This window comes from Bos grunniens, chromosome 1 (genome assembly GCF_055505025.1).
Source record: "Bos grunniens cultivar Pamir isolate PY7600 chromosome 1, Bosgru_T2T1.0, whole genome shotgun sequence".
Taxonomy (NCBI): Eukaryota; Metazoa; Chordata; class Mammalia; order Artiodactyla; family Bovidae; genus Bos; species Bos grunniens.
Genome location: NC_141165.1, coordinates 80,523,942 through 80,771,845, shown reverse-complemented (window position 1 = coordinate 80,771,845; position 247,904 = coordinate 80,523,942). Strand labels below are relative to the sequence as shown.

General features: G+C 38.3%; 1 protein-coding gene across 5 annotated transcripts; it reads right to left on the bottom strand.

Annotated features, from left to right (window-relative positions):
• Window positions 1-37,841: 37,841 nt before the first annotated feature.
• IL1RAP (interleukin 1 receptor accessory protein) lies at window positions 37,842-193,350 on the bottom strand. Of its 5 annotated transcripts, XR_015133952.1 has the most exons (13): window positions 193,215-193,350; window positions 134,810-134,874; window positions 98,314-98,599; window positions 92,242-92,428; window positions 79,598-79,763; window positions 79,048-79,119; window positions 77,020-77,146; window positions 74,404-74,552; window positions 60,795-60,938; window positions 59,334-59,477; window positions 48,949-49,527; window positions 48,583-48,666; window positions 37,842-38,792 (listed from the first exon to the last, which is right to left on the bottom strand). XR_015133952.1 is itself a non-coding variant. In XM_086319518.1 (12 exons), coding segments are annotated over exons 2-12 (1,920 nt in total). In that variant the 5' UTR covers window position 134,874; window positions 193,215-193,350; the 3' UTR covers window positions 48,219-48,664. The 5 variants fall into 5 exon arrangements, 4 of the variants coding, with proteins under 4 accessions (XP_086175644.1, XP_086175626.1, XP_086175632.1 ...); XM_086319518.1 differs by lacking the exon at window positions 37,842-38,792 and having other exon boundaries at window positions 48,219-48,666; XM_086319500.1 differs by lacking the exon at window positions 37,842-38,792 and having other exon boundaries at window positions 48,219-49,527.
• Between the last annotated feature and the right edge of the window lie 54,554 nt (window positions 193,351-247,904).

The window sequence follows — 247,904 nt, the reverse complement described above, 5'->3', positions numbered from 1 at the left end:
GCAATTCATGAAGAAAAGATGACCAGGCCTTAAACCAAAGCCTCAGAAATAGATTCTACATGCAGGCTTATGTTATAACCCCAAATGAGCTATCAGAGAACTCCAGTATAACCCCAGGAAGGCCCTAAGAGCTAGATTAAACTGAAACATAATTGCAGTAGCATATCTTAGACTCACCTTTTCCAAAATTTGTACTTATTCCCATCCCAACATAAATCACTTTCCAGGAAAGCTGCCCTTTGTTTCCCTCAAAACAGTGAGGCAAATATTCAAATGATCCTAGGAAACACAGAGACATGGGGAAATAAAAAAAATGAAATGGAAGGCTGCCAAATAAAAGTGCATTATAAAGCCACTTACCATTACAGTCAAGTGAAGCTAAATCTCTCCCAGAAACTCTAAAACTCCAGTAGAACAGAATTTATAGGTCTATTTCTGAGGCAGAGGAAGCTGGAGTCATATGTCAGCTCCTCATATATCATGGGTTGGGGGCAATTGTCGTTTCTGGGGCAAAATTGTGATATGTCCAGTTTCTTTTTGAGTGTAGAACCAGTATGTTTCCATAGTCAAGGAAAAAAATCCTCAGGCAAGCAGTAATATGTGTTCCCAATGGGTTTTGAGGTAAGGAAATCTCTAAACTGTTGTCCATCACCATAGATATCTCTGATCTATTTCCAAGTTTTTTTGCTTCTACATCCTTAACATCTCTTGAGTCCAGTCACATCTCAACATACACAGTCCCACCAGGCTAACTCAGTCACCAGCTCATGTCTCAATGATTACACACATTTCTAACAGAACTTCTTCCCTTTGATATGCTTTTCCAGATTGTTCTATACATGGAAGCTTGACTGATATTTATACAATATAAATATGATCATGCTATTTTTCCACTTAAACCATTGTGATGTTTACTCAATGCAATCTGAAAATAGTCTGAACATGTTAGCTTACTGTGGACTTCTCAGCATGGTCAAGAATCTGTATTTCAAGTACCTACCTCCCCTAAATACATACTTACAGACTCACACCACTTAGCATCAGTTCAGTTCAGCTCAGTAGTTCAGTCATGTCCGACACCTCGTGACCCCATGGACTGCAGCACACCAGGCCTCCTTGTCCATCACTAACTCCTGGACCCTACTCAAACTTATGTCCATCGAGTCAGTGAGGCCATCCAATCATCTCATCCTCTGCTGTCCTCTTCTCCTCATTGCCTTCAATTTTCCCCAGCATCAGGGTCTTTTTCAATGAATTAGTGCCAAAGTATTAGAGTTTCAGCTTCAGCATCATTCCTTCCAGTGAATATTCAGGACTGATTTCCTTTAGGATGGACTGGCTGTAGTCCATCTCCTTGAAGTCCAAGGGACTCAAAGGAGTCTTTATCAACACTACAGTTTAAAAGAATCAATCCTTCAATGCTCAGCTTTCTTTATAGTCCAACTCTCACATCCATACATGACTACTGGAAAAACCATAGCGCTGACTAGACAGACCTTTGTCAGCAAAGTAATGTCTCTGCTTTTTAATATTCTGTCTAGGCTGGTCATAGTTTTTCTTCCAAGGAGCAAGTGTCTTTTAATTTCATGGCTTCAATCACCATCTGTAGTGATTTTGGAACCCAAAAAAAATAAAGTCTGCCACTGTTTCCATTGTTTCCCCATCTACTTGCTATGAAGTGATGGGACCAGATGCCATGATCTGTTTTCTGAATGTTGAGTTTTAAGCTAACTTTTTCACTCTCCTCTTTCACTTTCATCATGAGACTCTTCAGTTCTTCTTCACTTTCTGCATAAAGGTGGTGTCATCTGCATATCTGACGTTATTGATATTTCTCCCAGCAATCCTGATTCCAGCTTGTGCTTCATCCAGCCAGGCATTTCACATGATGTGCTCTGCATATGAGTTAAAGAAGGAGAGTGACGATATAGAGCCTTTGATGTACTCCTTTCCCAATTTGGAACCAGTCTGTTGTTCCAACATGCTGCTGCTAAGTCGCTTCAGTCATGTCCGACTCTGTGCAACCCCATAGATGGCAGCCCACCAGGCGCCCCCGTCCCTGGGATTCTCCAGGCAAGAATATTGAGTGGGTTGCCATTTCCTTCTCCAATGCTTGAAAGTGAAAAGTGAAAGCGAAGTTGTTCAGTCGTGTCCGACTCTTAGCGACCCCATGGACTGCAGCCCACCAGGCTCCTCCGTCCGTGGAATTTTCCAGGCAAGAGTCCTGGAGTGGGGTACCACTGCCTTCTCCTAACATGGCTCCCCCTAAATTTTCATCATGGCTAGCAAACCTTTTCTTGGCTGAGGAAGTGGATCTCTGTGAACTTTTTCATGTTTCTCATCCCTCAGGGAAAGTATATCAAGAAGGATAGGAGATATAGACACATTATTCCCCTAGACTACCTTTCCCTAAAGAGATATAAATAATCTCATCTTTCCAATCCCTTTGTATTGTCTCATTCAGTCAGTTCAGTCGTTCAGTTGGTCTGACTCATTAGTATCATTATTTCTTGTGAATGCTGGTGACCTAGTCCCAGCTTTCTCTGTTGCGTGCATCCCAGCCTAGATATGATATTGTAATCCATCCCTTCTTTTAGGTCTGATAGAAGAGTTTTCAGAACCTTCCCAGGCAAGCTTAAGGTGGGAAGCTGCATTTTGAAAGTCAGTCCCTGGTTTGGAAAAATATTTAAAACTAATTTACAGAAAAAAAATTCTAGTTGGAATTGAGAAAATTGTGGATTAGTCACAACTCAAAAAGAAAATATTGTGCTCTGATACTCTTTTCTGGCTGGACCTGCAATGCATAATGGGACCTTATATACGGCTGAAGGTAGGATAATCCATGCAAGATGTTCTCTTTTATGAGGGACAAATTGTTGAAGCTTTTGGTTTGAGGAAACACCAAAAGGTGAAAATTGACCCACATAAGTCAGTGACAACATAAGATTATTATTTAAATGCTGAGACCCATGTCTTAATCCTTAACAATAAGAAAGGAATTAAGAGTGGAAGAATAAATTTTCTCCTTTATGAACTTTGAATAAATGCATATTGGGCACGATTTAGCCTCTGGTTATTTCTGAAAAATTTTCTCTTACCATGATCCTTTCTCCAAATTAACTTTTTCTTCTTTCTTTCTTTCTTTTTTTTAACGTTTAAGGCATACTAAGATACTTATAACACTCTAGGCCTTTTCACTGGCTCCTTCCTCTGTTGCCTAGAAGAGTCCTCATTTATTATTCCATCAGAGTTACTTACTTGTTCTCAAAATTTTACTTTAGATATAACCATGTGGGGAGGCTTCCTGAACTTTCTGAGTTTATGTTTGCCTCTTTTATGATACCATTCATAACTTCTTTCTTTCATTTTGTAAAAATTACACTTATCATGCTGTCTTAGAATCACCTTCTTAGTTGCTTGTTTCAACACCAGATACTATCAATAAAATGATTGATAGCAAAGATTTCCTCTTATTTTTACTTAACTCTGAAGTCTTGCATAATGCCTGGTACAGAAGATGCTATACAAACCATTATGCTATGAATGATATTGATGCTATAATACGTGAGTGAAGTAGAGTAGATTTGGCTGCTCATCTTTTTTCACACCAGGTACTAGCCTTGGTTTTATAGCTTGTCCTAAAATTTAGTTTTAGTCACTGTAAATGTCCTGGTTTCTCAGGGTAAATCATCAGGCAGATTCATCTATAAAGTTACTTTTTTTCCTTCTGATGCAGGTAAGATATGAATTCCAAGATGATTTCAAGGAAGAAATGTGCAACGTCAGGAAGGTAGTGGCTAGTTTGAAATTTAATGGAAAATTCCTTGAATCCAAGGAACTGAAAGCTAGCAAACTCAACTATTCCCACTCTTAATCAGTTACAGTTAACTCAATGATCAAACCTTGTCCATTCTAATTTAGAAATGTCACTAGAAACTGAGCTCTCACCATCTTTACTGCTTCAGCCCTAGTTCAAGTTGTTTCCTTATAATCTTTTACCTATAATATATTGGTCACAGATCCCTCCTGCCATCTCATCTCCTACACCTTCTTACTTCCATCCCTCATTGTCCACACTGCAGCCTGATTTATCAGTTATAAACAAATATTATCAAGGTATTCCCTTTAAAATTTTGTATGTCATCATCTTTACTTATAGAAAAAAAATTCATATAAGATATTTCAAACTTTGTCTCATGAAAATTCACTAGTTAGTGAATCACATTTATGGTTTTTAATTATTTCTGTAGTGATAACTGCTGTTAATGCATCAATTTTTGTTTTTTGTTTTACAGCAAGAATGACCTGAAAATTATTCTTGAAAAGTTTTGTTGTAATAGATTTTACTTTGACACTGAGCACCTACATTATCTGCTATTTTGCTAGGAGTATCCAATTGGAAAAGAACTACGTTCAATCTCAGAACTTAGTACATGCAAGGAGGTCCTTGTGTGTGTGTGTTTGTGCGCGCACGGGTGCTCAGTCATGTCTGACTCTTTGCGACCCCATGGACTGTAGCCTGCCAGGCTCCTTTGTCCATGGAATTTCCCAGTTAAGAACACTGGAATGGTTTGCCATTTCCTCCTCCAGGGAATGTTCCCAACCCAGAGATGGAACCACGTCTCTTATGTCTCCTGCCTTGGCAGGCGAGTTGCCTGGAAAATCCCATGAACAGGGGAGCCTGGTGGGCTGTAGTCCAATGGGTCGCGAAGAGTCGGACATGACTGAGCGACTTCCCTTTCACTTTTCACTTTCACGCATTGGAGAAGGAAATGGCAGCCCACTCCAGTGTTCTTGCCTGGAGAATCCCAGGGATGGGGAAGCCTGGTGGGCTGCCGTCTATGGGGTCACACAGAGTCGGACACGACTGAAGTGACTTAACAGCAGCAGCAGCAGCGTCATGCATTGGCAGGCAAATTTTTTACTACTAAGCCACCTAGGAAGTCCTAAGGAAGTCCACTGAGCTGAACATAGTCATACAGTCGTGTCCGACTTCGTGATCTCATGGACTGTAAGCCGCCAGGTTTCTGTCCATGGAATTCGCCAGGCAAGAATACTGGAGTGGGTTGCCATTTCCTTCTCCAAGGAGGTCCACAGTTATGCGAATAAAAAAAAAGTTAATGTAACAACTACTGGATGGTCATATGTTTCAGTATCCACCACCAGGTGGAGCTAGATAAAACTTTTTAAGAGATGATTTCCACTCAACCTTTATCAAAAAAGAAATAGATGATGCGTATGATGTGATTTTCTGTTCTGAATTCTTCATTTTGGCTGTTTTCTTTGATAATTTTAGTAAATTCATCTCAGTAGAGATGGCAGCCTGCCAGATTTGAGGGATTCCTCAATTTTCCCAAATCCTCTTGTAACCAAGAAGGACCCCATGGGGCCTTCCCCCATCCTCTGCTTTACCTCCTCTCTGAAGTACTTAGATAATGGTATTTGGTGCAAGTTTCCTAAATTGTTTTGCATATGTGAAAACCCCTCACCAAATGGAAGATACTAACTACTTTATGAGAACTTAACCCTACGTCTCCTGGAGCCAAAGGATTGATAAAGTTAACCCTTGTGACATCACCCTTCTCCTTCATCATCAGCGCATCAGAGAATTGTGTGCGAGAATCATGCCTGATCTGATCCTGAGAGCACTTCTCTCACCTGGATTTTATTTATTTATTTATTTTAATTGGAGACTAATTACTTTATAATATTGTAGTGGTTTTGCCATACATTGACATGAATCAGCCATGGGTGTACATGTGTCTCCCATCTTGAACCCTCTTCCCACCTCCCTCCACATCCCATCCCTCTGGGTTGTCCCAGTGCACCAGCTTTGAGTGCCCTGTTTCATGCATCGAACTTGGAACTGGTCATCTATTTCACATATGGTAATATACATGTTTCAATGCTATTCTCTCAAATTATCCCACCCTTGCCTTTTCCCACAGAGTCCCAAGTCTATTCTTTATATCTGTGTCTCTTTGGCTGTCTCACATATAGGGTCATCATTCAGTTCAGTTCAGTTCAGTTCAGTCGCTCAGTCGTGTCCGACTCTTTGCGACCTCATGAATCGCAGCACGCCAGGCCTCCCATCACCAACTCCCGGAGTTCACTCAAACTCACATCCATCGAGTCGGTGATGCCATCCAGCCATCTCATCCTCTGTCATCCCCTTCTCCTCCTACCCCCAATCCCTCCCAGCATCAGAGTCTTTTCCAATGAGTCAACTCTTTGCATGAGGTGGCCGTCATTACCATCTTTCTAAATTCCATACGTATGTATTCATATACTGTATTGGTGTTTTTCTTTCTGACTTACTTCACTCTGTACAATAGGCTCCAGTTTTATCCACCTCATTAGAACTGATTCAAATGCATTCTTTTTAATGGCTGAGTAATAATCCATTGTGTATATTCACCATGGCTTTCTTATCCATTCATCTGCTGATGGACATCTAGGTTGCTTCCATGTCCTGGCTATTATAAACAGTGCTGTGATGGACATTGGGGTACATGTGTCGCTTTCAGTTCTGGTTTCCTCGGTGTGTATGCCCAGCAGTGGGATTGCTGGGTCATATGGCAGTTCTATTTTCAGGTTTTTAAGGAATCTCCATACTGTTCTCCATAGTGGCTGTACTAGTTTGCATTCTCACCAACAGTGTCCCTCTCCAGCATTTATTGTTTATAGACTTGTTGATAGCAACCATTCTGACTGGCGTGAGTGGTTTTAATTTGCATTTCTCTGATAATAAGTGATGCTGAACATCTTTTCATGTGTTTGTTAGCCATCTGTATGTCTTCTTTGGAGAAATGTCTGTTTAGCTCTTTGGCCCATTTTTTGATTGGGTCATTTATTTTTCTGGTACTGAGCTTCATGAGCTGCCTGTATATTTTGGAGATCACCTGGCTTTTAAAACTGCTTTGCCAAAACCCTTTGGGAATCTCCAGGAGCTTTTTAGAGCATGAGCCACCTCCTCTCTTTGCATGGCCTTGCAGTAAACTCTCTCTGCTTCAAACTCTGATGTTTCAGTTTGCTTGGCATCATTGTAGCACTCCTACAACTTGAGAATGCTATAATTTGACATACACATACATACTACATATGTCAAAAATTAAGTTAAGGCTTTCTTTCTTGTTAAGACAAAGCAAACAAAAAACATGACTAAGAGAGGTAACTTCTTTGGCAAAGATTTTAAAGTTTCCCTGCCTGAGAACTAGGACCAGTCCAGCCATTCAAGTGACCATTCTAGTTAAAAACTGGAAGGGCTTTTTAGCCCAGCCTAGTATCCAGGACCAGAGGAAAAGTCTAGGCCCAAGTCCTGGGAATAATCTGAGGCTTATTTCGCCCTATAATTTCTACTTAAGAAAATTGAAGCAGGCCACATGCAGGATTTCAGTAGAGAAAACTGGAGAATAGGGAGCATAGGTAGACCATTACACAAAAAGGATCTCAGGGGACTGCGAAATTTGGCATTCGATGGGTTATGATATACACCATAAGCCTGACCAGATAGACGTCAATCTTAGACTCACAAATACCAAAAATTGAAGTGATTTAGAAATCGTATTGCAGTGATTTCAAAACAGAATATGAGATTATGGCTTCAAAGAGCTTACTCAGATGAGAAATATAATATTGCCTGCCACATCAGTAAACAAAGGATGTCCGAGTCATCAGCAGTTGCAGCCACTTCCCAGGGGAGCCCCGAGGGAACTCAGGAAGATAAGAATACATGCCATCTAGCAGCCATCGGACTTGCAGACACTCCCAATGGTGAACCCTGAGGAAACTCTGGATGTGAAAATATAGGATCCTGGCCCTGGATAGCTAAAGTGTATGTCAAAGGAATGACTTCAGTGAGCCTAGACTCTTGCATCTCCCCATACATAGAGCAGAGCTAAATTCCTTAACTCAAGATATGTAGTTTTCTTTAATTAATCATAATCTTTTGACATTCAGACTAGGCACCCTTTGTTGCAAAACTCCTACATAGCCTTGCTCCCCTCCTTACCTCCTTGGAGCAGTTCTTTCAGCATTACTTGAGATGCTGCCTCCTGGGCTCGAAGTCTCAACATTTTTTGCCAGATAAACTCTCAACTTTTATGTTATGAATATTTTTTTAGTTGACACAGAAAGGATAGTGGAGAGAGGGTTGACTGGTAAGTTTCTCTAACGCAACTAAGGTGAATTTCCTTTTGGTTTTTTAATTTATTATATTTAAGTTATTATATTTTCATAAATGATTTCCTTGTACTTTGAATATAATATCCAAAAAAAACCACTGCCAAGATCAATATCAAGCTTATTCCATATGTTTTATACCAGTAGTCTTATGGTTTCAGGTCTTATATTTAATAAGTATTTAATCCATTTTGTATAGTCCATTTTGCAATCAAGTTTGCATATAGTATAAGAATGAAGGCTTCTGAGGTCTTCCTGATCTTTTTTATTCCACACAGAGTAGTCATGGCCAAAGGGACTCCTCTTGGTGCTAGAACGGTTTGTGAGTATTCTCACATTTGCGTTGGCACCAGTATCTGATGTGTCAGAATCTATGAAGTGGTCCTGGAATTGAAGCCTGGAGTATAGGCATGAATGAAAAGACTGTGCCTCTAGGGCCTACTGCACTGGGGGCACTAGAGCCCACCCAAGGTGCCTCCATCTTAGCATTGGTAATGGTGTGAGAGGGGCAAACACTTATGGAGAGGTCACATGAAGTTGAGGTGTAGAATGTGAGTGTGAACAGATCCATAGCAGCTCTAGGGTCCGGGAGACAGACACTCCTTCTGCAGCCATGGCTCCAGTCACTGGGTGCAAGGCATGAAGACTGGGCATGTGTGGAGCTACCACAGCTCCAGGCGCTGAGACAGGGGAACTTCTGCTATAGTGGTGGCCCCAGTGTCCGAGGTTGAAATCAGGGTCTGGCGCACAGGTGTGTGAGAGCAACTGTGGTTCTGGAGCCAGGATCTGGAATGTGAGTGTACATAGAGTCCAGGATGTGTTGGGTTTGGGGTTGAAGGCAACTCAACAGCTTGGTGGGCTACAGTGGCTTCTTCTTGGGGGTTGTAGTGTTATCCCTTTCTCAGGATGTTTTAGGCAGTGATATTGTTGTTCTCTCACTAAGTATTATCTGGCTCTTTGCAACCTCATGGACTGCAGCATGCCAGGCTCCTCTGTCCTCCCAGAGTTTGTTCAAACTCACATCCATTGAGTCTGTGATGCTATCTAACCATCTCATCCTCTGCCACCCCGTTCTCCTTTTGCCTACAATCTTTCCCAACATCAGGGTCTTTTCCAACGAGTCCCCTCTTTGTATCCTGTGGCCAAAGCATTGAACCTTCAGCTTCAGGATCAGTCAGTCCTTCCAATGAATATCAGGGTTGATTCCCTTTAGGATTGACTGGTTTGGTCTCCTTGCTGTCCAAGAGACTCTCAAAAGTCTGCTCCAGCAACGTAGTTTGAAAACATCAATTCTTCAACCTTCAGCCTTCTTTATGGTCCAACTCTCGCATCCATACATGACTATTGGTAAAACCACAACTTTGACTATACAGATCTTTGTTAACCAAGTGATGTCTCTGCTTTTTAATATGCTGTCTCGGTTTGTCATAGGTCTCCTTCCACGGAGAAAGCATATTTTAATTTCATGACTGTAGTCACTGTCCACAGTAATTTTGGAGCCCAGGAAAATAAAATCCGTCCCTGCTTCCATTTTGGTCCAGTGGTGAAAGCTGCCGCTCTTCTCCGTGGAGCAAGTCACTAAAGTCTGTGCCAACAAACTCTACTGAGTCCTCCATGGAGAAGGCTGTAGGGAGTCCTTAGCTGTCAGAGCAGCTGTTGAGGTCCTCTATGGAAGAGACTGCTGGGGGCCACAGTGACACCCGCTGCAGACCTGATATGGATAGCTTCCGCTCCACTGTGGCCCCTCTACAGCTGCTCTATAGCTGTCTCCACATGGCTTAACTATGCTGATCTCCCCACTGATCCCTTCTGTGTGGTTATTCTATTTTCTGCCCTACTGAGTTGTTGTATGTTCTTATTGAGACTCCTGTGTCTTCCCAAGACTATTTTCATGTGTTTAGCTATCTAATTGATTTTTGTCTGTGTGAAAGGATGAAAGTTGGTAATCACCCCCTCCACCATTTTGCTAAAATCACCACTCCTTACTCTATTTTTAGTTATCATGATTATTTGACTTGTTTTATCATCCTTACTAATTTATTTGTTCACTTTTATTTGTATATTTTTGGCTTATTCTTAACATGGCTCTTGGTTCATGGTAAACCTCATGAATATGTGTAGAATATGAAATATCCAGTGCCTGACATATAGTAGACACTCAACAAATGTTTGTATATAATTTGTTTGAATGAAACATTATAATGTATTGCAATGAATGTCCCTCTGCCTTCAGGTTTAAGAGTCATTTCTTTTAATCTCCTAACGCTGGCTTAGCTAATATACCTGCTCTAAATGTTCACTTGCATATAGAAATAGGGAGTCTATTCCTGGAGTAACTTCATAGGCTCATGAGGGCAATAGCTTTGCTTAGAGCATCTCACTGACATTTATTCACAGAAGGAAACCACCCTAGCATTAGAATGAGCTGAGCAAGCCGTAGGTGTTGCAAATTAGGACTCCAGTTGGAAAACCCACACAGCACACACCAACAAAAAACCCTGCAGCCAGTCTTAAGCTAAATGCACAGATGTGTGTGGGGAATTCCTTAAATAGCAAGGGTGGGTTGTAAGTTTAGACTGTGACATCTCGTCTGCGTGCTATGGAGGTGTGGATATGGAAAGAAAACCAAAGCATAAGACAGGACATTTTAGGTTGGCATATGATGGTAGGAAGAACCGGATATCCAACATTTAGAGAACATTATACTTCCCTTGGCAAAACACTTAGATAAACAGAAAAATAGGTGAGTGAACATCACACACACATATACACACACACACTAGACTTATATCATGCTTCTTTCCCTATTGTAAAGCAAACAAACAAGCTGGATTTATTTGGATTTCCAGTGCAAAATAAAAGGTAAGAAACTACAGAAGTACATACAATTGGAAGTTAAAAGAATGTAGTCTTTTTTTGTTTGTTTGTTTGTTTCCTTTCAGAGGAGAATTTGATGCTTTGTGTTCTAAGAATCAAGATATATGTATATCTTGGAATCAAGGGAAGGAAATAAGATCCTCAACTCTCACCATTTCTTTCTGTGTCCCAGTTGCATAAATGGTTCTGCTTATCACCGTACTGTTGTTAGGCATCACCCAATTAGAGTTCCCAGTTGCCCCAAAAGAAAACACTTTTACCTAGAGTCACAGTAAGGTTTCTCATGAACTTGAACCTGAACCTACTACATGATTTCTTTCATCTGCTTATGTCAATAGATCAAAAGGCAAAGTAAATAATTGATGTAATAAGGGTGCAATCAGCTCAGATTTGAAGAAGGCAATGGCAACCCACTCCAGTACTCTTGCCTGGAAAATCCCATGGATGGAGGAGCCTGGTGGGCTGCACTCCACGGGGTCAAGAAGAGTCAGACACGACTGAGCGACTTCCCTTTCACTTTTCACTTTCATGCATTGGAGAAGGAAATGGCAACCCACTCCAGTGTTCTTGCCTGGAGAATCCCAGGGACGGGGGAGCCTGGTGGGCTGCCGTCTATGGGGTCGCACAGAGTCAGACATGACTGAAGCGACTTAGCAGCAGCAGCTCAGATTATCTGAAGTGATATTTTCTGCTAGCTAATGCTTTCAATCCTAAAGGAAATCAATCCTGAATATTCACTGGAAGGACTGATGCTGAAGCTGAAGCTCCAGTACTTTGGCCACTTGATGCAAAGAGCTGACTCTTTGGAAAGGACCCTGATGCTGGGGAAGATTGAAGGCAGGAGGAGAAGGGGATGACAGAGAAGAAGATGGCTGGATAGCATTACTTACTCAATGGACATGAGTTTGAGCAGGCTCGAGGAGATGGTGAAGGACAGTGAAGCCAGGCGTGCCACAGTCCATGGGATCACAAAGAGTCGGACGTGACTGAGCAACTGAACAACAACAATGTTAGCGGGGAGGAGTATGTTTGGAACTGCCTATTGCTTTCCTATCCGGTAATGGTAGTTATTGGACAACAGCAGCAACCACAGCCTGGGAAGACAACTAAGAAATTAGACCTTCAGGATTAGCAACTCGGAACAGCCAAAATACTGGCTGAAGATGAGGAAACACTATAATGAATAGATGGAGGGAAAGAAGATGATGACAAACATCAAACACAGCCTCACTACTGCAGCGAGGACTGGAGTATATTTCAATAACTAACTTGCCTTAAATCTTAATATCTAAGTGGCGCTATGCGGCCAACATCTAGAATGAGACTCGGTGACAGATTGGAAAAAAAGAAAAGGCAAGCTGTTCTTACAAAAGTGAAAACTCCAGATTGTGGTATGGAGACCTGAGAGATGTACAGGGTAGTTTCCATCAGATTTTATTTATTGTCCATTTCATATCCTATCAACCTCACCTCTCTCCTGCTATGGTCAGAACTGCATAGGTTTACAGCTTCACACAGGGGAAATTTAACAGTATCTTTTCTCATAACCACACTGTACTTTTCTTGCCTCCCATCTTGGAGTTTTTCTATCATGTTGGAAAAGAGAAGTTGTGGTACTCCCCTTAAGCCCACCAGAGGTGTGGGGAGTTTGACAATTTTGGAAAATACTTGTTCAATAGGAAAAGAGTTACTTAATGAGAAAAAAAGCTTTTATTTCTTTTTCTCCATGAATCAGCTATTCTGATATGTAAAACTACATATCAAAACTACTAATGGCTTCTCAGAGGATAGTCCCTAGGGGTTGACCAATCAGTCACATTTAGTGGTGAACCACTTAATAATATACCCTTGCACCACCTCTGGAGAAGGCAATGGCACCCCACTCCAGTACTCTTGCCTGGAGAATCCCATGGATGGAGGAGCCTGGTGGGCTGTAGTCCATGGGGTCGCTAAGAGTCAGACACGACTGAGCGACTTCACTTTCACTTTTCACTTTCCTGCACTGGAGAAGGAAATGGCAACCCACTCCAGCGTCCTTGCCTGGAGAATCCCAGGGACGGGGGAGCCTGGTGGGCTGCCGTCTATGGGGTCGCACAGAGTCAGACACGACTGAAGCGACTTAGCAGCAGCAGCAGCAGCACCTCCTCTCCCTCTTTTCTTTTTCCCCTCCCTCCTTCTTGTCCATTGTCCCTTATTCTTATTACATAGGGTCCTTCTGCCTGATAAAGGAATAGCTAAAATCCTTTTAATATGTCTCACTGTTCTGAGGAACCCAAGCAATGACACACGGGCAGTGTTGTTAGCCAACTTCCACAAAGGGTAGCTAAAAATGTTTCCATCTCACCTGGAGACAGAGAGCTTTGGAGTCCTACCAAAGTCAACCCTCATTTTAAACTTTTTTTTTTTTTTTTTTTACTTTTGGTAAACTGAAGTCCATTATGGCATTACCAATAAAATTTTTTTTTCTTGAACTAATTTTAGGAAAATCTACATTGAAGTTACATCTGATACAGTTCCCCCAAATAAGTTCCTAACTTGGCTCTGCCATTTATTTTAGTTTAAGGTTCCTCCCACCTTATATTAAAGTGAAAAAATAGATAGATTTACAAATGAAGCTTCAGAAGAAGGAGAAAGGTGAGAAGGAGGTAATTGTTAACTGAATAGTCCAAAGGATGTATAAAGCAGTGTAATCCCTTCCTGTCAGAGCTATCTGGCTCTGCAAGTAACTGAACTAAATTAGGGAAGTCTCAGACTAGACAATCATCATCATCACAATGATAAAGTTTCATTCGGTGAGTGTAGCTAACAAAAGAGGTCTTCTAAGAGGAAGGGCTCTATGAAATTTAAATCTCTGTATAGCTTAAATTTGTATACCTATTCTCAGCCTAGAGATTCTTAGCTTCCTCTGTGGGATCTACAGAGAGGCAATATGTGATTACAGGGGAGGTGTAAATTTTGAGAAGATTTGTGTCTTAATCTTCCTCCTTTACTTCCTGCTTGGTCTAAACCATATCCCTTCATTGCTCAGAGCCTCAGATTCTTCATGGGTAGAATGAGACTAATAGTAAAGACTACAGTACATACTCTCTACAGAGATGTTGTGAAAATCACTAAGAGAGTGTTTGTGAAAGCACATTAATAACTCTCAAGAGCAAGATAAATATTAGTTGCTATTAATATTCTCCCTTATCATCCTATTAAGGCATCTTCCCGGTTGAAGAGATGATTATTCCACATTATACTTGACTAAAGCAAATTACAAATATGTAATTGTCCCCTTGAACTATCAATGATAAGGGGAAGTGGAACGTTCATCTTCTTCAGGTTGTCACACTGAAAAATCTTTCTCTTATCCCCATGGAAAATTAAGATCACTAAACCTCATGGGACATTTAGCCCATTGAGAACAGATGCACATAGACAGTTATGAGCTATTTCCTTAAATACTAAATAATTTAATAATAATTTAAAGGTCCTTTAATTCAGACATGGAACACAGCTGATTTTGAGCTGAGAAAAATGTAAAATTAACTTATGAGCGAATAATTTTAGCTTCTCTGGGTTTAAGTCTTGATTAGCTTAAAAATCAAGACATCTTCATAAAGGGAGATATCTGTAGAAGCTGGGAGGAGAGAACATAGAATGAATACTGATTGAAAAAAGTGGATGGAAACAGTGAACCTTTCAGTGGCATTTTCCCCAAACACCTAAGAAAGTAAATATCTTGTTAAGTGCAAAGTACCTACCCTTCCAAAGGAATTTAAAACAAAATATAAATTTATCTAAAATGCATATTTAAATATCTTCACAAAAACTTATCATACAACTTCTACATAAAAAGAGGTTACAAGTCACCATTCCATTCTAACAACAGGTGAAAAGCTGAACAGATTGAAAAAACCAAAAAACTCTCTTTTGATCCATAATAAGAAAGAAGACACAGGACAAACCACTGCCCCCAAAGACTGGAGAGAGTAATGGTTGTACACAGAGAGTCATAGCTTACAAAAAAATCTCATCAATGGAAGCAACTCTAAGAGCCAACTTCAGAGTGGGAAAACATGACTGTAATTGACAAATTGCTGGAGCTCTGACAACTCTTGAGTTGTCTCAGTGCAGAGAACTCCGGAAGGCAAAAACTCCAGGAGGATATAGTCCCGGCAGTGGAGGTATAGGGGACAATATAACATTGTGAGATTTATCTGCAGGATCTCAACAATGTTATCATAGAAAATATAAGAGAAAAATCCCCTGGGGCCCTTGCCAAGGTAGGGGAAAGTAACCATTTTGAAATATGACAGAGCAATCTGTTCTTATCAACAAAATCTGCTCTCAAAGTGAATTAGTAAACCAGAGTAATCTGCTAGGATAATTTTAGAGTCTAACTGACCTGGGCAAGGAAAATACCTAACTAGAGCCCATTCGAGCCATCCTGTCCCACCTAAGGTAGAGAAGAAAACTGATAAACACGTGTGAAGTTCAAAGTCCAGAAGTATAGACTAACTAAAATCTGAAAGTTAAGATTATAGAACACTCCCACAGACCCCCACAACCCCAACACACCCCAATACCACATTAGTAATTACTAAAAAGCCTATTTATAGTAGTTCTGTTTACATGGTGCTCCATGTCAAACTACTAAGAAAAATGATAAGAAATACCCAAAAGCAAAAGACACAATTTGAAGACAAAAAGCCAGTATCAGAATCAGACATGGTAGAGATGTTGGAATTATCAGACTGGAAATTTAAAGTGAAACTGAAAGTTGCTCAGTTGTGTCCAACTATTTGGGATCCCATGGACTACACAGTCCATGAAATTCTCCAGGCCAGAATACTGGAGTGGGTAGCCTTTCCCTTCTCCAGGGGATCTTCCCAACCCAGGGATCAAACTCAGGTCTCCCGCATTGCAGGCAGATTCTTTAGCTGCTGGGCCACAAGGGAAGCCCAGGAATATTGGAGTGGGTGGCCTATCCCTTCTCCAGCAAATGTTCCCAAACAAGGAATTGAACCAGGGTCTCCTGCATTCCAGGTGGATTCTTTACCAACCGAGTTATGAGGGAAATTTAAAACAACTATAATTAAAATGCTAAAAGCTCTAAGAACAAATTACACAGCATGTAAGAACACATCTAAAATGTATGCAGAGATGGAAATTCAAAGAAATAACCAAGAAGAAATGCTATAGTCTGAAAAAATAAAAATAAACCCAAAACACTATAGCTAAAATGAAGATGGACCTATTAGTAGATTGGACATGGCTGAGGAAAGACTCTGAGTTAGAGAGATTGAAGAAACCAAAGCAGAGCATTCAATGAGTGTGGGACAAATCTGAAAGGCATAAGACATGCATAACAAGAATATAAAGAGTAGAAACGAGAAATATTTGAAAAAATGATCACTGAGAATTTCCACATCAATGTCAACTATGAAACCAAGAAGACTGTAGACTAGGCTTGATAAATCACATATTAACATGTTATTTTCAAATTATTGAAAGTCAAAAATAAAAACTTGAAAAAAACTGGATAGCCTACAGAGAAACAAAAATAAAAATTACTTCCTTCTGACTCCTCAGAAATCATGTTACCAAGAAGTAAAGTGAAATATTTAAAGTGTTGAGAGGACAAAACCAGCAGTCTAGAAAAAAAAAAAAAAAAACTAGCAATAAGGCAAGAAAAGGAAATAACAAGTATACACATTGAGAAGAGAGACATAAAACTTTGTTTACAGATGATATTACTTTCTATGTAGAAAATCTGAAGGGACTGACAAAAAACTCCTGAAATTAACATTTATAACAAGTTTGCAGAATATAAGGTTAATGCACAAAATTTCAAAATAGCTAAATAAAAGATACACTACAAACATGGATGGGAAGACAGGATTTTGTTTGGATGTCAATTTTCACTAAATTGACTTATATATTCATATAGTCTCAGTTATCATAACAATAGACTTTATAAATTGATATTGACAAGGTGATTCTAAAATTTTTATGAAAATACAGAGGAGAATTATACAACCTGATGTCAAGATTTACTACAAACCTACAGTAATCAAGGCAGTGTGGCATTAACATAAAAATAGACAAACTGGTCGATGGAAAAAAAGCCTAAGCAAAGAAATAGATTCATGGTTACATGATCGAAATTCAATTAAAGCATTAAAATAATTCAATGGAGAAGCAATAATCTTTACAATAAATGATGTTGGAACTAGATACTCAAAAAAAGAGAAATGATCCTCAACCTCTGCTTAGAATGATATACAAACATTGCTTCAAATGAATAATAAAAGTAAACCTAACAACAAGCTAAAAATACACACTTCTATAAGACAGAATAATAATTTTCTGATCTGGGGCTAGGTAAATTTTCATAGGGAAGACACAGAAATGGATAGACATAAAAGAAAAAATATAAATTAGACAATTTAGATTAAACTTTCTGCTTATAAGATTACATTAAAATTAATGAGCAATACACACACTTGCAGAAAATCTAAATGCATGTATATGTATGGTGCTGCTGCTGCTGCTGTCACTTCAGTCGTGTCCGACTCTGTGTGACCCCATAGACAGCAGCCCACCAGGCTCCCCTGTCCCTGGGATTCTCCAGGCAAGAACACCGGAGTGGGTCGCCATTTCCTTCTCCAATGCATGCATGCATGCTAGGTTGCTTTGGTCATGTCCAACCCTGTGCAACCCCATGGACAGCAGCCCACCAGGCTCCTCCGTCAACAGGATTCTCTAGGCGAGAATACTGGAGTGGGTTGCCATTTCCTTCTCCAGTATATGTATGCATATATATATAAATGTACACATGCATATATATGATGAGTTTGTATCTAATTTATATCTAGATTATATCAAGAACTCCTATAACTGAATACTAAAAAGTTTTAGCAATACAATGGAATGAGGGAGGCAAAAATCTTGAGGATATATGCAAATGTCAATGCCAACAAGCATATGAAAAAATTTTTTGATATCATTACATGTTAAGAGAACACAAATTAAATTCATAGAGTAATATCACTGCTCACCTGCTAGAATGGCTAAAATTAGCAAGCCTGACAAGACAAAATATTGTATGTGAAACAGTAAGAACTCTCATACATACATTTCTTGTGGGAATATAAAATACCACAATCACTTTTGGAAAAGGTTTAGCAGTTTCTTATATAATTTCAAGCATATACCTATCCTGTAAACATGCATTTATTTATGCAATAAAAATGAGGGTATATTTTGTCCAAGAGGCTTGTACAGAATATTCACAGAAGGTTTATTCTTAAAAATTTCAAACTGGAAACAACTTAAAAGTTCATGAAATATACAATGATTTTTTTAAATTGTGGTTTATTATTAAAACAGAGTATTATTTAATAACTGAAGAGAACAAACCACAGATGTATGCCACAGGGTAGGTTAGCCTCAAAGATATTATACTAATCGAACAAAGACAGACACAAAAATCTATCTTTATGATTATTTATATAAAGTTTTAGAGAAGGGAAAACTTATAATAACAAAAAAGATTGCCTCTGGCAGAGGAGGCAGGGAAGGAAATGAGAATTGATTGAAAGGGGGCACAAAGAAACTTTCTAGAATGATGGAAATATTTTATATCTTGACCAGAGTGATGTTTATATATGTACATATGCAAGTGTGCTGCCTCTTCAGTCATGTCCAACTCTGCAACCCCATTGACCAGAGCCTTCCAGGCTCCTCTGTCCATGGGATTCTCCAGGCAAGAATACTGGAGTGGGTGGCCATGTCCTTCTGCAGGAATCTTCTCAAACCAGGGATTGAACCTACATCTCTTACATCTCCTGCATTGGTAAGCTGGTTTTTTACCACTAGTACCACCTGGGCTATATATGTATATATATATGTGTGTGTGTGTGTGTGTGTGTGTGTATTCACATATGTAAGATGTTAGTACATACACATAATGTGTAAATTTTAAATTTATGGAAATTATGTCAAATAAATTTGTTTTTAACACATACAATATTTAAAAATTACTTTTTATGCATACAATGAATATTTCATATAGAATAATAGCAGTACAAATGACTGCTGACTTCTCACTAGAAGACTTTATGGTATTAAAGATGAAGAAAACAAAACTGGCTATCTTGAATTCCATATTCAGTAAAAATATCCCTCAAGATACATTTTCAGAGACAAAAATCAAAGAATTTGTTTCCAACTGACCTACACTATTAAAAACTTTCCAAAATGCTAACTGAAATTATTCAGGCTGAAAAGAAGTTACCAGATGGAACTCTGGATGAACAGGAAGAAATAAAGAACACAGAATAGATACATATCTGGGTAAATACAAAAATACTTTTTAAAAAGTGTCTTATTTTCACATGCAGTTTTAAATTTAAAATACTTTTTGTCTCTTGTTACCAGTGGGGGATTGATTCTAGGACTGACCTCAGTTTCCCAAATCCACAGACGAAGTCCCACAGACCTCCCTCCTTCCTGTATATGATGTTCCACATCTGTGGATTCAGCAAGCTGTATTTTTTTGTAGTATTTACCGAAGAAAATCTGCCTGTAAGCAGACCCGTGCAAGTCAACCTGTGTTGTTCAAAGGTCAGCTGTACTATTAACTGTGTAAAATAATTGTATATTATAATGTATACTGTGCTTGTGTGCTCAGTCTTGGCCAACTCTTTGCAACACTATGGACTATAGCCCACCAGGCTCCTCTGTCGATGGGATTTTCCAGGCAAGAATACTGGAGTGGGTTGCCATTTCCTTCTTCAGGTCGTCTTCCAGGCCCAGGGATTGAACCCATGTCTCATGCATTGGCAGGCAGATTCTTTACCCATGAGCCACCTGAGAAGCCTGATGCATACTGTATGTGGAAGCTAAGTGTAAGACAATTCAGAGCACAAATGCTAGGAAAAGGCAAGATGTAATTATATTAAGGGTACATAAAGTAGTATTATGTAATATTATTTGAAGATAAACTGCAAAGACTTAAAGAAATTTATTGTAATCTCTAGAGCAACAGCTTTAAAAGATACAAAATTATATAGCTAAAAAAACAATTCAGAGGATGAAAAAGAATGCTCATGTCCATCCCACAAAAAGGTAGAAGAGAAAGACTAAAGGAACAAAGAATAAATAAGATAAATGGAAAGCTCAAATCATGTCTATAATTACATTAAATGAAAATGAACTAAACACTTCAATTAAAAGGCAAAGATTAAAAAAACTGAATTAAAAAAAAAAACCCAACCATATGCTGTTCACAAGAAACACACTTTAAATATAGAGCACAGATTGTTGACAATAATAAGATAAAAAAGATATATCATGCAACATTAAATGTGAGAAAGCTGGCATGGCTATATTAATGTCAAAGTAGACTTTAAAATATAAAGTATTATTGGAGATAGAGGGGTATTTTATAATGAAAAAAATCAGTCAGGAAGACAGTAGTTCCAAATATGTATTCACCTATTAAGAAAGAAAGAGACAGAATCCTTGGATGTTAATGTGACTTGAGGCAATGTTGGAAATTTCTGTAGCTGTATATCAATAATGTAGGCCTTCAGTCTCAGATTGAAAAGCAAAGACTTAGGATAGCAAAGTGAAGAGATAGTAGAAATCTATGCATCTACCCACTTGCTTATTCTATTCAACCATTTGTCCTATCTCACTGGGTCTTACTCTAAACTTCCAATTTTAAGCAAATTACTATTTTTAGTCTGAAGCATACTACTCAAAACAGTGAAAAATAAATATATAATTCATAAATTAAATTAATAAATTAAACATAATCTTGCAAATAAATTAGAAAATTAGTTCTTACTAGCAGATTCTAAGGAATTTGGAAATGTCTGAGTCATCTGCTGCAGCAAACCTAATACTAAGGAAATATTAAACTTCTTCTAGGACCCCCACTGCAAGAATATCAAATTTATGGTCTTCAAAGATGATATTTTAGATTTTTCCTTTGGAATATTTTGATTGTAGATAAATCAGTCTCAGAGATATCTTGAGTAAAACAGAGATACTTTATAAAAACCGAGTTTATTCTTTTTTTCATTATGAAATATTTATTATGATTTTCTAAATAAAATCAGTGCATGATATCACTTAAAAGTAATATCTTATTACATCTAAAATTAACAATGATTGCAATACTGAAGTAAATATTTATTAAAAAAACTACCATATTAATACATCTTGTATTCAAATTCCCAAATTGCCACATTATTGTTTCTTTACTTTTGCTGCCTTAGTTCAGGCTGCTACAACAAAGTACAATATACTGAATGACTTCTTAAAAAAAACAGAAATTTATTTTTAATGGTTCTGGAGGCTGGAAAGTCCAAGTTCAAGACACTTGCAGATTTGGTGTCTGGTGAGGGTCAGAACCCACTTCATGGTTCATATATGGCTGGCTGTCTTCTTGCTATATCATCACATGCTAAGAAGAGTGAGAGGGATGTCTGGAAAAACCTCAGTTTATTCTTTACATGACTACTCTGATACCCTCGCCTCTAAGTATACGTCTCTTATCACATCCAGTTGAGAAAAAGCCTTTCTTGATGCACCTTCTTCTCTTTTATTCTTCCTTGTATCTGTTACTCTGTGTTGTAATTTTTTTTTCTTTCTTCATTTATTAACTCAACCAATGATATGCTTCTTGAAGATAAGTTTCATGCTTTACACATCTTCATATTCATCATGTCTTGTTTAGTCTCTGCTTGAGTGAATGTTGAAATACATTGCTGTGCTTAGTCACTCGGTCATGTCCGATCCTTTGCAACCACATGGACTGTAACCCACTAGTCTCCTCTGGCCATGGAATTCTCCAGGCAAGAATACTGGAGTGAGTTGCCATGCCCTCTTCCAGGGGATCTTCCCAATCCAGGGATCGAACCCAGGTCTCCCGCATTGCAAGCTTGAATCAAATCAGATAAATCTAATCAAATTTGTGACAATTGTGATCTTTTTTCAAAGCAACTATTAGGGTGTATGTATATAGTTAAGTTTTTCAAATTAAAAGCAATGGAGACTCTCTTTAGCTCCTTTAAGTACAGTGAGTTTATTTTATTTTATTTTTTTAATTTTTTTACTTTATTTTAGACTTATGTATTAGCATACGACAAAAGTTCTCAGATGAACCTGAAATAGTTGTTGCTCAGAAACTCTAGGTGTGGAGTTACCTACTGACATCTAGTAGGAGCAGGGGTTCATACTTTATGGATCTACTGTTAATATGTACATATACTATGGATCATATGTTATATGAATTTAAGTTGGAGATATTAAAAAAATTAAAGCACTAACATGATTAAAAATACTCAAGTATCCACCACTCAGACTTAACAACTAATAGCATTGTCATATTTGTTTAGCCTCTTTTTTTTGCTAGCAAAACATTACAGACAAAACGGAACACATTTTTAAGCATTCTCAATTCCATTTTTCTTCCTCTTCTCCATTAGCTAACCGTTAATGTGGATTTAAAGTATACCATTCTATATGTTTTTACTTATTTACATATAAATGCATATATTCATAATCTATATACATATTTTCTGCATTTTACTTTCTGGAGAGATTATGTTATATTAATTACTAATGTATTTGAACTTGTTTTTTTACCACCATAGTTGTTCTATCTCTGTGTGTGTTAGCCACTCAGTCATGTCCTACTCCTTGTGACCCTATGGACTGTAGCCCACCAGGCTTCTCTGTCCATGGAGTTCTCCAGAAAAGAATACTGAAATAGGTTGCCATTTCCTTCTCCAGAGGATCTCCCTGATCCAGGAATCAAACCCAGGTCTCCTGCATCGCAGACAGATTCTTTACGGTCTGAGCCACAAGGGAAGACTTCCCTTGTGTAGGGGCTTCCCTGGTGACACAGACAGTAAGCAATCTGCTTGTAGTGTGGGAGGTCTGGGTTCAAGCCCTGGGCTTGAAAGATCACCTGGAGAAGGGAATAGCTGTCAACTCCAGTATTTTTGCCTGGAGAATTCCATGAGCAGAGGAGCCTGGCAGGCTACAGTCTGACTATGTGTTTTTTCTAGACCATGCTTTTTTCTCCCTCCCTCCTGCCTTCTATTGAACTGATAGAATTGTCTTTTTATCTGGACTATCAATATTTGTCAATATACTATTTTAAGGTTAAATACTTATATCATTTTAGCAACATATACTACATTTTAATATATCTAAAATATTGTTTAATGTGTCTTTTTTCTAAATAAGGAAAAGACGTGTCTACTTTAACAAACTTTATTATTCTTCACCAATCTTTTACATTGTGTAGTATTTTAATTCCACCTCATTTTTTACACATGCAAAAATGGTTATTTAAAAATTTACATTTAATACTGTGCTTCTATATTAATATATTATTTAATTCTTTGTTCATATTTGCCACTTGCATATTACTGCTTGCATATTACAGGTGACTTCCCTGGTGGCTCAGATGGTGAAGCATCTGTATAAATGCCAGAGACCCGGGTTCGATTCCTGGGTTGGAAAGATCCCCTGGAGAAGGAAATGGCAATCCACTCCAGGACTATTGCCTGGAAAATCCCATGGACAGAGGAGCCTGGCAGGCTATATATAGTACATGGGGTTGCAAAGAGTCAGACACGACTGAGAGACTTCACTTTCACTATTACTGCTTATTTCTGGGTTTACTTTTTTCCTGATTAAGTATAATTCTATTTACAAATTCCATGGACAATGTTTTCACTTAGCTTTTTTTGGTAGTGTCTTTATTTCATCCAGAAGTTTGAATTATGGTTTAGCTAGATGACAGTTAACTTTTCCCTTCAGTGCTTTGATAATATTATTCCAAAAGTCAGCTAGCCTCAATTTTTGGTGATAAGAAGTTCACTGGCAGTCATATTGTTCAATTCTAAGTCATATCCAGTTGCAACCCATGGGCTGCAGCATGCCAGTCTTCCCTGTCCACTACCTCCGGGAGTTTGCTCAGAGTCATGTCCATTGAGTTGGTGATGCTATCTATTATCTCATCTTCTGTCGCTTTCTTCTTCTTTTGCCCTCAATCTTTCCCAACATCAGGATCTTTTCCAATGACAGGCTCTTTGCATTAAGTGGCTGAAGTACTGGAGTTTCAACTTCAGTATCAGTCCTTCCAATGAATATTCAGGATTGACTTCCTTTAGGATTGACTGGTCATAAGTACTCATTTTTATATCATTATCTTGTTCTTTTTTTCTTTTTATAGGTTTTCTAAGCACTTAAAACCCATAAATATGCTTACTTTAAAATTTCTTTCTACTTTTTTTTTCTTTTCTGTGATTCCAGATGTATATTTTTCCTATGTGTGAGTCTTGTCTGCTTTCTACTTTCATGTATGCAACAACATTTTCAGTGGTAAACTTCCTAGGGAGTCTTGTGCAAACTCCAAGCACTGGACGAATGTGGGACAGTTTTGTAGTCACCTCTCTGGTCAACTTTTTCATCAGTTCTACCTGGAGTTCTTCCAAATAGCTCAGGTGGTATATAATTGAGTTGCACACAAGTATAGGACTAAGATCTCAATCTCTTATGGGTCATAGGTCTTTTGCCTATGAACTCAAGAGCCATTGCTCAGGGAGAAGTGATTTCAGAGATTTTAAGATGCTATACTTATTTTGCTGCCAGTTTATACTAGGAGCTCAGATACAGTCTTCACTGCATGTGAGGATTGAAGTCTTGATCATTTTATTTTTTACTTGTTTTTATTGTAACATAATTGCTTTACCATATTGTGCTGGTTTCTGCCATACATCAACATGAATCAGTCACCGGCATACACATGTCCCCTCCCTCTTGAACCTCCCTCCCACCTCGCACCCCATCCCACCCCTCCAGGCTGTCACAGAGCACCAGGTTGAACTCCCTGTGTCATACCGCAAATTCCCACTGGCTATCTATTTTACATAGGGTAATGTATAGGTTTCCATGCTATTCTCTCAATTCATACCGATTTCTCCCTCCCACACTGTGTCAACAAGTCTATTCACTATGTCTGTATCTCCATTTTTGCCCTTCAAATAGGTTAATCAGAACCATCTTTCTAGATTACATACATATACATTAATATACAATATTTGTCTTTCTCTTTCTTACTCCACTCTGTACAATAGGCTCTAGGTTCATCCACCTCATTAGTACTGACTCAAATGTGTTCTTTTTTAAAGCTAACATTCCATTGTATATTTGTACCATAGTTTCCATATCCATTCATCTGTCGGTGGACATCTAGGTTGCTTCTATGTCTTAGCTATTGTAAAAAATGTTGCAATGAACATTGGAGTACATGTGTCTCTTTCAATTATAGTATTCTCTGGGTATATGCCCATTAGTGGGATTGCCAGATCATATGGTAGTTCTACTCCTAGTTTTTTAAGGAATCTCCATACTGTTCTCCATAGTGATTGCATCAATTTACGTTCCCACCAACAGTGCAGAAGTGTTCCCTCTCCTCACATCCTCTCCAGCATTTATTGTTTGTAGATTTTTTAATGACAGACATTCTGACTGGTGTGGGGTGATACCTCATTGTAGTTTTGATTTGCATTTCTCTAATAATGAGTGATGTTGAGCATATTTTCATTTTTGCATGTTGCATTAAAAATTCAAGTCACTAAGGCACATACCTTATTCTCCCAGAGGCAACATGGTTTAACTCTTGCTAATAGCTATGACTTTGGGATTATTATTAATGCTATTATTAGTTTTTATTTCTGGCATCTGGATATGTTCCTTTCTTGCTTTACAGCCCGCTTTTAATTATTTAAAATACATTAACCAGCATTACTATGTGTTCAAAGTAAGAGCAAGAGCTTCTGCTCTATTAAATCTGTCCTTTAACCCAGAAGTCTGGCTCTTCTATTCCCTCAGCCTGCTTCTTTTTGAGTTTCTAACTATAGCCATTGCCCCTGAAAGCGGATAGTTTATACTGGACCACAAATGATATGCTAGCAAACAGTTTATGGATTCACTGCTTTGGGGCCAGTCTGTGTTACTGAGCTGACTCAAAGAACAACTCAAATCAGCTTCTTTTAGTAGAGGTGCTAAGCTGGGACTTGGAAAAGTAATAGGCCTGGTAGGTACTATTATTAACATATTTTGTATAGTCTAATGTAAAACTCTACTACAATCTACTACTGAAATGAGTAGATTGGATATCACTTAAGAAATGAGTCTCACATAATAGATGGGCTTAGTCACTCAGTCATATCTGACTCTTTGTGACCCCATGGACTGTAGCCCACCAGGCTCCTTTGTCCATGGGGATTCTCCAGGCAAGAATACTGGAGTGGCTTGCCATGCCCTCTTCCAGGGGATCTTCCCTACTGAGAGATCAAACCCAGGTCTCCTGCATTGCAGGTGGATTCTTTACCATCTGAGCCACCAGGGAAGCCCCATATAATAGATATGCAATAGATATGATAGATATGAGTGAGTATGCAATAGATATAATAGAGTAAGTACATCAGTGAATGAATGGTCTATGTTTTCATATAAGCTCTGTGGTCTTTTGATTTGAGCAAGAACTTCTCTGTTCCTCAACTTTAAAATAGTGAAAATAAAATTGACTCTGCCTAATTCACAGGTTGTACAAGAGCAGAATCATAAGGAGGCAGAGTATGTGGAAATATTTTGAAACTGTGAAATGCTATATAAATGTGACTTATTGCTACTGCTATGGACAGGGAGGCCTGGCGCACTGCGATTCATAGGGTCACAGGGAGTCGGACATGACTGAGCTACTGAACTGAACTGGACTGATTGTCATAATATAAGAGAAAGTTGCATTTGGATTCATAAGGCCATTTATGTAGTCTTATTATAGTCTGTGATCTGTAATGACAAAATAATAAAGCTTATTAATCATCAAGCCATTCTTGATTGTATTTCATTGAAATAATATGTCATTGGTGTCAAAAATAAAGAAACAACCATAAGAATCACATTGATTGAAATGTGAGGAGACAGCCCGCTTTGTGAAGAAAACTTAGTCTTTGGAACCGGATTTCTTTGGTCTTCAAGTACTAGTTCTGCCACTTGATGGTTGTTGGATCTTGAGTAAGTTACTTTTTCTGAATCTTGGTTATATAACTTTTGGAATGGGGATAATTATACAAGTTTCTTATTGTTGTAGGAATGCCACAATGTAGGTCAGTGAGGGTAGGTAGACCCCACTGCCCTTCCTCTCCTCTCTCCAGCAAGTACCCTGCTGTTCGCCAATACAATCCTTAGGGCAAATTTTAAAGTTAGAGAGATTAAAAAGGTCTATATTGTTGGAAGAAGATACTTTTTTTTTTTTTTTAAAGGAAAGCACTCTTCATAAGCATGACTAAAAGTACATAGCTGTGACTTTTTTGGGTACAGTTTTATCAGTGTAAGCCATCATAAATGTGTTTCAAGAGAAGGTCACTATCTACTGGTAATTAAGATTTATAGCCAATCACTATGGTCTGTTTCATGCAATTAATGTAATTCTCTGAATAACGCTGGATGCACGTATGTAGCCTAGGATTTTCCAGATGGGGTAATGTGTAGTGTGTTATGGACATGACATTGACTATGGTTCTGTTATGCTCCTGAGGAAAAACACTGTGTTTTTTAAAATTTTCTCTCCTTTAGTTCTTCAAAAGATAATATTTTTCACAAAAATAGTTAACATGATATATCTTTGATCTGTTCTTTAAAATTAGAAAGTAACTATGAAATGTATTTGGGGAAGTTCTCTCTGTGCCTTTTATGTGTAATATTTCTCTGCTTTGTTCTGGGTTGTTGCTGAATTAATAATAATTAATTATTATTAATTAGTAATAATTATCAATTAATATTTGATTAGTTACTTGTTTTATAGCTCTGAATAAAAAAATTGAAACTCCCGAATAAAATATGTTAAAAACTGTTCCTAGTGTAAACAGGTTGATAAAATGCAATAGGAAGCAGACTTCTTTGAAATACTTTGATTTTAAACTTTTCTTTGTTTCCCTCAAGGGCAGGTTTTGTCTCAGACTATGTGACTCATATTGAATATGGGCACTGTCATAATTGAATGAACCTTTAATTGTAGACTTTAGGTGGCTTTCACAAGGAAGAAGAATTTCTCCTTAATTAAATATCTTTGGCTAATTATCTCTGCATTAATGACCTGACTGCTATTATTCATCGAGTGGGAATCATAAGTAAAGGGTTAGAGCTGCAGAGAAGTCCTAGACAAGGTCTTTTTTCCCCACTGTCTAAGACAATCGCTGTTTCTCTTCTGGGTCCTAGAAGGCCTTTTAATTACTGGGAGCTTGAGCTTTGATTATTGGACACAAGACTTCTGACAAAACATCATGTTAAATCATGGCATTAGTCATGGTTTTTTAATTTACCTTAAGAAAAAAAAAAAAAAGAAAATTTATTGGTTCCCATGATTGAAAAATCCAGGGATTAAAAAAATACTTTCAATTCAATTCAGTTCAGTCACTCAGTTGTGTCCGACTCTTTGCAACCCCATGAATTGCAGAACACCAGGCCTCCCTGTCCATCATCAACTCCCAGAGTTCACTCAAACTCACGTCCATCGAATCGGTGATGCCATCCAGCCATCTCATCCTCTGTAGCCCCCTTCTCCTCCTGCCCCCAATCCCTCCCAGCATCAGAGTCTTTTCCAATGAGTCAACTCTTCGCATGAGGTGGCCAAAGTACTGGAGTTTCAGCTTTAGCATCAGTCCTTCCAAAGAACACCCAGGACCAATCTCCTTTAGAATGGACTGGTTGGATCTCCTTGCAGTCCAAGGGACTCTCAAGAGTCTTCTCCAACACCACAGTTCAAAAAGCATCAATTCTTTGGCGCTCAGCTTTCTTCACAGTCCAACTCTCACATCCATACATGACCACTGGAAAAACCATAGCCTTGACTAGACAGACCTTTGTTGGCAAAGTAATGTCTCTGCTTTTGAATATGCTATCTAGGTTGGTCATAACTTTCCTTCCAAGGAGTAAGCATCTTTAGATATTCCTGAATCCAGGGACTCAAAATAGGACTTCAGGAGTCATTCCCTCTCTATCTCTTGGCTCCTCTGTTGGTTTTATCCAAGTAATTTCTTCTTGCAAAGCAAGGCAGGTTGGTCATAGCAGCTCCTTTTCTCTCAGGAACCCCACCAGAAGATTATATTTCTTTCTGAAAATTCTTCTGGTAAGCCCATTTTAATTTCTTTGGATTGATTTGGACCATGTGGCTTTTGTAAACTATGGAGGTCAAGGAAATATGACTCATTGAGTGGGTTTAAGTCATATACCCTCTTCTGAATCTAATCCTAGCTATAAAACAAGGATTGAGAAAAGGAAAGAGTTGAATACCCTAAAAAAATCAGAATTTTATTACTGTGAATTGGGAGAATGGATTTTGAGATGTAAAATTTTTTCTCGTCATTGTGCATTTGCCACGATATGATATTTGTGTTGAGCCTGAAATAATGAATGAAGAAAATTCTGTAAGGTGAACAAATAGTTTTTAGAAGATAGAGTACTGGGCATTGGAAGCAGAGGGATGAGAAAGACATAGGGATAATTAAAGAATGTGGTAGTTTGGAGAAATAAGAATAGGTTGCTGTTATGGCTAAATGTCATACTAATACTAACCACCTCCATGCAGTGTCACTTTTGAGAGGGACAGGGCATGTGAGACACTAGGCATCCTTAGGACAAAAAATTTAAAAACTATACTATACAAACTTAGGTTGATGTATACAATGGAATATTACTCAGCCATAAAAGAATAAAATAATGCCATTTACAGCAACATGAATGAACCCAGAGGTTGTCATACTGAGTGAAGTCAGACAGAGGACAAGTACCATGAAATTGCTTATATGTGGAATCTTAAAAAAAATACAAAAAATTTAATTATAAAACAGAATTAGATTCAGAGATGCAGAAAACAATCTATGGTTACCAAGGGTGGATAGTAAGAGGGATACATTGAGACACTAGGATTGACATATTTATACTACTATACATAAAAAAGATAACTAATAAAGACCTACTGTATAGCGCAGGGAACTCTACTCAGTACTCTGTAATGACTTAAATGGGAAAATAATCTAAACAACAGTGGATATATGTATATGTGTAACTGGTGCACTTTGTTGTATACCTGAAACTAACACAACATTGCAAATCAACTATACTCCAATAAAAATTTCAAAAGAACAATGTTAAGTTGAAATCAAAAAGTTAATGTTCAATAGTAACTGAGGGTGGCTTGATTATTACTTGACAATGGCTTATAAAGTGCCTATCATGTGGGACAGCTTGGAGATTATGGAGAAACTAGGCAAATGACAGTAATCATGCTTTCAAGTGAACTGTTACTAAGAAATGTTAGGAAATGTTACTGGGGCACTGTTGAATATGTAACAAATCATTACATACAAGACAGGAAGTAAAGGGCCTAGTTCTTGTCTCTCACAGGAACATTAACACAGGTCGAGGGAGAGCCCCACTGGGACAACCCTGAGGGATGGGATGGGAAGGGAGGTGGGAGGGGCGTTCAGGATGGGGGGCACATGTCCACCCATGGCTGATTCATGTGAACGTATGGCAAAAACCACTACAATATAGTAAAGTAACTAGCCTCCAATTAAAATAAATAAATAAATTTACCAAAAAAAAAAAAAAAGAGAGAGAGAGAGAGAGCCCCAGAATTGTTCAGGTTCCTAACAAGAACTTTGAATCCTTCTCATCACCTTTTTGGCCTAAAAGTATTGGGACAAACCTCCTTATATTCTTTTCTGTTTGTATCAGTTATGTCCACAAAAGACTCTCTGGTTATCTCAAGATTGCTAAACTTCCCTCTTCATAGGTTTTTCTTATATTCTCCTCCCCACTCCCACCCCACAAGCAACCTGATCCCACCTCCATTCCATTTATCTGCTGGAATTCATCAGACCAAGTTAATCATAGGTGACACATGACTCTAAGGCTCCAAGATGACTTTCATCTTCTGCATTATAATCCATACATGGTTCTGGTCTTCCCCATTTCTGACCTAATTCCTTTCCTTTCTTCAAACACTATATCACTTTCACCAAGGCCTCTGAAAGTCATGGTCAGTAATTGGCAGAATTTCTGGTAGCCTTTATCTCTTTTCTGTAAATGACCTTCTTTTCTTACTCTAACAGAAGCTGGTTTGCCTCAAAGACACTGTTTCTTCTCTAGCCTTTTCAGGTAATGGCTATTTTCTTCCCATACCCCTTATACAACTGGACTGGCAGTAAATTGTATACTCCTTGCTCTTTGTGCTGCTTCTAGATGACTGTCCTCACTCCTCCATAAAATCATCCAGCTTTGAATTTCATGTTTACCACCCAGATTGCCTCCTAAATATTTGCAATCATATATCAACCCCTGATCTCTCCCTCGCATTGTAATTTTAACAGCTAAATCACTGTCACTCTTTCAATCAGTTCAGTTCAGTTCAGTTGCTCAGTCGTGTCCGACTCTGCGACTCCATGAATTGCAGCATGCCAAGCCTCCCTGTCCATCACCAACTCCCAGAGTTCACTCAAACTCATGTCCATCGAGTCGGTGATGCCGTCCAGCCATCTCATCCTCTGTCGTCACCTTTTCCTCCTGCCCCCAATCCCTCCCAGCATCAGAGTCTTTTCCAATGAGCCAACTCTTTGCATGAGGTGGCCAAAGTACTGGAGTTTCAGCTTTAGCATCATTCCCTCCAATAGTACTGCCTTAATTGTTGTGATTCAAATAGTCACATAGAGTATATTTTCAATACTTTAGCCTCTCAGTCCTTGATCTCCTCCCGACTAGTGACCCTATATTCAATCTACCTCACTCCTTCACTGACACTAAATTACCTTTAATGTCATGAGGCTGCATAATTTAAAATTCTCATATTTTCAGTTTTAAGACCCACTCTCTGTCATTGCCTATCTTTCTATGTCTCTTGACCTAGTACTCTTATTTTAAAATTGCTTGACCTTACCAAGATCTCCAATCTATTTATCTTACCACATTTTCCTATCCCTAAACTCTCTCATGTCCTCACTGTAATTCTTATATGGCTTAAATTCCCCAGTCAGTTGACATAATTATGTCTTTGCTGGCTTTATCCACCCCCATTCTAGTCAAATCCATCTCTCCACCTACTTACCACCTGCAAATTTATAGACAGATGTGGTAGAAATAAATACACATTCATGATGACTGATGCCATACCAATTTCATGACCATCATCCTCTAGTAGACTTTTATTGCTCCCAAGAATTAATAGTATATTGCCTAGGAGTATTCACTTTTTATTTTCCATGATAACTATTTCACTTCTGGCCCACTTGTCCTAAATTTTTCTTCTCTTATTCTTACTCTAGACTGATTATCTTTATAATTTTTTCATTTAGAAAGCAATAGAAGAGAGCCAGAAAAGACAATTCTCAAATTCCCAGCACTATATCTACCTGCCCACCCAGCAGCAACCTCCTGTCCCTCTGAATCTTATGCTATTTAAGGAAACCCCTCCATTTGTGCACTACTGCCAATTCACAGTTTATTCATCCAACACTTTTCTCCTCTCTGTCCTTCATCTTTAACTATCCCCTTTCTGCTTGTTTACCTGTCCGTGTACAACTAATTATGGATGAGGAAAAACACACAAGTAAGTATGCTGAATGGTCTCAGGTAAAAACCAGGACTACCATTATAAAGTGAGGCTTTATCATTTTAATCAGCATGGAGGACACAGCAACAAAGCACTCCTTGATGCCACTTATACCTCAAGAAATTCCACTTCTCTGTTCTTAAAGTAAAATCCATTAAGAATTATTTTACTTTCTGTACCTAGTGCTGTTTCCTCTCTGTCTTGAACCCATTCAGAGCAGGTTTTTTCTCCCACCACTCCACAAAATGCTTCTTATCAAGCTCATCAACATTCTCTAGTTGCTAAATTTGATGGTCAATTCTCATCCTCATCTCACTTGATCCAGCCTCAGCATTTGACTTACGAATCATTTCCTTCACTGTGAAGTACTTTCTTCATTCGACTTCCAGGGCTCTACATTTTGTGTGTTTTTTCTTTGCTTTTTCTTTACAAGCTTCCTGCTGGTTACTTCTCATCATGATGAACTTCCATCACTGGGATTCCTTAGAAATCTTTTGGCTGGACCTTTTCTTTTTCCGGTACATCCACCTCTTTCTAATATATTCAAATTGAAATAATATTTGCATTTCAATATGATTATGCCAATATGCATAGCAGAAAAACAAAGGGGAACTAAAGAGCTTCTTGATGAATGTGAAAGAGGAGGGTGAAAAAACTGGCTTAAAAATCAACATTCAAACATGATTTTCTGAAAAAAAAAATCAACATTCAAAAAGCAAAGATCATGGCAAATAGATAGGGGAAAAAAAATGGAAACAATGACAGATTTTATTTTCTTGGGTTCCAAAATCACTGCAGATGGTGACTGTAGCCATGAAATTAAAAGACGCTTGCTCCTTGGAAGGGAAGCTACGACAAACCTAGACAGCATATTAAAAAGTAGAGACATCACTTTGCTGACAAAGGTCCATGTAGTCAAAGCTACAGTTTTTCCATTAGTGATATACAGATATGAAAGCTGGACCATAAAGAAGGTTGAGCACTAAATAATTGATGCTTTTGAATTGTGGTGTTGGAGAAGACTTTTGAGAGTCCCTTGGACAGCAAGGAGATCAAACCAGTCAATCCTAAAGGAAATCAACATTGAATATTTATTGGAAGTACTGATGCTGAAGTTGAAGTTCCAATACTTTGCCAACTTGATTGGAGGAGACCATTCATTGGAAAAGACCTTGATGCTGGAAATGATTGAGGGCAGAAGGAGAAGGGGGCAGCAGAGAATATGATGGTTGGATGGCATCACCAACTCAATGGACATGAGTTTGAACATCCCTGGGAGATAGTGAGGGCAGGGAAGCCTGGTGTGTTGCAGTTCATGGGGTCGCAAAGAATTAGACACGACATAGAGACTGAACAACAACAATGAATACATCCTGTTTAGTCCTTTGTCTTGAATGGCAAGTTCCCAGCACTAAGCTGACTCCTAAGCATCATCACATTGAAGTCTGAAGCATTTTGAATTTTTAACAAACAAACAAACTGACTTTCTAATCTTGCCCCTCTGTCAAAGCTGCCACTCTATTTTTCAGTTGCTTGGGCCAAAACTGTGAATTTAAATTTAGTTCCATTCATAGTTTAATATCCCTCTTCTAATAGGTCAGAAAATTCTGTCAACTTAACTTTTAAATTGCAAAGCTTGCAACCACTTCTCATTGCCTCCTTGCTAACATACTGACCCAATCCTCATTATCTCTCACTTAGTATATTGCCATTCTTGTTCCCCTATAATTTATCCTTCACAAAATGTCCTGATAAGATGTAAAATATATCATGTCACCCTTCTATTCAGATCCCTCCAAATGATTCCAGATCTGAATATCTTTGTATGTTCCCTAGATCCTGTTTATGTTCAAAGTGGGCTGAACTTATTAGATTTCATCTACAAGATTCTTTGATCTCTAGATTCTGGTTGGATCCAGCAATGAGAGGAACTAACTAGAAATTTGTGGGAAGAGGAGAGTGAGGTCTAGGTAATCCTCCTGTTTCTGTATGGTCAACAAATGTTGGCTGTTTCCCTCTACTGAAAACCACAGTTGCAGTGTAGCAGCCCACTCCTCACAGACACTCCTGGTGTCTTATAATTACTCTTTCTCATTGCCATCTTAGCCTAGGGAAGTAATGCTGCTCATTGTTGCTAGTACTGTGGTAGTACTCTTATTAAGCTTATTTAACATGTTGCCTACATTTGTAAATTTAAAATTTATTAAAGTATATTTATTTTCCTCAATTTATATATGTCATCTGTTTCCTGTTGAAACTATAGAGAAAGCTTTTGCTGTTCTACTTGGAGTAAACTGATAGGAACTTACAATGATCTACAAAGACACACGTTATTGTCAAATTACTCTAGTGCCCCTGACTTCATTCCCTGTTCTCCCAGGTAGTCTTCATACTCCATGTGCAAACCACAGTACTTGTTCTTTTTTTTTTTTTGACATTTTATGCCAGGAAAAATGCCAACAGTCTCAGATATGCAGATGATACTACTCTAATGGCACAAAGTAAAGACAAACTAAAAAACCTCATGATGAGGGTGCAAGAGGAGAGTGAAAAAACTGGTTTAAAACTCAAAATTCAAAAAACTAAGGTAATGGCATTCAGTCCTATAACTTCATGGCAAATAGGAGGGGAAAGAGTGGAAACAGACAGATGTTTATTTTCTTGGGCTCCAAAATCACTGTAGATAGTGACTGGAAGTCATGAAATTAAAAGATACTTGCTCCTTGGAAGGAAAGTTGTGACAAACTTAGACAGTGTATTAAAAAACAGGGAAATCACTTTACTAACAAAGGCCTATATAGTCAAAGCTATGGTTTTTCCAGTAGTCATGTATAAATATGAGAGTTCAACCATAAAGAAAGCTGAGTGCTTTCAAATTTCAAATTGATTCTTGCAAATTGTGGTGCTGGAGAACACTTTTGAGAGTTCAAAGGATTGAAAGGCGATCAAACCATTCAATCCTAAAGGAAATCAAGCCTGAATACTCATTGGAAAGACTGATGCTGAAACTGAAGCTCCAATACTTTGGTCAGCTGATGTGAAGAGCTGACTTTTTAAAATTAATTAATTTATTTTAATTGGAGGCTAATTACTTTACAATATTGTAGTGGTTTTGCCATACATTGACATGAATCAGCCATGGGTGTACATGTGTCTCCCATCTTGAACCCTTTTCCCAACTCCCTCCACATCCCATCCCTCTGGCTTGTCCCAGTGCACCAGCTTTGAGTGCCCTGTTTCATGCATCGAATTTGGACTGGTCATCTATTTCACATATGGTAATATACATGTTTCAAAGCTATTCTCTCAAATCATCCCACCTTCAACTTTTCCTACAGAGTCCCAAAGTCTGTTCTTTACATCTGTGTCTCTTTTGCTATCTCACATACAGGGTCATCATTACCATCTTTCTAAATTCCATATATATGCATTAATATACTGTATTGGTGTTTTTCTTTCTGACTTACTTCACTCTATATAATAGGCTCCAATTTCATCACCTCATTAGAACTGATTCAATTGTGTTCTTAATAGCTGAGTAATATTCCATTGTGTGTAAGTACCACAGCTGTCTTTTTTAAAAATACCCTGATGCTGGGAAAGATTGAGTGCAGGAGGAAAAGAGGGTAACAGAGGATGAGATGGTTGGATGACATCACTGACTTAATGCACATGAGTTTGAGCAAACTTCAGGTGACAGTGAAGAACAAGGAAGCCTGGCATGCTGAATTCCATGGGGTTGCAAAGAGTTGGACTTGTCTTAATGACTGAACAACAACAAAACATGGCCTTTATACTTGCTAGTAAATCCATTCACTCCTCCACCTCTCTTATGTCTCCACTCAAAAGCCACCTTCTCTGTGGGGCCTTTCTATGAACATTATTTAAAATGAAAAGTTCCCTCCCAATACTTCTTGTCCCATGTGTCTGATTTATCTAAATCCATAAAACTTACTCTGTATCTTAATTACTTATTAACACTTTACTTTTTTCCTGTTTCCTACCACTAGGATGTAAGCCTAAAAGAGAGAAAGAAATTTAATCTGTTTTGTTCACTGCTGTGTTTTGAGTTTTTACAAAAGTACTGGGCACAGAGTCAGTCCAGTTCAGTCGCTCAGTTGTGTCCAACTCTCTGCGACCCCATGAACCACAGCACACCAGGCCTCCCTGTCCATCACCAACTCCTGGAGTTCACCCAAATCCATGTCCATTGAGTCGGTGATGCCATCCAACCATTTCATCCTCTGTCGTCCCCTTCTCCTCTTGCCCTCAATCTTTCCCAGCATCAGGGTCTTCTCAAGTGAGTCAGCTCTTCGCATCAGGTGGCCAAAGTACTAGAGTTTCAGCTTCAACATCAGTCCTTCCAATGAACACCCAGGACTGATCTCCTTTAGGGTGGACTGGTTTGATCTCCTTGCAGTCCAAGGGACTCTCAAGAGTATTCTCCACCTAGTTCAAGTAGATCCTCAATATTATTGAATGAGTAAATTAATGGAAAAAAGTGGGAAAAATACAATGAGAGATTTGATAGGAAAGAAAATATTTTCTGCTAATGATATCAGAAAAGTGATATTTGAACTGTAACCTTGAGAGTAGACATGGGAGATGAGTAGAAGGGTCTTGGGGAATTAACAATCTGAACAAAGTCACACTGATGGAAAAGTATTCAAGAAACATTGTCTCTCAGTTGGACTGGAGTGTTGACTACATACGCAAAAGCAGAAAAATGTAAGTTGCTGAAGATAAGCTCAGAATAAAGAATGGAGTATCCCAAGTGCAGAGCAAAGCAAACCAAAACAAGTTTCATTTTGTGGAAAATGAGATGCAGATTCTTTGGGACTTGACACGTCATGGTCTAAGTTATATCCTAGAAAGACTGATTTGGTGGTGGTATCCACAAGAGTTTAAATAGGGGGAACTAGAATCACTGAAAGAAACTGGAAAAGCGATTATAAGAAGTGATGAGTCCTGAACCACAGTAGAGATCATAAACACAGAAAGGAGGGCTGTAAGATGTATTAAGAGTTTATTGACCCCTAGAGTAAACAAATACATTATACAGGGTGTTTGGAAGAACTGATCTCTTAATTACCAATTAACCCTGAATCAAATAGTACTTTATTAATTTTTTTACAATATCACCTGAATTTTGAAACAATAAGCAGGTTTAATTTTTTTCTTCTTGAATTCATTAGCAAAAAATACTCTACAGTACATCGTAGGTAGTGATTATTTACCACAGCTTAGTGTCCTGTCGTTTTGGATTTATTTAACAGCAAGATCACAAATAGAACAGCTGCTGATGAGCACGATGCTGATTCCAGCATCAGCTGTGACTGCAGATAGTGTGAAACAGGGACAGGAGTCCTTAATGTAGGGGTGGCAACCAGGACAGGCATGGTGCAGCTGGGCCTCTTCTCACCCATACTAGGTCATGGGTCATCTGTCATCAAGCAATGACAAGGGCAAAATTTAATGAAGTTGGATGTGGTGTTGGGACCCCCAGGATTCCAATATTGAAATTCATCTTACAAGTGATGAACAAAATCCTAAAATGCTATCTTTTATAGAACACTGCATCTGTAATGGAGTGGAGATGGAAGTAAGAAAGAGGCATGGCTTTATTACTTTGTACTCAATGATACTGGTCATAATTAATTTATTTAACAAAACATGAATGGAAAATGTTATGTTCTCATTTTGTTGTTAAATTAAATTAGAGATTCAATAGATAGTTTCTGTCCACAGACACTTAGAGGATAGTAGGTGAAAGAGAAATACAATAAAGTATCATTCAGTAACAGAAGTCTTATGAACAATACGGTCACAGAGCAGGAATATCCAACTCTATCTGGGAATTTCATAGGTTTAAAAACATTTGAGCTGAAGTTGAAGCATTGTGTTGTGTGAACTCTCTTACATGGGGGAGGAAAAGAGCAGGCATTCCAACAGAAGTAACATTAGCAAAGGTATATAGAGCATGAAAATCCATGGCATGTTCAGAAAAGAGTACTTGGTCTGTATGTAGCTCAAATTCTTAGAATTCCTGGGGAAAAGAGAAAAATTTTGAAAGACTTTTGGGAAATAGATGAACAAGGGTTGATGAACAGTTGACTCAGGTTGAGAGGGGAAGAGAGATCTCAGATCTGTTTTCATCTTGTGCAACTCAACTAGCATTTAATGTACTTATGATGAATCAGTTCCTTAGACATCTGACTTTGGATTACAGCTCAGAAGGAATCATGGATTATACCTTGAAACAAAGAGAAAAGTCTTGCTTCATTATTATACCAGCTCCTAGAATATCTGAGTTAGAAAGACACATCATGATGCTTGAATTGTATTGATGGGGAAACTATGACATAGTTGGTGCTTTGCTCAGGGTCTCATAGTAAAAGAATTATAGTGTGAATTAGAACTCAGATCTTCTAACTCCATAGATGTTACTGTTTATATACTGTGTAGTTTCAGAAGTAGTCTCCATTTATTTTTTGGCATGGTGAAATATATGAACATATATCACAATAAAAAGGTCACTTGGAATTTCTTTGGGTAAAAGACAAGAGTATAAAGCTGTTAGGAAGCAAGACGGTAACTTTTTTTTTCAATCTAATTTACAAAGTGGTGACCTTGGAATTTGACATTAAAATCAGTTTAGAGAAGTTGGAGGCATCAGAGTTGAACTATGAGGAGGCTCCATATAAACTTAATGTATCTTCTCAAAGCTACTGGTACCAGGCAGTGACAGAAAACAGATAAGGGAGAACAGAAAGAAGTAAGCTGTTTAGCTTTACAAGTGAGGAATGCATGTTACAGGAATTAGGTCTAAATAAAGCACAGTTCATGATTCCTTGAGAAGAAAACTTGTACCTTTTAAATATTCTTCCAATTATAACTAGACTTGGATGCTGGTGTATATGTATGTGAGAGAGGAGGGGGTTATTTAAGCATTACTATATAAACCAAGGGCTTCCCAGTGACTCCGTGGTAAAGAATCCACCTGCAATGCAGGAGATGTGGGTTTGATCCCTAGGTAGGGAAGATCCTCAGGAGAAGGAAATGGCAACCCACTCTAGTATTCTTGCCTGGGAAATTCCATTGACAGAGGAGTCTGGTGGGCTACACTCTATGGGGTTGTAAAGAGTCGGGCACGACTGAGTGACTAAACAATGACAAAGTAAACCAAAGAAGCATAAAATGTCTAGTCCAGCTCCATCCATTTATGGGGTTGGGGGGCTTAGAAGTCTGAGATACAGGGGATCAATAACTTGATTATTAATATATAATCATTTCAGTTCAGAGCTAAGACTAGAACCTGGGTTACTTCAAAGAGAGCAATTACCTACTCATCCTTCCTTTTGCAGCAGCTGCTTTTTGAAATAAACTGTCACTTTCGATCTCTTTAGAAGCAAGCCCAGAATAAAAGTTCTATTTTTGGACTCAACTCCAGACCAAGAATATGGCTAACCAGCTCCACTTACCTCATCCATCTGCAGTTTTCAGAGTCTGCTTGCTTCTTTGTGGAGTAGAACAGAAAGAGGGGAGGGGAAGGAAAAGAGAGAAAGAAGAGAGAGATCGAGAGACAGAAACAGAAAGAGAGACAGAGATACCAGGACTACAGATGATATCATTCTTCTCTGGCTTACAGTCTTTCACTAAACAGAAGAAATGTCCTAGCCAGAACAAGTTAGTTAGCTCTCATTTGAGTTGTGGTGCCAGCGGGTTAGCTTATTGGCTTAGGGATGAAGTTAGGAAGGCTAATGACCAATCACTTTCCTTTTCTGAACTTCAATTTATTTAACTGAAAAAGTTTTTTTTCTATGTTACAGGACTGGCTCTAAAATATGTTGACAGATTCTTTGATCCTGCCTTCAAGAGCTAAATTCCCCTCTTCTTGAGTTTGGGCTGGACGTTGGGACTCATTTCTAACCAATAGACTATTGCAGAGATAATGATACATCACTTTGGAGACTGGGTCATAGATGATACTGAGACTCTCTCTGCCTCTCTCTCTGGAATCTCTTCCTCTGGTGTAAGCCAGCTGATGTGGCATATGGATACTAAGTCACCCTACGACCCTACAGGGAGGTCTATATGGCAAGGGACTGAGGCCTCCTACAAACACCCATGTGCCTGCACTTGGAAGTGGATCCTTTATCCTCAGTGAAGCCTACAGATGACCACAGCCCTGGACACACTCTGACAGTAACCTTAGGAGTAACTCTGATTAGGAACCACCCAGCTAAGCCTCTCCCAAATTCCTAACCCACAAAGAGATGTAATCAGTAGGTGTTGTTTCAAGCTTCTATGGGGAATTCATTATATGGCAATGCAAAACAAATAGAGCTATTTTTTTACTTCTTACTTTTTCAGAAATTGATTTTTTTTTGTAATCTTCAGTGTTTAGAGTCATATGAAATTGTATTGTCTATTCTCTAACTTTTAGGTATGAAAGATTATAATTACTCTATGTACTGTGGTAAGTACCCCAGAATTTAGTAGACTAAGGAGCTTCATTTGGACCTCTTCATTTGCTCAACTTTCTTCTATAATATCATTGTCATCTTCATCCCACTATCAAGCACATGTGCTGTGCTTAGTCACTTCAGCCATGTCTGACTCTATGCAACCCGATGGTCTGTAGCCCACCAAGGCTCCTCTGTTCATGGAATTTTCCAGGCAAGAGTACTGGAATTGGTTGCCATGCCCTCCTCCACAGAATCTTCCCAACTCAGGGACTGAACCCACATCTCTTACTTCTCCTGCATTGGTAGAGGGGTTCTTTACCACTAACACCATCTGGGAAGCCCAAGAAAATAGTTTCCACATTTTACAGCTTCACATTTATTATATAAGTTTACCTTTATGACAATCCAATGAGGTAGATATTATATTGCTCTTATTTTATATATGAGGAAATTAAAAACATGAGAGCAAAAGTGTTTGCTTGAAAATCACACAGTTTATAGGAGAATTGTTACTCCAATTCAGGTCTTCTGACTCCTATCTAGTATTTTTTCCACTATATCAAGAGCCCATATGATGGAAGTAACCATTCAACTTTATTCCTTAATACCTGACATCCACTCCACATTTTAGCTTTCAAGTATGATATTTGGGGAATTTTATATATCATCTGTCCCTTTTTTATTACTGGGGTTTGTGAAAAAATGAATGGGTTCATTTATTCTTTTTTTTTCTCCTGACACTTCTTAAAAGTCATCAAATTGTTTTGCTTATAGCCAAGTTACTACACCTTCAACACTTTCCTGTTCTAGATGACAGATCACATGTTCTGGCCTTCTTTGTCTATGCACTTAAGTAATTACATTGGTGATTTTTATAATGTTATCATCTGCATTGGTTTTCCTCATATATTATGTAATTTCATATTAAGATATAAGAATAAAAGACTCAAATCTTAATATGTGGGAATGAGTTTTAAGTTTTTCATTTTAAGGGAAAAAATTGTCTAGTGTATCAGGATTTTTTAACCTCTTTACGCCAAATTTGTAATATGTCACTATTGATTTTTCATTGAAATATTTGCAAATATTGTACGGACAACTTGAGGCAGTTATCCTTTACAAGATTTTATATATATATATGTGTGTGTGTGTGTGTGTGTGTGTGTGTGTGTATAAATCATTTTTGTAGATGTATCAGTCTGGAGTAAGCTCAGTTTTTAAAAAGATGTTCAATTCTGGTTAAGAACCATTGTCCAAGGTATGTTTCAAAATATGACACCAAATTACAAATTGTGCTTGGTGCCCAGTTGCTTCAGTTATATCCCACTCTTGTGATCTCATGGACTGTGACCCATTAGGCTCCTTTGTCCATGGGATTTCCCATGCAAGAATACTGGAGTGGGTTGCCATTTCCTTCTCCGGGGGGTCTTCCTGACATGGGGATTCAAACGTATGTCTCCTGCACTGCAGGCAGATTCTTTACTGACTGAGCTACCAGGGAAGCCCAAATTATAAATTATTCACAAGCATATGACAGTTTTAGACAATAGAAAAGCAGTAAGTTGTTATGTATACCTTTGTGTCTTAAATGAAAAATACATCAAAGATTGTATCTTGAGGTTTTTTTTTTCAATATGGCAATAGTGTTAATGGTCTTATTACCTGAAGTAGGATAAAAATAGCTCATGATCTGAGTTCAGTTTATTTTGAATCTTTTTGCTTCCTTTCCATGCACCCATTTCAAAGAACATTCTTTCCATTTAAATATTTTTAAGTGTTTTTAAGTTGTCCCAAATAAAAAACTTGTAAATTATTCTCTGAAGATTTGGAATGTGTCAATAGTGTCCTCACCTCACTAGGGCATAAAACCTCTTCTTTGTTCAATATTATAACGTATAACCAAATTATATATATATATGTGTATATATATATATATACACACATATACACACACACCTATACATGTATAACAATCACTTCAGTGTACAGCAGAAATTAACAAAACATTGTAAACCAAGTATGGTGGTAGTGGTTTAGTCACTGATTAATGTCCGAGTCTTGTGATTCCATGGACTGTAGCCCACCAGACTACTCTGTCCATGGGATTTCCCAGGCAAGAATACTGGAGTGGGTTGTGATTTCCTTCTCCAAGGGATCTTCCTGACCCAGGAATCGAACCCATGGCTCCTGATTGCAGATGCTTCACCAGGGAGCCACCCAGGAAGCCTAAAACCAACTACGTTTAAATGTAGGAAAAAAGTTTCTTAAGCATCAATCTTTACCACTCCCAAAATAGCACTTTTTTATGATAAAATGCTATTTCACGATATTAGAAGAGTCATATAAACATTCAGATTTTAGTACAGAGAATCCAAATCATAGAGCAGATGCCTAGATAATAGTAGACTTCATAAAGTACACATTAGCATTAGTCTCTTCCTTCATCTGAGCTTTAACATGTTCAGCTTGAATTCCCTATTTAGCTTTTCAGATAAATGAATAAGTGATGCTTTCTAATGACTGTGTTACATGCTCTGCTGTGTTCTAAATGTCTTTAATTCTTCTGAGGGTTCCTGAATATTCAAAAATGAAATGGCTCATTGGCAGATAGTTTGAGCATCACATTCTTAGAGAACTAACTGAATGGAAATTAACCAAATACAGAAACTTAAAATTTTTCAATTTTTAAGAATGCTTCCCCTTAATTAGAAGCTATATTTATTGTGCATTTCTTCAGTAATTTTTCTTTGGGGAACATTTAAATGCAAGGTCTACACTTTTCTGTACACTGTTTTTTTTTTTTTTCTCCAACAGCAATCTGACTTGACAGGTTGGCAACCTGAGGTAGGGTGTTGGCAGCAAAGTCCTTTTATTCCTTCATTACCAAAGTATGTGACATATCTCAGTTTGTAGGTCTCTTGGCTCTTCAGGCAATCTCAGTATCCCATTCTTAGACACAGATAATGTTATGTGTTTTCCAAGCTCTAGTTCATTCTTCTTTCCAGGAACACAGGAAGACTGCATTTTCCAGCCTTCTCTATGACTAGATCAGTATGTGTAGCTAGTTCTGGCCAATGAATTAAGAAAGTACCAAGTATGATAATTAGTCTGAAATATAGAATAACAGGCTGCCACACATTTCAGGTTGCAATGCTAAAGAAAGTAAGCCTTTATGCCTGGACAAGTAGCATATATAATAAATGTCTTGTTATATGAAGCTATTAAAATGTTGAGGTTATTTGTTAGCACAGCATTGCTTATGTGATTCTGATAATTATATATTATAAGCTACAGCAATCCTATCAGATTCCAAATGTCAGTGTTTGATGTTTTGTACATTAGAAATATATTCCATTAGCTACTCATTTATTCAAATGTCTCCTCATGCTGAGGCAACTCTAAGGGTTAAACTTGCCCTATATTTTCATCTATAGCCTGTAAACACCTATAGCTTGTTAAAAGGATGATTCGTAGTCCTCCTTGGCTGGAGAAAATCAGAGCCTACAAGGGTAAAAGAGGTGTTAAAGAGAGATAAAAATTACTGTTTCTTAAGCTTTTTTGTAAATCAGAATCACCTGGGAAGTTTATTCTGAGTGCAAATCTGCTCCACTCAAGAGATCCTCATATTGCATAGGATCAAGAAATATGCATTTTAATATGAAACCAAAATTGACTCTCATGTGGATATATCTAGGAATACACTTTAAGGAACTTTAGAGTAGACTCTAATAGAGGCTATCTCCTTTTATAGCCTGAGTAGTATAAACATATGATGGGGTTTGAAAGAATTATCATAGGTAGTTGTTTGATGCATAGAATACTTTATTTGATTATCAAGGGCCTAGACAATGTCCAGTATTTAATAAACCAGTCTCTCTGGAGTAGGGGCTTCACCTGAGATCTTCACCTGTAAGATGCCCTTCCCCAAACAATTTTTAGACACAAAGGTTTGAAAGAAGTGCCATAGGGATTGTTTGTCCTTCTGCACACATCTTTATGATTAGTTCAATTTATTATTCATAACTTTTTCAAAAACATTAGTTTAGTAACATTAGTTTACTAACTACCTCAGATCTTCACACAGGAAGTAAATATATTATTACCAGAGATTTTACTAATTATAAGAAGAAGTACTTGTAACTCATGGTGTAAATGATAGTTCCTAAAATATTATATTCTATTTTCAAGATGAACAGTGAACATATTTTTATTTTCCATAAAGAAAAATACAAATTATCTATTTGGAGAGAAAATTATAATACGATCATAGATTCTAAAAAACAAAATTATTCTACTTTTTAATAGTTAAATGTTATAATATTTTAAAGTGAAATTATATAAACCATAATATGAGAAGGTCAGTTGTCACACCACATACTTGATATGACATTTAATTTGCTGTGTATGGGTTAATATTAACTGCCTTTTTGATTGGAATGTATAACAGTTCAAGTTAAATAGTTCTAATTAGGTGGCTTTGTAAGAGGAATACTTCCACTTGAGTCTTACAAGAGTAGTCCTACAATCGGCACTGGGTCAGTGGTCAGAAGCCCAGATTAGAAGCCCAACTCTTGCTAATTGATTGAGTGTCATTAGGAAAGTCACTTAATCTGGATAATATGTTCCTGTTCTGTACTGCTTTTGTGTTAAAAAATGATGTAATAAAATCAATTTGTAAGCCATAAATAATTATGCAAATGGAGTGGTTTCACTATGGATATAAAATTGGCCAACAATTATTGAGCACTTACAATGTGCCAGACACTGTGATATGAACCTACATGAGTTATACAATTTAATACTCACAAAGTCCAATAAGTTTAATAATATTATCTCCGTTTTAGCTCACAGGAGATGGAGACCCTTAGAGCCCATGGTAAAACACAGGAGAGAAGGGGGTCTCATATTTATCTCTACTTAACTTGAAACTTATTCCTGAAAAGGAAATATTCCTGTGTAAGTGAAATCCATTTAACCAACAGCCATATCAATTGAGTCAGGAATCTGCATGACCCATGAGGAAATATTTTCCTCCTTATTCACCCCACTGAAATGTCTTGTACTGAACACTACATTCAAGTGTACCATGTTGGGTCAGGAAATAATCATATAACCTCCTTGCTTTTCTCCATACAGTACAAGTATGGTCTATGATCTGTCCGAACATCTTTTAGATTTTGGCTATATGCCAAAAATCATAACATTTTATTGGTTACATTGTGCTTATATTGTCAATGGATATTGATACTGACCAAAACTGAGCTTTTGAGATTATCCAGCTACACATTCATAGTAAGAGTTCATGTTTAATTTTTCATGCCTCTGCCACTAGTCTTTTCAATTATTTTCTTCACTTAGGAAATAATTTATAAATGACAAAAGTAATCTATCAGTTTTCCCAAACATATTTTATGGTTTGAAACACTGTGCTAATAAGGAATAAGACTGATTACAGATAACAGCATTCTCTCCCTACTTGGGATTTGGAGCAACTTACATTAGCCACTATTTAACAGATTTAGAGAGAAACTACCATCTGTTTTCCAAGTGAAGATTCCTGAACATACATCAAGAATGGATTAATCTCTTTAAGAAGGCCTGCAATGTAGAACGTGAGTTGCACACTGTCATTTACTGCTGGGTGTTCAGGTGGGGTGGCCTGTCCTTTCCTAACTGTAAGTTTCTTGTTGAGTCCTATTTACTCTGGAGAGCCCTATTCCCTCATCTTATTTCTGCATGAAAAGGATCTAATCGCTTCTTGTTTCAACAGAGAGTTCTATATTTCTTTCCAAGGGGAGGAGTGGGATGAAAACTCTGGTTTCTTTCTCCGGCCCTCGTTCATTATTAAAAACCGAGAAAGGCTGACATGCACTGGGCCATAGCTCATGAGGAGTCACGTTTGTGTGCTGAAGTGAGTGCTAATGTCTGGTACCACCTTTGCCTCCTTTTACTTTGCTCCTGTTCATAAGCAGTAGATTGTGCTTCTAATTTTCTTACAGTAAAACCACCATGCAGGGACCCTTTACCAGACTAGATGGAAGACACGCTATTTCCAGCTTTTTCTCCTTAATGGAGTGTTGGGTCAGTTCAGCCCTATTCTGAGTGTCTGGATGTCTTCAGTTTGGGGAGGGAATAAATGTTTTCCATTATTTCCTTAGGGCCAGTCTGTGTTCTTCAGTCTCAATATCACCAGGGTTATTTGGATACCCATTCGACACATGCTTTTTGAGTGAATACTTTAGCTCTGAAATTACAAATTAGTGGCCCTTTGGGTGAATATGTGCTCATGTGTTTAGGTTGTTTCTTTTTTTTTTAAAGTTGTTTCATAATTGACAGATTACTTAAAAATCTGGACTTTGAGATTCACTTGAAAAATGACACTCTTTCAACACTGGGGCTTAATCATTGACAGGAATCAAATGAAACAGAGTGAAGGATGGCCCTTTTAAAAGAAATATATACTTCACCTCCAGGCTTAATTATCTCTATTTTCTCCCTGACTTGGAAATCAAATGCTATGTGCCTTTTATGATTGTATTAAAATATTTAAAGAGATATTTATCTCTATCTATGTCCATATACACATGAGTACTAGAGGGAGAACATTGTATTATACTTATATGTGGCCCTCTTTTCTCCTTTTTCTTACATTTTGACCCTTGTAGGCACTTGAATGACTATCCTCAGAATCCCAAATGAGAAGAAGGGATTGATGGACCAAACTCTACCCTAACCCCTAACCATACTATATTTTTCAGCTGTCATTTCTAAAATTATAAGGATATTTTTGTATAGCTCTTCATTTCCTTTGAGACATTTTCTCATTCTCTTTTGGCCCTTTCCTAGATCATTCCTAGAAAGAAACTAAAGACACATCTCAGCTTTCCTAGTACCCAAACCAAATCTCAAATTACTTAAAGAGAATAGTCTTCAGATATGAATGTAAAAGCCATAAACAAGTAGAAGGGAAAGAGAGAGGTAAAAATTTGTTAGTACAAATGAAATCACATAAAAATATAACTTTATTGATGCTAACAACTTTAGGCAGTTTAGAGAACACTAGTTTACAGTGAGACAGAACACTATGTATCCCTGTGTGGGAGTACTTGGTTCTTCCTGGGAAAATGTTCTGTAGGTTTCCCATTGAGCCTGTTCCTACAGCTTCCACCAAAATTGAAACTGACTTCATTCCATGATGCTCCCTCGAGATGCACATACCCTGTTAAGTGTCATAGCCCAAGTACACCTGACTGACTTATAGTATGAGGTTGGTCAACAAACTCAAAGGAAACACTGAAATTCTTTGCTCTGTTTAAAACCATGGGGTAAGAGAGAGGATCAAACTTTAGGCAACTTGCACATACTGACCTTCTAGGGCCCAAGAAGAGTGTGCTCTTCTGAGACCATTAGAGGCAATAAATCTGGATTCAGGTCCTTCAGGTCTTTTGTCTCCTAGAAATAAATAGTTTTTAAAAATCAATAAAGGGGACACAACCTGATAGTCCATTAGATGATAAAAATGTCAATTATTCCCATAGGTTCATGACACATAATGGGCTGGTAGAAATAGCAGCCACCACCCACCACACAGTAATTATAGGATATAAAAGTCATTGTTATTGGATAAATCCGTGAAATGGTGAAGAGCAAGGGCTGAAATCTGGGGAGCAGGGGGTTCCAATCTGGTGCCATTTTGTATCCATTGAGTTTCTGACTCTTGGGGAACAGGCTTACAGAGGTGTGTCTCCCACTGGGGCTGGGTATGGATCTCTGCCCGGCTCTTGCTCCTAAGCTGACTCTCTCCTTCACAGTAGGTGACACAGCACCGGCAGGCTGCAGAGGGCTTCCCTCTGTGCTTGGACATCGTGTCTGGGCCCGGAGAAGCGCCTGCAGCTCTCCCTGAGCTCTGGAGTTCTGGGGGCTCTTTCAAACGACTTTTCCTCCTTTGAACGTGGTCCAGACTGATGTCAGACTGGGAAGAGCAGCTCTCATTCCAGCCAGAGCTGGCACTCAGACTTCTCAGTGGAAGAGCCAGTCTCAAGGCCTTCCAGAATTTAGAGCCAGAATGTTTGGACTTTTCTCCCTTCCAGCTCACAAAAGATACAGACTCCTTCAGCTGTAGGATGCTTGGGTGTGGCTGCTCAAGGGGACGATACTCAACCACAATGAGCTTGGTGGCAATGGAGTTCTGGCACATGACACCCAGTTTGAACTCTAGCATGCTGATGCTCTTTTCTGTCACATAATCTGGGCTCAGCACAACAATCATCCTCCGGCTCCTTTGAATGAAGTCAAAAACTGCTTCCACTGTATCTATAGGAAAATGAAAGATAGGACAATGCCTAGTGAAAACATAAAAGTTTCAGTTCACTGTTGACAGTCTTAGGGAGGACAGGCAATGAACACTTGAGAATACAAGATCGAAGTGTTAAATAATCTACCCCAGTAAGGAATCTCATTTACACTATTCTTATTGTTGCAGTGTCTGCTACCTTCAAGGATGAGGAAGTAACCACCTCTAAAAGCAGCTAATTTCAGCTCTACTTGTAAATAATTTCTCGTTTTGAAAAGTTGTTTCCTTGTACTGTAGTGGTCTTAGATCTAATATTTTAAAATACTTTAAGTATTTCATAATTATTGTGATCTCATTGTATTTTTTTCCTCATCTCTAGATTAAATAACTTCATGAATTTTATATCTTATTCTCCATATGAATTGGTAACAAGTCTCTTCCCTTTTTTTATTGATTTTTTTTCTTAATACAATTCAGTTTATGTATATATATATGTCACCTAAGGGTATTATCATGAACAGGACTGAACATAATGCTCCAGACACAGTCTTATCAGCAAAGATCTACAGGGCATTACTAGCTCCTAGGATCCACACAGTTATAGCTCTTGATACTTAAAATTTTTGGACATATCAGAGAGTTCATAGTATTGACTGTGATGTCAACCAAAATTCCCTTTCTTTTTCTCTGTATGTCAAGAATTGGTCTGAATAACAATTAAAGAGGCAACAACAATGACAACAATAACTGGTAAAAATCGGCCAATTAGACTTCTCATCAAGCATTCAATTCCAATAGTTTTTGTGGTGAATTTGGGCAAAACCTAACAAAAGCTTCTTGAGATAAACTCCATGCTAAACTCATTGTGAGATTTAGGAGCTTAAACAGATTTTCTGAAGGAAATTCCAAACTTGTAAATTGCAGCTGTTGACAACTCTGAAAACACACGCTGTGAACAGACCACGAGATTGAGCACCTACGCTTTTCAGGCCAGGAGTGAAGCACTGAGGGAGAAACTTCTCAGTCTGTGAAGACAAGCTGAAAGTTTGCAGTGAATTGGATGATGAATTTGACAGAGAATGAAGGAGCTTTGCTCTCTACCATATTCTTTCTTTCCAACTGTTGAATTTAACATGAATTTGAAGGAAAACCAAAAGAGATGCTCAGTGTTTAAGAACTTGTGACTGGCTTTATCAAGAGCACAAAGTATTTTAGTGACTTTTTGCTTCAATCTTATCTTTTTGCCTCAATCACTTATCTTCAAAGCCTGTTTGTGTGTGTGTGTATCTGTGTGTCTTGGTAACTCCTTTTTCTTTCCTATCTTTTTCAGAATCTTATGTTTCTACCTTTCATAAAACCGAGGATGCAAGTTTAGGAAGTCTACTGTTTCTCCTGTATCATGATGAATATGATATAACCCTAAGATAACATGGATAATTTTTCAACAAAAGGAACTCGGGCACTCAAATTGCATGTGTGTAGGGAGGAGGTGTGTAACTGTGTGTATGGTTCATTTCTAAATAGTAACTTTAGGAAAATGTTTGTTCTGTCCAAAGGGGGTACCATTGTTGAAAATAAAACATTGTCTTAGACCCTCTAAAAAATTGTCTTTAAAACCTATGTTTTTTTTTTTTTTAATTTGTTTTTAATTTTGGTAATCCACTTGAAAGTCGAGGATTTGCCTTTTAGAGAGGGTAATGCAAAAAAATAAATAAATATGAATGGTGGAATTCCAGACATTGAGGAATAGATTAGAAGATAGTTTTCAGATAAGAGTTGGTCTATACTTCGGCCTCTTCATATAATACTTTGAAGGAAACCGCCTCCTTTATGGCCTATTTTAATATCTTCCGTACTGTTAAATTTCATATTTGAGGATGTTAATTATAATTTTTTTTAATGATGACTATTATTTGGAGGGGGCATCTTAAATTAGGTTGTTTATTCTGTTTGGCTCAAAAAAAAAAAAAAGAAGAAAACCTGAGGTGTGGCTATAGATTGATAAGGCCAGTTTTTTTGTGTGTGGTAATAAATTCGGTTTGGAGTGACAGTTTCTGATCTAGAACTCTTCACTACTCTAGAATAATCTTGCCTATAAAAGTTACAATATCCTTGGTATTAACTTGGGAGTAGAAAGAAAACTAAAACAAAACTAGGACTGTAATTTTGTTCTTTAGCTGGGTTATTGATATATGAGAGTGTATTAAACCTCTCTCTCTCTTAAAACTTGAAGTACAGATTTAAAAAAATGGGGGCATCTAATTTGAAAGATGAATCTGAATTCAAATACTGGTTTCTCCATTTATCTTAATAAAATAATCATTTATTTTAGTATCTTTAAAGTTGGAATTCATCTATCTATAAAATGCATATAATGAGAACACATTTGTAGGGTTGCTGGACAATTTATCAATACCTATAGGTCAATGTCTACTGCATGTTATGCTTCTGAATTAATCACCTTGATTAAATTATTATTATTCAATGTTTACTGAGCACAATATTAAAATAAGGTATAGACTAATATTGATTCCAAATCAACCCCTAATGGGAACTTTAGAGGATTAACTTAAACTGTGGATTCAAAGTTTTAAAATTCTGTGTATTCAGTTTAAAATAAAAGTGGATAATATACTATTGGAATATTTAGTTAGCCCATTGCTAAGAATACTTCATATCCCTTGAGTAGAAACAGAGAAATAGATAAGTTGCTGAATGCGTCTCCTGTTGTATTTCATGGTTACTTGTGTCAAAGACCTAATAACCTCAGTTGTTGTTCACTCAGTTGTGTCCAGCTCTTTGCAACACAATGGAGTATAGTCTGCCAGCCTCCTCTGTCCATGAAATTTTCCAGGCAAAAATAGGCTGGAGTAGGTTGTCATTTCCTTCTCTAGGCAATCTTCCTGACCCAGGGATTGAACCTGCATCTCTTGCATTGGCAGGAGGATTCCTTACCTCTGCATCACCTGGGTGCTTATATCTCCAAAGACAGTGATATACATTATGTTCCAACTCTGTTTTAAAGTTGTTTCTTAAATGAGTAAGGACTGCTTTTTTTGTAACTTCCATGCATTAATCCTAAGTCTACTCTTTGGAGACTAGTTTGAAACAGGGAAATTTTTTGGAGGAAAATTTTTACTAAGCAAACCAGTTAAGTTATAGAGGCCCAATAAATATTCTTGGAATAAATAAGATTTATTTAAAAAAGCAAGAAAGCTCCCTTTTACTACAGACTTAATATTAACTCAAAAGAAAATGTCTTTTCAAATGTTTATCACTGATTTGTTTGAAATAGAAATGAATATCTGATTCAAATGATCACCTGTTAACTAAAGCCAAGGCATTGTTAGTTGATCTTTTTTAAGGCAACTGCTTTTGAGTTGAAAACCTATAAAAGGTAAGCTATTACTGTTAACTGTCCAAGTTTCAAGTTGAACAAAAAGAAATAGTGTGTCTCTATTTTAAAACTCTCTTCTTTCTCTCTGCCTTTCTTTATTCTCTCTTTGTCTCTATTCCTCATCTTTTCCTCCATCTCATCCTCTCCCTTTGCCTCTTTCTCTCCACATCCATTCACGTGTGCACATGCACACACAGACACACACAGATGTCTGGTATATTAGGTCAATCCATTGTGCTTAAGGAACTCTTTTACTCAGAGGTAAAGAAAATGTTGAGTTGAAGTTCCCAGTTTTTTTCAGATTTTTATCAGAAAGAGAAAACTAATGTCCTTTAAAACATTTCTTTTTCTAAGTGTATCATTCTTTTTATTCTCATTTCTTATGCCCAAACATGAAAAATACATAAAACACATGCACAAAATAAAATTCAATGGTGAAAATAAATGGTTTATTTTTAAAATAAACAAATTTACAAATCAAATGGAAAATGGAAAATACAAACATTTATGGATAAAATAAAAAAGATAGTCTTAAAATATGAAAAACCTATGGAAAGAAAATAGATAATTAACAAGTGGAGTGAAACTTTTGTTCCCCAATACAATGGAGTACTTGTTTATTAGAATACTAGGGAATCATCCAAACTACATTGCAGAAAAAATTAAATTATTTTATAGGATTATGTAATTGGACACTCTATATATCATGTCTTTTTGTTTGTTTGTTTGTTTAATTGGGTGCAGAAGGTCTTTATACCATATATCTAAAACCTTTGAGATTTCTTTTTAACATTGGATACTTTAGTTTTTAATATTAGAGAGTGATTTCTCCTTGCTCTCCAATGTATGTTTCTCCTTCTCTCTCAAATATTCTGTACTGGGCATCTTCTGGATCATAAAACAAACAAACAAAAAAGAACTCTTGAAACAAAATTGTCTTAGGATGAGATATCATTTTGATTTGAGTTGCTTTAGATTTTTAGCATTTGAAAACGTTCAGTAGCAAATACAGTAATGTAAATAGAACAAAAGTTATCTAGAAGTTTCTAGGGGTACCAAACATCATTTAGCATAAATATGAAATCCAAAAGTGCAAAAAGATGCTGCATTGGCAAAAGAATGGCCCCTTGATAATGGGGCTGTCCCTCATCTACCTAAAGCTCATTCTTGAATTGAAATTCAAATCTTATCTGGGGTCAGTTCTCCTCTGGTCTTGTGATGAAAGGGTTAATAGAAGGAGTAATTGTGCTTTGTAATGATGAAAAGCATTAACAAAGCTAAAAACATTAGATCCAAGATGACCCCCATACCATAGTTTTATAGTCAATGATTCATGAAGCTTTTGTTTTATTTAAAATAAAAACTCCTCCATAGAAAAATGATTTCTTAAATAGACTTTAGTAATCAGAAGGACACAAATATAGGAGATAAGTTTAGAATAGTTTATCAACATTCATACTACTAAGATAAGAATTTCCTTAAATTATGAATTATTATTTTTCATAGGACACCCAGGCTCATTTATAGGTATTTTTATTTTCTTTTCCTTTCTTACTTAAAAGTCCAATAGAGATTTATCTCTCCAAGAGTTGAGCACTAAGATTAACATAATTTCTAAGTATGTGTGCTCAGAATATAGTAGATGGTCAATTAATGCTAGAGGGCAGGCTAGTGCTTAGCAGTGACCATGGAAGCTCTGTGCAAAACAGACCCCACTGCACCCAGATCAACTGTGGCAGTAGTAAGTTATTGTTACTAATTTAGGGAGGGCAGAAGTTAACAACAACTACTCTGGGAGCTGTAAATTCACAAATATTATTAATGTGCAGAAAACAGTGACATAAAAATATTACAGTAAAAAACATAATTTAAAAACTGGATAAGAGTTCCAGTACTTTGTAATATTGTGCCAATGGCTATTTAAAGTCATATGTGGATATATATACATATATGTGTGTGTAGTGTGTGTGTATATATATAAAATTCATGTATGTATGTGTGTGTATATGTAATTCATGTGTATATATGCAATATATATATATATAATTTTGTATGTATATACATATATATTTTTTAAAAATCTATATGTAACATAGATATTCACCACTCTGTAAACCCTGGACTTAGTTTTTACTTTTCCAAGTCTTAAGAACAGTAAAGTTTTACTTATACAAACTAAAACATGTTTAGTTGACAGTGACTTTTCAGTCTAACTTGTTTGAAGTGAGTGTTATTAACTTATCAGTGAATCAAATATGAAAACTACTCAGGGTCCAGTTAATACTTTTAGAGTATTAATGCTAAAAGCACTCTCAAGGTCCCTAAGTCTAACTTTAACACTTTACAACGGGGAGACAGAAACAAGTAAAGAGAAATTATTTTCCTAATATTCACATTAGCAAAGCTAAGATTAAAAGACAAATTGACAAACACCCTGTTCTGTGCTTTTCTTATAAGACAGAAAATGCCCTTGAAAGCTTTTTGCTCTTCTTTTACTCAATATTAGCACCAGTAAGAGAAGCTTTCTCTCCAATGAATCATGTGCGGAGCCACCTGCATGCTCTGAATGACTGACCCAAAATGCAGGAGGTAGGGAGATGGAGTGATGGATATGGGTCAACCTACAGATAATTGGGAGTTTACTGTAATAAAATATTATTACATAGTTTTCAAGCTGACAAATATGATACCAACTACCTGAGATAGAGTGCATGGGGTGGTGGGGGGAGATGACAGGACACAATGCGGGAAAGCCCTTTAAGCCAATCATAAGGAACGTTTACAGTCACCTGCTTTATAACATCATAAATGGTATTGGTCTTGCTGTGAGAGTGTCTAGTATAGTAGGATGAGCAAAAGAGTTAATTTTCCTTAGCAAAGATAAATTTAGGCCCTGATTGTCTTTTAAGGGATGAATAAAAAGAAAAGAAAACTGTACTTGAAACTCATAATGACCTTGTTAACAGATCACTCATCTATAAGGGTTCTTTAAATCAATAACAAAGGCTTCCTCATAATATTAAGATTATTCCAAAAAAAAAGAGAGAGAGAGTGAGAGTGATTGAATAGATATGAACAGGAACAGGAATGGAGGATGCAGAAGGGAATTTTGCATCACCAATTCTTGCAAAAAATGGAGTGACCTCAGGCACTGGCAACCAGTGGTGGCACGATCATTCTAAGCCTTGGTATTGCCTGAGGAAGCAGAACAGCTCTTCTACAGTAACCCTGAATTTATCTCTATGGGGAGGCTTCCACAGAATTTGTTTCTGTCCATGAACAACACACTGGGAATAAAGCAGGGGAATCCTTCTTTCTTGGAGTATTGCTGGATCTTTTCATCCATCATTCACTGGCTCTTTCATACATTTTTCAAGGATGAATAAGTGAGACCCTGCTCGCAACTTCTAGACCACCTGGGGCTTTTCTTCACTGGCATGGCCACCTGCAGCTGCTTCCAGAACCTGCCCTGTGGATACTTGGATTTCTCCCCTTTCCATTTAATGACCGTGAGCACCGTCTTAGCCCTCTTCAACTCTTTCACCTTCGTTTCCTTCACAGCTTTGTACTGCACTAAAATGACGTTGATGCTGCCTCGAGAGGCCATGTTTTCTAGGCCAGCCTTGAGCTCCAGGAGGGCTTGGGTTCCCTGGAGCACGTAGTTGGGGCTTAGGACAACCAGGAGGCGTCTGCTTTTCTGAATGAAGCTCAAGGTCTCATCTGTGACAACTGGGAAAGAAAACACCATGGGCATTAGCGATGGCCAAGAACTCCCTCAAAGTATGGGGCTTGAGGAGCAAGTGAAAAGAAATTAGCATAAAAATTTGAGAATTGGGGTGAAACTTTGATTAACAACATTTAATCCTTAGACCAATTGCTCTCTTCAGAAAATGTCCCTCTCTTCAGGGAGAATAGAAACTGAATGCACATATTCCAAACCTGAAGGAATTCCAAACAAGCATAAAGCCAAAATGTATTCCTATGACCTTGGTCTTCAGAAGCATCATTTGGGACATGAAGGATGTGTGGGTAGTACTGAAATCAATTTCTTCAAACTGTGTGGTATATTTTGGCCCAGCAAAATCAGGTCTTGAGCCCTTTCTCCCCAAAGATACCCATGTATTAACTCTCTACTGCCTGTGAGTATTAAAAAAAATACATTATAGTGCTAAATCATAGAAATTCCCTTTTCACTAACACAGAACAGCAAGAGTAAAACACTTATTTTTTGGTAGTCCCTCTCTACTGTCAGGCACCTCCCAGACACACACTATTCTATATCGCTGGAATAGGAACTTAAGAAAATCTAGCCAGTTGAATGGTATTTTGACTGGAATCACATTCTCAGCTCAGCTTTCTATTCTGCTCTGCTCTGGAGTCTAAATTAGTCCCTGAATCTTTCTCCTTAAACTCCTATCATTACTAAGAAGCCATGTGTTTCAGCAGCTGCTAGCTGATGCGTGTGCCTTCACTGGCAAGCAAATGGTTTCTTCAGGTCGAAAAAGAAGCAGCAGCAGGGGAAAATGGAAATGCTGTATAATTTTATTCTGTTGTCAAGGGTTCTGATTAGTTCCTGTCACTAAATTCTTGGGAATAATCCATCTCCTCGAGGTTGCTTATCAAGGACTGAATAATCCTTTTCCTGGGGTTCAGATGGAAGGCAACTCCAGGGAACGCACCAGTGTTGTGCAAAGCCATCTCAAGGTTTACCATACTCCCCACTCCCCCGAGCAGTCATTTTGCCCTTTAATCTTCACAGGTACAGAGGCAATGGGGAGAGAGTTGAAATTAAAATAGCATGTGCAGCCTAGAGGAAAATCCAGGAATAAGTAATTGTCCACTCCAAGCACTGTTGCTGATTGACTGTGTGTAAGCAGGGAAAGAGACCTAGAGAGAAAGAGGACTGAGTAAAAGCAGCAGGGAGAATGCAAAAGACCACAAAAATCAGTCATCAAAAGCAAAATGCAAGAGTAATTATAAAGAACTTGAATTCTTCAAAGAACTATCAATCCCTGCTGGAGTCTTACATTGTTGTTATACTGTGTATCTTCACATAACTGTTCAGACAGTAGTAAATATCAGTTGAATGACTTATGGATGAATAATTAGATGAATAAATTATTTAAGATTTTAAGCTTCAAAATGAGTGGGATTTGTCCTTTATCTATATAGTCAAGTCAGCATTTTCTGGCAAAATTATGCTGAAAGAGATATCTCCTACAGAAGGGAAGCATGATGGACTTTGGGATGATGATTTTGGACATAAAGTGATCCCACTAATTCAAAATAAGCATAAAAATTAATGTCTATTCTCTCTCTCAAATTATCAATATAACTAAGAAATATACCAAGTGATTAATGTAAACAGGATTTAGGGGAAGAAAATAAATTAGTTTGTTGTAAAGATTAGAGATATTAATGCATTTTAACAGTACAGAGTTTAACAGTGGGTTTATGAGTGCTGTTATGCATTTACAAAAGAGACTTGAATGTAGCATCACTTTATGTGTTACTGTCTGGATCTGAAAATTAGAGGTACATTTTATTTTAAATCATTCAGCATTTCAATCTTTTTATACCTATTAGGATATACTGGCCTTTGTAAATGTTAAACTCATTTCAAATGTGTAATTTGATATGAAGGAAGAAAAGACACAAGGAAAGAGGAGATTTGAGCAGCATTGGTTTGCGAGAAAATAAGAATGAAAAAAAGGAAGGAAAATATTCTAATTACTATCAGTAAGTAATATAATGGAGGATTCCATGCACTTTCTTCTGCACCTCACTTTTTGCAAAATCGAGTAAATCTCATCTGTATATAAATGTTTTAAACTCACTTTTTATGAAAAAATTCTAGGCAAATTAGTTAAACCTTCTAAAAATCTAAATGCGAGTAAACAAAATGTGTAAAGCTATGGCTCTTAGCAGAGCTCCAATGCACTCTGCATCTGCACTTTTCTGACATCGTTTTTAAAGCTTACTGGGGAAATATTTTAAAACCATAAACTGCACTTGAATAATCTACATCTTACAATGTAGAATTATTCCTGTTGTTGTTGTTTAGTTGCTAAGTCGTGTCTGATTCTTTGTGACCCATGGACTGTACCCTGCCAAGATCCTTTGTCCGTGGGACTTCTCAGGTAAGAATACTGGAGTGGATTGGCATTCCTTACCTATGGCATCTTTCCAAGCCAGGGATAGAACCCACATCTCCTGTGTTTCCTGCGTTGGCAGGCCGATTCTTTACCACTGAGACATCTGGGAAGACCATATTTATTCCTAGAGAGTCTCTATCTATTACAAAATGAATTGGACATTTAAATGTCCAAAGATGTCAACATAGAACCATGACTCTTACGTGTGACCTGAAGCTTCAGGTCTACTCTGCCTTTCAGTGTAGCATCACCTGTACCCATCTGAAATACCTACTTCCCCCAGGCAGACTGTCTCGATCAAAGATGCACAGCTTGTATCCAAATTCATTCTCCAAGACTCCACGGAGGGTCAGTAATACAAATTCTTCTTCTTCAGCATTCCTTGCATAGGATACATAAATATCATATTCCTTTCCATCTAGCAAAAATTTCATAAAAGACACAAAACACAGATCCAATATAAATTAGGAAAGTTTCTCAATAGTACTGTATTTTTTCTTAAATCAAACTTTTGGATATTAGACATTTTCATTTTTTACACATGTGAATTAGCTGACAGATTTCAGTGTGATTCCCCACCTGTGACAGGTCTCCAGGCAAAATGACTATTTTAAGGTGTAATTGCAAATTTTATCTGATGTGTCTTCTACTCTCATCTCACTGAGTTCAGATTTTATAGTGGAGAATGAGTGAGGTTTGGCTCATTCAACTATGAACTTATGGAATCAGGAAGCAAATAGTTACTCAGTCATAGATGCTGGCAAAAATACCATGCAGAACATTTCTAATTCCTGCCCTCGTATGTCACTCACTAATATATAAGAATAATAAATTGAGCAAAACCTTGAGAAATGTCTAAATCATGTATACCTGAAAATACCTACAATTAAAATATGCTTAGATTTGATGAACCAATTTTTCTCCCAGTTGCCTAATTATAAAAATCATCTCTTGTTAAAAATACAGGTGCCTGTCTCTTCTACAAGCCACTCAATGAGACTTTATGGGATGGGTATTAGAATTGGTAATTAAATGTTTCATTCTTGTCACCTGGCATAGAGGCACTAAAACAGTGTTTCTTAAACTATAATGTGTACACGAATCATTTTGGGATACGGTTGAAATGTAGATGCTGATTCATAATAGGGGCTAGCCTTTAGATGCTCCTTTTAGTAAGCTCCCATGTGATTCTTCTGGTACACAGATAACCTGTGAGTACAAAGTGTGGACATGCACTCTCTAGTACAATAACCACAATCCACAAGTGGCTATTAAGCACTTGAAATGTATTTGGTCTGAATGGAGCTATGCTGCAAGTGTAAAACACAATACATGCTGAACTTTGAAGATTTTTTAGTACCAAAAGTAAGACTAAAATATCTCATTAACATAATATTAAATTACAAGCTAAAATGATAGTCTTTTGAATATATTAGATAACATAATTATTAAAATTATTTTCACTTTTATTTTCTTTTTCCTTATGTGACCACTAGAACAATATTAAATTACATATGTGGTTCATATTGTATTTCTATTTGGATACTGCCAATCTAGACTAAATCATATATTGACCCAAGAAATCAGAATAATATGCATTAGAAAGATTTTCAATAGTAAGGGCTAAAACCAAAGTTAGTCTGATTATATCTTCCAATTAATCCAGGTTTTATCAAGCCAATATGTTTTCTCAAGATGGCAGTTGGGAGATATACATGAAATTTTCATTACTCACCTAAAATGGTTTCATCTGTTCCAAAATGAGCCCGGTAAAATAAGACCATCTCCAGCCAGTAAACATGGTAAATAACAATGAGAATCACCACCAGGAGGACTGTGGCTCCAAAGCCACATGCCAGTTCCACTGTGTACCTTGGAGCTATCATTGGAGAGACCAACAAAGAAACAAACTGATTTGTGCACGATAGTCATGGTGACCCATCGTTCTGCAAATAGCTGGTTAAACCAAGCAGCTGAGTCATGAACCTGACCTATATGTGTGAACAAGCAGAGATCACATGGTGGAGATTAAGCTCTATGTTCTAATACCAGATTGTGACCTATTTATCTTTTTGTTTCCAGAAACTGACATAGAAGGTGCTTTTAAACAATTATATGATTTGAATACACTTCGATGATAATACAAATTAAAATAGATCTTATTGGGAACAACTTAAAAGGTCATCCAATCTGACTCACAAACTGACAACTAAATCTTCTCAAAAATATTTTTGGAAAGCGTAACTCCATCCTATGTCCAGCTCTTACTAGACCAGCTGATGACACTTGTAGAACTTTAATTGTTGGAGCAGCTAACTGAGCAAAAATTTTAATGTGTTTTATACCAGTCTTAGATTCATCCTCTTGTCCAGTGCCATGCGGAAGAAATTTAATTCCTTTTTCTTTATATTTGGCAATAAGCCTCAACAATTTTATTATCATTGAACAGAAAATGAGGATATCCACCTAATGCTGAGTATGCTTGGCTCTGAAAGTATCTCTCAGGTGTACAGTTCTAGGATATACATTCTATAAGACTTCTTCCACTTTGCTTCTTTGCTTCTCCACTCTTTCTCATTCATTATTAAACTGTACATTGTTATAGTCATCTAGGAAGAGACTACGTCTTCTTTATCCATCCTATCTTGAGAACTCTGGGAACTGAATGAACATTTCTGGATATAACGTTACAGACTTCTTTTTTTTTTTTTTTTACATTACAGACTTCTAAGTAGTGTTATTTAAAATAAGTCTAGTACTATGTGATGTTTAAAATAAGTTTGAAAGTGAAAGTCACTCAGTCGTGTCCGACTCTACTAGAGTGGGTACTCTTTTCCTTCTGCAGGGAATATTCCCAACTCAGGGATCAAACCCAGGTCTCCCACATTGCAGGCAAATTCTTTACCAGCTGAACCACAAGGAAAGCCCAATACTGGAGTGGGTAGCCTATCCTTTCTGCAGGAGATCTTCCTGACCCAGGAAATGAACCTGGGCCTCCTGCATCGCAGGTGGATTCTTTACCAACTGAGTTATCAGGGAAGCCCAAAAGTAAGTCTAGTACTATACTATGTATTTGTAACTTCATGTGGCTGCTTTATTAGCTTTACTAGTGAAACTTAAGAGTTTGAGATTGAACAAAATATTTCTGGATCTGAAACAGAAGTGGCTTAAATTATGTATTAGTTGATTTGACAATTACTTATTGACATCTACCATTTGCTAGAAGCTGTTGAGGTTATAATAGTAGATAAAACAGGAAGGGTCTCTGCCCTCTTAGGGCTAAGGTTCTAATGCAGGGAAGTAAATAAGGAAATAAATAAGACAGTTACTATTAGAGAGTGATCCATGCTATGAAAGAAGTAAACCAGGGTAATATGAGGGAGGTAATTGAGGGGAGGCATTGGGGTAGGAGAGGTATATTAGGTAGATGTGAGAAAAAGCCTTTTTAAACACCTGAACATTGTGTGTATTAAGTGTTTGCTGGGACAAGGTACAGAAAAGTGTTCTTCAACCTGGAACTGTTATCAAGCCTTCCTGACTTCAAAGTTCAGAGATCTTTGCACAACACTACCATGAAGTTCAATTATTGATCATACCAGTGAAAAATCCCTTTTAAAACAGGTAGCTATTCTAAGTGGAAAATGCAGTGGCATCCCACGCCAGTACTCTTGCCTGGAAAATCCCATGGATAGAGTAGCCTGGTAGGCTGCAGTCCACGGGGTCGCTAAGAGTCGGACACGACTGAGCTACTTCACTTTCACTTTTCCCTTTCATGCACTGGAGAAGGAAATGGCAACCCACTCCAGTGTTCTTGCCTGGAGAATCCCAGGGACAGGGGAGCCTGGTGGGCTGCCGTCTATGGGGTCGCACAGCGTCAGACACGACTGAAGTGACTTAGCAGTAGTAGCAGCTATTCTAAAGGGAAAATGGTGAGTAGCCTAGAGCAAAATCTGAAATTCTCTAATTAAAAGGAAAAATCATTGAGTTTTGCATTCATTATCCTAAACTCAGGGTACTAATCCTGCTACAGATATAGCCTGGGAGTCAGCTGTACAGAATTACCATGTACTCTAATACTCATGATTTCCAGGTGGCGCAGTGGTAAAGAATCTTCCTCTCAAATGCAGGAGACCCGGGTTCAATCGATCCCTGGGTCTGGAAGATTCCCAGAAGTAGAATATGGCAACCCACTCCAGTATTCTTGCCTGGATAATCCCATGGACAGAGGAGCCTGGCGGGCTACAGTCCATGGGGTTGCAAAGAGTCAGATACAACTAAGCGACTGAGCATGCATGCTTGTACTCAACCCATGAACAACAGTGCTTTAAAATAAGATAATAAATGCCATAAAGCTATGTCAGTGCATTTGAGAATTTATTAAGATCAGTTTGAGTAGCTGGCATGAAAATTGCTGTGTCCTTGGTATTTCTGAGTACATGTTATGTTAATGACACACTGGGCTAATTCCCACTGTCATCCTCATTATTTGCTCAGCTATTTTGGCTCTCTTTGGATGGACATTTCACAATAAGAAAAAATGAAAAAAGGTCAGTGGATCCACTTACCTGAAATGGACTTTTCTTAAAAAATATCAATAGTTACCTTGTTTAGTGATCAAGATATCAATTACACTCATGGCTTTCCCTCTGCCACATTCATTTTACTACTGCTGTTTTATTTCTACTAGAGCTTTTTAATTTTGTGTCATACAATTACATGTGTCATATTTACAGACTGCACTTTGTTGGGCCACCTTGATGATTTCAAGAAGTTTCTTATGCTATTTAACTAATTGAACTCAAGATAAATAATCCACAAGCCTGATTTTCTAAATGGTTTGAGTCACATTTAGGAAATGCTCTAAAAAGCTTTCAAATATAGCTTTGCTGGTTTGTTTGAAAGGCTGATCCTTAGTCCACATTTTCTGTCTGCCCCACCTCAAGTCTCTGATGTTTATGGATAAAGATTTTACTCTGATGCAATCACAGACCAAAGGGTTTCCAGTCAAAGGGGTGATATAACTGACCAAACTGGACTCCTAAACTACTTCTATCTTTGTTCTCACTGATAATCTAAACAGGATGGAGACAAATTTAGTGACTTGCTCTACTGTTTCTTTCTGAATCAGAATTCCCTCTATCCTTTTTCCAGAGCCCAAATTTCCAGCTAACTACCCTTGGTTAAGCCAGTACAATAGCTCCGGTCAAACTATCAGTCTACAATCTTGTTTCTCCTTGAAAACTTAAATTTATCTCCTTCATATTCATTATCATAGTAGGGGCCTAGTTATCCATTGAATCTCCCAACCAAATACCAGCTGCTTGAATTTTCAAGTATTCCCTGCCACAGAATATTTGTCTATTCTTTGCTAAATTGTTGGGACTACTTGACAATTTTTGGTACTACAATAATAGTCACTTGCCTGAATAACAAAGAGAATGTGTGTATGTGCATGCATGTGCTAAGTCCCTTTAATTGTGTCCGACTCTTTGCGACCCTATGGGCTGTAGCCCAGCAGGCTCCTCTGTCCATGGGATTCTCCAGGCAAGAATACTGGAGTGGATTGCCACGCCCTTCTCCAGGGGATCTTCCCGACCCAGGAATCGAACTGAAGTCTCTTATATCTCTTGCATTGGCAGTCAGGTTCTTTACCCCTAGTGTCACCTGATAGTAAATCAAAGATTTATGACTGAATTAACCTTCAGACCTTATTTGTTTGGCTATTTTAGTTCAAACTTGTGCATTTTGAAAATCAGCTTCTGGTCTTAGAGAAGTGACAGGGGCAGCCTTCTCTCCATAACATGTAAAATATTATGATGATTTAGGGGTATGCAAAGATTTCTTTTTTTTTTTTGCAAAGATTTCTTAGAACAAAGAAAACAATAACCATTAAAGAAAACATCAATAAATTACATCTCATCACTAAAATGTACCACTGAAGAAAGGAACTGGCAAGATACAGAGTGGGAGAAAGTATTTGCAAAATATCTATCCAATAAGGAACTGGTACCTAGGGTAGAAAAGAGAATTGCTCAGATCTGATAATGAAAATACAAACAACCTAGTTATAAAATGGACAAGGTATTTGAACACTTATAACACAAAAGAAGACCAATGACTAACAAGCATATGAAAAGGTGCTCAGTATCTTAATCATCAGTGAAACAAAAACTACAAAATGAGGTACCACCACACACTCACTAAAATGGCTAAAACTAAGATTGTTGTTTGCTGTTGTTTTAGTCACTAAGTCATGTTTGACTCTGTGACTCCATGGACTGTAACCTGACAGGCCCCTCTGTCCATGGGATTTCCCAGGCAAGAATACTGCAGTGGGTTGTCATTCTTTCTCCTGGGGCCCCTCTTGACCCAGAATTGAACCCATGACTCCTTCATTGGCAAGTGGATTCTTTACCACTGAGCGCCAGGGAAGCCCAAAACTAAAGAGTAACAACACTGAATGACAAAGATGTGAATACACGGTTTCAGTGAGAGGGGAGAACGATACTACCACTTGGGAAGAAAGCTCTGAGAGTTTCTGATAAAACTAAGCTGGTAATTCTACTCATAGGTACTCACATCAGAGAAGTAAAAATAAAAGTCTATAAAGAGGCTTGGATAAGAATGTTAACAGAAGTTCTTCAAAACTGTGAACAACCCAGATGACCTCCACCCAGATAAAGAATAACTAAGCTGCAATAAATTCTTTAAAAAACAAAACAAAAAAACCACCACCAACAAAAAACACTATTTGGCAAACAAAAGCAACCAACATACAACGGCGTGACTATTAAGATTATTTTCTGAGTGAAAGAAGCTTTATAAAAAAGTGCATTCTGTATAGGTCTAGGTATATAAAGTTCTAGAAGAGGAAAAAAATAGTACATTCTGATAAGGAAAATCAGAACAGTTGCTTTGACAGTGGTGGAGAAGGTAGGAGTAGCAGGATTGATTGATAAGGGGAAGGAGTGGGAGGTTACTGTCTATGGTGATGATAATATTCTATATTTGATTTTAAGTTACACCATAAATATATACACATTTCTCAAATATTATCAGAGTTCACATAAATGTGATTTGTAATTTGTCACTGTATACAAACTTTACCTAAAAAAAAACCTAAAAGAACTATAAATAAATATTAAAATTTGGACAATACAAGATGCTTAAATGTTTTTTAAGATTTATGTCTGTAAACTTTTACTCATGTCTGTAACTACTTTAAAGGTATAAAAAATAAGATATATTAATGTATACATAGCAGAATGGATTGATGGGTATATGTGATAAAGCAAAGACACCAAAATGATAGAATCTATACAAGTTATATAAATGTTCACTGTATAGTTCTTTCAACTTTTCTACGTATCTGAAAACTGTCAATAAAGTATCAAAATATAAAAATTAAGATGAAATAAACCTGCAGATTAAAACAAAGCTGAGAGAATTTGTCACCAGCAGATGTATGCCACTAGAAATATTAAGTGCTTTTCCAGCTAAAATGTTACCAAGAATGAATAGTGCCAGAAATGGAAAATATGCAAATAAAAAATTAATTTTTTCTCAGTTCTTAATGTATTTAAAGAATACTTTTTTAAAGCAAAAATAATAGCAATGTATTGTGGCATTTAAATGCAAATTGAAATGCATTGTAACAATAAAACAAAGACAGGAGAGAAAAAAATAGAACTTTACAATTTTAAGATTCTTATAAAATATGTAAAGTGATTAATTCAAGGTAGATTGTAATAAGTTCAAGATAAATATTGTAAATACTATAGAAAAAAATTTTTTAAATAACACGGAATTACTCAATATACCAGCAAATTTGGAAAACTCAGCAGTGGCCACAGGACTGGAAAAGGTCAGTTTTCATTCCAATCCCAAAGAATGCTCAAACTACCACACAGTTTCATTCATCTCACATGCTAGTAAAGTAATGCTCAAAATTCTCCAAGCCAGGCTTTAGCAATACATGAACCGTGAACTTGCAGATGTTCAAGCTGGTTTTAGAAAAGGCAGAGGAAGAGATTAAATTGCCAACATCTGCTGGATCATGGAAAAAGCAAGAGAGTTCCAGAAAAACATCTATTTCTGCTTTATTGACTATGCCAAAGCCTTTGACTGTGTGCATCACAATAAACTGTGGAATATTCTGAAAGAGATGGGAATACCAGACCACCTGATCTGCCTCTTGAGAAACCTATATGCAGGTCAGGAAGCAGCAGTTAGAACTGGACATAGAACAACTGCTGTATATTGTCACCCTGCTTATTTAACTTATATGCAGAGTACATCATGAGAAACTCTGGGCTGGAAGACGTACAAGCTGGAATCAAGATTGCAGGGAGAAATATCAATAACCTCAGATATGCAGACGACAGCACCCTTACGGCGGAACATGAAGAGGGACTAAAAAGCCTCTTGATGAAAGTGAAAGTGGAGAGTGAAAAAGTTGGCTTAAAGCTCAACATTCAGAAAACGATGATCATGGCATCCGGTCCCATCACTTCATGGCAAATAGATGGGGAAACAGCAGAAACAGTGTCAGCCTTTATTTTGGGGGGTTCCAAAATCACTGCAGATGGTGATTGCAGCCAGGAAATTAAAAGACGCTTACACCTTGGAAGGAAAGTTATGATCAACCTAGATAGCATATTGAAAAGCAGAAATATTACTGTGCCAACAAAGGTCCATCTAGTCAAGGCTATGGTTTTTCCAGTGGTCATGTATGGATGTGAGAATTGGACTGTGAAGAAAGCTGAGCACTGAAGAATTGATGCTTTTGAACTGTAGTGCTGGAGAAGACTCTTGAGAGCCCCTTGGACTGCAAGGAGATACAACCAGTCCATCCTAAAGGAGATCAGTTCTGGGTATTCATTGGAAGGACTGATGCTAAAGCTGAAACTCCAATACTTTGGCCACCTCATGTGAAGAGTTGACTCATTAGAAAACACGCTGATGCTGGGAGGGATTGCAGGAGGAGGAGAAGGGGACGACAGAGGATGAGATGGCTGGATGGCATCACCGACTCGATGGACATGAGTTTGAGTGAACTCTGGGAGTTGGTGATGGACAGGGAGGCCTGGCGTGCTGCGATTCATGGGATCGCAAAGAGTCAGACATGACTGAGCGACTGAACTGAACTAAAAGTCAGTAGGCCAAAGAGGCCAAATAGAATACCAAGAAATTATCAAATTAATCCACAAAAAGGCAGGAAAGGAGGAAAAAAGCAAAGAATAGGTGCAACTCCTGGATAATAAGTAGGAAGATGGTAGACTTGAAGCCAATAATGCTAATGATTACATTAAAGATAAATGGATTAAACATATAAATGAAAAGACAGAAATTATCATGTTGTATTAAAAATCAAAAGCCAATAATATGCTATCTATAAGAGATGTACATTAAATATGAAGATATTGATAGATAAAACAGAAGAATGAACAAATTAATTTAGGTGGCTAAATTAATATCAACAGAATTTTAATGAAAAAAAGACAGGTCATAATTTAAAAGAGTCAATTCATCAAAAAGACATAATAATCCTAAATGTGTATGTATCTAAAAACACAATTCTAAAATATGTGAAGCGCATGGCAGAACTGAAGAGAGAAAAATACATAATTCTATGTAAAAATTTCAACACCGCTGTCTCAGAAGATGAAAGTTTAGCAGTTTAAAAAAAAATCAATAAATATATTGAAGACTTGAACATCACTGACATCAATTGACTTAGCTGACATTTATAGTACATAAAAACTGCAGAATATACACCCTTTTTAAGTGCGTGTGAAACATTTACCAAGATAAACAATCTGCTGTGACTTTTAAAGAAACACCAATAAACGTAAAAGAAATGAAATGAGGCAGAGTATATATTTTCTGGCCATAACAGAATTACATTAGAATTTATAATCAACTGTGCTGCACCATGTTAAGTACTTGTTACTTGCTCCCTCCAGTCTCACAGACATTCTGGGAGTCGAAATCGAAAGAAGGACAAATGGAAAGCTTGCACCAGTTCATGTATACAGTTTGCACCAGAACCACTACCTGAGCTGAAGCCTGTCTAGCACCAAATCCTCTGTTCCTTCTACTTCACTCTACAGTCTTCCCAAGTAGTTCTAAGTCACAGGTACCCTTTCCCTGCCTTTTAATAGTCATTGCTGAATTTTTCGATTACCTAGACTTAAATGACAATGTGAAATATCAAAAATTATCACGATAAAGAGTGGAAACAGTCATTTCTAAAATTCAATTACATTTTAATATATAACATGACAAAAAATGTAATCTGGAAAATTCCCAAACATGTATAAATTAAGTAACACATTTCTAAATAAATCATGGGTCAAAAAATAATTATAAGAATTAGAAAATAGTTTGAATTGAATGGTAATGAAACTTCAACATTTCATCACTTGCATGTTTAAGCTAAAGTGGTCTAATGAAGGAAGTTTATAGCTCAATGCTTATACAGGAAAAAAAGAATTATTTAAAAATCAGTGATGTAGCTTTCAACTTCAGATGATAGAAAAGAAGAACATATTAAATGTAAAACAAGCAAAAAGAAAAATACAGAGTAAAATGAATAAAATACAAAATAGAGAAAAATAAATGAAAACATTTTTGTTCATTGAAAAAAATCAGTAAAACTGAAAAACTCTTTCTTGATTGATTAACAGATTGGATGAAAATATAAATCGCTACTATCAGGAATGATGGAGGGAGAATCATGATAAATCCTGCATGCATTAAAAAAATTACAAAATGATGTAAAAACTTTTTATGCCAAAAATGTGACAATGTAGATAAAGCATGAAAAATTATTTGAGGAGACAAATTCCCCAAACTGATACATGAAGAAACAGAATATCCAAATAGCTACTAAAGAAACTGAATTCATAATTAAAAGCTTTCCCATAAAGAAAATGCCAGACCTAGACAGTTTCATGGGTAACCCTTTTAAATATTTGAGTAAGACATAATATCAATTTTATACATAAGCTTTCAGATAATAGCAAAGGAGGGGTCATCATCCAATTCATATTATAAGGCCAGCATGGCTTTGTTACTAGTCATATCACTGCAAGGAAAGAAAATCTCAGACCAATATCTCTCATGAACAAATATATGAGCAAATTCCGTAACATAGAAATCTTCTAAGATATTAGAAAATCAAATACAGCTATATAAAAAGGGTAATAAATCCTGATGATGTTGGGGTTTACCTCAGAAATGAAAGGTTGTATCAACATTTTGAAATCAGTCAATGTAAAGTATAATATTAATAGAATAAAAGAGTAAAATATAGGATCATCTCAATGGATAAGAGTCTGAAAAATTTCAAGATACATTCATTAAAAAAATAAAACGAAACAAAACTCTCAGCAAACCAAAAATATAAGCTTAATACTTCATGTAGATGAAGGTTGTCTACAAAAACTTACAAGTAGCATCATACTTATTATGAAAACTGAATGTTTGCCATCTAAGATAGGAAGCAACGCAAACATGGCTGTTCTCCATTTTTGCTGATTGTGCTACTGGAGGTCCGAAAGAGTGAAACAATCAGGAAAAAGAAACCAAAAGTAGGAAGTCTGGAAAAGCAGTAAGAGTCTGTTTATTCGTGGGCTTTCCAGGTGGCACTAGTGCAAAGAACCTTCCTGCCAATACAGGAGGCATAAGAGATGTGGGTTCCATCCCTGCGTCAGGAAGAGCCCCTGGAGGACAGCATGGCAGCCCACTCCAGTATTTCTGCCTGGAAAATCCCAGGAACAGAGAAGCCTGGAAGGCTGTAGTCCACGGAGTTGCAAAGAGTCAGACATGACTGAAGCAACTTAGCATGCACACCATGATCAAGTGTATAGAAAATGCTAAGACCACACACACACCAAAAACAGAAACCCTATTTAATTAGTGAATTTGGAAAGGTCAAATGGCCATAAAAGTTAATTCCATGTTCTTTTTTTTTTACAAATGTGCAATTTGAAAATGAAAACATTTAAATATTATATATGAAAGCATCAACAACATAACAGAGATAAATTTAACAATATGTGTGAAAGACTTGAAACCAAAAAAGAAAGACAAGCATTGCTGAGGATATTCAATTAGTCCTAAATAAATTGAGACATCATGTTAATGAATTTAAAAACTCAATATTGCTAAAATTTCAATTCCCATTGAATCGATTTATAAATGAATTTGCAATTCCAATCAAATCACAGGAGCCTTTAATGTAGAAATAGACAAGCTGACAGTAAAATCTACATGAAAAATATATGGTCCCTGAATTCATCTTGGAAAAGAAAATGTGGAGGAAAGGACATAAAGTATATGAGCACATGATTTCATGACTTACTTTAAAGCTGTCCATCAAGACTAAGTAATATTGGACTAAAGACAGACAAACAGAGTAATAGAACATAGTAGGGAATTCAGAAATAGACTAACATTAAGAGAGTCCTTTTTTTGGCAAGTTGTAAAATCAATTCAATAAAAAAAGAAAAAGAGAGACCTTTCAATGTGGTTTCTGTATGGGAAAAAAAAAGACATGGGTCATAAGCCTATATAAAAGTCCTCATAAATGAAACGTTGTTAATATAGGGTTTAAAAAGTACCAACTATAATAGAAGAAACTATTAAATGGACTTCTTTGTCAAGAAATTCAGAGAAGGACCCCTACATATAGTATATGAACATGAACACGAACACAGATATCACCTATGAATCTCAGCATTAGCCAGCCCAGAATAGAATCCACATGAGCAAACACACAGCTCTTCTGGTACTACTAAGTGCACAAAGAACCAACCGTGGTATATGTAATATGAATATAATTTCAGCAGAGATCATCTGGTCTAGTGGACACACTGTTGCTGCTACTGCTGCCAAGTCACGTCAGTCGTGTCCAACTCTGTGCGACCCCATAGACGGCAGCCCACCAGGCTCCCCCGTCCCTGGGATTCTCCAGGCAAGAACACTGGAGTGGGCTGCCATTTCCTTCTCCAGTAGATGCACTAAGCATTCCATATTCCTAAAGCCATTCATATTAAACCATTGGGAACACAGCCTTCTGTGAAAGAAGAGTTACTCAAAGCAGCTCTGGTGGACAGACTTCCACATCACTCCTAGATTCAACATGATTTCAATTGATTGTTTTGATTCTATCCATCTGACACTGTTATTAATTTATTATTCCTCCATAATTGTTTCCTTAGAATATGAAACCCACAAAAATGTTCCATACCTAAAGAATCTGAAATCAAGTCAATTTGAATCAATTCTACCTACTACATTTCAACTCTACTACATTTCTTTTTTTTTTTCGTTTTATTTTTTATTTTTTTTAATTTGATTTTATTTTTAAACTCTACAATATTGTATTAGTTTTGCCAAATATTTCAATTCAATATTCATATCAAGTATTAACATATGAAAGAACCATGAGGCTCTGAACTAAATTAACTTGATCAATTTTGCATATCACAGACCTTAATTATACTTGAGTATAAAAGCCTTTGTCAAAAAATACCTACAAAAATCTTGGGCAAGTAATAATAAGATCTAACATAAGGAGAACAGCCCTGGGATTTCTTTGGAGGGAATGATGCTAAAGCTGAAACTCCAGTACTTTGGCCACCTCATGTGAAGAGTTGACTCATTGGAAAAGACTCTGATGCTGGGAGGGATTGGAGGCAGGAGGAGAAGGGGATGACAGAGGATGAGATGGCTGGATGGCATCACTGACTCAATGGACATGAGTCTGAGTGAACTCTGGGAGTTGGTGATGGACAGGGAGGCCTGGCGTGCTGCGATTCATGGGGTTGCAAAGAGTCAGACACAACCGAGCGAATGAACTGAACATTTATTGAGCATTTAATATTTATATATGTTTATATGCCAGTAACCGTGCTGAATACTTTAAAACAACTTTGTGAGGGAGTGCTATTATTAATATTTTGCCTACTTTAATTAGAAACTGAAGCTCAGAGAGGTTAAGTGATTTTTCCAATTCATAGAATTGGACAGTATTCCAACATAGGCCGTCTGTGTCTAGAGTACAAAAAATGAATTGCAGTATTATGAAGAGGTTTAGTAGTACTCTTAGGAACTTACTTTGGGAAACACTATCTTACAACATGCAGTTCAGTCTTCTCTTTTTACACTCCCTTCTGAGGACCAGAAGCAATGAACTATTCAGAATCAATCCACTAAGTCTCCTTAAGAGGCATATATTTCAGGCTTTTGCTCTTTACTTCCTAAGTTGTAATAAAATGCTAAAGTGAAGCCTGTTTGTTTTTTTTTTAATCAGTTTTAAATGAGGTTTAAGTCCTATTGCAAAATGCAATAGTTTTAAACTTAACATTTTTAATTTTTTTGTGTATATATTAAAGGCTCTAACTTTGACATAGGTCCAAAATGATTCTGAATGGGTTGACTTCATGTGATGAATCATCCTTATTATTATCTAGATCACTGAAAAACATTCATGAAAGGATTCATTATCTAGGGTTCTTTGTTAGGTGAGAGACCCAAAGAAAATCTTAGACACAATATGTTTTAGGAGCAACAGCTCACACAAGAAAGCTTTATGATTTTTATTTATTGTAGGAAAAAATTGTAATATCAACATAGAAATCATTTCACATCAATTTAAGTAATAGTTTTATTCATTTTCATTTTAGCAATTGTGGCTAGTGGTATATTAAAAACCTGCTTGAGATATTGGCACAGAGTGTTGAAAATTATTTTTAAATTATATTTTTGAGAATATTTTATATCTTACTTTACTTACATGCAATTAGATGATTGCTATTTATAATGTTTCATTATTATAGATAATGCTTCTAAGAATATCGATAGGGACATAATTCTCTTTCTGTTAAGTTACTTGTTCAAGAAAAATTCCAAAAGTATTAGGTCATATGGTATGACCAGTATTTATGACTTCTGAACTCTGCCATCAATGATTTCTAAAATGGTCTTTACAATTCACCAATGATATGTGGTTCTACCAGTTTTGTTATATCTCTGAGAACAGGAAATATTCTTTAGTTTTCATTTTTCTTTACAGATATGGCACTGTGCCTCGTTATCATAATCATGAAATTTTTAAGTCACATATGGGCATTAAATACTAAAACCATAAGACATCATATTTTTAGTATCATTATATAAATGGAAACTCGCAAGATTTTTCATTCAAGTTTAATTCATCACTACGTGTCAGAATGTGCTAAGTGATAGAGCTCTCGTTGTCAATTTCTCCTTTTTCTTTATTCACTGGAGGGTTACATTTAGACTTCACACATTCATCTGCTGAGTGCATCCATTACCTTTCTGTTTCACATTGGCTGCTCTGTCAACCTCCCCTTTGGCATTTCTGGCATGACAGACATAATTGCGCTTGAGATCCTCAGCAGTAACTTTCTTGATGCTCAAAAGCTGAGTTCTTGTCTCGTCTTCTGTTACTTTCAGAATTACACTAGGAATAGGAAAAAGAAAATCAAAGCATTAGTGAGATTCAAGGGCCAAAGGCTGTATGTAAATCAGACAAGTAGATAATAACAGATCTCCCAGGTGAGGACAGACAGAATGTCAATAAGCTGTGTGCTCATGATCCTGAAGATACAAAAGGAGACTAGCCTCTGGATTCTAATATCATTCTTTACCATCTATAGTACACACAATTCCAATATCTAGATTCAACACCCAGCATTAGCATCATACTACAGGTCACTCTGCAAAGAGAAGGGTCTCCTTTCCTCAAATATATGAGGCAGGATGCAGCATTGATTCAGTGAGAGGCTTCTGAGGCCTGACCCCTTTGAATTTTGATTGAGGTTTTGCACTTACTGGTTATGTACTTTGAGCATGGTAAGTAATCTTTCCATGTCTTAGTTCCTCCTTTGAAAAGGAGGAAACTAGCAATACCTACATAGTGCATTGCAAGTATTAACTTACTCAAGAATTCTGAGGATTGAGTATGTTAATTCATAAGTATTAGAACAATGCATGCCTACATTCTAAGTCACTTCAGTCATGTCTGACTCTTTGCAACCCTATGGACTTTAGCCTGCCAGGCTCCTCTGTCTATGGGATTCTCCAGGCAAGAATACTGGAGTGGGTTGCTATTCCCTTCTCCAAGGATCTTCCCGACCCAGGGACTGAACCCATGTCTCTTATGACTCCTGCACTGGCAGGTGGATTCTTTACCACTAGCGCCACCTGGGAATCATTAGAACAATGCTTAATAAATATTCATATAAGCTGTTATTATCATCTCACAGTAATAGCTGATGCATTTCAGGGATTCCCAAAACTTGGATTTTGCACACAGATTGAACATTTTAGTTAAAATGCTGAAACCTCCTGGTTATATCCTAAAGAAAGAAGAAACTTCTCAGAGCAAGTAAACTTTGTGAAAATAAGTATATCCAATTCTCTGCAAGTCAGAGATCAAGTGCTTTGGGTCTAAGATCAAGACTGAAGATCTCTCTGAACTACTGTGCTCAAAAGGAAAAAAAAAAATTCTCTCTCTTACAGTTGACTGACATCCAAGTTCTTATGAGGTTTACTGTCAGTCATGAAATCTTGGTTAAGGGCTGTGATGGAGTTAACCTAAGTTGAACTGCACTGCTCAACTATGAACAGTGACTTGTGTCTCAGTAACAGCAAGGAGGAACAGTATGACTGTCATTACTATTCATTCATTATTTTTATAAGGGTTGGAAGCGCAATGTTCAGAATTCCTGAAATGGTCAATAACTCTCCTTCTGTGCATTCAGTCACATCTTTCATCAATTCCTTCAGCAAAAACTGCTCCAATTTCAGGAAACTCCTTCTGTATCATTAAATATATTCTGTTTCTTGAAACTACACCTTTGTATATAATGTAAAAAAAATGATTTTTTTTCTTTTTACCAGGAACGTACTTTTATTTCTTTCTCCAGTTTATTTCTACTTATCCTTCAAATCTTTATTTAAGCCATGTATCATCTGAGACGTATTACCTAACTCCCTAAAGCTAACTGGAACTTCCAACTAAATCTTCCCAAATATCCAATACTTCCCTTTTACTGCATTTATCACATTGCACTGACATCTCTGTTGTATCATTGTTATACCTGTAAAATCTATGCAGTTAGGAACTAAGTATCTTGCATATTACCCTATGATACTTCATAATTTCTGTATAAAGTCTGAGTTTACTACTAGGGAATAAATATCTTTTAACTTCTTGAAGTTCAAGTAACCTAAGATCTATCAGCACATAGATGATAAGGTCTAAGTTTTCAGAACTACTTTGTCATGCAGTTAGCTGCTCATTTTTATTTATTGTTGCAGTCTTCCTTGCCAAATCAAGCCAATTCAAAAAATGTCATGTTTATTTATGTCGTGACCCAGTGTGTTATTTTAAAAGTGAGTTATATTACCACCTCATGCACTTAAAAAATAAAATTTAAAGAACATTAATGTTTTTAGTCAATATTAAAAATTATCACTTATAAATGTGATATATGTGCCATGAAAATTAAGAAAGGAGAGGAAGGAGATAGGAAATATGTGCTTACTGGGAGATAAGGAACTAACACAACTATCTGAGGCACAAAAACATAGGCCCAGACTCCAGACTTGAGAAACAGAACAGGGCCATGCTGGCAGGCTTTCCTCTGTCTACAACTCTAAATCCTGACCTTTTCATTCAGATAGGATATTCATTCCAACTGCTTTAAAGCGGGTATCATAAAGATAAAATCATCAGGTAGTATCTGGGACTTGGATTGCAAGTCTGAGAATCCTGTTTTGGGATAGAGCAACTAAAGACTTGAAAATGAGGCTGATTTTTGTTACTGACAGGCAAAAATTAGAATTTTCATCAATTAGCATAAACCAGAAGGCATTAGGTGGAGGAACAAGGGTTAGTCACCCCCTGTCAGTGTCCATGATACCTTTCATTAACAGATACGTCAATAGTGGTGTCCTCTGGCTTTTTTCCATCAATGGTCCACCAAATCTCATTGCGAGAGTCCTTCAGGTAACTAAAATAGACTTTGCAGGGAATGAGTAGCTCTTCTCCTGAAAAAAGCAAGTTAACTCATGAGTTTGTAACTATCACATGGTTATATTTGTTGTATTTTGTGAATAATCAGAAGTTATGAAAGTTCTATGTGCCTGTAAGCTTACTTCTGACTAATTTTCAAGTGGACTACCATAAGGTAATGTACCATACTTCAATACTTCATTGCAAAACAAACAAACCAGGAAAAGGACAGCAGCTTTTTATATAAAATTATTAGAATGCCCATCTTTTAATAGAGCCGATATATGTCCTAAAACGACAGTATTTGTTCAAAAAGGCTCTGATAACGTTTCTTTTCTTAGCCCTAAACCTCCATGGACTGCTCTTGTCCTTTGTTATTTCCCTCACCAACAATGAGAGATGGAGGAATGGTTATCCAGATATTCGGTCCTTTGCCCAGAGAAGATGAGGTGACGTCATTGCTGAGAGGACTGACCAGGCAGGCTGTATCTTGAAATATTCAAGTTATCATGGTTCAGTCAATGAGCTTAAAGACAACTTACAATAGAAATTGTAACAACAGCAGCAGACTCACTGAGGACTTTGAATGATTCCCTGTGCTAAATGTTTTAGCTACTTATAAATAGATACATTTTATTTTAATATATTATGAATTATTTTTTAAATTAATGTTTTACAGATGCAAAAATTGAAGCTTAAATGCTATCCCAAGGTCAAATTGCAAATAAGTGGCAGACCAGGATTTCACCCAGACTGACCTTTTGTTTTTGTTTGCCCAGAACAGTTCTGTTTTATGCTTGCTTTCCTAGTTAGTTATTAATATTGACTGCTTTCATTCTCAAAAGGTGTCCAGGTTGAGATGATAAATTATATTGTCATCCCAATTTGAACTGAGGTTTGTCTCACTGAGTGGTCATACTCTAGCCTCTCTTCCAATGCAAGGTTTTTATGCCATTCTCTAGACAGTTGCCTATAACAATATGTACAAAGATAAAGTGACCACGGATTCAGGCATGCTTTTGTAACCATAATATGACAGAAGAAAGGCATTTAGATGATTAATATGGGTTTACCCTGATGCCAGAAAGAATGTTCATATTAATATATAAAACCACTACTGAGTTTAGAAAATCTGGTCCATCCAGGATTGGCAGATTCCCTCAGTGTGGTCTTGTTTTTTTCACAAGGCAGATCACTATTTGAAACTGTACCTTAATTTGAGGGGGTTATTGTTCTCCATCTGAATTGAACACTGCTTCTATTATCTTTAGAACATTTTAAACAAATTTTCTTTTATATCTTTCATTGGGTTGGAATTGAATATATTGGGAAGGATACAATATAGAGGATGTTAAAATTTTCTATGGTTTTCAAGTTAACTTGACAGGCTTCGTGTCAGAAGAACAACATATTATGCCTTAACTGGTCAGTTTCAAATAATTCTTGTGTAGAATGAAAAATATGAAAACTAAAAGGAGAAGAAGATAGCCGGTGTAAACATTTGACAGTGTTCAAATCAAGAATTACCAGTTTTATTAGTTATTACCTGTTGAATTCCCAGTTCTGCCTCCAGGCCCACTCCCCACTCCTTTGTAGTGGGGTAGAAGTTTAAGGAAGTCTTTTGCTCATGTTGAAGTCTCGGTAAACTAGAACCCTGCACATGCTAAAGTTTGCATCAAACAGAAGTCACTTATCAGGAGAGGAAAATTGCTCACAGAGGGAAAAGAGAGCATCTGCCCTGAGAGAAGCAGAGAATCGCTGAGCTGCCCAAGAGCTCAAAGAAGGAGCTCATCCCCAGAGCTGATTTATTTTCTGATAACACTTCTGTTTCATGTGTTTCTCTACAACAGCTCTCTATGCTCTTGCATTAAGTGACATTTTTAGTCATTGTAATTAAGAGACTCTAACTGCTATTCAAAGGCACAGCTGTAATTACCCGGTTCTTTCTCGTAGACCACATGATCATCAGGTGAATAGATGTGGGGAGGCATTGCATCGTTTGGGGAGCCTGTGGTAGAGAGGAAGGAACCAAGGGAGATGATGTCAAATCACGGACCTTTAATTTCACATAACCTATTTCAAAAATCTGCTCTTCTGTGAAGATTGCCCAACTTCCTGGCACAATTTGTCCATTCTTGAAAGGGCCCACAGTTCCATGTACAATCAATTACAACACTTCTTTCATTTAAAACAAACAAACAAAGGGAAAAGAATACATTAAGTATCCTTCATGTTTCAGACAGAACTATTTTATCCACTGTTTTTGCTTTCCAAAGCCTATATGAGGTAGATTCCTTTCTCATACTACTTAGAAATTAATTGATTTCAAGTCTTCCTCAATTGTTTTTTTTCTACATATTTACAGTAAACATAAAAGCTAAGCCACTTTTCTTTCAGAATTTACATACTTCTTTATAACAAAATATTAAGAGCCTGAACAAAATTATTGCACTTTGCTGTGTGCACTTAATACAAATCATGCTTACCTACCACCTTTACAGTCTGAGTTCTGGTGAGAGTGAAGGTTCGTCCATTTTCTGGGTATGTGACCACACATGTGTAATCTCCATTATTTGAAACCATGGCTATGATAAAGCTCAAGTTCATGCCTTCAGGTAGTACATTATTAAAGTTATGTATTTTACGACAGCCCTAAGAAGAAGTAAAGGAAAATATGTTTACATGCATAGAAAATACACAAACACATACATGCACATCTAACTTTGCACAGAACACAGACATATCTATGCTGGCTACACTTTTTACAAAACTATTTTGGTCTTATATTTGATGATGTTTCTGCTAAGAAAGAGTACAGTAATTTTTATTATCCTTTCTATAAAAGGGAAATTAATATTCTTAAACTAAAATATGAATTCAAAAGCACAAGGTTCCTGTCTCAAGACCTAGTATTCAAATTCTGGGAATTTCAAGTTAATAGTAAAGCAAGGTCAAAGTTTCAAAAAAAAAAAAAAAAAAGGTTAAGGAAGCTTAAGCAAATGCATACACTGCTACTTAAAAAACAACTATTTTTCAATATTTCTTCACTGATTATGTTAACTCAGAGTACAGTCATGCTGACAAGCTAGGCTCTGCTTTAGATGTCTGGTTTTGGCATTCTTGATCATTCTGTTGAATCACCAGATCAGTTATTGCCAAACTTCTTTATTTTTCTTCTGTTTATCCTATTTTTAATTTGAATAGTATAGACTCCAGAATTTAAAAGTAAAGTATATTTTATGAGTCTTGGCAAAAGTTAAGAGTTTATTTGTACTCTAATTCATATTTTCACATAACTCAGTTGCTATTTAAAATTTTGATGTTGAAATATCTCATTCAACATAACTAGAATCTTGTTTCGAATCGCTCAGCCCCACTAATTGGCTGTATTATTTTACTGTTTTCTTTTAAAGAAAAGAACCAATACATCATATGTGACAAAAATATGCATTGAACATTTACTTTTGGAAAAATTTGTATTCTTCCTTTTTTTTTTTCGTATTTTTCTTTTAAAAATCAATACTTTATTTATGACAAAAAGAACTGGGCATCCTTAAGGTACTCCAGATCTTTAAAAGTCTAAGGAGTCTATTACCAGCTTGTACTTTCAATTTCCTATGTTCATACATTTAACTTTAATTCTTCTATCCTCGAGGTTTTCTTACTTCAATTCCTGGAGCATATGTTTTGAAATATGACAGTTCCACTAAGTGGCACATTTTGTAATTCTCTGTCACAAGAAATAACATCTTTTAAGAACAGTACTAAACTTCTGATTCATGGTGATGATCATCAAGAGGAAGATGACATATACTCAGTTATTTTTCCTGGATACGAATATAATTTATCCTGTTTTGATAAGTAGTGCCTCTAGACAATTGTCACCTCAACACAGTATTTCAACACTCTAAAGTTATCCACACTATAAGGCAACAAAACCCTGTATTCTTATAAGAAGTTTATGTCATATTTGGTTTAAATTGAGTTTATACTATCTATAGAACTATTTAATTTTTCTAGCAACTTTTGGTTAAACAGTTCAGTTATTTTCCTCTTTCATGTGTTAGCTTAGCTGTTCTTAAGTCCATGTGATGTAGACAAATCAGATTAAATATGCCTTAGTTTTTTGGGTGGAAAACAATGAGATAGATAAAGAGATATTCTAGATAACACAGTGCAGAGCTAAAACCCAATTTTTTTAGACAGCTGAGTAAAGGTCTTTCACTAGCTTCTTGATGAAGAATGAACATTAATCTTCATCCATTAGTTGAGGCTGAAAAAAATTATACTGAGACGTGTGCATTGAAAGGACTGATTTTGAAGCTGAGACTCCAATACTTTGGCCACCTGATGCAAAGAACTGACTCATTTGAAAAGACCCTGATGCTGGGAAAGATTGAAGGCAGGAGGAGAAGGGGACGACAGGATGAGATAGTTGGATGGCATCACCGACTCAATGGACATGAATCTGAGTAAACTCCGGGAGTTGGTGATGGACAGGGAGGCCTGGGATCCTGCAGTCCATGGGGTCATAAAGAGTCAAACATGACTGAGTGACTGAACGGAACTGAACTGTGCTTAGGTGTACTGCATCATTGTATCCTTATTCCAAACTTAGCAAGTCTAGAATGTTCTTATGCCCATTTTATAGATGAAAATACAAAGGCCTATAAAGGTTAAGTGATTGCCATTATCATAGAGCCAGGCAGTGTCAGAGCTGGAATTTAAACCTAGATCTACATGTTTTGAGGGACTTGCTCTTAATCCCACCGGACACTATCTCCCCACCCACTGTGGTTCTGACCCACCTGGGACCAGTCCCAGTATTAATAGTGTGATGTGGTTGTTATATGAGCTTAATTCTTAGCATTAGTGGTAATCTGGAAAAACATAGTTTTTGGTATAAGAAGTTAGCTACTAATACTAAACTTGTCAACAGCACTCCTTAAAAAAATGTCAAAAAATATTTTTTACCCACTGTAGTGTGTATATATATATATATGCATATATATATATATGTCAATAGCAGAAACTATAACACAATATTGTAAAGCAATTATACTCTAATAAAAGAAGATCCAAGGCAGTCAAAAGGTTAACAGTAAAATAAAACACACACAAAATTTTTTTTAACTCACCAAATATCATTTATGTAAAAACTATTTAAAACATATTGCTTTAGGAGATATACTATGTGAAATGCTTCAGACTCAAAGTCTTCTCATTCATTCATTCACCCTTGAATATTAATCAATAAACTGCATGCCAGGCACTTTTCCAGGTTCTGAGAGTACAGCACCGAATAGAACAAGAGTCAGGCCTCATGGACTTCTCATTAACAGAGAAATGGGATCTGACACATCTAAATTGCAAGGAAAATGTTACAAAACAAGCATGTGTTGATCTCTTGCTAAAGTCCTCTTTCTCTTCACCTTATTCCAAACTCTTGAGGATGGACTTGAAATATGGGCTGAATACACCTGACTATCATTGATTCTATGTGTCAGTGTTGTAAGTCAAGTTCTCTGAGATTTTCTCTTCTTTCCATAAGGTAATATAAAAATTATATTTTTATATTATAGGTTTTTATATTATAGGATAGGTTTTCTTGGAGCTGATTTGATTGGAAAAATATTTCAAATTGAGGAACATTCCATACACAGGAATGGAAAACTTTGGAGTCTAATCTACCATTCAGAAAAATCTGATCATTCAAAATTAAATTAACAACAAAAACAATAAAAAGCTATTAAACCTATAAAATGTTAGAAGAGGAAATGAATAAAATATTATACATTATAGGTTTTTATGTATGTAGTGGGGGTAGCTTCAGGGCATTGTTGAACTAAAAACACCCATTAACTTTAGCCTGTAGTATCTGATGAGCTCTGCTTTTTATAAGCATCTGCTTCTCGAGGCCCTTCATGGACCTAAGACATAAAGGGAATTTTTGAACATAACGAATTATTCCTAAAAATAAATCCTTCATATTTTTGGTGATTTCAAAATCATTCACTTGGAATCCAGAAAAAAAAAAGAAGAACAGAGATCTTGATACCCAAAAAATAATAAAAATACATTTCTAAATATAAGAAATAGGTTAACAACATGTGGATTCCACTATGAAGTAGACATCTGACTAGAAGACAAGTCATTCACTGAATTGAGCCATCAGTTCCTCATTCTGAATTTGAAAGAGAGAAGTTAATAGGAGAGCAACTCTTCAACCACATAATGGTAGCCTTGGCAACCTACCACAGTATATAGGTAAAGATAAGCACAAGAACTGACTTTGAGATCCTCGAGAGGAAATAAATCATGTGGTGAGGTATGGGGTGTGGGTGGGCAGATGGCATGACTAAATAAGAACAAATATTTCCATTCAATAAGGCCTACAGTTTTTAAAGAACTCTATTAAGGAACAATGATGGAAAAGACACAGTTCTTAACCTACAGATGGAGATATGCAGTCTAGTGGAAGACTGCAACAAATACTATGAAAGGCATACTGGGACGGGGAAGTGGAGGAAGAAGACCAAACAGAAAACATTTAGAAAATCTGCATGGAAAAAGAAGATCTGAACTGGATCTTAAAGGACAGGTAGATTATTAAGTCATGCAGGAAGAGGGGAGACATGGAGAGGTACCCTCCAAGGACAGAAAAAAGTACAAACAACATCCCTTCATTACTCTTATAGCATTTTGCTCTCCATGTTAGCACTTAACTAACTTCAACATAATCATCTCTCTTCATTTATCTTATCTCTTTCTCAGAAAATTTACTTCCACGGAGTAAAGGGGGAGCAGGCAGATTAGTACTTCATCTGCACAGCCAGCAACTGCTCAATGCTGGACACATGGTAAATGCTCAATATTGGTGTTGCATGATCAAAATTATAAACTGAACCAGAGAAGCAAAGACACAATACATGGAGCTGCAAGCTCATGTGGAATGCAAATGATGATAAGATGGTGAGTATACAGACTTATAAAGATACGGGATGGGTGAGTTAGGATGAGTGGGGAAAGCAGAAGTAAGGATAAAAAGAGTTAAGCTGAGATACGAGGATAGAAGAGTCAAAAATATCTACTGACATTTTTGCTCCCCAAATTAAGTTGTTAAAAAATACACCACACTTGTTCAAAAAGACTCACAAAAGTTTTATACACCAGTCACTTTCAGTGAGCAGAACTATGTCACGCAATATTCGTGCAATAAAAATTGACAAAATCCCCTCTAGATGTCAGGCCTTGAGTTAGAAGCTAGGCATTCAGTAAAAACAGAAATGGCCCTTATTTCCATCATATCTTCTAGTCCAAACTAATTCATTCAATTTTTAATCAATTCCTAAATCCAAAATACATTGACTCAGTTTTGTGATATGTGCTTGATAATCAAGGGAAAGCAAAAGAGAGAAGACACTACTTCATACAGAAGAGAGGAATGCAATCATTACAGTAACAAAGTTGAGATATAAGTTAAGTGCCATCAAAACATAGAGTGGGTAATTCATCCAGCCTAATTCACCCTGAAGGAATCACAGATATTTGAATTGAGTTTAAGTTTAAAAGATGAACCTTTAGGTCCTCAGAAGCTCTAAAACTATATGTAAAATGCTGTGTGTATTTATGCATATATGGAATTGTGTGTATGTGTGTGCTCAGTCATATAGTTATGCCCAACTCTTTGAGATCCCATGGACTGTAGCCTGCTAGGTTCCTCTGCTTGGAATTAAACAGGTATAATTTGGAAAGAGAATATGATACATACTTTCTTTATATAATAGACTAAGTGCTGTACTATGCTAAGTTGTGTCAGACTCTGCGACTGCATAGACTGTAGCCTACCAGGCTCCTCTGTCTATGGGATTTTCCAGGCAAGAACACTGGAGTGGGTTGCCATTTCCTCTTCTAGAGGATCTTCCTGATACAGGGATCAAACCCATGTCTCCTGCATTTCCTGAATTGGCAGGTGGATTCTTTACCGCTGAACCACCTGGGAAACCATACTTCCTTTATACCAGAAGTTAAATATCACTGTATAGGGACTGTAGGGAAAGGAGAGATAAAGAACCAACCAAAATAAGTTGTCAGATCAAATTGAAATGAGCACTTTAAAAATAACATCTATTACATAGACCTTGTACTAACTTCCTGATAATATGTGCTAGGCCAACAAGAAGGCCAACCCTGGCAGTGTTTCAGAAATGTGCTTTACTGCTGGCACTTTCCAAAGATTTTCCTATTCCCTGACAGGTTTCTAAACAATATCCAACCAATTGTGATGAATTTCATACTGAAAATTAAAGGTGGATATAAAATGCCAATTTTAATGATTATACTAAGGACACAGACAACAAGCTTTTTTGAAAATTGATATCCAGAATGGTATCTATACTGTTAAATATCAATTGAGAGCATTTCAGCAGCTGCTATAAATGTAATACCCAAAGCATTCAATAAAGTAGTCTCTCCAATCCTCAGGAAGAAAGGGAACACTGACTTTGTTTGCATAAAGTGTCTTTGGGGGAAAAAAATTCAAATACCCAGTTATAACAATGAGGAAGAGTAACCATCCATTAATATGAACGTCAAAATGACTTGTCTTATTTTAAGGCTCATGTGTCCAAAACATTTAACAATAATAGTGAAAACAACAAGACTATACTTACCTGAGTCATGACCACTATATATCTGGTAGGCTCTGTGAATGAATAGGCAGCCTCCAATTTATATACATGTTGTGTTTCAGAAGTTCTTTCAGAAGCTGGCTATTTGAAATTCAATAAATGACACAAACCGCAGTTTGCTTTTCCAGGTTAGTTACAAATATGGGCTTACTCAACATTTACTGAACATCGATTTCACTCACAAGACTGTTGAATTAGAGAACTGTGAATTCTGGGCCTGGATGAAAAAAACTATGCCATGTAGAAGACAAGGAGAGAAGGGAAGGCATGTGGAGGAAGAAAGCAAAATCCTGCCCCATTTCCCTAAGACTCCAAGACAGAGATGTTGGATTTTCTATTCCCTCCAATCTCAATTTTTCTGAGCTCTTTCTGATTTCCCAGGGTCTTCTTTTAATAGGTTTCCTTATGTCTCACAGTCCAGTCTACAACCCAATCTGTGTTCAAAGATAGTCCTCCCCTTCAAAGTGCCCTTTGTCCCAGAAGTAAAGCCTGGACCAACCTTCTCTGTGGCCTTTCTGGAGAGCACAGGGTTTGGAACCACACAGAACAGGCCTGCAATTCCAGATTCTCATCCTATCAGCTGGATTGCTTTGAGTAGATTATATAAGAGAATGTGAAAAGTCTGGTCTCTTGATACAGATAGCATAGTGTTGAATCTTGGACAAATCACTCAACCACTCCACACTTCAGTTTCCTTGACTATCAAATGGAAAAAATAGAGTCTACTTTGAGTTGAAATAACTGAGTGAAATTATTAAAGCATTTAGGATTCCTGTGCTCAATAAATGTTAGTGATTATTGTTTGTATCTCCAAACATCCATTTCCTAATCTACCTAAGGATAATATCTACCTTGATGGATTGTGATGAGTATTATGTATGATGATATTTAAAGTACATAGCACAATGTATTGCCCTAGTGGAATGAAAGAAATATTCAGTTCAGTTCAGCTCAGTTCAGTCTCTCAGTTGTGTCTGACTCTTTGCGACCCCATGTACTACAGCATGCCAGGCTTCCCTAAACAACACCAACTCCCAGACCATGCTCAAACTCATGTCCATTGAGTTAGTGATGACACACAACCATCTCATTCTCTGTCATCCCCTTCTTCTCCTGCCTTCAATCTTTCCCAGCATTAAGGAATACTCCAATGAATCAATTCTTCACATCAGGTGGCCAAAGTATTGGAGTTTCAACTTCAGCATTAGTCCTTCCAATGAATATTCAGGACTGATTTCCTTTAGGATTGACTGGCTTGATCTCCTTGCAGTCCAAGGGACTCTCAAGAGTCTTCTCCAACACCACAGTTCAAAAGCATCAATTCTTGGGTGCTCAGCTTTCTTTATGGTCCAATTCTCACATTCATACATGACTACTGGAAAAAACATAGCTTTGACTAGATGGACCTTTGTTGGCAAAGTAATGTCTCTGCTTTTTAATATGCTGTGTAGATTTGTCATAGCTTTTCTTCCAAGGAGCAAGCATCTTTTAATTTCATGGCTGCAGTTACAATCTGCAGTGATTTTGAAACCCAAGAATATAAAGTCTCTCACTGTTTCCATTGTTTCCCCATCTATTTGCCATGAAATGATGGGACCAGATGCCATGATCTTAGTTTTCTGAATGTTGAGCAAAATGAAAGAAACATTAGTTTCCTTTTTTCTTTCATTAGCTTTCATCCTTCTGCTAACAGGGAAGCAAATTTGCTGGAATTGATTAATGTGTCTTTTAACTACTATAGAGTTATTTGTATTACTAAAAGAGACAATTTCTACGATGTCAAAGTAAGGAATTCAGTTGGCAACAACAAAGAGGACTATTGTAGGAAGGCCGAGAAACCTTGGTGGATTCAGGGAGTGATTATTGAAAGTAGAAAGCAAAATAAACAAAAAAAAGTAGCAGCATTGCTACACAGAGATTGGAGAATGCAGTTACCAAGAGATTTGATTTTATTCCCAAAATGGAAGCACTCTTAGGAGTAAAGCTGTCAATCAATTACCAAAATGTAAAGAAATAAAAGGCAGTGTAACACACATCAATAGCAGCTTTTTTTCATAATCAGAGAATAGAAAAGATGGCTGGTTACTGGTTATCTTCTTTAGTCACCTGCACATTGTTGGGTATCTGCCATGGTCATGATTTTATAACCATGATTTTATTTCCTGGTCTCCTTTCCAGGCTTTCAGGTTTTATTCACCCCATGAACATTCCCTCCAGATTTGTATCTTAGCCCTTTTATCACTTTATTTTGTCTACTTAAGGGCTTCAACTATCACATAAATGCATCCAGTTGGTTCTCTACCTTCAGCTTTGAGTTCTTTTTTAATAAGCTTCAGACCCATACACATGTAGCCACTATTAGCCACTGCCATCTAGATGTCACACAGATAAGTCCAACTCATATGACAGGATCTAAATTCATTACTTGTCCCCCAAATCTGTTCCTCCTCTACTATTTCATATCTTGATTAATAGCACTGACATTCGTCTAATCAGGAAAGCCAGAGATCTGGGAATTATCGGAGATACAGAGATGGATATGGCACAATTTTGTCCTCAAGAAACAGTCAAACTCATAGAATGCCTATATGTAAACCTCTCTTTTTAAAACCAATAATAAATTCTCTTATAGAACTCATAATCCTACTTTTTGATAAGAACAGGAAGTCTTATTTATAAACTTTGTTGAATTAAACTGAAGTCCTTTGAAGCTATGCTGAGGAGGGCATATATTACATTCTTTACCATGTCCTCCCCAGACTGCCGACATATTGCATTGAATACAGCTGATGGTCAACAAGTAGCTGCTGAATATATGCATGAATAAGTGACTATAAAACAATAAAGGAAGCTAAAAGTAACACTGAAGTAGTCACAAATAAATAGCTATATACGGGTATGTGAGGGAAAATCATTTCAACTGGAAGGAATAGGGGACATTTTGTGAAGGTGTAGAATTTCATCTGTTCTAAAGGAGAAAAAGATGATGTTCCAGGCAGATGGATGTTCCAGGTGAGGAAAAAGAGGAGAAAATAATAGAATATGTATAAAAGTAAAACTTTTATTCAGACAATAAAGTATTCAAAAAATACAAAGAGTGAATAGGGTCTCATTAGAAATGAGAGACCTTTCTACAGATAAATAGATGAATATATTATTTTAAACTGGAAGATATACTTAATAGTGTAAAATTGTTAATGTAATCCTTTTAATCCTTTTTACCATGGAAAAGTACAATCATAGAGACAATATATAATGATCCCTTTACCTGCATCTAGTGTCAAAAGTACCAGTTTAAGCTATGTCTTGTTTCATCTATATTTACTCACTGCATCCCAATATTATTTCAAAACAGATCACAGACATTACACAATTTAATTCATAAATATTTCTGTGTGTACCTCTAAATGACAAGATCCCTTCTGCAAACATAACTACATTACCATTATCGTAATTTAAAAAGTAATTCATTGATGTCATCAACATACTGTCTGTGCTTATATTTCTTTCCCTGACTTTCTCCTAACTTGTTTTACAACTTTTTTTGAATAAATCATGATCCACTTAAGGAGCATACATTGCAATTGGTCGTTATGTATCTTAAATCAGTCTTCTCCACCTCCCCTTCCTTTCCTGTCTCCTTTTCTTGTATTGATTACAGAATGAAGCATATATGAAAAACACTCAAAACATATGTATGAGTTAATGAATTAGTATAAAGCAAATACTTTTATAACTCAGGTCCAGGAATAGAACATTGACAGTCAGTTTTGAAAGTGCTCACATACTCTATGTCAACCGGACCTTCTTTACTACCTCCGAAAGTAGCAACTATCTGTTTTTGGATAGTGAAATCACTCCTTGTTTTCATTTACAATTTTATTACTCATGTGTGTATCCTTAGATACTATAGTCTCAATCACTAAAGCATTTTAAATGTATTTTGTTTCTTTTAATCTATTCATTCTCACTCTATGCTTCTTTTTTATGGCAATTTATCTGTTGATGAACATAAAACATTTGGCCTATAGAGCTTCTCATTATTTAGATTTTGTTGACTGCAAACTCATGGTGCAAATCAATACATTCCTCTGTTCTCTATATTTCCTGAAAAATGACAGCAGGAGCCAAAGATTTTATCAGACTCAAATTTAACCCATTTGGCACATATACAGGTAATACTATATTCTTTCATTAAAAGGAATGTGGCTGTTTCCCTTCTTATGATAGTAGCACTCATTGATGTATAATGCTTAGATTTAGTAATTCATTGGGGTTTGCAAAGTGATTATATACTTTTATAAAAATATACTTCCCTGCATTATTTCATTACTCAGTGTACATTTCTTATAGAAAAAGCAGAATAAAATCTTGATTGTTTTTCCTATTTATTTACCAGTTTTCAAGATAATGCTGTTATTTCCTATTAACATCCAAATGTAGCCACATTTTGAAATATCACTATAAATTTATGGATTTTAAACTTAATTCATAAGATGTAACCTGTTAATAGCCTTACTAAAGTTCAAATTATTCCATCCTTGGCCAATGAAAAACTCTTAAATTTGGCTCCCTAAGTCATTTCATTCATGACTTAAACAGAAACAGACACTAAATTTTCAACTAAGATTATAGAATTGCCTGTTTCTTCTTTTATTTTTTTCACCTTTTCCTCATATATATTTTTAAATTATTTTTATGCCTTCTTGATGAGTTCACTCTTTTATTATTCTAAAAAGTCTTCTTTATATCTCATAATATCACTCATCTTACAGTTTACATGATAGTGGTATATCCATTCTAACCTTTCTGTTTTTATTAATCATTTTTTGATAAAAAATTTTCTATCTTCCACTTTTTTTAATCTTCAGGTATTATTTATTGTGTTGATTTTCTGTTATGTTCCTTTTAGTTTAGCATTATTTTTGAAATTATCTTTTTCTAGGCTTTTATTGAGTTATATAATTTCTGGAATTTTTTATTCTTATTTGCTATTCTTTCTCATCTTTCATCACTTCTTAATGTCTTTTTGCCAATTTTTAAAACAAGTTACAAATATGTCCTTCTTGCATGCATTCATTTTCTATAGAAATGTTATTCTGCTTCTTATTTTTCTTTTTTCTTATAGCTTTGAATGGGATTTTACCTTGATTCTTCTTTTTGTAAAGACTTTTTTTATGTGGACAACGTTTAAAGTCTTTATTGAATTTGTTACAATATTGTTTCTGTTTTATGTTTTGATTTTTTGGACATGAGCCATGTGGGATCTTAGCTCTCCAACCAGGGATGGAACCTTTGCCTCTTGCTCTGGAAGGCAGTCTTAACCACTGAACTGCCAGAGCAGTTTCTTGATTATTTTTTTTGCTCATTATTATGTAAAACTAGTTTTTCCAGAGCTTTAGGATTTAGTTGAACTTTTCAACTTCACAGAGATCCTTCTTCAAAACTATGCTCTTGAGATTCCCTGATTCTGTTCTGCTCTTCCATTCTCAGCCAGTTCTCTTTCCATGCTCTACATTGCCCTGACCCTGTTCATTTTTATCTTTATTGTGATCAGCAGTTTTTCCTCAGTGTGAGGGGTTGTTTTACAGAGTTCTGAAGCACAAAAACTATTTCAATTCCTTCAGAATGTCTAGCTATAGGCTTTTCAGACCTACCCTCTATAGAGGGCAAAGCCCCTCCCAATGTCAACTGCTATTCTCAAATTCATCCACTGGCTCTTTTGGGATTCTTATGTTCTAGAGCTGACCAGATACCATATTATTTCCATTTCCATTTGCTTCCTTCTCTATAGACACTGAATCTATATGGGTCATATTAGTGATTATATCACTTGCTTTACTGAAAGTGATTCTTATGGATAACTTGTCATTGAGTTTTGTTTTAAATGTTGTTCAGGAGTTTGGGGATTTGGCTCAGGCAGACATTTGAAGAGATAAGAAAACTATGCTGCTGCCACAAATCCATCACTCAATACTTTCATTTTTGATTAAATAATTTCCTAAGGTTTCAGATGTCAAATAGATCACAGATCAAATGTGCCCACAAAGGAGGTTAACCATGAAAACACATACAAGTATTAAATACAGTACTGATTAACTAAAGAGTAGAAATTCACCAGAGGAATTTCTGGTGAAGCGTCTGACTTCACTCAGCAGTGAGTAGAAGTTGGCAATATTTCTCAAATTGTATTTCATAAGAAGTTAATAGAAATAAGATAGTTCTGGTAGCCCAGAGATTATAATTTAAGACATGATGAGTTGAGGTAAAGTCTCCACCACTTCCTTTAAAATGGTACAAAGTGAGGAAGCAGTAAAAGATTTGTGTAAAGTTATTAAAGAAGAAATTATGATGAGAAAAATCTCAGTTTCTATATTAATTCAATTTAACAAACAGTCATTATTGTTTTAGAGAGGGTAAATGATCTCTAGTTTGCTTACCATATACCAAGTGATGTTTGGTTTGATATTAGAAGGAAAAAATCCATCTATGTTTGGACAAGAGATCTTCTGAACACCATATTCTAAATACAGTTTATGCACTGGAAGTTTCATGGGAGAATTGAAGCAGTTATCTTTTTGAACCACTTCCAGAGGAAATGCAACTTTGCTGCAATAGGTGGTATTCCTGAAAAGAAAAATGTTCAGTGAATGGGCAGTTTCATTTGTTTTCATGCTGCAAACACACTGAAATGAGCAAAGTGTTTGTACTGAGACTTTGTACTGAGACTTTATATATCAAGTTCATGTAACAATTAAATGTGTTATGGAAGTATTTCCTAGAACAATTGACATAACAAAATAAAGACAGATACAATTAACTACTATTGATAAACTACTTACATTTTTAGATATACTCCTAAATACACATATGTGTGTGTGTATATGTATTTATGGGCTTCCCTTTGTGGCTCAGCTGGGAAGGAATCCACCTGTAACACTGGAGACCTGGGTTCCATCCCTGAATTGGGGAGATCCCCTGGAGAAGGGAAAGGCTACCCACTCCAGTGTTCTAGGCTAGAGAATTCCATGAACTGTGTAGTCCAAGGGGTCACAAAGAGTCGGACATGACTGAGCGCCTTTGACTTTCATATGATTTATATATACATACATATATATACACATATATATCTGTTGTTCAGTTGCTCAGTTGTGTCTGACTCTTTGTGACCCCCATGGGCTGCAGTACTCCAGGCTTGCCTGTCTTTCACCATCTCCCAGAGCTTGTTCAAACTCATGTCCATTGAGTCGGCGATGCCATCCAACCATCTTGTCCTCTGTCGTCCCCTTCTTCTCCTGCCTCCTGTCTTTCATGCTCACTTGTGTCCAACTCTGTGACCCCATGGATCACAGCTCACCAGGCTTCTTGGTCCGCAGGATTTTTCTAGGCAAGAATACAGGAGTGGGTTGCTCCCCCTCCTCCAGGGGATTTTTCCTGACCCAAGGATCAAACCTGCATCTCCTGTGTTTCCTGCATTAGCAGGTGGATTCTTTACCACTGAGTCACCTGGGATATAAAATGTTTAATTTTACCCTTAAAACACTCTTAATAACACTAGTCCTGGAAAGACAAAGGTAAGAATAGCATATTAACTCATGGTTGATAATGGTATAAACAAGTTCTGGAAAAGAAGTGTTTCCAAAAGTATTTTTAAAAGCCTTAACCTTTGCCGTAGTCACCCTATTTCTGAAGATGTTTTCACATGACAGAAGTAGGAAAGTGAGAATAGAGAGAGCACATGATCAAAAATGTCCATCTTTTGCTGTATCAGCAAGGAAGATATTGGAATCATTAGAAACACATATGAAAAGGAAGCCTGTAAAAAAACCATGGTACAACCATCCAAAGTTGTTGAACACACACACACACACACACACAAATCAAGCAAGAAGGGAAAAACTAACAAATGCATAAAATGTGTTAAGATGGCCGGGGAACTGTATTTATGTCTTTAATGTTTATATAAGTCATTTCATCTGCCTGGAGGGTTCTTCATCTCTCATCACCCTATCTTTCACTTGGAGGTTTATGTCACCCTATATTTAAATTGAGACTTTCAGACTCTCAGCATGTTGGACAATTCCTTGGTTGAATTTATCACATGGCATAGCCATATGTGTTTTCTTTTATTTCTTGCATCTAGCACAATACCTAATTTTTTAGTTGGCACTAAATAAATATTTGTTAGCTACATGGGATAGATGTAAAATTGTGTTACATATAGGAAAACAATGAAAAGAACATAGATAATAACAATAAGTGGTTTTTTTTAGGGTTATATGTAAATAGGTCATTAATTGTTCACCCTCTTTTGTGATTTCTCTCAATATTTAAAACATCTTATATACTCAGTAACTCATGAACTAAGACTAAATCCAAGAAGGCGTGGGAGAATTTATTACCCTCCCCAAGATGGGAGGAAAGAGCATTTAAAGATGACTTAAGAAGAGATGGCAAGAATACACAGAAGACCTGTACAAAAAAGATCTTCACGACCCAGATAATCATGATGGTGTGATCAATGACCTAGAGCCAGAAATCCTGGAATGTGAAGTCAAGTGGGCCTTAGAAAGCATCACTACGAACAAAGCTAGTGGAGGTGATGGAATTCCAGTTGAGCTGTTCCAAATCCTGAATGATGATGCTGTGAAAGTGCTGCACTCAATATGCCAGCAAATTTGGAAAACTCAGCAGTGGCCACAGGACTGGAAAAGGTCAGTTTTCATTCCAATCCCAAAGAAAGGCAATGCCAAAGAATGCTCAAACTACCGCACAATTGCACTCATCTCACACGCTAGTAAAGTAATGCTCAAAATTCTCCAAGCCAGGCTTCAGCAGTATGTGAACCGTGAACTTCCTGATGTTCAAGCTGGTTTTAGAAAAGGCAGAGGAACCAGAGATCAAATTGCCAACATCTGCTGGATCATCAAAAAAGCAAGAGAGTTCCAGAAAAACATCTATTTTTGCTTTATTGACTATGCCAAAGCCTTTGACTGTATGGATCACAATAAACTGTGGAAAATTCTTCAAGAGATGGGAATACCAGACCACCTGACCTGCCTCTTGAGAAATTTGTATGCAGGTCAGGAAGCAACAGTTAGAACTGGACATGGAATAACAGACTGGTTCCAAATAGGAAAAGGAGTATGTCAAGGCTGTATATTGTCACCCTGTTTATTTAACATATGCAGAGTACATCATGAGAAACGCTGGACTGGAAGAAACACAAGCTGGAATCAAGATTGCTGGGAGAAATATCAATAACCTCAGATATGCAGATGACACCACCCTTATGGCAGAAAGTGAAGAGGAACTAAAAAGCCTCTTGATGAAAGTGAAGGTGGAGAGTGAAAAAGTTGGCTTAAAGCTCAACATTCAGAAAACGAAGATCATGGCATCCGGTCCCACCACTTCATGGGAAATAGATGGGGAAACAGTGGAAACAGTGTCAGACTTTATTTTTCTGGGCTCCAAAATCACTACAGATGGTGACTGCAGCCATGAAATTAAAAGATGCTTACTCCTTGGAAGGAAAGTTATGACCAACCGAGATAGCATATTCAGGAGCGGAGACATTACTTTGCAAACAAAGGTCCGGCTAGTCAAGGCTATGGTTTTTCCTATGGTCATGTATGGATGTGAGACTTGGACTGTGAAGGAGGCTGAGCACCAAAGAATTGGTGCTTTTGAACTGTGGTGTTGGAGAAGACTCCTGAGAGTCCCTTGGACTGCAAGGAGATCCAAGCAGTCCATTCTGAAGGAGATCAGCCCTGGGATTTCTATGGAAGGAATGATGCTAAAGCTCATTCAGCAGTATGTGAACTGCTGAAGGAATGATGCTCAAACTCCAGTACTTTGGCCACTTCATGCAAAGAGTTGACTTATTGGAAAAGACTCTGATGCTGGGAGGGATTGGGGGCAGGAGGAGAAGGGGACGACAGAGGATGAGATGGCATCACTGACTCGATGGATGTGAGTCTGAGTGAACTACAGGAGTTGGTGATGGACAGGGAGGCCTGGCGTGCTGCGATTCACGGGGTCGCAAAGAGTTGGACACGACTGAGTGACTGATCTGATATGATCTGATTTATGACAATGGTAATAAGGTGGAAAGAATGAGTGGCAAGCATGATCTTTGCCTATAAATAACAAAAGGTCTTCCAAGAAGATAAAGTGTTCCATAGGTGGATATTACAGAAGGTAAACTTCAGCTTAATAAGGTACATTTTCTGACTATAAAAATAAAGAGATGAACAATGGTTAGACTAACTTTTCCATCTTCATAAGTCAAATATGAATGTTATCTTAATAGAGGTATTGAAGCAAGAATACAAACAGTAAAATCCTAGAGGATGAACCTGAGCTTTATGGTGTTAATGACATCAATCCTATGATTTCACATGGTTCAGCTTAAGGTCATTCTCAGTTTAAGAAGTGCCACAGGATTATAGGAGGCTTCTGATGCCTCCACCAGAGAAGTTCAATTCAAATTTTCTCTAAAGATGTAGAAGACAGGCAGAAGGTGAATTGAAGAGATGGCAGTCTGGAAACTGATAACAGTAAAGATATACTCAGACCTTGAGGATCATACGCCCTGCTCCTATAATGAAAAGAAGGCTGAAAATGTTTGAGAGAGAGCTCTAGAGAAGTAGTAGGTTGGTAAGGAAAAAGAAATAGAGGTACTGAAACACTAGAATGCATAGCAGAGACAAAGGTCAACCAGAAAGCTACTGACAACCTGTTCCCAGGTATTTGCTGAGGTCCATGTATGGAATGTTACTAGATTATTAATTGTCAAAGATAATAAGGGGCTCAAAGAACATTTAGCCCAACTTTCTCATTTTGTGGGTATAGATACCAAAGCTGTGTTAGAACATAAACAATGGACACATGAGCTCCTTGGAAGTGTAAACCCAGTCTAGAGTTCAATCTAATAAAATGAAATAGAAGGGGTGAAAGCCTCAATGGACTTAAGAGGTAACAAGAGACTTTCAAGGTCACATTGATTAATATGTGGGCTTTTTTTGTGATAAAGAAGTGCTTTTTCACTAAATCACAGCATTGGCTAAATTTATCAAAATATAATTATAGTTCTCCACCAGAGAACAGTTAATGTCCATGAGAGACAACATTCAAAAGATGTGGGATTACCTATTCTTCTGTTATTGTTATGTCATCCAGCTCTACTATTATCGGCTAGGTTGTGTCCTCCACTCCAAATTCATATGTTGAAGTTGAGTACTTCAGAATGAGACTGTATTTGGAGATAGGTCTTGAAATTAAGTCAAAGCAAGTTGATATGGGTGGACCCTAATCCAATAAAACTGATGCTCTTACAAGAAGAGAGGACTGGGACACAGAAGACATGGGGGGAAAAGATGCTAAGACCTGAGGATAAGATGTTCCTGTACAAGCCAAACAGCGATGAATGAAACAACCATGCTGGCACGTTGATCTGGGAATTCCAGCTTCTAGAACAATAAGAAATCATATTTCCATTGTTTAAGCCACCAATCTGCAGTATTTTGTAATGGAAGCCTAGAAAAACAAATATATTTATTAAATGGTAGGAAACAATGTTTTAAAATACTCCCATAACCTAGATGGGAGTTTAAAAAACAAAGTAAAGCCTGAAAGCTAAAAGGGGACCTCAGGGAGTCAAAGAACTAAGCCTTAAAATGGTAAGTCTTCAGAGGAACCTCAGTTTTTTCAAGATTTTTTTTCAGAGCAAAAACAATATTAATCTGTTGTAAAAGAAAAATTGGTATACTATGAAGTAAAATGCTGACTCTACATGAACTTTCAGAAGAAAAAAACGTGGGTTTGTAATAAAATTTGCAGTAATGGTAGAATGCTTTGGATTATATTCTTAGATTCCCAGAGATCTGGTGTTCATTTGCTTTATATGGAAATTTTAGTGAAAAGTTTGAAAAGCATTGTTTTAAGTGCATTTGATGCTTCTCAAATATTCTTTCATCTATATGGCATGCTGAGGCTTTTGCTCAGTTGTGTCTGATTCTTTGTGACCCCATGGACTATATAGTCCATGGCATTCGTCAGGTCAGAATACTGGAGTGGGTAGCTGTTCCCTTCTCTAGGGGATCTTCCCAACCCAGGGATCGAACCCAGGTCTCCCTCATTGCAGGTGGATTCTTTCCCAGCTGAGCCACCAAAGAAGCCCTTATTCTGTTCTAGGCACTTAAAAAACTGCCAAGAATAACAGACATGAACAGGTTCTACTGCCAGCCCTGTTCACATATGAATAAACCTCCATCTCTAGACAACTCTGATGTATGTCTGGTTTGAAAAGGAACCACCAATGGAGAATGTTCTCAGAAGCTCAACCTTTCTCTCTGTACATCTCTTTCAGCTAATCTCAGCTAAGCCAATGAGGTGAAGAGTAACTCTTTCTGGATAAATGCTTCCTTCTTCTCCTCCCCAGCTTCACATCATTTGGATAAGGGTTCAGGAACAGAAGCAAAAAGGGAAAGACACCACAAGCGTCAGCCTACCTTAACATGCAGGTATAGTTTCCCGTGTCATTGAGAAGCGTGGGCCGGAACCAGAGCACGTCTTTCTCCTTACTAATGCGGTTCTCAGGGAGGCGGAAGTTAATTGGCTCCTCCAGGTCCCGGTCCTGCCTGGTCCAATACCAGATGAGAGTAAGGCCTGCTGAATGGGCTGTGCTGTAGTTATATTTCAAGAAGTGTTCAAAGAGTGGGCACTTGATACGAGCTGGTTCATCTTCATACACTTGGATCTGCCTCATGGTATCTAGTCCCCAGTCATCGCAGCGTTCTGGAATAATCAAAAAGAAAGAAAAGGCAGCTGAATCATCTCACCTCCAAAGAACATACCTTCTCCTTAAGATACCCCCAACCTTTTTCAGGACTCTCTTCTCTGGTCATATTAATTAGCCTCTTTCTAACAAATGCTTATAATAGACAGTTGTGCTGTAAGGAAATGACTTCCTCTCATTCTTTCATCATCTTTTGACTATCTCTTGGATAACAGTGTGATCTGATAGTTTGATCCTGTTGAATCCAACAAGGTATGAGGGAGAATCTCACCTGGACAAGAAATCATGTATTCTTTCACTCCTCTGGGGACAAAGGCAATTCTAAGGATAAGATCTTAACTGAAAAGAGAAGCCCCCTAGTTCTCCTCTGGTCTCCGAATTTGGGGGCTAAATCGTCACTGTCCAATAGCAGTAAAATGCCTGCCACATATTTAAGTAAAACGCCTGCCACATCATTTTAGATGTCTCGATTGCCACATTAAAGAAATAAAAAGAAGCAGGCACAATTAATTTTTATATTTTATTAAACTTGATACATCTAAAACATCACAAATATTAATATTTTATACTTACATTCTTTTTTATAATCAATCTTAAAAATTCAATATACTTTACACTTGTTGCACATATCTGACCGACTACAATACACAGGAAAGGTTTCTAGTAAGAGAGAGATACATAGGGTAGAGCTTAGGCACCCTGCTGGTAGCTAGACCCTACAGAAGCAGAACTGTCAGACCTTTTCACAGCTGATCAAAGATGTAAGAGCAGGGCCAGCTTGCATCAACTGAGTTGAACTTATCTTACTAGAACTGCCCAGACAACTTACAGACTCATGAGCAATAATACATGAGTGATAAATTAAAAGAGGTTTGTGATCATTTGTTAGGCAACATCTTGGGGGTAACAGATAGCTAATAAAACAACTAACAGTGACTAATGTTGATAAGAGCAAAGAGTTTGAAGATTTATGACTTGCAAAATGTTTTGTAAGTAAGTAATAAATCTCTAAATAAATAATAGATCTCTGGGAAATTTAACAAACTGATGTTTCTAAGACTCAACAAATTAGTACTGTTTACAACTGTAATGCTTCATTTAGAAACACCTTTTAAAATCCAATATACAAAAAAAGAACTGGAAAGACCAACATTTTGTTCACATTAAGACAAATTGATATTAAAATATTTTAATTAAACATATATCATAACGTTCTTTAAATATATTTTCACCCACACTGCAAAGTTGTAGAATTAGGTCATTTAGTTTACAGGACATTTTAACCACTGTTTTGTTTTTTTTTTTTTCAGATAAGTAAGTCAGGTTGAATACATGCATCTAATTTCATCCCTTAATGAAACTTCACTAAAACTAATTTTTTGAGACATTATCCCAAGTAATAGCAATAATAAGAGAAAAGACAATAGCAATACCATAATGGACAAAATGGTGACCAGTTTGGCCCATTTAAATGAAAAGTCCTAAATGAGGAGAGGAAAGCTGGAGAACAAACCAATCTGCAAAGTAGAATGCAAAAAACATCAGGAGAAAGTGTCACTATCAAGATAAGTAATCACTACTACCTTAACACCCAATATTTCTGGGCTCTCTTCCTAGGCATATTGTAAGATTGTACTTTTATGTCCTTCTGAAATAAGAGGATGCCATGTGACTCACTTTGGCCAAAATGATGTACCAAGTGTCACATGTAGTGAGTGTTTTAAGAGCCAGAGTATGTTTCACTATGCTTCCTTTTCTTCTGCCTTAGCAAATATGAAAACATAGACATTGAGACTCCTTTAGCTTATTTCCCTTGATATAGATGGCGTATGGAAAAGCTTTACTATTTTAAGTCATAGAGAATTAGGATTGCTTATTACCAATATGAATCATCTATATTATCCTGGCAAATGCAACCACATACCTTAAAAATAAGCACATATATACAATAGTAAAATAAGGAGAAGTAGATGAAGAGTATGTCTAAAAGTGACATTTTTTGTTCCAAGCTCACCCTCCTGGCACTCAGTAACCTTTCTCACTGAGCTTCAAGGATTGGAACAGCCAGGAGAGTGTAAACAGACTTTACACTCCAGGCAGGAGAATGAATGAATCTTCTCTAGAAACCTGACTACTTTCAGAGGAAAGAATCTAACAATCTTACTAAGAGAGAATTTTTTTAAACGACTTATACAGCCATATCATTTAACATAAAAAGCTCAAGATTAACAAACCCCACATACACACTTAGAATTTCTAATCAGCTTCCTAATCACTTCTTAAATACGAACAGCCCTAGGAGACATCTGAAAAAAATCTCTACTATTAACAGTAACACCCAAAGAAACATTGTAAAAAAAATTTGATAAAACCAAAATTATTCAAGAAATCTTTGAAAACAAAACTATCATTAACATCCTCAGAGAGATAAGGAAACTTCTACATTCATCAAGCGAGAACAGGATGATACAACAAAGGAATATTCAGAGAAAAACAAAAATCTCATTAAAATTAAAAAGTGATTAAAGAGAGGTACATTTTAATAAATGGTTTATTTGGAAGTTGAAATTGAGAATTTTCTAAAGAGTAGAATACAAAGAAAAATAAAAAATAGACAAGAAAGTTAGAAGACTAGTCCAGGAGTCTTAAGATCTCCTTAATAGAATCCCCAAAAGAAAAAAAAAAAAAAGGAGAAAACTCTCAATTAAATAATTCAAAGCAAAAACAAATCTCAGAACTAAAATACATAACCTTCTAAATTAAAAAGAGCTGTCAATTGCTCCAGTACTGTGGATGGAAACAGACTTGCACCACAAAAATATTTTTTAAAACCGAAAAAAGAAAAGATTATATAAACTACTGGCAAGTAAGAAAGAGGAAAAAAAATAGTCACATACTAGGAAGACTAGGAATCAGAATGGCTTTGCAACTTTTAAAAACAAGACTAGAAACTAGAAGATAATGACTCAATGCATCTTATGGAAATGTTTTATCAATCTTGAATCTTAAACCCAACTAACATTTTCAGACACATAAAGACTCAGTAATTTTTCTTCCTATACTATTTTTCAAGAAGCTTCTGGGGAATTTGTGTCCAGAAAAAAAAAGAGAGGAAAAACAACAGAGGCAAAAATGAGATCAAGGATTAGAAGGATCCAACTAAAGAGAGAGGGGAAGGGATTCCCAGGATAACAATGCAGAACATCCTAGGAAAGCAGCTATACATTAGGGTTTGATGGTAAATCGGTATAGATAGAAGGAAAATGGAGATCACCAACAAAGGAAAAAAACTGTAACTGATGGATTATCTGATTAGATTACCACAGTGAACAATTATGCTGAAGGGCAATTGAAAAGTATAAAAATATTTACCAAAAGATACTAATTAGGGATTTCTCTGGTGGTCCAGTGGTTAAGACTCCCTATTTTCATTGCAGGGGTTGCAAATTCAATCCCTGGTCAGAGAACTAAGATCCCACATGATGAACTAAGATCCCACATAATTTAAATTGATCCCATATCCTTTTTTAAATTGTTATTTTGGCTAGGGACTTTTGCTTTGTTTTGTTTTAATGTGGACCATTTTAAAAGTCTTTATTGAACTCGTTACAATCTTGTTCTATGTTTTGAATTTTTTGGCTGTGAGGCATGTGGGATCTTAGCCCCTACAACCAGGGACCCAACCCACACCCAGTGCATTGGAAAGCAAAGTCTTAACCACTGGACTGCCACAGAAATCCCAGCCCTAAGAAGTCTTTATGACCCTGAACAATAATTAATAATAGCAAGACAGATGATAAGTGACAGGTGGATTTTTTTTTTTTTTGGTAAAGATAAGAGAATGCTAATTGTGAAAATGAAATGGAAAAAGAGAATCAAAACCAGAAGCATGTACTCAGGCAGACAAATTTAGAACAAAGTTTGAAATGAAATTTTGGTGTTCACCGGGGCAGACTGTGGCAGAGACTGGGTAAATGTTCATTAGTTCTGTTTTCTCTTCTTGGCCCGTATGAAACCTGCACATCCTTGGCAATTGGGTTGGGACCATGTGACTTGGTTCTGGCCAGTGAGGGACCGGAAATACTATACAACTTGAAATTCTCAGCATAATCTTTGGTGCTTTCTCTTTCCCTTCCATGGAGTCCTTGAATTTGCGAAAAGTGCAGCATGACAACATGGAAGGAGCCTGGATTCCTGCCATCAGTCAAAGCAGGGCTTCTCAGGAAAGCTTTGAAAGTTTCTCACTTTCAAAGAGTTAAGCCAAATCTCTATCAATTAAGGCACTGAGATGTAAGACACTAATTTGTTATAGCAAGTAGTATTGACTAATAAAGGAAGCCAGAATTTTTCTCTCATAATATAATAATAAATCAAGAGCAAACAGACTTATTTTTAAAACAACATGTTAAAGGCCCTTACATAGTAAAATTTAAACACAGGTTAACAAAAATGTCTGTTTTATTCACTGAATATCTTTTCAACCAAATTAAATGTAATACAGTGTCAAGGGGAAAAGCCATCTTATATCTGCAGTGTATCTCCCTTACAGAATATTTCATGGGTCAAATGAGTATATCTATAGAGTGAATCAGACTCCTTTACAATAGGGACCAAAAAACACACATATTAGTATTTGTAAGCATTAGTAAAAATGATATTAGTATTGAGTTTTTGGGGGGGGGCATTTACCCATTTGAAATTAGTTCTGAGAGTTCTTTAACTTTCCCTAGCCAGCCACCTGAGGGAACTTTGTCAGAGATTTTTAAATTATTCAATGAACAAATAAAAATAAAATCTATGACAATGGACAGGAGTGTCATGCAATACCAAATTAATTATACGATTCACTGCAGGCACCAGGCAAAGAAGATACTGGGGAAATGGCTGTTATGCAAATAGATGTACCTCTAATAACAGCAAAGGGAATTTAACGAATTACTGGCACAGAGAATTACTTTTTTGTTTAAAATGTCCCTTCTCACCCAGAGAACTCCATAGTGGAAGTCCTCTCTAAGCTGGCCCCTCTAAGCTGGGAGGACTATAAAGTCATCATTTCCCTCAGTCAAAGGATTTCTTACGGCTGGGGCTTGGTGGCACAGAGGACTAATGGGAAGGTGCAAAGCCAAGCCGCTGGAAAATCAACCCGCGCTCCTGACAGCAATTAGCATTTATATAGCAGGGTATACATTTTAACTAATTAATCTCACAACACCCTCTTGGGCTTTCATGCCCATTCCCACATTACATGCCAGGAAATGAAGACAGAAAGATTAATTGACTTACTTTTGCCTGAGTGGTAGCACAAATAAAAGCTGCCTGAACATAGCTCTGGGAGGCTTGTTGCAAAGCTATGTTCACACATACAAAGCAAGATATTTCCCACAGGAAAGCTACTCATATATTTGTATTTATTAACTATTTACTGGAAGCCTGCTGTGTTGGGTGCTACAGTAAAGAGAATGTAAATTTAAGAAATCAAGAAGCTCAAGTATAGGAGGAAAAAAAGGAGGGGGAGGAGTTTTAAATATTGGAAGAACTAAGGTGGAATTAATGTCTATATGTAATTATTTGCCCTGTGCCACTTACTTACAACCTTGGACAAAATGCTTCCCCCTCAGATTCATGTGTCATATGCCTATTGTATAGTGCTGTATGGAAAGCTGAGGTCTAGAGACATGTAAAGAGCTCAGTATATATTAGCTGGATCTGCATGATAAACCTTAGTGGGTCTTTGTCCAGCAAGAGGTTAATAATGTTGGAAAGAGAAAGACATAGACACAAAATTAATTAAAAGAAAATACTTGGTAGAATGAATGAACCAACTGTTAAAACAGGCTTCTAAGCAGGACAGTAGTCATTATATTAGTATAGTATAGTAGTGTAGTGTAGTATAGTATCATATAGTGTAGTATGGTATAGTGTAGTATTGTATAGTAAAGTATAGTATAGTATAGTATATACATGGTGCAGGTAGAAATAACAATCCTGAGATTGAGTTTAGATGAGAACCAGGCCCTTTTAACATCCTATCTTAGAATGTGGCATAGATGAAGTCACCTTAAAAACTCCTATCAGCCCCTTCTAGTAGTCCTATGTCTGAGGGCAGAGACTCAGTCTAATGCAAGGCTGGTTTTACAACCATCTTGGTAATTTTGAATAGTTTTGTTTTTCTAGTAGTATACTTGGCTCCTCATGAAAATTACCCTGGTACTGTGACCCAGACCCACTCCAGTGTTCTTGCCTGGAGAATCCCAGGGACGGGGGAGCCTGGTGGGCCGCCGTCTATGGGGTCGCACAGAGTCGAACACGACTGAAACGACTTAGCAGCAGCAGCAGCAGCAACTGTGACCCAGAGAGAATCTAAAGTGTGAGCAAGCTGGTTAGGCTGGGAAGCAACACTAAATGAGTGACATGAAGACAAGAAGTAAATCAACAGACTAAGTGTGGGCAAGTCTCTGAGGTAAGATAGAGAAGTGTCAGACACAAAACCCTTAGCAGGAGCCCTGAGGGAGAAGACATGCACAGAGCATTAACATTGGGGTTAACAAACATGATTCAGAAGCAGACTTTAATACCCACTGACTGTATTAATTCAACTAAAAATAACTACTGAGCAACCCATCCTGCGTGTGTGTGTCACTTCAGTCATGCCTGACTCTTTGCGACCGTATGTACTGTATCCCATCAGGCTCCTCTGTCCATGGGATTCTCCAGGCAAGAATGCTGGAGTAGACTGCTATGCCCTCCTTCAGGGAATCTTCCCGAGCCAGAGATGGAACCTGAGTCTCTTATGTCTCCTGCATTGGCAGGCAGCTTCTTTACCACTAGCACCACCTAAGCCAAGTACTGAAGCAGGTGTTTAGAATTCATTGGTGAATTAAATAAAGGTCTCACAGAGTATACCTTCTTACATAAGGAGACTGACAATAAAAATGCTAAGTAAGAAAAGCATAGGGTACACTGGAAGGTAATAAGCCAATGAAACAAAGAAAAACACTGAATCTCATAAGAGGGATCAAGAATGAGGGAATGGGGGAGAGAAGAGAGTCATAAGTAGGAAATTTTTAAAAAGATAGGCAGGGTAAGTCATTCAACTATAATAAACCTCAGTTTCCACATCCAAAACATGAAGATTATAATAGTACAGAGTACTTAAGAAAAACAGAGTGAGGCGGGGATAAAAAGTACTATAGAAACTATAAAGCTCTATGCATGTACCCCTTGCAATTCATATGTAGACTGCCATTCTCTGCGTGACCTGTGGAAAATGATTCTTCTCTCCAGGTCTGTGGTAGAAACTGTTAAACATGTCTCATTTACCATGTTCCTGCATCCTTCTTTTTTTAGCATTTGGGAATTTCCACTTGGGTATACAGCCATTCAGAATAAAGGCTACATTTTCCAGCTTCAGTCTCACCTGGACAGAGTCAGGGGACTAAGTTCTGGCCAATGGAATATGTGTGAAATCATCATGTGGGAGATTTCAGAAAGTTGCCTTGAGAAACATTGACATACTGGATGTTTCCTGGGCTTTGCTACTACCCTACTTCTTCCATCTTGCTGCTGGAAACTTGAAAAGTGACAGCTGAAACTACCTTATTGACCATAAGAATAAAGGCCACACCCTGAAGATGGAGGAAGGTGAAAGTGAGAGGAGATGGGGCCGTGAATGAAGTATGGAGCAGCTTAATCAAACCTGAATATTCTACCTCTAGATTTTACATAAGAAATATCCTTTCTGCTAGAAGTGTGGTCCATGACCACTATCTCATTAGCACCCCTTGAGAATCTGTCAGAATTACAGACTTCCAGGCCCCACATATACTCACTATATCAGAATCTACAGTTTAACAAGATCCCTAGGTGATTTCTATGGAAGTATTAATTTATTTTGAATCTTCTTATTCACAGCTGATCATTATCCTAATTGATAACAATGTCCTATTTCATCTCTTATAATAAGTAGGTTGTTGAACTATTTCTGAGGTTGTATCCACCCTGTCAGTCTATGACTCCGATTAACATTTACATTTAAAAATATATTCTCTTTTGTTCCTCTGTGGAAAAAAATATTTAAACCATCCAGATATTTTTTTTAGCAGTGTCTTATTATAAACCACCAGTTTTCAGAAAATAAAATCTATAAACTACATTTCCTAGAGCATGATTTAAGTGAAAAAAAAATAGATGATTAAAACTTAGATAATTTTTATTCAGAGCAGAGCTACTCAAAGGTCTAGAAAATGTTGCTGAAATTTAATAGTTGTCAACTAAGCCATCACAAGGAGAGAGACAAGTTCCTGATGGGGGAGGAAAGCTGGAGAGGCTCTGAGCACCCATCAGACATCTCAGGATGCTTGTACTGTTCAATAATACTCAGCTAATAACTGGCAGATGGCTTTCCTGGACCAGATAATTAGACATACCTTACTCCCACTAAAGAAGGGAGTTTTCTTGATTGAAAAAAAAAAAAAAAAAAGAACTAGCTCCAAGAGGATAAGATTTGCCAGATAAGAAATTCAGAAAGTGTGTTGGGGGAGGGTAAAGATCTACAAGTTACAGCTTCAGTTTTGCAGTTTAGAGTTTGCTGCTAGAAAAAGTATTATTCCAGATAGTATATAACGCTTCCTTGACACACTGAGCACTTATCATTACACTGACCTAAAGGCTGCTATTTTATATCAATTAGAAGTGGTAGTCCTTACAATTAAAACAACAACAAAAAAGTAGAGAAAGTCATTACCAGGCAAAGAAGAAAATAAAGATAAGAGGTGAAAAAGGACAATGAAATCTCACAATTGGTTGAAAACAACAAAACCAGTGATGTTTAGATCTAAAACATACACCAAAGCAGGCGATACTCACAGTTACAAAATCAAACCATCTGAAGGATCACAGAGTTACGATCTTTCTTTGTCTGGCACCGGCACTCTAGGGTCTCTGAACAGTTTGGTTTTTATTCAATACCTGCCATGTGGCTGTTTTTCTCCCAGTCTGTGAACATGAGTGTCACTTTCTACAGAGCTCTCCTTGTGGCAGAGGACTTGAGAAAAAACCCTGGTGCTCTAGAAATGTTTACAGTTCTTAGGTCTAGAAGAGCTGCTGAAGGTCTCCAGGCTCACTCTTGGTCTCCATCAAGTCATCCCCCAACTGGTGTCTGGAGCACCAACAAAGAGACCCTTCATCATCATGAGTTAATGTCCAAGAAAGGCCCATAGCTGCCCTTCCTGCTGCTGCGTATAATAAGGAGAAATATGGAATAGCATTATCTAACAGCTGCCTAGAAAAGGCTCTGCTTCTCTCATCAAAGTGGCAGCAGGGGTGAGCAGACTAAAGAATGGATTGTGGGTGTGTTGCCTCTTTACCATGGTTCCATTATTTTCTTTAAAAAAAAATCACTGTAATGAGCATCCTCATGTGGCTGAAGGGAGTGATTTTCTTTGCAGGGCTGTTGTGACAATAAATAAACTGGCTTATGTCAAGTGTGACACAGTGCACTAGGGAAACTCTAAGCAGTCATTAGCTGGTTTTTATGTTTTTTCCCCAAGCAATTTTTTCTAATCCATGATTAAGATGTAAATATCCAATTACTATTCACATAAAATCAGCAGCCTTCGCTCTCTTTATTTTCATTATTACTCAATATTTGCTTGGCTCCTAGAGTTGTAGGGGATATAAAAAAAATGTAGCACAAAGCAAGGTCTTTGCTTTCAAATCTTCATTCAAGAAGTAGGCCCTCAGTATTGGAAGTAAAGGCATTTTGGACATCATCACAGAATCCCAAAACACATGGGTCTTAGATCTGGTTGTAGCCTTCTATTCCAGTAGATATCTGATAATACCCTCATTTCACAGATGAGGTGAATGAAGCTAAGAGAAGATAAAAGACATACCTGAGAGATGGGCTAATTATATATGATAGAGGTGGGGAGGGACCAAATAGATCTCATATCCTGACATGGCTTTCCCTGTAGAGCCTCTGCATGTCCTTTCTCAGTCATTTCTGACTCTGTGATACCATGGACTGTAGCCTGCCAGACTCCTCCATCCATGGCATTCTCCAGGCAAGAATACTGGAGTGGGTTGCCATTTCATTCTCCTGGGGATCTTTCTTACCCAGGGATTGAACTCAATCTCCTGCATTGGTAGGTGAATTATTTGCCACTGAGCCACCTGTGGAGTCTCTGGAGCCTGTCAATTCCAGTTTGAATCCTTATTCTGCTACATGCTAGCCATGGGGGCAAGTGCAAGTAAATATTCCTATGTGTCAAAGAAGGCTGGTTTTAAGACTAAACAGACAATCCTTTTTAATGCGTTCAACAGAGAGCTCTTCAGTAGTCCTCACTATTCTTAATATTATATTCCTCTCTTTCTTGATTCCAAACAGAGTATGGATAATTTCAAACTAAATATAGCCCGACAAATATTGTTAACATTTAACCTATGGGGACTCCCCTCTAACATGGTATTTGAGACTGTTAGACTACAAGGGAGTTTTTGAAACATCTAGAACAACCCTCCCATTTTATATATGAAGTAGCTAAGCCCAGAGAGCTAACTTGATGAATGACTCAGAGCTCACGGGCAAACATAGAAACTTTTTTTCAAGGCAAGTGTCATGTTCTTTCTACTCCATCATTCTGGTGAAATACAGATCTGTGCAAACATTCCCAGTTGGTATTAGCAATGTAAATAGTACAATAGCATATTCTCCTAGAAAACAGGTGGAAATGGGCAAGAAAGCCAATGCAGGAAGACTGAAACAGAAAAGAGTAATAGTGGAGCACAGGAGGGAACTCTACATGTGTTCTGCATAATAGAGCCACCCAATTCTCCCTCTCATTTTACAGGTGACATATGGGTCTTATCGTTGAGGCTGATATTAAAACAAGTGACAGCCCTGCCCATAGGTGTGGCACTTGGAAAGAAAGATTTCGTGCCCCAGCTTCCTCATGTGTAATAACACATGAAGCAAAATATGAAGCTAATGAAAGTTCCTACCTTGTGGACCAAATACAAGTTCCTGCCTCATGGAACTACTGACAGGGGTAAAAAAGATCACACAAGAAAATACCACATGCTTGGATGCCTAGTAACTTAACAAATTTTAGCTAAAATTATTATGTTGATTTTCACAGATGAGGGAAATAAAAACTGGAAAGATAGCAGGGAAAAGTACTACGTGCATTTGTTTCAAGCTTTTATTGTGTTTTACCAGAGTCCGGACAGAAAATTCAAAATTAAGAGTTGACTCTTAAAATGTAGAAAGCAGACTAAGCATAAACCTACTTCCTAATTAGCAATGATAGCCAAGCGATCACTTTTCCCTGTGATGGAAATGCAAAGCCCTCCATATACTCAAGTGGTCTCTATACCCTCCCTCCTTAAGTCTTGCATTCCAGTTGGAGGTTCAGGGAGGTGTGCTCAGTGCAAAGTACATCAGAGGCCTTCAATTTTTAATTAAAAGCTATATGATTCCCATGCCTCAAGATCGGCAATCATATTTTATAAACAATGACAAAGCTAAAGAAAAAAAAAAAAGAGCATCTTGTGAGCTTTGCCAGCAATCTCCCCATAAATTCTCAGGAAATTGCCTGGAGTAAAAGGGTGTTTGAGATCTTCATTACCTGCCAGAGGAAGAGACATGGGTTACAATCCTCCCAGTGCATTTAAGAGAGGCATCACCTATAAAATGCAAGTGCACTCTCATTCAATTTTAATAATGTGTCAAGCATGTAGATTTTTCTTGAAAGCTGGTAGTTACAGGCAGAAAACAAAACATTCTGAGAGAAAATCAGGTGAAGCAAGCAACAAAGCTGAGCATTAAGGGTCTGGGAAATGTCTAGGTGTGAATGATGACGGAGGGTACAGGAAGAATTCATAAGGTACAGGTTTCTGAGTGTCTGGGCTTCCAGTAGTTCCTCATCTAGAGAACAGTGTCAGCTTCCAAAAGGAGGAGCAGGGTCTTGGAAAGATAAATGCCAAGACTAAATCATGGTCTAAGTTTCTGAATGTTTAAGACACTTCTAACTCACGGTGCTTCTAAGAAAACGACTATGCATTGGAGCTAGAAGATTACAAATCATCCCGTTCCAGGACATGTTATACTGACTAGACTCTGGGACCAGAGGGCTGAAGGAATGCCTGAAAAAAGGACTGAGTTAGGAGCAGAGGCTGGATGGAATCGTCCAGATTCCTAGTTATCTGCCCCATGTCATGCATGACTTCTGCCTATAAAACCAATTACAAAAGATAATTTATACCACACTTCCATCAATTTTTGTTTTTCTTTACTCCTGGTGTATCAAAGTTTGAACTTTTATGCTTAAATTTATGCTCAGCTACTTGACTCACTATAGGGTTTAGAACATTTGTCTCATATATTCATTGCCAAAGAGAAAGCAGAAAACACAAACCAACTTTTCTGAAATCCAGAGCTCTTGAAACATAGGAAGCAAAACAGAAGAACAAACTTTTAATATAGGAAGCAAAAGCAAACACTCTGAAGAAACCAAATGCAGAAGTTTTTAGCTAATAACCCTATTATCAGCCCTCTTTCACACAGTACACACATTTTCCATTGACACTCATGAAGGGTTATATGCCAATGTTCTGCCACTGAATAAAAGCAAATAATTATGATAAAGAAGAAAAATGAAAAGAGAAATAGGTGCTAGATCAAGAAAAGGGTCTGCAGTCATACCAAGAAGGCTTTTGGGAGCACACAACTTTGACTGTCATTGTATATATCTCTGTTTCGTGTATCTGTGTGTTCACTCAAGGTATATATCTCAAGGCAAAACTATTAAGACCAGGACACTCTTCTCTGGGTAATTTCCACCTCTCAATGCTGTGGCTCCCGGCCTTGTGGAGAAAGTGACAACAGAGGTGGTGGATTAGAAACTCTGTAATGACCTATATGGCAAAAGAATTTTAAAAAGAGTTCAGTTCAGTTCAGTTGCTCAGTCATGTCTGACTCTGCAACCCCATGGACTGCAGCATCCCAGGCTTCCCTGTCCATCACCAGCTACTGGAGATTACTCAAACTCATGTCCATCAAGTCAGTGATGTCATCCAACTATCTCATCCTCTGTTGTCCCCTTCTCCTCCTGCCTTCAATCTTTCCCAGCATCTGGGTCTTTTCAAATGAGTCAGTTCTTCACATCAGGTGGCCAAAGTATTGGAGTTTTGGCTTCACCATCAATCCTTCCAATGAATAATCAGGACTGATTTCTTTACGATTGACTGGTTTGATCTCCTTGCAGTCCAAGGGACTCTCAAGAGTCTTCTCCAACACCACAGTTCAAAAGCATCAATTATCTGGTGTTCAGCTTTCTTTATAGTCCAACTCTCACATCCATACATGACCACTGGAAAAACCATAGCTTTGACTAGATGGACCTTTGTTGGCAAAGTAATGAATGTCTCTGCTTTCCAATATGGTGTCTAGGTTTGTCATAGCTTTTCTTTCAAGGAGCAAGAGTCTTTTAATTTCAATGCTGCAGTCACCATCTGCAGTGATTTTGGAGCCCCCAAAAATAAAGTCTCTTACTGTTTCCATTGTTTCCCCATCTATTTGTCATGAAATGATGGGAGCAGATGCCACGATCTTAGTTTTCCAAATGTTGAGTTTTAAGTCAACTTTTTCACCCTCCTCTTTCACTTTCATCAAGAGGCTCTTTAGTTCTTCTTCACTTTCTGCCATAAGGGTGATGTCATCTGCATTTCTGAGGTTATTGATAACTCTCCTGGCAATCTTGATTCCAGCTTGTGCTTCATCCAGCCCACCATTTTGCATGATGTACTCTGAATATAAGTTAAATAAGCAGGGTGACAATATACAGCCTTGACATACTCCTTTCCTGATTTGGAACCAGTCTGTTGTTCTATATCCAGTTCTAACTGTTGCTTCTTAACCTGCATACAGATTTCTCAGGAGGCAGGTAAGGTCCCATCTCTTGAAGAATTTTCCACAGTGTGTTGAGATCCACAAAGTCAAAGGCTTTGGCATAGTCAATAAAGCAGAAGCAGATGTTTTTCTGGAACTCTCTTGCCTTTTCGATGATCCAATAGATGTTGGCAATATGATCTCTGATTCCCCTGCCTTTTCTAAATCCAGCTTGAACATGTGGAAGTTTACAGTCCATGTATTGTTGAAGCCTGGCTTGGAGGATTTTGAGCATTTTTTTGATAGCATCTGAGATGAGTGCAATTGTGTGGTAGTTTGAACATTCTTTGGCATTGCCTTTCTTTGGGATCTCCTGACTCCATGTTGCCCAACTCCATGTCTCCCGTGTCTCCTGCATTATAGGCAGATTTTTAACTGCTGAGCCACCAGGGAAGTCCCATAGTAAACTGCTGAGCCTTTTCTTTGACTATACAAATTCATTTTCAGACATATCTTTAAACTTCCTTGCCATTAAATATAGTTCCTGAGGTACATCTAATAGTATTCTTTATAGGGAATAACAATATAGGGTCAACAGATCTGATTTCTTGCACCAACTCTACCAGTGACAATACCATTACTATAATAATTACCACTATGGCCACCTAGTATTGAATATTTTCTATATGCCAAGTATTAAGTGCTTTACATTTATTATCTCTTTTAATTCTCACAACAACTCTTTCAGATGATTTTATTATTGTCCCCATTTAACAAGTGAGGAATGAGAGCCTTAGTAAGTCAAAGAGTACTTGCAGGATTACACGGTGTGAAATTAATTAAAAAAGGAGGCCCTCAGACTGAGGTGATTGTAATGTCTTGGAAGCCTACCTAAGCAATACAAAACCTAAGCCTGGGATACTTCAAGGTAAAGAAAGTCAAAATCTAAGGACAGTCACAAAGAGCCAACTGAGCTTTTTCATCTAATGCAACCATGTTAGCTATGGCCAAGCAAATAAATTCCTTGTCTTGCTGCCACCTCTTCTCTATAGAAGTCTTGCCCCTAGTTGCCCTCTGTGAAGTGCTCCTAACTACATCCAGTTTGGCACTGCCCAGTTTGAAGTGATTTTTGTTCAAATAAACTCTTAAAAACTTTAGTATGCCTGAATTTATCTTTTAACAATAGCAGGTAAGTGAGAGAAGAATTCTACCCCAGATCTGCCTCATTCCAGAGTCTAAAATTTAATCATGACTGTGGCCAAATAACTTCTCTTCTCTTGAATTTTGTTTTCTCATGGATACTACAAAGATGTAAAACCAGATGATCTCTAACTCTTTCCATCTCTGTAACGTGATGGGTTTATCGAGTGTTTTCTAGCTTGAATCTTAAAAATGTAAAATCAAGCCTGTTTTTCAGGGATATGGGTGGGAGTGGATGGGCACTTGTTAATAGAAAACTGACCAAACTGAGTAAGTTTCTTTACTGAGGAGAATAAAATCAGTGATTAGCAGTTTCCAGTGTCAGCAGGCACATGTCATAGCCAAGAGCAATGGGCGGATCACACCTGTCTGAATCAGAGTGTTATCATGTAGTCTCGTTTCCAGTGGACACTTCGAAGCTATCTTCATGCTCAACTTTCTCTCAAACACCCACTTTTAAAAAGCAGAGGAATCAGAAAAGTCAGCTCGTCCTCGAAGGCTGCTCCCTCGGGCATTGACTGCCTCTGTCTTATTAAGTATAGTCAGGCATGACTCAGCTCCTCCGTCAACTGTCTGGGAAGGAGAACATTTCATGCTGGTAGAAAATCACCTTAAGCAGAACAATGAAAGACATTTAAGGTACACAGTTAAAACTGGGTTGCTTATTACTCAAAATCAAATCGTCCTTTTCTTATTCTAGACAGTAAAGCATAATCACAGCCAGTAGGGATACAGACTGCATTTGCTTAGAACACATCGGATCATGCTGTCAGCTCCAGTTACCACTACCAGCCACTCAGACACCTCTTCTGTCTGGGTCGCAAAGCAAAGGGAACTGTGGGTTATGCCATGTCTTTCAATCAATAAACCCTCAGTGAGAACCTACTACATGCAATAGTTTCTAATTGACTCTTCTGGAGGCATAAAGACAAAGGGAAGATACAGTTTCTGCCCTCAAAGGTCTCACTATCTCAAGAAGGTAGACAGGCAAATAATTAATTTCAATGCAAAGCAAAATAAAGTAAATGCTAAAAAGAAAAAAGATGCACCATGTCATTAGAGGGCAGAAGGAGCTCTTAATTCCGACTGTAGGGGAGGGTGGAGAGTTCAATGAAGCCTTCACAGAAGAGACAGCATCTGATTTAAGCCTGAAAAATGAATAAAATGTGCACTGACAGACACAAAGGGAGGAGTCCAGGCAGGTGGAACATTGTAAGTAAAGGCATGACTAGTCTATAAATCAGCTGGGACTGGATTATAGGGTGTGGGATGATTTAGTTAAGCATAAGGGTGGGAGATTAGGTTTATACAGGGTAAGAAACTGACTTAGGAGTGACACATATTAATGATGACTATGGTAGAGATGAAGACTGGATTGGGAAATACGTTTGCTCCCTGGGGTTGTTCATGGCTCACACACATGTGTGCCTCCAGACATGTCAAGAATGGAATGCCTTTTGTTTTGTTTAGTCACTAAGTCATGTGCAACTCTTTGCAACCCCATGGCCTATAGCCTGCCAGGCTCCTTTGTCCATGGAGCTTCCCAAACAAGAATACTGGAGTGGGTTGCCATTCCCTTCTCCAGGGCATCTTCCCGATCTAGGGATCAAACCTGCATCTCCTGCATTGCAGGTGGATTCTTTACCACTGAGCCACCAGGGAAGTTATCCATTTGTTATTTCTGTGTTTACTTACACAACCACAAATGATGACAAAAGAAGCAATTACAGTAACCTGGGCTCAGGGATGGTGGACAATGAAGCTCTAGTCTCTTCTGAGGTGATCCTCTCACTCCACAATTGTTAGATTAGAGAACTATGATTTATCAAGATGAGAAAGACAAACTAGGATTTGTCAAGATGAGAAAGACATTGCCCAGTGCCTGTTCCTTTTCCACCCCAACCCCCAATATTATCTTCACTGATCATACATGAAGCAGCCACTTTACTATAATTTCTGGAACTTAATTATCCAAGACCTACATTGCTTCTCTCTTATGGAGTCTATGCTCAAAATATTTTAATAAACAGAAACTTCAATGAATAGCACTGCTCTGTAGTATAGCACACTATCTGTACATCCCCTATGGGACTCAGAATATCAGCCTATGGCTTACAGACCACTGAATATAGGGACTCTCTTTTCAACTACCAAAGTTTCCTTTTCACAGGACAACTGACCTTTTCAGCTTTACACCCCACATTGTGCCTGAACAAGCCAAGAAGTTCTGTAAACATGCAGAGTGAAAAGGAGAACAATGGTAGATTCAGTGACAGGCCGATAGGGCTTGAAGATAACTGGAAAAATTCAGGGTTAGCAAGATACAAGTTACAGATGAGAAAAAAATTTAAAAACATCCCACATCTGATAAAGAATGTAAACAGATATGTAAAGAGCTCTCAAAATTCAATGAGATAACAATTTAAAAAGGGATAAAACATTTCAACAGACATTTTATCAAAGAAACTATATAAAGAGAAAATAAACATATGAAAAAATGTCCCAAATCATTAGTCATTAGATAAATGCCAATTAGAAATCACAAAGGATACTACCACACACCCATTAGAATGGCTAATTTTTTTTAAAGGGGAAAATACTAATTGTTAATAAGGAATGGCATGGAAAAGTGTTATCAAGGATAACAAGTTTTAACAAGGATAAGCCAAACTCCCATTCATTGCTGATGCAAAAGCAAAATGAAGTACAACCACTTTAGAAAACAGCTTGACATTTTTCTATTAAGTTAAATATATACTTACAATATGATCTAGCAATATTAGTTCTAGGTATTTAACAAAGATAAATGAAAACTCATGTTCAAACAAAAGCCTATATACAGATGTTTATAGCAGACTTAATCATCATTGTCAAAATCTTGAAGCAGCCAAATGAACTTCAACTTGTTGATGAATAAACAAACTGTGGTGTTATCTTTACAATGTAATACATCTCAGCAATAAGGAATGACTTTCTGATATACTTGACAATGTGAACGTATCTCAAATGCATTATGCTAAGTGAAGGAAGCCCAGTTTCATATGATTCCACCTGTATAAAATTCTGGAAAAGGCAGAATTATAGAAACAGAAAAGAGATTGATGATTGTCTAGGGGCTTGGGGTGGGGGAAGGCATGAGAGAAATTTTGGAGGGTAATGGGACTTTTCTGTGTCTTAATTGTTGTGGTGGTTGTTACATGGCTGTATGTAGTTGCCAAAATTCATTTATTTCACACACCCAAAACTGAATTTTATTATGTAAATGAAATTAAAAATAAAATTTAAAAGGTCAAGAGTACCTATAAGAGAATAGAATATATTAATAAAAAGAGTGGATATATTTCATATGTACAACTGAATCACTCTGCTGTACACCTGAAAATAACACAACATATAAATCAACTATATTTCAATAATTTTTTTTTTAAATGGTTGGGTTGTTTAAAGTAAAAATTGATCCAGATAATTCCAGCCTCTTGATTAGAGATTTGGCTCTATCTGTAATGTCTGGCAGTGGGCAAGAGTTCAGTGACGGACCCACCCGGTAGGGCCTTTTCTTACCCATCTCCAAGTAGTCGAATCACAGGAATCCTAAAGACCTAACCTGGACACAACTCCTCTAGACACAACTAGCTACTCTCATTTTGAAGTCAATTCTCTCACTTCAAAACCACCATAGCAGTTTCTCTGGACCTCACTTATGACATCAACCAATGTAAAATTGTTATTTAAGATTATGATAGAGCCCCTACTAGACTGTGAACCCAATTGTGAGGGTTTAGATCCTTATCATGCAGCACAGTGTCCGCACACTGCGAAAACAGAGATCAAGAACTGCATAGAGATAAAAAGCTATGCTTTCTCAGAACTTCTTAATATGCATGGCATGCTCTCCCACCCAAAATAATTCATAGCTGAGGTAAAGAATGAACTGTTAGGCATTTCCTACATCTGTTCATTCATTCACTGAGTATTTGCTGAGCGCCTAATAAGTGCAAAGACTTCTGCTAGGCACTAAAGATACAATGGTAAATAAAACTGTGCCTGTCCCCATGGAGATTTCCTCTGAGAAAGGTGACAGGTATTAAATAACTAAATCACCATATATTTAAACAAGTAATTATACAATTAATAATTTAGTTGCATCTGAAAAAAAATAATTTAGTTGCTGTATGAATGGGTACCATAAAAAAAATGCAGGGTAATATGAAAAAGTATATGACAGGGATCTTAACTGAGCCTGAATGTTTGGAGGGAAGGGAAGGCTGTGTGCTGAAGACCTACCTGCCTTTTGAGCTGACGGGTGTAAAATGAAGGGGTGAGGGGTGACGTTTAGAGGAACGTGTGCCAAGCCTTAAGAAGAAAGGAAACATATCTGAAAGAATCTCAGGAAGCTTCATTGCCAGGATCAAGAAAGTCAAATACAACAAGATATAGGTAACAGGTATACACGAGAACACGCAGGGGCAATATGTAAGGAACAGAAAGTTTATATAAATAATAATAGGGAATACTTCCAGGATTTTCATCAGAGGAGAGGAGACACAGAGGAGATTCTCACTGGAGGAGATACAGGATTTAATTTGCCATTTTAAATAGATAGTGCTGGTTGTCATGTGAAGAATGGACTTCAGGGAGTCAGAGTGGAGAAACAACAGTCAGTGACAAAGCTACTGTAGAAAAGGCCAAGAATGAAATGGTATGTCTTGGACTGGAATGAGAGTTAAGATGAAGAGAAGTGGACAGAGCTGCATAAATGAACTGAGATAAACTGAAGAGAAGTGCGGAATAAGAAAGGCAACTCAGTTCAGAGGCTCTTGGACCTCAACCTTACAGTTCCAATTATGGGATCCCAGAGAGCTGGAATCAGAAGCAACCCAACAGTTTTACAGATGATGAAACACAGATTTAGAAAAGTTAAGGAATTTGCCCTAGGTCACCCAGGAAAGTAGCAACAGAGCTGAACCATAGTATCAAATCTTTTACATTTTTTGCCCTTTTTGTCATTTATACATTTTAGAGTTTTTAAATTCAATCACTTTCTTTATTCTTCATTTTTAAAGCAAACATAGTTACATACCATACATGGGTCATGGTGCATAACAGAAACCCCAAGACACTTAGACATAAAACACAGGAGACTGTAAGATAGAATTGAGATAAAAACAGGACCTATTTGTTCACCAGTTCAGTTCAGTTCAGTTCAATCGCTCAGTCATGTCTGACTCTTTGTAACCCCATGAACCACAGCACGCCAGGCCTCCCTGTCCATCACCAACTCCCAGAGTCCACCCAAATTCATGTTCATTGAGTCGGTGATGCCATCCAACCTCATCCTCTATTGTCCCCTTCTCCTCTGGCCCTCAATCTTTCCCAGGATCTGTTCAAATGAGTCAGCTCTGCACATCAGGTGGCCAAAGTATTGGAGTTTCAGCTTCAACATCAATCCTTCCAATGAATACCCAGGACTGATTTCCTTTAGGATGGACTGGCTGGATCTCCTTGCAGTCCAAGGGACTCTCAAGAGTCTTCAACACCACAGTTCAAAAGCATCAATTCTGCGCTCAGCTTTCTTTATAGTCCAACTGTCACATCCATACATGACCACTGGAAAATTTGTTCACCACTGTATCCTAAAGCTTAGCAAATGCCAGGTTCATTAAATTGTCTTAATAAAACCCTTCTTAATGAATGGATACACTTGCTTTTGCCACTATATTGAAAAATACAATTGAAAAATAATACAAATTGCAAATAGTTTACAGTCATCAAAGCCAAAGTAAATGGCAGAGAATCATAGGACCATAGGCTTGTTTTCAAGCAACTGGTTTTGAAGAGTAGGCAACTACAGGCATTTTAATTTTTAGAAAATTTATAAATAAACAAATATCTGGAGCAAATGAAATTCTTTCTTGACAAGAGTTTACTTGCATTTGAAAATGTGGATTCTTATGGGTAAACACCCACCTTCAAGTGCAAAAATCTCAGTCCTACTCTCATAATATATGAAAGAAAATCAGTAGTGTTTACCCATATGCCAAGTGCATGGTGTCAGTTTTCAAGTTTATTCAAGTGAGTATCTGCTTACATACTTGCTTTTGCTAATTACAGGAAAACTTTGAAATGTATTATCTCACTGAATCTCCAGAACAACTCTGCAAGGTAGGTAGGGCCAATATGATCATCTTCATTTTATAAAGACAGAGAGTCACATGGAGACAAGATGTGACTTGAGTCCAGGATACTTTTTCTCTGCATTACATACTGTGAGTTATTCAGGACTTTTTCCGAACCCCCATAGCAATAAGATTTAAGTTTACTACACTAATAAAAAAGAAAATGCTCAAATGTTCCTCTCCTAGATCACAGATTAGGGGTGTGTGTCCGGGGAAGACCTCTGAATTGACTGTGATCTCTTCTTTTTTGATGCAATGTATTTTAAGGAACCATTCTAGAAAGTGCTATGGTATCTATCATATACAACCTGTAATTTATCTGCTACTGTATACTTCAAAAGGCATTTACAATAGAACAGTGATTTTCAAAAGTAGTTTGGAAGTCTTTCAAATCTTTACACATAGAGTTCCAATAAGTGAAAGTGAAAGTCACTCAGTTGTGCCCCTCTTTGTGACCTCATGAACTGTAGTTCTCCAGGCTTCTTTGTCCATGGGATCTCCCAGGCAAGAATACGGGGGTGGGTTGCCATTCCAGGGATCTTTCCAACCTAGGAATTAAACCCAGGTCTCCTGCATTGCAGAGTTCCCATATGACACAGCAATTCCACTTCTATGTATATACCCAAGAGAAATGGAAAAAACATGTACATACAAAACTTGTACATAAATGTTCACGTAGCATTATTCATAATAGAAAAGAATGAAAACAATCAAATACCCATCAATGATGGATGGATAAACAAGGGGACTATTCACCAATAGAAGTTAGCAAAATACTCATAAGATGCTGTAATATGGATGTACCTTGAAAACATTAAGTGAAAACATTATTCCAAGCCAGTCACAAAAAAAGTCATATGATTCCATTTATAGGAAATGTCCAGAAGAGATAAGTCTATGGCAAAAGGAAGTAGACTAATGGTGGTTTAGGAATGATGAAAAGGGGAAGAAGGGATGTGAACTGGCAGCTAATGAATAGAATTTCTATTTCAAGGGATGAATATGTTCTTAGATTTGGTGATGGCTGCTAACATAACGAGTTGCTACTGCTTTCAATACATGGAGTCTTCAGAAAGAAAATATGAAATAAACAATGTCCTCAGTAGTGAAAGGGTTAGAATTCCCTGGATATACCAGGAAAAAGGATAATAGGTTGGGAGTAAAACACAAGGGTTTGTGTTCTGGTTCCCTGGTTCATCTGTTTACTGTTTTATGACTATGGTTAAGTCGCCTAGTTTCTCTAAGTTTCTGTTTCCTTATCCGCAAAATAAGGATAATAATATAAATTATTGTTTTTCTGATGATCAAATAATACAAATATTTTAAAATTTCTTCCTTCATCTGTCAGCACTCCTTCATTTCTCTAACAATAAACATATACACTATTGGGCTTATAGAATGTGCCAGATACAGTTCATGTTACTAATATCATTATATCAACTGATCATTATAGTGGGTGAATACCATCATATAGTGTAAACAGATGTTGACTTCATTCTTTATTTCCAAAAATTTTTACTCCTTATTTATAACTATAAATATAAGATGATAATATACTGTTTATAATTCAAAATTATTTTTAAAGGGTAGAAACAAACTCAAACATATTTTTGCTTTCATAAAATAATCACTATTAAGATCTGGGTGCATTCTACCAAAGTTTTCTGGATCTGTGCACACATGTGCTTGCACACACATGCCCACAGTGGTGTATGGTAAACCAGCGATGGGGTTAGGACGGGGGCTGATTTGTAGCAATTATTATTTTCCCCTTGGGTAAATACTCTCACCATAGCCAGTTTCAAACTACCAATGGTTTAACAGCTGGCTCACATAATTCCTGAAAATTGAATAAATAGCTCTCAAAAGCCCTGCAATCTAAATGTCAGCAAACAACTGCCACTGTTTTAAAGGTTTCAGACTTTGAAAACTTTATGCTGTATGGTACCTGTTTTTAAACAGAAATATCTATCATAAACTCATTTCCTTATCACTTCTCTGGTGGCTCAGTTGGTAAAGAATCCACCTGCAATGCGGGAGACCAAGGTTTGATCCCTGGGTGGGAAAGATCCCCTGGAGAAGGAAATGGCAATCCACTCCAGTATTCTTGCCTGGAAAATCCCATGGACAGAGGAGTCTGGCAGGCTACAGTCAACAAACGTAAAATTACTTTTAAAGACTCAACAGTATTCTCAGTTTTTTTTTAAATCCTCTATCAATGGATGATTATATTGCTTTTTGCAGCATTACCTATTTGAATAGAAGTGTGAAAAATAAAATTGTGGATACGTCTTTATGCATTTCTCTGATTATTTCCTCAGGATATATGTGTGCAAAGTTCATTAAAAGGTCAAAGGGAGGCACGTTTGTGTCTTTGAAACAGTCAAGGTGTCTTCCACAGAACCTATTCCAGGTACACTCCTACACACGGTACCAGAACACCACACCTGGGCATTAGATCACCATGTCCTGTCCAGCACTAGACAGGACTGTTCCCCTTAATTCTTGCTAATCTAATGGGTGGAAAGTGACATCTCATTGTTGGCTTAATTTGTATCTATCTTACTCATGAATTTGAGCTTCTTTTTAGGATGAACTTGTTTCTATCTTTTTGAACTGCCTGAACCTCTGGTTGAAAATCTTTTCTCATTTTTCGAAGAATATATTTTATATTGAATGGATTTCTTTTGTGTGCAAGAGTTCCTTGTGTTGTGATGGTGCTAACCACTCCCATATACCTATATTTTCCCAAGTTTTCATTTGTCCTTTAATTTATAATATTGTGATGCTCCACCAATGTTGTCAATCTTTATGTAATCAAACATATCAAATTTTCTTTAATGGCCCCATCCTTGATGATTGATATATCTAGAACGGCTTTTATTTCAACCTTGTGAAAATATTTGCATATATTTTCTTCTAGTACTTTTAGGGCTTAATTTATTTTTTAACATTTAAATATTTATTTCAACTGAGATTTGTTTGGAAGTAAGGAATGAGGTAAAAAAATTAACTTTATTTTTATAGAAATTATCCAAAATTCCTAGCATTTAAATACATCTTTTCACTGACTCTGGATGCTACCTTGGGCATCCGCCAGCTGCAGGGCTGGCTTCCTTTCTTTTCTGGATTTCTGTTTTCACTTCAATTTTGTCCTTGGAGAATTTCTTACCAACTCAGCAATTCATTTTAAAAGACATTTATTTTTAAATGCAGAATTTCTAGCTGCTTTACAGGAAAAGGGTTGTTTAGCGGACGTGGTCCACCATACTGAGAGAAACTGAAATCTTCTCCAATCTATTTCTGATGTGCTGGTTAGCATGAACATTCAATAAATAGAAAATGTCAGGGACCTGCACAAGTCCTTCCAATAACCTTTTGCGATAGTGAAGATGATTGCAACAACATCCCTACTAGTCCCTGGACCCTGACTATCTCTTCCTCCTCATCTCAGGCCTCTTCCTCCAGAGTTGTTTTCTTTTTTATTTATTTTTTGTGAATTTAAAAATATTTTTATTGAGATATAACATTATGTTAGTTTCAGGCATACAGCATAATGATTTGATATTTGCATATATGGTGAAATGTTCACCACAGTAAGTCTAGTTAACATTAGTCACCATGCTGCTGCTGCTGCTAAGTCGCTTCAGTCGTGTCTGACTCTGTGCGACCCCATAGACGGCAGCCCACCAGGCTCCCCGTCCCTGGGATTCTCCAGGCAAGAACACTGGAGTGGATTGCCATTTCCTTCTCCAATGGATGAAAGTGAAAAGTGTAAGTGAAGTCGCTCAGTCATATCCGACTCCTAGCGACCCCATGGACTGCAGTCTACCAGGCCCCTCCATCCATGGGATTTTCCAGGCAACAGTACTGAAGTGGGTTGCCATTGCCTTCTCCGTACATAGCTACTTTTTTTTCCCCCTTGAGATGAAGACTTTTAAGATTTACTCACTTAGCAAATTTCAATGGATAAATAGATAAAGAAGATGTACTATTACTATAGTATTATTCAGTTAAAAAAAGGAAGTCTTGCCATTTGTGACAACACGGATGGACCTTGAGACATTATGTTAAGTGATATACATCAAACACCGTATAATCTCATATCTGGAATCTAAAAAAATAAAATAAATAGTTTGTGGTGGTATATATCTAAAAAATGTCTGAGCCACATGAAAACATCATTTACCAAGTCCCTAAACACTTAAGAGGAGGGAAAGAGCCTGCTGTACTTGGGCCAGAAGGAAAAGACAACAAGTTCCAATTAATATTTCTGAGTTAGCCACATGGGAAGCCAAATGAATAATGCCAGTGTAACCTTGAATACCTTGATATTGAATTGTGTGCCTTGGAAACGAACAGAGATCATTCTGTTGCAGCAATATGTGAACCATGAACTTCTAGATGTTCAAGGTGGTTTTAGAAAAGGCAAAGGAACCACAGATCAAATTGCCAACATCTGCTGGATCATCAAAAAAGCAAGAGAGTTCCAGAAAAACATCTATTTCTGCTTTATTGACTATGCCAAAGCCTTTGACTCTGTGGGTCACAATAAACTGTGGAAAATTCTGAAAGAGATGGGAATACCAGACCACCTGACCTGCTTCCTGAAAAACCTGTATTCAGGTCAGGAAGCAACAGTTAGAACTGGACATGGAACAACAGATTGGTTCCAAATAGGAAAAGGATTACATCAAGGCTGCATATTGTCACCCTGCTTATTTAACTTATATGCAGAGTACATCACGAGAAATGCTGGGCTGGAAGAAGCACAAGCTGGAATCAAGATTTCCGGGAGAAATATCAATAACCTTAGATATGCAGATGACATCACCCTTATGGCAGAAAGTGACGAAGAACTAAAGAGCCTCTTGATGAAAGTGAAAGAGGAGGATGAAAAAGTTGGCTTAAAGCTCAACATTCAGAAAACTAAGATCATGGAATCTAGTCCCATCACTTCATGGGAAATAGATGGGGAAACAGTGGAAACAGTGAGAGACTTTATTTTTGGGGTTATTTTTGGGGGGCTCCAAAATCACTGCAGATGGTGATTGTAGCCATGAAATTAAAAGATGCTTACTCCTTGGAAGTAAAGTTATGACCAACCTAGGCAGCATATTAAAAAGCAGAGACATTACTTTGCCAACAAAGATCCGTCTACTCAAGGCTATGGTTTTTCCAGTAGTCATGTGAGATGTGAGTCCTGGATGTGAGAGTTGGACTATAAAGAAAGCTGAGTGCTGAAGAATTGATGCTTTTGAACTGTGGTATTGGAGAAGACTCTTGAGAGTCCCTTGGGCTGCAAGGAGATCCAACCAGTCCATCCTAAAAGAGATCAGTCCTGGGTGTTCATTGGTAGGACTGATGTTGAAGCTGAAATTTCAATACTTTGGCCATCTGATGCACAGAGCTGACTCATTTGAAAAGACTCTGATGCTGGGAAAGATTGAGGGCAGGAGGAGAAGGGGATGACAGAGGATGAGATGGTTGGATTGCATCACTGACTCAATGGACATGAGTTTGGGTAAACTCCAGGAGTTGGTGATAGACAGGGAGGCCTGGCATGCTGCGATTCATGGGGTCGCAAAGAGTCAGACACGACTGAGCAACTGACCTGAACTGAACTGAACCTTGAATACTACAATTAACAGTTTCCCATTTCCCTTAAACCCACTACATCTGCACTGAACCACTGTTCCTGCACGCATCTGCAATCTTGTTTAGAGCTGCTTTCCTTTAGGAAGTTTTTTATGACCTTGGAAAAATATGTTATCTGAATATATGCAATTGTAGTGCACTATATATGCTTCAGGAAGCAACAAATCAATTTTGACACAGTATTTGTACCATGAAAAAATCACATCCTATGTTCTCTGTTTTTTTAATTGGCTGAATGTTTCCTTTCAAATGTGTATGCTCTGTATCAATTATTGACAGAGTTTTGGTTGGCATATTTAGAAAATAAAGAGTTTTAATCATAAAGAATTCAGTGGTAGCATGGTACTGAGCAAACAGCATGCATTTTAAAGTCAATTGTGTAGACAAGTTTTACCATTGAGTAATAGTTGTTTAGTTGCTAAGTTGTGTCCAACTCTGTGACCCCATGGACTATAGTCTGCCAGGCTCCTCTGTCCCTAGAATTTCCCAGCAAGAATACTGGAGTGGATTGCCATTTCCTTTTCCAGGGGATCTCCCCAGCCCAGGGATTGAACTCAAGTCTTCTGCATTGGCAGGTGGATTCTTCACCACTGAGCCACCTGGGAAAAAGCCACCTAATAATAGGGCTTTTAAGTTAATTGAACTTTTTAAATTCACTTTTCTGAATCTGGAGTTCCTCTCTGGTAAAGACAGATGAAAACATTTATCTCTATCTTATGAGATTATTTAGAAATTTATGTACTATTTTGTGTTAATACACACACACACACAACTCCCTAATTCAATTAATGTTATCCCCCTCACCTTCCTTCTTTTCTGTTAAACACACACACTCCACTATAGTTATTACCAATTTACAGAGAATTAGAATAAAAGATATTTAAAACCATGCTTAGTTTAACAAGATCTTCCTTTGGTGATTAAAAAATTCAATATTACATAATGCTTCATGGCTATTTTTGCAGTCATAAATTATCATTGCATTGTAGATGAGAGGAAGAACATTTTTAATAATAGGATATTTAGAGTAATACAGGTGAAATAGCTAAGAGCTTGCTTTAATAAGTAACCAGAAACAAAGACCCTGCTTCACTTTCTTCCTGAAATTCCCCTTAGCATCTCACTAAGAATAGTGCATGCCATGGGAGGGACTCCTCCAACACTTCCATTTACTAACTGCTTTATTCACAATTTCCGTTATTTCAACCATCCTCCAAACAAAGCAATACCTTTCTCTTAGACCTAAATACAAGCTGGGTTTCTACTGATCCGCAAGCAATACACTGCTAATAGAAAAGACATTTTACAGCTCAGTGTCAATTGCAAACAGATTGTTTCTGCCCTAGACCTTATGTATGCAGAGTGCATAGGGAACACTCTTGCCTGCCATCTCCTCTTCCTTCATTACCATGCCGGCAATGCACAGTTCTGTGCCTCCACCATCTCTCCCGTCTTCTGCCTTCACAATACAAGTATCTTAAAGACGCTGATGGCACTCTTGGCTAGAAGAACACTAGATACAAGGAAACTCCTATAATATTTCAGGCTTCTATTTAATCTCATCATTTTAATATACTAAGACAAAAGAGAATGTAGAGATAAACAACAGAAGCTGAGCTATTCTGAAATGACACCATCCAATGTAAAGTTCAGTTAGAAAGGGAGAGTATTTAAGTGTGGTATCTTTTAAAAAAATGTGTTTCTTTTTTTTTTAATGACGTGAAAAAGTATATAACTGGGATTGCATCAAACGCAGCAACATTCCTCTACGGAAAGACTCTGTAGCTCTTTGTCTTTGTATCTCTCTCTATGTGTCTCTGTCTCTATCACTATCTCTTCTTTCTTCATCTCTCCTTTTTCTTTCCTCTTCTCTCCTCACCCTCACTCCTCTTTGTTTTCCTTTACCTTGAATGGAAAATAAAAAACCGCTGAAAAGACATTTAGAAGCAAGCCATGGATGTCAAAAAGTCCTGTATAAGAGAAATTCAGTTTTTCCCAGGAGACTAGATAGAGCAAAAAGTCCAAAGCAAATTAGAAAATATGAGGATAAAATTAAGGCTTTCTAAGTGAGAAGCAAAAATTAGTTCATTAAGAGTTTTGGGGCCATCTGAAGTCCCAAAGATCTAGAGAAGGACAGAATTAACTCTGGTGCATCAATTTAATTTATTAAGTATAAAATGTTTGAACAGCAAACTAGTCCACAAAGAATGATTAGAGGTGTCTTCCCAAAGTGAAAAAGGGTAAACAAAGCTAGAGTAAATAATGGTCAACAATGGTTGAGAACTGCTTGAGAACAATAATTTGTATATCTGTGCTTGCCTGAACACTAATAGAGATCTATATTTCAACTAAGAATCAAATAAAACCCACAATATTATATTAATAAAGAGCTATATTTATATAGAAAAAGCTACCAGTGACTGATGAATGACCTCTCTTTCTATTTCTTTTCTTTTGCGTACCTACATAAGTTTTGAAGGAAGCATAGTTGGCATATACTCTTCAGTTCATCCCTCTCCCTGGCATGGAAAGCCCAGACTTTAAAGGGACCACTATGTTCTGTTATATAAGTTACGGGAAAAATGCAAACATCAGTACAGTGGCATATATATCAAAATGCACAGTGATGACCTATATGGGAAAAGAATCTAAGAAAGAGTGGATATATGTATATGTATAACTGACTCACTTTGCTGTACACAACACTGTAAATCAACCATACTCCTATATTTTTTGTTTAAATACATACTCCTGCCTAGCTTAAGGAGTACTTCAAAAAATATGAAAGTATCTTGGAAGTTAACAAAAAAAATAACAATGATGGAAAAGAGCCTTAAACTATTATTACAGACCTTACAAACACTGTAGGAAAGGGTATTTATTTCCTAATAATGTAAAGTTATGCCAGGAGTTTTGATTCTGATGGCAGAAGGATTAAAGAAATTCACGAAAATAACAGAACTCAGCCAAGTTTAGATTATCAAGTATGTGACTGTTTTGTCTCTTTTCTCTCATTTTCTCAACCATCCTGTATTTTCATTGTGCCTACTGCCTCTAAAACAGAGAAAGACAAAAGGAGGCAATTCTGTATATTGCTTTTATAGGTTTGTATGGCAGGTACTTGAAATTATGACCAAGGTTCTCATATTATTTATAAAATTTACCCATTTTCTCCCTGTCCCTCAAAAATAAATGAGCAATTGCAACACCCAGTGGATTTTAGAATAAAGCAATCTTTGGGTTTTGTTTTTTTTTAATTCAGGATAGAGGTATATTTTATTTTCTAAAGAAATTCATCCATTAAATACAAAAGCTGTTTTAAAAATAGTGAAATAAAATGGGTGAGGACTGGCCCAGTAGTGAGTCAGTGGTAATCAGATGGTGATTTGGTTCTCTAAAGCTCATATAAATATGGCAGAAACAAATGTTAAGGGGTGAAGGGTGGAATGGGCCTGCAGAAACAAAGGTGATTCAAAGGGCAGAAGAAAGCCTTATAAGCCAGACATTGTCACTGAGAACCATATATACTCACGTATTCCCTGAAAAAATAGTGTCCTCTCTTAATTCACACATGTGAAGGAAAAATCAGGTCATTTTTCTAAACATAGAAATATCACTGTATTACAAGAAGCCTTTCTAGAGAATTTATAACTGCGAAGTCAGCATCACATCAATAAATTGTATGTGTGTGTGTGATATTAGATACCCTAATATCTTCTCAATACCCACCCTTGGGAAGTACAAGTAACTAAACATAAACATCAGTCTTTCAAAGCATTAAAAAAAAAAAAAAACAAGAGTGAAGATACCTGCTCCCAAGAAGAAACATTTAAAGGACATCAGGGTGAATGTTATAATTCCAATGACCTTTAGGTCTAAGAATAAAATGAAACTGTATTCTTCTCACATTCTCTAAATGTTTGGACTAAATTGCATAGAAACAAAATGTGTTCAGGATGGCCAGCCATGAGCAACAGAGATAGGGCTGAATGTCACAAGTACACCCAAGTAAGGAGTTTTTCAAAAAGCTATTCAAATAATATGAGACCATGGAGCTGGCAACAAATTGAATCTGTGCCCCAAACTGAAGGAACCATTGCTTGGCACTAAAATACAATAGATCCTTGTAGAAGAAAAACAATAACAAAGAACTGCCCAAGTGTATCTAAAATACATTAAACAAAAATGTTTCCTTCACCTGCAGGGATTCCTGTCCTCCACAATCTGTTCCCAGCCTACCTTTCCAGCTTGGCTTCTAAACATCTTCACACTATCCCTTCAGCCAAACTGAACTATTCTGTTCCCAAATAAGAGATGTATTTTCTCCTAGAAAAGAACAGTTGTTCTTTGATTGAGAAATCTTCTATACTGCCCTACAGGATTAATAACTTTCTCTGCTCTCTCATGCAATTTTGTTTGGTATTTTTTTTCTCTTCTTTCTCTCAGACTTGACTGCAAGATTCTTACAATAAGAACTTTTCTTTATTTACCCTGGATTCTAACAATATGAAATGGTCAAACACAGGATATTTAGAATAAAGTGAAATCACTGTAAGATAAATATTTGTCATTAAAAATAATTAAATAATAGGAATGGTGTATCTTGGATATGTCCATGGTTTATTGTAAGACCCACAATGTTCTTTAATAAATAAGCAATAATGAAGAGTTGGTTGAGATTTTGCTACTGTCAGTTGGTTTAGTTGGCTGGATGGTTAGGTTTGCTATTGCTAATCGGTTGGTTGCTTTAGTTGATATGTAAGGACACAGAGAAACAGCATGATTAAATGACTTTAATGTCATTAAACAACTCATTAAGTGAAACAGTCAGAACTTGAATCAATATCTGGATTCCTGCTAAGCCACAATGCTTTTACTTATTTATTTTACATAGTGTAATTCATCCCCCAAAAGTCACACTATTGTTTCCACTCTCTGCAAATTTCTTAAAAATAATGATAAAAAAATCAAGGAATCTTACCTCTGTTAGCATAAGAAAGCCCTAAGGTTAGGCAATGTGGTATAAAAGAAAGAGCTTGGCTTTTGGAGGAAAGATGGCCTTTGAAACCCTATCAGAAGTACTGCTAACTGAGGCCAACCCCACACTCCCCTCTCACCTTTTCCTCCCTGCTCGCCCCCCACCCTGGCTCTATATTTCCTAATCTATAAGAGGGTTGTAAGAATCTCTACACCCCACCCCCATCACAGTGTTTTCTGTGAAGCTAATGATAATGTGTGAAAAATCTAGCCCTGCGCCTGGCACACAGTCAACAGTTTGTTGACTCTGAAATAAAAAGCTGTATTCAAAGATGTTTGTGTGTGTGTGTGCGTGTGTGTGCATTTGGGGAAGAAAATTCATTGCTATCATTTTTCATATGGTCTGTAGCAAATAATTTTGAGATGGCAGTATTTTTCAAATTCATCAGATTATACATGGTACCATTCTAACTATCTTCCCAACTTGGAATCATAATTTACGAATATTTATTTCTACTCCAAAGGTGGCTTAAACAGTTCAACTTTCTAACATGCTGCCAAAGAAACACACCAAAAGAGAAGTGTGTGACAAATTAGGCTGCTTTTAGAATTCTTGCAAAGGAGAACTTCTTTGCATATAGTATTGGAAATATTTAATTGTATGAGAAACAAAAACGGGAATATTGAGTCTTGAGCTTACATTACAGTGGTTTTCTTGCTTGTGGGTGTAAAACATCTCAAATGAGGGGAAAGAGGGAGTAAAAATAATTCTCGTGTATTAATAAAAAACATAGCAATCTATTACAGGGTTAACAATTAGCAAAACTCATGACCCCTGGGATCTTAATATATTTTTCTAAATTATTTATATGCTAGTAGAGTCCAAGGGGAATGTATTTAGTAAAAATAATATCTATCTTAGGAAATGAGGAAACAGCTGCAGTCACAGTTTTGTTAAGTACTAACTGTATGACTTTGGATAGCTCTCTCAGTCACTCTGATTCTAATTTTCTGACCCCTAAAAGGGAGTTAAAATACCTTGACTGCTGTGTTTTGGGTGTGAGAACTAAATGACAAAGAATATGTAAAATTCAAATCAAATTTTATTTCAGCAAAGGGAGCTTTATTATCACCTCTATAACTGTTACATTATAATTATATTATCACTACTAAAATCATTCAAGCTTTAATTCCTTAAAAGAGAGCAAATACTGATTCTTGATTATTTGCTTTTATTACTATCAGAAATGAAATGTTGACCCCACACTCCCCAGTGAAGATGGAAATCACAGTACTGCTATAGAAAGACTGTTTTCTAGTCAGAATTGTGTGCCTTAAAGTCCAGTTGATGGTATCTGAAATGCACCACATAGAAATAAAACTGTCGTGTGGTTGCGATTTCTTTTTAAAATTTGGGACTTTTCTTTAGAGAAGAGCCCACACGAAGGAGTCCAGAGGAACAAGATAAAACAAATATCACAAGCATGTACAGAGCTTTAGGGTTTTCAAGATATCTTTCTTTGTTCACATCGATCCTGTGGTTCCGTTAACACGGGTACCTGAAGCACAGGAAGGGCCTTATGAAAGGCTAACCAGTCTACTGTCATCTACTCTGTTGTGAAAGGCATGATGCACGAGAGGTTGGTTCATCGGATCCCTTTTCCCTCTCATAGCTCAGAGCCGGTTCCCCTTTTATTTTTGTCAATAACACTTACTTTTTGTTCCTCTCCTTCCAACTAGGAAGTGCATCACTGACACAGACACAATATACCTTTTCATAAGGAAGGCAAATGAATATGGGCCAGATGGGCCGAGGGCATTACAACATGTTTCCTGCTCCCATGGTGACTCAATGGGGCTGGTATGAGAACGTATTTTATTCAAGAAGTCAGCTTCCCTGGCAGAATTATGAGTCAGTTCCTGGGTAAAAAGCTCACTCTCCAACAACATCTGAGGGGGTGGTGGGGGGTGCTCCTTGGATGGATTACAGTAAAGGTCATTCAGAAAAGCAACTCTGCCAGGACCAGTGGGGAGGCACCAGCACTAATGAGCCACTGACTCCTGAGAATTCATTGATCTCTAACAAGGTTAACAAGGTCATTTTTCCATTTCCCTTCAAGGTGAGGACATAAAACCACATTGATGAATTGCTAGTATGAATACAAACAAGTTCTATAATAAACTTTATAATTGACCAATTATATAGTTGACCAACTTGGGCAAAAAAAAAAAAGTAAAAGGACAGTTTTTCATTCATTATATATATATATATATAAATATACACACACATATATACACACATATATACATACACCTACCTATACCTATCATATATCTACCTGTATATATGTAAACATTGAGTTCCTACTATGTGTCTATGTGTCCATCTTTACTCCAAGTGCACAGACAAAATGGACAAGTCCCTGTCCTTGGGGAGCTTAAAAGCAGAGAAATAGGCAGGAACAGAGGAAGAGAGAGAGAGAAAGAAAGAAAGGAGAGGAAAACAGGGATTGGAAAGGGAAAAGAACATGAAAAAGGAAGAGGAGGAGAAAAAAAGGATGAGAAGGATTGATATAGTGACAAAAAATAATGAGTGTTATGAAGAAAACTAAAGAAGGATAGAGGACTGGAGTGATTGGCAGGGCTATTTTAGTTAAGATGGTTAAGGAAGGCCTCTTAAGAAGATACCATTCAAGGACAGAACTAAATCAAATAAGAAACTCCAATCAGGGGTTATACTCAGCATATTTAAAATCAGGACATCAGGGAACTGGCCAGTCAAATGGGACACTCAATTAAGCAGGGTAGATGCTGGTTTAAACAGGCAGTAGAGCTCTATACTAGTGCATCCCAGCTGAATATCAGTCCTGCTTATAATATATCCTCTCCTCTGTAAAGCCTCTAAGGGCCAACAAGGTTAGAAGTTATCGCTCCTTCTCTTGGCTTTGAGCTGTACTCTGTCCAAGTTATACCCCTCCTTTAGTGCTATTTTTGGTTTCCAATAAAATGCCTTAAGTGGTATAGCAACACCAAACACACACAGGAAAAATAATCAAGATGGTAGAAAGGCTCAAATCCATGCCACATGAAGAACAGTTGAAGGTATATACGGGAGAACATGGCCATGGTTTGGTGACCCCTGTTGAACATCTCTGCTGGCCTCTCACATAGAAGAATTCCAAAGCAATGATATTCAAAGTATGATCCATGATCATCAGGGAAATTATACATGGGAATGTTTTTCTTTAAATGAAGATAACTCAGTTCCTTGAATTAAAATTAGAGACTCATGAGATGAGGTGTTTTCCATTTAAATCAAGCAGTTGAACCAAAGAAAGGTATGGATGTGACAAAAGACAAATTTCAGTTATATGTACTAAAAATTTTCTAATAATGTGATCAGTCCAAAGATATAATGGGCCAAAATGAGATGATCACTAGTTAGAGGTACCATCAAATAGTTCTGAGCAGTACTTCTACAGATGAGATAAGACCCACAAAGACAGACTTTAAAGTCCGCTGTAACTCTGATGTCATACGATCCATTTCCATGATAGCTGAGTTTGGTTATTTAAACTCAATAAATATTTTGGCTGCATCTTCGTATGCTTATGAAGCAACATCCAAAGAAAGAATGAGCCTAATGATAGGTTCTTTCTTTCCTATGTGTGTGCTCTCTGTGTGCTTAGTTGGACATTGCTCAGCCATGTCCAACTCTCTGTGACCCTTTGGACTGTAGGTCTCCAGGCTCCTCTGTCCATGGGACTTTTCAGGCAAGAATACTGAGATGGACTGTCATTTCCTTCTCCGGGGGGTCTTCCCAACTGAAGGACTGAACCTGTGTCTCTTGTGTCTCCTCCATTGCAGGAGTCATCAGAGCAAAACTCTATCTTTATTTATTTGTTTTTATAAGGTATCAATGGGCTGTTACCACCAAGGCTTTCTCCGCCACTGGCTCAAGTTTGGAAAACAGAAGTCATCCACTATCACTGTCATTTCTTTTCCCATAGAACCTGAGGTAAGGGGAAGAAATACGATACTAGTTGCCTTAGATGTGAAGGCGAAGACGAATTTCTATAATTAAACACCAAACCAGTCCTCCCAGTGTACTTTGTCCCATAAAGACTAAAGATTTCAGTAGTTCTTGCCACCATCAAAACTATATGATTCTGTCAAATATAAGATTTTATATTACCACAGAAGTCAATGGAAATAATCAACATTATGGTCTCTTAATCCATTTTCAGACATATGACATTACTCTATGTGTTATCTGCATCTTAATAGATTGTTAAGAGACATTCACTTACCTGAGGCATGGCTTTGCAGGATCCCATAGAAGTACAGACTCATTACACACCACAGAAGTCCCATCCTGTCAATACAAATACAAAGGCAAGGAGAGTACTTATTACCCTCAAGTGCTTAAACAATACTAATGCATATGTAGGCTGACTATCGACTAGGAACTGTTTTAAGACTTCTACAATATTAACACAAAAATATATTTATAATAACACACTTTTAATATTTATAAAAATATGACACAATCATAAAATTATAACAATTTTACAATGTTAATATTGTCAGAATCAACCAGGAAGATAGGCTTTTTTTATATCTCCATATTACAGGTAAGAAAACTGAGACAAGTATAAATAAGATAAAAGATCCTTTGGCTAGAAAAGAGTAACTGGTGCATCTAGCGTGTGCATGCTCAGTCACGTCCAACTCTTTGCAACCACATGGACAGTAGTCTGCCAGGCTCCTCTGTCCATGGAATTTTCCAGGCAAGAATACTGGAGTGGGTTGCCATTCCCTTCTCCAGGGGATCTTCCTGAAGACCCAGGGATCAAACACTCGTCTCTTGAGTCTCCTGCATTAGCAGGCAGATTCTTTACCACTTGTGGCACCTGGGAAGCCCCAGAAAGTGGCAGGATAATGATTAAATTACAACAGCCTGGCTCTAGAATGGTCTCTTAATCACTGAACTCTGCCTACTTAAAAATACTTTTTTTTAGTTTTTTTTTTCATCAGAGTTGAATTTCTGGCAGATAAGTTTGTTCTTACTCTTCATCATATTGTCTTGGTTTATTTCCACTAGGAAATGTTTTATTATCTAGACACTTTTTCTTCTTAGTGAGGAACAGAAAATCTAGAAATCCTAGATTCAGACTTGGTTTGCAGTCCATGATACTCTGAATTTATAGTAAAGGGAAATGTATAACTCTCATGTCTTACTGTGCCTGCTCTACTCTTCCTACTCAAGAGACAAATGATGAAGCTGGATTCTAGTTTCTGTGATGTTTAGCCCTTCTGTTGGTAACCAGCTGAAACAGTTCACTAGCAAGAACAATGTCCTTTTATTTGGTTGTGTGATCTTTAATGCAGAAGGGCTAGAGGTATAACAACTCTGTTAACTATTTCTTTCACCACTATTCTACACATATCTGGCCCCTGATAAAACCTCTGTGGGGTTATAAGTACTGAAACCTGAATATTATTGAGAAATTACATATCAAGGACCTCCACTCTGTTTTGAACATAACAGATATATGGGGGTAATTACAGAGGTCTTGGTAACTTGTTCAGATCATATTTCTAGTAGGTTGCAGAGATGAGATTTATATCCACACCTGACAAACTATGTCTATTATCCCAAGTTTCACAAGTTTCACAGTAGTACAGTAGTCTAAAAATCATAGAAGTATTTAATAAATAGGGTGACCTACTAACAGCATTTGAAATGGAACATTTATAAGAGTGCTACACTGAAACAAAAGGTATAGACCAGTATTGTTCAAGCCATCCAGAATGTGTGGTCATTTTAAAGGAGGATGCAAGTTTCATACACTTGTCACCTCTGTTGGCCACACATCACCAAAAATCTCTATTGTGCTTCTTTCTTAGCATGATTGTATATAAGAGTCCCTTGGAAAGCAAGGAGATCAAACCAGTCAATCTTAAAGGAAATCAACCCTGAATACTCTTTGGAAGGACTGATGCTGAATCTGAAGCTTCAATACTTTGGCCACCTGACACGAAGAGCCAACTCACTGGAAAAGATCCTGATGCTGGGAAAGATCGACGGCAGGAGGAAAAGGGTACAACAGAGGATGAGATGGTTGGATGGCATCACTGATTCATTGGACATGAACTTGGGCAAACTACAGGAGATGGTGAGGGACAGGGAAGCTTGGCATGCTGGACTTGCATGAGGTCCATGGGGTTGCAAAGAGTCAGACATGATTTGGGAACTGAACAACAGCAACACAAATCACAGGAGAGTTTATTATATCTTAAACAACATTTTATCTCAGAAATTAAATGTCTCTTTCTTAACACCACCATTCCCTTCTAATTCTTATACCATTCCCTTAGGGAGTTTTCCTACTGGCATTCTTTAATTCAATAAAACACGTATTGAACACTTTCTGTTTACAAGTCACTAGCCTATAATTGCAGAGACCTCTCAAGCAAGATGTAGGGCCTTCTCTAAAGGCACTTATCCCCCATAGAGGAAATACACCACATGCAAACCACTTCAGCACCATCAACTTTGAACAATAGACATGCAGAGGCACTACAGGATGTTCAAAGATTTATCAGACGGAAGTTTGAGTACTAAGCAGAGTCTAACAGAAACTTAAGTGTGTACAAGAAGTAGCTGCAACACAAAGTAAAGTGATAAAAATAGAGAGGAGCTGATAAGTGTTATTGAAGATCAGCAAAAGAAAGGGATTACTCCAGCTAAGGCCATCAAAGAAGACTAAATAGAAGAGGTAGCTTTAAACTGAAAGAAGTGGTTTGGAAATTTAGAATTGAGGCAGAAGGAAAGTGTTGGGGAAAGAAACTCAGTGGAGAATAATGCTCAGAGGAAAGCATGGAACATAAATAGGAAATCATCTATAAATAATTCAGTTTGACTCAAGCACAGGGTATTAGGAAAAGAACTATAAAAGATTTTGGTGGAAAGCAAGGGGTTTTAGGATCAGAATATTGCAAGGTCTTGAACAGTAGGCTAAGAACTTGGGATTACTTTAAACAGCAAAGAGAGAATCACAGAAATTTTCTTCAGGCACATATTGGATGGATTGCCACTAAATTCTGTCTTGAAATCAGTTCGATTCCTCAGTCAATCAACACAATAATTGTTATGCTCCTAGTTTTGTGTCATCCGTAAACTTGATGAACATTCCACCTATGTCCTCATCCAAGACATTAACAAAAGTAATTAATAATTCTGTATAGTCCTTGTCAAAAGAGAGCAAGTAGACATTTAATTATGGCACCCCACTCCAGTACTCTTGCCTGGAAAACCCCATGGACGGAGGAGCCTAGTGGGCTGCAGTCCATGGGGTCACTAAGAGTCGGACACGACTGAGTGACTTCACTTTCACTTTTCACTTTCATGCATTGGAGAAGGAAATGGCAACCCACTCCAGTGTTCTTGCCTGGAGAATCCCAGGGACAGGGGAGCCTTAGTGGGCTGCAGTCTATGGGGTTGCACAGAGTCGGACAGGACTGAGGTGACTTAGCAGCAGCAGCAGCATAAAGCAAAGTAATCTCAGTTCCAATACTCAGCTATGCTAAAGGATTCTAACCTGCCAAACTGTTTTTGGCTATTAAAAAAAAAAAGCCTCACACCTCTCTACTTTCACAATTCGCCTGTTTATAAGCTGCTGAGTTCCTATGGCAACTCTTTGAAGACATTCTAATTAGTGTGTGATTGAGAGCCTAAATTGATAATCCCAGGAGTAACTGGGTTATGCTGGAGGCAACAAGGAGTCAGGTTACCAAGGTAAACTTAAAATAATGTGTGCAAATACAAATCCAGGGTCAGTCCTGCCTTGTAATGAATCAGAATAAATCAGACTGAAAAGAAAATATGATTGTGCAGGCTGGTTTTAAAAGACTAAAGGTACCAATGATCTGAAATGTTTCTGAGAAGATTGATTCATTTAACATAGATTTGCATTCAGCCTCAGAAGTTTACTATTGTTACAAGTAATACAATTTTTTTTTTCCTTTTTTTTTGGCTGCACTGCAGCATGCAGAACTTTTCAGACCAGGGATTGAACCTGCCGCACCCCCTGCAGTGGAAGCTTGGAATCTTAACCACTGGACCACCAGGGAAGTCCAGTAATACGCTTTTGATTCTTATTTCTTGTGGAGAGTGGGTCTGGGTGTTTTTAGACTGGAGAAACAATCAGAAAAGAAAAGGAATTTATCTAATAATGCAGGATTTCTCATGGTCTGAAGTACAACCTAGCTTTATATTATTGTGCTGGGGTTTAATAGCTTCTGCCTTTGCTTCAGATGACTAGAACCTACATACAATAAATTCCTAGTCATCCTTCCCTGCATTTTGTTTACTATATGATCATTCCACACTTCCCCTCTTAGATATTAGTACTTATCTCATATTCAATGCCATTGTTTCCTAGTATAATGTCTATATCACCTAGCAAGAAGTTTCAAATATGTACTTAGTTCTATGTAATCAACATGATAATAAAGATTGCTATTACATATTCACTTTAACATCTATCCATGTAAATTAATCTTTCCAGTGTCTGCCTTCTCTAGGGACATTAAGCTTCAAAATTTCCTTACCTCTGAGTTTGCCCTGATCACTGGATTTTCTCACTGACCAGGAGATAGGCTGAAACTAGGCTATCTACCCCTAGATAATAATTCAGATTATCTCTGAATCATCATTTGCTCAGGCTTCCTTCTATACAACAGTATTTCATAAGACCACAGGCTAGATTCATACATCAGTTTCCTTAATTCCATATGCAGCTCCATAATCAGATCATAGCCACTCTCCGAATCTCAGCAACCTGGTTGGGGCATGGTCCTTCAACTTGGTTCTTATTAGTACTCTGTTCTAGGAGCCTGCATTTTTTTCCCCTGTAATATCTTACTCTAAGCTGGATAAACCTCATCTAACCATGAAGCTTTATCTGCTTCATTTGTGGTTGACAGATACCCTATGCTTTGACCTGTCCACTGAATACTTGGACATTAACACCAAGTCACAGAACTTAGATGGTCATCCACATGCAGAATCAGCCCTGCAGCCCAATTACTTCCTTGAGCCTGAATTCCATCTAGATCTTTCTTTTCCTTTTTCTAATATACTGATAACGTTTGAGTAGGTTTTGCTTCAAAACCTTTCAGCAAAGTAACATAATAGGCTCTGAATCTGGGTATAATGAAGTAAGCATATTCCACTTTGTCTTTCTTAATGAATGTAGCTATAAACCTGGGGAGAGTACATGGAGCAACTTTTTGAAGACTCTAAATTGGAAGCAATGGCACATTCTTTTCAAGTATGCATAAGCATTCACCATAATATCATGCACCATAAATCAAACTTAAACAAATTTAAAGGAATTCAAAATATATTCTCTAACCGTAGAATTAAACTACAAATATAAATAAATTAATTAATTAAAAATCTCCAAAGATTTAGGAATTAAAATATATACTTCTAAATAATACATGGAACAAAGAGAAAGTCTTGAGGGAAATTAGAAAATATTTTGAACTGAACAAAAGTGAAAATCCAGCATACCAAAATGCATGGGATGCAGTTAAATCAGTGCTTAGAGAATAATTTTCTGTATTAAAAGTTCACAAAAAAAAAGAATAAAGATCCCAAAAAATAATCTAATATTTACCTTAAGAACCTACAAAAAGAAGAGAAAACTAAACCAAGCAAGCAAAATGAGGGAAATAATAAAGAATGGAGATAAAGATTTCTGTTGTTGTTCAGGCGCTAAGCTGTGTCAGACTCTTTGAGACCCCATGGACTGTAGTATGCCAGGCTTCCCTGTCCTTCACTATCTTTTGGAATTTGCTCAACTCATGTCCATTGAGTTGGTGATGCTATCCAACCATCTCTTCCTTTGTTGCCTCTTTTTTCTCTTGCTCAAAGATTTTTAGACCAGAAATAATAATATGCATAGAAAAAATAACAAAGCCAAAAGCTGGTTCCTTGAAAAGAAAAATAAAATTGCTAAACCTTTAGCCAGGAGAATCAACAATGAAAGTAAAACATGTATCACTATTAGGAATAAAAGAGAGTATTTCACTACTGATTACACAGCATTAAAATTATAATAAGGCAATACTAAAAGCTCTAGGCACGCAAATGCCACAATTTAGATAAAATGGACCAACATCTCAAAAGCCACAAGTTACCAAAGTTCATCCAAAATTAAAAGTACAATTTGAATGGTCCTATAATTATAAACTGTGGAAAATTCTGAAAGAGATGGGAATACCAGACCACCTGATCTGCCTCTTGAGAAATTTGTATGCAGGTCAGGAAACAACAGTTAGAACTGGACATGGAACAACAGACTGGTTCCAAATAGGAAAAGGAGTACGTCAAGGCTGTATATTGTCACCCTGCTTATTTAACTTATATGCAGAGTACATCATAAGAAATGCCAGGCTGGAGGAAGCACAAGCTGGAATCAAGATTGCCGGGAGAAATATCAATAACCTCAGATATGCAGATGACACCACCCTTATGGCAGAAAGTGAAGAGGAACTAAAAAGCCTCTTGATGAAAGTGAAAGAGGAGAGTGAAAAAGTGGGCTTAAAGCTCAACATTCAGAAAACGAAGATCATGGCATCCGGTCTCATCACTTCATGGGAAACAGATGGAGAAACAGTGGAAACAGTGTCAGACTTTATTTTTCTGGACTCCAAAATCACTACAGATGGTGACTGCAGCTATGAAGTTAAAAGACACTTACTCCTTGGAAGGAAAGTTATGATCAACCTAGATAGCATATTCAAAAGCAGAGACATTACTTTGCTAACAAATGTTCGTCTAGTCAAGGCTATGGTTTTTCCAGTGGTCATGTATGGATGTGAGAGTTGGACTGTGAAGAAGGCTGAGCGCCGAAGAATTGATGCTTTTGAACTGTGGTGTTGGAGAAGACTCTTGAGAGTCCCTTGGACTGCAAGGAGATCCAACCAGTCCATCCTAAAGGAGATCAGCCCTGGGATTTCTTTGGAAGGAATGATGCTAAAGCTGAAACTCCAGTACTTTGGCCACCTCATGCGAAGAGTTGACTCATTGAAAAGACTCTGATGCTGGGAGGGATTGGGGGCAGGAGGAGAAGGGGACGACAGAGGATGAGATGGCTGGATGGCATCACTGACTCGATGGATGTGAGTCTGAGTGAACTCTGGGAGTTGGTGATAGACAGGGAGGCCTGCCGTGTTGCGATTCATGGGGTCGCAAAGAGTCAGACATGACTGAGTGACTGATCTGATCTGATCTGATCTGATAATTATTAAAAATAACTTGCATGTATAGGTAGAAATCTTCCAAAAAATAAATATTTAAGCGTTGGTGGTTTCACTGGTGAATTCTACCAAACATTTAAAGAATTAATAACATCAATTCTACACAATTTCCTCCAGAAAATTAAAGAGGACAAAACTGTTCCAATTCATTTAATGGCATCAATATTACTCTCATTACAAAACCTACCATAGACAGCACAAGAAAACAAATTTACAGATATTCTACAATCAAGCAGAGTTTATCCCAGGAATTCAAGATTGGTTTCAGTATTTTCACAGATTTAAAGAAGAAAAACCACATCATCATATCAATTGATGCAGGAACAGTACTTGACCAAATTCAATACCGATTCATGATACAAATTCTCAGGAACCTGAGTATAGGAGGGAACTTACTCAAATAGCAAAAGAGCATCTAATAAAAAACCTAAAGCCATTACACCTAATGTTAAAAGACTGAATGCTTTAAGGAGCAAGGAAAGGATATTCCTTGTACTATTCAACATCATTCTAGAAGTCTTACCCATGCAATATGGCTATACACAGATGACATGATTTTCAACATAAAAAGTCCTAAGGAATCTATTTATAAATAGAACTAAATATGGTTAGCAAGATTACAGAATGTGTAGTCAACGCACAAAAATTAAACATATTACTATAAACTAGCAATAAACAATTATAAAGATTTTTTTAATACTGGTTACAATAACTCAAAGAAAAACTAAAATGTTCAGCTAAAAAGCTTGATCAAACATATGTAAAATCTGTATGCTGAAATTTACAAAACATTGATAAGAAACCAAAGAAACTAAATACTTGGTTGTCAAGATGGACTTCATGCCCTAATCTCTGGAACCCATAATGTTACTTAACTTGGCAAAAGTAACTTTACAAATGTAATTAAGATTATAGAGCTTAAAATACATAGATTATATTGGATTATTCACACGGGCTTGATCTAACCATTCAGTTCAGTTCAGTCACTCAGTCATGTCCGACTCTTTGTGACCCCATACACTGCAGCACACCAGGCCTCCCTGTCCCTCAGCAATGCCCAGAGTTTACCCAAACTAATGTACATTGAGTCGGTGATGCCATCCAACCATCTCATCCTCTCTCATCCCCTCTTCTCATGCCTTAAATCTTTCCAAGCATCAAGATCTTTTCAAATGAGTCAGTTCTTCGCAACAGGTGGCCAAAGTATTGGAGTTTCAGCTTTAACATCACTACTTCCAATGAACACTCAAGACTAATCTCCTATAGGATGGACTGGTTGGATCTCCTTGCAGTCCAAGGGACTCTCAAGAGTCTTCTTCAACACCACAGTTCAAAAGCATCAATTCTTCGGTGCTCAGATTTCTTTATAATCCAACTCTCACATCCATACATAACTACTGGAAAAACCATAGACTGGAAAAACTACACTAGACAGACCTTTGTTGGCAAAGTAATGTCTCTGCTTTTTTTTTTTTTTTTTTTTTAATTTAAATTGTCTCTGCTTTTTAATATGTTGTCTAGGTTGGTCATAACTTTCCTTCCAAGGAGTAAGTGTCTTTTAATTTCATGGCTGCAGTCACCATCTGCAGTGATTTAGGAGCCCCCTCAAAAAAAAAAAAAAAAAAAATCAGCCACTCTTTCCACTGTTTCCCTATCTATTTGCCATGAAGTGATGGGACCAGATGTCATGATCTGAGTTGTCTGAATGTTGATCTTTAAGCCAACTTTTTCACTCTCCTCTTTCACTTTCATCAAGAGGCTCTTTAGTTCTTCTTCACTTTCTGCCATAGGGTGGTATCATCTGCATATCTGAGGTTATTGATATTTCTCCCGGCAATCTTGATTCCAGCTTGTGCTTCCTCCATCCCAGAGTTTCTCATGATGTACTCTGCATATAAGTTAAATAAGCAGGGTGACAATATACAGCCTTGACGTACTCCTTTTCCTATTTGGAACCAGTCTGTTGTACCATGTCCAGTTCTAACTGTTGCTTCCTGACCTGCATATTGGTTTCTCAAGAGGCAGGTCAGGTGGTCTGGTATTCCCATCTCTTTCAGAATTTTCTATAGTTTATTGTGTTCCACACAGTCAAAGGCTTTGACATTGTCAGTAAAGCAGAAATAGATGTTTTTTCTGGAACTCTCTTGCTTTTTTAATGATCCAGCGGATGTTGGCAATTTGATCTCTGGTTCCTCTGCCTTTTCTAATACCAGCTTGAATATCTGAAAGTTGACATTTCACGTATTGCTGAAGCCTGACTTGGAGAATTTTGAGCATTACTTTACTAGCGTGTGAGATGAGTGCAATTCTGTGGTAGTTTGAGCATTCTTTGGCATTGCCTTTCTTTTGGATTGGAATGAAAACTGACCCTTTCTAGTCCTATGGCCACGGCTGAGTTTTCCAAATTTGCTGGCATATTGAGTGTGGCACTTTCACAGCATCATCTTTTAGGATTTGAAATAGCTCAACTGGAATTCCATTACCTCCACTAGCTTTGTTTGTATTGATGCTTCCTAAGGCCCACTTGACTTCATCTTCCAGGATGTCTGGCTCTAGGTGAGTGATCACACCATCGTGATTATCTGGGTCATGAAGATCTTTTTTTTACAGTTCTTCTGTATATTCTTGCCACCTCCTCTTAGTATCTTCTGCTTCTGTTAGATCCATACCATTTACGTTCTTTAATGAGCCCATCTTTGCATGAAATGTTCCCTTGGTATCTCTAATTTTCTTGAAGAGATCTCTGGTCTTTCCCATTCTATTGTTTCCCTCTATTTCTTTGCACTGATCACTGAGGAAGGCTTTCTTATCTCTGCTTGCTATTCTTTGGAACTCTGCATTATGAGCCCTGAAAAGCCAGACAACTTTTTCTGGCTAAAGTCAGAGAAATGTAGCAAAGGATGAGCCAAAGAAATGGGAAGTAAGAGAAGAATGCTATAGGCCTCTGATGTTGAAAGATAAATATAGAAACATGCCATGGAATGCCAGTTGCATCAAAGAACTGGAGAAATCTTCAGCCTACAGTTCAGTTGCTCAGTCATGTCTTACTCTTTGTGACCCCATGGACTGCAGCACGTCAAGCTTCCCTGTCCATCACCAACTCCCAGAGCTTACTCAAACTCATGTCCATCGAGTCAATGATGCCATACATCCATCTCATCCTCTGTCATCCCTTTCTCCTCCTACCTTCAATTTTTCCCAGCCTTGTGATGTTTTCCAATGAGTCAGCTCTTCACATCAGGTGGCCAAAGTATTGGAGCTTCAGCTTCAGCATCAGTCTTTCCAATGAATATTCAGGACTGATTTCCTTTAGGACTTACTGGTTTGATCTCTTGCAAATGAAGGGACTCTCAAAAGTCTTCTCCAACACCATAGTTCAAAAGCATCAGATCTTCAGTGCTCAGCTTTCTTTATAGTCCAGCTCTCAAATCAATACATGACTACTGGAAAAACCATAGCCTTGACTAGACAGACCTTAGTCAACAAAGTAATGCCTGTGCTTTTTATATGGTGTCTAGATTTGTCATAGCTTTTCTTCCAAGGAGCAAGTGCCGTCTAATTTCATGGCTGCAGTCATCATCTGCAGTGATTTTAGAGCCCAAGAAAATAAAGTCTCTCACTGTTTCCATTGTTTCCCCATCTATTTGCCATGAAGTGATGGGACTGGATGCCATAATCTTAGTTTTTTGAATGTTGAGTTTTAAGTCAGCATTTTCGCTCTCTTCTTTCACTTTCATCAAGAGACTATTTAAAGTTCCTCTTCACTTTCACCTGACAACCAGTAAGGAAACAAGAACTTCAGGCCTGTAGCTACAGTGCGTGAAATTTGGGCAACAACTTTGAAGAGTCATCTTTCCAAGCACCTCTAGAAAGGAACACCACCTTGCTGACAACCTTGATCCCTTTGATTTTAGCCATGTGAGGCCCTAAGCAGAGAACCAACTAAACCATACTAACCTGCACTTTTGACTCACAGAATCTCTGGTGTTAATAAATGATTTTTAATTAATTAATTAATTTTGGATGTTGCTTTAAGCCACTACATTTCTGGTATTTACTACATTGGTAACAGAAAATAATACAAGAGATATACCATGCTCATGGATCATAAGACTCCACATAAAAAAGATGCCAATTCTCCCCCAGTTTGACAAACAATGAAATTCCAATCAAAAATTCTAGAAAGATCTCTTTACAGATATACACAAGTTGATTCTAAGATTTATATGGAAAGAGAAATACCTTAAATATAGGAAACCATTTTGACAAAGAAGAATAAAGTTATAGGAATCACACTACAACCAACCTAATTTTAAAATGTCAAAAGTCTTAAAGAGGCACATTATCAAAATTCAACATTGTTAGCTATAAGTAAGTGAAAATTAAAACCACAAAATGAGATACCACTAAACACCTTTCAGAAAAACTAAAGTAAGAAATACTGACAGTAGGAACTTCCCTAGCAGTCTAGTGGTTAAGACTTTGCCTTCCAGCATAGAGTGTGCAGGTCTGATCCCTAGTGAGGGAGCTAAGATCCCACATGCCTCTTGGCCAAAAAAAACAATGCATAAAACAGAAGCAGTGTTGTAACAAATGAAATAAAGATTTTTAAAAAATGGTCCACATCAGAAAATAAAAATAACTAATCTTAAAAAGAAAAAAGAAATACTGACAATACTAAATGCTGAAGAGAATACAGAACAACTGGAACTCTCTTACTGCTGAGACTACAAAATGGTACAGCCTCTTAAGAAAACAACTTGTCAGTTTCTTATTCAGTTGTGTGTGCTTAGTCACTCAGTCATGTCCAACTCTTTGCGACCCCATAGATGGTAGCCCCTCCGGGGTTCTCTGTCCATGGGGATTCTCGAGGCAAGAATACTGGAGTGGGTTGCCGTGCCCTCCTCCATGGGATTTTCCCAACCCAGGGATCGAACCCAGGTCTCCGGCATTGCAGGTAGATTGCTATCTAAGCCATCAGGGAAGCCAGGTAAACACACATATACCATAGAACCTAGCAATCCTACTCCTAGCTATTTACACAAGAGAAATGGAAACCTATGTTCAGACAAAAACCTATACATGAATGATTATAGTGACTGCATTATTAATTGCCATAAACTAGAAACAACTCAAATGTCCCACAGTTGGGAAACAGATAAACAATCCTTGTGTGTGTGTGTCTGCTCAGTTACTCAGTTGTGTCCAACTCTTTGTGACCCCATGGACTGTAGCCCACCAGGCTCCTGTGTCCATGTGACCTTCCAGGCACGAGTACTGGAGTGGGTTGCCATTTCCTCCTCCAGGAGATCTTCCCAAACCAGAAATCTTCTGTATTTCATGTAGGAGCAGGCAGATTCTGTATCACTGAGCCACATGAGAAATCCAAACAAACACTGGTACAACCCCAAAACGGACTCCTCGTCATCAGTGTGTAACAATGAGCTGTTGATAACAACAGCTGAGTGTCAAAGGCATTATGCTAGGTGGAAAAAAAAAAAAGGCCAGTTTCAATAGGTTATCCACCATCCAGATTTAAATGACATTTCCAAAAGACAAAACTAAAGTGACATAGAACAGATCAGGGGCTAGAGGCAGTAGCCCCTGCTACAGACAGCACAAGGGTGTTGTTTGGGACACAGAACAGTTCTATGTCCTGATTGGGGCAACGATTAAACGAGTCTATCCATGAGTTAAAATTCATAGAGTTGTACTTTCAGAAAAGCCAATTTTATTGCATATTAATTTGACAAGATATGTGTAAGTCACGTGATTTTTATTTTTAAAAAGCTTCACAAATGATTCATGAACCCCTTTAGACAATTTAAATAAATGAAAGCTGTTTTAACCCGAATTTGGTTTCTATTTTCAAATTTCACTTTGAAAATAACACAATCCTATCGTTAAGTATGAAATATTCCCAAAAAAGCCTAGCAGTAGAGGCACATGGAGAGATCAATGAAACTGTTCCAACTTTTAGCACATCAAGCCAGTGTTGGTAACCTCGATACAACAGCAGAGTCAAAGTTCAGAAAACATGAGCACACTCTTCTTAGATACTGCCTTTTTCTTTCTAACTAAATAGCTTCAAAGTGTTTGGAACTCTGAGAGGACATATATAACATAATACACCACCTGCCACCTTTAGAATCTTGGAATAGAATGTGAGCAGGTTGATTTCCTTTTGTTCTTTAATATTTTGAATAGCAACACGCTCCATGGGATGAGGGAAGAAATATCATCATTAAGTCTCACCCTTCACAAAAAAGAACTAGAACTAGGTTTTCAGTCAGAAGAAGGTGAAAGTGCACGGAACTTGGTGTAGTAGGTTTCACTGTATGATCGTGGATGACCCGGGACAAGAGAATTATTCACAGCAAACACTTAAAGTTATAACCTGGTCACTGTCTTAACGACTAATTTAACATCTGTGGACACTTCTTAGCACAGGAAGAGTATTCCAGTGTACCTTCTCCCCAGCAGGTGAACAATTTGATAGCTATTCCGTACTTATGGATACTGAGGCTTGAGTTTTACATGAGGTGAAAGAACTATTAATAATACCTACCTCATCAATTTGTTGGGAGTAGTGTACTTGATAACTCCTGTAGAGTACTTAGCACTATCCAGGAACATAAATAACTCTCAGCAAATTTCAGTTATAATTAACTCTTATTAAATGAGGCAATATATGAAAAACACTTCAGAAATTGTGGCGCAGGAGACAGATGAGCTATCTTTAGTAGCATTTACAAAGAACAGACCGAATTACTTGGTTCAGGTTGATCACTGACCATTAAGCAAAACGTGCCATGTCCTACTTTTTTAACATACCAGGCACAAGTTTAGTTTCCAAAATATTTCAGGAAAAACAGTCATGACTGTAAGTCGGGCCTCTGTAACTTACAGATAAGCCACGATTGTAATGATTCACTCTATAAAAAACTTGAACTTGGAAAAAATCATAGTTCAGATGGTTACCTTCTCTAGACCTCTAATCTCTCATTTTCAAAATGAAGTGAAAACCTCTGCCTTGGTATCTCATAGGGTAGGGCAGCTGTAGAAGATCAAATGATGTGACAAGTGGAAAACTTTAATTGCAAAGTATTATACTATTATAAGGGGCTTCTGGGGTGGCTCTGACAGTAAAGAGTCCACCTGCAATGCAGGATAACCAGGTTTGATCCCTGGGTCAGGAAGATCCCCTGGAGAAGGGAATGGCTACCCACTCTGGTATTCTTGCCTGGAGGATTCCATAGACAGAGGAGCCTGGCAGGCTATGGTCCCTGGGATTGCAAAGAGTCGGACATGACTGAGTTATTTTCACTTTACTTTACTTCATACTATTATAAAAGTGTACTAATATTGGTTTTTATTATGATAAGATGGGATTTTTGTTTTGTTTAGATTTTAAAGAATTTGAAGGAGTGGAGATCCTAACGTCTAAAAGTATATTAAATGGTTTAATCCAAATCAGAATATGGATAGCCTTTGGCTATATTAACAGGGAGGAGAAAGAGTGAGGCTTCCAAGGTCGGGTAATGTTTTATTCCTTAGTCAGGTGATGGCTACATGATGCTGTTGTTGTTTAGTCACTAAGTCATGTCCAACTCTTTTGTGACCCCATGGATTGTAGCCCACCCGTCTCCTTCATCCAAGGAATTTCCCAGGCAAGGATACTGGAGTGGGTTGCCATTTCCTTCTCCGGGGGATCTTCCTGACCCAAGGATTTAACTCATGTCTCTTGCATTGGCAGGCGGATTCTTTACCACTGAGCCACGAGGGAAGCCCAGCTATATGATGATGCATTTGTAAAAATTCAGCAATTTGCACATTTAATATTTATGTACTTTAGTGTTAGAGCTTCCCTGAGAGCTCACTTGGTAAAGAATCCACCAATTCTTGTGAACCCAATGCAGGTGACCCCAGTTCGATTCCTGGGTCGGGAAGAGCCACTGGACAAGGGATAGGCTACCCACTCCAGTATTCTTGAGCTTCCCTTGTCACTCAGCTGGTAAAGAATCCTCCTGCAATGTGGGAGACCTGGGTTCAATCCCTAGGTTGGGAAGATTCTCTGGAGAAGGGGATTTGTAAAAATTCAGCAATTTGTACATTTATTTATAAAAATTCAGCAATTTGTACATTTAATATTTCTGTACTTTAGTGTTAATATATTATGCATATGGAAAAAAAATCTTTGCTTGATTGAAGTTAAAGGTGCAATTTATAACAACAGGGAGAGATTAGAGAAAGGCATAGGATAACGATACAACTTTTAAATCAACAAAGCAGCTTAAAATCCAACACAGAATATGACAGAGAGGCATCTCAGGGAACCTCAAAGCCATGGAGAGGAGGGAAATATTTATGATGAACCTAACATTTGTGCTAATTCACTTGGCAAATATGTATCAAGCTCTGGACACAGTCTGAAGGAGAAGAAAGAATGGAAATGTCCCCTGTGCTCATGCGGAGCCTGCAGTTCTAAGGCATATAAACTGCTAGAGTCTAAAGAACAGGGCTGCAGCAGAAGCATTTCATAGCATGTGAAAGTCTAGAGGAGGGAGCAGCTCACTAGGGAAAGGTGATGCTTTTGAAGTTCAAGCACAGAATTAGGTGAAATTTAAACCACCACCGACAAAAAACAGTCACATCACCTTATAGGCTAAGATCTAGTCACCCCCAGGTTAGGAAATTCATTAATTTTCTCAGCATAGAAAAACGTCTTAACCATCTGAGGTTTTTTCTCCCCTTAAATTTCATTGCCACTAATAACCTCTCTAATTCAAAGGGGTGGTCTGAAGATCACGATCCTGTCTGGGAGGCTGTCTAGAGATAGACCTCATCTACACACTGTTAGAGAGGCCACAATGAAAAAAATTGCAGCCAAGTTTTCATAGATTTCTCCATACAGATTGCAAGCTCCAGCTTCTGATATACAGAATTGAATTTTGTTCAAACCCAGAAGTGTTCACTGAACTCCCATTTCATACACTTTAATAGGAACTGTGCAGTAAACAGAAATAAACACACAGCTCTTATAATCATGGATCTCATAGTTTGAAAGCAAAGTCAAACTTCTAAACACAAAAGAGAAAGAAAAGTAAAGAAAAGAACAAGTAAGTGATCAAATACAATACAAGCACACCAAAATGCATGATGAAAACTATCATATCCTATGCCAAACATTCTGCCAAAGGATCATGTCACCATATGATTTTAAAAAGTAATATGTCATATACCCCTTTCTTAGAGATTCACAATATACATAAACATTTTAAAGGCTCAGGTCATTTACCAAGCAAATATTGTGGTTGAGTTGTTTTAACCAGCATTAACCACAGTTATCTCACCATGAACTCCTTTCACTTCAGTTCAGTTCAGTCACTCAGTCATGTCCAACTCTTTGTGACCTAATGAATCGCAGCACGCCAGGCCTCCCTGTCCATCACCAACTCCCAGAGTTCACTCAAACTCATGTCCATCGAGTCGGTGATGCCATCAAGCCATCTCATCCTCTGTTGTCCCCTTCTCCTCCTGCCCCCAATCCCTCCCAGCATCAGACTCTTTTCCAATGAGTCAACTCTTTGCATGAGGTGGCCAAAGTATTGGAGTTTCAGCTTTAGCATCAGTCCTTCCAAAGAACACCCAGGACTGATCTCCTTTAGAATGGACTGGTTGGATCTCCTTGCAGTCCAAGGGACTCTCAAGAGTCTTCTCCAACACCACAGTTCAAAAGCATCAATTCTTCGGCGCTCAGCTTTCTTCACAGTCCAACTCTCACATCCATACGTGACCATTGGAAAAACCATAGCCTTGACTAGACGGACCTTTGTTGGCAAAGTAATGTCTCTGCTTTTGAATATGCTATCTAGGTTGGTCATAATTTTCCTTCCAAGGAGTAAGCATCTTTTAATTTCATGGCTGCAATCACCATCTGCAGTGATTTTGGAGCCCCCAAAAATAAAGTCTGACACTGTTTCCACGTTTCCCCATCTATTTCCCATGAAGTGATGGGACCAGATGCCATGATCTTTGTTTTCTGAATGTTGAGCTTTAAGCCAGATTTTGCACTCTCCTCTAGAGGCTTTTTAGTTCCTCTTCACTTTCTGCCATAAGGGTGGTGTCATCTGCATATCTGAGGTTATTGATATTTCTCCTGGCAAGCTTGATTCCAGCTTGTGCTTCTTCCAGCCCAGCCTTTCTCATGATGTACTCTGCATATAAGTTAAATAGGCAGGGTGACAATATACAGCCTTGACGTACTCCTTTTCCTATTTGGAATCAGTCCTGTTGTTCCATGTCCAGTTCTAACTGTTGCTTCTTGACCTGCATATAGGAACTCCTTTATGATGCATTAAAACTCTTAGGGCTCCACTGAAAATACTGAAATACATAGTGAAAGTTCTAATTAGAAGAAGGAGAGCCCCAGTCTTAACTCCCATATTAATCTTCAGTCCACAAGATGCAATTGAGTTTCAAAATCACCTAACTCCACTTGAAACTAAACCAGGGAAAGAAATGAATCCTAGCTTTTATAAAGCTCTATCTCACCTCTTGTAGCCCTCCGGGTTCTCTCTTTTCTTGCCACTGGTTGGAATTAAACTATGTAGGCTTCAGCAATACGTGAACCGTGAACTTCCAGATGTTTAAGCTGGTTTTAGAAAAGGCAGAGGAACCAGAGATCAAATTGCCAACATCCGCTGGATCATCGAAAAAGCAAGAGAGTTCCAGAAAAACATCTATTTCTGCATTATTAACTATGCCAAATCCTTTGACTGTATGGATCACAATAAACTGTGGGAAATTCTGAAAGAGATGGGAATACCAGACCACCTAATCTGCCTCTTGAGAAACCTATACGCAAGTCAGGAAGCAACAGTTAGAACTGGACATGGAAAAACAGACTGGTTCCAAATAGGAAAAGGAGTACATCAAGGCTGTATATTGTCACCCTGCTTATTTAACTTCTATGCAGAGTACATCATGAGAAATGCCAGGCTGGATGAAGCACAAGCTGGAATCAGGATTGCTGGGAGAAATATCAATAACCACAGATATGCAGATGATACCTTATGGCAGAAAGTGAAGAGGAACTAAAAAGCCTCTTGATGAAAGTGAAAGAGGAGAGTGTAAAAGTTGGCTTAAAGCTCAACATTCAGAAAACAAAGATCATGGCATCTGGTCCCATCACTTCTTGGGAAATGGGGAAACTGGAAACAGTGTCAGTCTTTATTTTGGGGGGCTCCAAAATCACTGCAGATGGTGATTTCTGCCATGAAATTAAAAGATGCTTACTCCTTGGAAGAAAAGTTACGACCAACCTAGATAGCATATTGAAAAGCAGAAACATTATATTGCCTACGAAGGTCCATCTAGTCAAGGCTATGGTTTTTCCTATGGTCATGTATGGATATGAGAGTTGGACTGTGAAGAAAGCTAAGCACCAAAGAATTGATGCTTTTGAACTGTGGTGTTGGAGAAGACTCTTGAGAGTCCCTTGAACTGCAAGGAGATCCAACCAGTCCATTCTGAAGGAGATCAGCCCTGGGATTTCTTTGGAAGGAATGATGCTAAAGCTGAAACTCCAGTACTTTGGCCATCTCATGTGAAGAGTTGACTCATTGGGAAAGACTCTGATGCTGGGAGGGATTGAAGGCAGGAGGAGAAGGGGACGACAGAGGATGAGATGGCTGGATGGCATCACCAATTCGATGGACATGAGTTTGAGTGAACTCCGGGAGTTGGTGATGGACAGAGAGGCCTGGCGTGCTGCAATTCATGGGGTTGCAAAGAGTTGGACACGACTGTGTGACTGATCTGAACTGAATTGAACTGATGCTTTCTCTGAAACTCAGTTCAGATATCTATATTTCCCTTAGAGCTCAGAGAAATTTTTGTCCTAATCTGTTTTATTTAGATTTTTCTCTTTTTACCTCTCTTTTGGGGCTAGGACTCCAAGTTTGTGCCCACTGTATAAGAGTTCAATGCTGTTACATAATGAACATATATAACCGTAAGGCAACTGCTAGGTGGTAGAAAGAGCATCTCCCAGGATACAGTCAACCTCTCTTCTAGTTTGCTGTTGGTCACCTTTTAATTGTGCTCCCTTGGATACTTTACTTAATCCCTGTGGACCCAGATATTCTTATTAATAAAATAGCATAACAAATACTTACTTCATCAGATCAGATCAGATCAGACCCGTCACTCAGTTGTGTCCGACTCTATGCGACCCCATGAATCGAAGCATACCAGGCCTCCCTGTCCATCACCAACTCCTGGAGTTCACTCAGACTCATGTCCATTGCGTCAGTGATGCCATCCAGCCATCTCATCCTCTGTTGTCCCCTTCTCCTCTTGCCCCCAATCCCTCCCAGCATCAGAGTCTTTTCCAATGAGTCAACTCTTCGCATGAGGTGGCCAAAGTACTGGAGTTTCAGCTTTAGCATCATTCCTTCCAAAGAAATCCCAGGGCCGATCTCCTTCAGAATGGACTGGTTGGATCTCCTTGCAGTCCAAGGGACTCTCAAGAGTCTTCTCCAACACCACAGTTCAAAAGCATCAATTCTTCGGCACTCAGTCTTCTTCACAGTCCAACTCTCACATCCATACATGACCACTGGAAAAACCATAGCCTTGACTAGATGAACCTTTGTTGGCAAAGTAATGTCTCTGCTTTTGAATATGCTATCTAGGTTGGTCATAACTTTCCTTCCAAGGAGTAAGCGTCTTTTAATTTCATGGCTGCAGTCACCATCTGCAGTGATTTTGGAGTGCAAAACGATAAAGTCTGACACTGTTTCCACTGTTTCCCCATCTATTTCCCATGAAGTGAAGCCAGGCTTCAGCAATATGTGAACTGTGAACTTCCTGATGTTCAAGCTGGTTTTAGAAAAGGCAGAGGAACCAGAGATCAAATTGCCAACATCCGCTGGATCATGGAAAAAGCAAGAGAGTTCCAGAAAAACATCTATTTCTGCTTTATTGACTATGCCAAAGTCTTTGACTGTGTGGATCACAACAAACTGTGGGAAAATTCTGAAAGAGATGGGAATACCAGACCACCTGATCTGCCTCTTGAGAAATTTGTATGCAGGTCAGGAAGCAACAGTTAGAATTGGACATGGAACAACAGACTGGTTCCAAATAGGAAAAGGAGTACGTCAAGGCTCTATATTGTCACCCTGTTTATTTAACTTCTATGCAGAGTACTTACTTCATAGGCTCTTATAAGGATCAAACTAGATAATATTTATGAAAAGTCTGATAAATGGTGAGTGAAATGAAAGTCACTCAGTCGTGTCTGCCTCTTTGCAACCCCATGGAGTATTTGGCCTCTGGAATTCTGCAGACCAGAATACTGGAGTGGGTAGCCTTTCCCTTCTCCAGAGGATCTTCCCAACCCACGGATTGAACCCAGGTTTCCTGCATTGCAGGCGGACTCTTTACAAGCTGAGAAATAAGTGAAGTTCAAGAATACTGGAGTGGGTAACTTATTTTCTCCAGGGGATCTTCCGGACCCATGAATTGAACCAGGTTCTCCTGCATTGCAGACAGATTCTTCACCAACTGAGCTATCAGGGAAGCCATAAATTGTGAATTATGATGCAAATAAGAAGTGCTGATGTTTTTATTTGTCACACATATTCACATGAATGTTGGATTCTTCAGTAAGGCTTAAGGTCATGCAGAGAATGACATCTCCTCCAAGAGCGGGTATACATAGATGTCACTACGAGTTCTTTGACTCCTTATCAAGAAACACGTTTCAGTAATTACACTTGAATGCATCTAAGCGATCCCCCATCAAGTTAGTTGTCCTTTCACAAGAGCTTGTCCCTGTGTCATTCCCCTGCTCCCATTAGAGAAAAAAAAAAAAAAAAAAGACTGGCTTCCTAGAGATCACGCATCAGATCACTTGTGTTCAAGGACCTGGACGTTTCAGTAGCTTCATCTACTAAAACAGACCCTGCAGCACTTGGGGCTCCTCATTCTCATTTACACAGAGATACAGGTGGGAGAAGTCCCAGGTCCCGCTTTGGCATGAATGAGTTGTGTGACTTTGTCTATGCACTAAGCTGTCCTGGTGCCTCAGTTTCCACAGCTGGCTTTGTTAAGAAGAGTTAAAATCAAAAGCTAAAGCAGAACATTCACAGAAGACTCCCCACATACCAGACTGACACTGTGCCAATTGTGAGAAAGCACAGGGGCTTCAGGACGCCTCTGGCTTCAAGCATTCTGTCTACTGGGGCACACAGCCCCCCAGGCATCCATCCACCCCCTTCCCCATCCTCAACCTTGTCCCTGAAACACAAAGATAACGTTCCAAGTCTTCCTGGGAACCCACGTAAGCCAAAACTAGAGAACACTGAAGAAAATCTTCTCACTCTGTATCTAAAGTGTTAAAGAAAATCCCCTTATGAACTAACACTGAGGAGGTCTGTGTGAGTCTGTGTCCCTGTTGAGAAAATTCTATGGCTTCTTTCACTGATTTTTGGACACCAGGATCATCCTGACAGATGGTAATGTGTACCCACCAGTCCCATAGTCTGGGATGTGACCTCAGTCAACCAGATCACTCTGGATGGAGGGAAAAGGTGGGGGAGTTCTGGCAATAATTCTTTATATGTGCATTTGACATTTGGTGACTTTATTGCAAATAGAGTAAGACCACGCAATCCCCCTCTCACCAGAATGAGAGTAAGGTGGAATTTTATAGGGCTATTATGCACTGATCTATAAACCACTAAAGACTCAAGTGACCCTAATTTCAACAAGTATGCCTTATCTTCACTATACAGCTACTTAGGAAAAAAAAAAATTGTTCTCCCAGAAAGGTGCTCGGGCAGTACTTAATACAAGATTTTAAAAAGCTTGACAAGAAAATAGAGCAGGGAGCCAGAACATATACTAAAAAAAAATATTGACAAAGTACAAGAGGGGCATTTCATGGCTGCACTATAAGCCTTTTAGGGGTGTTTTTTCCAATGCAAAGCTAATAAACAGTACCTGAATATTCACTATGTGGACCTTCTGTATTAAATGCTAAAGGATGAAACAGATTTTACTAATGATATATCTCAGACATCATGAAAATCACCTAGCAGTGATCTCCAGCATACATTTTGCTAATTTAACCTTGTAGCTAAAATCTTACACTTTTAGTCAAAAGTTCCAGTCCTTGGCTCTGCCACTTAGTAGTCGTGGAATATTGGTCAAGTTACTTACTTAATCTGTCTGTGCCTTAGTTTTCTCAGCTGTAAAATGGGGACAATAACAGCAGCTCAGTCGATAAATAATCTGCCCACAGTGCAGGAGACCTGGGTTCGATCCCTGGGTCAAGATGATACCTGGAGAAGGAAATGCCTGGAAAATCCTATGGACAGAGGAGCCTGGTGGGCTACAGTCCATGGGGTCACAAGAGTCAGATAAGATTTAGCTACTAAATCACTGTTATTTCTTTAACTGTACAAAAGTTTAACTGTGTATATCCATGCCAGTATTAATCATTTAAGTCCAAAGAACATGCTCTAAGGAAGGAATTACTTGATTCCTTGTGTTTTAATGTTGGTAGTAAGTTGGGTGGGGGTGGTTGAACTGGATGGCCTTACAGCTGGATTCTGAACACAGGTAACACTCTGAAATGCAACCATGCATAGAAAGATGGGCATTTAGGGCAAAATTAAAACAAAACTTACTTTTTACCACCGAGCATAGAACAGGAAGGAAAACTTGTTGAAAGATTCCAATTAGATGAGTATTATCTTGCAGTTATTAAGTCCCTAAAACCATGTACTAGAGAACAGTGATTCAGAATAAGAATTTTATGCTGCACATCATTTCAAGGCCATATACTCCTTGGAGCCACTAATTGTATCAATGCGTGGTTACCACATTCTGCCCTAGGTAGCACTAGTGGTGATAATAGGAGTTAATAGGACATTACCCAAGCACTGGGGCCATAAAACGCATGTTCAATTATGCCGACACTGCCAGTTCAAGAATGGAAGCCTTTCTCATCAGCACAAAAAATATTTTTAAAACACTTTGCCATTCAAAAGGTTGTTTGTTTTTTTTCCCCACACATATATTCATTTAAACCTCTGAAGGCTGTGTAGAGTATGGTATTTAATGTCAATCCCATTCTACAGAAGTAGTGATTTTTCCAAAGTTCCACAGATAATAAATGTGAAAGTGTTAGTCACTCAGCCATGTCCAACTTTGTGCAACCCCATGGACTATAGCTCACCAGGCTCCCTTGTCCATGGAATTCTCCAGGAAAGAATACTGGAGTGGGTAGCCATTCCCTTCTCCAGGGCATCTTCCCCATCCAGGGACTGAACCAAGGTCTTCCACATTGCAGCCATATACCTTACCATCTGAACCACCAAGGAAGCTAATAAACATGATCCCAGTATTTAAACTGAGATACCAGGATACCAAATCTCATGATCTTTCCACTACATGCTCCCTCTCTGCTCTAGTCATTATTTTAAAAACATGTGTTAGAGACACGGGGCCACAGAAGCACCATTTTCTACTGTAGTCTGAATGTCTACCTTCTGCTTAGCAGAAAGTCTCAGCATTCTTCATGTCCTAAAGAAAATCCCATGTTGCTTCATGCCATTGATCTGTAACTGTCTCCAACAAAAGGATCTGAATGCCTGCTGTGGCCCTGGGAATTTTAAATAAGAAGTCAATGAGAGATGCTGGTTCTGTAACTGTCTAGGGGCGGATAAAACCTTGGTGGAATAATAATCATATCAATATGCTGGCTACATGAATGATCTTGCAGTGAATTACAACAGGGCACTTCAACTCCAAAGCCTAGGGGGGCACATCTGCATAATTAATCTCACTCTGCAATAACCCGGCAGGGTCAGCAACATTGGCATTCTGCAGCCGAAATTAATGTTTCATTATTTTAGTCCCTTTGGTGTTTCTTTGGATTCAGGAAAATAATATCAGATGCAGCATCTCTGTTGACACAAGGTTTTTAAAGATCACCAAATCATAAAAAAAAAAAAAAAAACCCTCACATAAATCCTGGTAGGTAGACAAGATAAATTTGACACATGGTCCTAATACACCTACTAAATTCAAGGTTCTTGATACATATTTATATTTTCTTCTCAGATTAACTTGGAGCCTCTAAAGACCACATATTGATCCATATTGTCCAGCTTGGGCTTTTACAAAGTGATTTCAAGAAATTACATTTTTGGTATTGTGCCCACATTTTAGAGAAACATGAGGTTGTTAACATTAGGTGAAATATTAAGTTTAAAAGTTATCTTTTTTCTACATGACTTCTCTGGGCCTGTAGAATGCACACTGTGAAACCAAATTACTTAGGAATCATTAACAGTGCTCCTCAAACTCGATTGACTTTAGGATCCTTGTTTAAAATATCTCTATGAGCAGGAGGATTCTGGGCACAGTTTATAAATGCTGACTGAAGTTCTTTCAGAAAAACAGGGGTTTCATCTGTATAAGGCATCCCAGTAATAGAACAAGCTTTGAGAAATTCCTGCTAATTCTCCCAGGAGGTATGTTAGAGAAAACTCTTAGTAAGGTAAGGGTCATGAATTCTTAACTGGAAAAAAAAAGTGGGAAATTCAAATCAATTTTCTAATTTGGGAAGCCATCCCTGTGGCAAGCAAGAATGCAAAAACAGAAGCATAGTGACTAGCTAAAGTGAGACATAGGACATGCTAGTGGATTTAAGGACAATAATGCTATGCTCGGCTGGTATCGCTCATTGGAGTTGATTATGATTTCATTTCTTCCGAATTTTTGATGCTGTTGCCAAGTCAGAACATAAGATACCACAGAGAAAGTGTCAGAAAACAGAGGGGGGCTCTTATTTCTCCAATTATAAAAGGAGTGAGCATACATGAAGAGACCGGAAATATAACCTTTTCAACTCTGCAACCTTAAAATATGCTAGAAACATTAAAAGTGCTATTATTTTTAATTGGGCTGCCCTACTCTGAACAAGAGAAAGACGAGAAAATGTGTAATCATTAGGCTGACCTAAAAAACAGTGGCTTTTTGCATGTAAATATTCTTTCTATCCACCAATGCTTAAAAAAAAAAAAAAAGTCTAAAGAAGAGATGTTTACCACATCACAAACAAGAAGGATATAAAAGCCTTAGGTAAGTTCTGGGTGCTATGAGAACACCTATAAAGGCTGACTAATGACAAGGACCAAATCAGTTTTCCCACATAACACATCTTAATTCTATTTCCCTGATGTCCTTCATATGACATTCTGGCTCCTCTAGGTTCTGGCAGCAAAATGCTTTTCCACATCACTCTTCATACAACCCAGACTCCGGCCACAGGTACACACACGGACGGGGATATAAATCAACCCTGCTCCTCCCTTCCCTTTTAATCATCCATTCTGCCTGGAATGCCCTGCCTTCCCTCCTTCACATGTACAAACGCTGCTCATCCTTCAAGATCTATTTCAAAAAACCTTTCCTTCATGAAAACCCCCTGCTTCCTTTAGCTAGACGTAATTTATTTCTTCTCCTTACAACTTTCCCATCTGGTTGCAGTAATGCAATCCTTTGCCCTGTACTATAGTTAAGTGCATATGTCTTCTCTCTTGAGAACAGGGTCTACCTCTGATGAATGTCTGTCTCATAGGGCCTCACAGGAAACCCAGCACATGAAAGGGCTCCGTCCTGAGGACTGAATGATTGCTATCATCCGAACACAGTGATTTTACAAGCTGTTTCTCAGTCCAGGAAAATACTAAAACTCTTTTATTTGTCTTCCACACCTCTGGCCTCTCAGCAGTCATTTCTTTCTCCAGGTCCTCTTTACAGGGGTGTTTCCTTACTAAAGTCCAGAGATAGTTCACATGAATACCCTGAGACTATCTTCTGTCTCATCAGTGTAAGACCTGGTTATGCCTTATAAGACACACACTTGCATTTATTCTGTGCATAATTTACACTGAGAAAGACCCAGAGTGAGCTCCTGCCCACGTGAACATATAGGGAACTCCTGGGACTAACCCTGGAATACTGCTTAATTTGGATTTACACTGCCTGGTTCAACGATACTACAGCTCATTATTTTTTGCCCAGGGTGAAACCCCTTGAGTGTGCTGGTGCTGGGCAAGAAGAAAATTCCCTTCTTCCTAACTGTATGTGTTCCAGAGGATGAGTGTGTTTCTACCTGCCATTTCTAACACCTCAAAAGCTTTGAGGCCGTATCTAGACTTAGAAAGGATAAGCCGATGGAAGGATGTAACAAGCTTTCCTTGATCCTTTTGTATCACTCCCCAAATCTTGTACTCTGGAATTCTTAAAGCCTGAAGCATGATTTCTGTCAGGAGACGGGGATGTGACTCTTCCCAACTAGGGTTCCTGAACTTTCCCCAATCAACAGAAATTGACTAGAGGCCAGACAACAAATTCAGACATGGCTTCACTGGGGCCCCAGCTGCAGCATGAGAAAGTGAGAACAAACAACAGGCTCCCTTGCTTGCTTGCTCCACAAGAAGGGTAAGCTTGTTCCTTATATGGGGTGAGGGTAAAGATGTGTCCAGGGGTCAGACCGAGGGAGTGCTGAGGTGTTGTGCGCACCCCTGGGGCAGTGTTGTGTGGGACATATGCACTACTCTGCTATTGCTCCAGGCACCTCAGAAGCTGCTATTGGGGTTTTTGGTCTCTTTGTAGCTTTCAGGTCCAAATTTGCCCCAACTGTGCATGAAAACAGTTAGTCTCATTCAGTTTCTTGGTATTTTGTTGCTTGAGTAGATGTGTGCCCAAGTGCAAGCATTGCAGTACTGCAGCCAAAGGTCCGAGGTCCCAGGCTTGTCTCATAATCAGGAACCAGAGGAAAGGAGAGTCGAGCAGCAATAAGCCAAGACTTCCCCGGTGGCTCATACGGTAAAGCGTCTGTCTACACTGCAGGAAATGCAGGTTCAATCCCTGGATGGGGAAGATCCTCTGGAGAAGGAAATGCAACCCACTCCAGTACTCTTGTCTGGAAAACCCCACGGACTGAGGAGCCTGGTAGGCTACAGTCCATGGGGTTGCAAAGAGTCAGACATGACTGACTGACTTCACTTCATTTCACTTCAAAGCCAAGCCAAGAGTACATGTGAAGAGAAGGTAAACCTATAAAATTTAACTTTTTAATTTTTTTTAATTGCTAGATATTTGCTTTACAATATTGTGTTGGTCTCTGCCACACATCAACATGGTGGGGTGGGAGATGGGAAGGAGTTTCAAGAGGGAGGAAATTGAACTTTGAGAACATTGTAACCTTTCATTCATTCAACAAATATCTTCCAAATCCTCATATATGCTCGGTACCTTACTCCATTGAAACAATCCATGCTTTGACAGTATAGACAACATTTCTTTCCATTCTTATTTTATTTGATATTTGCAACCCTTATTCAGAAAGGAATATAATTTTTCTGTTTTACAGATGAAGAAATTAGGTGCAAAAAAGTGAAGTGTATTACTTAAGATCTCACAGCAACCAAATAGCAGAGTTTGGTTTTAAATAGGGACCTCAGATTGCAGCAGAGTATCTCTCCTGGTTCTTTTACATCATCCCCCCACCCAATGCGCATGGCAGGCTACAAATAAAAGAGACAAAGGAAGTAGTCAATATTTAGTTTGCTATATTTCACAAAATAATCCAAAATATCAACTTAGAAATGATAAAGATTCACTGGAGCAAAGGTTGTGAAAAATGCCAATCTACATTAGCAAAATCCTTGAGTTATAAGCAAAAAATATTTTCATTGGGAAAGTGATTTTTATTACTTTGAAAGTAATGGAGTGGCACAAATGAGATGTTTCTGGGAACTGCACAGACTTAGATTATTTGTAATTAGTGTAGCATCATTTGTATAGATGAGGGCCCCACATTCAAAGGTTTTAAAGTTGTTTTTCCTAGTCAGTTTCCCAAGGAAATACCTTTGTGTTTCAAATCCAGGCCAAACAGAACTCCACTTATCGCCCAGGGGCAGGATATTGAAATTTCACGGGCAGTTTTTAATAGGTAGGTAAAAATGCTAATAATGGTGGTTGCCCGGGGCCAGAAGAGGAGGGAATAGGGAGTCAATGTTTAAAGGGTTCGATTTATGTTGAGGAAGATGAAATAGTTCTGGAGATGGATAGTGGTGATGGCTACACAACAGTGTAAATCGACTTAACATTTTGCTTTCAAAATGTACTCTTTCAAAATGATTAAAATGGTAAATTTTAAATTTTATGTGTATTTTACCATAATAGAAAAAGATTTAAAAGTCAAAAATGCTAATGAATTTTCAAATCAGATTCCCTTGTGAAAGATATAATTTGTTACACAAGGTTAAAGACAAACTTCAGCTCTCTAGTTGATCACAAACTCAGAAAAAAAAATGACTTTAATTCTAAACTGAATTAACTAAACATACTAACACATGTCCAAATTAAAGATAAGAGGCTTTATTCTCCTTGTTGAGAATAAGGAAGGAGATTTATTTCCTTTATTAATTTTTTTTTTTTTTTAAGTGGTGGACTCTTTATTTTTTTTTTTTTTTTTATTTTTAAACTTTACATAATTGTATTAGTTTTGCCAAATATCAAAATGAATCCGCCACAGGTATACACGTGTTCCCCATCCCGAACCCCCCTCCCTCCTCCCTCCCCACACCATCCCTCCGGCCGTCCCAGTGCACCAGCCCCAAGCATCCAGCATCATGCATCGAACCTGGACTGGCAACTCGCTTCCCACTCGATACTTTACATGTTTCACTTTATTAATTTTAATTTTATATTGGGGTATATTTGATTAACAATGTTGTGTTAGTTTCAGATATACAGCAAAGCAATTCAGTTAATACATATAGCTATTCTTTTCCAAATTCTTTCCCCATTTAGGTTACTACAGAGTATTGAGCAGCCCTGTGCTATACAGTTGATCCTTGTTGATTATCTATTTTAAATATAGTAATGTATATATGCCAATCTCAAACTCCCAATTTATCCCTTCCTCTCCACCTTTCCCCTTTGGTAACAATAAGACTGTTTTCTAAGTCTGTGACTCTGTTTCTATTTTATTTATTTATTTATTTATTTTTTAAACTTTACATAATTGTATTAGTTTTGCCAAATATCAAAATGAATCCGCCACAGGTATACATGTGTTCCCCATCCTGAACCCTCCTCCCTCCTCCCTCCCCATACCATCCCTCTGGGTCGTCCCAGTGCACTAGCCCCAAGCATCCAGTAACGTGCATCGAACCTGGACTGGCAACTTGTTTCATACATGATATTTTACATGTTTCAATGCCATTCTCCCAAAGCTTCCCACCCTCTCCCTCTCCCAAAGAGTCCATAAGACTGTTCTATACATCAGTGTCTCTTTTGCTGTCTCGTACACAGGGTTATTGTTACCATCTTTCTAAATTCCATATATATGCGTTAGTATACTGTATTGGTGTTTTTCTTTCTGGCTTACTTCACTCTGTATAATAGGCTCCAGTTTCATCCACCTCATTAGAACTGATTCAAATGTATTCTTTTTAATGGCTGAGTAATACTCCATTGTGTATATGTACCACTGCTTTCTTATCCATTCATCTGCTGATGGACATCTAGGTTGCTTCCATGTCCTGGCTATTATAAACAGTGCTGCGATGAACATTGGGGTACACGTGTCTCTTTCCCTTCTGGTTTCCTCAGTGTGTATGCCCAGCAGTGGGATTGCTGGATCATAAGGCAGTTCTATTTCCAGTTTTTTAAGGAATCTCCACACTGTTCTCCATAGTGGCTGTACTAGTTTGCATTCCCACCAACACTGTAAGAGGTTTCCCTTTTCTCCACACCCTCTCCAGCATTTATTATTTGTAGACTTTTGGATTGCAGCCATTCTGACTGGCGTGAAATGGTACCTCACAGTGGTTTTGATTTGCATTTCTCTGATAATGAGTGATGTTGAGCATCTTTTCATGTGTTTGTTAGCCATCTGTTTCTATTTTATAAATGAGTTCATTTGTATCATTATTTTTTAGATTCTATGTATAAGTGATATATGATATTTGTCTTTGTCTGGCTTACTTAACTTGGTATGATAATCTCCAGACCCATCCATGTTGTTGCAAATGGCATTATTTCATTCCTTTTAATGCATGAGCAATATTCCATTGTGTATATGTAGCATTTCTCTTTTTATCCATTCCTCTGCTAATTGACATTCAGGTTGTTTCCATGCCTTACCTATGGTAAACAGTGCTGCAATGAACATTAAGATGTATGTGTACTTTGAACCATGATTTTCTCAGAATATATGCTCAGGAATGGGACTGCTGAATCATATGGTAGCTCTATTTTTTAGTCTTTTAAGGAACCTCCATACTGTTCTCCATAGTGGCTGTACCAGTTTACATTCCAAAAGAGTGTAGAAGCGTTCCCTTTTCTCCACACCCTCTCTAGCATTTACTGTTTGTAGACTTTGATGATGGCCATTCTGACTGGTATGAGGTGATACCTCATTGTAGGTTTCATTTGTCGTTCTCTAATAATTAGTGATGTTGAGAATCTTTTCATGTGTTCTTGGTCATCTTTATGTTTTCTTTGGAGAAATGTCTATTTAGGTCTTCTGCCCATTTTTTTATTGGATTATTATTATTATTATTATTTTATTGTACTACATAAGCTGTTTGTGGAGCTTCCCTGATGGCTCAGACTGTAAAGAATCTGCCTGCAATGCAGGAGACATGGGTTCCATCCCCAAGTCTGATCCCTGAGTCTGATCCCTGGGTCAGGAAGATCCCCTGGCAAAGGGAATGGCCGCTCACTCCAATATTCTTGCTTGGAGAATTCCATGGACAGAGGAGCCTGATGGGCTAAAGTCCATGGGGTGGCAAAGAGTCAGACACAACTGAGCGACTAACACTATGGAAAGCTGTTTGTAGATTTGGAGATTTATCCCTTGACAGCTGCACTAGGGTTGCAAAACCACTCCTTGTCAGACCCAGCAATCCCACTTCTGCGTATTGATCCAAACAAATTGAAATCAGCTCACTCTCATACTCACTGCAACAGGATTCACAATAGCCACAATGTGGAAAAAAACTAAATGTCCATCTACAGATGAATGGATAAAGAAAACTGTTGTATAAATACAAACAATGGAATCCTATTCAGCCTTAAAAAAGAAGACAATTCTGCAATAGATGATAACTTGGATGAACTTTGAGGACATTATACTAAATGAAATAACCCAGTCATAGAAAGACAAATACTGTATGAGTCCACTTATGTGAGTTATCTAAAATAGTTAAATTCATAACCAAAGAGTGGAATGGTAGTAGCCATGGCCTTGGGGGATGGGGAAATGAGAGTCCATAATCAATGGGCATACCCTTTCAGTTAAGAGAGAGATGTATCAGTCAGTTCTAGAGACCAGCTGTATATTATTGACCTATAGTCAACAGTAATGTGTTGCAGACTTTAATTTTTGTCAAGGGTGTAGATCTTATGTTAAGTCTTCTTACCACAATAAATAATAATTTAAAAATTAAAGATATGAGAATGTTTTCCTTTGAATAAAGCCAATTAACTAACAGTCAGTCCCATTACCAAGTAATGTCAGGATGAACTATGTGTAACAAATGATACTATGAAGTCCTCTTACTTGAGAACAAGGTATTGTTTATCCTGAAAACATACACACAATAGGCCACTTGATTATATAAGTGTTTGAGATTTTTCTGTTTTTGTAGTCTCTTAGTGGACAGCATGAGATTCATCTATTTTTAATGCTTATTCAGTTATAAGAGTGTTTTCTTTCCTTCTTACCTTTGTGGAGAGGATTTCTGAGTTGAGAGGCTTTGTTTTTAATTATATCCTCCCAACATCTCCAAAACCAATAGCATAATTTTCACTAAGATAAGGAAGAAACCCTAAAACACAGACATAAAAGATAGAGAATAATTTTTATTATTACAAACTGGCAGGAAAACCTGAAGAAAGGGCCAGTTGGACTTCTGGAAGAAAAGGCAAGCAGATTTTAAAATAACAAAAGAATATTCATATCTATGGGCTTCCCTGGTGGCTCAGGGAAGCCTGCAATGCCAGAGATTTGGGTTTGATCCCTGGGTCAGGATGATCCCCTGGAGAAGGGAATGACAACCCACTCCAGTATTCTTGCCTGGAGAAGATCACAGATTAACACACACACACATTCATATCTGTGAAAACAAATAAAAGATTAATTGTACATCCAAGACAGGTAGGAATGTCCTTGTAGACCAGCTCATGAAAAGGGTTCTGGAATGATTTCCAAAATAAGAATTCTGTGACTTTTGAGGCTTTCAACTTCATAACAGATATACAGACACTGGTCCAGCAAAGACAAAAAAACTGTTAAGACAAAAGTTAAGAAAGGGAAAAAGAGACCTTAGGAAGGAGGGAAGAAGGAAGGGAGAGTTGGAAGGAGACAGTGAGATAGAAAGAAAAGAGAGAAAGAGGGAGAATGAGAAAATGAATGTGAATAAGAATAATCATAATTCATAGAAATTAGTCCCTCGTTGGTCTAAAAAACTTTATGCCATTTCCACATATCCATCACCTTCTGGATTTCTCTAAATAAAAGTTCTATGACAATTTTGTTAAACATTTGCTAATATCTATCTTATTGTACATTGTATCATGGTTATTCTTAAACACTTCTCACTTCTATTTATCATGAGCACTTTAAAGACTTGAAGGAAAAGTAAATTTTGTTTTCTCTTTTATAATTCATTTTTCATTAATTACAATGCCATATAGAGAGTACAGACCTAGGAAACATCCCCCAAATAAATTAATGACTATAAGTCAAAAGAAGTGTTCAAACAACTTCATCGTAATAATATAAAAAAAAAATGAATTTAACAGGGATGACATACTCAAGATTATTTTTTAATAACAGGAGAAAAAAATGCAAATTTTCACTGGGTTTGTTCTCACATGAGTCAATAAAATGTACTATTTAGTAATTTATTTTATTTTTACTTTATCTTATTTAATTCATAGTAATATTATTTATATTTATATTATTTGGACTTATTTTATTATACTATTTTATTTAATCTTGTTATTACATAATTAATATTTTATTTGGTTTACTTTTTACATTTTTATAATTTTATTAATGACATTTTTGTGAAGGACCAGAGACTTCATCAGAGGTATACAATTCAGAAGTTTTCACTATGGGAATAATGAGTGGAATGAATGAATCCATCATGGCTAGAAGAGAAGACAGAAGTGACAGACAAGAAGAAAAATAATAACTCTAGGCAAAGTGCAAAGGATGGCGACGGTGGGAGAAAAATCTGGAGAATCTATAACAGGAGGTGGAAAAAGCCCTTTTGAAATTATGAAGCTTCTCCTTCTCTAAATTTTCATAAAGCAAGTATAATCAATTGACACATTATTTTCCTGAGACCAGATACACCAAAATCTGATTCTGAACCTTACTCTAGCTTGTGATCAGGCTTCCAATTCTTGACACAAATACACAATTGTGTCAGTTGTACAGATACAACTCTATTAATAAAATACAGATACAAAGTGTTTCTCTGTGCCTTAATAGCAATTCCTTGAACAGTAAATTCCCATGAGCTTCTGAAAGCTCCAATACCCCATGTCACTGTGGCAGTTCTGAAAGAAGTGAAAGGAGGAAACAGGTTTGATAATGGGGTAAGCCCCTTTGGACCAAGGGTTGTAAAACCCAACCATAGCAATGACAAGAATGAGACAGTTTGAAAGATATCTCACTGACAAGAATCATGAAAATACCCTGCATTCACATACATATTTCCCTCACATATCCTCCTCATTGAAATCACAGGCTTTCATTCAACAATCCACACTGAAGGGGCACTCCTGCATGCAAAGCCATCCCTCGTGCCCTGCAGATGAAAGAGGAGGAAGACACAGTCCCTGATCCCAAGACTCAGTCTATCAGAATCCACGACTTGAAAGCAATCCAGTGAAAAGCAAAGCTAGATATACGTTCGGAGACACTATTTCTCAAATAGTAATGTGTATAAAGATGATCTGCAGATCTTGGTAAAATAGAGACTCTGAATCAGCAAGTTTAGGGTAGGTAGAACCCCAAATTCTATCTTTCTAATTCACCCCCAGAGGTTGCTGATGCTGCTGCCCCCTGGACCACATATAAATTAAGAAGCAACAGCCTAAGGCATAAAATGTAATTGTAAATAAAGAACTAAGTAAACCTGAAGTTAGATGTGATTCCTTCTAGCTCATAGGTTTAGAGAAGTTTCATATAGAAGACCCTGCACTGAAACAGGTGGAGAGGCAGAGGAAACAGATGTGTCTTTGTAAGTGGTGGGGACCAGAGAGATGGCACAGTGGAGAGTCGGGGAGTGGAGCGGAAGGGACAGAAGGAAAGAGGAGAAGGAACTGTAAAAGGAGAAAATAAGTTGGTCAAAGTGCATGAGTTATTTAGAAGAATATAAGATATCTATAAGACTAGAGGGTAATCTGAAGTGCATGAATTATTTAGAAGAATACAAGATATCTATAAGACTAGAGGGTAATCTGAAGGGGAGCAGAAAGTGCATGAGTTATTTAGAAGAATATAAGATATCTATAAGACTAGAGGGTAATCTGAAGGGGAGCAGAAAGTGCATGAGTTATTTAGAAGAATACAAGATATCTATAAGATTAGAGGGTAATCTGAAGGGGAGAAGACAAGGAATTATGAGAAGTGGGCCATTTATGACAAGCCAGGGAAAAATTATGGAGTTCTTATAGGGATTTGACTCCCTTTTGGTTGTTTTTTCTTGTTTAGTCACTAGGTCGTATCTGACTCTTTTGAGACCCCGTGGATGGTAGCCTGCCAGGCTCCTCTGTCCATAGCATTTTCTAGGCAAGAATACTAGAGCAGGTTGCCATTTCCTTCTCCAGGGGATCCTCCTGACCCAGGGATTGAAACCCAGGTCTCCTGCATTGTAGGCAGATTCTTTACCACTGAGTCACCAGGGAAGCCCATTTTTTGGGTAGGGTGCATACATTTAATCACCAATAAGGCAAAGTCTACCTGTTAAAATAAAGCATGCAGAATGAACATTCTAGAAGTTAGGTCTGGTCCAATGTTATTCATATTCCATATTTTTATATTTATAACTAAGTACCTAAATCATTATTGTTTTTTAATGTAACTGCCTTCTGCAAATCATAGCCCATCAGCAGCTGAATACCCTTTTGTCAAATGAGTTTGTGTAGAACCAAAACTAAATGTGATCTGCCCCAAGCTTCTTACGGGACAGGCATTCAGAACTAGAAAATGAAGCAGTGGTTCAGTGGAATCACAAATAATTTGTACTTATGTTTTAAAAACTGACAATTTCCAGAAATATTTCTTAATATAATGTGCTGGAAAAAGAAACTAAATGGGGCTAGAAGAATGTGTAGGGTTTGCATAGATGCTACATGGAAAGACATAGCACAGAGTCAATGCATGGTCACTCAGGTCAAGGGAATCCACAGGATGCCTAGGATATTCAAGCAAGTTGCCTAACCCTAATGGGCAAATTCCTTGCCTCCTCTGCCAACATTATTACTAATAAAAAAAGAAGATAAAGGTACCTAAGGTAAGGGTGTCTAATAAATCCTCTATCAGTATTTGTTTCTGTGTCTGTCCAAATCAGTAAAATCTGTGAATATGGCATTATGGCTCTGTAGCCTGAACATCCTGGAACACATAAATATCACCCATACATATATAAATGGATCTGTGCTTTTGCTCAGTCACTCAGTTGCGTCCGACTCTCTGAAACCACATGGGCTGTAACCCACCAGGCTCCTCTGTCCATGGGATATCCCAGGTAAGAATATTGGAGTGGGTTGCCATTTCCTTCTCCAGGGGAGCTTCCCAACCCAGGGATTTCTTTATAGTCCAATTCTCACATCCATACATGACTACTGGAAAAACCATAGCCTTGACTAGATGGACCTTTGTTGGCAAAATAATGTCTCTGCTTTTTAATATTCTGTCTAGTTGGTCAAAACTTTCATTATAACCTTTTAAAAAATTATATTGGATAGGAAGAAAAACATTTTATCCCCTTCTCTTTTCTTTTCAGCCTTAATTAAACCCACTGCCAACATATTCATTTGTAACTCCTAGATTCAGATTTTTCCATTTTTTTATACATAACTTTTTTCTTTTTTTACAGAAATAAAATCTTGTGGGTCCACAAATTGCTTTTTTATTTAACAATATATCATTCCCATTTTCCACACCAGTTTATAGAATTATACTTTATTCCTTTTAATAGCTAGATACAATTCTATTAACCAGTTATATACCATGGGTTATTTAACCATTTTCCTATTGATGACATTTTGATTATTTTAAAACAATTTGCTCTTCTCATACCATACTTGGGCTTATGGTGATTTTAGTATTAATTAAAAAAAAAAAAAAAAAAGTCCATAAGGTCCCTAGCATCTACTCAGAAAACCACAGTAAAAATCTGAAGTGATTCCAGTGGCTAAGCAACATAATCTCTAAAAGGGGAGGAAAGGAAAACACACAGGATCAAAGGCATATAGTTATGCCTCAACAGTTGGTAACTCAGTTACTACACAGTGTCAGCCACCAGGTAAACATTCCAGAGCCAGTAATGGTATGCTAGACAGCAACCAGAAACAGTTCTGCATCAACCAAAAAAAAAAATCAGTCAACTTTACTTATAGTACATTCCTCTTATCTTCACTCTAACAACTTGGTTATCTGAGACTTTAGGCCAAAGCACAGAAGAGTAGCAAATTTGGATGGAAGGCAAATCTTTTTCTAAGTAGGCATGTTAATGGCAGTGGGAAACTTGCAGTATTAAAAACAAAGGAGGAATTCCCTGGCCGTCCAGTGGTTAGGACTCCGACCTTTCACTGCTGAGGGAGTGCATGTTCAGTCCCTGGCTAGAGAACTGTAATCCTGCAAGCCAGAAGGTGCAGCCAAAATAAATACAGTTTTTCTTCAAAATGTTACCATTAAATTATCAAAGGATTGCAAAAAAAATGCAAACAAGAGAACAAAAAGCAAAAAGAAATATAAAAAACAGTGTTATGGAAGTCTGAGGCCGCATAGTGTTAGAGCCTTAAATATTTCAGTAGGTGCTGGGGACATCATTATGCATGGTAAAAAATAACTGATGCTCAAATGATGGCTTTGACATATTAATTAGAAGTGTAATTTCTCAGGATACTCACTATAAGACAGCTAGCTGTGTCGTATGGAATACACTTTAGAAAAACATACTATTAATATTAAAAGTTATAAGATCATTGATCCTAGAAGACCTGTGGAAGACCTTGGGACAACCACCTAATGTGATAGGCAGAAAAACAAAAATACAAAGCTAACATGACTGATCCAAGGTCAGCTTGTTGTTAAATAATCAGATCTATAATCCAGAATATGTGTGTGTTCAGTTGCTAAGTTGTGTCCAACTCTTTGCCACCCCATGGACTGCAGCAAGGCAGACTTCCCTGTCCTTCACTATCTCCCAGAGTTTGCTCAAACCCACTCCAGTATTCTTGTCTGGAGAATCCCCATGGACAGAGGAGCCTGGTAGGCTACTGTCCAGGGGGTCACAAAGAGTTGGATACGACTGAGTGACTAAGCACACTCTCACACATGTCCACTGAGTCAGTGATGCTATCTAACCATCTCATCCTCTGCCACTTCCTTCTCCATTTGCCTTCAATCTTTCCCAGCATCAGAGTCTTTTCCAAAGAGTCGCTCTTCGCATCAGGTGACCAAAGTAATCCAGGATAGATTGAATCTTATCCCATGTTTGTGGCTATCTCATGATTAAAAAATTGGTAATTAGGACTTGAAAACTTAACTTTTCATAATGTTCCACATCCTAGAAAAAATTGAGTTTTTTAAGAGAGCTGAGGTTCTACCTTACGAAACACTATAATCAGAACTGTCAAGGTGAATGGCCCTCATAAGGAACCGAAGATGAGTTATAAGGTGTAGTTTTCCAAGGAAAAGAGACCTTCTAAACCTAAGAGAAAGAAAGGTGTTATATGTCGGCCAGAAAAGAGTTGCATAAAAGGGAACTTATGTACAAGATGTTTATCATGGGAGAAATAAGTCACACACATAAATCAAATCTCCTTGTCAACATGTTCTTCCAGTCACCAAACTATTGTTTGGAAGAAATCAACTTTGAGAATCTGGCCTGATTCTTTTTCTAAAGACTCATCATTGCTAAATAAACTGAATAGGCAATGCATTTGAAAGGGAATTGCCCAAGAAGGCAGTAGTTCAGGTCTCCCTGTAACTCTGGATAAGGGCCTTGGGGTTAATTACGTGTAAAACGAATGACTTAAATGATGATTTCTAAGTTTTCCTGTAGCTATGATTCATATTTCTAGTCAGGTCTTAGCAAAGGGGAAATCCGAATATCCTGTATTATCCAATACCTATACAGATGAAGTTTCATGTATTTGCAGTAAATGCTTGTTGCAACAAAGAGTTCCTCTATTTCAAATAGAGGACAGATTTTCCTAAGCCTTATCTTATTCTTAATTGTTGTTTTTTTTTTTTAATTAACCCCCTCCTTATCTATCTTCTTATCAAGGTGACCTCTAGAAAGTTAGAAAGGGCCTTGGAAGTCAAATAATTTTATTTGGGATACTATTCAGGACACAGAAGCCCAAAAAGGAGAGCTGACCTTCCTGAGGTCAATAGTTCACTTGTGAAATGTGAAAAGATGGCTTTTGATTCACAGTTCAAGCTTTTCTCTGTTGCAGCCATGCTGCCTTCCAACTCTGAAAAATTACTAAGAAACATAACCATCCCATAAAATAATATCCCATTTATATCCTAGCAGAGTGTCATTTCTAGTCAAGCAATGGTCAAAGGACGACAGCTACTTGGGCCCAGGAGCCATGAGCCTGCTGCCAGGGGAGCTGAAGTTGTGTTCTTGTCCCACAACTTGATAAAGATGTATGGTGTATGCATGAGTCTTGGCCAAGCTACCCCCAGGCAGTGTTGGACCAGATCCCAAGATACTCTTGCAGCTATGACGTTTTCAATATGTTTATTTCCTAAGGACAGTGGGGTTGGCCTGACCAGACAGCTGTGAGTTCCTGAAGCCTACCTTTAAAGGATATGACTTCATAGTTTGAGATACCCAATTATAATAGATTTCAGCAAAGCATACTTGAAAACAGTGTTATTCTCTAAGCTGTGTCCGACTCTTTGTGACCCAATGGACTGTAGCTCGCCAGGCTCCTCTGTCCATGGAATTCTCCAGGCAAGAATACTGGAGTGGGTAGCCATGCCCTTCTCCAGGGGATCCTCCTGACCTAGGGACTGAACCTGGGTTTCCTGCATTGCAGCTGTATTCTTTACCATCTAAGCCACCAGGGAAGCTCAAAGCATACTTAGCTATATAGCATTTCTTTGAGGAAAAAAAAAAGCTGAACAGGGTTGGACATTGGTAAACCCTTTTTAAGTCCTGAGCGGAAAAGATCATCTCATTTAATTGAAAAGCACTGTCCATTCTTACACGCAGTATCCGTCTGAATGACCCACTGCCAGTTTTGGTAAGTCTCTTCCTATTCATTCAAATTCAATCTGTTAATCAACTCCTGGACACTTTCTATCATTCTAACACTCCTTTTTTCAAGAACAGAGGTACTATCTCAATTCTGATATTAAATCAATTATCAATTCTGAACAGCACAACTTTCAGATTAGTAGTAAGCCAATTAAAAAAATGTAAATAAAAGAAAATGGGGGTGGGGGCAGGAGCCTTGCACTCCTGTCATCCTGGGCTGCAAGCGGCTCTCCTTTGAAATGGCAAGAAGAAAAGGCTCTCAAAGACACTTTCTCACATGCTGCCAACTGCAGAGGGATTCTTTTGCAGGGGAAGCTTGTCTGATCTGATTCAGACTTGTTTCAAGGTGTGTCTCAGTTCTTCCAAGAGGTCTGCCCTAAGCAAGACCGCGTTCATTAGCAATTGAAAAACAACAATCCAGAGCTGGCAGCCAGGGGGAGATTTTTCTATACGGAAGTGCACCTCCCACGTGTTCTGGTCACAGACACGACCGGGCTGGTAAGAGGGCCCCACGGATCCGTGCCAGGCACAGACACAAGCTTCCATTCTGACACGAAGTGCTGCCAAGCGGGAGGAAACCACATCCTTCCTCATCCTGAGTCCCCTTCTTAAATCGAGTAGTTGTTCAGACGGGGGAAGCACAGTGGGGAGGGAGGAGGCGATATCACTAGATGGTGTTCATTATAATAAGGACAAACCTTTATTCCCAAGATAAAGTTTCTAAGTGAATTCAAGACAGAATCTCAAAGCCGGAAAGGCCCTCAAAAGTCATTTCAATTCAAACTTCTTTTTCCGATATTTAATTCTCCCAGTAATATCCTTGCCAAGTGGATATGGGGGTAGGGGGTGGTGGTTAAATATCTCTAGGGATGGTGAAATCATGACCAGTTCACTTTTCATGTGACCTGAATGGTACGCGCATCTCGTTATGTCAGGCAAGACTCTGATCCCCTGGAATTTCTGCCTACCTGTCCTGGTTGAGGTCTCTGGAGCCATAAGAGGAACGTGACTCTCTCTTCGATAGAAACCTTTGGACGTTTAACCCAGTAGTTCCAGTATCTGAAAGCATCATTTTCAAGTCTCCACAGAGCTCCCAAAGTTGGGAGACTTGGGCTTTTGGAAAGTTCTTATTCCTCTACTCATCTTTCCAAACCTCAAAGTGAGAAAAGCATACTGAGGAAATGAAAATGCCATTAGAACCGGAAGAAGTGGCATCAACTCATTAAGGCACCTTCTATGCTACCTGGACTTGAAAAGAGATTGAAAAGGGAGAATGGAAAGCAATAAGAAGCCAGAAATAACCAGTGAACTAGCTCACCCAAGCCGGATATCTAGGAAATTGTCAGACTGATCAGTGCAGCAATTAACATCATTTACAAGATGCTCATGTGTGCGTAAGCAATGTGATGAGGTCCCAGAATAGAGGGGACACTGCATCACAGTGGGACAAAGCATCTGGCTTCAGCATGGGCTTTGGAATCCCAGAGACCAGGCCTCCAATCCCCAATGGCTGTATAAGATTCTTAGCCAGGCTGAGTCTCCTTATCTGTGGGCGGGGTCAGTGAGACATCTCATGGCATTACAGGTATGAGGATCATGTGAGATAATTTCATAAGGCACCCAACACATAGTAAGCATTCCAATTCCTTAGCTATAATTATTTTTTCTCATTACTAGGAGTCTAGCTTTCAATTCTCCTAAATGTTCCCCTACATACTGTAGCAAATTCAGGAAGCAGAAAACGCACCTGTTGGGTAGAAAGAAATGAGGGCAATGATCACGTGGGAGAACCAAAGCAGGAGAAGCCGTATATTAGAGCAGAAAGTACACTGGACTAGAACTTGGAAGGCCAGGTACAGACAGGTTTGACCAACTCTAAACCAGGGATATCCTTTTCCAGCCTATTTGCAAAGCCAGAGGTTTAGTCTCTCTGACTCTACAATTCAGTTTTCTCAGAGAATTCCTGCAAGTATTCCTTGAAGCTTGATTTCTGTACACTTCCTCCTGCTCCCTTGTGCTATGCATTAATAACAGCAACAACCTTAAATGACCTGAAGTATAGGACCTGAAGTTGTCATCCTAACTTGCTATACCATAGGGACCGCTCGAGGAGAACAAACCACTGCAGAGGTGCACTGAATGGAGCCTATAGCTTTTGTACGCACTTGTTGTTCACTGTTGAAATCTCAGTCATACAGTACTGAGTTAAGTGTCTGTTTTAAATGTCAAGATAAGTGACTGAGTTCTGCTGTGTTTTGACAAGTAAAAAGCCAGAAGATATGATTGTTAAACATGCAGGAATATGTGCTTGGAACCACTGTTAGGGAAGATTTATGGAATGGCCTAATTCAGATTGTGTACATCTCCTCAGGATGCTAAGGTACCTGCTCAGGTAAAGGAGGCTTTCCTCTTTGCCCTATGTTTGGTGTTCTGTGCTTTGAGGGGAAGACAGTAAAAATCCTGCAGGAGGGTGAGGTGTCAGACAGCTGGAACTGTAACACCTGGGTTACAAGGAGCCTGCTCTCCAGACAGAAACAGCCCTTGAAGGCAGTGAAGTGCAAAAACTATGGACAGATTTAGAATAGAGACACAGTCAAACCAGAGATGTGTCCCAAGAAGATTAGCAGGCAGTGGTGCACAGAGTGAAATGAAAGGATGAGCGGCAGAAAGGTGTCCATTGAATCTGTGGAACTGCAGTGAGTGTGCTTGAATCATCAAGGGCTAAGAGGTCACTCGATGGTCATCACCACCTCTGAGCTTCAGTTTTCTCACTTATACTAATTCAGACCAAATTGACCTTGCAGAGTTGTTGTCAAATCAAATGAGATAATGGACATGTAAGTGATTTGCAAATTGTTAGGCACTGGACCGACATATGGGAACACTCCTATTACCACTCAGTAAAACCGAAAAGCATTATTTTACTAAGTGGAAATAAATAAATTATAGCATCTTCCTCTCAAAATGATACTGATGCCGTTGCATAAGCCAATTTCATTTCCAACTACATACACACGTTCTCTTGCTCTTCACACACCACAGCAGAAGCATTAGGGAGTTTTAAAGGACAGTTATCTTGTATGCCACAAGGACATTATAGTTGACAATATTAGCCATATATCAAACCAGCTTGGCTTGCAATGTACACAAAGACTTTTTATTCTCAGGATGGTCCTGAACAACTCTTAGGATGACTCTGAGTCACCTCCTTCGGTGAGAACAGAAGAGAGCTCTGGAAATGTAAATTTTCTTGCCTGGATTATTATAATAGAATGATCATTCATTGCCCACCTATTCCCTTTCTAAGGCCCAATGCTTTGACACTAATTGCCAGACCAATCTAAAACACAGGTCTGATTTTTTCCCTCTCTTGCTCAAGAATATTCAGTGCTTCTCCCTGCCTCATAGGATTAAACACAAATTCCTCAACTGAGTATGTAAAGTCCTCAAAACATAGTCTCTACTCACCGTTTTTAAGTCCGATCTCCAGTGACCCCAGTGCGCATGTACCCATCTCCTGGTCAAACGGGGCTCTGACCAGTAAGGCACCCAATTCCCTTCTTTGCTTTATGTGTTCATCATGTTTCCTTTATCTGTAGTATCATTTGTGGTTTTTAGTTTCATCAGATTAGTTCAACTGGAATTAAGTTTTCCAGAATCATCTCCTCTGCATGGTTGTGAGTTAGGGCTGGCCAAAAGGAAATGTGTGTGGGATTTGCAGGGGAGAAGTAAAGCAGCAGAAGTTGCTTTGGGAGGCTCTGTCTAGGTACCTGGGTACTACTGCATCCAATGCATGATACTGCTGATCTGGTGGCTCACCTCCTAGGTGGGCGCTGCAGATAGGTCCATGGCTCCCTCAGCTCCTGCCAGATCCCTCCTTCAATGTCTTCCTGCCCAAGGCCAGGTATTTATGAAGCACATGAATAAGAATATCAGGTCCGTTTGCAGGGCACTCACACAATATAGTTAGATATGCAGCAAGACAGTTAAGGGGTGCAGTGCAGTTTGTCCCGCAGGCTCCAGGTGGCTTTTTTCCATTTCACAGCATTTCTTCCTGACTGCCTGCCTATCAAAGGCAAAGGCAACAGATTTCTTTACTGGCTCCTTCTCAGCATCCCTAGTGACCCCCCAACCATCTTCTTTGTGGCCTTTCTTTGCCCTGCTTCTCCCACCATTGTGAGGCTAATCCTTATGACAAATTCCACATTCCATACCATTCATCCATATCATTTCTGCTTCCCTGGTCGGTCCCCAACGCATACGTCATTCGTCATTCATTCCTCCTCACCAATCTCTCTGTGTCCAAAACCTGCCTGTCCATCACTTCAAGATTCACTTCAAATACCACTTCTCATAAACCACTTCCTGAGTGACACAGCTGCTTCTTCCTTCAAAACATCAAAATATTTTGCCACATATCTTTTAAAAGTTACATTATAGACTTTTAGGCTAAACTATTATACAAGTTATATTATCAATACAACCTCTGGTGCATCTTTCTTTCATAATGATCTATAAATTCTTATTCTTCTGGAGTTGTGCTTATGTAGTCACAATTGAATCTCCAAATCTCATCAGGGTTTTAGCTACAGAAGGATCTGAAAAACTGCTTGGTATTCAAAAGAGTAAATGAATTATCCATACCACCAATCCCTTTTTAATAACATGGGTAAGCAAGAACTAACGCTACTGTGTATGGCATTCTCTCACTTATATGGAGATTATTTCTAAGCCACCTTACCTTTCAATTCTTTTCCCTTAAATAAGAGCCTCTCCAGTCTGAATCCAACACTATTTATTCTTATCTTATACATGGTTCTAGTAAAACTCATTAGTTGGCTCCCTAACCTATAGAAAAACAGAAAAAGCTAACTGTACAGAGCATGCAAGATAACTGGTAGAGTTAAATATGCTAAAAGCAAGAAATAATAGCAGACAATGAAAGAGAAAATGTATGAAAATCAGATTACACAAATTGAAAGGATACCAGTTTGAGGCCATTTAGTATATACAAGTAAATGATCTCACCTCAATAAATTCTAAAGGAATTACAGTCCATCCAATAAACTGTCCTGAATCACCAATATTAAGTAATGTTACATATTTTAGAATAATCTTCTTTTGAAAGAACTTTTAAAACAAAAACAAAGAATGTAAAAGCTATTGGGATTTCATCATTTAAAAATCCCATAGCAGCACCCATTCTCAGAAAAAAAAGGAATTTTTGTTTTTATTTTGTCATGCATTTATTCAACAAATGTGTAATGAGTGTCAACTATGATTCAGGTACTCTTCTCTAGTGTACTTTTGCTCCAGGGAAATCATCAGATTTGGGAGAAGTGGGACCATAAAAAAAAATCACACCTTCTAAAATATCTCATAAAGAAAGCAGAAAAGAAAGTCATTATAAATCAGCACCACATTGGTTTCCTACCAAGAAGCAAGTAAAGGCAGCCAACAAAATCGGACGGAGTTCATTGTTGCAGGCTTCTTCCAGGGCGAAATAAACTGTCAGCTGGAATGAAGCTTCTCGCCTCCCCCCACAACCGTTGCCTCATTTCTCTGCCAAACACCTCTTCACTGCAGGGAAGGTCCCAGGAGACGCTAAAGGTGTTACAACCCTGCTCAGTTTGCTTGGAAGAAAAATGTGGCAAAAAAACATTTGTAAGAAATATTTGTTTTTTATCATCACAGCTCCCAAAACACACAAGGAGGCAACTGTGGCCCTTTAAAATTTTTTCCCGTAGTTCACAACTAAAATTTAAAACTCACATGCGTTTGAGAAAGGATTGAATGAGATCATGGAAATAAAGCACTCAGCACAGCTCCTGGCACACAAGAAGCATTGGATCAATATTAGTGATAATGATTAGCAAGAGGTCCTAAAAGCCTGGCAAGTTGTATAAATTAGCCTCATTAAGTGTTATCTGGGGCAAAAATTTGAGTCTTTGGCTGTTTTTCCTTAGTCACCCAGAACGCTCTGGGGCCATCACTGGAAGATAAAATAATTTTACATCAAGCCAGGTTTGGCTGGAGATGGGCAGGATTAGAAATGCTGCCTGCGGGGATGTTTTGAGGATAGAGTCAAGGCATATCTACAGCACCTTTACCCCATCTTGTTCCCCATGACCGGCCCTTCTACCTACTGACGTGTCCTGCTGAGGGCAAGGTACCAGAATGGGTCCTGGAACAAAATTATACACTGATTATATGATTGGATTTGGGGCTTTGATTTTTAAAGGACGTTAATAAAACTAGTGTAACTGAAAAACTAAATGGTGTGTGTAAGCATGTTTGGAGAGGTTGTTTTAGTTCAGAAAATAATAAAAGTAGCTTAAGTGAACTAAGTACTAATTATGTTGCAGGTACTCTGCTAAGCACTTTATAAACGTATTTAATCCTAAAAAAGTTCTACATCCTTATGCCAATAGCACAAATGAGGAAACAGGGTTAGAGATGTGAACAAATTTTACCATATCTCAGGGAGATTAAGTACATTTCCCTTCCCAGGTTGTTGTAGTCTAAAACCCACATATTTATCACTGTATGCTAATAAAATAATACAATTTAAAAAGTCACACATTTGTTCACTGATTCAATACATTTATTGAACTATTCCTTCATAGGAAGCACCGTGAAATGGAACATGCAGAGATAAATAAAATATTGAGGGTCACTTCTTACAATCGAGGGCAAGCAATATGGAACAATGGTTAAGCTTGCCCAAGCTCAAACTTGACTCTACAGTTGACTAACTCTGTGACCTTGGCCTCAGTTTTCTTTTCTGTAAAATGGTGATTATAACAGCACCTACCTCTTAAACTTGTTCTGAGGCTTTGATAAGTTAATACTTGTAAAGTTTACATTATCAGGAGGCATGTATGAGCCCACTTATGCATGTGTCAGTAAAGACTTCAGGGAGAAGTTCTACTTTCAGAGAGAAGAGTTAGGTGCCATTTAGACTTTTAGACCAGCAAGAAGAAATTGATCTCGGGTAGAATTAAATTTGCCTTTCACATGCTCACCCTTTAGGAGAGCAGATTTCAGAAAATGGTACCTAAAATCTCATAAAGAAAGAGCTCTAGGTCCAATGTCTTGGGGGATTGATTACATAAAACACCTACACAAGAACTGTAAAATTTCCAGCTGAATTGAATTGAGCAACAGTGCATACATATCCATTGATTACTTAGTGTATTTGGAAAAAATACTGATACCGTTTGAGAAAAAGAAAAGGAAAATGGTTTTGCCTATTTAACCTGCTTCTTTTGTTGTTTTGCTGGACAATACGATGGGAAAGAAAGGCTATGAATGACTCATCAATGAAACTAAATTGTGTCCTCGTTTGTTCTAGGAACCTACATGAGATCAGAACAATTTGTTTCTTCACCTTAGAAATAAATTCTTCCATTTTCCTTCATTCTCTGTTTGAGGTTTTAAATATGTCAAACCCAGTCATCATTCTACCTTAGCTCTTTCAGTAACTTCCTGCTGCACTTGGCATACAATCCAAACCCCTTACCTCGGCTTTGCAGGCCACTTTGATCTAGTCCCTGCTTCTCTTAGGACCTCATTCCCAGCCCTTCTTTCCCTCTCACCAGGCCCCTGCCACTTCAACCATGTCCAGAATGATCCTGGCTCCTTCTCAGTCTTTTTTCTAGCTCAAACATCACTTTCTCAGAGATGTTACCCCGACTACTCTACTTAAAACCGCCCCTCCCCAACAGCCTCCAACTTGTTGTTGTTGTCATTATTTTCATCTCAGCCTCTATTTCCCCTTATTTCTTATCCTGAAATTATTAGTATTTTGTCTGTTTACTTATTTGTTATCTGTTTATGTGTATACATATATGCTAAGTCACTTCAGTCGTGTCCAACTCTGTGCGACCCCATAGACGGCAGCCCACCAGGCTCCTCTGTCCCTGGGATTCTCCAGGCAAGCACACTGGAGTGGGTTGCCATTTCCTTCTCCAATATATATATTGGAGAAGGAATATACATATATATACATGTATACATATATACATATACATATATATACATGTATACATATATATACACATATATACATACACATATATATTTTTCCTTTGGTATCTTTCTCAAACTATTCATAGTAATGTTAACATCAAGGAATCACCTCAATCACATCTGCTTTCCAAGGCAATTTTGGACAATTTCTAAGTGTATGTATATACACACTTATATATACACACATATTTTGCACACATATAAATTTATATTTCAATATTCTAAATATATAGTCGATATCCTAATATACATGTACACATACATAGGCATATATGTATGTGTATAAGTGTATGTGGAGAAGGCAATGGCACCCCACTCCAGTACTCTTGCCTGGAAAATCCCATGGGCGGAGGAGCCTGGTGGGCTGCAATCTGTGGGGTTGAGAAGAGTCGGACATGACTGAGTGACTTCACTTTCACTTTTCACTTTCATGCATTGGAGAAGGAAATGGCAACCCACTCCAGTGTTCTTGCCTGGAGAATCCCAGGGACGGGGGAGCCTGGTGGGCTGCCGTCTATGGGGTCGCACAGAGTCGGACACGACTGAAGTGACTTAGCAGCATAAGTGTATGTATATATAATGAATTGGTTATTTCATTATTTTATATTTGTTTTGTTGTTGTTGTTCAGTCACTCAGTCATGGCCGACTCTTTATGACCACATGGACTATAATCTGCCAGGCTTCTCTGTCCAAGGGGCTTTTCAGGCAAGAATACTGGAGTAGGTTGCCATTTCCTTCTCCAAGTGTCCTTCTCGATCCAGGGATTGAACCTGAGTTTGTAATTCATTTACTTATCCATTTCCATCTATTTCTTTTTACTCTATGTGGATAAATAATACTAACATCTTTACATTTACTCATTCATCATTTACTCATGATGCTCTTTGCCTCATTTAGGCAGATGCTCTTTGCTGGGTACCCAGGATACAGCAGTGAGAAAAATAAAGGTCCCTGCCCTTGTGGATTTTACTCTAGTGAAAGTACACTAATCACTAAACAATAGATAATATACTAAATAGCATGTGGAAGCCAACAAGGTGATAACTATTATGGACTAAAGAAAAAGTTGAGCAGGGTAAGTAAGATCAGGAATGCCAGGAGTATGGACAGGAAGCAGGATGAGGGGCAATTTTATAATGATATAAAAGCAGTCAATGAACTTCCCTGGTGGTCTAGTGGCTAGGACTCCCAATACATGGGGCCTGGGTTCAATCCTTGATCAGGGAACTAGATCCCACATGACACACTATGAGTTCGAGTGCCGCAACTAAGGCCCAGAGCAGCCAAATAAAGAAATAAGATAAATAGTTTACAAACAAAAAATAAAACAGTCAAAATATCCTTCACTGACCAGATACTGAGCAAAGGCTTCAAGGAGATGAAGAAGCTAGCCATGTAGTTATCTGGGACCCTGAGTCAAAGAGGAAACAGAATGGAAATCATAGGAGGTCTTGCAAGGTATCTTAAAGACTGGCTTATATGCTGAGAAAAATAAAGGGTGGTTATTTATGCTGGTCTGTCTTATGGGTACTTTTTAGATATTAACTTACTTAGTTTTCACAACAACCCAATGAGTAATCTACTTTGTTTATCTCATTTTATATGGAGAAGTTATATATCTTGTCCTGTATTACACAGATGGAGCCAGAATTTGAACCTATGTAAAATGACTGTGGACTCTTAGAATACACTGCTTCTCAGTATAGAAAATTTTAATCTAGCAATTCCCAGACTTCAGTACAGAGGCCCTAGGTACCTGCTACTTTAACAAACTATCCAGATGATTCAGATGTAGATGGTCCACGATCCACAATTTATCACTGGTTTAATTCCTCCATCTGAAAACTTTATAAATGTTTTAAAGTTAATTATCATATTTATTTCCTGGCGTTTACCAAGCATTTATCTCCAGTGATGGCCAAACTGGGAAAGATTTTCTCAGACCGGCTGAAGTACCTACTTGGTATATTCCCACTTTTTATCTGGCTTTATCTGTTGTGGTTGTTGTTGTTGTTCAGTTGCTCAGTTGTGTCCGACTCTTTGTGACCCCATGGCTTGCAGCACGCCAGGCTTTCCTGTCCTTCACTGTCTCCCAGAGTTTGCTCAAACTCAAGTCCATTGAGTGAGTAATGCCATCCAACCATCTCGTCCTCTGTTGTCCCCTTCTCCTCCTACCTTCAATCTTCCCCAGCATCAGGGTCTTTTCCAATAAGTGAGCTCTTCCCATCATGTGGCCAAAGTATTGGAGCTTCAGCTTCAGCATGGTTTTATCTGAGTTTCATCAAAGGGGAAAGGCTGGGACTTCCCTGGTGATCCATTGGTTAAGACTTCACTTTCCAAACCAGAGTGTGCAGCTTTGATCCCTGGTAGGGGAGCTAAAGCGGAGAAGGCAATGGCACCCCACTCCAGTACTCTTGCCTGGAAAATCCCATGGGTGGAGGAGCCTGGTAGGCTGCAGTCCATGGGGTTGCTAAGAGTCAGACATGACTGAGCGACTTTACTTTTCACTTTCATGCATTGGAGAAGGAAATGGCAACCCACTCCAGTGTTCTTGCCTGGAGAATCCCAGGGACGGGGGAGCCTGGTGGGCTGCCGTCTATGGGGTCGCACAGAGTCGGACACGACTGAAGTGACTTAGCAGTAGCAGTAGCAAGGGAGCTAAAAATCTCACGTCTCCCAGCCAAACACAAAATCAAAACACAAAACAGAAACAATATTGTAGCAAACTTAATACAGACTTTTAAAAAAAGATGAGGGAAAGGTTTTGGAGTAAATGTAGTGCTGAGTTAAGAGGGAGGAATAGATAAAGAAGGCCTTTTAGGAGACACATATTAAGAGCCATGGACTTAATATATTTAATCTTACATTAACTTCTATAATTAAATATATAGATATAAGTGTAGATATAAATATAGATGTCTGTCTAACTAGGAGATGGCTAGAACAGACTTTTTTACCATTTCACAGATGACAAAACTAAGTCTGGGCAGGCTAAACAATCAGTATTTAGAATTCAAATCCAACTCTGACTTCAAAGCCAGCCAGCTTTTCTTTACTCACTTTATCCATTCAGGGCCCAACCCTGTCATTGTCTTACACTGGAACTGGAAAATGAAAGTATAATCTTCCAGAAAAGTGATCTTTAGTATGTATTACACTCAGAAGTGTCCATCATTTCTATAAGCTGAATGAAATACTATATCTATTTCAGTGACAGCCAAGCTTCTTCAATGGGCACTAAATTAGCTCAAAAGAAGAAAGCAGAAAATATGCACTCATAATACAACAATCCAAATTCAAGCTACATATTTTATTCCTTTATTTCTTTGTAGAAAATTATGGTGGTTAACAGGGACCTCCCTGCGGTTCAGATGGTAAAGAATCTGCCTGCAATGCAGGAGAACAGGGTTTGATCCCTAGCTTGGGAAGATCCTCTATAGAAGGGAATGGCTACCCACTCCAGTATTTTTGTCTGGAGAATCCCATGGACAGAGGAGTCTGGCAGGCTAGTTCATGGGGTCACAAAGAGTCAGACACAACTGAGCAACTAACACATACTACTATGGTGATTAATGGTGCTATAGAGCTTCCTTTAGGAAGAGCTTCCTTCCTTTATATATATATTTATTTTATATATATATATATATATATAAATCTCTTTTCATTTACCAAACAATAAATGTCAATATGCCTAATCCAAGTGTCTGTTTACTCCTCCCACCCCAAAACCTGGATCCAGAAGGGGAAAACAGTTGCAGGTTGTGAGAATGTGGCAACATCACATCCGTAAGGACACAGAAGGTGTCTTTATGGCTCTGCCTCCTAGTCCTGAGCTCACTTGTGATTCTCACTGAGGTCAAGAAGGCTGCCAGGTACCTGGATTTTAGGACATTCCTCGTGCCATGACATATGTGTGGATGCCTGCATGGAACTAAGAGTACGGTTCTACTCTTAGCTTCCCATGGTGCCTCTAAGTCATCACTCTACAGGCACAGACTCATAGAACACCATGCCTTGGAGAGCACCTCATCCAAATTCCTCATTCTAGAGGTGAGAAAAAGGACTCTCAGAGAAGGAAAAGCCACTGACCAGTACCAGGGTTGGTGGACTGAATGATCAAGGGGGAAAAAAACACAACCTTGGAGTTAGAAAGCTAGAGTCCAAGTCCCAGCTCCACTCTTCACTGGCTGTGTGACCTCCACAAATATTCAGCCTCTCAAACTCAGGATGTTAAATGATGCTGAAAACATTTACTTTGGTTACCTCAGATTATTGTAAGAAAAATAAATTTTGTCTGCATTGTATATAATAACAAGCATTTTGAGGGCTTAAAATTCTACAAAAACCAAAAACTGTTAATTTCAACCTAGGCCTTCTAGTTTCTAATACAGTATAAATGTGGGCATGCACGTGAATATCACTGCAGTTGTTAATTCTAATAAAGGTTAAAATTCCTACACACCATGATCTTAACAAATGTTTTGGCATCTGACTGACATCGACCAAAAGCTAAATGAAATGTGTTTATTATCCCTTTCACAGATGATGAGAATAAAGTAGAGACAGACCATATAAGTTGTTCAAGGTCAAACCCAGGGAAGATGGTCTGATGGTAAAGCCATAATCTTACACAACCATACTTTTAGGTCACCATAGCATCTAACCATAACTGGCTTAAAGAAGAAACTGTGATATCTATGAAGAGAACATTTTCAGCTATCAGAGTTTATAAAATGACTGGTTCTCTTCTCTGTTGCTTTTAGCATTGATTGGGAAAAGAAGAAGCCTGTGTAATCATAAGGGCTTACAGGCTGGACAGGAAAAAACCACAGGCATCTCCTACATATAAACTAGTCATAAAAGGTCATCCAATTATATCAAGTAAGAGCTGGACTTTTTCACTGCTCTTAGAAATCAAGACCAAAGTTCACTGCAGCTGCCCACTTCCCTGGAAACTTCCTACTTTCTTGCAGGTAATTCATTTATGTCACTTGACACGGGCCTTGCTGTCAATACATGTAAGCATGAACTTCAGAGTCATCATTCACTGTGTTTGCACAAAATGCCCTGTATTATTGGGATTAAAATGTCTTTTTCCATGATTGAGCCAGTGACATTCAAGCTTATTAAAATTTGTGACTCCTCATCCTTTGTGTTATTTTGTGACCACAAAATTTAAAAAAATAATAATAATGTTACTTTATTAGTTTGTAGAGACAGCTTTTGCAATAATGAATGATATGATAAAGTATGGGCTTCCCTGGTGTGGCTCAGCAGTAAAGAATCTGCCTGCAATGCAAGAGACGGGGGAGACACAGGTTCAATCCCTGGGTTGGGCAGAACCCCTGGAGGAGGAAATGGCAACCCATTCCAGTATTCTTGCCTGGGAAATCCCATGGACAGAGGACCCTGGCGGGCTACAGTCCATAGGGTCTCAAAGAATTGGACATGACTAACTGAATACATGTGATAAAGTATGAGAAAACTAGAAAGCCAATGCTACAGTACATGACATAGCATGAACCCATCATTCCTTAAACTCTGCACGTTTTGAGTACAGGATCTGCACTAGGTATGGGGCAGGATAAACCACACCCTCAGTTGTTTAGGTATTCATCAGGGACTTGTACAAGAATACTAAGGGACAAATTACTGACCAACAGTAATAAAAAGAAAAATTTTTTTAAACTTATAATTATCATAGAGACAGAAAGAATATGTTACAAGCATTTTAAAGGATCTCCAAAACTTGGAAAAATCAAGAAAAATTTGAGTAGCAGATTTGGAAAGAAAAGTAGGGGAAAGGAGATAGTAGTTTAAGGTGGTGTGGTGTGAGCATACAGGAGGAGACATTGATAAATCTAGCTATGTGAGTCCTCAGGTCTTATGGTATAGTGTCCAATGAACACTGGAGAGTTGACCGGAGAGCTGTGTGCTCAGGCACACAGGTTCTAATCCTCACTAACTGGATAACTGTGGGCAATTCTCTAAGTTTCTCAGAGCCTCAGTTCTTTCATCTGTAAAAGCCAGACAATAATATAGATCTGAGAGTTATTTTATGCTTAAATGAAATGACAGAAGTACATGCACTGATGAATGCTGATTTCCTTTGCCCTCCTCTGTTTAACCAGAAAATAGGTTTCTTGGCATAAAACAATCAGGTTATTTCTCTTCATTTCCCTTTCAGTCTCTAGCCTTGACTTTTACAAAGAGACGTGGTGATAGAATTTCAGAGTTGAAAGGAATCTTAGAGAAAAATAACAATGCATTGAGCAGAAGAGCCTTAAAGATTCACTAGACCAGCTCTCTCACACTTTAGGCCCAAAGGTAATGCGGCTTCCCCCAGCACAGGCAAGATAATACCAGGATCAGAAGATGAAACGGGGAGGGGGGGGTCGTGGGTCTCAATTCAGGTCCTCAGTTCTAGTCCAGAGCAGAATTTCAGGTCTTTCCTAGCTCTAAAGTGAAAGGCAAAGATGTGTCTCAGCAGTGGTGTCTGCTTTGTGCTACATGACAATGTCCTACTATGTAACCTCTCTGAGTCTCAGTTGCCTCAAAAGTACACAGGATGACTATAAGGGTTGAATGATATGATGCTGGTAAAACACTTAGTACAAGCCATATGGGGATCACTAAAAGCAGATCACTGAACGATTTAATCAAAAATCATTAAATTTTGATTTTCACAACTGAACAAATTAATAAACTAAAAGAACTGATGGCAGAAGAAAGACTTAATGTATAGTAAATACCTCTCATGAATGAGGTGCTGAGACAGACTCAAGCTTCTAGGTAGATGTCAGTGTTCCTGTTTTCTAGCTGAGGAGACTGAGGCACTCTCAGCATAATAACTTGCCTCAGGAACCTTCCAGACGCTAAGACTCCACATTGCCACAGCTGCTAGAGCTAGTCAGAACATGGTCAGACCAGAAGGAGGTCCCCTAACAACCTTGTCAATGTAAGCCATGCATGCTCACTTTCAATACAAAAAAGGAAATGAGCAGCTAACCTGATTGAATCCCTGCAAATCCCCGATACTAAATGTTCTGTAACCTTCCTGTTCTTTGGGGTTTCTATTTCTCCCACAGAACAATTTCCAAAATGGGTAGAGAGCACAGTAGGTGGCTCTCTTTAATATTTCACAGGCAAGGCAATAGTGACTCACCAGATCCTACATCTGTGTCACCAGCAAAAGCCTGACAAAGTTGAGCAACAAATGAAACTGTGTGTATGTCAAAGATAACCTTTAGCTTTTTCTTCTGCTCTTCCTCTGATTTTCTCCAGCTCCTTTCTGCTTTTCTAACTGTGCCAGGTAAGATGACGCTGACTGCCTACCTTTTGGCAAAAGCAAACATATGCTTGCAGATGCCAAAAGCAAGAAGCACAGTGTTTCTCCCCTAAATGTATTTGCCAGCCGGTCTGCTTGCTGCAAAGCAAAGAAACCTGAAGGCCTGTGGGGAGTCTCAACAGATAAATGGCCCCACTGTCTGGGGCAGAAACAGATCTGTTCATTTTCCTACATGAGCCTGCAGCCATCAGTTTCCACCGGGAAGACTGAAACCCCAGACCACTGATCCGCATCACCAGCCGGCAGTGGTCTTTCCTATAAACGCTGCCTCTGCACACTGTTCACTATATCCCACCCTTTCCATCCTTGGAATTGGACAAAAGAAGAGAAAAACGCAGTGGTCACTCATGGCATTTGTTCCTCAATCTTTTTAAGACCCTGAGTGTTAGCATGAGGACGGCAGAAAGAAGAAACCACCCAGAACAGGAAGAAAGCCATGACATAACTCTGCACTTTATGTCTTCATGGTACCCTTCTGCCTAGGAACTAAAGGTGTACTACATCAAACTCAAGTGAGCAGACAGGCTGCCCTAGAGATTCATCACTCTGAAACTTCTTCTCCTGACAGCTGTCCCACCAAACTCTACAGAGCATAGTTCTCTCAGCAAAGAACTATCCTCTTCAGGACAAAATGAATACCCTGAAGTCACCAAATAAGTAAGGTCACCCTAACAACTGAAGTAAATTGCTAACAATGTCATTGGAGAGATGACAGGAAGTGATGGGAAAAGCCCTCCACTAGAAGTCAAAAGATGTGAACTGTATTTCTAAGACTGAAATTTACTAACCACCTGACCCTTGACAACTTCTCCTTTCTCTGACTCTCATTCAATTTTCTTCTCAATAAATTGAGATCAGCTAAGAAGAGATATCATTTAATGAGCACCTACTCACTAGACTCATTTTACATTATTTGACTTATTGTACTCTTTATATGAATCCTTGGGGTAAGCATTTTTTTCACTTTAAACAGTGAGATGAATTGCTTAGTATTACCCAGCTATGTAGGAATTAGAGATGGAATTTGAATTTGATCAGAAAACTGGTTTTTTTCATACTTTATCATATCATCATTTTATACTTCCACTATTACTACGCCTATTATGTCCTTCTCTCAAGGCTATAGTAAGTAGCAATGAAGATAATACATATGGAATACACTGAAAATTGTAAAGGCATATATATATATATATATATATATATAACAGTCTAGATAAGGAGAAAAGGTATAACTGAATAACCTTTCTTTGAAAAACCAGAACTAAAAGGAGTCAGCTTTCAATCTCCCATCCCCTTGTTCTGACCTTATTTTGAACATTTTCCTTTTCCCTACAAGTCCCCGGTCTCTCAGGCACGCGTTCAGATGTATCCTGGGCAGCTCATCACAATGCATGCACACGGAACAGGCTGACAGAAGCAAGCATTCCCATCCTCTGCAAATTCCTGGTGTGGGAGCTACCTAAGGGGTACCGCCAAACTCTGTCCTTTCCTCCTGGTGTATCACACCCCCACCCTGCATACTTCAGTATGCAATGGACCGTGAAGCAGGCAACCAACTATAAATACTGGATGCTCAGTTCAGGGATTTATAGCACAGCCAGGAGATAATAGTATATAACTGTATGAAGTCAATCAGCATAAAATCAATTGTTACATTCCAGGTGGGGGTATATAAGGGACACTACTTCATTTTAAAATACCAGTAATGCCAACAATAAAGGATGACTAGAGAGGGCGGGCACATGTGGACGTTTGTGTTTATATTAGATGTTTGTGTCCAGAGGGACTGAATTTAGGAGCACCACTGTATAATCCAAAAGAAATGCATGTAAATCTTCTTGTTTTCCTATACCAGCTGAAACGTATAAAGTTGCTTGTCTGACCTGAGACAGCAGGAATAAAAGGCTTAGAATAGTCTGCAACATAGATGAAACTTGTAACTTCTCCTCTTGTCTTTCTACCTCTCATCAAATTCAAGACCTTCTTTGCCAATAAAGGCAGCCTCAGATCAAAGTTTCACAGAACTGAGGTTTGACCTAAAAACTAGCAGGGAATCGGCATCACTGAGAAACATTCCATATTCCAAGTCAAGCATCTACGATCAAAGTCACATGTAGAGGGCATTCAGAAAACACTATAAAAGAGCTGTTTAAACTCCAAAGAAGGAAACACCACAACATTCAGATTAAAAAAAAAAAAAAATCACTCTATCTGAAAAATCAGCTTCCTAAAACATCCACTGTCTCGAAGGTTAACATGTAACAATATTTACAATTGCTGCCATCAATGTCAAATTGACCAGGTGCCAAGTCAGGCGCTATGATAACCATGCTGTCTGAATTACCCCGTTTCATCCTCCCAAGTGACCTAAGGACTCTTTGTGACCATTAAAATCTCCATGTTACGGCTGGACCAAAAACACAGGCACACACAAAACAAAAAGCAAAACAAAACTGAGTATCAAAAAGACGGGATAACTTGCCCAAGTTCACACAGTTAAAACGTGGCAGAGCTGGAGAGAAAGCCAGGTAAATCCTCCTCCTCAGCTGGTAGCAAACCTGAGATCCCTAGAGCAGAGCAGTGTTTCAGGATTTCACAACCAGGGGGTGGAGGCAAGACAGGCTGGGGACTGACTCTTAAAGGAAACGGCAGAAGTTTGCTTTTATGTTTGTGATTTTTCTGTGCAACTCAGCTGCCTCCCTCCTTCCCAGGACTTAGCAGTGAGAGTGGCTATGGTTCTGTGAGGTCAGCTAATCCTATAGGAGAAGCATCGTATTTCCCACAGGATCACTGGCCCCGCTTCCCCTGTGGCTGAAGAGAGCAGGGTACCAAACGGGGTGACTGGTGCTGGGATGTCCCTCACCTCTCCACTGACCCCACCAGGAGTCTGACAGACCCCCCTCGGCGGGGCATGTTTCTGAGAAAACAGGTCGGGAAAGAGGGAGAGAAGCTGTAAGCAGCCTTTACCCAGGCTGTCACAGGTCCAAGCTGGAAGCGACGTGATACCCAGTGGCAACGCTGGGATACACTGCCCCCATCTATCCTCATGGTTCACAGCAGCACTCCGGAGAAATCAAGGCGGGGATATACCAAGGTAGATCCCTCAGAGCTGGGAGAAGGGTGTAGCGACGCGCAGCACTCCCGTAACTGCGTTACTTAAATGTTTACAAAGCAAGGATGGGACTCGGGACAGTGGGTTCGAGTCCTGACCACGGCACTAACTAGCTGTGCGACCTATTCCAGCCGCTGCCTCGCTCTATGCTTCAGTTTGCCCTTTTGTAAAACAGGGTTGAAAGAGAAGATCTGTCAGAATCCGTCCACCCTAAGATTCGGTAGGTCGGTGATCCCACAAGCCCTCATCACCGCACCAGACTCACCTTTCTTGGGAAGAAGAGCGGACGTGGTGAAGGCGGCGGGAATGAGTGCAGAATCGCCCAGCACCGAATCTTTCGGTGCGCTTGGCCAAAGCCCAGCCCCGGGGACCCCAATCCGGCCAGTCTTCCCGCAATGAGCCTCTTACTTTCCGCAGCACTTTCTTTTTTCCCCCTTTGGGGCTCCTCCCCTGCCGCTGCGCGATTGGCCGCCGCCGCGCGGCTCAGGCTCCACCCGCCGCCTCGGCTCGCCAGCCACCCGCGCTCTGGGCTTCCAAGAGCTGAGGCCGCGGGGCGGCACCGAGGGCAGCCCCGCCCGCGGCGAGGAGGAGCGGCGCCCGGCCCGCGGCCCGCCAACCCGAGGCTGCGCTAGGCCCTTCGGCGCCCCGCCACCTCCTGGGCAGACTGGAGCGCTCAGAGGAGAGCGTGGGTCCCGCAGCTTGGCAAGACGCCAGGCACTTCGGGTAGATGTGCCTCTGCTCCACACAGAGACGTACACTTGGGCTCATTGCAAGATCCTGGTCTCATGGTCGAGAACGCTATCACACTGCCTCTTCCCGGCTCTGTGTATTTAACTCTCTGCTGCACCAAAGCCATGAATCTGTGCAGAATTTGCGCCCCCATCGTGTGCCAAATCCAGAGCGCTACAGGAAGAAACATACTCGACCTTGGTGGTCCGGAGCCCCCGCTCCGCTGCAAGTAACAGTCATGGGAACAAACTATTGCTCATGACAGCAAAATGAAATCTGTATCTTCCACTGGCGTGTACTGGTGTGCCTAGCAAGGTGCCTGGCGCAAAGCTGGCACTCAGTACCTGTATACTGAATTAGTGAATGAATTAAATAATCGATATAGAACCAAGCGATCTCAAAAGAATCACTTCTTTTCATTCACTCCCTTTTCTCCAGATTTCTGAAAGAGCCCTCAGCCAACTTCTCCCACTCGAGATGGTAGTCTGTGTAGTCATCCGGAGCTTTACAGTGACTGTCGACTTCTTTGTTCAAGAGCCTTCTGTTCTCTATTGCTGCTGCTGCTAAGTCGCTTTAGTCGTGTCCGACTCTGTGCGACCCCATAGACGGCAGCCCACCAGGCTCCACCGCCCCTGGGATTCTCCAGGCAAGAACACTGGAGTGGGTTGCCATTTTCTTCTCCAATGCATGAAAGTGAAAAGTGAAAGTGAAGTCGCTCAGTCGTGTCCGACTCTTAGCGACCCCATGGACTGCAGCCCACCAGGCTCCTCCATCCATGGAATTTTCCAGACAAGAGTACTGGAGTGGGTTGCCACTGCCTTCCCTTCCTGGCTGGCAAGGCCCTTCAACACCTTTCCTAATTTCTGAGACTTCCCTAACAAAAGCCAAGTTGACCTGTCTCTTCACACATGCTTTACTGTACCACATTTATGACTTACCTTCTAGTCTTAGGACTTCCCTGGTGGCTCAGATGGTAAAGCGTCTGCCTATAATTCGGGTAGACCCAGGTTCAATCCCTGGGTTGGGAAGATCTTCTGGAGAAGGAAATGGCAACCCACTCCAGTATTCTCACCTGGAAAATCCCATGGATGGAGGAGCCTGGTAGGCTATAGTCCATGGGGTCGCAAAGAGTCGGACACAACTGAGTGACTTCACTTTCAGTTTTCTTTCCGTTCTTAGAGTTACCTGATTGAATCTTGTTTATTTATTTATCCATGAAATTGAGATCCAAAGAAAGAAAAAAGAAAAGGAGAAAAAAGACATGAAGGAAAAAGGAAAAATTCATTACTCATGAATTAGTAAGTGGAACTAGGAGGTGCCAGTCTCTAGGTACCAGCTGGAGATGAACAGCAATGCAAAACTCAAACACTGCTGCCTCAAATGGTTGAACTCCCGAAAGTAAAATAACAATATTACTAAAGCTGTAGTCATGTTCATGTTGTTTCACTTATTTCTATCGTTTATGGAAACCAATCTTGAGGAAACATTTGTCTCTGGATACCTGGCACACAGTACCTGTTCACAACATTGTACCAAAAAGGAAACAATCTAAAATTTTAAAAGTTTATTTTATGAAGTAGAAGCAAAACTGTTCTTTAATTTATTATGGACTCATGAAATACACAGGAGAAGGCAATGGCAAGCCACTCCAGTGTTCTTGCCTGGAGAATCCCAGGGATGGCAGAGCCTGGTGGGCTGCTGTCTATGGGGTCGAACAGAGTCAGACACAACTGAAGCGACTTAGCAGCAGCAGCAGCAGCAGCAGCAGCAGCATGAAATATATTTCAGGTCATCAAATATTTTTCTGATATAATACACTCATTGAACACGTTTATAATATATGCTTACAATGTAGCAGGCACTTGGTATATATCAGTTAATTTAATTTTCACAATCATCTAAGTTACTGTTATTATTTCCAATATGAAGACTTGATGGAGAAGTCATATCTTGCCCAAGGCCACAAGTCTATAAGATGAGACTGCAAAATGAGAACTGAGGCAGTCTTCTTGCTCTTAAGCACCCCACTAGATAGTCTCATGTGCTTTCTAGAAGTCCTGACTTTGCCAGGCACATGTCGGTGATTCAGAATTTAACCAGATGTATTCTTGGACTTTGAGGAGATATTCCTAGTTTGATGAGGATGATATCATATAGACAAGTCATCACAATGTTAATATTGTAATTTTAAGACAAACAAGTGACTGAGAATGAAAGTGGTTAAATAACCAGTGCTGTATACTCACACAATAAAGTATTTGCTGTCATAATTAAATGAAACTATGTCTACAAAGGAAAAGACATAATTAAAAATGTTGTGTAAAAGGTATGAAAACACGGACAGTGATTGAAAGGACTGTGGAAAACGTTCATGTGTCATAATTATGGAAGTATTTTTCTTTTTTAATTTGCTTAATGGCAAAATATTACTGTACAATTAGAAAATGTTTGAAAACCTCACATACTAGGCATTCAGTGAACAACTGTGGATGAATGGATGAGGTTGCAAACTCACTGATGTCAGTGCCTAACAGTGTTGGGTACATTAGAAATGCTCAGCAAAATATTTTGAAATTGACTGATTATTGGAAAAGCATCATTACTTGCTTCTTCCCTCTGCTGCTAGCCTCTACTTCTTTTTTCAAGTTATTTTAAATTATTTTGCAAAGAGTTGTAAGGGGACCTCAGAATTTGCTTTTCTCTTGAACCCAGTCCAATCTGACTTTGTCCCTAACACTTCATAGGCAATGTATCTAATGACTTTCACTTTGCCAACTTCAAGGGTCAATTCATGGCCTTCTTACTTTAACTGTTTAGAAGCATCAGATACAGTTGTTTCTCCTTGAAACTCTTTTTTACTTAACTCCTTGTTTTCCATCCAGTCTTTGGCATGCATATAGTCCCTCCCTAGAACATCTCATGTCAGGCATTTATGTGATAAAATCTTTCACATTTAAATATACCATAGGAATCACAGACTCTGTTTCCCCTATTGCCTCCTTCTTATCTCTTCTTAGATGTGTCATACACATTTGAAACTTCACATGTTCAAAACAAGCTCTTTATGTATGCCTCCTCCTCCAGTTTTTCTATAATTGTAAGAAAAGTGAAAAAATTGAAAGTGTTAGTTGTTCAGTTGTGTCCAACTATTTGCAACCCCACAGACTATAGTCCACCACGCCCTTCTGTTCATGGAATTCTCTAGGCAAGAATACAGGAGTGGGTAGCCATTTCCTTCTGCAGGGGATCTTCCTAACCCAGGGATTAAACTTGGATCTCCTTCATCGCAGGCAGATTCTTTACCATCTGAGCCACCAAGGAAGCCCAGCTTTGTAAAAAGCACTACTTTTGCCCAGTTGCTTAAGCCAAAAAGTTGGAATCATCATTGATCCCTCTCTTTCTTTTAGAGCTCATATAGAATCTATCAACAAATCTGTTTTCTCTGCCCTCAAAATACATCTTAAATCTGACCACATTTCTCTCCTCACCTCAACCACCAGAGTCCAAGTCATTCTTTTCCCCCATCAATGGCCCCCCTGCTTAAACTCTTGCCCTCCAAAGTCTTTCCTCATACCTCAGAGTGATCTTTATAAATGGAAATCAGAATAAATACAGGCTAGTGGTTGAGGTCAGAGCCAGATTGCTGGGTTCAAATTCAAATTCCATAACTTATTCACATAAAACATTCATGTTAGTTAACATTTTTTGCTTCAGTTTCATTATCTGTAAAATAATAAAGATGATAATAATATCTACAATATAGGGTTGCAAAGTTAAATGAGTTAATAAGAATAAAATGCTTCCCTGGTGGCTCAGATGGTAAGCAATCTGCCTGCAATGTGGGAGACCTGGGTTCAGTCCCTGGGTAAGGAAGATCCCCTGGAGGAGGGCATGGCAACCCATTCCAGTATTCTTGCCTGGAGAGTCCCTATGGACAGAGGAGCCTGGTGGACTACTGTCCGTGGGGTCACAAAGAGTCAGACACAACTGAGTGAATCAGCACAGCACATGAGTAAAACACCGGGAACAGAGATTGGCACATGTGAAGTGCAAATGAAGCGCTATGCAAATATTAGTTGTTATTTTTACTGGTAATACTAAATCATACTCTGCTCTCAAATAGTTAATGACTTGTCATCATGATCAGAAAATTTTCCAGACAAGGCCATACATGACTTGACACTGAGTTACTTCCTCAAATCTCTCACCGTGTGCTCCTTACTGTTGCCCAAGCACACTAACATGGTCTCATCATGGGGCCTTTGCACTTGCTGTTCCCTGTTCCTGGGATACTCTTCCCCATGGCTTGCTCCCTAGCTTCATTTTTATCCCTGGTTAACTGTTACCTTGTCATCAAAGCCTTTGCTGACAATCATATCAAATATATTTTAAATTCTCTATCTTATTATGTCACTCTTTAATTTATTTGTTTGCTGACTATTTATTTCAGTAGAGTGTAAGCTCCAAGAGGATAAAATGATGTTTCCCTAGTAAATAAGTAATATTTGCATATAGTACTCATTTAATAAACAATTGCTGAACTACAAATCTAGTTCAAAACTCTTACTGCTAAGCTGAGACCCAAAGATATGAAGTCACAAGTTTCTTGCCCCCAATTTTAATTCTTTTTTTTTTTTTGCCAGGCCAGAATAATTGGAAGAGAGGAAGAAAAATACCTTTTCTTGGCTGGGAGCAGGGTAAAGAAAGTACTGTACAGAGATATTTTACTTTAAGTTTTGGAAGGAAGGTGAAGAGCCCTAAAGAACTGAGCCAAAAAGAAAAATGTGAAAAGGGAAAAAAGTAATTATGTCACCTTCCATATCCTTTTAAATTCTCAATTTTTTTAATACTTCTCTGCCTAATTTGCTTTCATCCAAATCCAATTCCTATAGGTGTTCTCTAGCTGTCCACAGCCCTCTTATAGGACTCAATTATGCCTTTCCTCACTCCCCAAGTTCCCTGTGTTTACAAGTAATCTCTGTCTCTTCTTCCTTATTGCCTCTGTTCCCTCAGTTTGGTTCACTGGGTATAGGAAAAAAAGTAGATGAAACTAAGTCATCAAGGTGGAGATTCCTAACTGCTCAGCCGTGTCTTATATCAGAGGTCCATGCTCATGTGCCCAAACACACATATCAAGCTACTGAAGCTCAAGTATTTTGGAAGAGGAATTTGGGCTATGCAGTGGGAAGCTTTCTTCATTCATATCTTCAACCTAGCAGGCTATGAGAGCTACAGCCATGAAAGAAAGGTGAAAGGTAAACTCTGGATCCCCTCCAGAACTCTCTTTGCACAGAGATGAACCCCATAAATGGGGGTTCTTCCATATGGAGATGTCAAAGATAAACACAGTTCACATTAATTAAGTCAATGGAAATAGATTAGATTCAAGAACTCCTGACAGGAAGGGAAAGGCCTGAGCTCCATTCCGATTTGTGCAGAGGAGATCTGGGTATTGTAAAGAGAGAAAGAAGTTTGAGAAAGGGTAGGGGCTCAATAGAGTCAGAGAAGTGAAAAATTACAGGAGGGTGATCAATGTAAATCCAATTAGGCCAGCTGTCACTGTTGACTGGAAGTTATTGAAGTTAGGCTTTGGTCTTCTCACAGAGACCTGCGGTCAGAGGCCCTATTCTTCCTGATGCCAACATTTCAATGAAGTAGCTCTCAAGTCCTCAAGAAAGACACTTTTGAATTGTAACAGATACATAGTCAATCACTGTAAATGCTCTAAGAGAAGTCAGAGATCCATCATCAAATGTTGGATGGAACAAATAGTATATTTTCCTGGCAGCTTTGAGTTTTCTCAGGCAGGTATTTTAATGGAAGGCTGCGGTTATTACAGGAGCTCACACAGCTAGAAGCCATGCTTGAGACTGGTCAAGTCAGTGCAGAGGTTTGGATGGAGTTGTTATCTGCTAAGAGTTCTGCAGCTCTTAGAGGTCTGTTGTTCCCCTCACAGGATAGCCCTAGTGAGAGAATCAGCACCCCAACCACCCCATTGCTTCTCCTAAGACTGGCTCCTCCTCCCTTAGAATGCTGTCTTCATGGTGGTGCTCCCCCAGTACCTCCAAGGGAACTGATCTAGGTGAGTGACAGAGTGACAGGCAAAGACATGTTTTCCAAGAGACAGCCTGAGTCTTCTTGGCCTATGGCCTAAAGCTCCTGGAGACTGTTAGAAAAGACCTAATTTTCTCTCCTTGCTTTTCTCCTTCCAAACAGAAGCTTTAAAGCAAAGGTCAGGATTTTAATAAAGTCTTGGAGGATGGTTATTATGCAATGTTGACACTTCACTACAGCAGGAAATTTAAAGACAAGAGCTTTGCATGCAAACAGGGGAAACTTACCTTTATGGTTCTAACTTAGCCTTGTAAGTAGTTAACAGCACATTTGCCAGCTTCCAGCCTCCAAAAATCTAATCAAACTGGAAGACACGCTCTTCACATAGATACCATCACCTGTATTATCCCATAAGTCAAAACTCTGCAATATTGTTTAGGGCAGACTCAATCTAAACTGGTGAATAACAGCTAGTTGGTGCCAGTTAAAATCATGCTAACATTGCTTGTTCTTACAGCAATATGAAAGGGCTATGCTATTCACCTCTTGTGTGTATGTGTGTATGTGTGTATGTGTGTGTGTGTGTGTGTGTATGTGTGTGCAGCAATAGAAAGCCTGAATGATCCCCTAGCAAGCAGGTACTTGTTATATTATCCATCTCCAGAGAGAGATTTTTAACTAGTTATCTGGCATTTGGGAACTGTGTATGGGTTTCTTTCTCTACCACCAGCATTGGGGCATTTATCTTTTATTCATTCATTTATTCAAACATGTGTTGAACATTTGCTCTATGAGCACTGTGAACAGTGCTGAAATAGGGTTACTGTTGATTTTTCATTACAGAAAAAGACACAATGTCTACATAGGTTATACAAAACAAGGTTGAAATAATATCTCCTTTCCAATGAACAACTGTTCTGTGGCATGTCCTTTGAACTGCATCATTTTCAAACTTTACAACAACCTTCAGAGGTAGGCATAGTTTTGCCCACTTTTACTGGTGAGATAATAAAGCCAGAGAAGCTTACTTACCTAAGAACACACAGTCAGTTAAGGCTGAACCCAGTAGCAAACCACAGGTTTAACAGATTCTGACAGTCACACTTTCCCATACTACACTGAGATCTCCCAAAAAGTTCAAATAAAAGTATTATTGGAGTATTGAGAAAGGAACATTGCTTCTGTTTGGAGCGGATCAAGGAATGAAACAGTGTGACAGGGATTGGAAGGACAGGTGAAATTAAGATGTATGGTAATAAGGAAGGAAGAAATAAGATACTACAGGGCAAAGGAAATGCATTCATTCATTCATCCATCCATCTAACTATTGTTTATATATAAATAAAATAACTACAACATAATGGGGTGCGTGCCTTTGGCAAGAGAGTACAGTCTTCCATGCGAGCCCATAGGAAGGTGTTTGCACGTGGCCCCCAAGAGGTGGAAAAAGGGAATAAAAATGGGTAAACTGTTACTGAAATTACTCATTAGAGAGCAAGAACTATGACTTACTGGCTTTTATATCCCAGAATGGTTCTTGACATAAAAAGTGTTTGAACAAATGAATGAGTTACTGACATCTGCTGAGGGCCAGGTATTCTCTAAGCCTGGTGCTTCTTACAAATATTATATTATATTATTATCATCACAGCATCTCCACAAGGTAGGCATGTATTTTTCTTATTTAAGAGATATGGCAAAATCTGAGTCTCAGAGAGGTAAAGACTTGCCAAAGATCACAGAGCTATGAATATATAAAGCTGTGTTTTACTTTGACTCTAGAACTTGTAGTTTTTCTCATTTTCTGCTCTGCTCTAACTGCCTGGCTAGGGCAGTGCTATTTTATTAGTATTGTTATTATTATTTACAATAAACACTTTATGGAAGCATAACACAAATACATAAGTTTTCACTAATCATATGTGTATAGCATGATCAATTTTTACAAAGTAAACACAACCAAGAAAATCACATTACCACAGGCAATAGAATTTGACTTAATATGGTGTCAATATCTTGATTTCTGTTGGGGTAAAATATTTCCTTTGTAGTTTTATTCAGGCACACACTCTTCATGGGAGCTCAAGCGCTACAGAGTCATAACCTGCCTGGAGAATGAGTTAATCAGTAAATGATAGCTTCTCTTCGGAGAGCATGTTGGTTCCCTCAAGTCAGAGGTTATCTCCATTAAGCAACAGCACTAGAGGCACTGTCGGACCTGGGACAAGTCTGACTGGCTCTGCATCCCAAGCAGCAGAAAGAAGCGGTAGTGAGACTTCTGCATCAAATTTTGAAAATGAGCAGTGATTAACATGCTGGTCTGTTGTATTGCTATAATCGTAACCTGTAAAATCTAGTCAGAGAGTTAGCCTGGATACAGAAAACCCTGAAAAAGATAAGGAACAGTGAATTTGTCAGAGAGTAAAGAGGCAGAATCATGCATCTGACTGATGCTGGGTGGCCTGAGCTCCAGCCTAGATGTGGCTTCTCATTTTCTGCGTTATATGGACACAGTCCCTTCTTTTTTCTGACTGTCTCACTCCTTTCCCTTAAGATGACCACGGGCTTGGCAATATTGTACTAGAACAGTCATCATTAGCCCTTATCACTAAGCAGGTGAATCATCTGCGGCTTTTTTACTTTGTTTTATAATTTTCTGAATGTTTTTGCAAATAATTAGAGATGCTCAGTTCTTATGCTAACCTATGGGTTGTGGTCATTGTGTGAGATGAATCGCCTTACTCTGGAAGGGACTCTAAAAATTAAAATTTGATATAGAGAACAACTAGGTATAATGATTCCTCAGTGATTATCTTCAAGAGCTACATTTCCAAGATTATCAGTTCAGTTCAGTCGCTCAGTCGTGTCTGACCCTTTGTGACCCCATGAACCGCAGCATGCTAGCCTTCCCTGTCCATCACCAACTCCTGAAGTCCACCCAAACCCATGTCCATTGTGCTGGTGATGCCATCCAACCATCTTATCCTCTGTCCTCTCCTCCTGCCCTCAATCTTTCCCAGCATCAGGGTCTTTTCAAATGACTCAGCTCTCCACATCAGGTGGCCAAAGTATTGGAGTTTCAGCTTCAAAATCAGTCCCTCCAATGAACACCTAGGACTGATCTCCCTTAGGATGGACTGGTTGGATCTCCTTGCAGTCCAAGAGACTATCAAGAGTCCTCTCCAACACCACAGTTCAAAAGCATCAATTCTTCGGCTCTCAGCCTTCTTTATCGTTCAACTCTCACATCCAGACATGACTACTGGAAAAACCATAGCGTTGACTAGATGGACCTTTGTTGGCAAAGTAATGTCTCAGCTTTTTAATATGCTGTCTAGGTTGGTCATAACTTTCCTTCCAAGGAGTAAGCGTCTTTTAATTTCATGACTACAATCACCATCTGCAGTGATTTTGGAGCCTAGAAAAATACATTAGTTCAAATATTAATTTGAAAAAAATTCATAAATGTTCACTTAACCTGACTCCAAAAGAACAGCATTAAAAAACCTTAGATTTAAATCATATTTATGTGAGTGAATGACACAACAATTTTTATCACAAGAAGTAATTAAATTTAAAATATGTTTGGTAAAATTTGCACATTTCTAGTCATTAACCATAACATGAAGTCCACAGGAAAAAAGAACAAATTAAGAGATTATTTGGTTTTGTATGCTTATTAACCTGGAATAAACTATAATACTGTTTTCTCATTTGAGACCTGCTTTGTTATTCAGAAAGGTTTTCATATGAAAAGAAAGGTTTAAACAGTTTAGAGATTTTAAACAATTAGTAAATGTAAAACCCAATATTGTGTTCCACAGTAAGTATACAATATTTAGATAATATTTAAATTCTTCCTGAATGATGGCTGTGTGTGTGTGTGTATGTTTGTGCCCACTCAGTCATGTCTGACTCTCTGCAATCCCATGGATGAAGCCCGCCAGGTTCTTTTGCCCATGGAAATTTCCAGGCAAGAATACTGGAGTGAGTTGCCATTTCCAGTTCCCATTTCGTACTCCAGAGGATCTTTCTGACCTGGGGATCAAACTTGAGTCTCCTACATCTCTTGCATTGGCAGGTGGATTCTTCACCACTGCACTACTTGGGAAGCCAAAAGATGGACAGGATTTGTCAAGACAAGAGGAAGGTTGGGGTCATTTAGGCAAGAGAAACAGCAAGGGCAGAGGCCTAGAGACATGAACATGCACAGAAAGGAGAAAAGAAATGGTCCATTTTCCTTATCTATAATCTCTATCCCTAGTAGTAAGAGCTACAGTAGGAAAGGCTACTTAGAGACTAGTCATGGCAGGCCTGGCCATGTTCAGGCATTGTTTTCTGCAAGCTTGGGAAAGTTGATGAGTTAGGGAGTAAGTTGCCTAAGGTCAAACATGTAATAAGAGCAGAGGAGTTAAACTGGAATTCAAATGGTCAGATTCGGTCTCAAGATCTTTTTGACTGACTCCATCTATTGAAATGGATTGCTAGGGTCGTGGGAGAATACCCATGCCAAAAACATCACACTTAAAGACCTCCAGATTTTTCTGTAACAGCCTAAATGTTTGGAAGTGTATGTCTTCAGAAGTGAAAGACTAAAATAATATGTTTAATGACTGCTTCCCTGGTGGCTTCAAGGCCTTCTCCAGGATGGAGGGTACCATTACTCATCCATGCAGAGCAGCAGCATGCAGTGTTTAGCACCAGGAAGCCCAGAAGGACATTGCATTAGAAAGTGCAGAGGGAATTTAAAATTGAGTGAATACAATTACCCAACTTGGAATTTGGCCAAGGTCTCAAAATTTAATATTGCTACTCATCCTAGACCCTTGAAAGACCCTCTGTGGTAAGAGCCTTAATTTTATTGTTCCTGTAAAATTCATTGGACACTATTTCTCAGCCTTCTCTGCTCACCCAGATGAGGAATCTTCATTTTCTTTTCTTGGCCACAGTGCTTCCGATATGGCTTTGATTGCTGCTATTGACACCAAGACACTTTCATTGCCCCTGAAGGCCATTTTATTTATTGGTGCTATGTTTCCAAAAGATGCATTTCCTTCCACAAATATGTTCAGCTGGCCACATAATAGCATAGCCTGACATTTTGGTCACCACTCAGGAGAGCAGCAGATTGTGTAAATTCCACAGCTCTAGCCTGTCAATTGTGAGATACCTTGAAAAAAAAATTGTACAGGTTGACCTTGCTTTAAAGAAAGAATCATAGAAAATATACAGTCAAAAATTCAAAGGAAGTAGAATCTAGTATCACATTTCAAAGCTCAGAAAGATTTAGTTAACTATTATGCATACATATAACTTTTTAATAATGAAAACTAAAGCATGACTAAAATAAAAAATGTACATAGAAACAATATTGCAGAATATTTGAAAAGTCATGAGATAAACATCCAAATCGGAGAAGGCAATGGCACCCCACTCCAGTACTCTTGCCTGGAGAATCCCATGGACGGAGGAGCCTGGTAGCTTCCATTGGGTAGCTAAGAGTCGGACACAACTGAGCGACTTCACTTTCACTTTTCACTTTCATGCATTGAAGAAGGAAATGGCAATGTTCTTGCCTAGAGAATCCCAGGGACAGGGGAGCCTGGTGGCTGCCGTCTATGGGGTTGCACAGAGTCGGACACGACTGAAGTGACTTAGCAGCAGACATCCAAATTCCAATAGTTAAATCAGCAAATATGTGATCGAACTATTAATTAACAAGGGAATGTAAAATATGGAACAGTATTCAACTTTACTAATAATCAAAGAAATGCAAATGTAGACAATGAGGAACATTTTTACACTTACTATTGAAAAAAAGAAGCTAATTTTGCTAAGAAATGTTGGCATTACTTGTGGGGTGCTGAATTTCCATGATTCTAAGCTTAATAAGCACAACTCTTTGAAGAAGTAATTTGGCAATTAAAGTCAAGATCCTAAAACTGTTATACTCTTCCAGACAAAATTTTAATCCTGAAAATTTACCTAAAAAGTAGTTTAATCAAAGAGAAAAATATATCCACTATAGGTAATCTGAAGTCAACATTCAGAAATAAAGAATTCGTATGACTCAGGAACAAAAATAAATAGTCCAACTAAGAAATAGGCAAAAACCTTGAATAGACATTTGTGCAAAGATATATAGGCCAAGAAGCACATGGCAAGATGCTAAGAATCGCTAATTACCAGAGAAATGTCAATCAAAATCACTACAAGATACCACCTTGTTTCCATTAAGATGGCTACTATAAGAACAAAGAAAAGCCCCCCAAACCTCAGAAATGAAGTGTGGGTGAGGATATGTAGAATCTGGGAAACGTGAGTAGAATGTAAATGGTGCAGCCTCTTTGGAAAATGGTATGATAATTGCTCAAAAAATTAAAAATATAATTCCATATAATCCAGCAATTCTCCTTTTTATTTTATACACAAAATAACTAAAAGCAGGATCTTGAACACATATTTGTATACCCATGTTCATAGCAGCATTATTTACAACAGTCAAAATGTAGAAGTGACCCATGCTCACTGACTGACAGATGGATAAACAAACATGGTATACTCATACAATGAAATATTTTTCAGCCTTAAACATTAAGAACATTCTGGTACATGATACAATGTGAATGAACATTCAAGATATTATGCTAAGTGAAATAAGCTAGTCACAAGAAACCAAATGCTGTAATTCCATTTACATGTGGTACCTGCTGCTGCTGCTAAGTCGCTTCAGCCATGTCCGACTCTGTGTGACCCCAGAGACGGCAGCCCACCAGGCTCCTCTGTCCTTGGGATTCTCGAGGCAAGAACACTGGAGTGGGTTGCCATTTCCTTCTCCAATGCATGAAAGTGAAAAGTGAAAAGTGAAAGTGAAGTCTCTCAGTCGTGTCCGACTCTTAGCGACCCCGTGGACTGCAGCCTACCAGGCTACTCTGCCCATGGGATTTTCCAGGCAAGAGTACTGGAGTGGGGTGCCATTGCCTTCTCCGACACGTGGTACCTAGGGTAGTCAAATTCGTAGAGGCAAAAAGGAGAATGGTGGTTAGCAGAGGATGGAGGTATGGGAGAAAGAGTAGTTGTTTAATGGGTACAGAATTTCTATTCTGCAAGAGATAAGAGTTCTGGAGATTGGATGCACAAGAATACAGATATACTTAACACTTCCAAACTGTGAAGTTAAAAATGTTTAAGATGATAAATTTTATGCTGCATGTATTCTTACCACAATTTTAAAAAATGATAGCTTTGCTTTGTTAAAAAATATAGGAAAATGACTTAGTCAATTTTAAACTGTCATGTGATAGAGAATTATGTATTCATTAGACATTAAATTACATACAGTATAAAAATTCTTATGATATTTAAATTTTAAAACACAGAATTCAAAATTCATATTTATAGGCTTGTAGCCTAATCTAATGACAGAACATGCATACAGTCTAATATAAAAATTAAAAGAATTAGAAATTTTAAGATGATAGAATTGTATTTAAGCTTCATGATGGTCTATTTAAATTATTTTACAATGTTATTTGTGAAAGAAATAAAATTGGTACTACTCCTCTAAAAAGGGAGTGTAATATATTTTCCTTTATGAGAAACAATTAAAAATAAATGTTATTTTTTTTCCTTTTTTTAATTTTATTTTATTTTTTAACTTTACAATAGAGAAACCTCTTTGGAAGGAAAAATCAAAACACAGTTTTCAGTTTGGGATAAAAACAAAAAACAGAAAACAAAAAAATCCCTGAAATTTAAATCATGAACTACAGAAAATTTCAAAGATACAAGTAAATTGAGAATATTATTTAACATTTTAGGTTTTAGATACCTAACTTGTGATTAATTTTGGATATTAACTTAAAAGGTTTTTTTTTTCCTTTAGATATACAGTTTTATGAGTTTAATAATTTTTCTTTGTATTTGTTCATGCCTAATGCTGAGGGCAAGAGGAGAAGAGTGTGGCAGAGGATGAGATGGTTGGATGGCATCACTGACTCAATGGACATGAGTTTGAGCAGGCTCCTGGACAGGGATAGACAGGAAAACCTGGCGTGCTGCAGTCCATGAGGTCACAAAGAGTTGGACGTGACTTAGGGACTGACTAACAACAATGAGGCAAAAAAGTATGACTTGGTATATATTCTTTGTAATAAATAATATTTAGAGATAACAATACTAGCTTTAAGTGTTTATTCATTCAGTAAGTGCACACTTGTTCTTTTCTTCACCAAATGATTTGTGATAACTGATATTTAAGTCAGATACTTACAAAACATGTCAGATGTTTCTGAGATGTTATTTAACATGCCATAATTTTCCTGCCTTAAAAATGAGGTCAGAAGCCTCATCTCTTTGTAATAATCAAATATTTTATGAAGATAAATGACATCATATAAAATCATTAACCTTTAAATAAAGAGTTCATTGTGGAGCAGACTCCTGGAGAGAAAAAGAAAGTGTGAGAGCTAGAGAAATGTAAGTTTTCCAAAAGTGTGATGACATAGAAGTGGAACCATATACTTGGCCAAGATTTCCTATTATTTGCCCTGGCCCCAGTTTGGGTGGAATTTCCAACTTTCTGACTGATTGATAGCAGATTCTTATCTGACGTAAAGTCATAAAGCCTCAGTGTTTACACAGAAAAAAAATGCAGATTAGAAATCCCTGTACCTCAAAAGGTAAATAAGTACGAGGATTAAATGTGGCAATGCTTTTAAAGTGTCTTCCACAGTGGCTGGTGCATTATGGTGCACAGAAAATGGGAGTTCTTGCCCCACTGCTTGACTTAAAATGAATTAATAACTTGTCTCCTGTTTCTTAGAAACCATATGTATCCTAAGGGAACCATAGCTGACACTAATTCTTATTCTCCCCAAAGTCTAATACAATTCCTTACATGTGATAGGTACTTGATATATATTTATTGATTAACACAAACATTCAATAAACACTTTTTGCTCAATCAACACTGCAGCAAGAGATATGTTTTTAAAATGCTTTCCTGATATATTGTGAGAATTCAGAACTACCAAATGGAGAGTAGCTGGAGAATTACCTCCTAGTTAATTTAAGAAGAGGGAGAGGCCCTTCCCTGGAATTGTAATAATTATAATTCTTTATGTTTGTGTACTTTAAATACCTTACAAGGAATGATCATCTGTCACCTGATCCACAAAACGATTATGTATGAAAGTTAAGAAGCAGGAATTGGTATTCCCATTTTAACAAGAGGCTCAGATTGGTTGATGTGATTGTAAATATGTAGTAAATATCAGCAGAAGGCAATGGCACCCCACTCCAGTACTCTTGCCTGGAAAATCCCATGGATGGAGGAGCCTAGTGGGCTACAGTCCATGGGGTCACTAAGAGTCGGACACGACTGAGCGACTTCACTTTCACTTTTCACTTTCATGCATTGGAGGAGGAAATGCCAACCCACTCCAGTGTTCTTGCCTGGAGAATCCCATGGACAGAGGAGCCTGGTGGGCTGCCATCTATGGGGTCGCACAGAGTTGGACACGACTGAAGCAACTTAGCAGCAGCAGCAGCAGCAGTAAATATCAGCAAAGGGACCTGAATTTAGGTCTGCCACCATGTCGTCTTTATGATGCTTCCTTGGGACAGTCTTACTCAATCACAAGCCCCCAAACAGCCTTAAAGTCCTGGCTTTATTATTTGTCTATGCCCATGGAACCCAGGGCTAGTCAGTCTCTTCATCACTAGGATTCAGTGTTAACTCTGAGGCTCTAGTACTGACAATCTAGTGTTGCATTGTGGTTTGACTTTCCCATGAGAAAGACACAAGAAGACAATTTTATTAAAATTATGGTAATCATCATTATTGTTTCATATGGTCTACTCAGTAAATGCTTTTCATATTCCATTCACATTCAATAATCATCACGCTTTGGAGTTCTTTACCTTGGAAAATGAAAAACTCAAAGCTGAGATTTTTTGAAGAGAACTTCAGTGTAAAATTAGCAGGTAAAATTGCATAGTCTGCAAACTAATTAAATGAAGTTGGCATCTCAAGAGGGAGACTGCCAGCATCTTTCCCAGGCATTTAACGGCAGCTGCCTGACATGACCACAGAAGCCAGGTGATTTGGTTTCATCCAGTCAGCCCTCCTGATTTAACAAGACAATGTCTTATCACATAAGAAGCCCTAATGTATTAGCCAATATTGAATCATTCCATTTCTCATTCCATTGGCATGTGTTATTCTAAGGTATAGGGAGCAAAAATGATTCTCTGGAACTGATTGATGACACAATTCAGGGGTATAGAAACCACACCCTTTAATCTACATCACCTTAATATTATCCTTGCATTTCTTCTCATGCTTGCTGCCTGCAGCCTATCAGTCATTGTTTACCATGCACCTACTATGTACAAAGCACCTTGAAAGGCATTATGGAGAAGGATTTTCTGAATCAGACCCATTTTCTGCCTTCAACAAAACTTTGGAATCTCAGAGAATGTGGGTGCGCGCATGCTTAGCTACTAAGCCGTACCTGATTCTTTGAGACCCCATGGACTATAGCCCGTCAGGCTCCTTGTCCATGGCATTATCCTGGCCAGAATATGGAATGGGTGGGTTACCATGTCCTCCTCCAGGGAATCTTCCTGACCCAGGGATTGAACTTGAGTCTCCTGTAGCTCCTGCGTTGGCAGGTGGGTTCTTTACCCCTGAGCCACCTGGGAAGCCCCTCAGAGGAGGTAAGAGTACACAAATAGATATCACAGAAGAAAGATGAGATGAGAACTATACACAATTAGAGAGTACAAAGGAGTTCAGAGAAGCTTTTTTTAAAAAATCCCTTCAATAGGTTCCATCTGGAAAATAGTCTCCTTCATATGTATTCCTTGGTTTTAAACAATTCTGTTAAAACCTAACATCTCACACTCTCACTTTATATCCTATGCTGGGTCTTCTTAATCACCATAAAAATTAAAAATCTCTTCTTACCTCTCCTATTCCCAATCCTGGCTTTAGTTTGGGTTCTGCTCATTAACTGGTTTTAAATATTATGTTTTATTTTCTGCTGATGGAAGTCTTGACATTCATATAGCTAAACTTTCAAAGGAGACAGAAGAGGATTTCCCCAATTGTCTATACTCAAGCTCATGACTTCTGACTTAGGACCATCTCTTGCAAAGGGCAATGGAGGAGAGACAACATCTGACAGGCAAAACGTGCAGCCCATTACTGAGAGTTTTAAAGGTCAGACTGCAAGTGACCTGCTCTTATATGTGGATTTCACAATGACTAAAGAACAAATGTTCTGAAGAGATTAGCTGGATAAAATGACTATTATAAACTCACCATTTATATATGCCAGGACAAATGGAGCAGCATAAGAGCATTTTTTTCTGAATTTGAGGTATGACAGAGAAAATTAATTTGAGACTAGAGAATAGAAAAGGAGAGTTATAAATTTGGAGTTTGACAAATATGGCATGCTTATACAATGTGCCAAGTCTGAAATAAAAAATGAACTTATTAGAAAATCCCAAGTCCTTGTAGTTTCTTTTCCTAAAACATTTTTGCCACTCAGAACTTTTTTCTACTTTTTGTCTTTGATGTTGTAATTCCTGTTTTTATTGTGTTTCCAAATGTTGAGCCATGATTACACCATCACCACTATCATCACCGTGAAAAAAATACATATAAAGTGGATGTGAATTTTATCTGGGTTATGTACAAACTAGCAAATAAACACCTTAAACTGTACTTTCAGCCCCAGGAAGGTAAAATAAAGAACCAACTGAAACTAAACTGTAGCATTTTTGCATCTACTTACATATATATGATATGTATATAGGGCAAGTATAAACTTATGGTGCTGATTTTTCATATGCATATATGCCCAAAGACACACACACACACACATCCCACACACACCAGGCAGTACCCTTGCTATATATGTGTGTGTACACACAAACACACATATGCAGCACTTAATTTAGTACTTTGTCCATCTGTTTGAGGAATTTCAATATAGTCTTTTCAATTGCAGTAAAGTATGAGGATGTGTTTCTATTTAGGATCAGGTGAATCCATCTTTTTATTTGTCCTGAACATGGTATATAGTGCCCAGAACACAGAACACACTTAGTAAATATTGTTTGAACTAAATTAGACTGAATGGTGAACACTACAAATAATCAATTAAATCAGTACAACTTTAATATGATATATAACATAGGCATAATGAGATTGTTCCTATTCTGATTATAATTCTATAATCAGAATAGTTCAAGTCTTGGAGGTCTGAAGTATGATGTAGAAAAAGGGCATATCCAGACACAGGAGTTACAGAACCCAGGTGTGAATTTCAGCTCTGTTATTAATAGCTGTGTGACTGGAGGTAATTTATTTAATATCTCATAACAGTACTGACCTTGGTGTTTGAAGCATCAAACCAAATAATCTGTATAGGCAATTTTTACATGGTAAGTACTCAATATATATGGCTTTCTTTCTCCTTTTTTATTTTGACCAAATTTTAGCTGTTTAATATTTAGAAATAATAACTTTGTCTTTTGTGGGTTTTTTTCCTACTTTTGGGATTATTAAATGAGCAAAAATATTAGACCTTTAAATTAGTTCAGTTACATTATCTGTTGCTTTATTGAGCAGATGTGTATCTTCTAGTGTAGTAAATAACTGAAGGATACACTTGTATGCAGATAACAATATTGGTGGAGACCTCTTGTTAGAGCAATCATAAGGCTACCATGGTGGTTTGGAGACTGAGATCCATATATCAAGCCTATGTGACCATGGAAAAATCATTTCTCCATTCTCTGGGTGGTAGTTTCTTTAGTTTTAAAATGAGGAAGGTATACTATATCTGAGGGTTATCCTAAGAGTTCTGTGATTCTTCATGCATAAAAAGATTCTTGATTACTGGAATTTATGGGAAATGACAGAGATAGAAGGGGGAAAAGACAGTTACTTAGCCTTTCGAAGAGTTGATACATTCTTCTGAATTTTCCTCTGTCCTGTAAGTGTTCAAAACTGAAGTATACCTTTTTGTAAACAATTGTCCCACTGCTAAAACGCTTTGATCATGCTTGCTTTGTAATTTGAATTGTTATTCAACAATGATGGTTAACTTATTCTCATATTCTCTCTCTGTGCAACACATCCACTCTAACCTCTTTCCTGTGTGTCAGCTTGGTACTGTGTGCACTGCACAGAATAAGACACGGTTCCTGTCACCAAGCTGCTCACAGCCCAGGGAATGACTGCAAGTGAGACAAGACAATTGAGGAAGATGAAGTCTGTTCTCTAATTAGGGCATGAGAAGGCGGCAGCATTGAGGGGCGGGTATTTAATTCTGACTGAAGGAAGCAACGCTTAGTAATTTAAAGTAATAAATTGCATGTTTCCAGACGTTTTTCTCAGGATGACTGTTTTCTTAAAAAATTTTCCTTAAAAATTTTGAGAAGAGAGCAAATCTAGGCCTTGCAATTCTGCTAAAGAAGGTTTTATGCCAAAGTGTTTAGATCCCACTGGACTTGATGATATAAGAGTCTGATGTGGTGAAGGAATTCTGACCATAACTGCCCTATCCCTTAATCCTGCTTTCAGTTCATTCATTCATTTTCTCAACAAATATGGAGCAACTCCTCTGTACTAGTTACTGTTCTGGGTGCTGGGGATATAGAAACAACTGAATTAACAAAGATTCACCTTCATTCCTTGAAAACAATGGCTGATTCTAAAACAGAAACAGGTACTATACCGATAATCCTGGACCATCACGTAATGCCGAAATTAAGAAAGTGCTAAAAACAATTGATGGGAATATGTCAAATGGATGTAGGAGCAACAGAAAGCACTTCTAATGAGCAAACACGGGGCAGCTTGAGGAATAAACTGAGACAGTACTGGACTGTAATGCAAAACATAAAATAAAATCAATATACATTTATAATGATAAACCTAAATGATTGAATAAATTAATAAATGAGGGAGAAGAAACAAATCTCTCATGCAGAGAAATTCCAAATAATTTGCATAGATATTCTGCCCTCAAGGAGTGGGACTGTGTGGACTCTCTGTGTACTGTGTACAATGATTCACTGAGGACTGCATAATGACTTCCTTCCAAAGATTACAATATGGAAATTGTGGGGGGAAGGTAAGAGTATAGTAGAGAAATCTTGATCAGCCAGGTGATCAAGGTCAACTTCATCAGTCATAAGTCACGTTGATAGTGTGCACTCTTGATATGATGTGATGAAAATGGCAATTTACCTCTGTGATATTCTTCTCCAAAAGCCATAACCTCAGTGTAATCATGAGAAAAAATAAGAAATTTTCCAATATAGGGACATCCTGCAGTATATCAAACCATTACTCTTCAAAACTATCAAAAATATCAAAAACAAGGCAAGCCTCAATAACAACAGCCTAAGGAAACAATGCAAAATGGCTGTCTGGGGAGGCCTTACGAATAGCTGTGAAAAGAAGAGAAGTGAAAAGCAAAGGAGAAAAGGAAAGATATAAGCATCTGAATGCAGAGTTCCAAAGAATAGCAAGAAGAGATAAGAAAGTCTTCTTCAGTGATCAATGCAAAGAAATAAAGGAAAACAACAGAATGGGAAAGAGTAGAGATCTCTTCAAGAAAATTAGAGATACCAAGGGAACATTTCATGCAAAAATGGGCTCCATAAAGGACAGAAATGGTATGGACTTAACAGAAGCAGAAGATATTAAGAAAAGATGGCAAGAATACACAGAAGAACTGTACAAAAAAGATCTTCACGACCCAGATAATCACGATGGTGTGATCACTGACCTAGAGCCAGACATCCTGGAATGTGAAGTCAAGTGGGCCTTAGAAAGTATCACTATGCACGATACTGGATGCTTGGGGCTGGTGCACTGGGACCACCCAGAGGGATGGTATGGGGAGGGAGGAGGGAGGAGGGTTCAGAATGGGGAACACATATATACCTGTGGCAGATTCACTTTGATATATGGCAAAACCAATACAATATTGTAAAGTTAAATAAAATTTAAAAAAAAAAGCATCACTATGAACAAAGCTAGTGGAGGTGATGGAATTCCAGTTGAGCTATTTCAAATCTTGAAAGATGATGCTGTGAAAGTGCTGCACTCAATATGCCAGAAAACTTGGAAAACTCAGCAGTGGCCACAGTACTGGAAAAGGTCAGTTTTCATTCCAATCCCAAAGAAAGGCAATGCCAAAGAATGCTCCAACTACTGCACAATTGCACTCATCTCACACGCTACTAAAGTAATGCCAAAATTCTCCAGGCCAGGCTTCAGCAATATGTGAACCATGAACTTCCTGATGTTCAAGCTGGTTTTAGAAAAGGCAGAGGAACCAGAGATCAAATTGCCAACATCCGCTGGATCATGGAAAAAGCAAGAGAGTTCCAGAAAAACATCTATTTCTGCTTTATTGACTATGCCAAAGTCTTTGACTGTGTGGATCACAATAAACTGTGGAAAATTCTGAAAGAGATGGGAATACCAGACCACCTGATCTGTCTCTTGAGAAATTTGTATGCAGGTCAGGAAGCAACAGTTAGAACTGGACATGGAACAACAGACTGGTTCCAAATAGGAAAAGGAGTACGTCAAGGCTGCATATTGTCACCCTGCTTATTTAACTTATATGCAGAGTACATCATGAGAAACGCTGGACTGGAAGAAACACAAGCTGGAATCAAGATTGCCGGGAGAAATATCAATAACCTCAGATATGCAGATGACACCACCCTTATGGCAGAAAGTGAAGAGGAACTAAAAAACCTCTTGATGAAAGTGAAGGTGGAGAGTGAAAAAGTTGGCTTAAAGCTCAACATTCAGAAAACGAAGATCATGGCATCCGGTCCCACCACTTCATGGGAAATAGATGGGGAAACAGTGGAAACAGTGGCAGACTTTATTTTTGGGGGCTTCAAAATCACTGCAGATGGTGACTGCAGCCATGAAATTAAAAGATGCTTACTCCTGGGAAGGAAAGTTATAACAAACCTAGATAGCATATTGAAAAGCAGAGACATTACTTTGCCAGCAAAGGTCCGTCTAGTCAAGGCTATGGTTTTTCCTGTGGTCATGTATGGATGTGAGAGTTGGACTGTGAAGAAGGCTGAGCACCAAAGAATTGATGCTTTTGAACTGTGGTGTTGGAGAAGACTCTTGAGAGTCCCTTGGACTGCAAGGAGATCCAACCAGTCCATTCTGAAGGAGATCAGCCCTGGGATTTCTTTGGAAGGAATGATGCTAAAGCTGAAACTCCAGTACTTTGGCCACCTCATGCGAAGAGTTGACTCATTGGGAAAGACTCTGATGCTGGGAGGGATTGGGGGCAGGAGGAGAAGGGGACGACAGAGGATGAGATGGCTGGATGGCATCACTGACTCGATGGACGTGAGTCTGAGTGAACTCCGGGAGTTGGTGATGGATAGGGAGGCCTGGCGTGCTGCGATTCATGGGGTTGCAAAGAGTCGGACATGACTGAGCGACTATACTGAACTGAACTGAAGGAAACAATACAATATAGCATACAAGATAGAATTCTGGACTAGATAAAGGACATTAAAGAAAAACTAAGGAAAGTGGAATGAAACTATGGACTTCAGTTAATAATTTTCCAATATCCATTCATTAATGTGACAAATGTACTATACTAAAGTAAGATGTTGATAATAAGAGAAATTGATGATGACAGTCATTAAAGTCGTGTCCGACTCTTCTGTGATCCCAGACTGTAGCCCTTAAGCGTCCTCTGTCCATGGGATTTTTGAGGCAAGAATACTGGAGTGGGTTGCCATTTCCTTCTCCAATAAGATAAACTGGATACTAGATATACAGGAACTTTCTGTACTATCTTCTATCTTCTCAGTTTTTTTTTTTTTTTCTGAAAATATAAAGCAGTTCTAAACATTAAAATCAGTTTTAAAATTTCACCACTTAATGGGATGTTATTATTTATGCAAATAAAAATAATTGTAACATGCATAGTATGAGAGATGAAATAAATGCCATGGAAAAGATTAGAGCAAGAAAAGAGTAGTGAGTGCTAGATATAATGTCATTTTATCTGTAGTGGTTAGAGAAAGTCTACTTGAAAAGGTGGCATTTGAACAAAGACTTAAAAGGTAAGATAGTAAATCACATAGCTGACAGGGGAAAGATTCCAAGAAGATGAAATAGCCAGTGTAAAGGCCCTGAGGTGGGAGAAATCTTGCCATGTTTGAGGAGTAGCAATGATACCAGTATAGCTGTAGTGGAGTGTAAGGTAAAAAAGAGATGTAATGTTTGGCCAAATCATGTAGGAAGTTTTAACTGTTGGAAGGTATTTTTCTCTTTTTCAAAGTGAGATATGAAGTGGTGGATTTTGAGCAGAGAATTAACATGACCTGATCAAATTTTTAATAGGATATCTGAGAGCTAGGGGACCATAGGCTGCAGGAGGGAAGGCAGAAAATCAGGTGAGGTTATTGCAATAATTCAAGTGAGAGATGATGGTACCTTTGGCTAGAGATTTAGAGATAAAATTGGTGAAGATGGCTGATTTTGGATACATTTTCAGTGTAGAGCCAACAGATTGCTGAGTGTTTGAAGAGTGTGAGGGATAAATTTCAAAGGACAGTAGAAAGGATGGAGTGGCCATCAACTAAATTTGGGAAGATTGTAAAAGTAGCAAGTTTATGGCAGAAGTCCAGAAGTTCATCACCAAGTTTCATTTCTTCTACTTTCCAAATATATTTCACATTTGCCTTTTTGCTATCTCCACTGCCTCTCATCAATTATCTATCGTTCTTTTTCCTGGACCTTTGCCATAGCCTCCTAAATGGACTCTCTGTTTCATTCCTGCCCCTTACTACCAGTTGCTCTCCAGAAAATGAACACAATCTTGTAAAAATGTAAATGCATCAAATCATTCACTGCATAAAGTCCTCCCAATGGTTTACACTCACTTGTTGAAGCTAAAATGCATCCCTGTCTATAACATCAGCCTCATCTCCTTACTTACTAACCTCCAGTTGCAGTGGTCTTTTCTCAGTTCCTCATGGCTAGTTCATTCCTTCCCTACCCCACTGTACACTTCTTATCCCACCTCCCATTCTGACACTGCCTCTCCCAGGACATATGCACAAGCTATTCCTTCTTTCTGGAAAACCTTTCACATGATAGATGCCTTCCTAGTCTTTGCATCACAGCCTCAGAAATCTCTCTTCTTTGTTCTCTGTTTAAACAAACTCCCCTTTTCCTTGTTATCCTGTCTTGTCAGTATGTTTATTTCTTATCATAACTTGTCATTTGGTATTTTTGTTTGCCTGCCTCTTTTTCTATTTAATCTATAGAGTCTAAATGGGGGCCAAATCTGTTTAATTTCATCATTTCCCTCTCCCCCATGCATACTACAGAATCATCAACTGTATTAACAGCTCAATAAATACTTGAATTATTGAGATATTTTGAGTTTTTCCAATTATTTTAGGAACACGTTACCGGTGCAGGTCCTCGGCCTCCGTTTTACACTTTCATCCTTGAGGCCAAACTATGGAGTGTGCAGTTTCATAGAAAAACACCAGTGAATGCTTAACCTACAAAAGCTGCTTAGTAGCTAGCCTCAGTGATAGAATCTCATCGAGTGGGCTTCTATTCTGTTCAAGTGGAGTAAAAATAGGCACTGCTTAGCAACCAGTGTTTTGTATCGAGCTCTCTCCTTCAAGGAAGGCAGAGCGATGCTAGGGCTAAAATACTGAGGAGATTCAGGAACTGGTAAGTACAAGAAATAGCTAGGAAGAAGTGCTTTTGAGAAAAAGCTTCAGACAATTGTTCCTGAAAGAGCATGCTCTTGAACGTGACTTGCTAATGATGAAAGGACCACCCCTCCACCTTTTTTAATAGGAAAACTTCACATCTCCTAAATTAGGGAATATGCTCTGGTCAGATTACAGAGGTTCCTCACAGACACCAACACAGACATACTGACAAAAAACTTCCCTCCCTGTCCTGTTTAACTGCATTCATTGTTCTTATTACCACACTCACCAGAAATAACACTAAAACCAAATTAAAAGCTGGGTTTTGTTTTTTAGTTTGAAGCTTTGGTTTGGGTTTTGATTTTTAATTTCAAGATGCAGGTGGTATGTAAAAGCCTCAGCTTTATTTCTGCCACTCCATCTTTGTACAAACTTAGGCATGTCCCTTTTGCTTCCTGAGACTCATTTTCCCAACTGTCAAAGGAGATGATTCACTGACCTCTGAAGCCTCTTTTTTACTTAAAAATAAGAGATGAAATTATCTTATTTTTGTTAACAATCTAGTTTCCAGATGCAACTATTAGCATGTGATTTATGAACAATGAAATGATTTCAAGAGACAGACTAAATAAAATACACTTAGATTTTCAGTATGAAGAATTCTTATTTTATTATATCTCATTTAATTCTCTCAAAAATCTTCTGGGGAAGTTTGTATGAATATCTTATGGACAAGAAAATTAAAACTCAGGAATGCAAAATGTATAGCCTAAAACCACATAGAGGCAACTAGGTAATTTAGTAAGTAACATTCTTATTTTAATCCTGATTGTCTAATTCTTAAATATAGGAATTTTCCAACATATTAGAGCTGAGTTAGGGTAAAATTACATTAGTACATTAACAACTATTGTCAGATTTCCCTGGTGGTCCAGTGGTTAAGAATTTACCTGCCAGTGAAGGGGACACGGGTTCAATCCCTGTTCTGAGGAGATCCCACGTGTCCCAGAGCAACAAAGTCTGTGTGCTACAACTACTGAGCATGTTCTCTAGAGTCCTCAAGCAACAGCTACTGATCTGTCTGCTGCAACTACCGAAGACCTCATGCTCTAGAGCTGAGGCTCCGCAACAAGAGAAACTGAGGCTCAAGTGGCTCAGTAGAAGAGAATCTTTTGGTCGATGCAGGAGATGCAAGAGCCTTGGGTTTGGTCCTGGGTTGGAAAGATTCCCTGAAGTAGGAAATGGCTACCCATTCCAGTATTCTTGCCTGGAAAATTCCATGGACAGAGGGGCCTTGAGGGCTATAGTCCATAGGGTTGCAAAGAGTCAGATAAGACTGAGTGACTGAGCACAGACACACACAGAGACACACATACACACACACACAAGAGAAGCCACCACAATGAGAAGCCTGTGCCCCACACTACAGTAGCCCCTTGCTTGCTACAACTAGAGATAGCTTGCACCTAGAAAGAAAGGCCCAGCAGAGCCCCAAATAAATGAATAAATAAATAATAAATAGTTTTCTTTAGAAAATATTTTCTTTCAGATTCAAATGCTTCCTTCAATGCACACTTGGTAATCAACAATGGAATTCCTACAATCATTTCTCCTTCGAAGTAAGCGCCACGCTTTCTCATTAGAGGTTACTGGAGGGACACTGCAGAAGGATGAACCTTCCTCTAAGGACTAGGGGTCAACAATGCGGGTGTGAGGACATTTGGTGGAACCTGCTCCAACCATGGGCTCAGAACAGTCTCTCTAGGATCATTCCATCTCTGTGTGGTGATAATCTTCCCAGAGCCGCACAGACTCTCTGGGTGGTCCCCAAGCCCCTGTGGCCCAGAGGGTCACACACCTGCCGTGGTTTCATCTGCAAGCCTCTCCCATCCCCCAGCATGGTCTGTCTCCCCTTGAAGCCCTTCTGCCCTGTCAAGGCCAGCTGCCCCACTGCACTACTGCACTAGGTTGCTGAGCCCCTGCACCTCCTTTGCAATCAAAGGGTTGCCTATTGTTTGCCCGGAGGCTCCAGACCTGTCCTGCCACCTCTGCTATCCTGTGGCCGAACCACACCTTCTGCAGTGAAGTCTGAACCACTTTCAACTTTGTACTTTCTTAGACACTCCATCAGCCCTAGGGTTGTTTCCTTATATCTTACAGTTATTCTTTTACCAAGGCTGAAAATTCTTTATACTTAACTTCTTTAGGTTAATCTGAGTGGTTTCTATTTAACTCTTAACTGGGTCTGGACTGTTACACCAATTGAATTCAATTTGTGACACATTTTGACAGAATATTATATTTATTAGAGGGAGGGTGAAGCTCTTAATCTTAAAAAAGAATAATAGTTTCAATAAACATTGATTTCAGGTTTATCCTAATCGACTTAGTGGAGCAAAAAGAGAGAACTGGTAGAGACAGATCTACAGACAAATCTTAAGGGAAGACTGAGGGGAAATTTGGGTCCTTCAGATCAGATCAGATCAGATTAGTCACTCAGTCACGTCCGACTCCTTGCAACCCCATGAATCGCAGCACGCCAGGCCTCCCTGTCCATCACCAACTCCCGGAGTTCACTCAAACTCATGTCCATCGAGTCAGTGATGCCATCCAGCCATCTCATCCTCTGTCGTCCCCTTCTCTTCCTGCCCCCAATCCCTCCCAGCATCAGAGTCTTTCACAATGAGTCAACTCTTCGCATGAAGTAGCCAAAGTACTGGAGTTTCAGCTTTAGCATCATTCCTTCCAAAGAAATCCCAGGGCTGATCTCCTTCAGAATGGACTGGTTGGATCTCCTTGCAGTCCAAGGGACTCTCAAGAGTCTTCTCCAACACCACAATTCAAAAGCATCAATTCTTCGGGCTCAGCCTTCTTCACAGTCCAACTCTCACATCCATACATGACCACAGGAAAGACCATAGCCTTGACTAGACGAACCTTTGTTGGCAAAGTAATGTCTCTGCTTTTGAATATGCTGTCTAGGTTGGTCATAACTTTCCTTCCAAGGAGTAAGCGTCTTTTAATTTCATGGCTGCGGTCACCTGCAGTGATTTTGGAGCCCAAAAAGATAAAGTCTGACACTGTTTCCCCATCTATTTGCATGAAGTGATGGGACCAGATGCCATGATCTTCGTTTTCTGAATGTTGAGCTTTAAGCCCACTTTTTCACTCTCCACTTTCACTTTCATCAAGAGGCTTTTGAGTTCCTCTTCATTTTCTGCCATAAGGGTGGTGTCATCTGCATATCTGAGGTTATTGATATTTCTCCCGGCAATCTTGATTCCAGCTTGTGTTTCTTTGGGTCCTTAAAAAATGCATATTCAATTTTGATTCTAAATATCTGTCCCTTCTTCCCCTACTTTTGATATTGTGAAGCCATTTTGAAATTAAAAGAGAAAGGTAGGAAATAACAGTAACAATCAGGAGTAAAAGGAACCTCTCACAATAGCTAGGAAGTTTTTGTCTGGACAGTTCCTTCCTTTAGGAGTTTGTAGGGTATCCATCTCAACTTAAGAGGGAACATTCTAATGAAATGACACAGGAATCCATCTTGTGTCTAATTTGGTTCAGAGTTTCTGCTACTGGATAAAAACAGAGTAGAGAGATTCATTAAACTTTCAAATAACAGATGCTAGGAGGAATAACAAATATATACGTATAGGCTAAATAACCTCAAAGATCTATATAGAGCTGAGGCTAAACACTCTATAATTCAACAAAGCTGAGTCTTCAGTAGATTTATATTTTAAGACAGTTCCTAAAATTTTACAGCTCTCCCCAAAGGAAAGAAAGTTTTCTGTTTTCGCAATGAGAAATTATGGGCTTTGCCTGTCTCTGCTGATTTCTCTTGGTGAAAGTGAAACCCTTGATTAATTTTCAGAAAGATTCATAAATACAATGAATTCATTCTTTTGATCTTGTTTTTTTCTTAACAGTGCCTCACTAAGGATCAGACACGAGCTATGCCTACACAAAATCATAAATCTGGACAATTCAGGTTTGAAAAGAAAAGCAAGTCAAATGACTAAGAAATAAATCAAGGAAATGTCAGCTGCAAAACAACTCCTTACATGACTTAGTTTTTCAGTTCCATGTCCATATGAGCATCTTATGTATTATATAACCACTGGTAATTTGAGGTGGATTTATGGAAGCTATAAGTAGACATATTATCCCATGACCAAAATTGAGCTGCCCTATGTATTTGCCTTAGATAAAGTCACCCTAAAGGATTTATAATAATCAAAAATAGTATAATAATAAAATATCTTATAATTATTGAGAGCACCCTATTTTCCCAGGTACCAGGATAAGCACTTTACTTGTCTTACAGATTAAGTAGCCTGATAAATTAATATAGCTGGAAAAATAGAGATGTCAGTTTTGAATCCTGCTGTGCTAATTCTAAAGCCACTTTTATGTACTTCCAGAGTTTAAAGGAGCACGTTCAGTGCAAGCTCTATTTCATAAGAGAAAGAGGTCTGAGAAACAGCATATATGTACTATGGACTCCTAGAATCAGAATTCAGACCTATACCTCCTTCTCTGTTATATTTTCCACCATACAAAGTTTGTAAAGGATATTAGATTCTCTCTGGTGATACAGAATGTGTTTCTGAGTCTCTCTATAAAGAGAGTAGAGTACAGTGAAGGCAAGGTTGGGAGAGTGCGGGGCAATAATTGAATGCATGTAAATTAGAATGTATGGAATGGCAGTGTTCAGATATGGATACGCAGTTCAATAAACATTTTTAATGCTTACTATGGGGCAGTTAGTGTGCCATATTCTATGAGAGACTAATAAATCAATCAGATAAAAATCTTCCATTCAAAAGAATAATAGTGTAGTAGAGGAAAACTATATATCTATAAACTAATTTAATGAGAAACAGCCCTGTTTAAGTACATAAGAGGTTTTTTTTTTTTTTTTCCTAGAAGAGTATCAGCTTGGGTAATTTACTAGTGCCTTCACAGTATTGTAAGTTCCACTGAATAGTGTTTAAAAACTCAGTCACTGGATTATACTGCTCTCTGAGTTTGAATCTTAGATATCAAACTAGTGGGAGGAAATCAGGAAGAAAAGAGGAAGGAGGGAAGAGGAGGGGATGGTAGAGATAAAGGATCCAAAACACTATAGGGTATGGAAGAGTTACCAATCAATTTCCTTGCATAAGGTAGTCCTTGCTGTCTTCTGAAAGACATCTGAGCTAAGTTTAGAAGACTTCATGGTGTTTTAATATGCATAACAAAGTAATCTTCAAATTCTGTGTTATTTTCAGAGTTGTAAGAAAATTATAAAAATGAAAAGCCAATTTAAAAATTCTTTGTTTTCATCATTCTAATTAGATGGGAAAGAATTTGGATCCTAATATCTAAGACAAAGGTTACCAACTCTCAGCCTGTGGGCTGAATTTGGCCACAAATATCTTTTGACTGGTTCATGAAGGATTTTTAGGGATGCAAAATTGTTTGCCAACTTTTAAAAATCAAGAAAATTTGCATAAAAATGGAATTTTCTGTATATTTAACCCTGGCAGAAACAACCATGCATGGCTAAGTTCCAAAAAACTATTTTCTAAGTTTTCTGGACTCTATAAGCCCTCCAGATTCATACATAATTTTGAGGGAAAGAGGAGACCCTTCTGCCCTCCTAAAAATAATGACTGCAGTAAATTTCCTGCCAATATTTCTGAGTAGAAGGAAATCCAGATATATTTTATTTAGGATAATAAGTAAATGTGAGGTATTTGGCACATGAACAAAAATTTATCTTTTCACCAGTAGAGATTAAAGTAGGAAGGGAACATCTAGGTTGAGAGAAAGGCAATTCAAGTGTGTTCAGGGAAGATAGTAGGTGAAGGAATAGTTTTGTGGGGTGGGATGAGACAATGGTAAAGGAGGAAAAAAGAGATGTGGAAGGTGGGTATTTTGTGTCACATCATAGAAATTTTTGAATTAATATCATTCGCAGGTGGCTGAGACTGGTGCACTAAGCGCAGCCAAGAGGAGCTACCCCACGTCCGAGGTCAGGGGCCGAAGGCGGGAGGAACCCAGGCCTGAAGGGCAGCGGCCAAGAGGAGTTACCCAACGTCCGAGATGAGGGGCAGCGGCCGAGAGTGCCAGACTGTGACAGCGCAGGAAAGGCTGAGAGGAGCTACCCCACGTCCGAGGTCGGGGGTGGGTGGGTGGCAGCCGAGAGGAGCTACCCCCACACCCCCAAGCCCAAGGCCAGGGGCGGCGGCCGGGGGGAGGACCAACCCCACGTTCAAGGAGCCGTGGCTGCACGGGCACAGGAGGGCCTAGAGGAACTATCCCACGTTGAAGGTCAGGAAGGGCGGCGTTGAGGAGATACCCCTCTTCCAAGGTAAGGAGCAGTGGCTGCACTTTGCTGGAGCAGCGTGAAGAGATACCCCACGCCCAAGGTAAGAGAAACCCAAGTAAGACAGTAGGTGTTGCAAGAGGGCATCAGAGGGCAAACACACTGAAACCATACTCACAGGAAACTAGTCAATCTAATCACACTAGGACCACAGCCTTGTCTAACTCAGTGAAACTAAGCATGCCCATGGGGCAACCCAAGATGGGCGGGTTATGCTGGAGAGATCTGACAGAATGTGGTCCACTGGAGAAGGGAATGGCAAACCACTTCAGTATTCTTGCCTTGAGAACCCCATGAACAGTATGAAAAGGCAAAATGATAGGACACTGAAAGAGGAACTCCCAGGTCGGTAGGTGCCCAATATGCTACTGGAGATCAGTGGAGAAATAACTCCAGAAAGAATGAAGGGATGGAGCCAAAGCAAAAAGAATACCCAGCTGTGGATGTGACTGGTGATAGAAGCAAGGTCCAATGCTGTAAAGAGCAATATTGCATAGGAACCTGGAATGTCAGGTCCATGAATCAAGGCAAATTGGAAGTGGTCAAACAAGAGATGGCAAGAGTGAATGTCGACATTCTAGGAATCAGCGAACTGAAATGGACTGGAATGGGTGAATTTAACTCAGATGACCATTATATCTACTACTGCGGGCAGGAATCCCTCAGAAGAAATGGAGTAGCCATCATGGTCAACAAAAGAGTCCGAAATGCAGTACTTGGATGCAATCTCAAAAATGACAGAATGATCTCTGTTCATTTCCAAGACAAAACATTCAATATCACAGTAATCTAAGTCTATGCCCCAACCAGTAACGCTGAAGAAGCTGAAGTTGAACGGTTCTATAAAGACCTACAAGAACTTTTAGAACTAACACCCCAAAAAGAAGTCCTTTTCATTATAGGGGACTGGAATGCAAAAGTAGGAAGTCAAGAAACACCTGGCGTAACAGGCAAATTTGGCCTTGGAATACGGAATGAAGCAGGGCAAAGACTAATAGAGTTTTGCCAAGAAAATGCACTGGTCATAACAAACACCCTCTTCCAACAACACAAGAGAAGACTCTGTACATGGTCAACACCAAAATCAGATTGATTATATTCTTTGCAGCCAAAGATGGAGAAGCTCTATACAGTCAGCAAAAATAAGACCAGGAGCTGACTGTGGCTCAGATCATGAACTCCTTATTGCCAAATTCAGAATTAAATTGAAGAAAGTAGGGAAAACCACTAGACCATTCAGGTATGACCTAAATCAAATCCCTTATGATTATACAGTGGAAGTGAGAAATAGATTGAAGGGACTAGATCTGATAGATAGAGTGCCTGATGAACTATGGAATGAGGTTCGTGACATTGTACAGGAGACAGGGATCAAGACCATCTCCATGGAAAAGAAATGCAAAAAAGCAAAATGGCTGTCTGGGGAGGCCTTACAAATAGCTATGAAAAGAAGAGAAGTGAAAAGCAAAGGAGAAAAGGAAAGATATAAGCATCTGAATGCAGAGTTCCAAAGAATAGCAAGCAGAGATAAGAAAGCCTTCTTTAGCGATCAGTGCAAAGAAATAGAGGAAAACAACAGAAGGGGAAAGACTAGAGATCTCGTCAAGAAAATTAGAGATACCAAGGGAACGTTTCATGCAAAGATGGGCTCAATAAAGGACAGAAATGGTATGGACCTAACAGAAGCAGAAGATATTAAGAAGAGATGGCAAGAATACACAGAAGAACTGTACAGAAAAGATCTTCACGACCGAGATAATCATGATGGTGTGATCACTCACCTAGAGCCAGACATCCTGGAATGTGAAGTCCAGTGGGCCTTAGAAAGCATCACTATGAACAAAGCTAGTGGAGCTGATGGAATTCCAGTTGAGCTGTTTCAAATCCTGAAAGATGATGCTGTGAAAGTGCTGCACTCAATATGCCAGCAAATTTGGAAAACTCAGCAGTGGCCACAGGACTGGAAAAGGTCAGTTTTCATTCCAATCCCAAAGAAAGGCAATGCCAAAGAATGCTCAAACTACCGCACAATTGCACTCATCTCACACGCTAGTAAAGTAATGCCAAAATTCTCCAAGCCAGGCTTCAGCAATATGTGAACCGTGAACTTCCTGATGTTCAAGCTGGTTTTAGAAAAGGTAGAAGAACCAGAGATCAAATTGCCAACATCCACTGGATCATCAAAAAAGCAAGAGAGTTCCAGAAAAACATCTATTTCTGCTTTATTGACTATGCCAAAGCCTTTGACTGTGTGGATCACAATAAACTGTGGAAAATTCTGAAAGAGATGGGAATACCAGACCACCTGATCTGTCTCTTGAGAAATTTGTACGCAGGTCAGGAAGCAACAGTTAGAACTGGACATGGAACAACAGACTGGTTCCAAATAGGAAAAAGAGTACGTCAAGGCTGCATATTGTCATCCTGCTTATTTAACTTATATGCAGAGTATATCATGAGAAACGCTGGACTGGAAGAAACACAAGCTGGAATCAAGATTGCCGGGAGAAATATCAATAACCTCAGATATGCAGATGACACCACCCTTATGGCAGAAAGTGAAGGGGAACTCAAAAGCCTCTTGATGAAAGTGAAAGAGGAGAGTGAAAAAGTTGGCTTAAAGCTCAACATTCAGAAAACAAAGATCATGGCATCCGGTCCCATCACTTCATGGGAAATAGATGGGGAAACAGTGGAAACAGTGTCAGACTTTATTTTTCTGGACTCCAAAATCTCTGCAGATGGTGACTGCAGCCATGAAACTAAAGACGCTTACTCCTTGGAAGGAAAGTTATGACCAACCTAGATAGCATATTGAAAAGCAGAGACATTACTTTGCCAACAAAGGTTCATCTAGTCAAGGCTATGGTTTTTCCAGTGGTCATGTATGGATGTGAGAGTTGGACTGTGAAGAAGGCAGAGCCCCAAAGAATTGATGCTTTTCAACTGTGGTGTTGGAGAAGACTCCTGAGAGTCCCTTGGACTGCAAGGAGATCCAACCAGTCCATTCTGAAGGAGATCAGCCCTGGGATTTCTTTGGAAGGAATGATGCTAAAGCTGAAACTCCAGTACTTTGGCCACCTCATGCGAAGAGTTGACTCATTGTGAAAGACTCTGATGCTGGGAGGGATTGGGAGCAGGAGGAGAAGGGGACGACAGAGGATGAGATGGCTGGATGGCATCACTGACTCGATGGACGTGAGTCTGAGTGAACTCCGGGAGTTGGTGATGGACAGGGAGGTCTGGCGTGCTGCGATTCATTGGGTCACAAAAAGTCGGACATGACTGAGCAACTGAACTGAACTGAAGGCTCTTTTCTTCTCCTTATTCTTTTTTAGAAAAGGATTCAACATGTATTAAACACATATAACAATCTAAACAAAAATGAAAATTAAAGAAAAATACAAGCCCATTCAATGAGAATTACTTTTCCCCCTATTTTCCCCTTAAGTTTTTATCCATCACTTATTATAGTCCTGAAATAGTTTTTAGAACATATCTATAAGAGGGATGCAGCATGGAGAAGTCATTTGTTCCCATAATTACCACTCGGTCAAATAGCAATTTAGTGCTTAACTTTACCAAGTGCTTTTGTACATACTATTATTCAAATCATAATACTCTCTGAGATAGGTGAAATTATATTTTCTACCAAATGGAACTAAATCCCATGTTTTGTGTCCCCAGGCCCAATCTACTTGCAATATCCCCCAATCATCACTTCAGTGCATTTGCTCTTGGTATTCTGGATCCTTTGAGTACAAAAGGGTTTACTTTATTGTATAGGGCTAGTGAGGACAGGCTGACCTAGAACCGGTATGTTAACCAAGATGAATCAGGTGTTAAGGAGGGTAGTGGGGCTAAGGCATGACCAACTTCCAAGTGTAAACCTTGTATTTTAAGAAGGGACTATAGAACATTCATGAGACACTTGAGTGCCAGCAGGCAGGCAGAGAGGCACCTCTGTGGTGGGTTTCAGGTTACAGAGCAGGACTATAATCTATATAGGGAGACTCTGCCAAGAATAAGGAAGAGTCTACACCCACAGCTTCCTGGCCACGTTAGGAAGACAGAAGTCAGAAATTATAATGAGGATTCCAAGAGAAAGCCACAGTCAGAGCACTATAAATGGCAATGCTTCTCAAACTTTCAGGTGCCCTTGAATCACCAAGCGGTCTTTTTAAAAATTCACTTTCTGAGTGGGCCTTGGGTTGGACTTGAGTTTCTGCATCTCTAAAAAGTCTTCAGGTGTTGTGGTTGCTGATGGTCCTCTCCTGAGTAGCAAGTGCTGTGCTGCATTCAGTCACTTCAGTCTTGTCCAACTCTTTGCGACTCCATGGACTATAGCCCACCAGGGTCCTCCGTCCATGGGATTTTTCAGGCAAAAATACTGGAGTGGCTTGTGATGCCCTCTTCCAGGGATTATTACCAACCAGGAATTGAACCTGTGTCTCCTGTGTCTCCTCCATTGCAGGTGTATACTTTACCACTGAGTCCCTGGGGAAATCCTTGAGTAGCAATGCTCTATAGCAAAGAGTCACAACAGATTAGCTGCCAGAGGCCCTAGAGCTGCCTTAGGTGAGGATTCATCCTGAAGACACCAAGTCTGAACTAGCATATGAGCATCGCTCTACCTTTAGAATGTAGAGTGAGAGGGTGAAAGATCTAAGCTTGACCTACCTCTCCAGACACTGGTAGATGACAGTTGGCATGGAGAAGACTCTCAATTCAACTAGTAAGAATTCCTCCAAGACCCACAAGCCATACAGGGCCATTCTGAAGCAGTCAATTGATATATCGGTACTTTAAAAATGAACTTTCAAGGCTTTGCAGAAGAATCAGAGTCAGTTCTTTTAGACCCTAGCCTAAGTAAGTGGGAAATAATAAGTACTAGATTTTTAGTGTTTTAAAACTGGCAGTAAATTTGGGAGCATGGATCAGCTTCTGTAGCTTGCCCAAAGGAGCTGAAAATAGGACTCATTGGCAGAGAATGTCATCTGCTGTGTTTGAGATTAAAACAAAAGCCAGATGGGCCCCAAAGACAGCAGAAGAGGTGGGGCAGATGGAAAATGCCCACCATGGGCTATATAAAACACAGGATGAGAAACTTGCTTGTATTTTACCCTTTTGAACCAAACAGATGTTAGGGAAGTACTTACCTTGAAATGAGGAGGGCAGTTGTCTAATGTCAAAGATAAAGCTGGACACTAGTTAAAGTGGTTGGGACAGATTTTAATCAGTAATATACTGTCACAATAGGGAAAAGAGTGCAGCATGAGCCAAATTCAATTTAGACTTATACTGAAGTGACTGGGCATTTAAAGGGAGAATGGACAAATGAGGAAGGAAGTGAACAAGGGCTCAGTAGAGTCAGGGAAGTGAGAAATTACAGAAAGTAGCAAGGGAAGGTTTCTTGTGAAACCCATCTGTGTTTGCTAAGTGGCTCTTATCAAAGTTAGGCTCCAGGTCTCTCGCTGAGACTGGAAGACAGGCACCCTATCTTTAAGTGTTGGCTGGAAGGAATGAAATATTCTCTTGGCAGCCTTGAGTTTCTCAGGTGTTTTCAGAGTCATCCTAGGGAAGCACTTAAGCTGTTAGAAATGTTAGTGTTTTGTTCGAGTGTTTATATGCTAACAGTAAGGCCTGGTCAAGCAGAAGCCCAAAGAAGAAAATATTTGTCACTAAGTAATGTGACATTGAAGGTGCTCAGAAGTTTCTAGATTGCTCCACCTTTAGGAAATTCTGGAATTTCTGAAAAGTGTGCCCATGAATTCAGCCTTTTGATATGATGCCATCAAAACACAAAGGCTATCATTTGAAAAATTATCAGCTATATTAATAATAACAAAGCAAATCCATAAAAGATTAATTCAAGACAGGCTTAAAGAGTTTATCTAGACAGTCCCATCCTTACCATTCCCATTTCTGGTGCATTTCATAAATGTGGATAGAATAATTCAACAAAAGTGTCTTTCCCAAGACCCTGTTAGGGAAATAATCAGATATATATTTCAGGAAAGCAACAAAAGAAGTTGCTGAAGCAATGTGGGGAATTTAAATTCACAAATACTGGGCTATTCCTCTTCTAAATGGAGTTTGCAATGCTTCCCCGACTCTCCCCACACCCACATCCATACCCGACTTTCCGCAGCATCCACAGCCTCAGGTGTAGTGGGAGGCGGTAAGTCCCGATGCCATCTGTGCTGCTAGGATGCCCTGGTATTTCCACCCTCCACCCCCTCTGTCTCATCTCCACCCCTATCTTTTTTTCTTTAGAAAAATCTGCACTAGAAGCAAAGAACTGTTTGATCTCATTCCTCTCCCCCTTACCACTCCCCACCAACACACATAAACACACATTTCTCCCTTGAGTCAGTTTGTCAAACCTTTTGTTATTTACCCTTTAGCGTCACAAATAAGTCTGGTCTTGCCAATATGAGCCACATTTCAGTATTATTTATATAGCAGCAATTGCTTCCTGCATCTGTGATTATAACCTAGGGGAAAGAACTAGAGCACTGGCTGGTCTTTCAAGTGTTTCCTTTTTGCTTAAGTCATTAATGTTCCAACATTCAGTGCAGGTTTTCTGCCATGCCTTTTAGCCACTAAACTAATGTTACATTAAAGTGATAAATGATGCTATAAAAAATGAGGAACCCCAGCTGAGGGATTAATGTGAGGTGCCCTTTGAAAAGGATTTAGATTGTGTATTTTGAATGTATTTGTTATGAGATTCTTTGAACATTTTAGTAATACACTAGCTTTAAATCCTTGCATTCTGATGTTGTCTGTTTAAACAATGTCAGATCAACTCTCGCTTCATAGACACCAAAGATAAATCTTCTCATTAAGTGAAGCCCTTTTGATCCTATCCAGATAGAAGCCCATGGTAGAAAAATGATTAAGGAGCTCCTCTGAACTCATTACCATTCATTCACTCAACTGCTTTTCTCTTCCTGATCTTTTCCTTTCTCTTTCCCTCAACAAGAGTCATCCTGTTTTTTCCCACCAAATGGGTGAAGCCCTGCTCTAACAGCCTCCCACGCAAAGGTGGTTTGCCAGAGGACAAAAATCTTCATCACAGAACTCTACTATTGAATTTCCCTCTTGAAACAGGGCTGTTTTATAAGATCATTAATTTGTTCCAGACCACTTTGTTGTTGTTTAGTCACTAAGTTGCATCTGACTTTCGCAACCCCAGGGACTGTAGCCCTCCAGGCTCCTCTGTCCATGGGATTTCCCAGGCAAGAAGACTGGAGTGGGTAGCCATTTCCTTCTCCAGGGTATCTTCCTGACCCACAGATAGAACCCACATCTCCTGCATTGGCAGGCACGTTCTTTACTACTGAGCCACGAAGGAAAGCCCTTCAGACTACTTAGGGGTTAGTTAAAGAAAAGCTCAAACATTTCCCCCATTTTATCATATATAGATTTATTGTATTTTACGTTTTACATTTGCGAGAAACTTTTAAACTCTTTTTTGATCCTTCCCTCAAGTACCAGCTCTTAAAGTCATTGCATCATAAGATATATGTGCTAATATTTGCTATGAAGATAATTATGTTTCCATTAAGTAGAATACTGACATTAAATTATTTCTTAATGTCACCTTGAATGAGTAGATCTTTTTTCTCTCATGCCTTTAATCTTATGTCACTATTCTCTTGTTTTACTAACATTCAAAAGCACTTGTGATAAAGAATGACGTAGGTATAAGAGGTGTCATAGCAACCAGCACAAGCTGTAATTATTCTGCAGTGCTATCAATTTGGTTTTGTAAGGAGTTATGTTCTTTAAAAGTATACTTCCTTTTTAAGTTAAGGCAATTAGAAGCCTGTGCAGATTGGCTATTTCAAGGAACCTTCAAAAGCACATCTGAGCCTAGTTACTCAGTTTCTTATTTACAACACAGAAGATGTAGACTGATGGAAATAAAAGTAGTGAATTCAGGAAATCATATTGCTAATTTAAGCCAAAAATGCTGTGGGGGATCCTTATGTGTCTCCTATTTTATCATTAAATTCCTAATTGTAGAACACAAAGTCTTTCCAAACTTATCAAGTCTTTTCCTTTTCCTCTAGTTTCTTTTCTTTCCTTTTGGATTAGAAATGATTTGCAACCTGATAGTTAAGATATCTTTGGGCACATTCAGAGACAGAGTAAACTGCTTGAGTTCTTAAAAATTAAATCCCCAAAGTAATGCAAAATGATAATTCAAAAATCACTTTCTGTCAGTTCAGTTCAGTACAGTTCAGTTACTCAGTCGTGTCCGACTCTTTGCAATCCCATGAACCACAGTGAGCCAGAGGTCCCTGTCAATCAACAACTCCCAGAGTTCACCCAAACTCATGTCTGTTGAGTGGGCAATGCCATCCATCCATCTCATCCTCTGTCGCCCTCTTTACCTCCTGTGCTCAATCTTTCCCAGCATCAGGGTCTTTTCCAAGGAGTCAGCTCTTTGCATCGGGTGGCTAAAGTATTGGAGTCTCAGTTTCAACATCAGCCCTTCCAATGAGCACCCAGGACTGATCTCCTTTAGGATGGACTGGTTGGATCATGTTGCAGTCCAAGGGACTCTCAAGAGTCCTCTCCAACACCACAGTTCAAAAGCATCAATTCCTCTGCTCTCAGCTTTCTTTATAGTCCAACATTCACATCCATACATGACCACTGGAAAAACCATAGCTTTGACTAGACAGACCTTTGTTGACAAAGTAATGTCTCTGCTTTTTAATATGCTGTCTAGATTGGTCATAACTTTCCTTCCAAGGAGTAAGCATCTTTTAGTTTTATGGCTGCAATCACCATCTGCAGTGATTTTGGAGCCCAAAAAAATAAAGTCTGACACTGTTTCCACTGTTTCCCCATCTATTTGCCATGAAGTGATGGGACCAGATCCCATGATCTTTGTTTTCTGAATGTTGAGCTTAAGCCAAATTTTTCACTCTCCTCTTTCACTTTCATCAAGAGGCTTTTTAGTTCTTCTTCACTTTCTGCCATAAGGGTGGTGTCATCTGCATATCTGAGGTTATTGATATTTCTCCCGGCAATCTTGATTCCAGCTTGTGCTTCTTCCAGCCCAGCATTTCTCATGATGTACTCTCCATATAAGTTAAATAAGCAGGGTGACAATATACAGCCTTGACGTACTCCTTTTCCTATTTGGAGCCAGTCTGTTATTCCATGTCCAGTTCTAACTGTTGCTTTCTGACCTGCATATAGGTTTCTCAAGAGGCAGGTCAGGTGGTCTGGTATTCCCTTCTATTTCAGAATTTTCCACAGTTTATTGTGATCCACACAGTCAAAGGCTTTGGCATAGTCAATAAAGGAGAAATAAATGTTTTTCTTGAACTCTTTGCTTTTACGATGATCCAACACATGTTGGCAATTTGATCTCTGGTTCCTCTGCCTTTTTTAAAACAAGCTTGAATATCAGGAAGTTCATGGTTCACATATTGCTGAAGCCTGGCTTGGAGAATTTTGAGCATTACTTTACTAGTGTGTGAGATGAGTGCAATTATGCATTAATTTGAGCATTCTTTGGCATTGCCTTTCTTTGGGATTGGAATGAAAACTGACCTTTTCCAGTCCTGTGACCACTGCTGAGTTTTCCAAATTTGCTGGCATATTGAGTGCAGCACTTTCACAGCATTATCTTTTAGGATTTGAAAGAGCTCAACTGGAATTCCATCACCTCCACTAGCTTTGTTCGTAGTGATGCTTTCTAAGGCCCACTTGACTTCACATTTCAGGATGTCTGGCTGTAGGTGAGTGATCACACCATTGTGATATCAGGGTCACAAAGATCTTTTTTGTACAGTTCTTCTGTGTATTCTTGCCATCTGTTCTTAATATCTTCTGCTTCTACTAGGTCCGTACCATTTCTGTTCTTTATTGAACCCATCTTTGCATGAAATGTCCCCTTGGAATCTCTGATTTTCTTGAAGAGATCTCTAGTCTTTCCCATTCTGTTGTCTTCCTCTATTTCTTTGCACTGATTGCTGAGGAAGACTTTCTTATCTCTCCTTGCTATTCTTTGGCACTCTACATTCAAATGGGTATATCTTTCCTTTTCTCCTTTGCTTTTTGCTTCTCTTCTTTTCACAACTATTTGTAAGGCCTCCTCAGATAGCCATTTTGCCTTTTTGCTTTTTTTTTTTCTTGGGGATGGTCTTGATCCCTGTCTCCTGTACAATGTCATGAACCTCTGTCCATAGTTCATCAGGCACTCTATCTATCAGTTCTAATCCCTTAAATCTATTTCTCACTTCCACTGTATTATCATAAGGGATTTTGATTTAGGTCATACCTGAATGGTCTAGTGATTTTCCCTACTTTCTTGAATTTCAGTCTTCTCCCAGTCTTGTTTTTGCTGACTGTATAGAGCTTCTCCATATTTGGCTGCAAAGAATATAATCAATCTGATTTCGGTGTTGGCCGTCTGGTGATGTCCATGTGTAAAGTCTTCTCTTGTGTTGTTGGAAGAGGGTGTTTGTTATTACCAATGCGTTCTCTTGGCAAAACTCTATTAGCCTTTGCCCTGCTGCATTCTGTACTCCAAGGCCAAATTTACCTGTTACTCCAGGTGTTTCTTGACTTCTACTTTTGCATTCCAGTCCGTATAATGAAAAGACATCTTTTTCGGTCAATGACTCATCATAAAATCAGTTTCTTGTATTAATGACCTGAATTAAAAATCCATTTAATAAGTAATCCCAAGGTGGATGAAGCACAAGCTGGAATGATATTTCATCCTGGAATGAAGATTGCCAGGAGAAATATCAATAACCTCAGGTATGCAAATGACACTACCCTTTTGGGAGAAAGTGAAGAAGAACTAAAAGGCCTCTTGATGAAATTAAAGAAGAGAACAAAAAAGCTGGCTTAAAACTCAACATTCAGAAAACTAAGATCATGGCATCCAGTCCCATCACTTCGTGGCAAATAGATGGGGAAACTATGGAAACAGTGACAGACTTTAATAATCACTGCAGATGGTGACTGCAGCCATGAAATTAAAAGATGCTTACTCCTTGGAAGGAAAGTTATGACCAACCTAGATAGCATATTCAAAAGCAGAGACATTACTTTGCCAACAAAGGTCCGTCTAGTCAAGGCTATGGTTTTTCCTGTGGTCATGTATGGATGTGAGAGTTGGACTGTGAAGAAGGCTGAGCACCAAAGAATTGATGCTTTTGAACTGTGGTGTTGGAGAAGACTCTTGAGAGTCCCTTGGACTGCAAGGAGATCCAACCAGTCCATTCTGAAGGAGATCAGCCCTGGGATTTCTTTGGAAGGAATAATGCTAAAGCTGAAACTCCAGTACTTTGGCCACCTCATGTGAAGAGTTGACTCATTGGAAAAGACTCTGATGCTGGGAGGGATTGGGGGCAAGAGGAGAAGGGGATGACAGAGGATGAGATGGCTGGATGGCTCGATGGACTTGAATCTGAGTGAACTCCGGGAGTTGGTGATGGACAGGGAGGCCTGGAGTGCTGCGATTCATGGGGTCGCAAAGAGTTGGACACGACTGAGTGACTGATCTGATCTGATCTGATCCTAAATATACATAGCCAATATACTTGTCTTTCCTAAAAAGCACATTAGAATTTCACATCTCTTTGCATTTGTGTGTATATTTCTTTTGATCTGAAATGACCATCTTTCTCCATCTGTGTCCACTGAAGTCATATAATTCTTTCAAGATCTGTTCTCAAATTAACTTCTTGAAGATTTCCCAAACTCTAAATAGAAATAAATTCTCCTTGACCTATTCTGCCAACACCTTCCTTTAAAATGTATAGGCAAAAATTTTTTTGCCTATAAATTTTATATTTTTTCCTGTAATTAATCTCATTTGGATAACTGTAAACTACTGGAGGAAAAGAACCCTGTTGAATTGATTGATGGTTTCTCTGCAGAGTTAAGAACAGTACCTGTAAACATTAAGTATCAAATGCATCAGTGTCTTTGTATTTTATTTAATAATGTGGCTACTGGAAAATTATAAAGCTCACCTCATTATATTAGGCTTTGGTTTTGACTTAGGACAGTATTGCATTCCCTTTCTTCCCAATCCAGAGATCAAATCTGTGTCGCCTGTGTCTCCTGCATTTCAGGCTCATTCTTTACCACTGAGCCACTGGGGAAGCCCTCTATCAGTTTACAAAATGTTAAAATATTTAAATATTGTTATGAGAAAAGAAAGTGTAACAAAAGCATTAACTATAATCAATATGTGCTCCTTTTAAGAAAGGGGAGATTCCAAAAGGTATTATGTATCTTTTATAGTTTTTCAAATGATTAAAGTAACAGCATTATAAACATCATGTCTTTTTATTTTATATACTCTGGACCTTAATTCTTACTTTGAAAAAAATAAAGTGGTTGGCTTGAGTGGTCTGGATGGTCTGTAAAATACATTCTAGTTCTGACATCTGGTAATCTAAGGAGCTTCATGTGTCATGACAAATACCACTCATATTCCCTGTCATTCCTTTTTCTTTTTATTTCCTCATCCATTAAATTGTGGGGATTTTTACACTATTTATACTTCTTCATCACAAAAGATATAATTTATGCCTCCAAATTCACTGTATTTGCATTAATCAGACCCTACTTGCCCTCCACCTTCCTTGAGTTTTAACAGGACTTTCACATAGACCCTCTTCTCTCTCATTTCAAGCTACATTGAAAGGAATGTTTCACATTTCAGATCTTTTTTAGTTTAGTTTCCTTCAAACTAGCTTAATGAAGATGATTAGAATATTTTGTGTGGGTACAAAGTCTAATTGTCACGACAAAATGCACAGGGGCTTCCAGGAATTTTGTTGGAACACATGCATTGGGAATTCTCTCTCCTCCTGCCCCTCGTCAGGAAGCCCCAGCTGGTGAGTCATGGCTGTGCTGGCAGAACCCTTGAAAGATCTTGGAAAATAAAATTCTTCAGAAGGGCAGATTATTCTTCTTGGTGGAAAATGCCAGGTTGTAAAAACAGAGGCTGAATGACTGAATTTAAGCTGCAATTATCTCAGAATGATAATTAACTATCTTCAAGTTTTAAAAGATTTAAATGCCTTCTACTTTGCTGTATCTGTTTTAGTATGAGTATGTTTGAATTTTTTGAGTCCAGAGAATGATTTAAAACTGTTTTTCCTTTTTCTTTCTAGAATTTTTGTCCTCCTTCCCCACTTGGCCTCATAATCAATGATGGGAATTGCTTTTGTGTATTTTGTTGTTGTTGTTCAGTTGCTCAGTCATGTCCAGCCCTGCGACTCCATGGGCTGCAGCACACCAGGCTTTCCCGTCCTTTATTGTCTCCCAGAGATTCCTCAAACTCATGTCCATTGAGTCAATGATGCAATCCAACCATCTCATCCTCTACAGCCCCCTTCTCCTCCTGCCCTCAAACTTTCCCAGTATCAGGGTTTTTTCCAATGAGTTGGCTCTTTGAATCAGGTGGCCAAAGTATTGGAGCTTCAACTTCAGCATCAGTCCTTCCAATGAATATTCAGGACAGATTTCATTTAGGTTTGACTGGTTTGATCTCTTTGCAGTCCAAGGGACTCTCAAGAATCTTTTCCAGCACCACAGTTCAAAAGCATCAATTCTTCAGTGCTCAGCTGTCTTTATGGTCCAACTCTCACACCCATATGTGACTACTGAAAAAAAACATAGCTTTGACTAGACAGACCTTTGTTGGCAAAGTGATGTCTCTGGTTTTTAGTAGGCTGTCTAGGTTTATTATAGCTTTTCTTCCAAGAAGCAAGCATCTTTTAATTTCATTCATGGCTGTAGTCATCATCTGTAGTGATTTTGGAGACCAAAAAAATAAAGTTTGTCACTGTTTCCATTGTTTTCCCGTCTTTTGCCATGAAGTAATGGGACCAGATGCAATGATTTTTGGTTTTTGAATGTTGAGTTTTAAGCCAACTTTTTCCTCTTTTCTTTCACTTTCATGAAGAGGCTCTTTAGTTCTCCTTCACTTTATGCCTTAAGGGTGGTATCATCTGCATATCTGAGATTATTGATATTTCTCCTGGCAATCTTGATTCCAGCTTGTGCTTCATCCAGTCTGGCATTTCACGTGATGTACTTTGCATATAACTTAAATAAGCAGGGTGACAATATACAGCCTTGGCCTACTCCTTTCTCAGTGTGGAACCAGTCCATTGCTCCATGTCCAGTTCTAACTGTTGCTTCTTGACTTGCATTCAGGTTTCTCAGGAGGTAGGTATGGTGGTCTGGTATTTCCATTTCTTTAAGAATTGTCCACAGGTTTTTGTGATCCACACAGTAAAAGGCTCCAAGGTAAAAGGCTCTAGGGTAGCCAAGAAGCAGAAGTAGATGTTTTTCTGGAATTCTGTTGCTTTATTCTATGATCCAACATATGCTGGCAATTTGATCTCTGGTTTCTCTGCCTTTTCTAAATCCAGGTTTTATATCTGGAGTTTCTTGGTTCATGAACTGTTGAAGCCTAACTTACTAGTTTTTTTTATTTTTCTTCCCAATTTAAATGACCGTGAGTGAGTATATCATTAGACTTTAATACCAACATAATTCTTTAACATACTATATCAGGTAGGATATCCAAAAACTCCGAAATAAGAGGTTTGAAATTAGTTGTCCAAGGCCACACAATTAGTAAATACAAAATCAGGATTCAAACCCAAACAGTGTGGCTCCAGCATCCATGCTCTTAATTACTGCATTATATTGTCTCTCTTTGAGAGACATGGATGATTGCTGAAGGATAAATTCCTAGAATTATAACTGAGAGTAAAATGGTATATGAAGTTTTATATTTCTGTGCTGTGCTGTGCTTAGTCGTTCAGTCATGTCTGACTCTTTACAACCCCATGGGGCTATAGCCTGCCAGGCTCCTCTTGTCCATGAGGATTCTTCAGGCAAGACTACTGGAGTGGGTTGTCATGCCCTCTTCCTTCCTGATCCAGGAATTAAACCCAGGTCTCCCCCATTGTGGGCAGATTCTTTTCCATCTGAGCCACAAGGGAAGCCAAAGAGTACTGGAGTGGGTAGCCTAACACTTCTCCAGGGGAACTCCTGACCCAGGAACAGAACCAGGGTCTCCTGCATTGCAGGCAGATTCTCAACCACTGAGCTACAAGAGAAGCCCTTTATGTTGGTGAAAGTGAAAGTGAAGTCACTCAATCTTGTCCGACTCTTTGTGACCCCATGGTCTGTATTTCACCAGGCTCCTCCGTCCATGGGATTTTCCAAGCAAGAATACTGGAGTGGGTTGCCATTTCCTTCTCCAGGGGATCTTCCCGACCCAGGAATTGAACCCGGATCTCCCACATTGTAGGCAGACGCTTTACAGTCTGAGCCACCAGGGAAGGTTTTATGTTGGTAGATATTGCCAAATACTTATCCATAAAGTTATATTAATATCTTCTAACCAAGATTACATCAGATTATCTATTTCCCCATATTCTTGCCCATGTGGTGTATTATTGATTTTTAAAGGAAATAATTGCCATTCTGATGGGTGAAAAAATATATTTCAACATATTTGCATTACTCTCATTCTGATGGTAGTTAAGCATGTTTTCAAGTGGTCAAGAGCTTTATTTTGTGATAGTTAATTTTAGGTGTCAACTTGACTAGGCTAAGGGATGCCCAGGTAGTTGATAGAACATTAGATACTGTTTAGTAATCATTAGGTTCAGGTGGCCTGCTCTATTAGTTCCCAGACAATAATGAAAACCTTCCCTGACCTATTCCATGTGCCCATGAAAATAGTTACCCATTCATGAATTTTGACTTAGGAATGCACATTCCACTTCTAAGCCCCTACCCCAGACCCTAGGTTAACTTTAAAATTGCCCAAATGACCCCTTTTGGTGAACAGTGTGGTTGCAACCACAAATGCTTACAGATCATTTTCTGCCCAATCCTGCCCTTATTAATCTCCCCAATAATAAACTGATCCATTGATTTTATGGAGCTGTCTGTCTCATTTTTTGGTCTCAAGATGTCTCCTCTGTTTGGTGGGTAATTTTCATTCCCTCCATCCTCCAACAAAAACCGAACTCCAATCAGAAGCTTCAGAGAGATTAGAGAAAATATTTCATGAATAAAACAAAAATAGAATGCAAAGGAAAAAGCAAAAGTGAGTATAAGGAGAAGATCTTGGAATTTAGAATAATTACTCAGATAAACAATTCAAGAGAAATGCGGAAAGATACATTCAAGGGAAGCTCTCACTTTTACACAAAACTAGTAAAATTCTCTATTTTGGTAGAAAACAATTTTGTTAGTGTTACACCTTTATATCTTTCTTGTTTTTCCTACTTCTAGTTTCCCTGGCTAAAATAGTCAACGCAACTGTCTAGCACTGCAATAGACCCAATAGGCTGCGGTTTATTTTGATTTACCATATGAAATCCTTAGTTCTTCTAGGTTGAATAAAAATCCTCAAAACACTTTGTAGTGTGTTGGTAGAGGGTATCAGTTCTTTGTTTGTTACTCACTGTGATAGTTAATGTTATATGTCATCCTAATGGAGCCACATGGTATCCAGACATTTGATTAAACATTATTCTGGGTGTCTCTCTGAGGAAGCTTCTGGATGAAATTAACTTTTAAATCCAGAGACTGAGTAAAGCAAATTGCCCTCGTTAATGAGAGTGGCCCTCATCCAATCAATTGAAGACCTAAACAGAACAATATTTTTAATAAGAATGAATTCCTGTACCTGCTGCTAAGCTGGGACATCAATTTTTTGGTTATTTTTCTGCCTTCAGACTCAAAATGACAAATCAGCTCTTTCCAATATTTATAAAATTGGGAGGTTCAATAGACAAACTCTATAATCATTCCCTGATTTACAATGTTATAACTTTTAAAAACAATTAATTAGTTTTTTTTATTAAACTTGTTATCAAAGTGATAGAATAAACCCATTTACTCATCTCCCATCACAAGATGTCTCCTTTATTTTTTTTTCAAATTCTTTTCTTTCTTCAAACCGTTACTCACTGTCCTTGTTTAACTAAAGCTTCTCCTCTAAGAAGAATTAACTTCAGCTTATTTTTGCTCACCACTGCAAGTTTTCCCTCATATATTTGTTGAAGTACATAGTGTATTGTAAATTATCGATTTGTATATCTCTTTCACTATTAAGTTCAGAATTCCTACATGATAAAGACTACCTACTTAGACTCTTTCACACAAACTTTGAAGAGAGCATCCAAGACATGATAAACACTAAAGATTGCCACTGAATAAAAAATTCAGTTGATCGAGTGTCCGCTTACAATGTTCACTTCCCATGTAGCAGACATGAAAACTACATGTTATATGGAGTCCAAGTAGGTAACACACCCCACCCACCATGCTTATCATGTAACTGAAAGCAGAGAAGATAAAAAGTCAAATGGATATACTGCAAATTAAAACTGAGTTTCTTATTGTCAACCTCAGCAATGCTGATAATTTGGGCCAAATAATTGCCTATTGGGGGGAACTGTTCTGTGTACTGCTGGATATTTCGCATCATTATTGGCCTCTACCCACCATAAGACTCTCTGAGTTATGACAATCAAAAATGTCTCTGGACACTGTCAAATGTTGGACACGACTGAATGACTGAACAAGTACGCAGTTATATTTACTGCCCAATATCAGTGTAAAGATTAAATGAGAAAACACATCTAATAAGCTTATGTGTGTGTGTTAGTCACTCAGGTGTGTCTGACTCTCTCTGACCCCGTGGACTGTAACCCACCAGGCTCCTCTGTCCATGGAATTCTCTAGGCTAGAGTATTGAAGCGTGTAGCCATTTCCTTCCTTAGGGGATCTTCCCAACCCAGGGATCAAACCCAGCTCTCCTGCATTGCAGGCAGACTCTTATAGCCTGAGCCACCAGAAAAGCCCAATACGCTTATAATACTATCTATTATTACTGTATGCATTCAACCTTTATTTAATATACAATTTTAGGCTTCCCATATCATGCTTTCTTCTTTGCTCTTTTCCCTGTCCTTCCATTGGATTTCTCTTCCAGCACTAAGTTCTGTCCAGCTCTTTGTGACCCCATGGACTGCAGCACGCCAGGTTTCCCTGTCCTTCACATCTCCCGGAGCTTGGTCAAACTCATGTCCATTGAGTTGGTGAAGCCATCCAACCATCTCATCCTCTGTCACTCGCCTTGTCCTTTTGCCCTCAATCTTTCCCAACATCAGGATCTTTTCCAATGAGTTCCAATCAGGTGGCCAAAGTACTGGAGCTTCTTAGTGTAATATTTATTTCCTTTTTTGGTCATTACTAGTTTCCAGGTTTTACATTTTCATTTGTATTCTTTCTGTGGTTACTCTTAACTTCTATATATGACTTAAAGTTTAATTAATAGCTTTACTTTCTATACGAACAACACAAAGATTATAAAACTATATTAACTCACATATTTCTCAGTATTTTGCTCACTGTTGATTCTTGTATCCACATTTTTCCAGGATTTAAAATCCTTTTTCCTGAAGGATGAGTCTGTCAGGGGCTCTCAGTCTTTTAGTTCAGTTCAGTCACTCAGTCGTGTCCAACTCCTTGCAACCCCATGGACTGCAGCATGCCAGGCTTCCCTGTCCATCACCAACTCCTGGAGTCTTTATTTATTTGAAATTCATTTCATATGATTCTTATTTTTGATAAATTAACTAGATAGAGAATTGGAGATTGACCATCATTTTTGTTCTACATTGTGAAGATATTATTTCATAATTTTGACTCCTGTAGTTTTTGCTGAGCTATCTATAGTCATTCTAATTATAACTCTTTTGTGTGTAATCTATCTTTTCTATTTAGTTGGGTTTTACATATTCTCTTTGATTTCATATTCTTAAATTTCATTAAAATATGTCTAACTGTAGAATTATTTATTCTTTATAGAATTTATGCTTCTTGAAAATGAAGAATTTTAATTCTGAAAATTCTCAACCATGTTGTCTTCAAATATAGAGGTACCCCTTTTATGGATTTTCTTACTCTGGAACTCCTATCAAACATAATTGGACATTCTTATTCTTTCTCCTTATTGGTGAGCCTATCTTCCATATTTTTATCTCATTATCTTTGTGTTGCATTACAGATGATATTCTCCAGTTTATCTTCCAACTCTCTAATTAGCTTTTCAGTTCTTATAACTACTTATAAACTACTTTTATGGGATTCCCAGGAGGCTCAGTGATAAAGAACCTGGCTGCCAATGAAGGAATAATAGGAGACAATCATTCCACCCCTGGGTCAGGAAGACCCCCTGGAGGGAAAAATGACAACTCATGCCAGTTTTCTTGTCAGGAAAATACCATGGACAGAGAAACCTGGAGACCTACAGTCCGTGGGATTACAAAGAATCAGACACAGCTGGTCATGAACAAAAATATTTTTATTGTGATATCATTTAAAGAGGTCTTCTGTGAGATTTTCTTTTGACCTAGATTGTGGAATGTAACTTTAGACTGGTTTCCTTTCTCCTTTGTTAGGAATAGTTAGGAACAACAGACTGGTTCCAAATAGGAAAAGGAGTATGTCAAATATGTACATTGTCATCCTGATTATTTAACTTATATGCAGAGTACATCATGAGAAACACTGGGCTGGATGAAGCACAAGCTGGAATCAAGATTGCTGGGAGAAATATCAATAACCTCAGATATGCAGATGACACCACCCTTATGGCAGAAAATGAAGAGGAACTAAAAAGTCTCTTGATGAAAGTGAAAGAGGAGGGTGAAAATTTTGGCTTAAAGCTCAACATTCAGAAAACTAAGATCATGGCATCTGGCCCCATCCCTTCATGGCAAATAGATGGGGTAACAGTGGCAGACTTTTTTGGGGCTCCAAAATCATTGCAGATGGTGATTGCAACCATGAAATTAAAAGACGCTTACTCCTTGGGAGGAAAGTTATGACCAACCTAGACAGCATATTAAAAAGCAGAGACATTACTTTGCCAACAAAGGTCTGTCTGGTCAAGGCTATGGTTTTTCCAGTAGTCATGTATGGATGTGAGAGTTGGACTGTGAAGAAAGCTGAGCACTGAAGAATTGATGCTTTTGAACTGTGGTGTTGGAGAAGACTCCTGAGAGTCCCTTGGACTGCAAGGAGATCCAACCAGTCCATCCTAAAGGAAATCAGTTCTGAATGTTCATTGGAAGGACTGATGTTGAAGCTGAAACTCCAATACTTTGGCCACCTGAGGCAAAGAACTGACTCATTTGAAAATACCCTGATGCTGGGAAAGGTTGAAGGCAGGATAAGAAGGGGACGACAGAGGATGAAATGATTGGATGGCATCACTGACTCAATGGACATGAGTTTGAGTAAAGTCCAGAAGTTGGTGATGTACAAGGATGCTTGGCGTGTTGTAGTTCATGGGGTCGCAAAGAGTCAGACATAACTGAGCGACTGGGCTGAACTGAGGAACACACTGGTGTGAGACCAATGTTTATCTTAATTATTGACATATAGGTTCCTACCTCTTGAAGTTTTTAGATTCCAAAATTCAAAAACTTGGGTCCAAGTTTACAAATTACCCCCTGTTTTTCAACCCAGAATCTAGGCAGAGATAAGATTCATTGTTGTCTATCTGCTTCCAATGTCAGCAAATATATTTTATTTCGGTAAAACCCTTTTATGGAGGTTTCAATTCTCTGAAAGCCCCAGGTACAGGCATCAGTCCCTTTGCAGCTTCTTACTGAAGTGAGGTTATTAAAATACAAGCATTAGGCATACTAAGTCTGAAACTCAATGCTTCTATCTGTCATGCCCAATGGTTTCCAGAGATCTAGCCAATTAACTTTTCAGTCTTAATTTCTATCACCTGGGGATTCTCATCACAGTTTGCACATGGGATCTTCACTGATTCGTGTGTAATCTGTTAGCTGCAGCATGCAGGATAGTTGTGGCATGTGGGATCTGGTTCCCTGACCAGAGACTGAACCCTGGCCTCCTGCACTGGGAATGAAAGTCTTAGTCACTGGACCACCAGGGGAATGGCCAATTTTACACCATTTCAGCCTACCAATTTATCAGAATCTGATGGGCTAGCACTTTGCTCATTATCAACACTTTATATTGGAAGCTTACCATCCACAGGACATCTTAGGAGAACAAGACAACACTTTACAAAGAGCTTTTAATTCAAGCCTCTGTTACAGTAATGGCAATGCTACTGCTGCTGCTAAGTCACTTCAGTCGTGTCCGACTCTGTGCGACCCCAGAGATGGCAGCCCACCAGGCTCCCCTGTACCTGGGACTCTCCAGGCAAGAACACTGGAGTGGGTTGCCATTTCCTTCTCCAGTGCATGAAAGTGAAAAGTGAAAGGGAAGTCACTCAGTTGTGTTCAACTCTTAGCGACCCCATGGACTGCAGCCTACCAGGCTCCTCCGTCCATGGGATTTTCCAGGCAAGAGTACTGGAGTGGGATGCCATTGCCTTCTCCGACAGTAATGGCAATAGGATTTCTCCATTTGCAAGTGGTAGAAAGCCAGAGGACAGTTAATGAAAAAATTGCTTAGTAAAACTTAGAACCACCCAGAAACTTCTTCTGGTATCACTTCAAGTGTCTTATATATCACACAATTTCAAAGAGCACAAATGATTATCCAAGTCATAATAAGATAAACATGCACTGTGGTTCCAGGGATCTTACTAAGAAAAATGAGTAAAAAATAAAGATGGTGGAATTACATTACATGTGAGAATTTTGGATAAGTTCTTTGAAAATCTGAAATAATAAATTATTCACAGTCACTGAAATTCAGAGGCTCTCAACAATACTTTTTGGAAATTATCATGCTCCATTCATATGTGCCACCCAAATGTGAAGTTTCAAACACAGTATGCATGAATTAGATGATAGAATAACTTAAGGCAGAATGTATTTCAATATTTATTGCTTAGTGATTTTGCCAAGGAAATTGACTTGATAATGTTTTATGAAAAGTGTTAGCTATTATGATGTAATTTCAAAGTCCAGTTTTAAATGCTATCAGTATTTCAAAAAAAATATTATAACTTTTATATTTTAAAAGTCACTGTTTCCATTCTGACTTCTTTTTTTGCCAGGATGAAGTAAAATTTATGGCTTGAAATCCCAAGTAAATTATTTTTGTCATAGCTTTTTACCTATAGGCCAGTTATAAGTAATATCTGGACACAAATTCTAATGAACAAATGGGTATGTAGTGAGGAGGTAGAAATAAAAGTAACTGCATGAAGGGGCAAATTTAATTTAAAAATTACTCCTCATTCATTTATTGAACAGGAAAAAGCTTATTAAAGTGAAAATTATAGTCACAGTATTTTATTCTGTAGCTATTCTTCTAAGTGATGAGGACCGTAAAGAGATTCCAGACAGCCTCTCTTACTGTGGCACATCATATTCTTAATTGCTTTCTCTAGAAAATGAAACTGATCTCTAAGTTAATAAACAGATAGGATAATTTCTAATTTGGATCCCCAATTCCAAGCCTGCCTGAAAACTAGGCAAAGAAAAATATGCTTAGAATCAGCAGATGATTATTTCAGGCTCAATTAACAAGGGTGACAGCAATGTAGATTAAGTCACAGATGAAAACCCAATCTCTACACACTTTTCAGGTTTTTCTTTCACTTTGACAAGGTGGGTGCCTTAATGCTAAAATGCTTTATACTAACCAAAAATAATGAACAAAATTATCTGTAAAATAACTGTGTCAAAATTTTAATATAATGACTCCTATTTTCCATAGAAATATGGAGTTTTTAAAGAAATTCTATACCAAGGTCTGGTAATATATTGCTAAGTAAATTGAAACTCTAAGAAGCAAAGCACCTTTTTCAAGCAGGAACAACCAATTAATTTCAAATAGAAAAAAAAAAAAAAACAGATAGTCCTTTCTCTATAGCATGAGCTTCCTTATACACTGAAGGTGTAGGATAAATAACTGAACCTGGCTTCTTTTGTAACAACCTTTTTTTCTCCCCTATGTTTTAAGTATAATTCTTTTGGAATTTAGGACAAAAAA

Coding starts and splice junctions, on each gene's coding strand:
- IL1RAP (XM_086319500.1), bottom strand. CDS start 134,873: ATGGGACTTCTGTGGTGTGTAATGAGTCTGTACTTCTATGGGATCCTG. Junction 77,147..79,047: donor GGTCTACGAGAAAGAACCGG/GTAATTACAGCT, acceptor TGCTTTTTTCAG/GAGAAGAGCTACTCATTCCC. Junction 49,528..59,333: donor AGACAGTCTGCCTGGGGGAA/GTAGGTATTTCA, acceptor ATTTTCCTATAG/ATACAGTGGAAGCAGTTTTT.